General features: G+C 43.9%; 2 protein-coding genes and 3 long non-coding RNA genes across 15 annotated transcripts in view; 3 read left to right on the top strand and 2 right to left on the bottom strand.

The window, feature by feature from the left end:
• The first annotated feature begins 67,058 nt into the window (after nucleotides 1-67,058).
• Nucleotides 67,059-68,313, top strand: LOC128343117 (uncharacterized). Its single transcript, XR_008315340.1, has 2 exons — nucleotides 67,059-67,194; nucleotides 67,902-68,313. It is a non-coding gene; the product is annotated as an uncharacterized LOC128343117 (long non-coding RNA).
• A 20,495-nt stretch (nucleotides 68,314-88,808) lies between these two features.
• Nucleotides 88,809-234,626, top strand: HPCAL1 (hippocalcin like 1). 8 transcript variants are annotated; one of them, XM_053285670.1, is made up of 7 exons: nucleotides 88,809-89,169; nucleotides 89,508-89,745; nucleotides 146,338-146,416; nucleotides 205,947-206,064; nucleotides 224,473-224,875; nucleotides 225,436-225,541; nucleotides 233,491-234,626. In XM_053285670.1, the coding sequence occupies exons 4-7, from the start codon at nucleotides 206,006-206,008 to the stop codon at nucleotides 233,586-233,588; spliced, it is 666 nt and encodes a 221-aa protein (XP_053141645.1). In that variant the 5' UTR covers nucleotides 88,809-89,169; nucleotides 89,508-89,745; nucleotides 146,338-146,416; nucleotides 205,947-206,005; the 3' UTR covers nucleotides 233,589-234,626. The 8 variants fall into 8 exon arrangements, with proteins under 8 accessions (XP_053141645.1, XP_053141646.1, XP_053141649.1 ...); XM_053285671.1 differs by lacking the exon at nucleotides 89,508-89,745; XM_053285669.1 differs by lacking the exon at nucleotides 88,809-89,169 and having other exon boundaries at nucleotides 89,268-89,745.
• On the bottom strand, nucleotides 137,577-139,499 carry LOC128340506 (uncharacterized). 2 transcript variants are annotated; one of them, XR_008313763.1, is made up of 3 exons: nucleotides 139,105-139,499; nucleotides 137,972-138,168; nucleotides 137,577-137,884 (listed from the first exon to the last, which is right to left on the bottom strand). It is a non-coding gene; the product is annotated as an uncharacterized LOC128340506 (long non-coding RNA). The 2 variants fall into 2 exon arrangements; XR_008313764.1 differs by lacking the exon at nucleotides 139,105-139,499 and adding an exon at nucleotides 138,779-138,916.
• A 36,358-nt stretch (nucleotides 234,627-270,984) lies between the features above and the next one.
• Nucleotides 270,985-279,531, top strand: LOC128345568 (uncharacterized). Its single transcript, XR_008316523.1, has 3 exons — nucleotides 270,985-271,081; nucleotides 273,614-273,703; nucleotides 279,439-279,531. It is a non-coding gene; the product is annotated as an uncharacterized LOC128345568 (long non-coding RNA).
• Nucleotides 279,532-284,491: 4,960 nt separating this feature from the next.
• The window catches only part of ODC1 (ornithine decarboxylase 1), a 9,519-nt gene continuing 5,652 nt past the window's right edge, over nucleotides 284,492-288,358 (bottom strand). For all 3 annotated transcript variants that reach the window (XM_053285652.1, XM_053285654.1, XM_053285653.1), the window contains exons 9-12: nucleotides 287,077-287,239; nucleotides 285,994-286,106; nucleotides 285,558-285,772; nucleotides 284,492-285,197 (exon numbers count right to left, since the gene is read on the bottom strand). In XM_053285652.1, the coding sequence (XP_053141627.1) occupies nucleotides 285,056-285,197; nucleotides 285,558-285,772; nucleotides 285,994-286,106; nucleotides 287,077-287,239 (633 nt within the window). In that variant the 3' untranslated portion in view covers nucleotides 284,492-285,055. The remainder of the gene's footprint in view (nucleotides 285,198-285,557; nucleotides 285,773-285,993; nucleotides 286,107-287,076; nucleotides 287,240-288,358) is intronic.

Here is a 288,358-nt window from a genome sequence, read left to right as displayed (position 1 = left end):
GTTAGCAACCCTCCCCCTGGCCAGTGTGGGGTCAGTAAAGAGTGGGAAGAAGCAAAAGAGCCAATGGGGAACTAGGAGGGAATTGTCAGCAGGTCAGCCCATGATTTAGGTCACTAATCAGAAGGCTGGAAGGGTGGGAAATTCAAAGAGCTGTCAAACACAAAATGGAGACTGACTCAGAGATCACCACAAAATGGAGGTCCGAAACAACAAAACGTTTTGTAGCCGAAACAGGGGCGTTTTGTTTTGTATAAAAAACTTTTGGATCTGGAAAATGGGTGTTTTGTTTTGTCTACAAAACACCCGAAACAGGCTGTTTTGGGTACAAAATGTTTTGTATCTGAAATGTTTCACACATCCCTAATAGCAGAGCCATCATTGACAAGGATTAACATAGACTTCTTGCAACAGGAAAGGGAAGCTCAGCCTCTGGCCTCTTTCACAGACATTATCTGATAGAGTTACTTTTTAGCATATTGATAGCTCAGGCCTAGCCCTTGTGTTTCTTTGAGTACCCATTTCCAGGGGCGTAACTAGGTTGGAGTGGGCCCTGAGACAAGATTCTTAAATGGGCCCCCCCCCAGAAAATTTTTCTGTTCTTCCTACAGCGACCCCACCTCTAAAGGCAATATCTTACAGTGCCCACACATGTAGTGTTCCATTCAAATGCAAACCAGGATGGGCCTTGCTTAGCAAAGGGGACAATTCATGACAATTCCCTGTCTTGCTAGATTTCTATGTGCAGCGGGTGTTTGATATGGAGGTGCATTCAGTCTGATCATACCTCACTTGAAATGGTACAGTCCAGAAATAGTTTACTCCCTTTCTGAAGTCTAGACTCCAGTCATCTGAAATAAGTTTTGCAGGTGGTACGTGTGTAGTGAACAAACTACAGGAGGACTTGCTTGGACTTCAGGGTAGGAAATTAATTCAGAGTTCATGAGAGAGAGAGCAAAGCAGTGTGTGGCTTGGAGATGTTAACACCCTGAACCTCGATCAGACGCGATTTGATCCCAGCAGCACCCATTTCAGACTCATGTACGCCTGAATATATATATTCCCGGTTAAATAGCAAAAACAGAAAAATAAGATGACCCCAAACAAAACCCCAGTGTAATTATTACGAACCTGGGTTGTGGTGACGTTTCAAAACCTCACAGTTACTAGACTTAGGCAACGTTATCAGCACAGAACAAAGTCACCCCCTCAATCGTTTACTAATTTCTAAACAGCCAGGGATTTGCGTCCCTCCCCAGAAGATGTCCACATTGGCTTAATCCCAAGTAAGAATCACTAGCCTTGCATCCTTCACTATCAGTCCAAGGATTATATTATCCTATTGATAAAGGTTGCTTGGCGTTGAGAGCCAGTGAGATGCTCAGAGGTGGCGGCCGGTGCCCCCGAGGAATCATCACCTGCAGGCGGAGACGGTCACAATACATTACCCCCTCCTCCTAAATGGTCCCCCTGCCCCCTCAAACCTGTGGGTGGATGCTCGAGACGGCCCTTCCCCCACTTCAGCGGTTCTTCTGACAGAGGGCTGGGCCAGCGCCTTGGGGGCTTCGGTGGCCTGGAAGAGGGGAGGGTGCAGGAGTTCCTCGGGGCCTCGCCCTCCCCCGTCTCTCCTGCGGGGGATCAGGGAGCCCTGACATGACCAGGCGCTGATTGGCCGGCAGCCGATAGGATCTAGGCGGCCAGCAAATTAAGGCGGAGGAGTGAAGGGGGCCGATCGCTCTGTGAGCTCTCTCCTGCCTTGGCAGCCACCGATAGCCCGGTTAGTTGGCTCCACCCTACTACCCTCCCAAGAGTGCCGGCAGCCCGCTCAAGGGAAGGAAAAGGATGATCGCGGCATCACCTGCCGTCTCCCTGCCCAGCCTGGTTCCCTGAACCGTGAGACTTGCAAATTTCTGCCCTCCCTCTCTCCCTGGCCAAACCTGGGCGATTCCTTCCCGCTGCTGGAGAGCGAGGCGATCGCTGCGATTCAGCTCTGCGCCGCCTGGAAACGAGGTGATTCAATGACTTCAAAAGGAAGATCGGGTGGGGGAGTGCCTCTGAGGGGCCCCCCCAAGGCGGGGGGCCCCGAGACAATGGCCTCCCCCTGCCTAATTGTAGTTACGCCCCTGCTCATTTCACAATACAATGCTGGATCGCCTCTTCCTTCACAGAGCAGTTAGCAGAGGCAGTCATGAGACCTGGGTGTCAGTTCACCTTGAGTTCAGGCATTTAATTGAATTCTTAATAAAATGGAATCAGACACAGGTTTGAATTCCATATACTTCTGGGTTGGTACCTCAGGGTCTAATGTTGGGGTACAGGTGTCTCCAACAAGCTGTGTTTAGTCTGTGGTAGCAAAACCAACAAGAGTCCTTGACAGCTAACAGTTATTGGACAAGCTTTGGACAGCCATTAACTAAACTGATTGTCCTTTAGGTATTGATGGTGGGATTTACTATGCTGTTTATCTCTTTAGATGCTATTTCAGTGTGGGTCGTGCTGACTTTTATCATGTACACACCTTGGCTCTACATAGGAATGTGACACATCTATTACTATCCCTTATACTTTATGCCCATCTTGTCCCATGGTCCGAAACGTTTACTTCTCTATACTTAGTCAGAAGTAAATCTGAGTTCAGGACAGCTTACTCCCAAATACATGGTATTGAAAGGCTGCACTCCTATTTCACATTGATATCTTTTCCCTCTTTATTTTTAATAAGAAAGATTCCACCCCTCCTCGATGCTTTAATTATTTTTTTCCTTCATATTGCAAAATAAGGAAAGTGGGCTGGTGGGGGGTGGTAATTATGATGATGTACATGGCTGTTGCTTAAATGAAAAAGGGTCAAGTCATTTTTGCATCATGGAGGTGTAGGATGAAATTATTAGTGCTTTCTTTTTTACTCTAAAATTATGGTTAACGAGGGTTAGAAGAGAACTTTCATGCACCAACATATTCTGGAGGAACAGATGGTCTGAATGGTCTTCGCCCTCCTCCCTCCCTTTGTGCAGGGGACACATCACTTCAAGTCAGCAATTCTCAGATGGGGAACAAATAGTGTGTCTGCCACATGAGGAGACAGAACTTCTGTCTCCTCATGTTGCAAACACACTATTTGTTCCCCATATGAGGATTGCTGACTTCAAGTGATGTGCCATTTATTCTGTTGTATTGGTTGGTTAGAATGCTAGACTAGGACTGGGGAGACTCAAGTTCAAATCCCCATTCAGCCATGATACTAGCTGGGTGACTCTGGGCCAGTCACTTCTCTCTCAGCCTAACCTACTTCACAGGGTTGTTGTGAGGAGAAACTTAAATATGTAGTACATCGCTCTGGGCTCCTTGGAGGAAGAAAGGGATATAAAAGGTAAAAATAAATAAAAATAAATAAATACAAAATAAATTTACACCTTGTAACTAGTTGGGATATGTCACCTTAAGTGGTGTAACGGTGAAATGCTTGACTAACAAGCAGAAGGTTGCCGGTTCAAATCCCCGCTGCTACTATTTTGGGCAGCAGCGATATAGGAAGATGCTGAAAGGCATCATCTCATACTGCGTGGGAGAAGGCAATTTTAAACCCCTCCTATATTCTACCAAAGAAAACCACAGGGCTCTGTAGGTGCCAGGAGAAGAAATCAACTTGATGGCACACTTACCTTTTAACTAGTTGGGATAGTTTGCAGAGACATCGGGCCAGGAGAAGGAGAGAAAGGCAGTGATGGGGGAGCCATTTAAAAATCTTATCTCTGGGACCCCTCCAACCTTGCTACGCCCCTGACAATATGAATGCTGGTACAGAATTGACAACTGGAAATTTTAGACGATAAATGAAGGTTTGGATCCTAATTCATACTGCAGCTCTTGGCCATAGTGCAGAAGGTTAGGATCCAAGACTGATTTCGTGATATCAGTTTAGTCTACAGCAGGCTTCCCCTGCTGTATTTATTATTTTGTTCAGCAATATCTGGAGGGCTGCAGGTTGGGGAAGCCTGGTCTACAGGATACAAATCGAATACAAAAATCATGATATTGCAAATGAGAAAGTATCTTGGCACTTGGGATATATCTTGGCACTTGAGTGGCTGGTTTTGTTGTGATCATTGAATCATAACTCATGAGAGCTGGTAGTGTAACAGCTAAAGTCTGAGCTATATTCTGAAAGACACAGAGCTAACACTGCAAATTGAACCACCACTTTGAATCAGGCCAAAACACATCAGACGGCCCTACTCTCAAAACATTGAATTGAATCGGGGCTCCTCCTAAGCAAGGAGGCCTCCCTGCCAATTAATTCAGTGTTCCTTTGCAGTCCCATGTGTATCACATTTCATAATTGACTCCATGGCTTGACTATAGACTTCTCTCTCTTTACTAGGTTAGCTCAAAGCTCATGTTCCTTACATGTTTCCACACCAGCCCTTTCATTCAAGACAATGTCCAACTATTAATAGACACAAAATGCTAGCTTCTTCTTTTTTGTTTCCTCTTCTTCAGTTTTCATACTGCACAATTGTCTACTTTGCACTGTATAGCACCTTTCATCTGAAGATCGTAGAGCACGTATAATAGATATGAATTATTCAGACAGACTGGATCCATCTCAGGCATAACAGGAACTTATAATTACCTCAGTAGTAAAAGGGAAATTTGAAGCAAAGGAGTGCTGAGTGATTTGTACATGCTCTTAGTGAACTGGGGCAAATACATGTAAGTGAGCCCCAAGATTATTTCTATTTATTTATTATTTATTTAGCAAATTTGTATACTGCCCGCTACTGAAGTCTCCAGAGACGTTTACACACAGCAGGCTGAGAGCCTTTACTGTGAACTCGAAGTTGTCCCAAAAAAACTGACGCAAACAGTGGATTTTTTTACCCTGGATATATATCAGGCTACACTCTAATGCACAGTGAAAAACCCAAATTGTGTGTGAACTGCTCCCCGATCATTCGCAGGGACTTCAAGGTAAATATGGCCGATATGTGAACACTCCCCCTCTATTCCGGAAGAGATGAGAATTAACGACAACAACAAATATTTATATACTGCCTTTCAACAAAAGTTTCCAAAGTGGTTTACATAGATAAATAATACACAAATAAGATGGCTCCCTGTCCCCAAAGGGCTCACAATCTAAAAAGAAACATAGATAGACACCAGCAACAGTCACTGGAAGTACTGTGCTGAGGGTGGATAGGGCCAGTTAGTCTCCCCCTGCTAAATAAAGAGACTCACCATGGGCTTAATTAATCCCAATTAACGGGCTTTAAAAGCCCCAGGTGAAAAATTTCCAGGTGGTTTACAGCATAAAAAACCCAAGAATTTAACAGTTAAAACATATAAAAGATCAAATTAAAATACCCATAAAAACACACCAACTAACTAAAAAGCTTGGCTGAAGAGATGTATCTTTAGCTGTTTCCTAAAAGCCAACAGGGATGGAACAGCTCCATTCTCAGCAGGAAGTGCATTCCAAATCCCTGGGACAACTACAGAGAAGGCTTGCCTTTGAGTCACCACCAGAGGAGCTGGCAGCACCCTCAGATGGTTCATTCCCTGAAGATCTTAACAGGCGGTGGGGTTCATAACAAAGAAGGCATTATCTGAACTACCGTGGGCCCAAGCCATTAAGGCTTTATAGGTAATGACCAGCACATTGTATTTTGCCCGAAAAACTATTGTTTTTTCAGGACATCCCAGGACATCCCAGATTCCAATCTGGCAGCAGCGTTCTGCATTCTAAAAAGAAAAGTCATGAGGGGAGGGGGTAATCAGTGAAGATCAGTGGGGAGTGACTAAGAGCTTAACCTTTTTCCCCCACTAGCCATTTTGTCCAATCTAAATTGCTACTGCTTGTTTGTTTGTAATTGAGATTTTTGCCGTATCAATTAGAGCATCAAAAGAAACAGCAGGTACAAAAACAAGACATTTAGATTCTGAGATTAGTTATTTGGATAACATGTAATTACTATATCAGCACTTGCAGTATCATTGCCAGCAGTGTTGAAGGTTATTGTTTAACAATAACCTGATGTTAAACAACTCCGATGTTGTTTAACATCTACATGAAACCGCTTGGACAGATCATTGGGAGATTGGGTGCAGGGTGTTATCAGTACACTGATGACACCCAAATCTATTTCTCCATGTCAACGTCATCAGGAGAAGGCATAACCTCCCTAAATGCCTGCCTGGAGGCAGTGATGGGCTGGATGAGAGGTAACAAACTGAGACTGAATCCAGATAAGACGGAGGTACTTAATGTGCGGGGTCGGAACTCGGGAGATGATTTTGATCTGCCTGTTCTGGATGGGGTCACACTTCCCCAGAAGGAACAGGTATGTAGTCTGGGGGTGCTTCTGGACACAAAACTCTTCCTGGTGTCCCAGGTTGAGGCAGTGGCCAGAGGTGCCTTTTATCAGCTTCAGCTGATACGCCAACTGCATCCATTTCTTGAGATAAATGACCTCAGAACAGTAGTACATCTGCTGCTCACCTCCAGACTTGAAGACTGCAACATGCTCTATATGGGGCTGCCTTTGTACGTAGTCCGGAAACTGCAGTTAGTCCAGATTGCGGTGGCCAGATTGGTCTCTGGGTCATCTCGGAGAGACCATATCACTCCTATCTTAAAACATCTACACTGGCTGCCAGTAAGTTTCTGGGCAGAGTACAAGGTTTTGGTTATAACCTATAAAGCCCTAAACAGCTTGGGCCCTGGGCATTTAAGATAATGTCTTCTTTACTATCAAGCACACTGCCCATGGAGATCATCAGGAGAGGTTCGTATGCAGTTGCCACCGGCTCATCTGGTGGCTACTCGGGGATGGGCCTTCCCCATTGCTGCCCCGAGGCTTTGGAACACACTTCCTGCTGAAATAAGAGCCTCCCCATCTCTTACAGCTTTTAAAAGGGCAGTCAAGACACATTTGTTCACCCAGGCTTTTAATTAGATACTGTTTTAATTGTGTTTTAGTTGTGTTTTAATAGTTGTAACTGTTTAATTATAATTGTTGTGTTTATGGGCTGTTTTTATTGTTTTGTTAACTGCCCAGAGAACTTGCCTTTTGGGTGGTATAAAAATGTATTAAATATAAATTAAATAAATAAATATTGAGAGGCATGGAGAGATCTTGGGTTATATGGTGAGTGCTGCAAAGACTGCTGTTGAAGGCATCAATGGAGATGGAGAAAATAAAATAAAAATAACATCCAAAAAGACAATTAAATAGACTTCTAAATCTGTCAAGTATTTGACTGCTGACTGGTTACAATTAAACTTGCTTTGTTTAAAAGCACCTCTACAGATGTGGACAGACGGTCCAAATTAGGAATATATTGGATTGGTAGAATTAATGCACTAAAAATCGATGTTTTACCAAGAGTACTATATCTATTTGAAAATGTGTTGGATTCAGTATTTAGCAGTGTTTCTATAGAAGTAGTAGCGGTTGTTAATGTTTTTAACAGGGTAACAAGGTGGCTGTCACAACCTTTCAGAAACCCTGCAGTTGTAGTGGTTTCAGTTTTCTGGATTTGATGATAGATGTACTATTATGTAATGTGGCTGAATTATATTTAATACATTTTTTATATTATATTTAATTATAATTATATTTAATACACTGTATTATATTTAATACATTTTTATACCACCCAAAAGGCAAGTTCTCTGGGCAGTTAACAAAACAATAAAAACAGCCCATAAACACTATTATGTAATGTGGCTGAATAGATACTTTTGGATTCTGAGCATATATTAGAACAAAATTGTATTAGGATACCATTGTTTCTCCTCATAGTATTACAAGACCAAGTTCATTAAGTCAGCAGCAGATGATACACTTAATTTTATTATCTCTGCCACAGGGGAGGCTCTTCATTTAGGGCAAAGTGGGCAGTGCCCTCCCAAAATTTCAGTGCCACCATCATTTTTGATAAATCACTAGCTCCCTGTGTGTGGCTGCCCTTTAGCAATAGCAATAGCAATAGCACTTACATTTATATACCGCTCTATAGCCGGAGCTCTCTAAGCGGTTTACAATGATTTAGCATATTGCCCCCAACATTTCTGGGTACTCATTTTACCGACCTCGGAAGGATGGAAGGCTGAGTCAACCTTTACACTTCCCTGCCTGCAGCTTGCCTGCCCAGCAATATTTACATAGAGTTGGCTCCGATAGCAGGTTCCTATTGAAAAGACTGAACAGTGTTCCCCCCTTCATTTAAATATTAATGAGGCAGGAGCCAATGAAAAGGCCTGCCTTTGTTTTCATAAAGTGGACAGAAATTGAAATGACCTTGAAATGACCTGATAGGAGGCATCATGTGGACTGACTACCTTATCAGCCAATCAGAGTGGCGAGAGGGGAGGGCCGTCTATTTTGAGAGAGGCAAGACAAAAAGAGCAGGAATCACCATTTTGTTTAGCACTGCAGTGCTTGTAGGAACAGTTCCTCCTGCATTGTGTGATCTGCAAATTTTTGGTGTTTTTAAAATAAAAAAATTAAGTTAATAAATTAACTTTAGCCCCTTCGGGGGGCTTGCTGAGGCTGCGGGGGGGGGGTGTCCATGCGGGTTCCCTCTCCCCCTGCCAGCCTTCTTCATCACTGCCGCGGCCGGGTAAGTTAATCCTTTTCAGCCCTCTCGGGCTGCTGATGGCCAATGGCGGCCGCTTGCTCTTACGGCATCCTGTGTCTCACAGCATCCTGTGTCTCACAGTAGCCCACCAGATGCCTATGGGAAGCCCACAGGCAAGAAGTGAGGGCATTCCCCTTCTCCTGCTGTTGCTCTCCTGCAATTGGCATATAGAGGTATCTTGCCTCTTAGGCTGGAGGTGGCCTATAGCCCCCAGACTAGTAGCACTGTGAGACCTGTCCTCCATGAATTTATCTAAGGCCCTTTTAAAACCATTCAAATTAGTGGCCATCATCACCACATCCCATGGCAGACAATTCCATAGATTAATTATGTGCTGTGTGAAAAAGTACTTTCTTTTGCGGTCCTAAATTTCCTGACCTTCAGTTTCATGGGATGGCCCCTGGTTCAAGTGTTGTGAGAAAGGAAGAAAAATTTCTCTCTCTCCACTCTCTCTACTCCATGAATAATTTTATACACCTCGAACATGTCTCTCCGTAGTTGCCTCTTTTTCAAACTAAAGAGCCCCAGATGCTGTAGCCTTGCCTCATAAGGAAGGTGCTCTAAGCCCCTGATCATCTTGGTTGCCTTCTTCTGCACCGTTCCCATTTTCTACAATATCCTTTTTAAGATACAAGTCCAGAACTGTACACAGTATTCCAAATTTGGCATACCATAGATTTTTATAAGGGCAAAATAATATTAGCATTCTTATTTTTAATCCCCTTCCTAGTGATCCCTAGTATGAAATTGGCCTTTTTCAGAGCACTGTACATTTTCAATAAACTGTCCATCATGACCCCAAGATCTCTCTCTTAGTCACCAACAGCTCAAATTCAATCAGCGAAATACATGAAGTTGGGTTTTTTTGCCCCAATATGCATCACTTTACACTTGCCAACATTGAGCTGCGTTTGTCATTTTGTCATCCAGTCACTCAGTTTGGAGAAATCCTTTGGAGCTCCTCACAATCTGTTTTGGATTTCACTATCTTAAATAGTTTAGTGTCATCTGCAAATCTGGCCACTTTGTTGCTTACCACAAATTTTAGATCATTTATCCCAGTACAGATCTCTGGAGGACCTCACTTCCTACTTTCCTCCATTGTGAAAACTGTCCATTTATTCTAGCGTATTCTATACTGAGGTGATGGTCTGGAGCCAAGAGAACCAATTAGCAAGAGATGCAAGGAGCAGTCCATAGGAGCTATGTGCCAGAATCCAGGAGTCAATATGAAGCAGCACACAGAGAGAATCAGAGGCTGGTCAAGGGAAGCCAAGGGTCAAAAGCCAGGAGTCTATACAGAGCAGCACACAGGAGCAGACAAGCATGTGGTCAAGGGCAGCCAAGGCTCCTCATGTTATGATGATTATTTCCAGGGAAGAGAGGGTGGCTCTGTAAGATGCTGCTACTGGGGCTGCCCAGAAGACATCTGATTTCCAGTTAGAGGGAGGCCACTGCTTTCTTTCAGGGAAGCCTGCCCACCCCCACCTCCCACTAATGCAGTTGCTACAATATTTTGAATCTAATTGTGTTATTTTAGTGGACACATCTTTATCGGATCATATCCAATGAACAAATTGTCCAATAAGGCTTGCATTGTATTGGTTCCGATTATCAGCCTGATGCAATGCACAGTCCTTATAATTTACTCCCTGTGAATAAGAAAAGGGGAAAACAATGCCATGTGATCAGCTAATAGTACAGCCAGCCAGGGGAGTATAATTTGTCTTCTTGTTTTGAGGGAAGTGCCCTCATCTCTGCTTCAGCAGGGGCTTCTGATGGAATATGTGTTCTGGTAAATAGGTGTCCTATTGTTGAAAATTGGCAGTTGCTGTAAATAAGCATCTTCCCCTATAAGCAGATTCATTTTGTAAACAAGTCTAAAGGGGAGTTATGAAATTGCTCCTAGCGGATAATAAATTGCTCCTAGCGAGCTAGTCTATTACTGCTGGAATCATGAGCACTGACAGGGCCAGCTGCAAGTTCTAGGGGTCCCCTTCATGGGCCCCCTCCTATTTGAGCCCCTCTAAAGTGGGGGGGGCGCTTATTTTGTTGGATGGGATAGGAGAAAGGTGGCGACCTTCTTGGACAAAAGTCACCCCATCTCCATGACCATCACCTCACCAAGCCCACAAAGCTGGACTTGGGGATTGGCAGTGGGCCCTTGGCAGTTGCCCAGCAAGACCATCCATGGATCACTGAGGACACAAGACATTGTCTCATGCCAGGCTCGGAAGCTGAACTTCTGTGTCATTTAGACAAAACAGTGACTTTTAACATTTTTAACATTTTAAAATATTTTAACATAAGTACTTACAAAAACTGTGGGTAACAGATACCACCTTAGAAGAGACAGGATCCTCGCTTATAGGAGGGAATATCTCTTCTAAGGAGGTGCCCTGTTACATCATCATTGAAAAACAGAAGTAGGCTTTTTGCTTAAGAACTCCTGGTTGACATCTAGACTAATTTAAACTGAAGCTGAATCCAAGCAAGATGGAGGTAGCTCATTGTTGGGGGTCATAATCTGCAAGATGAGGTAGAACTTCCTGTTCTGGATGAGGTTACACTCCCCCAGAAAGAACAGGGCTGTAGCTTGGGAGTGCTCTTGGACCTGGGTGTCTCCCTGGTGTGGCGCCTCAGGCTGAGGTTGTGGCCAAGAGCATTTTTTACCAGCTGCGATTGATTCGACAACTCTGCCTGTTCCTTGAGTAGAATGACCTGGAAACAGTGGTACACCAGCTGGTAACCTCCAGTCTGGACTACTGCAGTGTGCCCTATGTAGGCCTGGCTTTGTTTGTAGTTTGGAAACTTCAGTTTGTTCAAGATGCGGCAGCCAGATTGGTCTCTGGGGTATCCTGGAGAGACCACATTATGCTTCTTCTTAAACAATTGCACTGGCTGCCAACAGTGTCCCCTCTAACAGGGATTCCCAGATGATGATGACTACAACTCCCATAATCCCCAAGCAAAAGCCACTGCAGCTGGGGATTCTGGGAGTTGTAGTCAAGAACATCTGGGAATCCCTGTTACAGGGAACATTGGCTGCCAATATGTTTCTGGGCAAAGTACAAAATGCTGGTTATTGCATTTAAAGCCCTGAATGGCTTAGGTCTGGGTTACCTGAGAGAGTGCCTTTCTCTACAAGATTCCCATCACTCATTAAGATCATCAGGAGGGGTCTGTCTTTATGTGCCACCAGTTTATCTGGTGGCAACCTGGGATAGGGCCTTCTCAGTTGCCACCCCTAGGTTGTAGAACATGCCCCCCATGGATATAAGAAGATTATCTTTCTTGGAGGGCTTCAAGAGAGCCTTCAAGACCCATATTTTAAGCCTGGTTTTTAATGATGTATCGTTTTAATTTCAATGAGTTTTAATCTTGTTTAATTTTTTTTAAGTAATTGTTTTATTATGTGTATTTGATTTTAATGTAAACCTGAGCTATTTTAGGAAGGGTGGTATATAAATTGAATAAATAATTCATGCTCATCGAAAAACATCTTCCATCATGCAAGGGGGAAGTAACAAATTTTGGTAGGCCCATCATGCAATTTCTCAGCTTCAGAGCCCCGTGTGGAGGCAGCTGCTTCTGCCTGCTTACCTCCATGGAGTGCACTCTCTGCACCAGACAGGGGTAGGCAGTTGTTAAAGGAATAAGCAAAGGAGCATAGCTCCAATTACACCCTAGATGGCACTTGAGAAGCTGCACACAGAATGCTGGGCCATTTAGTCCTCCCCAGCAATGTCCTCGGAGAGTATTTTGAAGTATTTTACATGGGTTGGGGGTGACTGTATCTAGAAAGGAGAGAGGGGGCTTCTTTTTACACCTTCTCCCATTACAGGGAAAGTAAATCTTCAGTTTTAAACACACTTACACATGCATGTTATAGTCAGCAGTCCCAAAAGAAATACAAATACATATTTATGTTTAGACCTAAAATATATATGTATTTTTATCTGGAGTACCTACACCGAGACTGACAGAAGTGTGAAGCTTTTCACCTCTAGTGCTAGTTCAAATCTATGTCAAAGATGGTTTTCGTTTAAGCTGGAATACATCAGGGATTTCTCTTCCCATCTAACAGCCTTTTATACCTGGTATAAAGTTTGGAATGGTCAGACTAAAGTTGTGACTAAGTCTCGTTGAAAGCAGTGGTGCTTAGGTTAATTTTTATTAACTTGCTCCATTGGTTTCACTAGCGCTAGGATGAAGGCAGAGATACATTCTAAATGCAGTGGAAGTGATTTTCACACACATTAATTGCCAGAAGAGAAATTCCCCAGAGTTGGAACAGTGCAATTGTGTTCAAGACTGCAAGTGACTTCCACCACGCTTCAAACATGTTTTTCATGCCTTTAGCATCAGGGTCATTGTTATTAGGGATGTGTGAAATGATTCGGGTACAAAATGATTTGTACCCAAATCTGGCTGATTCGGGTGATTGGTAGACAAAACAAATCACCCCTGTCCTCAATAGCCCAGATTTGGGTACAAAACAAATTACCCCAGATTCAGACCTGAAAAATTTGGAGTTTTGGACTTCCATTTTGTGGCCAAAGTGGGTTGGGTGGTGGTGCCCAGTGGGTGGAAGCTACCACCCACATTTCGAATAAATTGGGCAAAGGGGTTATCTTTAAAGAATTTTTGAAGATGGTGCATCTTTGGGGGTAGAAGAGTAGGTCAGGTTGTAGAAACTCTCATTTCCTACCAGATAATCTACTCTCAGAAGAACACCTCAGAAACAACAAAACCCAGTGCCCCATGGGCTTGTTGTTTTGGGGGTGGTTGGCACCCTATGTGTACTACACCCCACCCCACTCTGGGCCACCCTGGTGCCCCCCCCATGGAGTTATGGGGCTGCTGAAATTCCCCATTAGTCCCTATGGGGGGAAAGCTTAAAGACACACAAATTTCAGAAATTATTTAAAAATCACCCCTTTCACCAATTTCTTTGAAATATGGGTGGTAGCAGGCTCCCATTGGGGCACTACCATCTGACCCACTCTTCTGCCCCCAAAGCCCCCTTTCTGCCCCAAATCTGTCCCAAAGACTTGCCAACTTCAAAAATATTTTAAAAATCATCCCTTTGCCCAATTCCTTTGAAATCTGGGTGGTAGCTTTCTTGCACCCATTGGGTACTACCACCCACCATAACCCACTCTGGGCCACCCTGGTCCCCCCCCTCAGGAGTTATAATTATGTTTGCTGAAGTCCCCATTATTCCCTATGGAAAAAAGCTTAAAGATGCACCAACTTCAAACATTCTTTAAAAATCACCTGTTTGTCCAATTTCTTTGAAATTTGGGTGGTAGCTTCCACCCATTGGGAATTACCACCAATCCCATTCTTTTGCCCCGGGACTGCTTTTTTGCCCCAAATCAATTCAGATTCAGAAAATTCAGGTACAAATTGAATCTGGGGTGATTCGGGGTGGCCAGATTCAGACACAAAACAAATCAGGGGTGATTCAATTCAGGTACAAATTAAAATGGAAAAATCAATTTGTGCACATCCCTAATTGTTACCATTGGTAATAATTGACTTATGTGACTGTAGTTTTAAGCAGTGAAGTAAACACAGGGGCTATTCACGTTGCCATGTCCGCGCGGTCGGGCAGGCAGGAGGGGGAGTAGGCAGGGTTACACCTACCTTCCCCCAGATAACCACTCTGAACTCCTGTGGCATGCAAACCATGCACCCACATGACCAGTACTGCTGAGAGCAGCACAGATGACCAAACACAGGGGCTATTCACATGACTACATGTGCACGGGGAGGGCGAGATGGGTTCAACCAACCTTCCCCCAGACGACCACTCTGAACCCCTGTGGTGCACAAGCCATACAACCCTACAACCCGTGCATGACTATTTGTGTTGCTCCCAGCAACATGGGTAAAAAGAAGCCAAGACTTGTCCTGGCCTCCAAGAATCCCACTGTGTACCATGTGCCAAGTGCAGTGCACTGGGAGATTTCCTCAGGGGATGGGCACTCTAGGCGCCCATATCTGTGTCCGTGCAAGCTGCAAGCAGGCTTCGTCCAGCATTCGGCTCTGGGTTTAGTGCTGTAGCACCGCCAGGATCCATGCGGTTCTCATCGGCAGCCAAAGCCAGGCTCGGCTGCTTATGCCTGGGCTTGACTGCTGGTGAGGACAAGCTCCCTGAATGAGTGAGCTGTCTCTGAATCTACGGAAACAGCCCTTTTAGTTGGTGGAGAAAGTGAAACATCACTACTGCCTTTAGGACAGGCATAAGGGGAGCTTATTTTTCTAGGCTTTGCAAACTCTTTACCTGTAACTCTCATAGAACCACTTCCTACTGAGTTGCTTTGGTACATGTTGAGGCGGGTCTCACAATCAGTGAGACCCGCTTTTGCCACTATTGCAGGGAGAGTGATCTAAGCCCGCTCTCCCCGCAGACGATAGCAGCGGGAACCCTGGGTGGCCCGATCGGCCACCCTCAAGATTGCCGGCTCCATGACGGAGCCCGTGGGGGTTGGGGAGCTCAGGGGCCATGTGGCCCATGGGGCCCGCGGAAGATCCAGTATGCCCTGTGCAAGCACGCAGGGCATACTGGGGAGACCCCCAGAGCTGGGAGGTGGCTTTTCGCCTCCCCTCCGGGGGTCTACTTGCAAGTAGCCATGGCACGGAGCCGCATGCGGCTACTCACAATCAGGCAGCCCGGGTTTGCGGAGCGCTCACTCCTAGCCCGATTTTGCCTGATCGTGAGAATAGCCCCGTTGTGTCATTATTTCACCTTTGGTGCAAGTGATCAATGGGGCTTAAAAAGCCAAGTTTTCTTTATAAACAGCACTTGGGCTTGAGTGTCTAGTCACTTGACTTTTGGAAGCATACTGAGACAGCAAGTTAAGGAGCTGGCAATCCTTTTGTTGCTGTTGTTCCATGTTTGTATCTGTTTTATCTGATAACCAGTGTTGTTTCTCCTACATTAATATTCCAAGTGCAATTATATTCCCTTTTTAGCATCAAAAAGAAAGAGGAGAATTGTGTGTGGGTATAAGGTGGAGTGGCATTTAATTCCCACCAGTGCTTCCGCTTGAGACAGCAGCACTAGGAATGAAATGAATGGATTCTTTCTCCTCCACCGTTATACCAAAATGGCCAGCTCTTGACCTCCTTGTTCCCGCAGAAGGAAAGGAACTGTGATGACAGTATGGCCGGCTTAAAAACTCAGATCTTCTTAGTTCTTCATGGGAGTGGCAATGCACAACCTATTGTTTTTAAAGCTTTGTTACAGTAATAATTAGTTAATAATGTGGAGCAATGTTGGATAATGTGGGAAGTGTGACTGGGTGGGATGTGGGGGAAAGGGATTGTTCTTCACCCATAGTGAAACAGTCCAAAAGTGAATAGATTCTGGGAAAGGACTGTAAAGCCAAGAGAGGTACTATTTCCAATTAGATCTACATGGTAGAAGTAGTGGTTGTGAAGGATATTGAACTTCTAGAAAATATGCTGCAAGTATTGCTTTTGCAAGCAATAGGTAAACAGAATAATCTAACTGGTAATTAAAAATTTATCCTATTAAAAAGGAGTAATTGACAAAATGTTGGGAGGCTACAGTATGGCCAAAGTGAACTCACATATTCTCACTACTCCTTTCTAGTGATGGCTATAATATATCTAAAGCTTCGTGGATGACATAACAGCAAACTAAATCCTCCCATTGAGACAAAATCAAACATGAAAAATAGTGTCTTTGCAATATAGGCTTCAGCTGCTTGCTGCATACTGGTTGGCTGAAGCCATTGTCTTGAACTACGGTTTTGTTGCTTGTGATATATTAAATACAAATTGCTAATACTCCCCTAAATTCTAACCAAATATCTGCAGTACTGACTAAAATGTGAATAATTTTGTATTTTGTTAAAGAGATTATTAAATTTCTTTTAGTAAGGACACATTCTGTTCCATCCATAACTCTGCATATAGACACATGGATGTGTGTCAAAACACATGGCTGTGAATTTGATTCCTTATTAGCAGTGTGCACAAAATGATTTTTGAGTTTTGATTTGTACCCAAATTGAAACACCCCTGTTTTGTTCCGGGTCCGAATCTGACCACCCACCCCACACCTGCCCCAAAGCCCCCTTTCTGTCCTGAATCTGCGCCAAAGAACATTAACAGCACACATCAACAACAAGCTTTGCAAAGAACCAGGTTTCCAGAGCAAGCATGATATCACAGATGCAGAAGACTGGGGCCAACAACAGTATCAAATGTGCCCTGCCCTCCCTCCCTCCCTCAAGCATTTTTTGTCCACAAGCAAAAGAGAAACAGCATCATTTGTGGCACTCAGCCATAAAAGCAGGTTAAGTAAGGAAGGGTGCAAAAAACAACATTCTGCCAGTGGAACAGCGAGGTTTGGGCCCCCTCCCACCTACACAAGTAGAAGAGTAATGATGACAACAATGGCACACAATTTTGGCACATTTTTTGGCATATCTGCAACAGAGCAGAGCCTGTGGCACCACATAACCTATTGTAGAAGCAAGCCATCTAGTTTGATGATGCTAGAAGTCACAATATGACCCTATCTTCATTGCAAAGAAGTCCACGGACACACACAGAGAGAAACTGTCCTGTGCCCATCCATGAGGTCCCCAAAATACAGGCACAACAACAAACTATCCAAGGCATTTGAATTGCATAATATATATAAATTATAACTAGGAAACAGATACAATAGGGAACAGATAGGGAGTAGTCAGGGAACAGATACAATAAAGAATGATACAATATAACTAGGGATTGAACAGAACAGATATACAATTTAACTAGGGAAGATACCGTAGGCTGCTGGGCAGAGAATATTAATATATCAGTTATGAGGCAGAGGGCTTGAGGAGGACAGGCTTGTGTTTTTTAAAAATGCCCCCCAGAAAATATTTGGAATGGGGAAAAGGACAGAATTGTTTTTTAAAACCACAAGGCTACGCTACCCTTAACCACCGAATAGTACTAGCTAACTGAGATCCCTTCCACACATAACCCCTGTTTAAACTTCTTCTGAACTAACCAACACACAACTTTTTAAATTAAATTGCAACCCCAAACCTCCCCCCAACAGGAAAAAAACCCAAGAATACAGAATTATAGAGGGGTGTGTGAGAGAGGGAGAGGGAATGGGTTATACTCACTCAGTCTAGGGCTTCACCCAGTTGTCGACTTCTGTGGTCTGTTCTCTGAGTCTACGCTTTCTTCTTCAATTTTCTTTTTGACTTCTTATTCTCCTCCTTCAGATTGGGCTGGGTGGGGGGCTGGGGCAAAAGCCTGAAAAATCTGGGGGAAAGGGGGCTGGCTGGCCAGGTGGCCAGTGGCCACAGGGGCTGGGGCAGCTGGTGGCTGCTGGCACAGACAGGCAGTGATTCTCAGTCTCAAGGGGATGGAAAAAAGATTTATTCTCAGGATTCAACAAAAAATAAAAAAAGCAATGCAGAAGAGATGAATTTTAATCCATTCTCAGGCTGGTAGCCAGTGCCATACTAGCCACTAGCCAGCAGGGGCAGGCAGGCTGGGTGGGCAGGCTGGGCTCAGACTGGCAAGGCAAAAGGCGGCAACATAGGGGCAATGGCATGACGGCAAGCAAAGCAAAAGTTCTCTCTCTCTCCTAGAACAAGGCAGAATGGTGCCTGGCAGGCTGCTGCCTCTTTAAATCTGAATGAATGGCAAAATGCATGAATGAATCCTTCTTTGAACTCCCTCCCTCCCTCCCACCCTCGCCCCCTTCTTCAACCTTTCCCCTGGCCAATGTGGGGTGTCAGAAGTGGCAAAAGCCAAAAGAACCAATGGGAACAAGGAGGGAATCATCAGGAGATCAGTCCATGCTTTCGTTCACTGCCCTAAAGGCAGGATATTCAAATAGACGTCAAAGACAAAATGGGGACTGACTCAGAGATCGCCACAAAATGGATGTCTGAAACAACAAGTTTTGTAGCCAAAACAGAGACTATTCATTTTGTAACCGAAACTTTCAGAAGGTGCAAAGGGGTGATTTGTTTTGGCTACAAAATGGCCGAAACAGCCCATTTTGGGTACATTTTGTACCCAGAACTTTTCACACATCTCTATTCCTTATCACTCAGCTTTGATGACTGATGTGTGAAAGTCTCAGCTGAAAAGCATTGCACTTGAATGGATGTGAGATGAAAATGAAAATGTTGTATGTGGTGCCAACTATGATGGCTCATTCATACAGGCATGGCAGTACTGACCTTATCAGTTGATGAGCATGCATACTTTGACTAGCCTGGAGAGCTGAGTAACATGACCAGCAACCTTTTCTTCAATATGCTAATTTTCTATAGACAGGGAGGCTTTTTATAGGAGAGAATATTCCCATGTGTTCCCCCAGATATATTTGGAAGCGGTATAGACTTGGGATGTCAGCTTAAGTGGCACAGTGGGGAAATGCTTGATGCAGCAGAAGGTTGCCAGTTTGTATCCCCACTGGTACTATATTGGACAGCAGCAATATAGGAAGATGCTAGAAGACCATCATCTCATACTGCGCGGGGGGAGGCAATGGTAAACCCCTCCTATATTCTGCTAAAGAAAACCACAGGGCTCTGTGGGCACCTGGAGTTGAAATTGACTTGAAGGCACACTTTACCTTTACCTATAGACTTAGGAGGGCTGTACCATGTGATTCTGCTGATCATGTCGTTTGGCTCCAAGGTTGGAGATCAGAGGACCATGTGCACAACAGAATGTTCTGAAGAATGTTGCACTCACCATCTCCCTCTGTAGAGCCCTGAATGTTTAGAAAACTTCCCCCCAATTTCAAAACATTCTAGAGGCTGAGTACGAAGGCTGCTTGAAGAAAAATTAAATTGCCACTTGGGTATCTTTGAATGATACCCAACTGATGAATTGAACAGATTCCTTAATCTAGTATTTGTTTGTATTTATACAGGTGACCCTCGTTATCCACAGACTCTGTATCTGTGGTTTCGTAGATCTGTGACTGGGCCTTAGAGAGCCAGTTTCATTATTCACGGGTAGAAAAATAGGCAAAATTCACCTGTCTGTGGCTTTGAGTGGCCAGAAATGACTTAGAAATTACTTCCGATGTCATTGCCGGCCAACATTTTTCTGCAGAGTGCCATTTTGTGGCTCTTTAAAAAAAAAAAGGCAAATATTTGACAATTTTGATGGTTTGGTGGGGGCATGGCTGGAGACGTAGGGAAGAAGGTACTGTCCTTTTCTTCTATTATTTCTGCCTCCCCATGCTTTTTTGGCCCTTTAGTTTGGTTAGTAACCTAACCCCCCAATTCCCATTGAGTCAAAGTTTTTTTATTATTATTATTATTATTATTATTATTATTATTATTATTATTATTGATGATGATGATGTAACTGCATACAAAAGACCCCTGCTAACTTGGGAAAGAGGCACCTTTTAACGTGGTGATTCTCTTTATTTAGCAGGAGGAGAGTAACTGGCCCTATCCACCCCCAGCACAGTACCTCCAGTGACTCTTGCTGGTGTCTTGTCTATCTTATGTTTCTTTTTAGATTGTGAGCCCTTTGGGGACAGGAGTCCATCTTATTTGTTTGTTATTTCTCTGTGTAAACTGCCCTGAGCCATTTTTGGAAGGGCAGTATAGAAATCGAATTAATAATTATTATTAATATTATCCACAGTTTCCATAATCATGCCTATAGGCAATAGTGGAACCCACATGAATAATGAGGGCCACCTGTATTTAGTCTGATAATAATAATAATAATAATAATAATAATAATAATAATAATAATAATAATAATTAGGGACTTGAGGCATGTGTACAGGAGAACCTCGCTATTTGCATGGGTGCCATTCCATGCTACAGCTACAGATACGGAAATCACAAATATTGAATCATTGTGGCAATGGGGAATCAGGAGTTAGGTTCCTGGTCACTGGAAAACATTGTGGCATAAAAGGGCAAACAAGACATGTGTGTTTCTTTTGCAATGCAAAACTTGAGTGCGGTGCACTCTGAGTGCAGCTTGTTCCGAACATAAGAAAAAATGGGGAAACTCGAACCATCCCCTTGTTCCTCATGGGTAGCTCCTAGGGACACCAAAGTGTGTTGTGTGGTAAGGTATGAAGGGTGCTACCTACCACCCAACCTGCAAAAGAAATGGGCAAGCGGGTGATATTAAACAAATGTTTTACCTTTTCCCAAAATCCCCATAGGATCCTAAGGGAGGTTGGGGAAAAGGATACACATTTGTTTAAAATCACCTCCTTGCCCATTTCTTTTGTGGGTTGGGTGCTAGGTAGAACCCATCATGCCCTACCACCCAACCCATTTTGGTGTCCCTAGGAGCTATCCATGGGAAACAAGGGGGTGTTTCGAGTTTCCCCATTGTTCCTTGTGGCTGAAACACGTAAAATGTTTCAAGTTTGTTCTGTCAAAACAGCCGGGGTACCTATGGGTATGTTTGGTGGTAGCTTGGCGCCTTCTCAGTAGTTCAAAAGGTGATTTATACTAGCATAGTCATGCTAGTATAGTTGACGAGTAGTGTTTTCAACGTCCTGAACAGTATATTGTTTATAAAGTCAAAAGTATCTACCCAATCCCTCTGAAAATTGTGCAAACATCAACTAGGGGGTACACATCCATTGCAAAATGGCTGCGATACATCAGTTTAAGTTCTTAACTCCTAAAAAGATATTTCAAGTTTTGGGGGTCTTTTTCCATCACAGATAAGGTATATGGTTAAATGTTTGATGTCTTTTTAGCATCCCCCAAAAACTCAGTTCCAAAAGGCACTGGTGCCTTTAGCTGGTTTGAAAAACATCAATCTAGTGATTTTTGAGCAATAACTGTTTGAAATCCCCATAATAAAAGGGACAAGAACTAAGGGAAAGTTAGCTAAGAGCATAACTGAGTCTGTCCACTGAAAATTCTGAAGCCAAATTTGGGAGGGGCAAGTCCTGACAATTTCTAGCAAGTGAGTTCCAGGTTCTGAACATAGGTGCCTGATAAGTGCTCCATGAGCATGCTGGCACTTGTATAGTTTTAAACAACCATTCCTCCCCTCCCTTTCCTTTCATGGGCATTTGTTTTCTCCCTCTGCCCCCTTTCTCTCATCCCCACCAAAGGGAGGAGCAGAGATTACTAGAAATAAATTACAAGAAAGTAAGTTTATTGATTCTACTGGAGCTCACTTCTGAGTAAACACATATAGGAATCAGCAGAGATCCTAGGCAAGAATGTGGGTTCTTTCTTTCTTTCTTTCTTTCTTTCTTTCTTTCTTTCTTTCTTTCTTCCCAGCCCCTCAGCAAAGCATAGAAGGGAGAACCCCATCTATTTCTCTGGGCCTTACTGAGTGAATGTATAGAATTGGGACCAAGGACCCCATGCTAGGAAGTTCCGAAGGTGGAACCTCAAGAAAATCCTAAAAACGATTCCCACCCAGCACCAAGAAACCATGATTCTGACTGCTCTTAAACATGGAGATTCTACATGAGAGCCAAACTACCAGTGAATACGGAAGCTTAACTTGGCTGTACTTAAGAAATGAAGCCTCCATATTCACAGGCAAATTTGCTCTCATGTAGAGCCTCCATGTTCAAGGGCAGTCTGCACCATCATAATAGTTTGTTGGCACTGAGCGGGAATGGTTTCTGGGATTTCCTTGCTGCACCATTTTGGAGCTTTCTGGAAGCATGTAGCTGAGCACTATGAGAGAGGATGCTGGGGTGGAGTACATGCCTTTTCCAGCAGCATTTTGATAACTGAAGCTTCTATGTGCACACCTAGAAAGAAGTAAACTCCATTAAAGTCAGTGGGACTTGCTTCCATATAATGAGAGAACAATTAAGCAATCAATGAGAAATGGTGTTGGGAGAGGGGAGAAATAGTAGGCCTTAACCCTCTGAATTGCACCATTTTACCGTATATGACTCATTCTCTGCTTTATGATCCCCTAGAGGAGGATCATTGGGATCCTCTACTGGAATCAGGGGGTGGTAAATAGCAATTTGTCACATAAAGCACCAGCCATATATAGAACCTAATTACATTGTCAATGTGGTGTTTGTCCACACCTGGCCACCAAAAGCTTCCTCTGATTCATCTTTTAATCAAGCTCATGCCCAGGTGACTTTCATGGGCAATTTTGATCACTTTTGCTTGGAAGAGGTTGGCACCACCAAACAATTATTGAGATTTATGTATATCTACATTGTCTTTGTTCTTGCCACTGATGTATTGTGTAAGATACATATGGAGTGGAAACTCTGTTACATGCCGCTACACCTCAGCACCAGCTCATTGAGAAGGGACAGCTCACTCACTACATGCATGTATGGTTGAAGATGTTCAAGTATCCTGTTTCTGCATGGCCATCCATTAGTTACGTCAGGTTTAATTTCAGCACCGATCACTGAGTCGCTTTCCAGCCAGAAGACGTGATCACTCCATGGATGATGCAGTTTGTGCAATTACTCCTCCTTCATCCTCTTCTTTTCTGATTCAGAAACAACTGCATTCTCTCTTTCCCCTCCTTTTTCTTTCTGACTTCACTCACCACACATGGTTCCCTACTGGGAAAAATTTCTAAAAGACAGAACATACAGGATTACTAGATAGTATATAACAGAGTACATACACAAAAGGGGCTTACATTTGTGGAAATCAAACCGTTGTGCAATACAGATTCCAGGTACATCACAAATGAGCTTTATTTGAACTTCTTTGACAGCACAGAGCTACCTTTCCCTGGAACAAATGCCAGGCTACAGCTACAAATCTTTTAATTAGTAGGAGTAACCCAGCAACTTCATTTCCTGTTGCCTGGTATTGCTCTGTCTTCAGATTGGCCACTGCAGGGTGGGCTGAAACCCCAAGGCAATTGTTTTGAGGTAATGATTGATGGTCTAAAAGTTGAGGTCTCTCTGCAGCTCAAGATGAGAAAACGAACAAAAGTAATTATTTTTCTGTCAAGCAACAAAGGTCTGGAGAAAGGCAAAACAAGTCCACTAAAATGAAAGCTTCACTAGTTTCCACTCTCAACTCTAGTTAAGCTGCCGTCACATTCCATTATTTCCTTTAAAGGTCAGATCCTGACAGATTCGAGTCCCTGAATATGGTGGCAAATGAAAGACTTCCTTTGGCTGTGTGTATAAAGGTTAGATAAGATAACATGTTATAGTTACTTTAAAAAAGTAGAAAGAAAAGTTAATTGCTGTAATGCAAGGGCTGCAATGTAAAGAGTGCACAATATGGTTGCTACAGGTTTACAGTGAAAATGGGTTCCACATGATGAGTGATCCCAGCCCAGCATGTAACACACAGAAGTACTTAATGAATACAGCTTGACCATCAGGGGTTTCCATGACCTTTCTGTTGGGAATTCTTTCTGGTAAGAGAAACCCTTTTTCCTTATGGCAGAGTGCACAGAGGCACAACACAGCGGAATTTAGTTAGGCATGTGTGTATGCTGAGAGTAAAGTAACTTGGAGCCAGTTCATAGTTTCAAATCAATATATGTGGTATTTATTAGAGAACTCCATTCTAGACAGGAAAGTGAGGAGTTAGGATTTCTAATCTAGCTAGCTAGCTGGATGCAGATGGATTCTGCATCTCTGCACACATGGTGCAGGGGAGAGGAGTTTGCATGTTGCAAGGTAGAAGGAACAGGAAGAGAAGGGAGAGAGGAAGAGGAAGTGCAAAGCAGAAAGGAAGTTAGTCCCTAAGCGTAACAATCTACATTCCAAAGGGATAGTGTCAGAGCAGTAGAGAAGGGATGACCAATGTCTTGACCCTCTAGCCCTCTGTTCTCCGCTGTCTTTGAGACAAGAGACAGCGCAAAGTCCTTCACTTCCAACACTTCTAGCGACCACCAAAAATCAATGTAGACTGCCTGAACTTCATAGCTTTTTAAAATTCTATGGACCAAGTAGAAATTACTGACCATTTAGAAGCCAATTTCTTTGATTGCTTTGGTGGAAAATTGACAAATAAATTCCGCAAATAAATGAATGTTCAGCAGCATTGCCATGCTGAATGCAAAATGTGCTTGTATCCTTAGACTTAGAATTGTGAGGCCTAGATTCATACTACTCTCAGATATGGATTCACTCACTGCCCTTTGGAAAAATACTCAGTATTAATCCTGTGCAAAATGTAGTAAAGTAGTAGTAAAGTCACAAGCTTGCAAGATTTAGGGTAATTCTGTAAACAGACTAGGGGACCAATCCAGTGAATACTTATTTGGGAATAAGCTTAATCAAACCCGGTAGAACATACTTCCAAGATGACAACATGAATATTTTCAGGCTGTAGGTTTCAGGTGATGGCAGCTTCTTCTAATAACTTGGGGACATTAAAATAATAGCATTTTCTCAATATTAGACTCAGTATTGTTTCAGGCAGGATATATGCAACACTGAAATGTGGACTGCTAAAATGGTCTAAAAGCATCCTTTTAACCATCCATGCTATTGGTTAAACAGAATGGGGGAGAGACATTGTACGGTACAACCACAGGATTCCTTCCTTGTGGAGGTCTTGATAGAAACAGAGGAGGGCCTGAAAGTTTTTCACATCCAGCTTTTAGTTTGCATCTCCTCCAGAATAGAGGTGTGCATTTACATATCGGTCAAATTTACCCCAAAGTCCTTGCAAGCTATCAGGGAGCACTTCACACACAATTTGGGTTTTTCATCCCGTGTTAGAGCGTAGTCCGATTTTTATCCAGGGTAAAAATAATCCACTTTTTGTGTCATTTGGGGGGACAGCTTCGAACTCATAGTAAAGCCTCACATAAAGCCCAGAGTAAAGCCTGCTGTCTGGGAAAGCTCCTGGTCTAGACAAACAGCTTATCACACATTAAAAATATTCTAGGTTTGTATAACTCCAGACTGCATATGGGGGGCTAAATAACTGAATTCTCCCCCACTCCTGCAAAAACGTTACATATATTACAGTAGTGCTGTTCTAGAGCCTTTCCCCCAGACACCTAGTTTTCTATGTGCAGGGAGGGTTTGTTTGTTTTTAAATTAGAGAGCACTTATGCATGCGATGTGTGCACCTACAGCATGAAGTGGCTAGTTCCAGGAACCATAGATAGATAGATACTTTATTTACAGCCAATGGCCAAAACAATCCAGGAACAATTTCCTCACACGATGAATTGCTTGCCTGGAGCACGCCAAAATCTGTGTGTACTTTTTAAGAGAAGCACTGAAAGGAAGGATAGGCCTCGACATAAACAGACGAATATCTGTAGGGTGGCCATTTTCCTGCCTAATCAAAGGCCTAATCCTGATCATTTATTTGCTCCTAGTTTTTATCATAGAGGATATTGATATGTGCACTTCTTTGCCTTTCAAAGTTAGGTACTTGAGTAATGAGTTTTGTTTTGTTCTGCTTCCAATAAACACACAGAAAACTGAAATATGTTCTGAAGGATCAGAATATATGAAGCAATAAAATCCATTTTGGCATGTGCTTACGAGTGTTCACTTAGTTCCAGCTGCAGCAGTTATCGTAACTCAGTGATCTGTAAATATTAACTAAAAGATGATGGAATTGTGCAGGCGCAGTAATTGTATGTCATCTTGCTTAGGTCAAAATTAATCTCTTCCCCCCACCCCCCATTTGTTTATTTGCAGTTAGTGCTAGAACTCAAGACCAATTATGAAACTGAAATAGCTTTGCTGAAGATCTGCAGCTGACTTATCACAGTGACTGTATTTCATCCCGTTTCTCTTTTCCTAATTGAATAATTGGCTTCATTATCCCTGAATTTTGTTCTTAAAGAACTTTGGCATATTACCTTTACGTAGGGTATGTTCCAGTTTTCAGAGCTGATGACACCCACACAGCTTGGTTTAAGAGATCTATTAGGCTGAAATCCTATGCAAACTGACTTGGGAGCAATTGTCATTGAATATATAAGGTCTTACTTCCAAGTAAACATGTTTCGGATTAATAGGTCATCTAGTTAAACCACTGGTCTATGGTAGGTTGAAAGTCACAAGTAGGGATGTGCATGGAACCACAGCAGGGCAGTTCAAAGGTGGTGGAGGTGCCGCTTTAAGAGTGGGGGAGGGTGCACTTATCCCTCCCACTGCTTTCTCCCCACCAGCGTCCTTCGTTTAGAAAGCTTATCGGGGTGGTAGCATATCTCCCTGCCTCCCTGTTGCCCCCGTTGGCTGGATATGGCCAGAAGTCCCCGACATGCCTGCATGCGCCGGCACACGCATGCACACGTCACCCGCATGCACGCACACGTGCTGGCACATGCAGGAGCACACAGGCACGTCGTCGGGGACTTCCAGCCATATCTGGCCAATGGGGAGGCAGGGAGGTATGCTGCCACCTCGATTAGCTTTCTAAACGAAGGACGCTGGTGGGGGGAAAGCGGTGGGAGGGGTAAGTGCGCTCTCCCCCGCTCTTAAAGCGGCACCCCGACCACCTTCAAACCACCCTGCCACAGTTCCGTGCACATCCCTAGTCACAGGTGAGTGATGCCTCAACTTAAGGTGGGTCATATCAATAGCACAGCCACTATTCTTTTGTTTTTGTTTTTTCCTTTAGGTTAGAAAAAGTAGGGAGAAAGGTTGTTGTTATTTACATTTTATATCCCGCTCTTCCTCCAAGGAGCTCAGAGCGGTGTACTACATACTTGAGTTTCTCCTCACAACAACCCTGTGAAGTAGGTTAGGCTGAGAGAGAAGTGACTGGCCCAGAGTCACCCAACTAGTTTCATGGCTGAAGGGGGATTTGAACTCGGGTCTCCCCGGTCCTAGTCCAGCACTCTAACAGTGTGGTGGTTAGTGTCAGGTTACGCCCCACCTAGCTATAATGCTTGTTGGGTGATCCTGAGCCAGACATGATCTCCTAGCCTAGCCTCTTGCACAGAGTTTTGTGAGGATAATAGGGGAGGGGGAAACCCTCACATTCTACTGTGAGCTCATAGGAATATAGGAAACATCCTCATATTGAGTCAGACCATTGGTCCATCTAGCTCTGTATTGTCTATACTGACCAGTAGCAGCGATCCAAGATTGCAGGCAGGAATCTTTCCCAGTCCTACCTGGAGATGCCAAGGAGTGAACCTGGGACCTTCTGCATGCAAGCAGGAAGATGTTCTTCCACTGAGCTATCACCACATCCTGTAAGGAGAATATCTTACAGAGTTCACATGTACTGCTACTATTACTATGAATATTTATATACTACTCTTCAACTAAAGCTCACGAAGAGGTTTATGTATTTATAATACATAAATAAGATGGCCTCCTGTCCCCAAAGGGCTCACCATCTAAAATGAAACATAAAACAGATACCAGCAACAGCCACTGAAGGGATGCTGTGCTGGGGTTGGACAGGGCCAGTTGCTCTTCCACGGCTAAATATAAGAGAATCACCACTTTCAAAAGAGACTCTTTGCTCAGTTAGCAGGATGTCACCCATCAAAATGGAAACCAAGGCAGACCCTGCTTAGCAAAGGGGGACAATTCATGCACACTACCACAAGACCAGTTCTCCAGCTTGGAGGCTGTGATAGAAATATAACTTCTTATAATAAATAAGTCTGATCAAAAGAGGAGAGAGTTCCTTTAAGTTTAATAATAGAGAAAGATATGTTGGTAGATGTGACTTTTTTACCACTTCATGACAAAGTGTTTGCCAAAACTCCTCTTCAGTGCAACTATTAAAAATATAAGAGCCCTGCCCTCCTTTGTATCTAGTCTCTAAGTGAGAAAGAGAAAAATCTGCATATATATTTTTTTCTGTTTGTCTTGGATCTGTTTTTTTTAAAATTATATTTTAAATTATAATTTTTTAAATAATTTTTCTGTTTGTCTCATTTTTCTGTTTGTCTTGGATCTGAAAAGCTTGAAGACTGGTGACTACATTCATGTATGACAGCTGCTTAAACTGTTTTATTGTGGGTGTATCCTGATGCGTTTTCCTTTAGAAGAGCCTGCTGACTGAAAATGGTGGGGAGATTCTACCATTCTTCTGGGTGTATCCTGTGGACTTTGGCATTTAGACTGAGCCTTTAAGGAGCCCACTCCAAGCTACCTCCCCAGCCTTCAGGTAAACCATGGCATTGGATTCAGAGAGTGGCACTCTTCCCTACTCTCTAACTTTTCAACCAAGCAGCCCTCGAGGAAAAGCAACTCCAGTGATCACAGGAAGCTGCTGTCTATGGAGTCAGACCATTGGTCCATCTACCTCAGTATTGTCTGCTCTGACTGGCAGCGACTCTCCAGGACTTCAAGGAGGAATTCTGCTCAGATGCTGAGGGTTGAACCTGGGGCCTTCTGCATACTAAGCAGATGCTCTACCTCTGAGCTACAGCACCATCCCCAGGGAGCCAGTCCCTGGATCTGCACTACTTTTCAAGGGGATGGAAGGTGAGACTATCTTCTCACTTGCTTCTCAAGTGAGTGGTATTGGATAGAAGGACTGGCTTAATAGTTTGATTCGCGCTTGATATCCTGGCTTGTTCAAACTGTGGTTAGTTAACAGACCATAGTTCCCTGAGTTTATACAGAATGAGGAGCATTTGTTCTTTCAAGTTGTTGTTGTTATTTGCATTTATATCCCACTCTTCCTCCAAGGAGCCCAGAGTGGTGTACTACATACTTGAGTTTCTCTTTCACAACAACCCTGTGAAGTAGGTTAGGCTGAGAGAGAAGTGACTGGCCCAGAGTCACCCAGCAAGTCTCATAGCTGAATGGGGATTTGAACTCGGGTCTCCCTGGTCCTAGTCCAGCACTCTAACCACTACACCACGCTGGCTCCAAAAGATTTCCCCTCTCACAGATAAAAGAGGAGGAGATGAGAGTGGGGGTATGGAATGTGCAAGCCCATGGCTCCCTTAGGTTTCTCCACAAAGTGTTAAGGTTTAGTGTTGGTCAATAAATTGTATCTCAAGAATTATTGAGTCGAAATGGGCCAGAGTTTATGTACATGTCCAGTGCAATTCCAATCATGTTTACTCAGAAGTATGTACACCCCACTCTTTCAGTGGAACTTACTCCCCAGAAAGTGTATTCAGGATTGCAGCCTAATCCCATTGGTTTCAACTGGATTCTGACCATGTTTGTGACACCCTTTATTTTTTATTCCTCCCCCCCCCCCCCCCACCAAATAAGCATCGCTGCAATGCTGACATAATGGGATGCTGCATCAATACTTGTTCTGGCACTACAAGTCTTAGGTTCCATCTGAAAGGCTGCTGCTGTTGGCTGTAACAAAACAAAAATTGCTGTTTCATATCATTCCTCTGGTTAGAAAATAATGCTTCAAAAAACCCCAACCCTTTAGCAATCATAAACATGTAAATCATCATTAGTTTTTAAAAGCTAACGGAATGCAGTAATATGGATGAGTGATATTTAATCTCATGCTTTCAGAACAGAGAGGGTTTCTAGCTGTTCTCCATTAATGCAGATTCTTCCGTATATATGAGCAAAGAGCAGAATAAATTGTATCTCAAATTATTGCTCGTGAAATAATTGATCTCCAACTCAGTTATAGTCGTCACCATCTGACAAGTCAACATTTACCCACAGAGGTACTTGGATGCTTCAATTACCCGGCTTGAAGCAGATGAGGAAAATTTGCTTTTCCCAGGCAAAACCACAAGACATAGAATCTTAGCACAACCAGGAGAACTGCCGGAAATGGTTGTCAGTCAGCGTCAAATGAGAAAAGAGGAAAAACCCCAAATGCTTCTGGGATGAACTTTATTGGTGGCCCAACATGTTTCGGCAAAGACTTTATCAAGTCTTCTTGTTCCAATATCTCTCAGTGGTCAGAAGAGGCAAGGAAAAACATTTACTGTGCCTTGTAGCTAAACTCTAAGGCAAAAAAATAAGGACCCATTCTAATCAGTGCAGCAGTGAGTGAAGGGTATACTTTTTAAAGGCTTTTACATGGCCATTTCTATGCTGCTTCTATGTGTTTTTATGCTTGTATTTTATAGCTTTTAAATTAGATTTTTTTTATATTTTTAGCATAATATTTTAATTGTCATTTTTATTGTATGTTTTTAACTTTTGTAAACCGCCTTGGGGTTGTTTTTAATGAAAGGCAGTATAGAAATTCAAAAATAAATAAATAAATAAATGTCTATTTTGGTTCTGCTGTTACTTGTTTATACAAATAAAATAGAAAATGTTAAAGACACCTCTTCTTAGTTAACAACTAATAGCTCTTGTTTATTTCATTGGAACATAATGAACTTTCTCCACACCATGAATGATTTTATAGACCTCTATCATGTTTCCCCTCAGTTGTCTTTTTCTAAACTAAAAAGCCCCAGGTGCTGTAGTCTTGCCTCATAAGGAAGGTGCTCTAGGCCACCTTGGTCATCTTGGTTGCCTTCTTCTGCTTTTACTGGACTGGATTTGGCCAGGATGTGACTGAGTATGTGAAGTCATCTGAGGTTTGCCAGAATGTGGGGGAAGAGGGACAAAGGGCGGGCACCTGTGCAATCTTTGCCTGGCAAGGGCACCACACTTCAGAGAGTGCCAATAGATATCCTGGGGCCTATCCAACCCAAGACTCCTAGGGGAAAACAGTACATACTAGGCATGCGCAAACAGGTTCAATGTCAACCGGTTCAGTTTGACCATTCAGGGTTGAACTGAACCATCCCCTGTTCAGGGGGTTCGTGGACTTTTTTTTTTACTTACCCCCTTCAGGGGAGTTGTTGGAGGTGGTGGTGGGTGAGTCCACAGAGGTTCCCCCTCCCCTTCATGCCTATACCAGCCTCCCTTCATGCCTATACCGGCTGTTCGGCTGGCTCTTCGGCCTGTTTGGGCCTTCCCACTCTGGTGCAGTGCCATTTGGGGGGCCTCTGCGCCTGAGCAATTGGCCTCTGCATGGCCAAATGGCCAGTATAGGCATGAAAGAAAGCCAGCGGGGGGAAGGGGTGGCCGAACGGTATTGGTGTGAAGGGAGGCCAGTGGGGGAGGGGGAACCTTCGTGAACCCCCCCGCCTCCAAAAACTCCCCCAAAGGGGATAAGAAAAAATTATTATTATTATTATTATTATTATTATTATTATTATTAAGTGTTTGTGAACCCCCCCGGACCAAACCAAACTGAGGGGGGGAGGTTCCAAGGGGGTGCCAAACTGGACCAGCTGGTTCCATGCACACCCCTAGTACATACTGACTGTGCCACTAGGTGACCAAAGGTGATCGCCCTGAGCCAGAAAGATGCAAAGACTGCCAGACAGGCTCTACTGGACGTTTTTTTCAGGATTGGTTGGCCAAGGGAAGTCCTGACTGATGCAGGTGCCAAGTTCATACATGAGGTGATGAAGAAACATTGGAGCACTAATAGAGTGCTCAGCCCTGTGTCTGGCCAGCACCTGACAGGTGGATCAGTGGGAGAGGCCAGAGGGACTTTGGGGGCCATGATCCAGAAGTTCATTAAGGAACATTCCAAGGACTGGGACTTGGGGCTGCCACAACTGTTGGATGCTGTACAGAGCTGTGCTGCACCTGAGCCTAGAATATTCTCCCTTTGAGCTAGTCCATGGGAGAAATGTCAAAGAGACTTTAGGACAGATGCAACATCAGTGGGAGGGGAAGGAAACCCCCCAGGGAGAAAATGTATTGAACACTGAAAGAGACCCTATCCCTCATGCAGCACAAACTGCGGGAGGCCCAAACAGAGCCAAAGGCCTGGCCTGGCCTACACGCCAAGGAGTGTGTATTTGATCCAGGAGAACAGGAGCCGGTCCTCAGGCCAGCCAGGAAAAATAAACCCAATGTGGAGATGTGGGGGAGGGAACGTCAAACTGCTTTAGAGGTGTCAAAAGCAGTCCTCAGTGTTTTTTCCTTCTTTTTGTTCTTTTCTTTTACAAGCCTCTCCGAGTGGGATTTTTAACTCAGGAGAAAGGGGGCTGAAAAGGGGGCCTTACTATGGTGAAAGCACATCCTCAGACATTCAGTGAACTACCAGTTTTCTCACCATGTGTAGCCTTTCACATGGAGGATTTTTGTGTACTTTTCCAATAGCAAGAGAAAGAGAGTTTCCCTGGGATTTCCACCCCAAGCCCAGGGAGGTTCAAGCTCTGTAATAGAGAGGGGTGGTGATTACAGCCATTTTTGAACCTACCAGAAATACAGGAAAGTTTTAGGAATAGCCTTTGCCAGAAAGCTCAGCAGGGATGGTTCAGCATTTCTTTCCATCATGTGGGCTTGCTCTGAGACAAAGGCTTTAATCCACTACAGTTTTGTTTTGCTACATTATATGCATTATAATATTAGCATTCTTATTTTCAATCCCCTTCCTAATGATCCCTAGCATGGAATTTGCCTTTTTCACAGCTGCCGCACACTGAGTCGACACTTTCAACAAACTGTCCACCACGAGCCCACAATCTCTCTCCTTGTCACTTCCCTTACTTCATTGTAAGGAGCAATGGGGGCTCACTTCATTTGGGCAGAGGGGGTTCCATAAATGAATTCCCTGGTTTTGACTCCATCCTGAGCCCACTGCAAATTGGGCCTAGTTTTCCCGAAAGCTTATGCATGAGTTGTAATGATCCCAAATCCCCCATTCAGCCCTTTTTACTGCCTCTCCTTTCTCTTTCCGCTTCTCAAATGACAGCAGACCGCACTATAATTTGTCATGGTTGTTCTTGCTGGTCTGAGACATTGCTGTTCATGCTCATACTAGCATCCTCTGCCTGATGCAGGGGGCAGGAGAGATCATAGCAGTTGTGTGTGTGTGATAATGGAGAGACCCCTCGGCCTTGTCAGGTTCCTGCTGACATCATGAGGAACATGACAGGACCTTGAGACTTAGTGGTCCTGAATTTTAAATGATTAAATTTCAACTGTTCACTTGACACATTAATTAGTTTTAATTAGGCTCATTAAGAAAAGAACGAAGTTGAGTTCACCCACGGCTAAATGTAAATTATCTTACACTTTCTTCAGCAGCTAAAAAGAAATTGAGGTAATACACAAATTAATTTAATCAGTTAAAAGTCAGGAGATTGGTTTCATTTATTTATTAAATTTGTATACTGCCCAATTGGCTAATGCCCTTGGTGCAGTTTACAATCAAGAGTTCTAATTTGTAAGGTGAATTCACCCATCATTATTTGTAAGTTATATTATGCTTCCTTCAATATCTAAAAAAGATATTGAGATTTTGATAATATGCATATTGATTTCAATTCAATCAATTAAAAGTCAGGAGATGGATCAACAAGAACATTATAGCTGCAGCTCCCTCTGTTGTATGGGAGGGCTACCTAACTTAAGACTAATCATGTTAAATCACAAACAAGTCTCATGGAATCCAGTGTGGCATTTACTAAGATTGTTCACACAACCTTAATCCCTGGTGCCTTGCGGGAAGGCAGAATTATCCCTACCTTCCAGTGTCCCCTTTAACATGGATTCCCAGATGTTGTTGACTACAACTTCCAGAATCCCTAATCCAAAGCCATTGTAGCTGGGGATTCTGGGAGTTGTAGTCAACAACATCGGGGGATCCCTGTTAGACAGAACACCGCTACCTTCCCCCATTCAATGTGACAATCCTTTCACTGTGCCACTCAGCCACATACTCAGTCACTGCTGCGGCGAGCAGTGTGGTGTTCTGGAAGCCAGGGAAACACAGCCTGGCCTCCAGAAATCCCACAATGTACCACATGAGGAGCACGGTGCTTTGGGAGATTTCCCTGCAAGCCAGGTGCTCTAGGCACCCAGCTCTGTTGCTGCTCAGGCTGCAGGCAGCTCAAGCAGACCAGAGGTGCACCTAGGTAATTTTGGAGACTGGACCTACAGGCCTTTGGGGGCCCCGCCCCCCTGCAAATTAAGCTTCATCATGCTCGGCTGGGCACCCACACCACCTGGGACAGAGTAAAGAGGATTTGGGGGGCTCCCAGGGGCTGTGGAGTTCCTGGACCCGAAGTCCAGAGGTAAGAGTGCCTCTGAAGCAGACACATAGCCAGGATCCCAGGTAGAAGGGCATGCTCACATCCTTCTACCTGGATAATAGCCTGGGGAAAAGCCGGCAGGGCAGAGCAGCATCAGGATCAGGATCAGTCCCTGCCCTCTACACCATGTTGGGCTGTGTGAACAGCCTCACCGGCTAGTTAAGTGTTCTTAGGATTGTGGCTAACTGGCCTGGTGTTTTATTTAATGGCTTGTCTACTTGAAGCGTTATGTTCACTCAGAATGTACTCTTGGGGCAATTAATTCAGTTATTAATGCTGCTAGTAACAGTAGCCATTGTGCTTTGTTGTTTACACCCTGCTTGATATTATCTAATGATACAGGGGAACTCTCACAATTCTGCTGTTCTGTCCTTGGGTGAAATTTGCCCTTGATATCTGGGAAAGGTATACATCTCTTTCCTTTTCCATTTTACCCCACTGTAAACATACATAGTGTAAGGAAAACACCATGGATGTGGATAACTGAATAGTGAATGACTCCAGGTCAGTTAAAAGGGGTCCTACTTTATTCAATTAAAATTCACAATTACAATAAAGAGCTCCACATATCTAGGACATGAAGATTAGCAGTCCTTTTATCCTTCTTTAGGAATCCTTTTATCCTTCGCCTCTGCAAAATAATAAGTAAATTTGTTCTGACCTAAGCTTTTCAACACCCTACCAACCAACAGGGGGAAAATACAGCATTATGATATCATCCATTATCCTTTACAGGACAAATTCATCTTCCATGTTACTGCAATAACTGCATTCAATAAAGTGTCCTTAATGTTCTCTAACCTCCTGGATTATGAAAAGATGTTTATCCTGTAGCATTGCCCTTGCTACCAGGATACTCTTAATATTTCCCAAAATCCTAGAAGCAGCACATGGCCAGATGGAAATATTCTAAATGGTCCATCTATGGGTCCCTGATGATCTCAGTGATTAAATCTACCTTCGCATTTCATAGCATTTAGCAGGATTTTCAAACTCTACCTCTCAAAAAAAAAGCCATCCAAAAATGAGGGTCAGTCCTCTGGTTGCATCCAACAGGGGAGATAATGGACTGGATAAATCAGATCAATACAAGGGATTTTGAAGAACTGTGGGATTGAATGTCATGATTCTTCATTATTTCCTGTCTATCACTCTTGCAGCTTATGTCAAACCTAGCTTTAAAATGAGCACAATATAGATCTTGTAAGTCAAGCTGATCCTCCGAAATGTCTTTTAATGGCTATTTCCATATTTATAATTCACAGCTATCACACCAAATTCTAAGAGGGTAATACCCTTGAACATCTTCCAAAAATGCTTACATCAAGTGCGCTATAATCTAGGACCATCTTCAAATTCAGCAATAGTGAACTGCGATTATCTGGGTGTTTGTGGATATCCAGATAAACATTTCTTGCATTGACATGGTGTTTTCCAACAATAACACTTTGATATGGGGGAAATACATTCTTATGATTCTCACAACCGCATGAAAGCAGGCTGGGATGCACTAGCCCATATTTGTGTGGTTGTGTGAATAGCTTCCGTGCGTCAAGATACCTGTTGTTGTAAGAGCTTCCCTATCTGTAGCAGGTTTTAAAAGAGTGCTTAGGAAGCATTTATTTCACCAAGCCTTTGATCAGCTGTCAGCTGGTTTTATTGTTGTTCTGCTGTTTTAAATTGCTTTAAGATTTTTATAGCTGTTTTAATTTGGTTTTAATTCTGTTTTTACCAAATTAAAACAGTTATTAAAAAATTAAAACAATTTAAAACAGCAGAACAACAATAAAAACCATCTTACAGCTAATCAAAGGCTTGGTGAAATAAATGTGTCTTGGGTGTTATTTAAAACCTGCTACAGATGGGGAAATTCTTACAACAACAGGTATCTTGATTGATGAATATGGTGACAGTGCCACAGATTAAAAAATATGGAAAGGAATTCAGAATTGAACAACTTCCAAAATAACTGAACAACTTCCAAAATAAATAAATAAGATACCTGTTTGCTAAATCATCAGATTGGTCTAACGAATCTCTGATGCAAAAGATGTGTTTTTATTTTGTACAGCATACTTTTATTGCTAAATTTCCTATTCATAAGAGAGCTGTTTTACATACAAGAGAGTTCTGTTTAGTTGGGGGGGGGGGGCATCTTTTTCATGTGAACATTTATTTAAAAATTATTTTGCTAAACATGAGAATTGTTTCTTTCCCTTAAATGTTAATGTGTACCACAACTGGTAGGCTGATAGCTAAAAGAGATGATTCATAAAGTGGAATTATAATGAAAAGAACTGGGATTTTATCCCCACTTCAGATCCTGATTTATTTGGAAACGTTAGCTAAAATAAGCAAGAATTTCCTGGTCTGATAGATTCTGACTTGTTCTGAGCCAGAATCAGAAACAGAATCATTCCTCCCCTCATGCACAAAAGAGATCAGAGACTGTGCATCATGTGAAACTAGGATTTGGTCCTGACTCTGTGGACCAGGCCTGTCTCTTTCTCATAGAGCCATGGAACTTCATCCTTGACCTTCAGCTGTTCAGAAGAATTCAGTTCTGCTCTGAACTGAATAATACCAGTTTCTCGGAAGCAACAACAGAAGAAGGCTGTGACAACAGAAGAAGGCTGTTACATTCATGTACTAGTTGTGGTTTTCCTGGAGGCATCTGGTGGGTGACTGTAAGAAGCAGAATGCTGGACTAAGTGGATCTTTGGTCTGATCCATCAAGATGGTTCCTATTGCCTAAAAATCAATCCATCTCAGTTAATGTTTAATCAACAGTGGGCTGGTTTGGAGAATACATCACCCACTCAACCCACCAAACTCAATAAGGACATGCATACATTGTGAGTATGTATGTCTTTCTCACCCCACTCCCAACCCTGTCCAGCATGCAAGGACACCTTTAAGAACATAAGAATAACCCTGCTGGCCCAAGGACTATCTAATCCAGCATCTTGTTTCCTACAGTGGCCCACCAGATGCCTCTGGGAAGCCCTCAGGCAAAAAATGAAGGCATGATCTCTTATCTGCTGTTGCTCCCCTGCAACTGGTATTTAGAGGCATCCTGTCTCTGAGCCTGGAGACAGCCTATAGTCTAGTAGCCATTGATAGACCTATCCTCCATTAATTTGTCTAAGCCCCTTTTAAAGCCATCCAAGCTGGTGGCCATCATCACACCACTTTCCTTAACTGCTTCAACATGTGCTAGACATACTAGTTGGAATACTAGCTTAACTAATTTAAGCTGGTAACTTTCAGGCTGGACTACTGCAGTGTGCTGCCCTTGTACATAGTCTGGAAGCTTTAGCTGATCAGCCAGATTGGTCTCTGCGGTAACCTGGAGATACCATATCATGCCTGTTCGTAAACAGTTGCAATAACTGCTGGTATGTTTCCAGGGAAAATATAAAGTGCTGGTTATTATCTTTAAAGCCCTGTGTGGCTTAGGCTTGTGTTACCTGAGAGAGTATCTTTCTCTGCAAGATCTCCACCACTCATTAAGTACATCAGAAGAGGTCTGCCTTTGGGTGCCACCAGTTCATCTGCTGGCAACTTGGGATTGGGCCTTCTCAGTACTCACCCCTAAGTTGTGGAACATGCTTCCCATGGGTAGAAGAGGTTTATCTTTATAAAGACTCACCTTTTCAGCTGCTGCCTTACACATGATTGTTCTCACCACCACCTACTTTAATGTTTGCAAGCACACAACTGAAAACTAGGAGCGTGCCCAGCAACCCTCCTTGGTCTGAGCACTTCTCCTACCCTGCCAACAGTCCTAAGAACAGCCCTGCTGGATCAGGCCCAAGGCCTATCTAGTCCAGCATCCTGTTTCATACAGTGGTCCACCAGAGGCCTCTGAAAAGCCCACAGGCAAGAGGTGAGGGCATGCCCTCTCTCTTGCTGTTGCTCCCCTGTAACTGGTATTCAGAGGCATCTTGCCTCTGAAGCTGGAGATGGCCCAAACTAGTAGCCATTGATAGACCTGTCTTCCACGAGCAGAACAATGCCTGAACAGTGCTAGAGTAGTGATGGTGGACACCAACTTGGCATGGCAGGGGAGGATTTAACTGGAGCAAATGTGCATCCTCCTCTCTGTGCATGGGGCAAGCAGGATCGTGCTTGTTTTCTTGCAGCTACTTGCCTGTTAGATTTAATTTTTCTGGGTTATGAAAGTGTGCACAAGCTTTTTGGAAATGCCATCTGAAGATATTTTTCCTTTTAATCAAACGCACCTCCTCCCCTCCCTAGATCGTAAATTAAATGTAAACGCTTACCAAGTGAAAAGCAAGATGACATTGGTGGAAGAGAATTCCAGATTTGTATCGTTTCCATTGCACTCTCTATAACACACTTGTGCTTCCCTGTAGTAGCTTATTATTTCTTTCCCATGCTTACTCTAACCTTTATCAAGATACAGATAATATTGTGTCCATGAGCAGAATATTTAGAAAGCTAGCCGAAAAGCCATAGCAACTGGAAGCAAGCCAAATAACCTTTACAAAAGAAAATGAAAAGAATGAGCATGCTACAAGCAGTCAGTTGGCGATATCATGAACTAGTCGAGTATACCCAAGAGACAATTTTAAAGGCGAACTGCAAAGAGAAGCAGACGAGGCTATTTATTGCAAGGCATTTTGTTCTACAAATGCTTTCTTCCTAATTGTGCAAATCAGTAAATCTAATGAAGGTGAATCAGAAATTTATGATTTTATATTGTGCTTTTTGAGGAAGTCCCTTTCTATAGCGTTCTCGTGAAACCTATTATCAGCTTACGAAGCAGTGCTTGAGTACAAAGCAGTCAGCCGAGAAGTCCGGCATACACACCATTTAATAAGCCTGCACAACTTGTAACCCACTGAGCCCAGTGTGTCCCAGCAGTTGTATTGTGGCCTTCCAGATGCTTAACAAGCTGCCCATCCCCATTTTTACTGTCCCTAATAAACAAAACCAGGAGATTTATCAAGTTTTGGCTGGTTATCCTATGTGGTGGATGGGCTGTGTTTGGCTTCATCAGGCCCGCCAGAAAACTAAAGTCTCAAAATGATATGGAAAATTGCTGAGGTGATTTTTCCACAAAGAGACTTTTCAAAGCGAGGAAAGCTCATAAGAGATTTTGTTGTCTCTGCTTTGTGAGTAGACACGAGCCAAAACATTCCATCCCCAGTGAGCTGTCAGTGTCTGTCTACTCAAACACTTGGAAATTAACACAACCCAGCTTCCCAGGTAATAATGGGACATAAAGGAATTGGTGGCAAAAAATGAGTTGCATGGTGTGAATGGCAAAAGGAAGCTAGGAAAATCAGCTTAAAAGGAGCTCCACGGACTAGTGCAAGGGTTTTGTAGGACCATCTGTCAAGTCCCCAGAACACTTCACTGTGGCCACACAGTGTTCTGAGGGTGTTTTGCACACCTCAGGCACTTCTGCAACGGGGAAATGAGTCAAATGACTTGACTAGCAAGCCAGAGGTTGCCAGTTTGAATCCCAGCTGGTATGTTTCCCAGACTATGGGAAACACCTATATTGGACAGCAGCAATATAGGAAGATGCAGAAAGGCATCATCTCATACTGCACGGGAGATGGCAATGGTAAATCCCTCCAAGACAACCACAGGGCTCTGTGGTCACCAGGAGTCAGCACCAACTTGACGGCACACTTTACCTTTACATGTGCACTCTAATGCAACTTACATTTGGAAGATACAGAAGCACCTGTGGAACGCAAAGCACCGGCGGAGCACTGTGCGGTATGCAAGCCCTTATCTCCAAAGTGAAACAACGTGCCAGGACCCCTCCAACAGATCAGTGCTGCAAGAGTATTGTTGCTTCAGAATCTTGCTTTGAAGCCTTGAACACCAATAATCCATCAGCAGTTATGTACATGGAATAAACAGAAAGAAAACCACATGGCTCTGTGGTCGCCAGAAGTCGACACCGACTCGAGGACACAACTTTAGGGGATGGCAAAGTGTATGCAGGGAGTGCACTGGGAAAAGTGCTTGCAGATCAAACAGCACCAGGTGCATCTTCAAGGGAATCAAGCCACACCTCACTGGGACTGGCAATTGTGCCACCACCAATGGTACAGGCCACAAGAGTTGTGTGACTCTTCTAGACCGGCTTGGCTGTCTCATAGTCTCAGGCCTATACTGTTGCCAGTGCTGCACTGCCTCTTGCTCTCTGGCTCACAGAAAGGTTATGGGGTGGGTAGTTCCCTGTTCACTGGAGTAGCTCTACCCAAGGGCCTAACTTGATGTTGCCGGAGGTGCCACAGAGCTGCTGCCCACTTGTCCACCTGTCCACTCCCCATCCGTCTTCCCTGTAATGTTTCACTATTTGAAAAGTGTAATATAATGCCATTGGCTGACGTAATGAAGACAATTAGAGTAATTTTCTTCATCACGTTAGCCACTGAGTCTACAATTTTGAAGCCCTTTGCAAGCCTTAGGCAATGAATTGGAGCACGGGAGAAGAAATGCTGAATGCAATGGTATCAGAGACATGGGAAAACATGGTTCAGCAGCATACCCTATAATGTCTTGTTGGACCATATCTGTCAGACCGCATTCACCCCTATGAACCTGCTAGGGCCTTCCGTTCAGCATCTCAGACCCTATTCATGGCCGCATCACTAATAAAAATGCAGTTGGGAATCCAGCCATAGTGCACTGGAGGGGTGGGGTCTAAATATTTTAAATGAATAATGAACAATAACCCTTTAGGAGCCCCTGGTGGCGCAGTGGTAAAACTGCCGCCCTGCAACCAGAAGGTTGCAAGTTCGATCCTGACCAAGGGGCTCAAGGTTGACTCAGCCTTCCATCTTTCCGAGGTCGGTAAAATGAGTACCCAGAATGTTGGGGGGCAATATGCTAAATCATTGTAAACCGCTTAGAGAGCTTCCAGCTATAGAGCGGTATATAAATGTAAGTGCTATTGCTTTATTTATTTATTTATTTATTTATTCATTCATTCATTCATTCATTCATTCATTCATTCATTCATTTTTCACATTTATATCCCACTCTTCCTCCAAGGTGCCCAGAGCAGTGTACATGGTTATGTTTATCCTCACAACAACCCTGTGAGGTACGTTAGGCTGAGAGATGTGTGACTGGCCCAGAGTTACCCAGTGAGTTTCATGGCACTTGTCAAAGAAGCTGGCCACCCATGCTACAGGGCGACTCAAAAAGTCAATGTTTCCCTATGCATGTACACTGTCGTCACATCTCCTCTCATCCTGCACACATTCAAAGCACGAGCATTTTCAGACATCAGCACATACTGACAAACTTGTGCGATCCAGTCAGTCAAGCAAAGGTCTTGTGTCAGCCTGACAGGAGCTGCTGGCTTGTTCACAGGCAGAGCAATTGAGGAAGAGAAAGCAATTGTTTCTTCAGGAGGTCTCTTCTCTGGCTCCCCAATCAAAGCCTTTTCTTCTCTTTCCGGTCTCCTGTAAGGTAGAACTTGAGATGTGAAAAGGTTCATAGTGTGTATCCCAAGCAGGGGATGGCAACTGCTCTGCTTCCTAACTGCTGGGGGCCCTCTGGGAAATAACAGGCCCTGATTTTGATGGAGCTGCACTTTTGCATCTGAAGAAAGCCAAAAGGCACCAAAATACCTTTAATGGCATTATAGGAACATTGATTTGAGGTGACATTCCAAGAGTGATGTAAATAACGTGCTGGTATGATTGAATCTTCTATTTCTTAAGCTTTTTCCCTGCCTTGTCATCATCTTCAAAAAACAGGCAAGTGGATGGAAAAGAGGCTGGTGATTTCCTGCTTGGCACTTCTCTGTTCGGGAAGACAAAGGAGAGGCAAGACAGGAGGCTGAGAAATGATGGTTTAGGCTTCTTGTAAGAACTAGTGCAGTATCTGGGCCAATTACAATTGATGAATGGTCTGTAAGAACCTGTTCAGTAATTGCAGAGGGAGAAGGAAGTGGAAGAATAGCAAATGCAGTAGGCACCAAAATGATGTAGAGTCACTGGGTTTAAAAAAAATCTTCCATCAAGATCTAGCAGTTCGTCAAAACATTTTCTGCATCCCTCTTGAGCCTACTAATTATGGATGTGCTTGAATGACAAAAGCAGAGGCTGGTCATTATTTCCCGCCCTCTTGCTCTTTCTTAAAGTTCCTGGCATTTTCTCTCTCTCCCTTAAATGCTCTCTCTCTCTCTCTCTCTCTCTCTCTCTCTCTCTCTCTCTCTCTCTCAACAACAACAACCATAAGTCCTTTGTGACCAGCTGAAGTACTGATGAATGGAATGCATTTGCATTTACCCTGAAGGACTGCACATACAGAAGGGTTTGCCAAGAAGCATTTTTTTTTGTTTAGTTTTTGATTGACTTGTGCTCTGTTAATTGCTCAGCTCATTTAAAATGCCAGTAAAAGAACTCAGAATTCTGAGGTGGCTTTCTATTTACCCAAAGAGATTGGAGATTTAAAAGAAATCACGTGTGTCCTTTAAAATAAAATCTGTGCAAAGAGCAAGATACAGAAGGGCTTCTCAAAGCAAGGATATATAAAATAGTCCTGCCCGCCATGCATAGAGCAATGGCTCAACAACTGGAGGTCCTCTGCTCCTCTCCTTGGGCCATTCAGTGGCCCATCCCTTCGCAGGATGTGGTGACAACAATATCAGGTGCAGAATCAAATTGTGGGACCTAAGGAGGAATGAGATGACCCATGGAGAAGGCTTTGGGTCACCTAGGGGTTGCTGTAGACTTGGTCTACTATAGCTGTGCCCCTGAAGAGCAGCAACATCAAAAAATAAAAAATAAAGAGGAGGAAGTTGTGGTCTCAACAGCAGAATATATGCATGTTTACTTGGAAGAAATTTAGTGGGACTTAATTCCAGGAAAGGTGTACATAAGATTGCAGCCAAGACATTTTGTATGATCAGGCAGAAGGAAAGGGGAACAATTTAGCAAACTTTCAGAAGATGATTTATTAAAAGAACAAGGAGACACCAGAAGCCACATTCAAACATGGTCTCTTCCACTTCAAGCTCCATAGGAGTCTTGGCAGAAGATGGTGGATGGAGTGTTCAACTCACCATGTTCTTCAATGTTCCACTGCTAGGTATGGACACCTATGATTCGGTTGGAGATCCAGTTCCAAATGGTATTGACCTTTTGCACCAGTAACCCCAATGACCACTAGGGGCATTGTGAGTAGAGATAGTCAATTAGGGTCTCCTTCTCTTTCCTGTTTATCTCTGCCTCTGTGACCCCTCCTTGATAGAATGTACTCAGAAACTTCCTGGAAGTGACTTCCTTCTCCTCCTCAGTATGCTTCTAGCTCTCTTTCTGAGCACCATGCTTGCTTCTATAGTTCTCTCTCTGACAAACATTTAGCCAGATGTTAGATATAGGTCTTTTCCTATCACCATGGACTTCTGAATAAAGTAGATTAGTTTAACATTACATGAATCTCTGTGCTTATCATTTACAAGCTGTTGCCCCTGAGACCCTGTTAACTTCTGCTGTAATGGGAGGGAGTTAGCTCCTGAAATACTCTGCTATATAAGTAATCACCACCAACAGATTCTCCAAGCAGTTCCTTGCACAAGTCCACAGCAGTCTGCACAAAAAGACCCTCTGCCTGGAAAAACCCAGTGCTGAAGTATATTTCCATGGCCATGTAACAAGAGATGGAAAGACCCCCGGTTCTAGTGTTGTGAGAGGAGAAAAAACTATCTCTATAAACTCTCCCCTTAGTTGCTTTTTTCCTAAGCTAAAAAGACCCAGGTGATGTAGCCTTGCCTCATAAGGAGGGTGCTCTAGGTCCCTAAACATTTTGGTTGCTTTCTTCTGCACCTTTCCCAGTTCTATAATGTCCTTTTTGAGATATGGTGACCAGAGCTGTACATGGTACTCCAAATGTGGCCACAACTTAGATTTGTTTAAGGACATTGTAATATTAGCAGTTTAATTTTCAATCCCTTTCCTAATTATTCTGAACATGGAATTTGGCTTTTTCACAGCTGCCACACTTTCAAAAAGCTGTCCACCACAAGCCCAAGATCCCTTTCCTGGTCAGTCTCCAACTGCTCAGACCCGCCCCTCTATCAGCATATATGTTGCGGGCGGGGTGTGTCCTGTAGTTCCGGGGTGGCTATTGCTGTAGTGGTGGGGAATAGAAGAACTGGCACTGACAGAGCAGCTGGCCATTACAGGGTAAGGGAAATCAGTCATTTAGTAACTGTTTCCACTTCCAACTGCCTTGTCAACTTTCAGGCCTTGGGGAGTGGCTCCAGCTACCCACAGAGCCTGGCCTTGATCCTCTGCAATGCCAGGTCAGTTCAGAATAAGACTGAAATAATCCATGACTTGATCATGGATGAGGGAGCTGACCTGGCATGTATAATTGAGACCTGATACTTTGAGGCTGGCTTGTCTGTAGAAGTGTGCACGGTTTGGTCCAGGCACAATAATTGATAAACTAAGGAGCTGTGAGGGCTGAAGTGGCTGGGTAGACAACTGGAACCCAAGTGGAAGAGAACTCGGCTCGAATTTGACAGGATACAACACAGGACTCATTTGAAGGCTTATGCAGCAGCAGTGCGTGCAGCAAAAAAGGGATTTTGGTCAGCGTGCATTGCGTCTGCAGGTTTGCATTTGGCAGAGCTATCCCAAGTCATGAGGAGTTTAATTTCTGCTCCTTCTGCTTCAAAACAGTTCCTGGAAGTGTTTGGTTGTGATGCTTTTAATAGGGTCTTTGAGGACAAAATCTCCTGTATTTGGGCCAACTTGGACTCCACTATTTCTGCAGGGTCTATGAAGGAGGTGTCCAGTGATCCCTTTTGCAGTGTTAGGTTGGATCAGTTTCAATCTGTGACTCCTGAGGATGTGGACAAGCTGCTTGGGGCAGTGCGGCCTACCACCTGTTCTCTGGATCCTTGCCCAACTTGGCTGCTTCTAACTAGCAGGGAGATTGTTGAAGGTGGCCTGGTTAATATCATAAATGCATCACTGAGGGAGGGTAGGATGCCTCCATGTTTGAAGGAGGCAATGGTTAGACCTCTTCTTAAGAAGCCTTCCCTGAATCCCTTAGCGATTGATAGTTATAGGCCAATCTCCAATTTCCCTTGGTTAGGCAAGGTGATCGAGAAAATGGTGGCCAACCAGCTCTAGGCGGTTTTGGAGGAAACTGATTATCTAGACTGATTATCTAATAAATAAATAGATAGATGGATAAATAAAAGACCCATTTCAAACTGGCTTTAGAGCTGGCTATGGGGTTGAGACGGCCTTGGTTGGCATTATGGATGACCTATACCAGGGAATTGACGGAGGGTGTGTGACTGTTGGTTCTTTTGGATCTCTCAGTGGCGTTCGCTACCATTGACCATGGTATCCTTCTGTATTGCCTGGGGGAGTTGGGGTTAGGGGGCACTGCTTTGCAGTGGTTCCGCTCCTGTCTCTTGGGTAGATTCCAGATGGTGGAGCTTGGTGACAGTTGCTCCTCAAAACAGGAGCTGTTATATGGAGTCCCTCAGGGTTCCATTCTGTCACCAATGGTTTTTAATATCTACATGAAGCCACTGGGTGAGGTCATCAGGAGATTTGGTTCTGGGTGCTATCAGTATGCTGATGACACCCAAATCTACTTCTCCTTTTCATCTACATCATCAGGAAATGGTGTTCATTCCCTAAATGCCTGTCTATAGACAGTAATGCACTGGATGAGGGATAACAAATTGAAACTGAATCCTAGCAGGATGGAGGTGATCATTGTAGGGGCTCAGAATTTGAGGGATGAGTTAGATCTCCCTGTGCTGGATGGGGTTACACTTCCCTGGAAGGAGCAGGTACGGAGCTTGGGAGTACTCCTGGACTCAGGTCTTCAGGTGGAGGCCATGGCCAGGAGTGCTTTCTATCAGCTTCAGCTGAATCGACCATTGCATCGATTCCTTGAAGAGGATGACCTCAGAACAGTGGTGCACCAGCTGGTAACCTCCAGGTTTGACTACTGCAATGCGCTCTTCGTGGGGCTGCCTTTGTATGTAGTTCATAAACTTCAGTTAGTTCAAAATGCGGCAGCCAGACCGGTCTCTGGAGCAACCCGGAGAGACCATATTATGCCTGTTTTGAAACAGTTGCACTGGCTGCCGATACGTTTCCGGGCAAAATACAAAGTGCTGGTTATTACCTTTAAAGCCCTGAACAGCTTAGGTCCAGGTTACCTCAGAGCGTACCTTTTTCTGCATGATCTCCACCACACATTAAGATCATCTGAAGAGGTCCATCTCCAGTTGCCACCGGTGTGTCTGGTGGCAACTCAGAAGCGGGCCATCTCTGTAGCCACTCCTGGATTTCTGCACTTCCGGCAGAAATCCGCAATTTGAATTCTTTATTGGCCTTCAGGAGGAGAACCCTCAAAACCTATCTGTTTGGCCTGGCCTTCCAGGGTTTTAAAATTGTTATAAATGGTTTTAATGTTGCAAACTGTTTTTTCAGGGTTTTAAAACTATTCTAAACCTAGCCCCTCCAGGGGTGTTCTCCGAGGTGGCAGGGAGGGAGTGTCTGCGGAGGTCCCCCCCCCACCGCCCGCCATCCTCCCTTCAGTCAAAAACTGGCCTGTTCGGCCGTTCTTCAGCCTGTTCAGGCCTTTCCACTCGACATGCTGGACATTTGGGAGGCCACTGAGCCCGCACAATGTGCGCATGCGCAGTGGCCACTTCCAGCCACTTGCGGTCTGCGATGTACCTCCTTGCCGCCCCAGCTGGGCTGTTTTTGAGAACAGTGCCAGTGGGGGAAACAAAATAGGGGAGGGGGTAAGAGCACCCTCCCCAGTCCTTAAACTTACCCCACCTTGAACTGGCAGTCACCAGTTCTGTGCATATCCCTACTCACTACAACTGTACCAAATTTGGTTCAAATCTGTTAGATGGTCCACAAATTAGACCACTTGCACTTCAAATTTTCACACATCCATCATCATGAATTGGGGTGGATGACGTCATCACAAACTATGTCATTGGGGCATCCCTATGTGTCCCTACAGCTGTAGTAAATTTGGTGCAAATCGGTTAGGCGGTTCACAGCTTAGTCCACTTCAGCCTCAAACATTTACGCATCCGGCATCTTGAATCAGAGTAGATTACATGATCACAAACTATGCCACTGAGGTGTCCCTACAACTGCACCCTGTTTGGTTGATGTTAGTCAAGGCATTGCAAAGTTGATCTCACACACACACACACACACACACACACACAAAAGCAGGTGATCTCATAAGCTTACTTTCCTTAAGGAAATGGGCAGGTATATTCATGTTTCTTGGTAGGAAAGCTTGATGCTCCAGCCATTAGATTGTAACTTGAGACCTTCTCCCGTTCTGTATAAGGATAAGGATTCCAGAAGCTCCAGAGTAATCACAAGCTAGTCCATTCCAGAATTGCCATGCCCCCTGAAATTCTGGGTTTCACCCAGATTTTAAGCATCTCACCCAGATTTTTTAGCCCACTCAGATTCGCTCAGATTTCTGATTTCATTTTAACAAACAAACAAACAAACAAACAAACAAACAAACAAACAAACAAACAAACCCAGCTAAGCTCTAAGGGCTAGCCCTTACAGAAGTGGCATAATGGAGCAAAACATGCAGTCACTATTCTGCTCAAAAATTATTTTCAAGTTACTTTACATAACATGCAAATTAGGCACCCGGACTTGGAAAGCCAGAATAGCGCAACCCTAATTCCAGTCTTTTACTGGACTAGCCGGCTGGAGGGCAATCTGGAGGAAAGAACCAAGTAATTCTTTTTTTGTGCTTGTGTTTGTGTTCAAATCTATGCTAGGAATTGGCTTTGTATTTTCTAATGCAGAATGTTTGTGATATCAGGAGTAATGATGCTAGTTTGCAACCTAGAGCCTGTACTCAGTAATGAAGTAGAAAATGAGATACTCACAGCTTCTCTTGTCCTTTCCTCCTCTTCCAATCCTTCCTTTTGCCTTCTACTCTGACATGCAATAGGGTTCTACATTTCCCCTAATACATATGGAGGACAGATAAAACATGCAGCAGAAAACGGAACTACCTCTTTTTCTTGCTTCATCTGGGAATCTAGAGATACACCCAGATTCTCCAGGTTATGGTCTGGCAATGCAAATCATCAATTCTCGCTGCATCCCAAATAGGGCTGGAAATGGACCTCATCCCCTTTTTGATTTTGTCTAATACTAGCCCATAAGGTAAAAAATCTAGCGGCATGGATAAATTTTTCCTGTTATTATCTCAAATGATTAGGTACTATTTTTGCTCATTAAAGCATACATGCAATACAAGCATTTTTTTTCCCTAAAAATGGAAAATCACTTCAGACAGAAAAATGCTTCCCAGAAATTAGGCCATTATCTATAGTCTTGGACTGCATTGCAAATAACAATTATGATCATTATTGATGGCAAAAGCAGCTGTAACAGAGAAAACCCAACATTGTGCCTGCATTTTGCAGGCTGTTTGATGAACTGCCAATATCAAGCTGCAGGGACTGGAGGCCCCCCAGGTAAATGTTTCCAAAGCTGCTTTTAAAAATGTGGGGATTTTTCCTCCCTTAATCAGAGTCCCACAGGACTCTATATTTGGAGTCCTTCCATTTTGCTCATTGTAAATAGCTTAGGTAGAGATGACTACAAAATGGAGAAAAAATGTCTTGCTCAAAATCAATATATGAAGAAGGAGGAAGTGAACAAAAAGGACAATTTAAACCAGAATAAATGTGAATAGTGATAGTGTTAATGTAATGAGGATTTAGAATCAAAATGGGATGCTTTAAAAAATAAGGCTCATATTCTATTACTAGAGCAAAGAGATCCAAATGTGTATTTGGGTTTGGCAGCAGCTCTTGAAAAGACAAGGCTCAGACCAGGGGAGGCAGCAAACTTTTGTTTTATTTCCTAAAGAAGGCAAGCAACCAAGCAAGCAAATAAATAAATCATCAAGGAAACAAGGGGGACAGAACAAGGTAAGTTTGTTAGGGTTAGTCTTTTCTAGGGTTTGATTTCTGGCTAGCTAGGGCAGCCAGATTTTGACAAGGCAGTTTCAGTTTCATTTGTGCCTAGAGAGACAGTGGGTGGGGATTAGCTGCAGGTGAGTCACACAGCTTGTGGCAGAGGCCACATTCCTGAGGCAACTCAGGCTGGAAGGAGCTCTTGAGAAGAAAAGGCTCATGGCACATGTGGTTCAATGTAAGCAAGTGTAAAGTGCTGCATATTGGGGCAAAAAACAAAACAAAAAACCGCACCCCAAAACTACCCCAACTTCATGTATACACTGATGGGATCTGAGCTGTCGGTGACTGACCAGGAGAGGGATCTTGGGGTCATGGTGGACAGCTCGTTGAAAGTGTTGACTCAGTGCACGGCAGCTGTGAAAAAGGCCAATTCCATGCTAGGGATCATTAGGAAGGGGATTGAAAATAAGAATTATTTTATTTATTTATTTAATATACTGCCTGACTCCAGAGGCTCCAAGCAGTTCACAGAAACAAAAACAAACAAGAATAGATATTAAAACAAGAATTAAAAATCTAACACATTCAAAAAATTACAGCAATTAAAAAATCCAAACAGCAATTATTTTTTTTAAAAACATTCAAAAATTACAGCAATTAAAATATCTAAAAAATAAAAATATTAAAGCTCAGAAATTGCTAAAAGCCTGGCAAAAAACATGTGTCTTAAGGGCTCTTTTGAAGGCTGGTAAAGATGTTAAACCATGAATGTCTATAGGGAGCACATTCCACAGCCTAGGAGTGACTACAGAGAAGGTCTGCTCCTGAATCACCATCAGACAAGCTGGCAGGATATGGAGACGGACTCCCAGGTAACTTGGTCCTAAGCCATTTAGGGCTTTAAAAGTAATTACCAGCACTTTGAATTTTGCCCGGAAACCTATTGGCAGCCAATGCAACTGCTTTAAAACAGGCATAATATGGTCTCTCTGAGACACCCCGGAGACCAATCTAGCCACTGCATTTTGAACCAACTGAAGTTTTTTTACCACATACAAAGGCAGTCCCACATAGAGTGCATTGCAGTAGTCAAGCCCAGAGGTTATCAGAGAGTGCACCACAGTTCTGAGAACATTATCCTCAAGGAACAGATGTTGTTGCCATATCAACTGAGTTGATCGAAAATGCTCCTGGCCATAGCCTCAACCTGAGAAACCAGAGTGAGGCCTGGGTCCAGAAGCACTCCCAAGCTATATACCTGTTCCTTCGGTGGGAGTACAGCCCCATCCAGATCAGGAAGATCTATCATGTCCCTTGAAATATGACCCCTCACCATGAGTACCTCATGTGTTGTTTGAATTAAGCTTCAATTTATTATCCCTCATCCAGTCCATTACTGCCTATAGGAAGGCATTTAGGGGGACTATGCCATTTCCTGATGATAAAGTCATGGAGAAATAGATTTGTGTGTCATCAGCATATTGATAACATCCCACTCCAAATCTCCTGATGATCTCACCCAGCAGTTTCATGTAGATGTTAAAAAGCATCAGAGACAGGATGGAGTCCTGAGAGACACCATGCAATAGCTCTTGTTTCAGAGAGCAGCTACTCGTATCTTCGAGTGACACCATCTGAAATCTACTAGAGAGATAGGAAAAGAAACACTGCAAAGTTGTGCCAACTATTCCAAAATCCCCCAAGCGATTCAGAAGGATACCATGGTTGAGAGTATCAAAAGCTGCAGAAAGGTCCAAAAGAACCAACAGAGTCATACTCACTCTTTCCATTCCTTGGTAGATATCATCCATCAGGCCAACCAAGGCTGTCTCCACCCCATAGTCTGCCCTAAAGCCAGTTTGGATCTATCTATCTATCTATCTATCTATCTAATTACATTTATAAACTGCCCCATCCAGAGGCTCTACAACTAGTTTAAAAAACATAAAAACAAACATCATTTAAAACACACTACTTAAAACAATATAAAAACAATTTTAACACAATTTAAAACCAATTAAAATACTTTAAAACAATTTAAAAACTTTGGAAGGCCAGGCCAAACAAGTAAATCTTTAGGGCTCTCTTAAAGGCCAACAGCAAGCCTAAACTGCGGATATCTGCCAGGAGTGCCTTCCATAGGCCAGGAGCAGCTACAGAGAAGGCCTGGTTCCGAGTCACCACCAGACGTACTGGCATCAATGTGCAATGGGGATCACACAGAAGAAGGTTGATCCAAAACTGCCTGGAGTTGGTAAACTACCACTGTTTTTACAGTTTTCAATTTTAATAGTTAATTGATTTTAGTTTTGTTTTAATGTAAACTGTCCCGAGCCATTTAGGAAAGGCGCTATAAAAATCAATCAATCAATCAATCAATCAAATAAATAAATAAATAAATAAGAAAAGGGCAACCAAGATGATCAGGGGCCTGGAGCACCTTCCTAATGAGGCAAGGCTACAGCATCTGGGGCTCTTTAGTCTGGAAAAGAGGTGTCTATGGGGAGACATAATTGAGGTATATAAAATTATGCATGTAGTAGAGAGAGTGGACAGAGAAATGTTTTTCTCCCTCTCTCACAACACTAGAACCAGGGGCTATCCCATGAAACTGAAGGTTGGGAAATTTAGGACGAACGAAAGGAAGTGCTTTTTCACACAGTGCATAATTAATCTATGGAATTCTCTGCCACGGGATGTGGTGTTGGCCACTAGCTTGGATGGATTTAAATGGGGCTTAGACAAATACATGGGGGACAGGTCTATCAATGGCCACTAGTCTGGTGGCTACAGGCCACCTCTAGCCTCAGAGGCAAGATGCCTCTAAATGTCAGTCAGCTGTTGTTGTGCACATTGGCACCAACTATGTTAGGAAATGCCATTGGGAGGTCCTGAAAGCCAAATTTAGGCTGCTAGGTAGCATATTGAAGTCCAAGACCCGCAGGGTTAGAGTTAGGGCCGGGAAGTGAAGTGCTACCTGTTTCATGCCCAGGGCCAGTGAGACAGGCGGAGCTGAGGGGTCTCAATGTGTGAATGAGACGGTGGTGCCAGGAGGAGGGGTTTAGATTTGTTAAGCACTGGGATACATTTTGGGGCAAGCAAAGCCTGTATAACGAGACAGGCTCCACTTGAACCAAGATGGAACCAGACTGCTGGCACTTAAAATAAAAAGGTCTCAGAACAGCTTTTAAAATGACACCTGGGAGATTGCCAATAATAACTGGGTGGTATCTGGTTCAGCAACCAAAACCCACTGGAGTGTTAGAATGCAAGCGGCATTTCAGATAAACCAGAAGGGGACAGAGTAGAACCAGGAGTGGAACAGACAGAAGCATATGACAGCTGGTCAAAAAGGTCAAATGACGGCAAGGGAGATAGCACACGCCAATGCCAGGTAAGAGACTTGGTGTATAGGTGTTTATATACCAATGCTAGAAACCTCCAAGCCAAGATGGGTGAGCTGGAGTGCTTGGCTGTTAATGAAAACATAGGTATAGTGGGCATAATGGAAACCTGGTACAATGGTGAGAAGCAGTGAGACACTGTTATCTCTGGATACAAACAGTTATTCCTGGATCAGGTGTTGAGGTGCTCTTCAAGTTGTTTTGGAATTACACCTAGGGTGCCAGTTACTACTGGGGTGGTGATGATGATGATGATTTAGGTGCTCTACAAATAACATAATTGCATTATAAAAATAGAAAATGTATATACAGGGGTGGCCCATAAGGCCATTTGGTCCAGGCTCTGAAATAACCTCACTGCTCCACTGCACCCACATATCTGCCTGGCTGCCTGCCTCTCTCCCTCCCCAACACCAGTAAAGAGCTGGCACGAACGGGGCCAGAGCCAGGGGTCCCACCCGCTGACCCTCACTGGTGCTGGTAAAGCCCACAAGGGCTAATGACATCACAACCCAGTGTGTGTCACTGGGCAGTGATGTCATTAGCCCTTGTCCACTTTGCCAGCGGGTAGATCGCAAGTCATCTCTTTACTGGCATCAGAGAAGGAGGCAGGCAGGCAGGCTGGTGGAGATAGATAGATAGATAGATAGATAGATAGATAGATATCGCTTACATTTACATATATATATATATATATATATATATATATATATATATATATATAAATATATATATTCACTCATGAAACATCATGGGCCTGTTCAGACCTTGCTATACCACTGTTCTGACAAAATCTATTTCTGTATTTACTGAGATATCAGGTTTTCTATATATCTTCATTCTTTTCATTGTAAGAATTCGGCTATAGCTAGACATGTATTAGGAGAAAAATAGAAAACAGAGCCGCACCACATTGTGGGGAAACAATGGATACCCAGTTAACATTTCATTAAAAATGCCTTGTAGCCAGCTCATCACAAACTAGATCCCCAAAACTAAGAGGTCTTTTCTCCTGGTTCATCATGCACTGAAGTAGCCATGAGGATAGCCCTTAAATTTAGTCCGCTAATGTTGTTTACCTTTTTAAAGCGTGCGTTCTGATGATTATGTATTGTAAAGTACATCAACTGAGTTGAATGAAGGCTTAGATGTCTACCTTATTATAATTTACCCACAAACAACTTGGTGCTTTATTTAGATACAAGAGCGATTTTAAAAACAAGGAATGCAGGTTTGAGGATATTGCTGTAATTACTGTATCAGACAAGATTGCTAATTTTAGCTTGCCTTATAAAGGAGACTTTAATTGAAAGGTGAACTATAATAATATATATTATATAAGGCGTATCTAGATTCAAAATTTCCTACAGTGACATGGAGATTGTACTGGTTATAGGTTCTACATCCACATAACAAATGATTTAAGTAGCTTCTCCTTTTCTCCTTAAAACTGATTCTGTTTTTCCTGCTCAGGATGGCATACAATGAGCAAGCTTTCAATTGCATTGTAATTCCTTTTGGTCATTAAAAATGAACAGTTTAATAGAGCAGGCTCCCGTTTAATAAGCGAGTGAGAGATTCAACTAATCGATACATTAACATAGCTCAGTTTGGGGGATGCCCATTTTTAAAAATATGACTAAAAAGATTTGTGCTACTTTCTGCATAACTTCAATTTAGCCTGTGACTAACTGTTACTAGGCTGGGATGCAGAGAGACAGTGCCATGCAGAAGGTCACTGGGATCCAGGTTTAAATCCCTGCTCATCCATTAAGCTCTCTGTCAGTCCAGTCTATCTCATAAGATTGCTGTGAGGATAAAATTGGATAACTCCTTTTTGTTGGTCTTCGCTCCCTGGAGGAAAGGCAGGATCTGTGCATCTACTTGGCAGCTTACCCAGTTGAAAAGCATTAGATTTGAAGGGACATGTGGTGATATGAAATTATATCTGTGATATTAAACGTCTCATTCACACATGAAAGTCAGCAACTGTTTTTGCATTTACCAAGTAATGGACATGCATCTGTGAGCTTGCCATTTATTTGACACTTTAGTACAGGGGTGAACATAAGTTGTGGTCCACTAGTGGACCATTAGCCAGTTTTAATGGGCTGTCCAGTACTAGTATTGTTGCCTAGAAAGTTGGACTATGGAGAACCTGGTCTGATCCCTGTTGGGTCCCTAAGCAAGACTGCATGTGCAGGATCAGCTTACACAAAGCTGTTATAGAGAACGTCTTCTTTGCTATGAACCGCACCACCCATTGAGATCATCTGGAGAGGTTCATCTGCAGTTGCCACCAGCTCGTCTGGTGGCTACTCGGGGACAGGCCTTCTCCATTGCTGCCCTGAGGCTTTGGAACACATTTCCTGCTGAAATAAGAGCCTCCCCATCTCTTACAACTTTTAAAAGGGCAGTCAAGACGCATTTGTTCACCCAGGCTTTTAATTAGATATTGTTTTAATTGTGTTTGTTTAATAGTTTTAACTTCTTAAATTTTAATTGTTGAAATTTGTTAATCTTTTTATTGTTTGGGGTTTTTTGTCCTGTAAACAGCCCAGAGAACTTGTGTTTGGGGCGGTATAGAAATATGCCAAATAAATAAATAAATAAATACCTCAAGTGAAAAGAAATCATGAATGTACACTGTTGCTTTGTAGACTAAATTTAAAACACATTGATGAATTATGGAGTTTCTAATTTCTTAAAAAGTAGACTGCGTAAGACTGAAGTCTCTAACTCAGTAGTACACTGAGAACGCCATTTGTTGAACTGGGGTGTTAAAATGGAAGTCTGTCTTTACTGAAGTTCCTTTTAGTGACTTCAGAAGAGCAATGATTTTGTCTTTAGATATATAAAAGAAGGATTGGCCTTTGGCAATGCTTAGATACTACTATAAAGTGTGTCATACTGCTTTATTCCTGTTTCTTGCTTGAGGTTTCTTTTAAAAAAATTATATCATCACACCATGATATACTGACCAGAATGGACTAAAGAGGTTCTTTCCTGCCTCCCTGGATGGAGTAAGGCGTGTTAATGGCTCTCAAGATTGCACAGCAAGTCCTTCCTTTCATCTTGTTAGGTGTGAATATTGAAGACAATACATCAAAACTCATACTGACCTTTTGCTTTTATAAAAAAAAGGCATCTTTCCAGTGGCTGGAGGAGATTTCTCACAGTTGGGGCACATTGGCACATTGCTTTCTTGTCAGAGAGGTTCTGCAACTGCGCAACTAAGAATCCACCCTACTGACTTCTCTCTCTCTCTTTTCTAATAACTCTAAGTATAAAGGAAATTAATAACTATTCAAGTAGATAATGGTCTTTTCCCTCCCAAGAGCTGTGAAATTAGCTTTCCCACTTCTCCTCTGATAAACTAAGCTGGGTGGTTTTCTCAGAAAAAGATTCAATTAAAATGCAAATACCTGATTGTGTGGGGGGCAGGGGGGGTGGGGCTCACACTTCTCCTGGTTCTTTGTGATTATCATTTGTAAAACACAAAAAATTAAATGACTGGGGGAAGAAGATTGCAAAGCAGGCAACTGTATTCACTGAGCTCATGTGAAACTAAGTATTTGGAATTTTTTAAAAAATAATCCAGGGCATTTACTACACGGGGTGGGAGATAATCGGAGGGGCTTTTTCAAAGTGAGCTGATGGGGCCATTCACATGACCTTCTGGGTGGGTGCATGGGGGTAAGGCTTCCCAAACCTTGCCCCCCCCCCGCCCCCCACCCCCGATGATCCTTGGAAGCCTGGTGGGAGCATGCTCCGTGCTCCCACAAGATCAGTCCTGCTCTGTGCAGTGTAGAGCAAGGTGGGGGGTTCTGAGGCCGGGACTCATTGTCCTAGCCTCCGAGAATCCCACAATGCACCACATGAGTGCATGGTACATTGTGGGGATTCCCCCAGCGACGGACAGGGGCCCGTCAGTGGTTCAGTGCGGCTGAAAGCAGCCAGCGCTGACACACAGGCAAGTAAATGGGGTTAAGGGAGAGCTCGCTTCCTTATCCTCATTTAAGAGCCCGGCTTCTTAGCCAGGCTTGCCGCCAAGGCTCTTCTGGGAGCCAGTAGGCTTCCAGTGGTTCCTACAGGCAGCCAAGCCCGGGCTTAGCTGGGCCTAGTCCAGTCTTGGCTGCTGGTGAGAACAGCCTCGATGCATTTTTGCCCATGATGACTGAATGAGTGGATGTGTATGTCACCTGTCCAGTTCTCTTGTGTGCCTTTCAAGAACTGTGAAATCCATTGCATGTCTGCCTGTCTGTAATATGGTATCATCATTCATGTTTGTTTACATAGATACACTTTGCTGTGGGGGAAAGTATTCCTTTGCATAGTGTATCTTTAGAAGATGGGCTGTAGCTCAGTACTAGAGCACAAGCTTTGCATGTAGAAAGTGGTAAGTTCAGTCCCTTAGATCTTCAGGTAGGAAAGACCCCCTGTCTGGAACCCTGGAGAGTGCTCTCCCTCAGTGCAAAGCAGACAGTACCAAATGCAGACGGACCAATCCATCTGATCAAGTCTACAGCAGCTTCACGTGTTCAAATTTTCCTTGTATTGCTTCTGCAGTCCTCTGAAGCAGGGGTGGGCAGACCATATCTGCAGGATCTACGCTGTGGTTTTGGTTTTTTTTTACTAGAACCCTGAAGTCCACCAGTCAGGGCAGCAGACGTGGACTTAAACTTAACTAGGAGGATGCCTAATGGCGCAGTGGGGAAATGACTTGACTAGCAAGCATGAGGTTGCCAGTTCGAATCCCCACTGGTATGTTCCCCAGACTATGGGAAACTCCTATATCGGGCAGCAGCAGTATAGGAAGATGCTGAAAGGCATCATCTCATACTGCACAGGAGGAGGCAGTGGTAAACCCCTCCTGTATTCTATCAAAGAAAACCACAGGACTCTGTGGTTGCCGGGAGTCGACACTGACTTGATAGCACACTTTACCTTTAGGAGGATGTCTCTGAGCACATGCTCAGTCCAGGAATTAGCTTTCAGGACCAAACTTGATGTCACAGTCCTTTCACTCCAAAAGCCATTCCTGATCTTCCCACAACCTAATTCCAGCCTAGTTGGGGGTGGGTGGGTTGCTTTTTTGTTGTTGCTGTTGTTAATCAGGTCACTGACTCTTGTTGATTCCCTGCAAATCACCCAGCAATCTGCCTGTAGGCCCCACTCTATTTTACCTACCTCTCTTCTAGAGCAAAATTGACATTTAAACTAGCAATTAGTTAAAAGCCAGTACAGTATATTGGATACAGATGTGTTGGACTTGGACCAGAGAGATTTGAATTCAACTCCTCACTTGTTGGTGAAAGCTTGCTACTCTAACCTATCTCACAGGAAGTTGTGAGACTAAAATAGCAGTAACTCTATGGATACTGCCCTGAGCCCCTTCCTTTATTAAATATATTAAGAAATATATTTAAAAACCACAATCAATAATCCTCATGAGTACAACTTCTCTTCTTGGGCTCATTTATGAATAGATTTGAACCTACTCCCTGTGCCCCAGAACTACAGCTGCAATTCTATGCACACTTACCTGGGAGTAAGCCTCAATGAACTCAATGGGACTTACTTCTTGAAACGTGCAATTGCCTAGCACGGGCTGTGTATTTAAAGTGGTATCGTGCACTGTGAAAAGTGGGGGGAGGGGGATACTTTATCTCAATTCTAACCAGGCAGAATGATAGCCTTCCCTTTCATTTTCATAAATATGATGATTTTCTCAAAGCAATCCAATATATATATAGTCAGTAAACTGCCTTATATCATTTGCAATCATTTATTGTTTGGGAATGTGTGCAAAAGATTTTCCTGCTTCCATTTTCCTTCATTCATTGTCTTCTGTTGTTAACCCTGTATTCCCATTAGTTAAATTCTAAACCAGAGTTATAAGTTGTTTGCCCTTTAGCTTTTGATTGGCTGAAAGTTGAGTATACTTTCTATTCCATCATAAAATAAATTGCTTTTCAGCAAATCTCCATACAATTTCTGCTTGTTTTTCTGCAGAAATCACAAATTCTGGGTAAAAGCACTGTAGGCAGCATTCATGACCTATTGCAAATTCAAAGAACTATGCCTTCCTACTTAGGTATCTTGCAAACCTCAGTTGCAACAAGCTCATACATTCATAATGTCCAAATTATAGATATGGTGATAGCTGCAGTACTGACTCCCCATTCTCTTCATTTAAAAGCATTATGGAAATTTTCCTGGTATCATAGTGGAGTTTAGTTGCTTCAGTAACAAAACTGGATGCTGTTTTTTACTAGTACATTATATGGTATTATTATTATTTTACACAGTCAGACAGGTGTTATTGACTGGTTTGTTTTAACCAGACATCGAGTCCTTCCCAAGGACGTGGGATGCCAGAATTTTATTGTCAATGTTGTTGCTGTTGTTATAGGTATCGTCGCAGAATATAGGCTGTTCCCAGTAAAGTTGCTTTTTGTAATTGGCTGATGGTGATTTCTGTGGCCCCTATGGTGCTGAGGTGCTCTTCAAGGTCTTTTGGAACTGCACCTAGGGCGCCAATTACCACTGGGATTATTTTGGTCTTTTTCTGCCACAGCCTTTCAATTTCAATTTGTAGATCTTTGTATTTGGTAATTTTTTCTATTTCTTTTTCTTCTATTCTGCTATCCCCTGGTATTGCTATGTTGATTATTTTCACTTGTTTTTCTTTCTTCTCGACTACAGTTATATCTGGTGTATTGTGTGGCAGCTGTTTGTCTGTTTGTAGTCGGAAGTCCCATAATATTTTTACATCTTCATTTTCGACCACTTTTTCAATGTTATGGTCCCACCAATTTTTGGCTACAGGTAGCTTGTATTTTTTGCAGATGTTCCAGTGTATCATCCCTGCTACTTTGTCATGCCTTTGTTTGTAGTCAGTCTGTGCGATCTTTTTACAACAGCTGATTAGGTGGTCCACAGTTTCATCTGCCTCTTTACAAAGGCGGCACTTGTTGTTGAACTGGATGCTGTTTTTTACTAGTACATTATACGGTATTATTATTATTATTATTAATTCACACAGTCAGACAGATGTTATTGACTGGTTTGTTTTATCCAAACATTTAGTCCTTCCCAAGGAACTGGGATGCCTGAATATTATTGTCAATATTGTTGTTATAAATATCCTGGCAAAATGTAAGCTGTTCCCAGAAAGTTGCTTTTTGTAATTGACTGATGGTAATTTCCATGACCCCTATGGTATTGAGGTGCTCTTCAAGGTGTTTTGGAATTGCACCTAGGCTACCAATTACTACTGGAATTATTTTGGTCTTCTTCTGTCACAACCTTTCAATTCTATTTTGTTATTTTTTCTATTTCTTTTTCTTCTATTCTGCTGTCACATGGTATTGCTGTCAATTATTTTGACTTGTTTTTCCTTCTTCTTGACTACAGTTATATCTGATGTATTGTGTAGCAGTTGTTTATCTGTTTGTAGTCTGAAGTCCCATAATATTTTTACATTTTCATTTTCTACAACTTTTTCAATTTTGTGGTCCCACCAATCTTTGGCTACATGTAGCTTGTATTTTTTGCAGATATTCCAATGTATCATTGCTTCTACCTTGTCATGCCTTTGTTTGTAGTCAGTCTGTACTATCTTTTTGTTATAGCTAATTAAGTGGTCCACTGTTTCATCTGCTTCTTTACAAAGGCGGCACTTGCTGTTTGTTGTTGATTTTTTGACTTTTGCTCTTATTGCATTTATTCTTAGTGCCTCTTCTTGCACAGCCAATATTAAACCCTCTGTTTCTTTCTTCAAGTTGCCATTCTTAAGCCACTGCCAGGTCTTAATGATGTTTGATTTTCCAGTTTTATTGCACAAATATTGACCATGCAGTGGCTTATTTTTCCATTTTTTGGCTTGGTTCTTTACTTGTAGGCCTGCTTTGTTTGATTGATGTTTAATAATTTCTTCTTGTTAACCATTTTAAGTGCATCTTCTTCAAGGCCTCTTTTCTCCTCTTCTGCTGTTTGATAGACCTGCAGCATTCCTGTTCCACCTGAGCTGCGAGGAAGGTATAACCTATCTACATCACTGCAGAGATGCAGTGCATGATTGATGGTCATTATTTTCCTGGTCTTACAATCTAACGTCTCTACCTCTGCCTGAGTCCAGTCTATTATTCCTGCAGTGTATCTAATGATGGGTATAGCCCAGGTGTTTATAGCTTGTATGGTGTTCCCACCATTGAGTTTGGACTTTAAAATTTTTCTAAACTCACCTGAAGTATTCAGTTTCAATTTCTCTTTCCGTATGTTTGATGTTATCAGCCTGAAGAATTCCCAAGTATTTGTAGTGTTCTTTCTCTTCCAAATTCTTGATGTCGTTTCCATTGAGCAGTTCTATTCCTTCCGTTTTTGTTATTTTTCCTCTGTTCATTATTAATACAGCACACTTATCTAGTCCAAACTCCATTGCTATATCGCTACTAAATTGAATTGATAATAATAATAATAATTATTATTATTATAATAAATAAATAATGCGAATAGTATTTAGCAGTGATTCAATTTTGAAATGGGACCTTCCATACAACTTCAAATCATCCATATAGAGCAGATGGTTTACTTTACTTGATGTTTTAGATTATTAATATCCAAGGCTTGTTTTGTTTAGTATTTGTGAAAGTGGAGCCATGGCGATTACAAACAGTGGGGATAATGAGTCCCCTTGGAAAATACCTCTTCTAATGCTAACCTGCCCAAGTGTCTCACCATTGATTGTTAACTGCGCACTCCACATGTTCATTGCTTTTTTAAAATAAGTATTTGAATGTTTTTGCTGACACCAGTTGTCTCTAAACATTTTAGTATCCATATATGAGGCAATGAGTCAAAGGCCTTCCTGTAATCAATCCATGCAACACTTAAATTTGTTTTTCTTCTTTTACAATGTTCTAAAATCATTTTGTCAATCAGCAGCTGATCATTTGTGCTTCTAGTGTTTAGGCAATTTCCTTTCTGTTCAACTGGAAGCTGCTTATTAGTTAATAAGTGTTACATTTACTATTTTCAGGGCTTCTATAATTTTCCTTAAATCTAGATGGTATATTTGGATCAGGTACTGTTTGCTGTTTTCATTCTTCAACTTCTTGTCTTTCATATCTTTCAATTTATTGGCATCTGATCTGAGCCTGGCAGTTTTATTTTCTAATCTAATCTTCCATTTAGATAGTGTACTACTTTCTTTTTTAACAGGTCCCCTGATCTTATGTCCGAGCTCTTGTGTTGTTATTGTTGCTGCACTATACATTAGTTGGTTTGTTTCTTGCAAATTGTTAGTTCTTATTTCTGCAAGTGCAGCATTTACATTTTTAATATCTTATCAAGTTGTTTTTTGGCAACTGTTTTTAGAGCTGGAAGCCGAACCCTGATGTTTATTTGGTTCATATGCTCAATTATCTTTTGCTTTAATTCTTGTTGCTTTTCTGTTAAATGGCATTCAGGTCTTTGAGTTAAAGGGAAAGGAGACGTCGCCTGGTTTTGAACCCAAAGTAGTTCAGCGACAGTGCAGTAGCAGGAGAGGGGGCATCCCTTCATCTCCAGATTGTGGGCTTCCCAGAGCATCTGGTGGGCCACTGTGGGGAACAGGATGCTGGACTATAGGCATTGGGCCTGATCTAGTAAAGCTCTTCTCATGTTCTTAAGTCCTTGTGGGCCACAGACTGCAACCCTGCAGTAAGTTAAACAGGCTAGATGATCTCGATATGCTTGGGTCTCTATTCTATAGCATACAGAGCATAATGGTTAAATCCCACAATAGGACTTCTATTTAAAGTCTAACTGAGAATCTTCTTTTCCTGGGATTATGCTAAATCATTGTAAACCGCTTAGAGAGCTCCGGCTATAGAGCGGTATATAAATGTAAGTGCTATTGCTATTGCTAAGTGCTATTATGCTGTATTGTAATAGTGATCCTTGTCTATCTATACAATCAAAGATTTCAGCCACATAGTCTTTCTGGCTATCTTTGGCCATCTACAGTACACTATCCAACATCCCGATTAATGAACCACTGGCGGAAGAACATTACACTTGTGTGAACCTGTTGCACTAGCTACCTGCTCTAAGTCTGGAGCTTGCATACCAGACTAGTGTTGCATTACCACAGGTGAACCCTAAATTCCAAAATGTAGGGGAGGCTGCTTTGTACCATAACATATACAGATGAGAAGTTGGGAAAGCCATAACAGAGTCTGAACCTCAAACACCAAACCACATGTTTGACCCCAGATTTACCTCCATAACATCCATTACAAAACACAAATTAGAGAAGCAGAAAGACAATGCCTTGCCCAAGGCCACAAACGAAGTACATGGGAGATGTGAAATCTTAGTCTTAAATATCACCCTGTAATCATCTCTTTCCCAGATTTTTCCCCCAAGGAAACCCCCTAAAACAGGTATACAGTCTGGGAGTTCTTCTGGATCCAAACCTCTCCCTGATATCTCAGGTTGAGGCAGTGGCTCAACCTGAGGTGCTTTCACTTCACTTCAGCTGATATGACAGCTGCTTCTGTTTCTTGACATAAATGACCTCAGAACAGTAGAACATATGCTGGTAATCTCCAGATTTGACTACTGCAATGCGCTCTATGTGGGGCTGCCTTTGTACGTAGTCTAGAAACTGCAGTTGGTACAGAATGCAGCAACCAGGTTGGTTATAACCTATAAAGCCCTAAACAGCTTAGGCCCATAGTACTTAAGAGAACTTCTTCTTCACTATGAGCCCAATCACCCATTGAGATCATCCAGACTGGTTTGTCTGCAGTTGCCACCAGCTCGTTTGGTGGCTACAAAGGGACGGGCCATCTCTGTTGCTGCCCTGAGTCTCTGGAATGCGCTCCCTGCTGAAATGAGAGCCTCCCCATTTCTGATGACTTTTTAAAAGTCTCTAAAGACACATTTATTCACCCAAGCTTTTTAACTAGACTTGTGGTTTTAAATTGGTTTAAGGTTTTAATTTGTTTTATGTTACTGTAAACCACCCAGAGATGGGATTTTTGGGTAGTGTACAAATATAATAAATGAATGAATAAAATGTATTCTTTCCACATTCATTTCTGTCCCAGATTCCCCCCATGCACACACTCCAAAATGTATCCTTCCAAATTCATTTTCCTCCCAGATTCCCCCAAATTCATTTCTCCCAAGATTCCCTCTTCCAAAATTGTATTCCCTGCAATTAAGTCTCCCTCTGCTTCCCTCACAACACACACAAAGAAAAATGCATGTGTTTCTCACTCATCATGCTGCCCTGACTCCTATTCAGTTTTGACCCAGCAACCTGAACCAGCCTGATTTCATCACCATTCACCGCCATATGATCCCTGTCCAACAGTGAAGCCACTCAGCAGCACTCAAATACCACCTGTAAGGGCAAGCAGAGAGAGTGACCTCTCTGAACTCCTTTTTGAATTCCCTATAAATTCCTCACACCATTACTGCCAGGCACAGAACCTCAAACATTCTGATGTTATGTATTTTGTTTCTTGGCATGCTTATTGAATTACTGCATGTCACAATTGAATTTTTTTGCTGTTAAGATAGTGGTTGGCTGGATTTGGCCCTCTTCCTACCTTCAAGATTTGGTGGTGGTTCAGCATACTGTGCACCTTATTACAGAGGCATAAAAGCAATAATTATCCTTTCTATCAAGGCAACATTTTAGGTGTAGACGTCTAACCAATATAGAAATTGAGAAGCATTTAATGCTGACATTGAAGCTGTCTTATGAGATAATAGGCCTTCTCTTTTCAATGACATGCATATAAAAAGGTATATTCTTGGAGCTCTTCATAAATGTATCTCTCCCAATTATATAATATTTATGCACCTAGTTTCTGAGTATATCGGAATAAGTTACAGGTTCTTTTTAAAAAGACGATGTCTTTTTAGCAAATATTCTTTACAGGGCTTTTTAGGAGGGAGGGAAACTCACTGCCTCCTAATTGCTTCTATTTTTTATTTTTGGAGCAATCTAATATTCCCAAGTGAAGCAGCAATATCAGACCTTATTGTCATTCTTATATGAAAAAGAAAATACAATTTTAAGAAATTTAATATTGGACAATAAAAGGGGCAGGCAGTGAAACCCATCTGAAGCATTGATGACAGTCATCAATATGAGAGAAAATCAAGTTAGCACAAAGAATTGCTACATGGAGAATAACCGGAGCAAACACTTGCAAGACTCTTTGAAATAATTGAAATGAAGACAAGTGCAGCTCAGGAAAAAAAATTGCAGAAATGTAAACAAGCACCACCATGGTGAGCACACATAGTGAGCATGATCTTTGGCATTACACAGTCATTTGGAGTGGAGCCACTGTTGTATGCAGTATGGAGGCCAGGCAGACCTCCAATGTGCTGTTTCTTAGCCATTGCATCCATCTAGATAGCAGGCTTTTTTGTTGGCTTGTGCAGTTGTGTTGGTCCAGCAGACATGTCAGACCAACACGACCTCTGTTGGGCCTTGTTAGAGGCAGTTCTGCAATGACAGCAGGAAGCCTCTGACAGTGACCTGTTGGAAAGCTCCCTGCTGTCATTTTGCAACTGTGTCAGAGATCCAAGGTTGCTGTCAGACTCCCTGCCCTCCCACATGCCCTGCCCCGCCTCCCCCCCCACCCCCACTCCTTTATCTGTGACTGATGGTGTGGAGGAGGAGACAGGCTTTGTGAAATCATCTTCACTGTGGAGGAAGCATTACAGCAACTGCCTCACCTTTCTCCAAGTGCGCTGCAATTTAAATGGCACTTTCCTCCTCTCAAAGTGTCTGCAGCCTCAGAGAAAACTACAAATCCCAGGGAGAGATCATGGGAAGAATCTCTCCACAAGTTCCGTGGTTGTTCAGCCAAATACTGTAAACTATGGGGAGGGGGGGGGATTCAGAGTGCATCAGCTTGTGGCAAGGCTTCTGGACACACTCTCAGGCACTCTGTACATGTGTCATTCCCAGATTCTGTAAATAATCATTCCCAGATTCTGTAAATAAATACAAGTACAGCTGAACTTGGCTTTAGACTGCTGCTTTTATGTGGATTTGTAGTAGGGTTTGTATTTTTACATGATATTGTTTGTATTTGTATTTATTGTACTCCTCCTTGAGTTTATTTTAATGGAAAGGCAACGTACAAACAAACAAGATTGCTCCTAAATTTTTCCACGCTGGTAGACTGAGAAGTGTTCTGGCATGGAGGGTTTATCTGTATTTATTTCTCATATTTATACACCGCCTAATATCTGTAATATAAAGCTGCTGGGGTGGGCCTGACTGACTGACAGACAAACATGAAGAAACTCCCAGGAAAGATAGAAACATTCTGGTTTTGCAGGAAAGTTCCACACCTTGCCCCAGTTTCCCAAAGGAAAAAAGGGAAACCCTGGAAAAATTTATTAGGTTTCTAGAAAATGCATGAAAACTCTCCCATTGGAAAAGCACGGTTTAGGGTTAGCATGAAGGTTAACATGTGAGCATTAGTGTTGGGGTTAGCCTTGGGGGTAGGCTTAGCATAGGATGAGGATTGGGGTTAGGATTGGAACAAAATTTCTTGGGTACTTTTATATACAGTAAGTCTAAACTTTGTGGTACAGGTTGCATGCTTGCAAACTGCAAGCTGTTTTACGTGTGTGTGTGTGTGTGTGTGTATGTGTACATTTGTGTGTGTGTGTGTGCGCGCGCACTGTATTTACCTGAATCCAAGACTAGATCCCCCTCCCGCATTTCTTTCATGTTAGAAATCAGGGGGTCATCTTAAATACAGAGTCCCTTTCTTTTTGGGTGAATAAGGGTATATAACTTGTATTTAACCTCTGTTTTCAAGAGGGTTGTCTTAAATTCAGAGTCACTTTGTATTCAGGTAAATATGCATGCAAGAGAACCTCATTATTCGCGGAACCACTATTTTTGGTTCCACGAATCCGTGGGGTGTATCATTGACACCCATTTTCAGTATCCGCGGATATGAAAGGGTTAAAACCCATATATCCGTGGTTCCTAGAGGGCCGGAAGTGACCATGGAGGTCACTTCCGCCCACCATTTTATCTTCAGGAGCCATTTTGTGGCTCCTTTCTTTTAAAAAGGTTGATCCACCCCCTACAATTTTCCACAGTTTTGGGGGGCATTTCAGGGCATTCCTAGGCACAAGTGGGGATTCGTGGGCACATACATACCGCATGGAGCGCACACCACAGTAAGTTATTTCACGTTGTTTTGCCATCTGTTTGCCTTTTTTCACGTTTCCCCTCCACTTTCTAACCTAACCTTTTCTCATAGCCATAATGCCTCATTACTCATGGTTCTGTTACCCAAGGTTTTAGGCAAGGAAAGGAATCATCACGAGTAGTGAGGTTCTCCTGTATATCTCCAAGCAGTTTACATAAGTTTACACTAGCATAATCTCTGCACCACTGGAATGAATGCCTGCACAAGGATGGAATCTTAGAAGAGTTTGGGTGGTGTTTCGGGAAGAATTGGGGCTTAGTCTAGGCCCAATACTTGCTTAGGGGAGGGCTGGATTATAATATTCTGAGACACTTGACCTAGCTTAGAGCTAGGTCCAAAGGTCTTAGAGCTAGGTCTCTACCATTACAAAATGTATTATTTTCACAGCAAAGACATTTAACATATAAACATTAAAGTGTAACATTTGCATATATTATTATTTATTTATTTATATACAAAGGCAAAGTTGTAAAAATAGAATAATAATCCAACTAAAGCATGTGTGATATGTAAAGTGGAAGTATTTGGGCCTTTTTTGCTATACTATACTAATATAATGTATTATATATATGATATGTGAGTTATAAGTCCATATAACATTTTTATATCACATACTAACTATAATAAAATATTTATCCTAACATTTCTCTTCACGTTCATTTCTCTGTTTCCCAGAAGACTACTAATTAATCTCAAGTAAACACCTCAGACAACATGCTATATGTGTAAAAGAAAGAGTGGATTTTCCAGAAGAAAGACTGAAACGCTCTAGAGAAGCACTGAGAAAAACACAGTCTATACTCAAGTCCTTAATGGTTTGGGCCCTGGATTTCTGAAGGACTGCCTGCTTCCAAGAGTTTCTGCCCACTTGACAAGATCATCAGAGGGGGCTCTGCTCCGTGTGCTGACAATGAGAAAGGCTCAGTTGTCAATCACATAGAACAGGGCCTTCTCAAACATTGTTCCCAGGCTTTGGATGCTTTCCCAGCTGACATCCACTCCTCAGTCTCCTTGACAGTTTTTAGGGGGAAAGTAAAGATGTGGCTCTTCACCCAGGCTTTTGAATAAAAGTATTGTTTTTACTGCTGCTGCTTTGTGTTTTGTGTATTATTTTTAACTAGCTTAACCCACACACAGCATCTGCATGCTAGTACTTGATTGCTCCCCTCACCCCCTGCCACAGCCCCCCTCACCTCAGAGATATCTCCACTCTCACCTGAGCTGCACTCCTCCTCCTCCTCCTCCATTCCTTTGCTTCCATCCCCCACACCCCTCTTGGTCACTCCTCTATTCCTTTACTCCATCCCCCTTACCCCTTTGGTCATGGCTGCAGTGTTGCTGGCGTCTGTTGGACAAGCTGCAGCCCCCTATCCCCAGAGACCTCCTTGCCCTCATCCGAGCCCCACTCCTGCTCCTCCCCATAGGAGCAGCAGTGGTTGATCGGGCCCTTCATTGCTTCCACCACCGCCCTGACCATTTGTTCCCTCTATGGATGGTGCGGTCCAATGCCGGGGGGGGTGTCGCTTTAAGGGCAGGGGGTTGTACTTACCCCTCCCGCCGCTTTCCCCCCTCCAGCGCTCCATTTTTAAGTAAAATCTTCGGGGCGGCAGTGGTCCCCCCGCCGCCCCTGCCCCCTTCCCTGCCTTTAAGGGAATGCAGCGCCAGCCTAAGTAGCTCCTGAAGGGGCCGCGCAGACCACATCCTGACCACATGACATCAGACGCGGAGGCATGGCTAGTCCCACATCTGATGTCAGACACGGGGGGCGGGGTGAGTGGGCCCGCTGCCGCGGCCGCACATGGCCCACCAGTAGTCACGCTCTGCCACTGTTTCCAGATCTACAAGGCCTAGAAACGTGCTTCTTTTTTCCACTAAGAGCTGAACATCTGTTCAACTAATGGTCCAAATAAGCACTGGTTGGTGAGCCAAGAATCTGGGCAAACCCAGTCAGCTGTAACACTCCAAAACACACATCGCACAAGCACATTGCAGGGTTGTACAACTTCATCTCTCCTGCAGATGTTGGACTACAGCTCCCATGATCCCTGGACTATTGACTATAAGTTTGCACGAAAATGCACTGTCTGAAAATACCCCAGGAAAGTGTCATTGAATGGGAAACTGAAGATGTGGGTTTGATTCCTAACCCTGTGGTTTTGTGACATGTATAGAGGAATGATTCAGATGGTCACCCTTTACACACGAATGAATAACATGCCAAGAACACATCAGCATGTCCTTGAATGCTGTTGGGCCGGGCATGTTCATGACAAGCTCCAGCCTCATCACATGTAAAAGAGGCAGCAGGCTAAGCTTCATCTGAACTGGCTCAATGAGAGAGCCATTTCCCACTTTGCTAACTGCCACACAGGACTTCTCCTTTAGGTGGAAAGTGAAGACTGCCCTTTTAATCCTTTGCTCTTTTTAAACATTTAGCTGTATTTGTTTTGTTTTTATTGAATTGTTTTTATCTTGTTGTTAACTGCCCTGAGGTCTTAGGATGAAGGGCAGTAAATAAATAAATAAATAAATCAATACTGTGCTTTTCTCAGTGCTTGGAGGACCCTTTAAGAGAGGCGGAGCCCTCTCTTAAAAGCTCTGTGAGGAAAGTGCTGGGAAGGGCTACGCTCCCCAGCACACTTTGCACACCTTCCAGGATGCTGCAGCAGCTCAAGAGGATTCCATTCCCCTTAAAGGAATCCCACCAGCACTGGGCAAATCTAACCAGCATTGTACAGTGGGAATCGTTGCTTCCCATGGGGCTGAGGGGGCTGTACAGAGTATTCAGCTTTAGGTGAAGCGTCATACAGGCCCAATAAACAATTAATCAAGGGAGCACATTTAGGGTTGATAGGGGCCACCACTGGCGCCCAGGCCTTACAATGAAGAACATTGTGCTAGGGAGAATCACTTATCCTATGTTTCTGCTAGAAACATAGACAGCCTCATAGACAGCCTCATTCAGACAGCCTCTACTCCAAAACCAACACTGATGTTGCATACTCACAATCCAACCATAAAGTCAGCAGCACAACAACCACATTAGAAACAGAAATTAATGTAGCAGCCCTGACAGCCACTCCCACAGCACATTTGGTGATTCTACTGTAATCCATTTGCTGACTACTAAAGATACAGCTGGAATAGTTACAACCTTTACCCAATGGGTAAAAAAGTTGTTTGAAGAGGTGCTGTAAGGGAAAGCATTAATCAGCCCCTCCCCCTGCTTTTTCTTCACCCAGACTCTCAGCTCCTCTTGGCTTCTTTTCATTTAAAAAAAGAAAACAATCTTGACAGAGACTGTTACATATATCTGCCATGTTCTGTAATTTCTAGTTTGGCACTCAGGTAGTCCTTATAATCTCCAGCAGTACCTCTGTTCCATTATGTTTTATCTGTACTCTAATCTATCTTCCCTGGATCTGAGTGTTCTTCTGACTTGTGCTATAATTATCCTAAAATTATACTTTTTCCTAACTCCATCCTCTGGTAGTTTTTTTTATAGATCTCGGAATAAATTATTCAAGCCATAGAGGCTCTCCGCAGCTTTCCCCCCCTACTAGCTGTTACAGACCTTAATGCTTTTAACTAATGTGAATGGATGTGCACGCACACTTGGATTTTCCAGACAACGAAAAGGAAATGATCTACCTTTAACATCCCACATTTCGTCCAGCATTTTGTGGTGCAGTATTACTCATTTTTCCCAAAGAAGGTGAGCCATTAGGTTTTATTTCTCCAGGAACAACTGATGACAATATTTATTATCCTTCATATTTTTAAAATGACTATATCATTCTTTCAGTGGGATCAATGGCCCCACCCTTCTTACAGTGTTCTGAAGGTAGATTTACTATATAAAAGCAAATTAAGGACTTATTGAATAACAACAACAACAACCACCACCATAATAACAATCATAATGGTGATGATAAAAGGCAATTACTATTAAACCAGTTTAAGTTTGTAGTGTAGATGTGTGCAGTGAAAGAGCAAAGGTTGAAATACCAGATCTGTTATTGGAAAACTGTCAGAGAGTTATGCATTTCCTGTTTTATATCCTCTGTCATGTGAATGAGCCTCTTGGTTTCTTATTGTATTGCTAGAGTTCCTGAATTAAAGATCTATTTTTCATTGGAGGGTCCTTTATAGATACATGCTGCTGTGTTGAAGAGAGTAGGTGCCTACCCCATAGCAATTTGGAATTGATCAGATGAAAGTATTTTCAGCACTGAGGCTATTGATTTGATTCAGGTATTTTCTCCAGAAAGCAAGTCAATTTCCCTTTGGCCTCATTCATCATCAGCTGAGCCTTTTACTAGTAGAATGCTATACAGTTTGGCAATATTTTCTTACCAACATTACTGCAGAAGCTGGATAAAAGTTGATGTTCTTTCTAATATACTCTTTAGCTCTCAGAAAGACCATGCAAGACAAGGAGTTTTTTAAAACTGCAATGCCAAACCAAAGCAAATTTGAAATGGATATATTGAAAGAGGGCAAATACTGGATTATGCGGGGGGGACTGTACAGTGTGAGAGATCATATGGAAAATTTCGTATTTGATGGTTCAGGATTCAGATATATTTATAGATCAAGGGAAACCACAAAGTACAATCATGTTCTTAAACGTAGGCTGAAATAAATTTGATGCAATCATTCATTACCTTGCAAACTTAAAATGAGTCATGAGCTGGATCTCGATCTTAAGCAGAAATACACTGTCAGTTTTGTTAAACAGAAAAGGTATTCTTAAAACTAGATGTTTCTTTGAGCATTTGTATGGTCCATGAAGTATAAGATTGCCAAATATAACATCAGTGAGAGTAAGGTAATTATGTGAAACAACCATTCTCACAGAAAAAGCCTATTAAATTACTCTGGTTTTCTCTATTTAATCTATTCTGTTTGCAGCACCAAGGAAGACCAGCCATGTGGGTGGGGTGTTTTTCAGTGGATTTCTACTTTAATATACATAGGTACAGTTGGGATAGTCAACTGGCAGCCTCCCAGGTCCAGCTCTCCAGACACTTTTATCCAGCTCCCATGGTGACTCAACCAAATTGTTGTCAAGTTGTAGTAAAATATTTGCCTGCAGTTTTACTTGTAAGGAAAAGAAAAATGTTTCCAAGTCATAAAAAATCGAGAGAGTCCACACTTAATGTTACATTTGGGGCTTTGCATGCATATGTATAATATAAATACTGTACACATTTGCAGTCCAACTTCCACTACTGTGAAGTCTTTACTGCTAGATGGGGACAACTTAATTATGGGGATTTCACTCATGAGATAATCACTTTGTATGCAAAATACATTTCCTGCTTCCTGTCACTGCGGACATTAAAGTGGTCCCCAAGAGAACATAAGCTAGTTATTCTAACATGATTTGCGGCTTTGTCCATGCATTTCTCAGAGACAGGTGTTTGGAGAAGGGTTAAGTAGGTGACTGGAATTTTCTGGGGAGTGGCATGCAAGACAAGGAGTTTTTGTGCTCTTCTGAGGATGGGGTAAGTTCTAGAATTAGGCTGAAGCTAGATCCCTGAAATGAGAAGAAATGTGGGTGAGAATACTGTGCATTTACCCTTGTGGGCTGCCATATTTCTCTTCATGCTAATAAATGGATGTATCCTTTGCAAGACAACAGTACAAATGGCTTCTTTATACTGGAGTTGTTATAAACAATGCAATATCAGAATTGGCCTGCACCAATGTGAAAACAAGCCAAATGCCAATTGCCTTACTTTGGACTGCTCCTTTGTTTTGTTTTGATAATAAATAGGAAATTGATTTTATCATCAAATGAGCAATTTCAGGCTCAACAGAGCTCTCTTCTGCAGCTAGAAGATGATTTGTGTCTGGATGCTGTATGGTCATTCCATGAGGACAATGCTGCCTTCAGGTAATAAAGACACAGATATATGAAGCTTAGAGGAATCTGATCAGTCTAAGTATTAGAGGTAAGAATTGTTGTTAATGGAGCAGAGAAAGAAGACACTGAAGAGCCCAGTAGTCAAAATGCCACTTCCCATATAGGCTTGCTTGACATAGGATATGGGTATCTCAGTTCTTAATGGAGATATCTTCTCAACACTGTTGTATAGGGGTCAACAACAACTGGATGTCCCAGTTCTCTAATGAATATCTTCTGACCTGCCCTGAACAGTCCTGTGCTATAAGGGGTGTATGAACAGAGGGGAGGCTGTGGCAATGGAATTTTCTGGCAATTCCTTTGAAGGGATGTGTGGCACACAGAGGCATAACTAGGGAAAACGACGCCTAGGGCAAGCACTGAAATTGCACCCCCCCGCCCCACCCCAACATCTAACATCTGGTTCTGGACTTGTATTTCTTCCAACTTTGCCATGAAACACAGTTGCAGCAGGAGGAACTAATCATTATTTATTTAGACAAAAAAAACCTTTTATTTTCTTTAATGAGAAAGAGGCGAGGGGATGGCTGGGGAGCAGCAAGATAGTATGCTACCTACCCTATGCTACCTTGCAACAAGCTTGCCGCCGCCGATGCTACCTGCACCCCGGTTGTGGCCTGGACGGAGTCGTGTGCCCTAGGATGGCTGGGAGTGAGTGAGCACCAACTGGCCGTAGCCCCCCTAGCCTATTCAGCCACTGGACCGCGGCGCTGCTGCGGCGGAGATAGCCAGAGATCAGAGCGACGCCAAGGCCTGCTGTCTGGCCCGGCGTCGCTTCCCAACTGTGAGGCGCTCCTGCGCAGTTCAGGTGGCGCCCAGGGCACGTGCCCTGCCTGCCCTACCGTGATTACGCCTCTGGTGGCACAGTCTGTTCTGCCACCATCTGGCCTCTTCTTAATGTGCCCTTCATGATAGAACTGGTTACTGACCTAGGTTCTAGTGATTTATGGAAGGCCTATAATGCCAGTTTTACTGACATGCTTAGTGTGCTGACGAGCTAGTGTTCAGATAACAAGTTTGAATGGCATGGCAAACTGAAATAATATCAGGGGTGTGTGCCTGTGTTTTATAAAGCACTCCCCCCCCCTTTTTTTTTTCATTTGAAAGATAAGACTATTTTCATTTATGGCTGATTTTTTTTTTTGTTGATTCCTTGCTTAACCCAAGCAAAATTACATTCTGTGATGATAAGTTTGCATAAGAAAGATAACAACTCCCTGCATTATACTTTCAGACTTTGACATCGTAGCCAAAGATAACTAAAGTTCATTATATGGATACAAAATAAGTGTCACCCAGCACTTAATATGAAAAATAATGCCGCCAAGGATTTGAGAGAGATCCATCTGGTGATTTTTAAAAATTCTTCTTCTTTTATTCCTTGCTGTCAGCCAACACAAACAGGGAAGAATTCATGCTCTGGTGCCCAAAAGGAGCTTAGTTTTGAATCAACAGATAGTGTAGATGAGAGATATGAAGGACTTATCAGCTAGGTTGTGTGATTATTATTTGATATCAAATATGATACCTGGTTTTGCGCATGTCATAATAGGATCTATCAGCAGGTTTGCATATAAACCACAAGCAGTTAAAGGAGCTGCTGTTAAATTTGCTGAGGCTTTTATTATTTGCATGATATACTGTAAGGCAAGTCACCCATGAATGGAGCTGCTATCTGTTGTCTGCCTGATCTGTTCCTCCTGTGTGGGTAGCAGTTTTATCCAAGGGCAGTGCAACATTTTTGTCCAGAATTCTTTATGTCTTTTTGTTAATTTTGGGTCTCACAGATGGCTAGGATTAAGTAATCTTAAACTGCTGGAATTAAGTCATCCTTAAACAGCCAGTACTTTGTTTAATGTAAAAACAATTTTTGTTGCTAAGGGAGCAAAAGTTTTAAACATTACTTCTTGTCAAAGCAATGTCTGCATATTGACTGTAAATCATATTCTTTTTCAAGCCAGAAAGGCAGACAAAGAGCACTATTTTCCCCCTTGTATTCTGCTGAGTTGTTGGTATTAAGGAATGAGAATACAGCACTGGAGTCGTAGTCTCTTTTACTAGATCAACCTCTGTGGGTGAAAGTGAACTGCAGAGTGCTAGAAAGCTTATCCTGCATGAAGAAGAGCTTAATGAGGTTCAAAAGTTTGTACACTCTCTTCAGAAGGCACCTGGTGGTCTATTCTGATTAAATTCAGTGGAAATTCTGGGTTCTCACACAAATAATACCTAAGCTGCCAGGAATGTAGCATCTCCAGCCGTGTGAAGATAACTCACTAGGTTTAAGTCCAAACTATGGTACCTAACTAATTTTAACTTGTATCATAAGTTAGTTTTGTATAGTTTTTGTCATTTGTTTGGCAAAGGGGAGGGCTGATTTTCCCCTATTCCTCTCTCCCTTCCCTCTGCATACCTGCACTCCCCCCCCCCCAAATCAGTTCTTGAGGATCCTCCAATACTCAGGAACAGATTTTCGGAGGGACAGGGGGCTGCAGTGGAAAGGGACAATAAATTAAAAATGTTCACTCCCACCCACCCAATCAGAACTTCTTCTGCAAATGGCAGGATACAACCAATTCATTTTTGTAAGTGTCAAAAAAGCTTCCCCTTTGCTTTTCAGTATCATTGTGAACATGTTCACATTGTTTTCGAGTTTTTCTTATCAGTGCCATTTTTCCCCTCTTCTTTTTTGCCCTTTGTCATTGGCCTCACTTGCCCACACTGCCATTTAATTCTATTGGCTGCAGTAACTCACATGATTTTATTGATTATGTCACAATATTGTGTCTGACATGATAATGTCAAGGACGTTCATAAATAAAATCAATGTAGTGACTACTGCCAATCGGATTAAATAGCAGCAAATTAGGGCAACAACAATGAAAAGAAAGCAAAGAAAAAATGACACTGAGAAGGAGCAGTATCCTGGGGAACAAAAGGGCAACAATGACAAAGAAATAATGTTAATGTTCAGTGCTGTGACCTTTTTGGTTTGGGTCATCTGTTTGAAAGCACTGGGTGTCAAAATGGTGTAGTTTCCTCTCTGTAAGCCTTACGAAGTCCTCAGTTCCATTATCTAATCCCTTCTCACATATCTGGCCCTTCCCCTTCTCTATCAATCAGTTACATGTTAATGAAACCACCCATAGAAGTCTAAAGGTAAGTTCCATGTAAAACTTGGCTCTGTGTGTGAACATATTATATTAAGGGATTACCACATACGCTAATGTAATTTATTGGCTCAAATGCCAATAAATTACATGTGTTAAAGGGATGCATTATTTAGGCAACAGAGTAATGACACAGTGTACCATACTCCCAGTGGCACCATTACTTTGGAGCTAGATGGCTGGCAGTACCAAAATGGTGGGCTCAACTCCCAGATTAGTATCTTCACTGGAACCTACATGGAGTCTTTGAGACTGAAGCAAGCACTACACACTGCAAGTATCCAATCAGGAACCAATACCATCCACATAGAACGATACAGTTGGAAGGGACTTTGAAAGTCATCTAGTCCACCCCCCAGCTAAGTGCAGAATATTCACAACTAAAGCATCCATGGCTATCCTTCCTTTTTTAATCTGCAGCATGGTGGTGTGGGGTTTTTTGTAAGCCTGAAACAACAAGCCTCTAGTCTAAAGTAGGTCAGTATTATCCCCATATTGCACAGGGAACATTGGGGCAGAGAGAGAACATGCTGATCTTTCAGCTGGACATGGGGCTGGGGAAGAATGCATTCGGGCAGAAATTCAACTGGTGCAACTTCCCCAATTGCTTGCTAGAGATGCCCCTGATGAATTTCTGTCTGATTCTCTACTGCAAGGCACTATAAAAGTCTTTACAGCTTATGTGGAATGGAAGTTAAGATGGGCAGCTTAACTTGCACTTACCATGCTTATTAGAGCACAAGTTAAATCATCTTAACTCTTATCTTAACCTGAAGGTTTTTGGATTACTGAATAATATCCAGGGCAGCTAACAAGTTGTAACAAGTTGTTGTCATTTGACATTCTCTGCCCAGGCTAGCAAAGCAAAGGAATAAGAAAATGCTGGTGAACTGTAGTGGAAAATGGGCAAGCTTCAAGCAAGAGCATCTGTTAGCAACAAAAACCAACCCTTTTGGTAATTTACAGTGAGTACCCATCTAGCCTATTATTTCAGGGAAATATTGTCTTGTGGAACACAAACCAGTGCTTTTTGGACACATTTTCTTGAGATTTCCCAAAACACCACTATTAAAAATGAATGTTTCTGACTTCATTACTGTAAAATGAATTGATTGCCTCACAGTGATGAAGATTGGTAGGCATTCAGAATCCCTTAGATGAGTGTTATTCTGTGAGGAATTTGCATGGCCAAACTAAGGAGAAGTTATAACTGCATGATTTGATCAGTCTCTATTAGAACAGATGTGATAACATTTGTTTAACATATAATGTTTAACATATAAAGATAACATATGATATATGATAACAAATGATAACATATAATGTTTAAAAGAGCCATTTGATGTGGTGCTAACCCAGGTTTGCTAACTGTCCATGCATCAGGAAACTACAATCAATCCCAACTTTCTAACAAATATATAATAGACACACTTGCAAAAGCACGCTTGTCACATTCACACTTTATATTTTGCCTTGCCCCTATAGCATATGGCTTGGTTACTTTGATTCAACAAACTGATTTTTTCCCCTTAAATGTTTTTTCTTTTAAATAATAATAATAATAATAATAATAATAATAATAATCCCCCAGTGAGGCACTACCTTGGCATGGTTGTGGGGCTTGTGTGCTCTGAGGAAGGTGAGAGCTATGCCAGAGCTCCAACCATACTGGACAGGTCTCACCAGAGGAGCCACACAAAGAGTGCCTCTCCCATCAACAATATGGTGAGACGTAACTTTAATAAATCTATACCGAATCGGTCGTCGCCTGGGTCAACAAGGACCGCACCAGGTCCTGGAGTCCCTGGACATCTGGTGGCAAGTGGGCTGTGGTTGCTGAACTGTTTCAAAATCAAAACCAGGCAACCTCCCCTTTGCCTTCACCTCAAAAACCCGAATACCATTTAACAGAAAAGCAACAAGAACTAAAGCAAAAAATAACTGAGCACATGAACCAAACAACCACCAGGGTTCGACCAGGGTTGTTTTGTAGCCAAATTTTCCGAATCCGAATCTATTTGGATTTTTAAAAAGGGTCCCAGGGCAAAAAGAGTGGGTGGTGGTGGTCGCATCCAATGGGTGGAAGCTAATAGCCAAACTTCAAAGGAATTAGGCAAAGGGCTGATTTTTTGTGAATTTTTTAAGTTTACACATCTTTAAGAATTTTCCCATAGGGAATAATGGAGATTCCAGCAAATGTATCGCTTCAAATCAAGGGGAAAGGGATGACCCAGAGTGGAGTGTGGTGGGTGGTAGTGCCCAATGGGGGTAAGGAAACTTCCAGAATTACTTCAAAGAAATTGGGCAAAGGGCTGATCTTTTGTGATTTGATGAAGTTTACGTGTCTAAGATTTCTCCCATAGGGAATAATGGAGGTTTAGGTTTCAGCAGCCCCATAATTCCACTTGGGGGGCACTGGGGTTGCCCAGAGTGAGGGGTGTGTAGTGCACATAGGGTGCCAACCACCCCCACATACCCACAAGCCCGTGGGGTACAGGGTTTTGTTGTTTCTGAGGTGTTCATTGTAGATTCTTTGGTAGCATATGAGATTTTCAGTGAAAAACAAGAATCCACTCTCATATGCTACCAGAGAATCTACACTCAGAACACCACAGAAACAACAGAACCCAGCACCCCATGGGTTAGCAATCCTTCCCCTGGCCAATGTGGGGTCAGTAAAGAGTGGGAAGAAGCAAAAGAGCCAATGCGGAACAAGGAGGGAATTGTCAGCAGGTCAGCCCATGATTTAGGTCACCGATCAGAAGGCTGGAAGGGTGGGAAATTCAAAGAGATGTCAAACACAAAATGGAGGCTGACTCAGAGATCACCACAAAATGGAGGTCCGAAACAACAAAACGTTTTGTAGCTGAAACAGGGACGTTTTGTTTTGTCTACAAAACACCCAAAAACCTGTTTTGGGTACAAAACGTTTTGTATCCGAAACGTTTCGCACATCCCTAACAGAAATCACCATCAGCCAATTACAAAAAGCAGCTTTACTGGGAACAGCCTATATTCTGCAATGATATCTATAACAACAGCAACAACAATGACAATAAAATTCAGCCATCCCAGGTCCTTGGGAAGGACTTGATGTCTGGATAAAACAAACCTGTCAATAACACCTGTCTGACTGTGTAAATAAATAATAATAATACTAATACTAATAATAATAATAATAATCAGAATTGGCATCTAAAACTATGGGCTTACTTTACCTGCCCTCTGCTTTTGGCAAACTGTTGTGTGGAAGGAAGAGGTCAGTTTGAAGCACAGGAGGTGAAAGGGTGTGTATGCTGGGTTGATGCAGAGTTGCCGGTTATTGCCAGGCCTTGAGCTGACCAATAAAAAAGAAGGCAGGCATAGCTATGTAGAGTGTGTGATTTGCATCTCTGGATCCGGCCACAGTTCATTAAGTCCAGCATTCTATTTCCAACAGCAGTGGAACCACCAGACAGGTGTCTCTGGGCACTTGCATGACCCTAACCTTTGCTGTGCTGCACTCTGTTTCAGGGGCGAAACTATAAGCGGGCAAGGGGAGGCAGTTGTCTAGGGGCCCCCGCCTCTGGGCCCCCCCCCCGAGACATGTCACATGTCTCCCCCACCCAGCACCTGCCACAGCTTCTTCCTGAATTGTTTTATTTTATTTTAAAAAAACATTATCTCCTTGTTCGGGTCGCCGTATTTCCTTGTCTCAGTTCTCCCTCCCTCCACCCTTTTGCCTCGTGGGCTCCTCCTCCTTCCCCATCCATTGGCTGGCGGCACCCCACATGATCCAGAATGACGCATGACTGGTGGGTCGGCTGCTGCCTTGAACACGCACTGCCAGCAAGGAAGAGGTCACATTGCAGCCTGAGCTTTTCTAACTTATAAGTTAAAGAAGACATGGAGCAGCAGGAGGACTTGCAGGACTCTGAGCCCTCAGGTTAGCTGAGTGGTTGCCGCCCACTTCTCCACCCCCGCCCGCCCACATGTATGCAGGCTCAGCCTGCAAAAGGGGAGAGCCCGTAGCCTGTGGACACTAAGCAAAAGCGTAAATCTGCTAAAGCCTCTTGTTATGAGGGAGATTCTTTTCCCCCCACCCCGCCCACCACCAAATCAGCGCAGCCTCTGAAAGTTTCCTCTCAGGTCCTGCAGCCATCCAGGCTTCTGCTTCCGTGCTCCCCCCGCCCCGCCCCATTCCAGCCTTGAATGTGGCCGTTCCTCTCTCGCAGCTTTATGGAGTTGTCAGATTTCGGGGCTGGATGTATGTGTGTGCTTGAAAGACTACGGGACTCGAGGTTGGGGAAGATGCTTGGGTGACGTTGCCTTCTCCAGTAAGTGTGATCAGGTTAGGCTTTTTGAAAACAGGGGTCTTAGTGGGCTTGAAAGGGGTGTTGGAACCCTTTGAAAGTCAGGCAGGGAAGAATAGCGGATGCATTCTGGCAAAGCTTCCTCCAGCACTGCTGTTTTGGCATAGATCTCTTTTTTAAAAAATGCATTCTCTACAAAAAAAAAAGGTGGTATTTACTAGGCTGTTTATCTACTTAGATGCTATTTTAGTGTGGGTTGTGCTGACTTTTATCATGTACACACCTTGGCTCTACATAGGAATGTGACACATCTACTACTATCCATTATACTTTATGCCTATCTGGTCCCATGGTCCGAAACGTTTACTTCTCTATACTTATTCAGAAGTAAATCTGAGTTCAGGACAACTTACTCCCAAATACATAGTATCTAAAGACTGCACTCCTATTTCACATTGATATCTTTTCCCTCTTTGTTTTTAATTAGAAAGATCCCACCCCTCCCTGATGCTTTGATTATTTTTTTCCTTCATATTGTAAAGTAAGAAAAGTAGGCTGGAGTGGTGGTAATTATGATGATGAACATGGCTGTTGCTTAAATGAAAAAGGGTTGAGTTGTTTTGGCATCATGGAGGTGTAGGATGAAATTATTAGTGCTTTCTTTTTTACTTTAAATATGGTTAACAAGGGTTAGAAGAGAACTTTCATGCACCAACATATTCTGGAGGAACAGATGGTCTGAATGGTCTTCGCCCTCTTCCCTCTCTTTGTGCAGGGGACACATCACTTCAAGTTAGCAATCTTCAGATGGGGAACAAATAGTGTGTCTGCAACATGAGAAGACAGAACTTCTGTCTCCTCATCTTGCAAACACACTATTTGTTCCCCATCTGAGGATTGCTGACTTCAAGTGATGTGCCATTTATTCTATTGTATTAGTTGGTTAGAGTGCTGGACTAGGACCAGGGAGACTCGAGTTCAAATCCCCATTCAGCCATGATACTAGCTGGGTGACTCTGGGCCAGTCACTTCTCTCTCAGCCTAACCTACTTCACAGGGTTGTTGTGAGGAGAAACTTACATATGTAGTACACCACTCTGGGCTCCTTGGAGGAAGAGCGGGAAATAAAACGTAAAATAAATAAAAATAAATACAAAATAAATTTACACCATGTAACTAGTTGGGATATGTCACCTTAAGTCGCACAGCAGGGAAATGCTTGACTAACAAGCAGAAGGTTGCCGGTTTGAATCCCCACGGCTACTATTTGGGGCAGCAGCGATATAGGAAGATGCTGAAAGGCATCATCTTCTACTGCGCGGGAGGAGGCCATGGTAAACCCCTTCTGTATTCTACCAAAGAAAACCACAGGGCTCTGTGGGTGCCAGGAGTCGAAACTGACTTGATGGCACACTTCACCTTTTAACTAGTTGGGATAGTTAGCAGAGACACTGGGCCAGGAGGAGAGGAAGGCAGTGATGGGGGGGCCCATTTTAAAATCTCATCTCTGGGCCCCCTACAACCTTGCTACGCCCCTGCTCTGTTTAATTAATGACCCTAATATTGTGTGTGTGTGTGTGTGTGTGTGTGTGTGTGTGTGTGTGTGTGTGTGTGTGTTTAAAAAACCAAATGTATATGATCCATGAGAGACAATAACTGGCTTCAAGATCCTTATTCTTTCTGTGAACCGGAGTAATAAGGGAAGCCATGGAGGTAGAGAGCCTTCAGTGACAGCCTTCCTGAGCATAAAATTAGTTTTTTCTCGTATCAGACTGAAACTGACTTGAAAATTCAGACCCATTTGGGGCTCTTGGCTCCACACTGGATGCAGTTCAGACTAACTTTTGAGGCTGATTCAATCATTCAATTGTACAACTTATATTTAGACCAATAATAATAATAATTGTCCATTCCATGGACATCATGTCCAGGAAAGGAACTGCAGGATCAAAACAGTTAGATTACGAAGTCGGGCGTGGGGTAGATAAGAAAAAGTTAAGACATGCTTCTTGGGTCACTGATTTCAGTAAGCACTAGCAACCGATTCAAGCGCTTTTTGCTTAAAGGCACGAGCCTTTGGTGGCTAAATCCTACCTCCTTTGTTCATACAAGAACAAACTTCTATTGATATTACTGGCACTGGAAAACACCAGGGCAAGCAGCCATTCATAGAGAGGTCTCCTGCTGACTAATTTATCAGATCATGTCCTGGATTGCCAGCAGGCTCAGCTCCCTCTCCTGCTTCCGACTATAGCAAGGGTTTATGAGACAAATGTAGGAATTTTAAAAAGCGTATTCTGGGAGAGAAAATCAGTGGTTCCCTCTGTTTTCATAGCATCTACTTAAATTTCTATTTTGAACAGGATAAGACCACTACATTGCAGTTACCACTGGAAAAGTCACTGCAGGGAAAAGGAATGCAGTGTCAGGTGAATCTTCCCAATTGTATGACTCAGCAAACACTACATGAATCATTAACTAGAGGTCTTAACATTAATAGCAATAGCAATAGCACTTACATTTATATACCGCTCTATAGCTGGAAGCTCTCTAAGCGATTTACAATGATTTAGCATATTGCCCCCCAACATTCTGGGTACTCATTTTACCGACCTCGGAAGGATGGAAGGCTGAGTCAACCTTGAGCCCCTTGGTCAGGATCGAACTTGTAACCTTCTGGTTACAGGGCGGCAGTTTTACCACTGCGCCACCAGGGGCTCACCAGGGCTAATAAATAGCCATATTTATTATTAATAGATATTAATAATGGATCTATCTGGAATGGGCAATACGGATGTAATGTACATCCTATTCAGTTTTATTTGGAAGTGCCATTGTTCTTAACAAAACTTTTAAGTATGGTCCAGTTCACACCTCGCTTTTTGTATGTAAAGTGTGCTGTCGACTCCTGGCGCCCACAGAGCCCTGTGGTTGTCTTTGATAGAATACAGGAGGGGGTTGCCATTGCCTCCTCCCTCGCAGTTTGAGATGATGCCTTTCAGCATCTTCCTATATCGTGGCTGCCCGATATAGGTGTGTCCCATAGTCTGGGAAACATACCAATGGGGATTCGAACCGGCAACCTCTGGCTTGCTAGTCAAGTCATTTCCCCACTGCGCCATTAGGTGGTAGATAGAGACAAATCCATCCATAGTCATCAACTGTGAATGGCAAATGTGCATTTAATGGTATAAACCTATTACATTTACCTGATAGTAAACCCCATAGGGATGTAGTTCTAAATGGAAGAATTGGACTGCGCATGCCCAAAATTATAGGATAGTGGGATGCTGAATCATTCCCATTTTCTTCCATGTATATTGGGGGCAGAATTGGCCATTTAAATGTCCATGCACCATTCACAATTGATGGACTGTGCAACTGTGTTGCAACCAGGTATCTGCAACTGAGAACAAAAAGTAAAACGTGAATGAGTAGTGAAGTATGCTTTGGAGATGAAATATGAAGCTGCTTTTTATGCTGAGAGAGGTCATTCAACAATCAGCTTTGGTTAGCATCCAGAGCAGTGTGGGCAGAGCACAACAATATGAGCGCAAGCTCACTCCCTTTTCCTCACTCCACTTGAGGAATCCCCAGCAACACTGAGGGATGCAGTGCAGATCTCTAATATTTATGGCAATTAAAGGGGCCTTGACAGGGAAGGGAGAGAAGTTAAAATAGCATCCTGATGAGCACAATTAGTTTAGTGGCTCCTTATGAGGGTGGAGCTCTTGCTCCGCCCTTTTAGGACCGCAGTGAATGGCCGCCTTCACACCTAATGCCAAACCGGAGGCGAAGGGGGCAGAGGTTCCATTTTGTGGTCATCCAAATGTGTGGAGCTGTGGTTTTGTCACAAAAGTGACCTGAAGTTTTTGAGCTGAAAACATAACCTGGACCTTTGGTTTGTAGTGAGTTTCACCGCTGTAGTGAGTTTGGAAGTGTTCCCGCTAAGGTGTACGTGTGTGCGCATGCATGCTCATAGTTGTTTAATGTCCGCTTAGTTAATTTTTGATCCCGCTCAGGCTGAATCAGGAAGGCCCTACTCTCTACTGTGTCTCGTGTCCCCAACCCCACCCCAGCAATCTACAGAAAAAAGGGATGGAATGACAAGATGGGCACTTTGTGGAGAGGTCTCCACACATCAAATGATGAAGTATTTACATAAGCACGTGGAGTCCCATTGGCACCATAAACCAGGCAACCCGGTTGTTGCCAGGGGAGTGATATCCGGTGTATGGGTTGAAAGGCAGCCCCTGGAATTCTTGAGTGGCTCTGCTCTCTCTCTCTCTCTCTCTCTCTCTCTCTCTCTCTCTCTCTCTCTCTCTCTCTTTTAATTTAATAAACATTAGTAGGGGGAAGGGGCCCACAGCCCCTTCCCCTTGGGTGCAAGCATGCAGTCTCTGGAGTTATTCAGGAGAAGAACCATGTTGAGTTACACCAGGATGGTGTTTCAGGAGGTTAATTGTTAATAATGTGTGACAAAGCCCCTTCTCCCAAGGACTGCTCTCTCATAAGAGTGGCAGGCCAGACACATATGCAGACTGGAGGGCTGTCACTGCCCAACCGCATTGACAGATCCACACAAGCCCTGAGGAAGGGTACATACCAACACCTTTCCAGATTGCAACAACTGGCAGACAGCAGGAGTGAAAACACTCACACTGGCAGCCTGGTCATCCCTTGGCACACATGCATGTTGATCCTTGCCCAGTATGGCCATCTGGCTTTCCAGGGATTGCTGAAAATAGGGGCTCCCCTCACCTGGGATTCCCCGCAGTGGCCGATTTGCATATATTGCAATGCCAGTCCCAGCCCAGTAATTTTGAACGTGTACTAGGAGACAGACTGAGCCCACAGGGAAATGGCAGGACACATGGAGCAGGCCCCAGACTCCTTGGGAGTCTGTAGGGGTTGACTGTGGAGGGGAAGGTGAGGAGCATGAGTTCTATCTTAAACAGGTATACCAGGGGCCTCACATTAGCAGGCCCCCCTGTAGTTGGATGACTTAACTCATGAGGGCACAATCTGATGGAGACCCAAAGCTCATGGAGCCTCTGGTCTTCCCCAGTGGATTGGCCCCCTCATGAGAGGGCTAATCCCCAGCCAGCATGGGGGCAGAAGTGTGTTGGGGTGACCCTTCTCCTACCGGGTCTGCCATCACAAAGAGCATCCTTTGTCACAATGGACCAGACCCCAGGATCCTTTGCATGCCCTCATATACATATTCCCTCCTCGGAAGTCATCATGATCCCTTCCTGGAGTAACAGAAACACAGTGCCCCTCTCCATCCCCCATTGCCAGTAATTGTGCTTGTGCAAGACTGTTTGGCTGCAGGGCTCTTGCGAGGGTGGCAGTGCCAGGGGTGTGAGGGAAAGGGTTTAAATGCTATTTAAATTGGTTTAAATGCCCTTTCCCTGCTGAGGGTGGGCAGTCCATGTTGAAAAGGTATGATAGCACTGGGCACACACCCTTCAAGATCATGGCCAATGGCTGCTGCCCTGCTGATGCCATTTCACGCCAAGTCCAAAGCATTTCACACTATAGTCACTGTCAGCCAGTGAGTGTAAATTGTTAGATGCCATGAGGGGACATGGTGGGGTAGAAATTCATAAAATAAAATAGCTATTTTTCTGTATCTTTTGGCCTGGTTATTTATATGTCTAAGAAACATTTTTCAAAGGTCCGTATTTTATTAACCCAGAGAATGCATAACAACCAAACTAATGTCCACAGCCTCCACTTGGCCTCTTTTCTCATGGTTTAGAAACCACTAAATATTTATATTTTCAAAATTGGCCTCAGCATAATTCTTTTGATAAACTCTTAGCTACAACTGTTTGTACTGAATAATCATAATAGTAATAATGATTATTCTTGGTTCATTTTGATTGTACTTATCAGTTTTATGGCTCATTTAGATTGCTCCTCTAATATTTAGAAAATGAGAAACGGTGCCAATATTTCAGTTTAATATCTTAAAAGCGATTATTCTTTAGTCCTATAAAAGACCCACAGACGTGTGTGTGTGTAAAGAACAAAATTCCTTTTGTTCTTTGGAATTCTAGAATGTGTCAGGAGGATGTCAGGGCATCCAGTAATGTAGATTAAGAGTGCCAAGGCAGACATGCTCTTGGTGCATGGATGCCCCTTCTTGAAGCATGTGGACCAGTTTGGTGAGGAAAGCATAATCTGAATGAGGCCCTTCCATTTTCATTTCTTTTTAGAATGTGAGCCCTTTGGGGCAATGGTGGCTTGATGCCACCTCCTGCTAGAAGCAAGAAGCCACTCCTGGGAGGGATCAGGCACCGCCACTACCTTACCCTTGCTGGCTGCATGCATACCCACCTCCCATGCCTGGGTGCTGCCTTGTGCTTCCTCTTGCAGGGCACATCGCTGCTTGTAGGCAAACCCAGTGGGAAGAAGCACAGGGGAAAGTCCAGGCAGCCGCTCTGCACGTCCTCTCACTGGGCATGTTGCCCCTGTTTGCAGCTGGACCCACCACCCAATGAGAGGAAGCCTGGAGTGGCTGCCTGTCCTCTCTGTCACCCAGGCAGCTGCTCCATGCTTATTCCAACTGGGCGCACCTGCAAAGTGGAGGTGGGAGCAACATGCCCAGCAAGAATTAGCAGGTGGGGCTGGAGCAAGGTCAGCAAGAGGTGAAGCAGTGTCAGTGCTGCTGGGAGGGTTGTGCACAAAACTGGTTTGCCTGGTTTGGTTTGAGTCTCAACTTTACTTGAGTGGACTGGGCATGTTTGGTTTTGTGCACCCAAACTAGAACCCCCACTCGGCTCGAGTTTGGTTCAGGGTTCTAAATGTTAAAAACACTTTTATTAAAACATTCTTACCAGCGGGTCCAGTGGCCTCCAGGGGGTGCTGCCATGGTCGTGTGTGTGTGTGTGTCTGTCTGTCTGTCTGTCTCTCCAGAGCTTCCCCCTCCCCCTGCTGGCCCCCTGGTCTTCTGTGGGATGGTTTGGCCCATTTCAGGCCGATTCAGCCCTCTCTGTGGTCGCGGTGGCCCTTTTTAAGGCTGCTGTGCATGCGTCCTGGTGTGGTGTGGCCTGGGTCATGACCTGGGCCTTGCAAATGGCCAGGGTGCATGCACAGTGGCCTCCAAAATGGCTGCTGTGACCATGGAGAGTTCATAGACTGGCCCATAGAAGACCGGGGGGGGTCGGCAGGGGAGGGGGAATCTCCAGAGACACCCACCCCCTGTGGCTGCAGCAGTTCCCCCTGGAGGCCACCATACCCGCCAGTAAGATTTTTTAAAAAAAAACAGAACCCCGAACTGGCCCCTAGCTAGCCTGGAGGGGTAGGTGGGTTTGGCTTGAGGCCGAGCTGAACCAGGCCTGGTCCAGTTCAATGGTGAATCAGCTCGACCTTGAGCCGGTTTGCACATCCCTTGCTGCTGGTTCCTGCCAGGCCAACCACTGGAACTGGATGCAGCCAAGGCACATAGGAATATGGGAAGCTGCCCTATACCGAATCAGACCATTGGTCCAGCTAGCTCTATGGTCCTAATCGACTCACTGGTCCATCTGTATTGTCTAGACTGGCAGCGGCTTCTTCAAGGTTGCAGGCAGGAGTCTCTCTCAGCCCTACCTCGGAGATGCCAGGGAGGGAACTTGGAACCTTCTACGTGCAAGCAGGCTGAGGCAGATGCTCTTCCCAGAGCAGCCCCATCCCCCAAGGGGGATATCTTACAGTGCTCACATGTAGATTCCCATTCAAATGAAAACCAGGGCAGACCCTGCTTAGCAAAGGGGACAATTCATGGATGGGTAGGGGCTCATTCTGCCATCTGCAAAAAGGCCCCCAAAGGTGCCACTTGATGTGATTGCCTCAGTTTGCTTCATAGGGGAACTACCCCTATTCTGGGGGCAGGGCACCATATTATCCCTACAATTCTTTTTTTTCTATGTAAACTGCGTTGAAAACTTTTTTTTGCTGAAAAGCAGTATATTAACAACGACGTTGATTTTTAAAAAATGCTGTGGAGAGTGTTTAGTTGTGATGGTCGTAGTAATAGAAAGGAATGGGCACATGCCTTTCCTAAAGGCGCATGAATAGTTGGGGCAAGATGAAGACATCTGGCAGTCTTCGCTAGCGTAGGTGGGAAGACAACTCCCAAGAATTACAGCCGCTGGCTCACAGGCACCCGTCGCACCCCGCTCCAAACACACTGAAAGGCGGTCAGGCAGGGGAGCTCTTCAAGGGTGTGAAGTTCTCTCTCCCCCGACTCCTGCCCGCTCTACCCAGGGCTTTTTACAGGCAACATATTACGAGCTCGTCTTCCCCAGCCAAGCAACGAAAGCGGATTACTTTGTTTTCACAGGACTTCCTCGCAACTTCCTGCCAGCACCAGGCTCTGTGTACGAGACGAAAGCGAACGAGTGTGTGTGTGTGTGTGTGTGTGTGTAGGGCGATACCAAGTGCGGCGCTGCGACAGGGAGGCAACCACCTCCTGAGAGCCAAAGCCGGTGGTTTGTGGGAGACACGTTTCCCATTCTCGCAGGAAGCCGCTGTCCGCTCCTCCGGGGACATTGAACGGACAGGTGAGAAAGGGCTGGGTGGAACGGCTGCGCGGGAGCGGGGCCCCTCCTTTCCAGGCGCCCCCCCTTATGTGGCGGGCTTGGGCCGCCCTCTAATCCAATATGCATTCGCAGCGACCTGTGCGCGGCTTCTGTTCTGCCAGGGGCTTCAACCAGCGCGGAAGTTAAGCCGCTGCAAGTGTGTCCTGAGGGCTCTGGCGTGGCGGCGGTTATTGGCGCTATGGGGCGCTGAGCGCAGCGTCCGAGGCAGTTCCGCGCTGGCCGGCCGGCTGGAAACTTCTCTCTTTCTTTCTCCCCCTCTTTCTCCTTTTCCTTCCTCTGCTTGTGTGACTCTGCTGCAGCTCGTTTCCTCTCGGGCTCTTCCCCGCCCTTCCCGCTCTCCCTCGCTTGGCTCCCTGGCCGACGCTGAAGCGGAGCAGCTGCCACTGCGAGGGAGCAGCGGCGGAAGCAGAAGCAGGCGCAGCCAAGGCGGAGTTCTTGCTGCCTCCAGCCAGGAACCTTTTCCTTTCCTCTCGAGTCCCAGACCGCGTCCTGCGAGAGCACCAGCTTCAGGCAGCGAGAAAGCGAGCCCGGAGTCGGGTAAGGCGGCGACTGCGAGGGCGTTTGGGGTGGGCACCGGGGACTTGTTCTGCCAGCCCCGCTCTCTCTGGGTTGGCTTGATTGTTTTCTGTCTGCCTGTCTCCCCTCATGTGATCCAGCCTAGTCCTCTGCAGGAGACTTACTTAGTGGACTCATGTCCTCTTGGAAGACAGTGCCAGGAGATGGGTTTTGTAACGACTTCATGATGCTCAAGCTCAGCTGAACTGATTTGTTGCTTCTCCTCCTGCTGTTCTCCTTCCTCCATAAAAGAGCTCGGGCCCCGAACTCTTCTACGGTGGATTGGTTGACCCCAGTGTAGCGAGAGGTGTGTTGGGTTCTTGTTCTCTGGCCGGCGCTCACCTGAATTAATGTCAACGAGTTGGACAGGGAAGAGCTCACTTTTCAGGCTGCCTTCGAGGATTCCTGCCGGCAGTATGGCTCTGGTTTCCATTCATTTTGCAACAATGTTGTAGTTTGCTGCAACTTCGCGATTCGTGCTTGTTTAAGCAAACTGTAAGTGCCATGTATGCTCGGATTCTGACTTGCCATGTAGCAACAGACGCCTATTCAAACTATTTTGTTCTATAGAGTAGAATAGATGAAGCCCCCTTTTCTTTGGCTATAGAAAATAGAAAGGGTAACTCTGACATTTTTAAATTTATGGCTGTGTATATCTTTTTCTTCTTTTTTTAAAAAAAGTTCGTTTCAGTGATTATGCAAATTGTCCAATGCAGCAAAAGAATATTAGAATGAAAGTTATTCAGAGCCCACGAGACTTGTGTTAAGGGTAGTTAATATTTGACTGCTGGTCAAATGTACAAATGCATAAATAGTAGACTGCTAGCAATGTAAAAAGGTAGGTTTTTCCTAACTGTTCTTCACATCCTATCCAAAACTGCTGCTTTCATTCTTTATTTCTCGATGGCATTTAGTTGTGTTTCTTAAGACAAACAAAATTGACTACTCAGATGTGTGTATAAATAAAAGAAACAAAGATCTTTGTGGTATTTTAAAGAGGGACAAATTTATTTCAGTATAAGCTTTCATGGACTAGAGTCTACTTCATCAGATGCTTTGAGGTGTTATATCCTCATTTGGCTGAGAGAGCTACATATGCAGGAAGGGAGAGAAGAAAATTAGGTGAAAGGAATCAAAGACCATTTTTATGTACAGCTTGAGAGGAGGAAGTAAATAAGTTATGGTTAAGGTGTTTTTTTTTTTTTACATTAAAATTGTATTTGATTCTCCCTCCTCCCCTCCAAAGACTATGTGTCACCAAAAAGCACTTCTTGCATCTGAAGTGAGCTCTGGTCCACAAAAGCTAATGCTGAAGTAAATGTTAGTCTTTAAGGTGTAACAAGAGTTTCTGGTTTTTTTCCTGCAACAGACTAACATGGCCACCCTTCTGGAAGTTATTAACAAAAAGAAAACGTTATTTAAATGTTCGGATCTGTGAAACATATCCTAATAACTCACTGTTGGGAAATGTTTTTTGTCAAAATTGGCTCAATAGCTTATTGAGACAGCATACTTGAGCTTCTAGAAGCATTTCTGACATTTGGTGATTCTCAAGAAGTGACATGTAAAGTAATCCACTTGCCTTTTCAAATGACTTTCTCTACGAACAGAATAAGGACAAAAACTTTACCTGTCAGCATCTGAAATGAAACACTACTCCTGTATGTTGCATTAGCTTGAGACTTTGTATCTCTTTTTCAAGATTTTGCTACACAGTTCATACTTCTAGCCTAAAGACAATTACTTGTAAGAAAGTAGCCTTGGTTTCTGTGGAGCTGACTTCCAAGTAAGCATGCTTAGGATCACAGCTATGCAGACTGGTCCTAAGTGTGTTTACTCAGAAATAACTCCTGCTGAGTCAATAGGACTTACTTCTAAATAAATGTGCATAGGATAGGATTGAAGCCCATTCGACTAGGTCATGAAATCTTCTTAATTTTTAAAAAGCTACCAACAGGTATGCCAAACAGTATAAATGTGCCTTCCACTGAAGGGGTCTGGTAAACACAGAAAAGAGACATTTATTCTGATCCTACATTAACTCACTTTACAAGACAAGAAGCCAGCTTGAGGACTCCAAACTTCCCGTGTATTTAAAATTCGTCTGTAATTGAGAGCACAGGGAATCTACAGTAAACCATTATAGTGATAAAGGGCTTGCCTTGCATGAGTTCTTGCCAATGTTCCTCCAGTGCTTCCTGCTGTCACTAGAAAGAAAAGCTGTGACAACTGCTAATCTGCTATGACTTTGAAGTGCCCTGCCTTTTGCTCTTTGAGAATTGTTCTCCCCCACCCACCCCTGCCCCATGTAGACTTGTAGGACTATCACTTGCCAGTTGCCACTTTTTAAAATTTCTTTCACATATTTCACACTGCCCAGGTAAATGCTGAAAAAAGCATCAAATGTCTGGGTTACATTAAGCTCTAGTTGCGAGAGCAGCAGGTTCAGTTCATGCAAGGGGTGATTATCCCCCATTTTGCTCAACACCCTTCCTGTGGCAGCTCCTCGCTCTGGAGCACATACCCCCAACCCTAAGGAGCACATTTTGTTTGGTTCACAGCGGGGGTGGGGGTGCAGAGAGAAGGGAAGAACGGTGAAAACTACCCCTTCCCATTTGTGTCAGGGGAACTTCTTCCACTTGCACTCTGTGCACTTAGGCTATAACCCACTGAACAACAAACCTCTTTTTAAATGAAACTTTCCTTGAACCTCCTTCACACTTTACCTGCTCTTCCATTCTCACTGTTATCACTCTTCTCATCATTCCCTGATTTCTGTCCAGTCCCCATCTTGTCAGACCTGTGTAAATTAGAAGTCTCTCTGGGAAGGGACTCTGCAATGTCTGTGTTCCATTCAGTGCCTAGCATTAGTGCTAAACAAATGTTCAGTATCAATAGCGTGAAGGAAAAATGGAAAGTCCGCTGGTTGGCCTGACTGCATTCTTAGTTTTAGTGTGGTGATGTGGCAGTTGCTTTGCTCTTGGTTAACATTTTATGTACTCCTATGTGAGCAAATTTAAGGGTGATCGGATCCATTTTAACTAGGAGATCAGTTTTCTATTCATTTGGGAGTACTCTAGAGGAGTGAAATTTGGCTGTAACAAAGAAATTACCATGCATCTTTTTATTTTTAATTTTTTGTCTGAGTGAGGTAAAATACTAGTAGAAATGTTTGTGGGCTACAGACTCATTAATGTGGTTCTGGCAAGTTTTCCCTTTATTTTACAGTGCATAGCATTTTTATAAGTGGGCTTAATGAAACAGAAGATCTTGAACATTACTCATGGACTTCTCATTTATATGTTGAAATAAAGGAAATCATTTTATCTGAAGGCAATTAAAATGAAACTTGGGTTGACTAAAGGAAAAAAATAGCACATTATTTGTTCATCTGTCAGGAGAGCCATTTGCTAGAAAGTAGAGATAGGCAACCTTTGCTTTCTAGCTGTTACTGAACTACAACTCCCATTATCCCCAGCCACAATAAAATGCAACTGGTAATGATGGGAGTTGTGGTAAAGTAACAGCTGGAAAGCCAAGCAGAGTTTGTGTTTGTTCTCTCTCTCATCATCTGTGTGTGGATTGGAATGAGTTTTGTTCTGGTCAGCAGTATCAAGGCAATGTGTGTGCGTGTTCATTCAGAATAGGGCCTTCTTGATTCAAATTGAGTGGGATATAAAATCATCTGAGCAGACATAAAAAAAAGTGTGAGTGCACACACGCACACCTTAGAGGGAACACTGGAGCCAAGGTTGCCTATCCCTGTACTTAAAGAAAAAGATTCTGTTTAGTCTTGAGAAGTTATGGCAGCTCTTCTGTGTGCATTGTAGGCATGATTAGTGGCAGTGGCATGCAATTGGTTTTGCAGTTAATGAAACTGAAATATCCATTCTTATGCATATTTTCCCCCAGATAGAAAGCTTTTCAGTTTCTGCTAATCAATACCATACTTCATCTCAGGGTTTTATCCTTTCCATATAATCGACACAGAAAACACACACCCAAGCATATGCAGCATTGAGAAGGTAGGAAGGAAGCTTAACTCACTGTGGAGCTAAATGATTCCTTGCCAGCAGAAATTATCTCTTGCTCAGGTTGACCGTATTAGTAAGGTAATGTTGGCTACCTCTCTGCTGTCTGAGCTATAAATTCTTTGACTACAAAAATGGCAGCTGCATGCAGAAGCCATAAATTACACTTGAACAAGCATTATACATTTTAAAACCAATGGGTCTGGATACCTTAAGATGCTATCATTCTGAAACTTAACAAATATGTAAGAATATTTGTTATCTTAACTTTGTTAGTTTATTGCTTATGAAAAGTTTGTGCTAGCCTATTGATTTCCATATTTGCTTGCTTGCTGCTTGTAGTAGTTTAATGACATCTTCCATTTGTCATGCTCTAGTCTACAGAACAAAACATGAAGGAACATTTGGGGGGGGGGAATTAATGGGGTAAGATGTTTTCCTCTTCCTGCTGTGAAGCAGAAAGAAAATAAACTCTAAAAATCCATTTCTGGGAAATGATTGAGTCCATCTGATGTACTGTGTATACTTACGTGTAGGTCATGGTACCTATAAGTTCAGACAGTGTATAATTTTGCTAGAATGCTTTTTGTTCATGATCTCTGAATTCATTAATGCTGCAAGGTTCACATTTGGAAGCTAAGTGGCTTTTTAATATGAGAAGTACAGTAATTCCCCTAGGGTGCACTGATTAGGCCATGTAACTTCTTCTAAAATGTTATATATAACTCATAATAGTGAGGCCTGTGACTTTTACAGGCAACAGAACTGTCCAGTCCCCACAGTCAGATCTGTGGCTCCTAGTGAACACTTTCTTGCCTGGCACAAAAATTGACAGGTTTAAGTCTAAACCATTTATCCTCGAAAGGAAATACTTCAGTGAACTGCAAATTACAGGCATCCCCTGTTAACCAAGGGTGGTCTCTAAAGGCTTTTAAACAGATGTGTTTTTGAAGGAGGGCAACAAGTAATTGGCTAGTCTTTTTGTGGACAGTGCAAAATACCCATCTTTAGTGCATGTGTTTTAAAAAGGCCAATAATGCATTTATTTCAAGCTTCCTCTTGTGGAATTTGCATTCTGTTTTGAAAAGAGACGCATTTCTCTTTTGCAGTTATATGAAAGACGTACAAGAACATTGGATTGGTTAATCTGATAGAATGAATGAAGCAAAGAAAGAATATATGCACAGGATAAGAAATTACTGAAGTTCCTATTAAGTTACTATTAGCCATCTAAATGTCTGTTGACAGTCAATATAAGTTTGATACTTAGTTTTTGCTGTCTGCATTTGAAGCTTCCTTGTAAAGTAATCAAACAGGAAATATTTTTTCCCTTGATACAACAGTAAACAGCTGTCAAGGTAACAAAAATTATTCTGAATGCCCAACAAGCTTGACAAGCATAGAACTACTTTATTGACTGTTCAGCACACAATAATGTGAGTAAGCTAACCAGATTCCATACTTGCCTGACTTGGGAAAGTTGCTACCACTCAGGCTGCACTCCTAAGTACCATTACTAGGGAGTAAGCTACATGGAGCACAATGAAACTTATTTCTGAGTAAACATGCATATGGTTGTGCTACTGATTCCTTTATTTTCAATAAAGCCTTTAATTAAAGGATTTAAATTAAATACATCTGCTAAGAGATCCTTTTGGATCTCCTGGTGGCTTTTGATACCATCCACCATGATATCCTTCTGGAGCGTCTGAGGGGGTTGGGAGTGGGAGGCAGTGCTTTGCAATGGTTCCACTCCCATCTCTAGGGCAGATTCCAGATTGCTTGGAAACTATTGGTCTTCAAAACAAGGGCTCTGGTATGGAGTCCCACAAGGCTCCATACGGTCTCCAATGCTTTTTAACATCTACATGAAACCTCTGTGAGAGATCATCAGGAGATTTGGTGCAGGGTGTTATTAGTATGCTGATGACACCCAAATTTATTTCTCCATGTCAACATCATCTGGAGAAGGCATAACCTGCCTAAATGCCTGCCTGGAGGCAGTGATGGGCTGGATGAGAGGTAACAAACTGAGACTGAATCCAGATAAGATGGAGGTACTTATTGTGCGGGGTCGGAACTCAGCTTCAATCTGCCTGTTCTGGATGGGATTACACTTCTCCAGAAGGAACTAATACACAGTGTAGGAGTGCTTTTGGATCCAAGCCTCTGCCTCTCTCTGGTGTCTCAGGTTGAAGCAGTGGGCCAGGGGTGCTTTCCATCAGCTTCAGCTGATATGCCAGCTTCCTCCATTTCTTGAGATAAATGACCTCAGAACAGTAGTACATATGCTGGTAACCTCCAGACCAGTGTTCCCTCTAAGGCGTGCACACGCTCATAAGGTGTTGTTTTTTTTTTTAATGTCTACACAGTAAATTTTAGATCCCACTCAGGTTGAATAAGGAAGGCCCCATTCTGAATGCATGTGTGCACACACTGCCTTGATACTGCTGCCCAGAACAAAACTCATTCTGCACAGAGATGAAAAATAAATAAATAGAGAGAACACTGCTCCAGACTTAATTAATGTAATGTGCTCTATGTGGGATTGCCTCTGTATGTAGTCCAGAAACTGAAATTGATGCAAAATGTGGCAGTCAGATCATGACCCAGATCTCTGGGTCATTGCAGAGAGACCACATTACACCTATAGTAAAAGAACTGCACTGGCTTCCAACATGTTTCTGGGCAAAATATAATGTGCTGGTTATAATCTATAAAGCCCTAAACAGCTTAGGCCCAGGGTGTTTAAGAGAATGCCTACTTCAGTATGAGCCCCACCACCTATTGAGATCATCTGGGGAGATCAGTCTGCAATTGCCACCAGCTCATCTGGAGGCTTTACACACAGGGCTTCTACTCCGAATCTACTTCAGAGGAGAGTGTGTGCATTCACACACCAGCCACAAACATACCCCAAAGTCCCTTCAAGATCCTTGGACTCACTTCACACACAAATCAGGCTTTTTGATGCAAATTTTAGCTTATCTTGAGGTATTTTCATGAGCCCCTGGTGGCGCAGTGGTAAAACTGCCACCCTGTAACCAGAAGGTTACAAGTTCGATCCTGACCAGGGGCTCAAGGTTGACTCAGCCTTCCATCCTTCCGAGGTCGGTAAAGTGAGTACCCAGAATGTTGGGGGCAATATGCTAAATCATTGTAAACCGCTTAGAGAGCTTTGGCTATAGAGCGGTATATAAATGTAAGTAGCTATAGAGCGGTATATAAATGTAAGTAGCTATAGAGCGGTATATAAATGTAAGCCTTTTGCTCACGCGCATGCACGTCGGGGAGATGTGAAGCTCGCGCGCGACGTGTGCGTGCGCAAAAGGCTCCGTCAAGCCTTTTGCACTGAAGAGGGAGAAGGGGCGGGAGGGAGGTATCCTGCCGCCCCAATTACTACATACAATACGCGTGCTGGAGGGGGGAAAGTGGCGGGAGGGGTAAGTAAACCCTCCCCCACCCCTAAAGGAACCCCCGACAAAGTGCCAGACTGCAGCGCTGCGGTTCTGTGCATACCCCTAATACAAAACAGTCAGCAAAAGATCAGACTTGCCAACAGCCAGCCAGCCTACCTGTTCTCTAACCAAAATAGTGATTGGATTCTTCTGAGTAGCTAAAAGAAAAAGACTTCCCTACCCTCTGGGCACTCTGATTGGCTGCCTGAGGAGTCAATCAACGTAGTCTCTCTCTGATTGGTTTATACGATAGTCCTAGGACCGCCCACTTTAGAAAAATAAAAGTGAGCGTGCTTATTGATTCCTGCCTTATTAATATTAATATTTTAAAAGATCGGGGGTTTTCATTTGTAAGATGCTACGGTCACCCACTTCACAACTCTTCAAGCAGCTGCAGGCAAGAGCAGCAGGGAACAACAGGGGGAGGCAATAGGCACACAAAATGGAGGCAGAGACAACATGGCTAATTGAGAAAGTTAAGGTGAGCACTGCCCACTTTACCCATAGATAAGATCCACCCCATGCCCAGGACTGGGGCTGCCATGTCCCCCGGAATTTAGGGTAGCCCCCAGATTTTGGCTCCTCCACCTGGCTGCTAAATTCCACCCGGATTTACACGGATTTCAAATACGTTGCTCGGATTTTACTCTGCATCTGATCACATAGGAGGGGAAAGTATACAAATCTGTCAAATAAATAAATAAAATGCAAATTAGTTGCTGCATAAGTTGCTTAATATGCAGATTAGGCCACCTGGATTTGGGAAGCTTGAATATGGCAACCCTACCTAGGACCCAATAAAGAAATATTTATTAAATTAGATTTATTTAGGAAAACCAGGATACAAATTGAGACATTATTATTTATTTACACAGTCAGACAGGTGTTATTGACTGGTTTGTTTTATCCAGACATCGAGTCCTTCCCAAGGACCTGGGATGGCTGAGTTTTATTGTCAATGTTTTTGCTGTTGTTATAGATATCGTCACAGAATATATGCTGTTCCCAGTAAAGTTGCTTTTTGTAATTGGCTGATGGTGATTTCTGTGGCCCCTATAGTGTTGAGGTGCTCTTCAAGGTGTTTTGGAATTGCTCCTAGGGTGCCAATTACCACTGGGATTATTTTGGTCTTTTTCTGCCACAGCCTTTCAGTTTCAGTTTGTAGATCTTTGTATTTTGTGATTTTCTCTATTTCTTTTTCTTTTATTCTGCCGTCCCCTGGTATTGCTATGTCGATTATTTTAACTTGTTTTTCTTTCTTCTCGACTACAGTTATATCTGGTATATTGTGTGGCAGATGTTTGTCTGCTTGTAGTCGGAAGTCCCATAATATTTTTACATCTTCATTTTCTTCAACTTTTTCAATTTTATGGTCCCACCAATGTTTGGCTTCAGGTAGCTTGTGTTTTTTGCAGATGTTCCAATGTATCATCCCTGCTACCTTGTCATGCCTTTGTTTGTAGTAGTAGTAGTAGTTGTTGTTGTTATTATTATTACATTTATATCCCGCTCTTCCTCCAAAGAGCCCAGAGCAGTGTACTACATACTTGAGACATAATACTGGATATTTACAATCTCAGACTGTAAAAAAGACATGGCAATCAGATATACAACTGAACAGCAGAAGTTACTTCAGCACATAATTTACAACAAAGACTTCTGAGATCCAGAGTTTTTGGACATATATTTGGTTGTTGGCTGTGTGTGGGGGAAATGATGATAGTTTAAAGCAGGTCCTGTGCATGTTGCTTGTTTGAAACAGTATAAGGAAATTAAGGGTTGTCTATAATCCGTGTGTCAGCTGCAGTGGTGCAGCGGGGAAGCAGCTTGCCTAGAGTGCAAGAGGCTGTTTGTTCAAATCCCTGCTGATGTACTTCCCAGACTGTGCCTAAGGTAAAGTGTGCTGTCAAGTCAATTTCAACTCCTGGCTCCCACAGAGCCCTGTCGTTTTCTTTTGGTAGAGTACAGGAGGGGTATACTATTGCCTCCTCCCGCGCAGTCTGAGATTATGCCTCCCTAGTAAATACATTTTTAGTGACCTATATTGGGCAGCAGCGATATAGGGAGGTGCTGAAAGGCATAATCTCATTCTGCGTGGGAGGAGACACTGGTAAATCACTCCTGTATTCTACCAAGAAAATCACATGGAATGTGATCGCTAGCAGTTGACACCGACCCACGGCACAGTCTTTAATCAGTGTGATCTCACACCCAGTCACAATACTTATACTTGTAAGAGGCTATGTCTTATGCAGATAAGAGAGGCTGACGGTGATATGGGCACGAAGGCATATTTTTCATTTTGAACGGAAAATTTTTAACTAGTGTGAAAACATGCTGCAGTTGTTTTCTGACTGACATAACACTCAAAATAAAGGCAATGTAGTCGTGTGCTGAGTGCAACTTCTTAATTTGCCCAAGTGTAACATACCTATACTGTATATTTTAAGGGAACAAAAGAAGATAGTGTCAGCAAGCGGAAAGACTGGAAAGTGCTATAAACAAGGTCACACAGCTTTCTACCTAATACCAGAGAGCTCACTGTACATCTAGATTGGTTTGCAGTTTCACAGTTTTTCTGACCAAGTGTAAGATGAGCAAGTAAAAAAGTAAATTGGATCTGCCTACATTATGACCATTGTCTTGCTATATAATGCAGATATATTTCCAGTTTTATATATAATATGCTTTTATATAATATGCTTTTGGGACTGGCTGGCAGCAGTATAACATTAAGTACTTTCACAATGCATAGTTGAAATTCTGTACGTGGTACAAGATCCAGTCTTACTTACAAGTTCAATAATGGGACGTTTTTGTGTCTAATAGTCAAAATGTCCTAAAGTCTTCCGTAATAATAGCATATGACAGTGAGCAAGCCAAACCTCATGTGAGACAGAGACTGAATGCTGGGGTGCAATAGTTTCCCTTTCCTGTGCTTGAGCCAGCCTCTTATTAAGGGAGGGACCTCTGCAGTGACAGCCAAAAACATAACTAGACTTCCAGAATGCAAGCTGTATTTTCTATCAGATGTGTGTCAATTGCAAGGATGCATTCCAGTACCCCATTTATATTTCATCAAAAAATATTTCTAGTCTGCACAACACAATTTTCATTCTCTCATTATTTTCAATAGAGAAGATTTTGAGTAATCAGCCAAGTGATCTCTATGCTCCCCCTACTTTATTTATAATGTGTCCTTGGAAAAGAATGGTTTACTGTGATGTTTGGTTCTGCTGTTAGAAATTTGGGTGTTTGTTTTTTTTAAAGTGAATATTTGCCGAAAACTTATAAGGCAACTTTGAAAACCAGGAGTGAAAGGGCCAGCTTGCTCAGCTCTTTACTTTGATTCTACAACATATATTGGAAGTGTGATTTGGTTTGTGCCTTGCGCTCCTGTGATCATTTTATTGGGCCAAATTTGATGAGATTTTATCTTCAAACAAAACTGATGCCCCATGCTTGCACACACAGATTTAACAGGCACAGATTTCTGCCTTCCTTGAATTGTGATTTGGTTTGTTTCCGAGATAGTGTTGTGGTGAGATATGGACAGTGGCAGCGCTCTCTCTCTCTCTGTGATATTTCTTGCCAATTGCTGTAATGAGCTCCATATCTGGCCCTGAGACTAACTTGTGCTTCATTCACTGCTCTGATCTGCTCTGCAGTCGGCATCGCAAAGTATACTCAGTCAAAATGTGGCTGAAGTTGCTCTCGTTGAGCGTATGGCTATGCTTGCTGATAAGGGTGCTGCTGTGGCAGCTGTTGCAATGCTAGGGACATAAGGAATCATAATTGTATGTGAGAGAGCAACTTGTGCCAGAGATGTTACTGCAGCGCAGGCACGATGGCTGACAGTGGATTCTGAGTCAGAGATTCTTTTTTGGCCATTTTTGGACTGTGTTTGAAATGTGTGTTGGGAGGGACAGATTCTGTTTTACTGTGTGCTCCTGCCATGTTTTTCAAGGCAGGTTGCACAATGCATTGCAAACTGCAATGCAAACTTTGTATGCAGTTCACTTTGTGAGTGCAGCTTGTTCTGGCTGTAGGGGACAATTGAGAAACTTGAAATGCCCCATTGTTCCCCATGGGTAGCTCCTAAGGACACCAAAGTGGGTTGTATGGTAGGGCATGATGGGTGCTACCTACCACACAAATCATCATAAAAGAAATGAGCAAGTGGGAGATTTTAAACAAAATGTTAACCTTTTCCCCCAAACCCCCATAGGATCCTGGCTAAAACACTCAAAACGTTTTGAGTTCATTTCTTCAAAACAGTTAGTGTGACTGCTGTTTCAATGAAATGTTTTGGCCATTTTGCATTTTGTTTCAAGCTTGAAGCAAAACGCTAAATCTGTTCCGTGCACATCCCTATGGCATGAGCCTACATGTGAATAATATGACGGAAACATTGGTGTGTGTGTGTGTGTGTTAATTAATCACGCTATAAGCAAAGTGGTGATTGCACATCTCTTTCCTACACAGCTGGCCCCACCCACATGGTTTCCTTATTTATTTTTTCACACATTCAGCATAGATTTGCATCATAATTACAGAAGCAGCCCACACCCTGTTGACCCTGTATGAAGGGACCTAAGAGGTGTAAAATATTTCTTTTTAGGCAATATTGCATGGAGTATATAGCAGTTTAAATGACCCTCTGAAAAATAGTTAATAGATTTGGGCTGTGTGTCAAGAGAGAAGGGGTAAAACTGCACTTGTATTTTATGTTTATATTTTTCATATAGAGTCCAGAGTCTGTACAGTATTACAGTTCTCCTGATTCTGCATAGTGTGTGAAATTCTTCCTTCCCTGATGGGATATATGACTGCAGGAACTTCCTGAATTTCTGATTGACTGCTTCAGTCCTGAATGTGAGTTGTGGAAAGCAATTCCTGTGGAAAAGGAGGTAGCATGTTGGGCAAGATGTTGAACAGTGTTCTTCCATGTGGGCCGTGCCACCCACGCTGACCTTGGAGTTATTCCGGGCTGCTGGATTGGACAAGGCGGCAGTTTCCGAGTGTGTGTGTGTGTGTGTTCGTCAAATCTGCATGTCTAAGTCTTGCTAAACTCCCTGTACTAATAAAGCAATAGTCTATACCCTTTGCTTCTACTAAACAGTCCTTTGTGGTGAACAATCTGGGCATATTTAACTACTCATGAAGACTACTAGAGCTCTGTCTAAATACAAGTACCTTTTTTAAAAAAGCAAAATTGATGGGAGTGACTGGGCTAATGCATTTTGTCACTGCCTTCAATTTTTGGCGTGTATATTATGTAAACTCAATTTAGAACTGTTAGTAGGGAATAGAGTAGAGAGGAGAATGTCCTCTTGAACCAGAAATTAGGTATGTGTGTGGGTGTAAAGCAGCCTGCCTTTCCATAGTTTTTAGTTGATTTCAGGACTCAATATGATGCCTTTGCCTTATAGTTGCATGCTTCTTCTCTCCCCTTCCATTTTGCAAAAATGTATATGAAATAGAATTCTTGTTCGTATGGTTGAGGTCCCATCTGCATGTGGGAAAGAATAGCAGCAGTTTGCATATTTGCTCTAATATCTGCAATCAGATTGCTTAGCTGGTCATCATTTACTCCCCATTCTTTAAGGAGCTTTCCAGTAATTAGTGATGTTTACTAGAATTAACTTCTGTGAATCTTTGGTAGCCTTGTATTTTATGTTGGTGCACATAGCAGGGATTCCCACTTCTGTTTTTGCATGATTGCCTTTCAGCTTCAAGGCCCAGCTTGTATGTGTGTGAGAGGATTCCACCCTGCTGTGCACTGTATTCACCCAGGCAGAATCTACTCTGGCTGGCTGCCATATATTATTGTGGTTGCCCATCCCATCCATAAAATTACAGCCAGATTTGTCCAGTCTGTTCCAAACCTTTACATAAAACCTTAAAGCTTTCCATGCTTTCTTGGAGTGTGTATAAAATACATTCTAGAATACAGAATGAATTGAAAGTTGAGTATACACATTGGAAAAATTGTAGTATGCTGAGCATATTAATTAAAGCCACTTTTCCCATGGAGGTTTCCTTGGCATGAATTTGTGAGCATAGAATAGAAGGGGAAGTGAAAGCTGGAGGGAAGGGGAGCTCCTAAATGTGTACGAAGCAAAATGGACCTATATTCTCATTTTGATGTGTCTTGTCTGATTTCTTGCAAGTGTAGTTTGTAGAGCCATGTTTGTTTTAAAAAGAGGACAGAACCTCCCCCACCATGCAGAAACTGGGCTTTTGGATCTGATACCACCTTTTTTCTGACTTCCCTTCCCTCCCACCATAATGGTAAAATACTGGACAGAGTACAGTAGTTACATGTCAAGACAATGTGAATGTGAGAAGCACCAAAATAAATAGATTGAATCTTTGTGTCTGCAACTTTATTTCCCCCCCTACTGATGGTGACTCAGACACTCAGTGTTTTGAGTACTCTGCCCCTGCCTCCCAAATATATAAGCATATAATATCTTTTTTCTCTAAACCTAATTTCTTGCTTGCTGAAACTGTGTATTCTGAAGAAAATTATCCGCTGGCTGTTTTATCTTCCAAATGTTATGTTCTAAGTGTAACAAGGGTGTTCTGTTTGTTGGATTTATATCCTGCTCTATCCCCAGGGGCAGATTAACCTTTTTGCCACCCATAGGCGGAAAGATTTTTGCCGCCCCTTTACCTTTTAAAAACAAAACAAAACACCACTGTGCAGTGGCGGCAGTAGGAAGTGGGGTGAGGGGAAACTTCCCAGTTTGCCTGGGGTGCGGTGGTGGCTGCAGCGAGGGTGTGGGAGCGAGGAGAAAATTCCTTCTTTTGTGCTTTAAAAAAAAACCTGCCACTGTGCGGTGGCAGCAGTAGCTGTGGGGAAGGGGGTGAAGAGGGGAGATTTCCCCTTTGCAGAGAGGTGAGCTTCCCATGCAGACACTTGGGAGGAGGGAGGGGAGCTGGAAGGACCTTGCCCCCCCCCATGTTCCCCACAGATATTGCCGCCGTCATGCAGCAGCATTTTTTTTAAAGCACAAAATGGGAGACCTTTTTCTCCCCCCACCCTCGCTGCAGCTGCCTCCGCTGCTCCCAGAGAGGGGCAGCAAAATTTGAGGAGCAAATTTGCTGCTCCTCAAACTTTGCTGCTGTAGGCAAATGCCTACCCTGCCTCTCTGTTAATCCACCCCGTCCCATAGATTCAGAGTGGTTTATAACATTCCCCCCCCCCGTCCCTAAGGGCCTCACAATCCTAAGAAAGTTGGGGGGATTCTTAGAGGAAATTGGATATTGTAGAAGTCAAGGGAAAGAGTTGTGGTATGCAAGGACGAGGCAGTGGAGTGGAATCAGGAATAGTGATAGTTTAATGAAATAGTATGTGCCAGGAGTTGACACCGACTTGACGGCACAACTTTACTTTACAGACAGAGAAGTGCAGACTCCTTTTCCGTGCTCTTGTTGCTGGCTGTTTGTTAGCCCCACCTCTATTCCAGGACAGGAATACAAGTAACTAAAGCCCCATTCAAAAGCTGGCCTGGATCATGAAATTGATTAACCAAAAACACCACATCCCTCCTTTTCTCCAAATAAAAGACCAGTCCCACCAAAATACTAACAAAATTTGGAACACAAAACTATACACATAAAACAAGAACACAGATCAAAAGTTAGCCCACAGATTAATGATCAGCTACTGCTATGTTGTATAGTCCTGCAAATAGCGTGCTCAGTGATTGATCCTTTGTGGGTAATGTGAATTAGGGGTGTGCACGGTCCGGTGCACCCCCGGTCTGGCACGGGGGGGACTGTTGCTTTAAGCGGGGGGGTGGTAGTACTTACCCCTCCCCCCGCCGCTCTTCCCCCTCCGGCGCTGGTCAGTTGAAAAATCTTCTTGGGGCGGCAGAGGTCCTCTCTGCCGCCCCTGCCCCCGTCGTTGTTTGGAAAGCCTAGAACAGATACGAGCGCTAGCGGCGCGCATGCTCGTCTCTGACGCTGCTGCACACGCTGTAACGTATGCGGTGCACACGCGGCAGCGTCAGAGACAAGTGCGCACGCCGCACAGGGCGCATGCGTGCCGCTAGCGCTCGTCTCTGTTCTAGGCTTTCCAAACGACGACGGGGGCAGGGGCGGCAGAGAGGACCTCTGCCGCCCCAAGAAGATTTTTCAACTGACCAGCGTCGGAGGGGGAAGAGCAGCGGGGGTGGGGGTAAGTACTACCACCACCCCGCTTAAAGCAACAGTCCGCCGGACCTCCGGACCGGTCCGGCGGTCTTTTGAATTGTGCTGGACCAAACCGTGCACACTCCTAATGTGAATGGCACTATTCAGGATCACATGGGGCTGCAGGCACTAGTGGATCAGGATTGCTGAATGGGATGACATTATCATTGGATATGGAGTCGTCGTCATCTGAGCATGAAGCCTGATGTGTGCTCGGCATTGGTTTGAAGTGAGATACATTTCTTGTGACTGTGGTTACACCATCATGGTACCTTTTATCTGCATTATTTGATGTGGTGCAGGATAAAAGGGCAGTGACAATTCATTCCAAGGCTGAAGGTTTTTCATTAAAACCATGTCACCCACTTTCAATGGTAGTATAGTGGCTCGCCTGCGTCGATCAGTGTACTGTTTCATTGTAATCTTTGCGTGTGCATTATGTTGCCGTAGAACAGTGTCTTGAGATGGAGTGTCAAGCTGAGGCATCAAGCTGAGGCAGTTCTGTCCGAACTTGTCTGCCAGACATAAGGGCAGTTGGTGCCACACCGACAAAGCAGTGGGGAGTGGACCTGTAGCTGTGAAGGAAATGAAATAATTCTTGTTTCAGTTTGGCACCTTCTGATGTGGCAGTCTGGAGAACTTTCTTGAGTGTCCTCATGAACCTCTCAACTTCCCCATTAGCCTGCGGCCAGTACAGTGTGATTTTTTTCAATGTATGGAACCTATATAGCCTGCGAACTGAGCAAGCTGGGAGCTCTGAAAAGGTGGTCCATCATCACTTTTGAGAACAGCTGGTATGCCATATGAAGACAAAATCTTAACCAATTTGGGGATTACAGTATTTGCCAAAGTGCTGGTAAGCATTTCAACCTCTGGAAAATGGCGATAGTTATTGATGACTGCCTGTCATTGGGGAGATCACGAAAATCAACACGGACCTCCACCTATAGTGAGGAAGGAAGAGGAGAAACTCGCAGTGGAGCCAAGTGACTCCAAGGAACTGTAGTCTGGCACAGAAAGCAAGATTACACATATTGTTCAGCAAGAGCATCAATTCCAGGAAACCATACTTCTTCTTTTAACAGTGCTTTGGTTTTCACCACACTATGGTGACCTTCATGAGCCAAATCGATGGCATGGTTCCATAGAGCCCATGGAATAACCAGTCGAGTGCCACAAAGGAGGAGATCACTGTCTCTGACAGTAGGCACATTGGCAAAGAATTGAATGGTAGCTTGTGCCTCTGAAGTCAAATGTGCTGAATCATTCAAAAGTGATTTTCATTGACCCCTGCAAACGGTCTTAATGACAATCTGGACTGGAGACAAGAGTCATCATGTGTCGCAGTCTCTAACTCCTGCAATGAGAGAGCTTTGGGAACTGTGTAGGAGAGAATAAAGTTGACATGTGTCTCTGCCTTGGTTGTAGTGTTATGATCAAAGCTGTGCTGGTGATAGGATGTCTGGAAAAGTAATCAGCTGGATTATCTTTACCTAAGCAATAGATTACCCTGTCGTCATATCCCTGCAATTTAATCATCCAGCGTTCAATATGCACTGGAGGTTGAAAGGATGGATAGTTGAACATAGGTTCCAGAGGCTTGTGATCAGTTATGACTGTTAATGAACAGTCATAAATATGTAAGTGAAAATGAGAACACTCACAGGCAATTGCAAGTGCCTCCCACTCTGTTTGATAATACTGTTGTTCTGTGAGTGAAAGAGCTCTGCTAGCATATGCTATGATAGAATTATGGCTCTGTTGATATGCTTGTGTGAGGACAGCACCCATACCAACAAGGCTAGCATCCACCAAAAGTTTAGTCTGTTTGTTGGGGTCAAAGTATGACATGACAACATCACTTGCAAGGGCGTTCTTGAGCTCCGTGAAAGCTGTTTGATGTTCAGCCAACCATTCCCTATGGGTCTTTTTTGTAAGATCCCTGAGAGGCTGGGAAATTGTGGCAAGCCATGGGATTTGCAAGGCCCAAAAGGCTACGAACTTAGGTGGGAATAGTGGATACTGTAGCAATTGTACATTGCCATAACATTTTGGGCCACCAGAGATACCATCTTTGGAAAAGATACAGCAAAAAAGCTCTAAAGAGGTTTTTTTAAATTCGCATTTGCCCGGGTTAAGAGTCAAGGTTCTCCTCCTATTGTAAGATTGCAGTAAGATGAGAGTCCTGCTCCTCTTCTGTGGTGCCAAACACCAAATAACATTACTGACATTGAACACACTGAGGAGTCCAGCTAGCATTTCACAAATTGTATTCTGAAATATTTCTGCAGCTGAAGAAATGCCAAAACTAAGGCATTTGTAGCGGTGAAGGCCCCTATGAGTTGAAAATGTTGTGATATATCTGGTATCAGGATGAAGTTCAAGTTGATGGTAACTAGCAGTAAGATCAAGCTAGGAGAAAAATTTGGTTCCATTAAAATCAACAGCGATGTCATCCACAGTGGGATTAATGTGTCTCTCCCCCTTGATGGCTTGATTGGGGAGGCACATGTCCACACACATCCTGGTTTTGCCTGTCTGTTTAAGTTTTGGGGCAACAACTATGGAGGAGACCCATGGGGTAGGGCCATCCACATGCTTGATGATATCAAGTTCCTCCAAGTGTATCAACTCTTCTTCAACCAGTTTCCTAATATGGAAAGGAATACATCTGTGCGGCAGGGCAACTGGTTGAACTGTTTCATCAATGTGAAGTTTTACTTGCTTCCTCTTCAACTTTCTGATGTCTTGAAACGTGCTCATACTGGTGGAGGTTTAAAGGAAGTGGATATGGGAATATAGTCTGGAGCATTGTGATGAGTCCCAAGGCATTGACCATGTCATAGGTGATCAAGGAGAGGAGAACTGGTCTTGTGGTAGTAAGCATGACTTGTCCCCATAGCTAAGCAGGGTCTGCCCTGGTTGCATTTGAATGGGAGACTTGATGTGTGAGCACTGCAAGATCTTCCCCTCAGGGGATGGAGCCGCTCTGGGAAGAGCATCTAGGTTCCAAGTTCCCTCCCTGGCTTCTCCAAGATAGGGCTGAGTAGGGGTGTGCACGGATCGGTTCGGAGGCCATTCTATTGGCCTCCGAACCGGTCTGGAGAAGGGGTGGTTTTGGTTCGGGAGGGTTAGGGTGGGGGGTTCCATTAAGGGTGGGGGGGGCTTTACTTACTCCTCCCGCCCTTTACTGCTTTGGCGCCGTAAATATTGCAAGAAATCTGGGCTGCAGGATCCCTCGCCGCCCGCTTCTATTACTAATTATGGCTCTGCTCCTCCTCATTTTAAAAACCGGGGGGCGGCAGGGTGCTTCCCTGCCGCCCCCTCGAAGCCCCCTGCTGCCGCTGAAGCCCACTTAAATCTCGCCCGGACCGGAGGAGAAACCGCGCTCGGGTGGGCGGCAGCGAGACGTCCGTCCGCCCGCCCGCTCCTTGCCTTGCCGAGTGCGAAGTGCAGGGAGCCTTCTGCACACGTGCGAAGAAGGCTTCCTAGTTCCTTCTTCGCGCGTGCGCAGAAGGCTCCCTGCACTTCGCACTCGGCAAGGCAGGGAGCGGGCGGGCGGGCGGACGTCTCGCTGCTGCCCGCGCGAGCGCGGTTTCTCCTCCGGTCCGGGCGAGATTTAAGTGGGCTTCAGCGGCAGCAGGGGGCTTCGAGGGGGCGGCAGGGAAGCACCCTGCCACCCCCCAATTTTTAAAATGAGGAGGAGCAGAGCCATAATTAGTAATAGAAGCGGGCGGCGAGGGATCCTGCCGCCCGGATTTCTTGCAATATTTACGGCGCCAAAGCAGCAAAGGGTGGGAGGGGTGAGTAAAGCCCCCCCGCCCTTAATGAAACCCCCCACCCCAGCTCCGAACCGCAGCTCCGCGGTCCGGTGCACACCACTAGGGCTGAGAGAGATCCCTGCCTGCAGCCTTGGAGAAGCCACTGCCAGTCTGTGAAGACAATACTGAGCTAGATAGACCAATGCTCTGACTCAGTATATGGCAGTTTCCTATGTTCCTAAGGTATCACCACTAGGTGCAACATGCATGGGACATATTACAGATGTGTCCTGGAAGGTAAAATGTGCCTGGAACACAAGTGTCGAAGCTTGGCTGAGGAACATCCTTGTATTATTTGTATCCTTATCTTATTGTCTGTGTTTGTGAATGCACAGGACTGTGCAAGGTGATAAAGACGGGTATGATATGCATCGGTACTTTCTCCTTCCTTTTTGACATGCTTCCTTTTTGACATGCTTGCATGCTTACATTTGCTGCTCAAAGTGCATGGCTTAAAATACTTGGTGAGTGCTAGCTTTCCCTTTGCCTTTCCATAATCATCACCATTTCCAGTATCGGATAATGTTTTGAAAATCCGGTGGATGTCTTTGCCTGCATAATGTAACAGCATTTCCTGCTTGGTGGTGAGGTCACTTTCCTTTAGCACAAGAAATAGATTTTCCAGTCTTTCAAGCCAGTGGTCCCATCTAGGTCCGAGTGTAGAGTGGGCGTCATGAATACAAATTCAGGAAAAGCAGGGAACATATTGATAACAAAGACAGAGGTTCCTAAAACTGGAAGAGGAAGCAGTCACTGTTCGGAAAGTATGCTGTGCCCCTGAATAAATGAAGCACCTCAAATGACTGCCACTCCACTCCCCCAGTCAGAGAGAGCTCTGTAGATAAGATGGCCACTGCACTCAAAAGGAGGCTACTACAAAAAGTTTGTGTTACACAGTCTTTTATCTTTGTGAAGGCCTTTTGTAGGCCTTTGTAGGCCTTTTCCTCTCTCTTTTGCTTTCTGTTATTGAGAAGGGAATCTTATTTGTTGTTTGGTTTATGGGGGGTTCTTAGCCTCTCTTGTTGCCAGTGCAGAATCTCATCACCAGTGTAGAATCTTAACCTTTTTCGTTGCCAATGTAGAATCCCAGGGAAAGAGTTGTGGTGTGGAAGGACAAGGCAGTGGAGTGGAATTAGCAATATTAATAGTTTAATGAAATAAATATTATGTACAGAAAGGCAAGTCCAGACTGCTTTCAATGCTCTTGCTGCTGGCTGTTTGTTAGCCCCACCTGTAATCCAGGACTGCACTAAAAGTAAATAAAGCCCCCATTTGAAAGCTGCCCTGGATCAAGGAATGGATTAACCAAAACACCACAGATATCTGTGGTTAGGTTCTTCAGAGGCCTCAAAAGAGTAAACTTGAGTAGGTATTTTGGATAGCAGGGTCATTGCTCCTATAGCCCCTGTTTTAGACTTTGCCCTCACTGTCCTTTGCCCTTGCTATCCATTAACTATCAAGGGAGAACTTGTTTTGAACCAGACATCAGTACATCTCGAATTTTAGATTAGCGCCACTGCTATTGTCTCAACTCCATTTTCTTTGGCCTCATGTAAGCTGCAGCCTTGATCTCCTGGCTCTATTGAGAGAATTGAAAACCTGCCGTATTTTTTTTAGTGTAAAGGCTGCAGAGGAGTTTTCCCGACAGAACTTTTATCTACTATCTCTATCACGCCCATGACCAGTTGGAAGTCCCTTGACTATAAGAACTTGGATCAGCTCTCTTTGCTTGTTCTTCATGTCCTTTTGTTTGAAGGAAACTCCTTCAGTCCAAAATGAAGGGCAAGGTGCAAATCTCCCCCCCTCCCCACTTTGCGCTCTATTCTTGCCTGTTTATTAAAATATGTATCCCCTGCCTTTTCTATCCAAAGGATATCCAATATGGCCAGTAATAACAAAATCCTCAATAAAAACTATTCCAGAGATTTACAGTAACAATAATTTAGACAATTTTTGTCTAAAGATAGAAACAAGAACACACAAAAAAACCCTTTTGTTTTAACATTTTCAGGGAGACCCTTGTTAAGTTAGCATGCAAGAAATGCATACCTAGAAGCTCCAGCCATTCATAGCTTCTGTGTTCATGTGCTCCATAATTGCACCAAATTGTCTCCTGCTCAAAGATTGCTGGAAAAGATATGATTGACATGCTCTGGAAACTCTGGGATCCACATTTCCTTGTCTTGTGCTGAGCAGCCCCAGGCAGTGTTCCCTCTAATTTTTATCAGTGAGCTGAAAGGGTTTTGTTCTGGGGTCGCAGTGTCCAAGGCGCATATAACTAACTCACTCTCTCCCACTCACGCTCAATGCCCCCAGGCCCCCACACCTCAACATTCTGCCGGCAGCCCATTACCCCCTCTTTCTGTCTGGGCCACCACCGCCTCCCTCCCTCCCTTTACTTCCATGTGAAAGGAAAGCCGGAAATGGGCTGTAGACAACAGCCCATGCAGTCACTTGAGGGGAGGGGAGGTGGAAGGAGCTCGCCACTGCCCCCCATCCCACTGCACAGCTCAGAAGGCTTTTAGAAGTAAAAGGGTGAGCAAAGCCCACTGTGCCTGCCCAGGGGAGAGGAGGCAGCAGCAAGAGGGGGAAACAGGTCGATGCTTCCTGGCCAGGAAGATGGGAAAACGGGGTGCTGGGCAGTTGAGTTGCGGTGGTGGGCGCAACAGAGACTGTGTGCCTGCCAGAAACTCCTGTGCAGGGGCCTAGGAGTTTGTGCGCATGCATGCACCTTAGAGGGAACAGTGGTCCCAGGATTTAGTTTTAGACTTATTTTCAAAATGTCACTTACTCTAAGCTCTCCCCATTGTTTGTAGGAATGTTCCTTTATTTCGGAAGTAGCAATCTCAGAGGGCTAACTAATTTTTATTCTGTACTATTCTGCTTCTTCAATCCATTAGGAATCTTGGAGTGAATTAAATTATACTAGTGGGCCCGGGCACAGAGCATCTGTGCCTCTAGTTGGGCTCTGCCCGAGCCCACCGCTGCCGCCTGCGGCTCCGGCCGGGCCCGCCGCCTCCTAGCCCGGCTTCCCCCTCCGCCTCTTCCAGCCGGGCTCGCCGCCTCCTCCGACTTCCCCCGGGCTCCGCCTCCTCCCAGCTGGGCCCGCCGCCTTCTCCAGCTTCCCCTGGGCTCCGCCTCTTCCCGGCCGGGCCTGCCGCCTCCTCCGGCCGGGGCCGCCGCCGCCCATGGCTCCGGCCGGGGCCGCCACCGCCTCGCCCGGCTTCCCCCGCCGCCTCCTCGCCTCGCCCGGCCAGGCCCGGCGCCTCAGCCTGTCCCCATCGCTGCCAGGCCGGGCCCATCAGCGGCCATGGCTGCCGCTGCCGTTCTCCTGGGTGTGCCGCCAGGACCAATCAGGCGCCCCCTCAGCCCAGCCAATCAGCTGGGCTGCTGGGACGCATTTTTCCTGGGCACACCCAGGAGAATTATATATATAGATACTTTCGGACAGGCAATGGAAAGTAGTATGTACAATGTTCTTATTGGTGACATTGAAGACATAGTTACTGAAATGTCTGGACTGGTCTCCCTTGTAACTTTTAAAATGAAAGAAGCAATTTAAAGTGAGTCTCATCCTGAACCTTGAGTTTCATCCTGTTTGGAATCTTTGAGAAGGAACTGTCCGAATGTCATGGAACATTTACAGCAGTTGAACACAATGACTTGTGCAAACATGTCAGCATGAGAAAAGAAGGAATAATATTTGACCCAGTTCATGGCTGTTTTGGAAAATTTGTTGGAGTTGGCAGAATCCTGTTGCCTCATCCTAAGCCTATTTTCTTGGAGGTAAACTCCATGTAAAATGGGATTTACTTCTAAGTAAGCCTTTGATCACAACAGACAGTACAGAGAAGAGCATGGGTGGGAAGGCATAAATATGCAAACATTTTGCAAAAAGGCAGAGCTAGAATCATTGCTAATGGGAACAAAGCTTAGATCTGTATTAGAATCTGATTTTAATGAAGGCAGACACTACCAGTAGTAAATCAAGCCGAATGTCATGTTTTTGGCTGCTATATAACAGGGAAATTGTGGCAACAGAAGATAATTGAAAGTATTAATGCCTTATCCCAGGACTAATCATTTCCCCCCCAGTTTGGGGCAAACCTAGCTCCCCCCGCCTGGTCAGAAACCACCCTGGTAAATCCAGCTCTAAACCTCCTTATTCATCTGCCCCTACTAACTTGTCAAAGAGGCCCCTTTTAACGTGGTGATTCTCTTTATTTAGCAGGGGGAGAGTAACTGTCTCTATCCACCCCCAGCACAGTATCTCCAGTGACTGTTGCTGGTGTCTATCTTATGTTTCTTTTTTGATTGTGAGCCCTTTGGGGACAGGGATCCACCTTATTCATTTATTATTTCTCTGGGTAAACTGCCCTGAGCCATTTTTGGAAGGGCGGTATAGAAATTGAATTATCTATTATATTAATTCTCGTAAATGTGCCTCTGTGGGGATGCGTCCCGGCAACCCAGCGGGTTGGCTGGGCAGTGAACGCGCCGGATTGGCTGGGCAAGGGAAGTAGAGAAAGGAAAAGAAGGAAAGTGGGCAAGCGGAGAGGAGAACTGAATGGACTGGGGAAGCTGTGGGGAGAGGGAGGGCCATGCAGGAAGGAGCCTGCTGAACGCTTGGCTGCCCAAGGAGGTGGTGGCAACGGCCAGCTGGGAAAACACAAGCAGCCTAGAAAGCTGCGGGGTGGGGTGGAAGCACGAATAAGAGAGAGAAAATGAGAGAGAAAGAGGGGAAAATGGAGGAGGGAGCAAGCTGGGGCAGAAGGCTTGGGGGGGAGCGGACTGCGGAGGCAAGCGGTGGGCCGCGGAGCCGGTCCTTGGCCCAGCGGTGGGCCTGCCAGGGGACTGCCCTGCCCTGCCCTGCCCTGCCCTGCCCCTGGAGGCCAGGTGGCAGTGGGCCTGGCAGCTTGCCTGTGGAGGCCAGGCGCCCGTGGGAGGGCAGGGCGGGAAGGAACCGGGCAGCGAAACTTACCTGTTCACCGCCTGGGAGGAGGAACAGCGGCGGCGGGGCCCTTTGCGGCCACCCGCCACCCGGTAAGGCCTGTGGCAGCAGTGGTAAAGAACTCAGTGTGGGGAGGGGGAGGGCAAGAGAGAGTGGGGGAGGAGGGAGGGTAGGAGAGAGTGGGGTAGGAGCGAGGCGCGCGGGGGGGAGACAGAGCGAGCGAGCGAGGTGCGCGGGGGGGAGACAGAGCGAGCGAGCGAGGTGCGCGGGGGGGAGACAGAGCGAGCGAGCGAGGCGCGCGGGGGGGAGACAGAGCGAGCGAGCGAGGCGCGCGGGGGGGAGACAGAGCGAGCGAGGCGCGCGGGGGGGAGACAGAGCGAGCGAGCGAGGCGCGCGGGGGGGAGACAGAGCGAGAGAGCGAGCGAGGCGCGCTGGGGAGGACCAGCAAAATAAATTATCCCAAATAACCCCCAAAAAGAAGTGAACTACTGCACAGATGCTCTGTGGAGGCCAGGCGCCTCCAGGTTCAGCTAGTTATTATTATTTCTTGTTTACACAGTCAGCCAGGTGTTATTGAGTGGTTTGTTTTATCCAGACATCGAGTCCTTCCCAAGGACCTGGGATGGCTGAATTTTATTGTCAATGTTGTTGCTGCTGTTATAGATATCGTCGCACAATATAGGCTGTTCCCAGTAAAGCTGCTTTTTGTAATTGGCTGATGGTGATTTCTGTGGCCCCTATGGTGTTGAGGTGCTCTTCAAGGTCTTTTGGAACTGCACCCAGGGCGCCAATAACCACTGGGATTACTTTGGTCTTTTTGTGCCACAGCCTTTCAATTTCAATTTGTAGATCTTTGTATTTTGTGAATTTTTCTATTTCTTTTTCCTCTATTCTGCTATCCCCTGGTATTGCTATGTCGATTATTTTGACTTGTTTTTCTTTCTTCTCGACAACAGTTATATCTGGTGTATTGTGTGGCAGATGTTTGTCTGTGTGTAGTCGGAAGTCCCATAATATTTTTACATCTTCATTTTCTTCAACTTTTTCAATGTTATGGTCCCACCAATGTTTGGCTACAGGTAGCTTGTATTTTTTGCAGATGTTCCAGTGTATCATCCCTGCTACCTTCTCAATAGCACTTGCTATTTGTTGTTGAGTTTTCTTTCTGTATCATCCCTGCTACTTTGTCATGCCTTTGTTTGTAGTCAGTCTGTGCGATCTTTTTACAACAGCTGATTAGGTGGTCCACGGTTTCATCTGCTTCTTTACAAAGGCGGCACTTGCTGTTTGTGGTGGATTTTTCGACTTTTGCTCTTATTGCATTTGTTCTTAGTGCCTGTTCTTGTGCAGCCAGTATTAAACCCTCTGTTTCTTTCTTCAAGTTGCCATTCTTAAGCCATTGCCAGGTCTTGGTGATGTCTGATTTTCCACTTATATTGTGCAAATATTGACCATGCAGTGGCTTATTTTTCCATTATTCTGCTTGGTTCTTGACTTGTTCTTTCTTGTAGGCCTGCTTTGTTTCATTGGTATTGAATAGTTTCGCATTATTGACCATTTGAAGTGCATCTTCTTCACTGTCTTTGACATATTCTTCAAGGCCTCTTTTCTCCTCCTCTACTATTTGATGGACTTGCAGCATTCCTCTTCCACCTGAGCTGCTGCGAGGGAGGTATAGCCTATCGACATCACTGCGGGGGTGCAGAGCATGATTGATGGTCATGATTTTCCTGGTCTTACGGTCTAGCGTCTCTAGCTCTGTCTGGGTCCAGTCTATGATTCCTGCAGTGTATCTGATAACAGGTATAGCCCAGGTGTTTATGGCTTGTATGGTGTTGCCCCCATTGAGTTTGGACTTGAGGATTTTTCTAACTCTCCTGATGTATTCACTTCCTATTTTTCTTTTAACTTCAGTGTGTGCGATGTTTTCAGCCTGGAGAATGCCCAAGTATTTGTAATGTTCTTTCTCTTCCAGGTTCTTGATCTTGCTTCCATTGGGCAGTTCTGTTCCTTCTGTTTTTGTTATTTTCCCTCTGTTCATTATTAATGCAGCACACTTGTCTAGTCCAAACTCCACTGCTATATCGCTACTGAATATACGGACAGTGTTTAGCAGTGATTCGATTTCTGACTGGGACTTTCCATACAACTTCAGATCGTCCATGTACAGCAGATGGTTGATTTTATTTGATGTTTTAGATGTTTGGTATCCGAGGCCTGTTTTGTTTAGTATTTGTGAAAGTGGGGTCATGGCAATTACAAACAACAGAGGGGATAGTGAGTCACCTTGGAAAATGCCTCTTCTAATGCTAACCTGTCCAAGTGTCTCGCCATTGATTGTTAGCTGGGTACTCCACATGCTCATTGCTTTTTAAATAAATATCTGAATGTTTTTGCTGACACCAGTTGTTTCTAAACATTTTAGTATCCAAGTGTGAGGCAATGAATCAAAGGCTTTCTTGTAGTCAATCCATGCAACACTTAGATTGGTTTTTCTTCTCTTGCAATTTTGTAAAATCATTTTGTCAATCAGCAGCTGGTCTTTTGTGCCTCTGGTGTTTGGGCAATTTCCTTTCTGTTCAACTGGAAGCTGTTTGTTAGTTAATAAGTGTTGTTATCACTTCATCTGCTATTATTCCAGTTAATAATTTGGTTGGCAGACAGGTTATTGGTCTATAATTACTTGGAACTGCACCTTTTGCTGGGTCTTTCATGATGAGATGAGTTTTCCCAGTTGTTAGCCATTGTTCAATATCACCGCCTTGCAAAATGTGATTGAACTGTTTTGATAGTTGTTTATGAAGGCTTGTTAGGTGTTTAAGCCAAAAGCCATGCAGTCCATCGTCGCCTGGTGCAGTCCAATTTTTAATTTTCTTTGCTCTTTCACTTATTAATTCTGGTGTTGTTATTATTAGATCTTGCATTTGTTGATTAGATTTTTTGACCTCTTTCATCCAGCCTGCTTTTTTATTATAATCTATTGGATTGTCTCATAATTTCCACCAGAATTGCACTGTTTCTTCTTTATTTGGTGTTTCTATGTTTCTTGCAGTTTCTCCTTCTATACTTTAGTAGAAACGTCTCTGATTCGACTGGAATTGGAGATTCTGCCTGTGTTGTGTAATTCTGGCTTCATATCTGCTAATCTTCTTCTTTGACACTGCTGTTATTTGCTGCTTTATTATTTCCAGGACTTCTCTAATTTTCCTTGAATCGAGGTGGTATTTTTGGATCAGATACTGTTTGGTGTTTTCATTCTTCAGCTTCTTGTCTTTCATATCTTTCAATTTACTAGCATCTGATCTAAGCCTGGAGATTTTATTTTCTAATCTAATCTTCCATTTAGGTGATGTACTGCTTTCTTTTTTGACAGGTCCACTGATCTTATATCCGAGCTCTTGTGTTATTGTTGCTGCACTGTACATTATTTGGTTTGTTTCTTGCAAATTATTGGTTGTTGTTTCTGCAAGTGCAACATTTACATCTTTTAATGCCTGAGCAAGTTATTTTTTGGCAACTGTTTTTAGAGCTGGGAGTCGAACCCTGGTGGTTGTTTGGTTCATGTGCTCAGTTATTTTTTGCTTTAGTTCTTGTTGCTTTTCTGTTAAACGGCATTCGGGTTTTTGAGGTGAAGGCAAAGGGGAGGTTGCCTGGTTTTGATTTTGAAACAGTTCAGCAACAGTGGCATCCTCTATTTCCAACACCTCCTCCACCTGCACCTGAGCAACTTCTTCAATTGGTGGTAATTGTTCTTCCATATCTTGAGCCTGTGTTGCTCTTTGCAGTTCTTCCAGCTCAACTCCTGTGAATACTTTATTTCTTATTATGTATCTTCTCTGGTCTGCTAGCCTTTGTTCTGTTATTTCTGTATCTGGATGCTTCTCTTTCCAAATTTGGTACATTCTTTCTAAATAACCTCTTCTAGTTGGACTAGACTTGTAATAGCAGATCATTATTTCCTTGTTGGCATTTTTTGTATATTTTTTTCGGTTAAGCGACGTTTCTTCCAGTAACCTTGCAGTCTCCAGCCCTGGTTGCTCAACTGAAGATCCTGAGTCCTGTTGCCCACTTGCCACCAGATGTCCAGGAACTATAGCACCTGGCGCGGTCCTTGTTGACCCGGGCGACAACCGATCCAGTATAGATTTATTAAAGTTACGTCTCACCATATTGTTGATGGGAGAGGCACTCTTTGTGTGGCTCCTCTGGTGAGACCTGTCCAGTATGGTTGGACCTCTGGCATAGCTCTCACCTTCCTCAGAGCACACAAGCCCCACAACCGGGGCAAGGTAGTGCCTCACTGGGGGCAAGGTAGTGCCTCACTGGGGGATGATGATGATGATTCTCCAGAATATTCCATCATCACAGAGCTCTGTAGAAAGGGCATGTATGCTGCAGAGCATGTGCTCATTTTTAAATTTTTCATTGTCGCTACAAGGATTGTCTCCCCCTGTTCTTGCACCAGCTACTTCAATTTGTATATTACCTCCATCTAGGGGAAAAATATAATCCTGGGGAGAGGAAATGGCATGTTACACTGCAGTGTAGATATGTCATAAGTGGGAGAGGCTTTCTCACTCCTACTGTGCTGATTGGGCCAACCATTTAGTACATTTGGCTTGAATTCCCCCCCCCCCCACATGCTTCAGTTGTTATGATGGTGTGCTTGAGCTTCCCTACGTGCATTTTCATCTCCCCCTCCCTTACATTGTTTCCAAGTTTTTTACCTTCACCTTCCATTCTCCTCCAGTCTACTTTTCTGTAGTGTTGTGCACCACCACCATCCGGTTTGGAAATGCTTTAACTAATTATACCCCGCCCCCGCCCCCCCACCAGTTTTTAAAAAGTGATCATTTGAGCACATCCTGAAGTTCCCTCAAGCCTCCCCTCCTCCTTACCTGTCCCCCAAATGGGCCTTTTCTGTTGCTGCTCCTGAACTTTGGAATGTGCTCCTTTTTAAAATAAGAGCCTCTCCTTCTCTGTCAACTTTTAAAAAGGCACTGAAGATACATTTATTCACCCAGGCTTTTAATTTGATTTATGGTTTTAAATTGTTAGTGTTGGTTTTAAATGATTTTAATGTTAATGATTTTAATTGTTTAATTGATTGATTTTTAATTGTTTTTATTTTGATGTAAACTGCCCTGAGCTATTTTTGGAATGGTGTTATATAAATCAAATCAAGTCAAATAAATATGCAAACCTTTAGAAAATACAAAGCTTTCCTTTGATGAAGTGTTCTATATGGCGCTGGTTTTACACTGGTTCTCTGTCTTGTATGTGCTACCTTGCTGATCTTCCATCAACACACGGTGCTGCTTACACAGGCCCCCTTGTTATGCCTCTGTTGAAGTCTAACTTCAACAGAGGCATGACTGTTGATTATGACGAAGAAGATGACTTCTTATGATTATGAGAAGAAGATGACTTCTTCTAATGGCAAGTTATTAATCTAGTGGTGCTTCCCAAGGGTAACCTCAGATTTTCACTGCAAACCCAGGCCAGCTTAACATGCCCTCCAGAGTTTCACAGACACCAGTGTATTTGCAATTCCTCTATTCAATCTATGGCCTGGACACATCCCACCCTCTGTTACGCATTGTTGAACATTTTTTTCTGGTGTGCTTTATATTAGTTTATTATACAATAGCTTGCCCTGTGCTGCTTTCTGAAGGAGGCTGTGTTACCAGGCCACCTTTTATAATTTCCCTTTTTGTTAAAAAAAAAAAAAAACAAAAACCACAGAGAGAAAAACAGGGCATGCAAAAGACAAACAGAAATTATGAAGAGGAAGCTCGGGAGTGGCCTTCTCTGTAGTTGTTCCTGGACTGTGGAATGATCTCCCTATAGACATTTGTGGTTTAACATCTTTACCAGCCTCCAAAAGAGCCCTCAAGGCACATTTTTTTAGGCTGTTTTTTTGGAAATTTTTGAATTGTCTAAAATTCCTGTTTTAAGAATTTATTTTATTTTGTCTTTATTGTGTTTATTTTTCTGAACCGCTTAGTGCCTTTGGAGTCAGGTGGTATCAGTTAAATAAATAAATAAGGAGGGTTAGGTGAGTAGTGGCAGGACTGTAGGATGGGAGGGTTGAGTTTGGGTTAAAGAGGCCACAGGAATCCCCTGCCCTTTGCCTTCATTTCAACTTGCCCCATTATTGCTCCACAACCCCAAATAAATCCTGCTTCTTTACTTGGGGAGCTTAATTTACCTAGCTTCTTTGTGTGCACTATAGTGCTATAGGTAGTGTTGTGTGGCACACAGAGCTTAAATAGACCACCTCCACACTTGCTTAAAGGCACTTCCTCTCCTCCCAGCCACCACCTGCCACTAGATGTCTGGGAGGGTGCAAGGCAGAGCCAGGAGCAGATTGCCAGGCAGAGGGAGGGGTGATATTGCTGGTCATTGTGGGTGACGGCAAGAGGGGCCTACACCCTGAGTCATCTGCACTGTTGTAGTGCCGCACCTGCTCACCCATATGGAAGATCCCTGCTAACTGGGCAAAGAGGCACCTTTTTAACGTAGTGATTCTCTTTATTCAGCAGGGGGAGAGTAACTGGCCCTATCCATCCCCAGCACAGTACCTCCAGTGACTGTTGCTGGTGTCTATCTTATGTTTCTTTTTGGATTGTGAGCCCTTTGGGGACAGGGAGCCATCTTACTCTCTCTCTCTCTCTCTCTCTGTAAACCAGTTGTTCCTGGACCTTCTCAGCCATGGATGGAGGGCAGTGGTGTTGGTGGCTCCCCAGAACAAAACAGCAGGCCCAGTACCATCACCACCACCACCAAAATGGTCCCAGACCAAGAGCAGCATGGTGTGGGACCACTTTGAGCTCTACCATGGTGACCCACACTATGCCGTCTGAATCCACTGTAGGACAGAGCTCAGCAGGGATAAGGATCCTAAGTGTCTTGGGATGCTGAGGATCTTGAAGCGCCTGTGACGGTGTCACCTGGGTGCCCCTGCTCCAGCTGGCAGCAGTAGGCCTGGTGTGTCCTCAGTTAGCAGCAAGACTCCTGCTCTCAAGCAGGGGAAGTTGCCAGTGTGCTGGGGGTAGTCAGTGGGCAAGTGGTCTGCTTGCCCAGAGCCTCATCTCATCACCAGGGTCATTGGGGAGATGATCACTTTGGACGACCAGCCATTCCAGGTGGTGGAGAATGCTGGCTTCCGCTGGCGGCTTGGACTACTTGCCCCCGACTACAGCATCTCCTAATGTACCACCTTTACCAGGTGGGTGATGACCTCCCTTTACTGGTTGTGCAGGGAGGCAGTGTTGGGGTTGCTGCGCATAGCAGTGCTTGATACCTGCGTGCACTTCACTGTGGGTCTAGTGGAGTTGTTCCAATGGGAGGCATGCTGCTTTCCCATCCCTCATGGTGCACTGGTGGGTGCAGGAGAGCGAAGGGACGTGCTGGCGGAGGTGTGGCCAGCCCCTCCCATGCAGTGGAGCACAGGTGGGCTCCGCTGCACGTGGAGGTGCTGGTCACTGACCACATGGCAGATAAGCTGTCAGTCACCATGGATCGCCAGGTGGGGGGATGGCTGCCTGGGCAACCAAACCTTCACCCATGGTTCATAGCCACTAACAATGCCACCGACTAGGGCAGCTGATCAGGGTCAGTTTGTGTCCATTTGCCGTACGGTGCATACTCTGACCTGCCTGTGCAGGATGCGATTGGCCCTTCTGGAGCTGCAGCCGGGCAAGACATTCCCACTGCAGGCTCTGGGCACCATCCTGCTGCTGCCATGGCTGCTTTTGTGGAGAGGTGCCGCAAGATAGCAGCTGTCTTCCACCAGAGCCTAAATGGTAGGTGGGTGCTCAAGAAGAGTCAGTTTGAACTGGGCGTACCTGAACACCTGATCCTTCAGGATGTTCCAACCGGGTGGAGGTGTGGATTGGAAGTGTGCAGCCCATCCAACCAGGTCTGAGTGCTCCTTTCTGTGGTTGTCTTGGTACTCAAACCATTCTTTGCTGCCCCAAACAGCTTGTGTGCCGAGAAAAGCAACACTGAGCCAGGCTTTGCCCACCGTTCTCCTCCTCAAAAGGATGATGACTGAGCTTCAGACCTCACTGACCACTGAGGAAGCAATTGCCTTGGCAGATCGGCTGAGGACTGGAGTGTTGAATTGGCTCCCCTTGGGTGCATCAGCCGTGCATTTTTCGTCCTGCCTATGTGACCCAAGGATCAAGGGCAAAGCAGACACACTTCACCAGCTGACCAGGCGGCGGGATCTCCTGTTTGCAGAGGTTAGACAAGCAGAGGAGATGAGGCTGGAGTGCATCCAGGAGGAAGGTGCTGGAGTGCACAGTTCACCCTACTGGCAGTGAGCAGTCCATCCCTAGCAGCAGCATCACCACTGCTTCCCAGTCCAGCAGCATGGTTTCCCTGGCAGGGTCAAGTGAACCGGTGGTTCTGCCTCTGTGTTCTACCCGGTGGTTCATAGTTGCATTTGAATGGGAGACTACATGCGAACACTGTAAGATATTCCCCTCAGGGGATGGGGTGGTTCTGGGAAGAGCATCTGCTGGCTTGCATGCAGAAGGTTTCAAGTTCCCTCCCTGGCATCTCCAAGATAGGGCTGAGAAAGATTCCTGCCTGCAACCTTGGAGAAGCTGCTGCCAGTCTGACAATACTGAGCTAGATGGACCAATGGTCTGATTTGGTATATGGCAGCTTCCTATGTTCCTAGGGTGTTCTCTATGACCGAGGGGCTTTATGATACCCCATTGCGCACACATGGATGCTAACGTGGTGGAGCGGCTAGTCTCCCTGAAGGCCAAACTCCTCCTGCTGGATTATTCCAAGCTAGCCATGGAGGGTGAGTGACTCATGATCACCTCCACCCACTGCAACATCACTGAAAGTTCACCCCACCCTGACCATCTGCAAACCCAGATGTGTTACAGTCTGCCCATTAGTGTTGCTGACACACGCAGATATGCACGCACACCACCGCCATGGATAAGATTTTGGATTGGTGCCCTGACCCATGTGTCAGGCTGTCAGCCGGGGCCCAGCACCAATCTGAGGGCATGGTGTTATCCAGATGCAGGCAAGCAGGGACGTATGCTGGATACTAAGAGAAGAAAGAAGAATTATTTTTGTGGCAAGTATCTAGATGCTTTTTTTTTGTCTTCGGACCACTAGTCCATATAACTATGACTGCTTTGTCCTCCTGTTTCTATGTGACAGGCAGGATTGAAGGAAGGAAAGTTTGATTTTGTGGCTTTCTCAGCCAGCACTAAGTGAGTAAGTGTAGTATGCTTGCTGTGCTATTTCTTGCTGCTGTAACTATCTGGTTTTGCTGAATCTCAGATTGACAAAGGCAGAACTTGGGGGCCGGCTGGCCTCCCTTGAGTGTGGTTTGGTCTGTGAGATGCTGTTGTGGTGAGAAATGGACAGTGGCAGCTCTGTGTAATATTTCTTGATGACTGCTGTGATCAGCTTCATATCTGGCTTTGAGACTAACTTGTGCTTCACTCACGGCTCTGGTTTGCTCTGCAATCAGCATTGCAAGGTGTAAAGGTAAAGATAAAGTGTGCTGTTGAGTCAGTGTCGACTCCTGGAGACCACAGAGCTCTGTGGTTGTCTTTGGTAGAATACAGGAGCGGTTTACCATTGCCTCCTCCCACGCAAGGTGTACTACTCAATTAAAATGTGGCTGAAGACATTCTAGTTGAGCTCATGGCTAACCTTGCTGGCTGCTAAGGGTTCTGCTGTTTTAATGCTAAAATAAGGAGTCATAGTTGTGTATGAGAGCAACTTGTGCCAATGATGTTAGTGCAGTGCAGGCACTATGGCTGGCAGTGGATTCTGGGTTATTGAATCTTTTTTGGCCATTTCTGGATTGCGTTTGGCAAAATGTGGTGTTCTGTGTTTTTCATGGCAGGGTTGCAAAATATGTGCATTCTGCTTGTTTCGGCCATAGGGAACAATGTGGAACTCAAATCGCCCCTTTGTTCCCCGTGGGTAGATCATAGGAATCCAGTATCCCAGAAACTGGATATGTTACATCACAAGATAAGAATAAAGTTCTTTATGGACAGGATTTATTTCCTGTCTTTAAAAAATTTTTCAACACAATTCTTGAGTCACAGTGAAGATACTGTTGATGTTCATGAGACAAAATATGAACTTATACACTGGGTTGTTGTCATTTTGCATATATTATGGATTATATAATTCTTTTTTGATTGGATATTTATTGTATCTCATGTTTTATCTGTATTTTTTCTTTGTATGATCAATTACTGTTACTATTTCCATATGATTCTATGAATTATATTAACCTTGACTGCACAGTCATCTCTCGCCAACCTGTGGGGGTTTCATTCCTGGAAACACTTGTGGTTGGTGAATTCATGGTTGACAAGCAGTAGGAATGCATTGAAAATGGGGTTCGAGGAATCACGGTCTCAAAAGGACAGCAAAATACAATTAAAAATAGAAAAGATCACCCCCTGACTCCTGGAAATGACCTCCTGACCCCCCAAATTCCCAAACCATTCCCCAAATTGCCCCCAAATCTTGCCAAACCGCAGATACTCAGGCTGCGGTTGGCAAGACCAGTCACAATTTCCCAGTCATGGATACTCAAATCCGCGATTGGGAAACCCACAGTTGGCGAGAGACTGTATTATATTTTGTCAAGCGTTTTTTGCATTTATTGTATTCTTGATCTGTTGGGTTGTGATTTGAATTCTTAGTTTCAGATCCTTCTATGTTTTTTTTTGTGGTGCTAGATCCTAGGGACATCAGAGTGGTTTGGGTGGTATGGCATGATGCGTGCTACCTACCCCACAACTCACAAAAGAAATGGGCAAGCGGGTGATTTTTAAAATTTGTTTTAACCTCCCCCCCACCCCCCCAAAAAACCCCATGGGATCCTATGGGGAAAGGTTAAATTTTTTGTTTAAAATCGCCCCCTTGCTTCTTTCTTTTTGGGGGTTGAGTGGTAGGTAGAATCATCTTGCCCTACCACCCAACACACGTTAGTGTCCCTAGGACCTATCAATGGGGAGCAATGGGGTGATTCAAGTTCTCCATTTTCCCCTATGGTCAGATCACTCCAATTTTCCAAGTTGTTTCGATGAAGTGGCTAGCCGTTTCAACAAATCAATTTGACTATTTGCAATTTGATTCAGTCTCGAACTGCATTGCAAAGATGTATTTGTGCACATCTCTTATGTATACTAGAATCAAGATTTATCTACCCCACTGAAGGCAAAGATTTAATGTCTGGCAACCTGAGGGGGTGAAACTGAGCTGACAAACTCTAGTTCAAGTGCGTGCACACACTGGGCTGAGTTTATTTATGATCCGCTTTTGAATGAAAGACAGACAAGTGTAGGCAAAGTTATGCCCTGTTTTGTTGATAAAAATGTGTAAAATGTTTTTTTTTTTTTAAAGTGGGATGCAATAGCTGACTAACACTGCACTAGTAGAACAAATTCAGATTCACACTTGCCAGAAGGTGGAAATGCTCACAGTTTCACAATCTCTTGATTTCTTAGTCTGCTTGTTCAAGCTTATAGGAACATATGAAACTGCCTTATACCGAGGCAGACCATTGGTCCATCTTAGCTCAGAATTGTCTACACTGACTGGCAGTGGCTCTCCAAAGTTTCAGGCAGGAGTCTTTCCCAACTCCCTGGTAATGCCAAGGATGCAGATGCTCTTCAACTGAGCTAAGACACATCCCCTAAGGGATCTTGCAGTGCTTGCATACAATCATCTATCCAAACCCAAACCAAGATGGACCTTGCTCAGCACAAGATCAAGACCAGCTCTCCTCCTTGCTTGTCCTTTTAGATGCCAGATAAATATCTTTATGTTCACTCAGGCCTTTTAAAGTTTGTTTTTAATTTTTGATTAAAAAAACCCCTGATTTTAAAAGAATTTTTAAATTGTGTTGTATTTTGTATTTCCCCCCCTTTGGGTCTGTTATGATTTTGGTCTGTGTGTTCTTATTTCATGTTTTGAGCTGCCCAGACAACAATTTGTTATGGGACTGCTAACAAATAAAGTTGTTGTTGTTGTTGTTGTTGTGCAACAAGGATAACAAATAGCTTTGCGTCAGTCTCTGCAACATATGTGGACTGAGGAAGAGATTTCACAGCAGGAGGCGTGCTAAACAGGTTGTGCAAGCATCCGGAATGCAAGCTCCTGATTTAGTCGAAGTAGCTTAACACAACATGTTTGCACTAGTGCAGTATTAGTCCAGATGTTAGGCAGTGTTACTGCAAATCTATGGCAATAATATTATGGAGTACGTTAAGGTCAGTCTCTAAGTACATATATGCTGTTCTGTGGCAGGCCTGCTATATAGTTGATTTCCTTAAGCCTGTTTCTGTTCAGCATTTCTCATTCAAACATTTTTCTTGTATTTTTTAATTCCTACTTTCCAGATGTTCATGGCTATAAAATTGCAAGGCTTTATGGCTTTCCTACTCATGTTGAGAGAAATTCATTTATATATTTCAATCTAATTTAGCAAATATTTTTAATTGAGATTATACTTGGAAAATTTTACAGCAACAGATTAATTTCCTCCTTTCCTTCATTTCCCTCCTGCTTCCCTCCCTCTCTACAGAGTTATTACATTTAGTGGGTAGAAGAGCCAACCGCAACAGTTAGCTTCCCCTGCAGTTGGAAAGTGCAGTTGGTGGAAAATGATAAACTTCCTGAGCAATTAATGTGCCTAGATATAATTGTGTTAACCTTGTTGGAAACAGCTTAGCATTAAAAGAAGGAAATGAACTAAAGTAATGGGTATGACTCTGTCCTATGTTATCTGTGTACTCATTCTCCACCCTCCCACCCCCTTTTTAAATTATTCTTTAAATTATACCAAGTGGGGTAAAAATAATAATTCTCATATATGCCCTTCAAAGGTTACAAAACGTGTCTAAATGAGATCCAATACAATGCTACAACATTTCCCCTGATTTGTTTTGTACCTAAAAAAGCTTTTCAACATTTAGATATGGATTATGTACTTCTAAAGCAAATTCTCTTCGGAGGTTTCAGCTTGAACCTGTTCTATACAAAGAGGTGGGTATGTCTACAAAGCTGTGTTGTGAAACACAGCATTTGAAAAGGCATGTAAAGTTCTTGTCAAGTTCTGTTCTTTCCTAAGTATTTACTGGGGATGGGCTGGTAGGAAGTGGGTTTCTGTTGGAGTGATGGCATAGGTCACCCCCTCTAAGACTTTGCTAAACATGTGAAGTTGACTTACCCCAGTTCATCTGGCCCAGTCCTGACAGTGGCGCTCAGTCTTTGGATACTGCTCCTTCGGAAGTCAGGGGTTGATCTCATGCATACGGAACATGTGCTATATCACTCAGCTATGGCCGCTATGAGACTTGAGAAAAGGCAGGAGAAGCTCAAGTATCTGGTTGCCCAAACAAACACAGGTTTAGCATCCTAGGAAATAAAATCCTCTTTTTTGACCTTGTTTCAACCATTTTTTCCTCTGATGCAATACAACTGAAACAAAATTACAGATTCTGCATAAACATGTAAACATCATTACCCATGTAAAGGTACCTAAACCTGTGCAGTCGATTCCAGCAGCTGAATGTGATGGTACTGCAGAACTCTGGATTTCCTGATTAGTTTGTCTTGCTGTGGAGACTGAGCAACACTGAGTTTTACTACTTAATGGATAGGATCAGGTGCATGATAATCTGCAAGCTAGCTTGCCTTTCTAAAAAGGAAGAAAACTATAGCAGAACTGTTACTGTTTTAGCATGGCTATAATGTTTGTGTTGAATGTTAGATTATCATTCAAAGTCATGCATCTTGTATTGAACAAACAATTTCTGTTTAAACTTACCCTAAATACATATAGCTGTCCCAAAAGATTTTCTCTTGCTTTTATTAAAAATTTATGGCAGTGGTTCCTTAAGACAATATAATCATATGTATTGCCGTTTTGAATCCCTGCTGGTACTATATTGGGCAGCAGTGATATAGGAAGATACTGAAAGGCATCATCTCATACTGCGTGGGAGGAGGCAATGGTAAACCCCTCCTGTATTCTACTAAAGAAAACTACAGGGCTCTGTGGGCGCCAGGAGTCGACATCGACTTGACGGCACACTTTACCTTTACTTTTAGGGGAAAGGATCTATGGTAGAGGTCTAGAAACTTGTGAGTAGTGTGGAGAGACAAATATAATTTTCTCAGAATAGAAGAACTCAGTCATCCAATGAAACTGGTAAGGCAGCAGGGAAGCATGCTGTCCTACAGAGCATAATTAGCCTATTGAATTTCTGCAGGATGTTCTGATGGCTATTATTGCAAATTACCTTTTTAAAAGGATGATATGCACATGAAAAGCTATTCTCTAGGATCAAAGCTCATGTACCTCTGACTACCATATTTTGAAAGCAGACAGCCTGGGATGGATATTGCCATCATTCTCTGCTCTGTGCACTTCCCCATGCTGTGTCCCTTGCTCTACAACAAAAAGGGCTTAAAATGTGTTCTAAAAATGAAAACAGATCTCTAAGACTTCTGATTCTATGGAGATGAATAGTTCTGCATATATGTGGAATATCTTGCAAATACATACACATACCCTGTTTCCCCAATTAAGACCTACCCCGAAAGTAAGACCTAGCAGTAATTTCTGATGTACCGCTAATTGCCCTAGTGCATTTTTGGGGGCTAAAATTAATATAAGACACTGTCTTATTTTCGGGGAAACACGGTGTATTTGGAGAAATAGGTAAGGTAGACATCTGTGCATTCACAACTCAATGCAGAGTTTGCAAACCTCCTCCTCCACCCTTACTGATAGTGTAAATATAAAGCTGCAAAGCACTTTCTCACTCCAATTCTTATGCCCCACTACATTGCCTCCCACATTGCTTAAAGAGAGGATATGTAAGTCAGGATTTAGTAAAGGCCATTGTGAACCTGGAGCTCTGCCCTCCCAGTGTGTGGCTATTCCCACAAGCAATTTATTCTTGAGGGGCAAAGGGTAGGGTGGGAAGATATTTTCATGGTACATGGTGTGATGGTGATGGGGTGGTTGGTATAGGTCAGGGCTGTGCAACTTCAGCTCTCCAGCTGTTTTTGGACTACAGCTCCCATAATCCTCTGCCACAGTGGCCAGTATAGCCAGAGATTATGGGAGCTGTAGGCCAGCATCTGCAGGAGGTCTGAAGTTGTGTAGCCCTGGTGTAGGTAATGTAGAAACCAGTGGCTAACTTGATGTGCAGCATATGTTCCCTCTAACAGGGATTCCCAGATGTTGACTACAACTCCCATAGTCCCCAAGCAAAAGCCATTGCAGCTGGGGATTCTGGGGATTGTAGTCTGGGAACAATGTCTGGGAATCCCTGTTAGAGGGAACACTCATGGAGACCATCTGGTCTCATAATTTTTGAGACTATCATCCTCTTTCCATGGAAAGGTGGTACATGTTCTTAGTGTAGCCTTCTTTAGCACCCAGGTAAATAATAGCGTGCCCCACCCTGCCATTGATGTATCCTTGTGGTTTTGTTGCATAAGATCCCAACAAAAACAAAACTTTCCATTATGTCAGGTATCACCTTTTTCTTGTTTGATCATTGCCAAGTGTTTATATCAGCTCTGTTCTGTATGCTTCCTCCTCCTCCAGGCAAGGTAGATCTGCAGGAGCATGGAATAGGCTCTCTCAGGAGTGGTGTCCTGGATGTGGTGGAATGCCCTCACCAAAGAGATTAGGCACAAACTTGCATTGTCTAGTTGTTATAGACAAGTTAAAACAAACACAAACAGCATTCTTGTATCAATATCCAGCATTTCCCCCTCAGGTGCATTAATTTTATGTATATGTTCTTGATGATGATTTTATGTGTGTGTTTGGATAGGAAAAACAGGACAGAAATTTAATTTATAAATGTACAAATATTTGCATAGCAAAACATGACCTGGATTCAAGAGATGGGGTATTGCTGCATTCTCTTGCCTGATCTTCCTGTTCCCATGATAAATTGAGAAAAAAATTGTAATATACTTGTGCAGATGAGATGCAAAAGTGATAACATTCTAAGTATCGTCAAAACATACTTCCCAGAATAACATACTAGATACATTTCAATTGTCTGTACTTGGGTTAAAGAGTTCCATCTATATAGTATTTAGTTCCAAGGCAATAAAGTTATTAAAGGGGCACACTTTCTATAAATTTTTGAGCTAACTGATAAGTGCACAATTGTAACTTATTGTTAATGTGTCTTCAGTTAAATTAACATCAAGTTACAATTCAGTTACAGAAACAGCTTTATGGAATTTTATTAAAAATAATGATATTTTGTTGGAACTACTCTATTCCTGTTTATGTTGTGCCTGAAAAATGGATTGCTAGTGTTCCAAATTATCGCTTTTTTAAAATAATACCTCATTGAACTTTCAGGGCTAAGATATTCCTTCTCTAGAACAAGTATTCTGTTTGAACTTTTCTCATCGTATTCCTCTGTGTAGCTGAATGTAAATGAGAAGTGTAATAAGAATGTGCCCTTTGGGTGTTTGTAATTTGTTTCAGGGAAGAACTTAATCGTATCATTCATACAGTTAGCGCTTAATAATGTGTAGTTATTGCACCTAGCAAATAATGTGAATTGTTGTGAATGGGTTGTGGGGACAAGTCAGGGGAATTGGGAAGTAACAGAAGGAGCAGGTAATAAAAAGCAGACACAGGTTAAAGCAGTCTGCATCATTACCCCTGTCATTGTGATGAGAAGCAAGTATCAAGATGGATTTTAAAACAGTTTTAAACTGTTGGATAGGTTGATGCTTTGAAACAATTTCTCTAGTTATCTGAGATTACCACCAACAGAATGGAGGAGTAGGTTGGGAAGCAAGAAATGAAATTTCTGGAGCATGAAATACATTTTGCGTTTCTGATTCATTATCTTGGAATCTAGGAAGAGGATCTGAGGAAAATCAAAGGCTTGGTAGAGAAAAGCATTTTAAAAGCAGGGTAGGGTTCCACACTTTTTCCACACTCCCCAGCCCACAGTTGCTACAGTGAGTGGGCCAATGCGCTTTGGTGAGAGAGATAAGTGAACTTCCTCCCAACTTTGGAGCTGCAGAGGTAGGTGGGAATTCCCTGCTGTTATGCAGTAATCCCCACTCTTCAGATCCAGTGTTGGGAGAAAGATTGGAGTGGCTTGGCCACTGCATTGCCCAAAGGGCCACAGGGGTACCTCACCAGCATAGAGACAGCCCAGAAAGTTCACAACGTCCTCTCTATCTTTGAAGCTAGAAGGGGTGCCAGGGATTTTGGTTTAAGTGCCCCACGAGCACAGGGCCCTGAGAATCCCTGGCAAACTTTCCGATTCCAAAGCCAGAAAAGGGGCTGGGGGGGTTGGCCACCATGCTACTGAGGTGGCTATAATTCCTCACCAGGGCAGGCCTGGGCCAGAACACCCTTGGCATCCTTTTCAGCTGGGAAGCTTGAAAGGGTGGGGTGGGGGGCTTCTGCTGCTCGGCAATGGTGCCATGACTGAACTATGGGAAGGGTCAGCACCAGTGGTCCCTCTTAATTTTCCCCCCCATCTCTATGCAGAATAAGTTTTGTTCTGGGCGGCAGAATCAAGGCACTGTGTGCGCACCTGCATTCAGAGTGGGGCCTTCCTAGTTCAACCTGAGTGGGATCTAAAATTAACTGAGCAGACATCAGAGAATTTGTGAGCGCGCACACGTGGGCATGCCTTCGAGGGAACACTGGTCAGCACCTCCCTTTCTCATGGGAGAGAAGCTTCTTTGGCTCCTGCTTGGCTGAGCTGGGGCCAACTAGGCAACCTGTGCACCTCCCTTGCCCATAAAAAAGGGTTTTCTTGGTCCCTGCTTGGCAGAGGCACCTGAAGAATTGGGGGTGGGGGGTGACCACAGTTTTTGGCTTGGCAACCAAGAGCAGCCAAAAATCGTGGACTCATGTTGTTAAGAATGCCGACAACTTAAATATTTGAGTACTGGGGAAACGAAATATGACACAAAAATAACTCCAGTTAGGAATGATGTTAGATACTGGAACAAACAATTGATGGCTCTTGAGGTTTGATTTAAACACCAAGCATGTGAGAAATGTAGCCCTGTGGAGTTCCATGCACTTGACACCTCTTTTTACATTAAGACACCTCATATCTGGATATAGTTTTGGCATACCAGTGGTCCACTGCCCAAATGGGCATCACCTTGCTATGCTTACATTGCAGGGTCCAGTATAAACAAGGCAGTGTGTGGACTGATGCATTTGCTGGCTTGGTGCTGTGTTTAATGAGCTAGTTAGGAACATAGGAAGCTGCCGTATACTGAGTCAGACCATTGGTCCATTTAGCTCAGTATTATCTTCACAGACTGGAAGCAGCTTCTCCAAGGTTGCAGGCAGGAATCTCTCTCAGCCCTGTCTTGGAGAAGCCAGGAAGGGAACTTGAAACCTTCTGCTCTTCCCAAAGTGGTGGCTCCATCCCCTGAGGGGAATATCTTAGTGCTCACACTTCTAGTCTCCCATTCATATGCAACCAGGGCAGACCCTGCTTAGCTAAGGGGACAAGTCATGCTTGCTACCACAAGACCAGCTCTCCTCTCTTGCAGCTGAATATTGCTGTGCAAAATGATAGTTTGCAAATTAGGCAATGCAGGGGAGAGTATGGAGCCTGATGTTGTAAACAAATTCGTGTTGTCAGCTAATGAATCTCTGTGAGTTACGGGATTTAGATTATTTACTGGTAGATTGTCTTGAAACATTTTTTCCCCCATTTGTGTCCCTGTCACCTCACAGTCACTCTCTCTTTTTCTAAAAAGGGCCTTCATTTAAACCAGCATGTTCCGAAGACAGGACCCAAACTTGAACTGAAAGCATGGCTAGTTTCCTGCCTGGAAGTCACCAAACCCCAGTTCTGGTCCTGTTTTACTCCTATGCACAAGGCTGTGAAGGATCTTGTGCAATCCTTCGCTTTTCTCGTTATTTGTGGCTAGCTTTTAAAGATCTTTTCCTTTCTTTTCCTTCCTCCTGCTCTCAGCATTGTGCCAGGGTGGGAAGGAAGTAGTGGTTTATTCTAAAAAACCCCACACCAAATTCCTCTTTTTACTTTGAATTCGGTCCTATTGGCTTTCCCCTCTCTTTCGCTTTCATTTTCTACCATTAATCAGAGCCCATCCTTTACCATAGGGTTGTGTATCCATCATGCCTCAGGAACAGACAGGAAGTTATCAGAGCAGAACGTTTGGTTAGGAGTAGGTGGAGCCCCAAAGCCCTTGTTCCTTTCTTGTCTTGCTTCAGAGAACAGCACGCAGAGAGAGCTCTTCAAATTGAATGCCCATTTCAGGCTTGTTTACTTTATTTTTAAATCAAATTTCAAACACCCTTTTCATTCCTAGTTTGACCTTTTGGCTATTCTATTTGTTCTTTCCTTAATTTTATTTGGGTGTCCTTTTTTGGTTTTCATGGTTCCTATGCAAATGGCAGACGCCCTTATAGGTTCATTGTCAGAGCCCCCCCCCATTTTTTGGAAGCCCCACTAACACCTCAAATTCAAGCCCTACCGAAAGAACGCAGAGCCACCCAGCTTTCCCAGTTATGAGGATACATTTCCTTTTGAACCCTGCCGCTACTGCAGCTGCCGCTGAGCCCACAATTCAGCCTGACAAAAGGGCAAGGAGGAGAGACCATACACTTGGTCCAGTACCCGGCGCTACCTCCAGCTAAACCAAAGAAGGGTTCCAGGGTTTCATAGCTTTGCAGGCTTTGTACCTCAATTTTCCTGCCTCTAATCCGCTGTCCTTTGTTTTTTCCGCTATTCAGTGTATCTTACCTGCCCCCCCCCGCCCCGTTATACGCATTACTGTCCCAGAACTAGGGTTTGGCACCTTCCAGGCAGGAACCTAGCCATGCCTTCTGTTCAAGTTTGGGTCCTGTCTTTGGAGCATGCTCAGTACACAATCTATACGTCTGGAGGATGAGCTCCTCATCTGTGAAAAATAATCTTTCACAACTAAGTCCAACATTTATTTCCAAACATCAGCTGGCTAAAGGTGTCTGTTAGGCTATCCTGAGGTACAATGGGTTTTCCCCATTCTTTTCTTTGTGAGTTCTCTTTATTAACATACCTGTCACGTTTAGTAAATGATATATGACTTATTGTACTTGCAGTTTTGTGAGTTAAATGGTGCATATATGGGGTTTTTTTAAACTGAGAAAATATAGTCTTAATTGATATGGATAAAAAATGGCAGCATCAAACCATTACAGCTAGGTGTTGACAAATCCATTCACCCAAGGCCCATGTCCCTAATTTTCTGGCAACAAGGACATCTGGTAGCACACATCCTCTTTCACCAAGCTCTTATGTGCACTGCAAGAAATGGTAAGAGGAACTTGTGTCTGTCTGCCATGTCTTACCTTCTCCTTCATAGATGCACATAAGTGAGAGAAATTCTTGCCTCTCCAGCAAGATTTCTGCCTGTGCCAGAAGACTTGGAAGAAAAAATGTGGGGTGGCTAGTAAAATATTCCTTTTTTGTGGATTCCCCAAACTGTAGCAGTGCATGGAAGGAGAGACAAAATAAACATCTTCACTAAATACTGCAGGACAAATCAGTAACTAGAGGTGGGACAAGCTCCACGAACTGGAAAATAAAAGCGTGTTTGTACGTTCAAAAAACAATTTTATTTCGATTGAGAGCTGTTTGGGGACATGGAACCATCTTATTTATTCTTTATTTTTTCCTGTGTAAACCACTTTGAGTACTTGGGTTGAAGAGTGGTGTATGCATGTCCATAGTAGTCATACTTTAGCACACATTTAGGAAATGAGCTACCTGGCGGCCATTAACCACATGGTAAACTGGTCATTTATCCATCAGAATGAACTCCCCTTCTCCAGTTTCAAGACCCACTGCTAACCAAGTGTTTATTGGACCATCTTTCTCCCACTCTACCTGCACCTCTGCTGTATTCCCCCAAACCATCCAGTTTTCTTTATAAACTAATTTGAAGGTTGTTGGTTTTTTAAAATGGTATATACATAAATATCTTTAACAACAATTACCCCACAATGTTTACTCAGCTGTTTCTGCCCTGCCTGTTTAATATAAATTATAAATTCTCTGGGCAGGGTCGGTATCACTCATGTGTTCTGACTCTCACTATTGGTGCTACTGTGAAAATACTGAGGTCCATAGGCTTATTCACTGTGGTGAAGTTTGCAAGTTTATGCTTTTATATATTCGCTTTGCTGTCAGTCTGGTTTGCTGCTTAGTTGATTTGCGTCATGCACTATTTTAGTGGTGATCTTATGTCTTAAGAATTTTTTGTTTGTGTTGTTATTATTATTGCTGGGGCTGGTAACAGTACTTTTAAAATAGACCCAACATAAAATATAGAATGGCAAGTAAAAATATAAACCCCTGGAGACTAAAATATCCTCCTTCCCACTTAATCCCAGTTACTGGGATTCCGTTTTGAGAGAATAGGACAAACGTACTGTTTCTTAAAATGCGTGTGTTTGGTCACTTTCAAGGTGAAAAAAAGTCCCCTAGCTGTAAGTTTAAGGAAATAGGTATTAAGGGGGGACTCCTGGCAGATCTTGGCAGATCTAAAATACTCTTAGGCATATTGGTTGTGAGCTATTTGGGTAGGTCAAAATGAGCACTCTGGCCAGGAATTCTGGTGTGTCTGTTTTTCTCCACTTTCCACACATTTCTAAATTGGCTTACAGAATAAAAATACAAAACATGCAATAAAAGAGTAAAATTGATGTCCTATAGCAGTGGCCATCACTATTTTTCAAGTGGGGGCCCCTGATAAAAAAAACTTTCAGTGTGAGAGCCATTTCCCTCTGCACAGTGTTGTACTTTCCCCAGCACTTGTGGGGTGTGTGTGTGTTGGGGGGGGGGAAGGGATGTTAAGATACACTGAGCCCTGACAAGCCCCTGCACCAGCTTGTAAGGTGCACATGGAGTGCTGGGAAATGTAGACCATCCCAGAGCTTTCCCCAAAGAGCTCTTATAGGGAAAGCACTGGGAAAGATGGCACTTACAGCACTCTCTGTTCATCTTCCAAGATGGCTCTGGGTCTCAAGAGTGCTCCATTTTCCTTAAAGGAGCCCCACCAGCATTGGGCAAAACACAGCAGTGCACATTGAGAAAGTTCGCTTCCACACAGCGCATGAGGGGACTGTGCAGAGGACGCAGCTTTGGCTGAAATGCCATACAGACATAATCAGCAGTTAGTCAGGGAGCTGCACTTAGGGCTGAAGGGAAGCTGCCCCTGGCTCCCAGGCCTTGTAATGAAGAGCATTGCCCTATACAGTTGATGCCCCCATGTATTAAAATCTCAAACCTTCCTGGATTATGGGTTGCGAGATATGAATTGTAGTTACCCCATCTCAGTTTTTCTTCTGTGTCTTCAGCATAATGGAAGGCAATATAGTGCAAGATAAATAAAACAACTGAGTTTTATATTTCAATTATATTGCATTGCCAAATAAAGCAGCAATTGTACTTCTATCCAGTATCTTTTATTTTACACTCTAGTCTTATTGGCTCTTTTGATATCTATATTTATTGTACTATTTGCTTTTGCTCAATTATGTTGCTTTTATAGTCTTTTTAAAGAGATCATTCTGTTTCATTACCTTTCAAGACATTAGATGTTTACTCCTCAATATAGAATTTTCCTTTTTCCCTTCTTTTTTTTAAAGGCATGTGAAACATTTTTCAGTCTTAAGCTCCCAAATAGGTCAATCTGGTAAATCTAATATTTAGAAGTTCCAGACCTTTCCATCACTTCACTACAGATCTAGTGCTTCAGAAAAACCCTGGACAAATGTGGGGAGACACTTCTCTCCCCCACCCCCAGGTCTCTCTTGAAATGGAGAGAATTAGGGGAAACCTATGTTTCAGAATATTGAAGGTATTCAGGAGTATAACCTGGAAATCTACTAAACCATGGTGGTAAGACCTATGTACAACAAAGGTTTATTTGTACTTGCCTCAGATTTCTCTGTTCTAGCAAGTGAAAAAAACTAGTACATCTTAATTTGTTCCTTGACTGAAAATGCATGCAAATATGTTAGAACTGAGAAACCTTTCATTCTGTACAAAACTTCTGGGGAGCTCAGTGTGAAAGTTCAGACCTGGAAGTTATGGGTGTTTCAGACACTGATTCTGGTGAGTGAGGTGTGTGTGAGAGAGAGCCTGTGTGATGAGTCATGCTAGTATTTTCAAGGATAAATTAACTTGAAGCAGATTATAAATCAAATTGATATGGAATATGAATATGCATTCAGATATCTAATTTTGCTTGCAGTTGCTATGGCATCCATTGCTGAATGATCTAAACACCAAAGTAGATAAATAATTATGGCTTTATTAAGATGAACTAGCACATCACAAAGTAGTGAGCAATCTTACAACTTCCCCAGAACTCTTCTTTAGGCTGAATGTTAAGCAAAACAACAAGGAAGTAGGATGGAAAGACATACCTTTGGGCATGATGGAAAGGTTCCAAAGGGCAGATTCATAATATTCTTGTTGTGGAGTGCAGCAGGATTTATTCACACTTTAATTAAAGTAGCTTCTGCTAGGTGTGAGATGGATTTCAGGTGAGGACACAGAAACAAAAATGGCAATGCTTTGACATTATTAAATTTCCTTCCTGCAAGGGGAGAGGGAGAGGCAAAGTCAGTGGGGTGGGGCAGGGCAGTACCAGCCCACCACTCTGCTCTGCTGCAACCACACTCACCTTGGCTGGTGAGGACTCCCACCCTCTCTTGGCACATCACAGGAGGAGAGGCTTTTTCTGAGGAGCTGTCTTCAAGGTGACTGGCGGCAGGAGCTGTCTTGGAGTCCTCCTTGCAAGGGAGGGGGGTGGGGGAGGGGGGAAGAGGTGGGTGGCTGGAGGATCTGGCTTGGATCCCCACTCCCTGTCCTGTGTTTTTGCTGTGGAAGAGAAGGGACACAACGACTTTAGAGACATATAGTATTACTAGTGTTTTCAAGCCCGGTAAAATAACGGGCGCTAGTAGGGGAGAGTTTCGCCACCGCCGCCAAGAGTGTCCCACTCCCTCTTGCCCTCCCCCTCCCCCCGCCCCACTCCCTCTTGCCCTTGCCCCTCCCCCCTCCCCCCTGCCCCACTCCCTCTTGCCCTTGCCCCCCCTCCCCCCTGCCCCACTCCCTCTTGCGCTTCCCCCACCCCCATGCCCCACTCCCTCTTGCCCCTCCCCCACCCCTATGCCCCACTCCCTCTTGCCCCTCCCCCTGCCCTTCCCCCCCCCTGCATTTTTAAATTTTTGTCTTACCGGCCCTCTGCTCGTCCTCCCGGGCAGCAAACAGTTTACAGTTTACATTTTTGGAAGCGGCGAGCCTGCCGTGGCCGCTGCCGCCGCTTGTCCGTTATTGCAGCTGGCTGCCGGACAGCCACCGCTCCCCCCCATTACCACTCTCAGCCCCTGGTATCGGGGCCCACTGTGGGCTGCCCGTCCGCTGCCGGGCCGGCCCCGCAACCACCAACTGTCGCCCCTCTGCGGCCGCCGCCATGGGCCCCACTCACCGCCCCGTTGTCCCGTTGAGGCGGCAGCCACTGCCATCAGTCCCTGGCGGCCCGCCACAGCCGGCATCGGCTCCAGTCGCCGCCGCCTCCTGCTGCTGCTTCCCCTCGCCGCTTACCAGGACCCAACATGGCCGCCTGTGTACCTGCGGCCGTATCTTTCTCGGACGTTCTGGGCATGCGCTCCACGCATGCCCAGAACGGCCGAGAAAGACACAGGCAGGGACACGGGATCAGACTCAAGCTCTTTATTATAGAGGATAAGAAAAAGCCAAGCACAAAAAGGCCAAAAAAGGCAAAACATAATTTGAAATGTTTTCCATACTCACGTCACAGGAAAAGGTCCAGATCCAGGTCGGCTGGATCAGCATCAGACCCCTCCCCGCCGGCCGCCTGTCTGGATGTGGTGGCTGTGGCAGCAGCAGCAACATAGACCTTGTCTGCCGTGGAAGTCTGCAGTGTTTCAGGTGAAGGGGTGAACTCTCGGCAGCATTTGCCGGAGAGCACCAGTTCCGCCCTTATCCTCACGATAGCATCGAGGAGAGCAAGCTGCATCCGGTTTCGTGCTTTTGTCTTGATGCAGGATACAAGTGAGAATATCCTCTCGACCACTGCATTACTCACAGGCGTGACCAGGCAAGTGAGGGCAAAGCTGGCAAGCTCTTTAAAAGCTGGATGTTCAAGTACACCGAGCCAGAACTGCTCGGTGTCCGTGGGCAGACCATCTCGCAGAAATTGTTCTTCTTTAGCCCAATCAACAAAAGGCAATTTTCAGTATTGCTCCTCCATCGTGTTGATGTTGTCCCCTGCCCGCTGCTGCACAGAGGGCAGCTCCGCAAACATGGGCCTTGTGGCTTGATTCAAAACCACTGAGGGGCTGAGTTTTGCTAGGCCCATGAATATGTCTGTGGCTGGAGAAAGCGCCTTTGTGAGTTGTTCCAGCGCTTCCTCCAGCATGGAAAGACATCTTTCCTTAATGTCTCGCTGTGCCTGAGGACTATTTTTCCTTTGCTGCAGGTATGTGTTGGTTGATGCCAAAATCCACTTGGCCAATAGGTGTGTTGTTGTTGTTTGCCTCGGGCATCATGAAGTCTGCTCTCAAGACTCTTCTGGTGAAGGAAGAGTTGGCTGTGCAGGTTGTGTGGGTCAGCTTTCGTTGGTTGGAAAAGGCAGTTTAGTCTTTCAAACTCCTGGACAACAGGCGTGGCAAATTCAAAGTGAAGTCGATTCCTGTCGTCTTGAAGCATTTCCTTCATCTGCCTTGCTCTGTATTTCACATCAAATGTTGGTTGTGCATCTTCACGGGCTGTGAAATATGCACACAGCTCGTGCCAATTCACCAAGATATTGTATATCACCTTCCCGCGCACAAGCCACCAAGTCTGTGATGTTTTTTCAAAGGGAAGGGGGGGCAGTCCGTGTTGGCGCAAAATCGGTCGGGACGTTCATAACAGTGAAGAGCTGCTTGTACGCCTCCCGTCTCAAGTCACTCTTGGAGAACCAGCTGGGTATCTCCACCAGCATGTGACCAACGTTCACGGGGAGCTTCAATGCCGCATTCTGGATGGACAGTGCCAGCGAGTGTCAGATGCATCTAAGCTGCAAACAGTTGGGAGATGCTGCCTTCAGTCTTGACCAGAGGGAGTTCCTGCAACCGACCATGTTCGAGCCACCATCAGAGGCAAAGCCAATGCAATTAGCCAAATTCTGGCCACATCTTTTGATCTCCTCAGATATCAAATTAAATATATTCTCTCCTGTGGCATCAGCAATGGGGATCAAGCCAGCAAACGCAGTCTGAATCGTCGTCTTCATGTTGCTAAAGAATCAAATCAGAACACATAGGTATTTTTGGACCGCAATGTCTGTTGACTCGTCGATCAGAAGGGCATATTTCTTGCCCTTCAGATCTGCAATCAGTTCATTTTTCAGTGCGGGGGAGATCACATTTCGAACCAAACATGAGCATTTTGTCCTATGCAGCTTGACGTGTTCCAGTGTGCTGCCCTTCCCCAGTGCTGCCATGAGGTCGGTGAGGTGGTCTGCCACACGTATAGCGCAGTGGCAAGTCATGCTGACAGCTAGCTGGATCTCTGCCGATTTGACTTTGTCATCTAGGCAGGGAGGAGTCTTGAACATGGTGAGTTTCGCCTGTCCCTGAACTGGCATGCGCTTCTTATGTTTCTCGGACTTCTCGTGGTTCTGGAGGTTGCTAAAGCAAGGCAAGATATTGCAGTGGCATAATTTGCAATATGCTTCCTCCGTCCCATCGGAAGCCGTATTCTCCCAAGCTGTGTTGTATTTACGGTTGCTGTCGTAAGTTGCCTTCCACTTCGACGACATGGCTGGTCACAGGAGGAGTTGCACAAAGAGCTTCTGCCTGCTGTTCCTGGGGGCTGTGCTAACTTGCTGTCATCCTCTGTCTTCAGTGCACTGCAGCTGCAATCTTTCCTTTTAATCCAAAGCAAGAGAAGAGAAAATCTCAAACATAAGACACAAACATAAACATACATAACATAAATAAACAAACAAACAAACAAACATCTCAAACATAAGCACAAGAGAAGAGGAAAATCTCAAACATAAACAGGTGAGAGCTAAAACATAAGGCCTCAGGAACCTCAATCAGAAATCCGGAGGCCCCAGGGCCTGAAACCAAATTTCTTTCCCAAAACAGAACTCGTCATAACTTCCATTAAACATTTATCATTCAGTTGACAGAGTGCACCTATTGTCTTCTTTTGCCCCCAGACTAGAACATGGAGAAGTGTACCCAACAAGCTGATGCCATTTTAAGTCTTTCTTCATCAAATCTACTGGCCCATGAATTTAGGAATCAGGGTCCAAAGAGCCACTCAGGCACGTGCAAGCAGTATCTTAGCCTGTGGGTGAACTCTCCTTTTTTCCTCCCAACCACAGCTCCTTTCAGCATGGCAGAGTGCTCACAGGAGTTCCCTCCCACCCATAACTCAAGAGGCTGAAAGGAAACTCTCCAGTTCTGCAACACATGCAGAGTTTCACATGTGTGGTACCTTGGGTACATACATATATTGTGCAAGCACTAAATGGATGGGGCTGGAATATTGTCATATCCCTTGCCCAAAATGATGACTGCAGTGGCACAGGAGAGTCAGGACACTCATCACCATGGTTCAATCATTTGTGATCAATCTAAAAACCACAATTTTCAGAACACCATCTGAATCCGAACCAGACCAGGGGAGGACTTTGGTAAAATGCTGGCCCACAACAATCCATGCAGCACATGACTTCATATCATTTATAATATGCAACCTCAGAAATCAGATCTTTCTCCCCACCATAGCTCCATTTTATATAAAAAAGGAACCTCCAGTGCACGCGATATATTCGCAACGCAATTGCTATATAGTCACGATTCCGCTCAAAGGAAATGATATGCAAGATTTAAAAGGTCTGTACTGAATTCAGATATGCTTCTAACCATTTGTTAACATTTATTACTTAGTTTCTTTTTGTTTGTTATGGTACATTATTCAATACAATCAATAAGCACAAGAGAAGAGAAAAGCTCAAGCATAAACAGCTGAGAGCTACAACATAATGCCTCAGGAACCACAATCAGAAATCCAGAGGCCCCAGGGTCTGAAACCAAATTTCTTTCCCAAAACAGAACTCCTCTGTTTTAGCACCCAATTTAAATCATAGCATTAATAGCATTAATCACAGCATTCATTCATTCATTAGCATTATTAATCATAGCATTAATAAATTAATAGCACCCAATTTAAATCATGTTTTAAAAAAACCCATTTCCTGTGATGCATGCTGTAGTTCCACCTCAAAATTAATACAGCAGCTGAGCAGACATTTAAACCGGCCGCGGGGGGTGTGTGTGGGGGGGGAGATCTGCGACTGAGTGAATGCAGGGGCACAGCTGAGCGGCCGGAAAAGCAAAGTCTCTTATTTTTGCCTTATACTTTTTTATTCATTTTTGACAACACAAAAGGACAAACACAAATGATACAAACACACATAATAAAGCAAAGTCTCTTGGGGAGTTGCACGAATGCACTTGTTTACTTGCCACGGCAACGTGGCTGACCCATCCCCCACCCCCCTCACCCTGACCCGGCGGCCGGCCCCGGCACACGGACGCTCGTGGTGCTTGTTGCCGTGCCCGTGGCGCGACTGGCTGGCCGGCCCGTCGGCACACGGATGCACCACGTGGTGCTTGTTTGCTGCTGCCGCGGCAGCAGCCACCCATGGCGCAACAGTGACTGACCAACCCACCCCACCCAGTCCTCCACCCCCACCCCCTCACCCTGACCCTGCGGCCGGCCCGGGCATGGTTGTGGCCGGCCGGCCGGCAGGCACATGGATGCACGTGCTCGTTGCTTGCCACGGTGGCGCCCCCCCCCCCGCACAACTTACCCACCACCACCCGGTCCCTGACCCGGTAGCGGCGGTTGGGCTGGGCCCGGCAGGCTAGCCTGGCACTGTCTGGCTGGCAGCTGAGCTGACACCCACCCGGGCCCGGCCCTGCTGCACGCACACCTGGTCCCCAGGCCAAGGAGGGAGTAGGGACCGCCGGCACTGCGGCCGGCTCGACGTGAACCAAACGAAGGATGCCCGGCCCGCTGAAGTTCGCCACAACCACACAGAGCAGCCCACACACAGCTCAGCTAGCACACTACAGCAGCACACACACACTCACACCACCGACCTCCTGCAGTCCTCCTGCACTGCACGGGAACGCTGCTGCGTAGCTGAAACTTGAAAGTGAAGTCCTCCTCTCAGTCTCTAATGGCTATGGGGTAGTACGTGCTGGCTGCTCTGAGAGTCTGAGCTCTCACCGAGAGTCCTCTCCATCCGAAAGAGAGGAGAGGAGAGCTCAGAGGCGTCTCAGAGAGAGTCAGTACAGTCGTAGTCGAGTCGAGCTGAGCAGTCGACCATGACCGTCCGCACGCGCTCGGTGATGTGGTGGTGGGTCGTCGGGTGTCTGGCGGGCCGGGTCCGTCCCTCCGTAGTCTCTCTCTCTCTAGCTGCTGTAGTGCTTGAGCTGAGCAAGCAAGGCAAGCACGCGCGGAGCGGGGAGGCTGGCTGGCGGGGGGGGGCGGGGAAAGAAGGGGAGGAGTAGGAGTGGAGGACAAGGAGAACGAGTGCAGCAGTATGCACGTGGCAGGCAGCACGTGCAAGGGGGGGCGGAGGAGCCTGGGGGAAATCTGTAAGGCCCACGCGGCGGTGGGCTGGGCTGTGTGTCATGTGACTGATGTCTTCTATGAATTGATGATAATTGATTATGATGATGATGCGGTGGTGACGACGATGGTGGTGGACGACGACTGGACGTGATGACGTCAGTGATGACGCACACACGCAGCCACTCATGCACGCTTCCTCTCTGGCTTTTGGGCTTTTTTCATCGGCTGCTGAAAAAAAGCCAAAAATAAGCCAAGAAGCCAAACTGTTTTTGCTGAGCCAAGTGCCTTGAAAAAAGCCAGTTTGGCTTTTAAAAAGCCCGTCTGGCAACCCTAACCAGTGGTTCCAAGTTTACATTCAAGGGGGAGGGGTACATACTAGCTCCCTCACAACCCTAGACAAGTCAGCTGGACATGAATTTGCTGAAGTTCATGATATTCATGAGAAGCAAGCCAAAATATTCCTTGGGCATGCAGCTTGAGTGTGTCTTTGGAATCCTTGCCATTATAAGGAGGCTTATACATATACTAAGCCTTAGAACAATTATTTTGTGCTAAGCCTCATATAATGAATTCTGTGGCTGAAATGATATGCAGTATTACAGAACTGCAAGGCTGTGCCTTGGAACTGTTATAGACTTGGAAGGCAGCCCTTGCACAAGTGCCTGTTCTTAACATCATTGGCTGCCTTCCAAGTCTGCAGCAGCCCCAGGGCATAGCGTTACAGCTGTGTGTCATGTCATCCCATTGTCTTAAAGCAGTAAAATATTGGTGTGTGCAGTATTGTTGTCTTCCCACTGCCCTTTCTGTTTTTGTTTTAACAAAACAAAAACCAGGATTATTTTTCTGTCACAATAGGTTCACCAGCAAAAATGCCAAAAGCATTTAAAAAGAAAAATATCTATGCATTTAGAAGATTAGAATGTAAATTACCATTTTTATCCCAAGTCTGTTTAGTTGGAAGCAGTTCTCATGTATTTCAATGATCCTTCCTTTTAAAAAAGAAAGGGTACTTAGGAGCATTACCTATCAGTTGCTGGAAATGTTATGAATCCTCTGGGCTTCGAAAAACTAAATCGCATGAGGCATTTCATTTTGCCACTTACTGAACACTTTGTACTACTACATTATTCTTTAAAAAAAAAAATGGAACATATGAGAAGGAGAAAGGATGAACTTTGTCCTCCTGGATGACTTTGCTGCTGTTTCATTGCAATTCCAAAGTTCATCCTTTAATAGCATGGGATTACACAGCATTATCATCTTCTTCAGATTGACTCAGGTAGCACTATTTTTATTTAATCTGCATTAAGGTATCATTGTGCATCTTTGGTCTTGCAGTGTAGCGGTAATGCGATTTGCTATTTTTATAAAAAATTAACATGGCTGAATAAATCCTGTCACTACCAAGAACTGAAAAGATTAGTCATGAACTCCAGTGCTTTTCTTTTATTGGTGAGATGCTGCACTCTAAAGAGAGTTAGACACTGATAGCTGGTGTCAGGGCAGTCTAATCTCTCAATTTTTGGTACCCTTCTAGGAAAGACTGAACATTTCAGCAGAAGGAAAGTTACATATACTCAAATGTTGATACCATGTTCTGGACAACATTTGGGAAATACAAGACCTAATATATTAAGATTTGAAACTGTTGAGACTTGTGGCAAGTTTCAGAATTGCTGCTTAAACAGTCTGAATCTGAATTCTTTGATAAATTCCAGTTGTTGTAGACAATTCGCACAAATACTCCACCCCATCACCATGATATCTATTATAAAATATATATACTTTAGACATGTGGAGCGACTTGGGCATGCCCTGAAGCATTTTTGTCGTCTTTGAACAGCTGACCCTCCCCATCCCATATAACAAATTGCTTTTGAAATCCCCTCCCCCCATTTAAAAAGAGTTTTTGTGTGTGTAGTTTGGGGTGATGTTCTTTGAAAGATACAATCCTGAAGTGAGGAATTACTTGGGTGTATGGAATTTGTAGGGGGTTTGGATCTTGGCCAAATCAAGCATTATCATTATTAGCTGGCATCCACATTAATAAAGCACACGTTCAGCGTGCTACATTCCAGACTAAAACAGTGTAGGAACTCCTGTGTGTGTGTGTGTGCAATTTTCAGCGATCACCCCTTCCTCCTAAAGTGTTCTATGCCACCCAAAACTATGTCCCTGAGGGTCATGCAGCCCCCAGGGACATATGTTAGGGTGTCATAGATCGCTTTAGGGGAGATCTGTGAAAATCTCACACTCGCACCCCTGCATAAGTGTCTGCACTGCTTTACTGTGGAATCAGCATGTGGAGCGTGAGCTACCTTTGCTAGATGCATAATTTGGATGTCAGCCATTATTTATTATTTATATGTCACTTTTCAGCAACAACAAAAGTTCTCAAAGTGGTGCTGAGAATGCAGGACATCCTATCAGACTGAGCAGGAAGACAGTTAATTCTCAGGTATGTTGATGATTTAGTGTCTGATTCTAAACACAGAATTGTATCCATTGCTTTTTAATTGTGCTTTCTTTCATGAAAGTGTTTGAGATAAGAGTCGCTGATGTTCTTTGATCAGCAAAGTATTTAATACCCTGGATTTGAGAAAATAAAGGCTTTCCCCCCCATTGAGACTAGTTTATTGGACAAGTGAACTTTAGGAAACTTTTCATGTGTCAGGACAATGAAGTCCTGACCTGTCCTGAGAGCTCAACTGTAGATTTGCATACATGTGGTCTGATGGAGAACTTGGTAACAGAGAAATCCTTAGAAAATCACAGGATATTCTACTCCACTGACTCCACTCCCACCCCTGCATATAAAGTCTCCATTGCTGCTGTTTGAGGGAGCTTGACATTAATTGAGATGCGGTATGTTCTGCTGCCTTATCTAGCCAAGCCTCTATAATGCATATCATATTGATGATGGTGATGCTGGATGGTTCCAGTTTTTTGGCCATTGACCTGCTATCAAATAACAGCACCCTAAGAAGCAATGGGCAGTTGGTCCAACTTTTCTGTCACTAGAGATTGTCACTTATTGTCTTTCCAACATGTGACTATCTAGATCCTAGAGTTCTAGGTGAACAGCAGGTAAATCAGCCATTCAGTTTGCACATGAAATGTTATATTGATAGAAAAGCTGAAACGAAGGGATATGTGGTGGTGGTAAAGTCAGCTGATCCCTGAGTAAAACATTGCAGCTGGGATATGGTATTGATTTCAGAGCCAAATGACAGCTGTGTTGCATGGCTTTTGGGAAATGAGAAACTGTAATATTGAGAAATAAATGGCATTTTAAACTAATGGCAGCTTTCTAAAATGTTTGCACTGAAATTGCTTTCTGGAGGGTACCACTTTTACTAGTACACAAGGGCTGTTGTCACTTTAGATGCTGGTAAAACTGCTTCAGTCCATGAGAGTCTTTCGGCACTCAGTTCTGCTTCTTAAGGCAATGTTTTCCAGAAGTACATTATTTTCAAGCTAAATTATTTATCTTAATTCCCTTTACATGAGTGACCTCCTTAGTGCTGAACCCAGAAGTGTATGTGTGTTGGGAGGACTGCATTTCATGAGCATTTGTACCACTGTGAAAACACACAACTCCATTTGATTCCCCCCCTCCCTTCAGAAGGATGCAAACTATTTGCAAGGGGTCAAGAGGAAACACATTCCCATTTCAGAGACAATATAAATAGCAACCATAAGGTTGATGCTAATCAGGATTGGGTCCACAGTGTGTCATGGGCTGTAACTCTTTCCCCTGTTGTGATCCTGTGTCAATGGAAGTTTCGTCTCTGGGGGAAATAGCTCTGGGAGGCGTGATCTGGACTTAATCAGAGCAAAGAGTTAAAGCCCCCTCTCCTCACATCGCTGTCCCCCTCTGGATTGGGCCCTCCACAACTTTTATTTATGTTAACACCCACACCCAGCTGAACTACACTTTCAATCTAATATGTAGTTTGGCTCTAAGTGGAGCTGCAACTTTGTAGCTTAAATGATACTTGCACATTCCTTCCCAGTTATCTTGAGTGGTGATCTACCTAATTGTCTGCCTTCTGCACCTGCCAATTCATGGATTGCTTTGTTCTCCAGTATGTTATAGTATGGACAGTGGTTCTAATGATATTTAAATTACACTTAACTACTTCTTTATTGCTGTTATGCTGCTGTTTTCCAGTTAGTGTTCAATGTGTTCTTATAACAGCATGAATATATAAGCATGGTGCAAACTCCTCTGATGGTCAAGAACAGAAAATAAGTTTGTCCAGTTCAAAGATGTGAAAGCAGAGACATCGTAGTCCTTGTCAAAGGAAACTCTAGTGTAACTTGAACATTGGATTGCTTTTTGACAATGCCTTTGCAAGCATTCAGGTTTCATTATGCTTTAGCAACCTTTGAGATTTGAACTGCACATTTGGAAAAAAAAAACAATAGAAGGGCTCTGAATGTTGCCTTGCTTGCAAAATTGCTCCCAACTCTTTTGGAGGGAGGTCTCTCATATGGTCTGAATAGTGCTGGCTCGCTGGTTGGTCTTTTTCTTCTTCTTTTAAAACATCTTGTAAGCCCTACAATGGTATGTTGCTGGAGTTCAGGCTCCATTTTTGTAGGTAGAAGACCAGGGTCTACATGAAGTGAGGGGAAATTGTTCAGAAGTACTCAGGGAAAGGCCTCTGCCTTGGAGAGCTGCTCTCAGTCAGAGTAGGCAGTGATGGGCTGGGCTGGTTGGACCTGTGTGTGTCTGATGACTAAATAAGGCAGTTTTATACACATCACAAGATCCCATATGCACAACCAAATGACATCACTAGCATTTTCCAACTCTGATCATCTATCTGCCTTGGGGAGAACTGATCCTGGCACACAGTAATAACACTAACATCAGTGATAATTGGATAGTGGTTATAGACACATGGCCTACAGGACTTAGTAAGGAAAACAGTACAATGTTCCTGATAATTACTTGTGAACATGGCTCTCTTTCCTTCCCTTTCCACCAGTAGTATGTGAGCACCTTTTTGGTCACGGAATTGCACTGTGTACATAGCCACTACACTACTGGAGCAAAGACACATTCCTGTGGTGTTAGTTAACGTTAGTCATCAGGTTGAGGCAGACCTGCTCAACATTACCCCACCCCCAGCAGTGTTCCCTCTAAGCACATGCCTGCACTCAAAAGTTTTTTGATGTCGGCTTAGTTAATTATAGATCCTGCTCAGATTGAATCAGGAAGGCCCCACTCTGAATGCATGTATGCACACACTGCCTTGATACTCGCTTCCAGAACAAAATTCATTCCGCACACAGATGGAAAAAATTAGAGAGATCACTGCCCCCCAGCTGTTTTTGGACTACAACTCCCATAATCCCCAGCCATGGTGGGCAATAGCCAGGGATTTTAGGAGCTGTAGGCCAGCATCTGCAAGAGCACCACAGTTGAGCAGCCCTGGGTTAAGGAGTTAACATCAGTCATCAGGTTATGTGAAGGTTCATCCTATTTAGATTGGCCCAGTTCAGGACAAATCGAACTTCTTGTTGAATCACAAATTGAATGCCAGGGGTGTCAGACTCGGATCTGGTGGTGGGCCAGATTGGATTCCAATGCACCTCTGGGGACCACACATAGTCTTGTGCCACCTTCTGTCGCCTCATGTCCACCTCACACACCACCTTCTGTCTTCCTCCTTTCCGTCTCTCATATTTCCTTTCTCCCCCCACCCTGCACCACTTTCCCTGCCATTTCTATTAACTGAATTCACTGTTTCTCACACCAAAATACATTGACAGAAATTGTTTGTTTGTTTGTTTGTTTGTTTGTTTGTTTGTTTGTTTGTTTAAAGAAGAGATTCTGAACATATCTGCCAATACCAGATATTGCATGGACCATCTTGCCATTCTCCCCTCTTCCTCTCTCCCTTGCAGAAGTGTTGCTAGGTACTTAAAAGATCCAGGGCTTACAGCCCCCCCACATTTTGACAATTAAACCCTTTCATGCTCTCTTCAAAGTATCCAACAATCTCCTGCCCACTAAAAATTTCACTGCTAAAAATGAATCTCCTTTTCCTCCTGCAACAGATTTCTCCTGCAATCAGCACAAGCACAGTTGAGAATCAGTGTGGTGTAGTGTTTAGAGTGTTAAGACGAGGATTGGGGGATTTGTGTTTCCCATTCAGTCATGAAACTCACTGTGGAACTTTAGGTGAAACACTCAGTCCTCCAGACCTGCCTCACAGGATTGTTGTTAGGATAAAAGTGGGGAAGGAAGAACATGTACAAAACTGCGGAGGGAAAACAGGATGTCTGTCATTATTTTTATATATATATATATATATATACACACACACACACACACATATACACTAGCTTAACCCATGCAGAGCATCTGCACACTAGTACTTGATTGCTCCTCTCACCCCCTGCCACAGCCCCCCTCACCTCAAAGATCTCTCCACCTTCACCTGAGCCACACTCTTGCTCCTCCCTCCTCCATCCAGTTGCTTCCATATCTCTCTTGGTCACTCCTCCATCCCTTTACTCCATTCCCCTCACCCGTCTTGGTCACGGCTGCAGTGTGGCTGGCGCCTATTGGCCAAGCTGAAGCCCCCTATCCCCAGAGACCTCCCCATCCTCACCCAAGCCCCGCTCCTGCTCCTTCCCACAGGAGGAGGAATAGCAGCAGCAGTTGACTGGGCCCTTCCTCGCTGTCGCCACTGCCATGGCCACTCATTCCCCTCAGGCTTGAGGCCTGTCCCTTGCCTTCCTGCTTCCCTATGCCAATGGCCTCGATAGCCCCAAAACAGCAGCAGTGGTTGACTGGGCCCTTCCTTGCTGCCAATAGGTGCTGCCATGGCTGCTCGTTCCCCCAAGCTATTGACAGGCTCAGGCCCATCCCTCACCCTTCCTTCTTTCTCTCTTCCCATCCCTTCTGTTTCTCTCTCCTCCACTCGCTCTTCTTCTGTCTTTCTTCCCCCTCTTCAATTTTTCTTTCTCTCTCTCCCCCTTCCTGAATTAACAGATCTTGTTTCCTCATCTAATTCATACAGTGGCAGCTTCCTTCTCCTGAAGGGGCTCGTTGCTCCCTCACGACCCCTCTCTTCGCAGACCCCTGCCCATTATCCTTTGATAGATAGATAGATTCCTCTCCTCTACAGTCAAGAACATCTTCTGACCAGTAGCAGTTGCATTCCATTTGACCTTAACCTTCACAGGCACCTCCTCCCTCTCTGCATATGGTATCTCCACTGCCCAATCAACATGGTGCTTCTGCTTGCGAACTCTCGTGAGAGCTGCTACTCACGAGATTAGCCACGGGTACACCTTAGAGAATTATAAAAATACTCTCTCTCTCACCTGGTGCAGAGCATCTGCGCCCCTAGTTCTCCCTGTCTCTCCCCACCCACTGCCGCTTCTCCTTCTCACCCAGCGGCTGGCCAGCCTGGTCTCTAGTTTGCCGCCGCTACCGCCTTCTTCTCCACCCCCTGCCATTTCCCCACCAGCCTCCACCGCTGTTCCCCCTCCTCACTTTGCCCGCCAGCCACCGTTGTCACCGTTTGCTTCCCAGCTGCCCACCCTCTTCTCCCCACCCACTGGCCAGCCTGCCTTCTCCCCCACCCACTGGCCACACCGCCACTCACTGGTGTTTTGTGTCCCCGCTGCCAACCAGCCGGCTGCTGCCACTGCCATTTTTTCCCCTCCCAGCTGTCCCGTCGCTATCCCAAACTCTCACGAGAGCTGCCATGCGTGGGATTCATGACAGGTACATCTAGGATCCTCATGCGTGGGATTCATGACAGCTACATCGAGGAGAAATATATATGATGATGATGATAGATGTTGACTTTTAACCACATGCACTCAAGTCCTAAGCAAGTAAACTCAGAAGCAAATTCAGGTGCTTTTTTTTTTACACCTATCAGAGCAGCACGCAGCCTCATTTGATCTGTTAAAAGACAGCATGATGTCATATATGGACTTACCCCAATTTCTTAGGATGTAAAGACAACCAAGCATTTCATTGGCAAGGGAGTTTTAAAAATGAGTTTCTCATGATCTGATTTGCAAAGCCTTATTTTGAAGCAATAGTATAAAAATAGACTTTTGGTGGAGGGGATGCTTAATATTAATTTTAGCCATTTGTGAAGCAGTTTTCAAAAGGTTGGGGTATTTTAGTCCATTAAAAGACAACATGTAAGTTATTTATATATGAGCTACTGTTACAAGCACAAAGCAAAATAAAATAGTAATGATTATAAAGGGAAACATATTGAGAGAGAATCATTTTCTCATATTTTGCTGTTTAAGCCATTTTGAGAATTTTGTTGCTAAAAAAAGCAGCATATAAATATTCTAATGTGGTGGGGGGAGAGAAAACGCACACACAGAGACCAGACGAAAACCCACAGAGAGACCAGAGCTATGAGTAGTTTAGTATCTTTTGAAATGAAAGACAGGAAGAAAAACAAAAACAAATCAATTTTGTCAGAGCATTTTTTCTTCCCTCTTATTCGAGTTAAAGCTTTTAATACTTTTGTACTAATTTCCTCACAAGAAGGCATATTGTTGGCATGGGGAGTTTAAAATTCATTATCTCACACAAATGGAGTGGGACATCTCTCACATGTACAAACACATACACATGTTTCATAGTGGGGGAAGAGAAAAACAGTGGCTTAAGTAAGGGGAACAAATCACACACAGTCAAAAAAATGTAAGGGTTGGCTTTTAAAAAATGTTTTACAGGTGAAACTCAGAAAATTAGAATATCGTGCAAAAGTCCATTAATTTCAGTAATGCAAATTAAAAGGTGAAACTGATATTTGAGACAGACGCATTACATGCAAAGCAAAATAAGTCAAGCCTTAATTTGTTATAATTGTGATGATCATGGCGTACAGCTCATGAAAACCCCAAATCCACAATCCCAGAAAATTAGAATATTACATGGAACCAATAAGACAAGGACTGAAGAATAGAACAATATCGGACCTCTGAAAAGTATACAGTGTACTGTGCTTGATTGGCCAGCAAACTCACCTGACCTGACCCCATAGAGAATCTATGGGGCATTGCCAAGAGAAGGATGAGAGACATGAGACCAAACAATGCAGAAGAGCTGAAGGCCGCTAATGAAGCATCCTGGTCTTCCATAATACCTCATCAGTGCCACAGGCTGATAGCATCCATGCCACGCCGCATTGAGGCAGCAATTGCTGCAAAAGGGGCCCAAACCAAGTACTGAATACATATGCATGCTTATACTTTTCAGAGGTCCGATATTGTTCTATTCTTCAATCCTTGTCTTCTTGGTTCCATGTAACATTCTAATTTTCTGAGATTGTGGATTTGGGGTTTTCATGAGCTGTACGCCATGATCATCACAATTATAACAAATTAAGGCTTGACTTATCTCGCTTTGCATATAATGCGTCTGTCTCATATATCAGTTTCACCTTTTAATTTGCATTACTGAAATTAATGAACTTTTGCACGATATTCTAATTTTCCGAGTTTCACCTGTACTTTCCTTTTCTGAGGGATACCGCAAGCCCAACTGCAATTACAATTACAATCTTTGCTGTTGAAGATTACAAATGGAGAGAGTGCTATACAAAGATAACAGTGCATCAAGCCCAAGGAGACACGAACCAGACCCCGTGTTAAGGGCATGCTTGCTCATTTAACCCCAACTAAAAGCCAGGTTTTAAAGTTAGCCTAGGCGGCACTGCTCCACTGGGATTAGGCCCCAAACTGGTGGTTCTTATTGGAGCTAGGACCCTGGCAGCATTAGTTTTCAGCTGCAATGTCTCATAGTGACCACTGGGTGGGAGGGAGTATGATCATGGATAAAAAGACTGGACTCCTTCCCTTTTTGTGGAGCATTAGTCCCCAATTTGTTTCTCCAGTGATGGCTGTTTGTTTTGGTCTCTCTCTTCAGCCATGAGCTACAGCTGAAATTAAGGTGCAGGCTTTTAAACATTTTTTATAACCTTTTCTTTAAATAAATCCTTGTAGTTCTTCAATACTGAACAACTGTCTCAAGACCTCTTGATCTGCTGCTTTCTCACCAAACTGGCTTGGCTTTGCTATTTGGGGACTGAACTGCCATTCTTCCCCCTACAAAGTGTTATGGGCCCAGGAGCCAGTAAATAAAAGAGAAAACCCAAGAGAGTTAAGTAGAAAGCAAAGCAAAAAGCTTTGAAAATGGAGACAGCAGAAGGATTCCAGCTGATTAAAAAGTTGGAGATGCTTCTCAAGAGTCATGGGCATGGCAGTGTTCTGCACACCCAGCATCTTGCAGGTGCAGGAAAGGAGCAGAAAGAATGGGACGAAAAGATGAAAAGGCATCAAGAATGATTTGCTTGGCAGTGAGTGAGCCAATCTTAGTGCATCTAAGAGACAAAGAAAATGCAAAGGATATGTGGGAAACTCTGAAGGGATTATGTAAAAAGAAGTCTGTGGTTTCCAAAGTACATCTAGTAAACAAACTGAGCAATAAAAGGCTTAGAGAAGGCGAAAGTCTGTCCAAGCACATAAATGAAATGTTAGAAATAGCTAGGTAACTGCAAGCTCAAGAAATAATCATGCCAGATGCAGTTTTGATAGGATTGCTGTTGAATAGTTTGCCATATTACTTTGATAGTGTGTCTAGTGCCTTGGAAGCCAAGGAGGATGCAGACTTAAAATTTGTAATTAACTAGAGGACTTTGATTTGCGCAGAAGGAATGATAAGTAACCAAAGGAAAGTGAAGAAGATGCATTTAGAACCTTGCAAAGAAATATGAAATGCTTTATTTGTGAAAGCCCCAAACACTTGCAGAATAAGTGTCCCAAGAATAGAGTTTGCAGCCAAAAGGCAAGCAAAACAAAGTTGCAAAGAGAGTGAGTCATCTGGGAACACAGATCAGAACATACAAGCAATCAGGGACTAAAGCTAATAAGCAGAGGCTACACCTTGACCCAGGCCACGCAAGGGCGCATTGCGTATGTGCGGCGGCCTCCAAAATGTCCGCTGCGATGGGTAAAGGCCCAGAAAGGGCCAAAACCTGCCCAAATCAGGCGATTTAAGTCATAAAGGAGGCTGGTGTGGGAGGCGGAACCTCCAGGAAACCCTGCCCCCTATGGCCTGATAAAAGCCCCCCAGAGGGCATAAGTACAATGTTTTTTTTAATGGCTTCTAAAATACTTGCTAACCCACCCCGAATGACCGGGGGGGGGGGGTCAGTTCAGTGTCAAACCAAACCGGGGAGGGATTTGGCTCGACATCAAGCCATCCATGAACTGGTTCAAAGTCAAACTGGTTCAGATTCGAACTTGTTTGCACATCGCTACTGGGGGCTTTAGCATCATGGATAAACATGCTGGACTCCTCCCCTCTTTTTCTTCCAGTGTTGGTCTCCAGTTTCCCCCCCAGAGATGGCTGTTTGTTTTGTTCTCTCTCTTTAGCCACGAGCTACAGCTGAAATTTAGCTGCGGGCTTTTTCACATTTGTTTGTAACCTTTTCTTTAAATAAATCCTTGTAGTTCTTCAGTACTAAAGAACTCTCTCAAGATCTCTTGGTTTGCTGCTTTCTCATCAAACTGGTTTTGCTTTGCTATTTGGGGACTGAACTGCCATTCTTCCCCTACAGTTCTCACACACTGCCTAACCCAGGCTACAAGCCTGGGTTAGGCTGCATGTGAGAACAGTCTCAGTATATCATTGCTATGGAATCCCTCACTTGCCAACCAGCAACATCGTTTAACTGTATATTTCATCATCCCCATTTAAGTAATACTGATGTTGCTCATATAAACATTTGATGATATTCCCAATCTATGGATCAAGAAGAAATGGCTTTAAACTACTTAAATTCATAACCTTGGTTTTTCAAGCTTCACCCAGTACATTTCAGTCCTGCAGGGCTCCTGAACTTGCAAGTAATCCAGTCTTCTGAGCCTGCAGCCCTTGTGGGAGTTCTCTTTGAAGTGTTTCAAGTTTTGTGGCCTGAGACCTTGAATGTGTACTTCAAAGCTAGTTTGATTGGCTCATCACATTCACACAGCTTTGATAATTGATAAGTTTTGGGTTGTTTCCTGAAACTGCTGAATAATTAAGGTGGTAGAGTATGGCACGCTATTCCTTTTAAATGTTGCACCTGTATTCACTTCTTTTCTGTGCCCTCCAGTGAGCACTGCCCAGATTAGTTGTCTCTTGGAAAAGTGATAGATAGATAGATAGATTTCATTCATTCATTCATTCATTCATTCATTCATTCAATTTATATACCACTCTTCCAAAAATGGCTCAGGGGGTTTACATCAAAGTAAAAACAATTAAAATCAATTAACAATTAAAAATCAAAACTATAAAAACAGCATAAAACTAATTAACAGTTAAAACATTTAAATAGTTAAAAATCCTGGAGAACCAGAAATTAATATTCTTAGCTACCTAAAAAGAAAAATCCCATTGGATTATGGTCCAACATTTTAGTTCTTCATCTAGAAGAGCTGAATATTGCCATTTGCATACGTTTTTGCAATTCAAAAATTGGGCATTTCCTATGCATTTTAAAGTTTGTCTTTACAGCAACAATATCTGAGTTACTTTGGATGCATGAAAGTTTGTAATGGGTACCACATTCATTTTGTGTGGCACAGGACAGTTCATACAGTACTGCAGGTTTTCAGAATGGCTTCAGTGTGAGTCTAGAGTATTCTGAATTCTGTTCACTGTAGAATAAGGGCCCTTTCAGACAACAAAAACTGTTGTTCTGAGCCATGGCTATTCAGCATCAGTAGTGGCACAGTGGCACACTGCAGTGGATGCAGGGTGTGGCCTTGTTGGAAAAGGTTGACTTGCACAGTATTTGCTCTTTAAAAGAAAGAAAGAAAGAAAAGAACCAGGGAGATGTGTGCTCCACAATGGAATCTTAGAACTAAATTAACAACCAACAACAAAACAACCCTCACAGAATCATGATGCCTTCCTGTGGGGTAGGCTTCATGGAGGTCATCAGCTGGGTTTGTTGTATTTGTGCATAGGAGGTTGTGTATATTGGAGAGTATTCACTCTCTAAAGAAAATATTTACTTTCCTCCACATCCACAGATGGCACAGGTGGGTGAGGGAAGAAGCAGAATGCATCATTAATCAGCGGTCATGTCACAGGCATTAGCTAGGAGACACTGTGGTTCTCATGCAACCACATTCTGTAGAGTGCTCCAAGTAAATCTCATGTGACATTGCCACAACAGAAGGGGATACCTTGGATTCCCCATAATAATAACTGAGCAACTATTAAACACATATTGCATAATAGAACAACTGTATCGAGAGTATTTCAGCAGATGAATGCCTTTTTGTGTTGAACTGAAACCTTAATTTTAGAATCTTGGAGGATGCTTGAGACATCTGGAGGGAAAGAAGACTAGTCAACAATCTCACTTCCTGTAAATATTCTGCTCTTTGAGGGCCTTTTTTCTTGATATCTCTGTTGCTTCCCAAATATTGCCTGGAAAACCCAGTTTCAAAAAGCATTGAGAATCTACAGTGAGAATGGATTGGATATTTTTATTCTAGCCCTTGATTCTAGCCTCAGATGGTAAAAACATTTTTTTTTTAACGGAAGACTGTGTGTCAAGCAGGTTTTGCAGCACGGAAGAAAAACCTCTTCACTGAGAAAGAGCAGTTCTAAACTTCTGTGCTAAGCACATTTAAATAAAGTACACTTCTATTGGAGCAACAATTGTATGTACAAAATCAGGCTCATGTTTAATTTTGAACAGATATTTACACAATCTGTGTAGTAATACATCTAAGCATAGAATCTAGGCACAGAACTCAGGATTTTTATAATCTCAGCTTCATTTGTATTAAACATGCAAGATGTTTTTAAAGCCCTTGCAATTGTGTTGATATGTTGGAAACAATGTGTGTTGCTTGGGGAAAATTTCAGAAGATGTGAACAGAATTTTTGATGGTGGGGACAGGGAAAGAGTCAGTGCCCTGCATAATAACCTCTTGCTCTCTCCATAACAAGCAGAAAGAGGCTGAATTATGCATATAAAATTTACCTCTATTTGCATAATGTCACACAGAGCTTGGCATTTTTGTGGAGAACTGTTGATGTTTTTTTTAAAAAAAACATAGAGAGCTGTGTTAGCAATATGGGTAGTACATATTACTGATTTAGTTATTCCAGAGGCACACAAACACTGTAAGAGCTAGTATGGTCAGGGTATGCAGAGAAAGACAATGGTGTTGAGCAGAGGAGAAAGGTTTTGCCCTGCCCTCAACAGGCAGTCTATGTTCTCTCCACCTTCTGTCACAAACTATGGGTAGTTGTGCATATAAATGAAATTGCTGTCCCTGTTTGATCCCCTGGATCTTAATTGCTCTCAATTGATAGGCTTTTGGAAGCTGCTCTTGGTGGACAGTTAGATTTGAGCATGGAAAAGTTTGGATGCAGTTTTGAAAGCTAGTAAAATATTCTGAAAGGCATTGTGACCAAGCACTGTGACAAGCTGTGTGTGCACAAACCAGTATCATATTGTATAAAACTGTTTTGCAAGATTCAAGTTGCTTTAGAGGCTCTTCCTATATCTAGTTATTTTTAGAAACAATGAGATATGAATTAAATGCCAGAATGAGGGATTGAACTGAGCTCACTCCTCATATCTTGCATAGTCTATGTTAAAAACTAAAACACTAGAATCTTCATAGTCCACTAATCTGTGTGAAAATATACAGAACTAAGGGTTCATACTCAGTTTCTATCAACAGCTAAGGCATAATTCGTGTTAAGGAGTTGGTCTGAAATGGGTGCTTGCATGAGTGCTGTTTGTTAACATGTGGAATTTGGACCTCCAACCCCACAGCAGTAATCAGTGGGCTTATATTAAGTTGAAGAAAAGCAAACACATTTTTCCTCCTTTTACTGTGAGCCTTCTTCCCTGGCAGGCCCAGACAACCCTCTGGCTACTTTTGATTTTGTTCATCCTGCTGGGTTTTTTGTATGGTGGGTTCTTTTTTTGTAAGAGTAGGATAGTCTGTAGCAGCCATGTAGACTCATTCTGGCCCAGGTGACCCTTCCCTCTCATTTGCCTCCATCTGCCTAGAGCAGACATTTGGCAAGTAGGAAATCTAGATCATGACCTAGCAAATATTAACTCTGCAGATGTTCATGCATATAAAATTGAGAACAGAATGTAGACTTGGTAAGGTCTTGAAATTCTGTTATCTTCCAAACACTTTAAGTTTCCCCCCACCTTTGTAATTTGGGCAGTGGTTATCTGAAGTGCTAGGAAGCTTTTGTTGCAGTAGAGATGAAATGTCAGTGCTACTTGAGATGCATTGCTGCTGCTTATGAGTTCCAGACTAGTGCAGCACCAGCACTCATGGGGAGGGGGAATGGGAGGAAGACCTCCCCTTCCCTGGAAGCATTCTGTGCCACCCAAAAATATGTACCTGAGACTGGTAACTGGTCTTCTGACCCTTTCAGTGAGAGAACTGAATGTGGTGATAAAGAGTGCACTGCATTAATTGTGGCATGCCATTATTTTTTTATCTCCCTTTTTTGCCATTTCAGAATGTGCTTTTATATGTGCAATTAACGTGCTTCTCCAAGCATAAACTTGAGAGACTGCAAGAGAGTGTAAAAGAAGTAAATCAACAAGCAATCATTTTTCTTGTTGAAATGATTATGGTTTAAATGATTGGTTTAATAAATAATTCTATTCATTAATTAAGAAAGGGGTGAATGGCTGAGTACAGATGCTTAGACAAGTCCCATGAATGTACAAATTAGATTGGGAGTATTGAATTCTGACCCTGGACACAGACTTCAAACACTGCTTGATGCTGGGCAATCTATGGCACATCAGGAAGAGCTCACTATTGTAGCCGTGTGTGTGTATACACACACACTCTATCTCCCCCTCCCTCCCTCTCCTACTAGGGCACATGGTTTGCCCTCAGTTGCATGCCAAACATAGCCATGTATATTGCTACTTTTGATAGGTTGTTTTTATTTTGCATATATATTAGAAAAGTGGGATTTAAAGATGCATGTGGCAGATTAGCTACCATCTTTGCAGATAAATCTTTGGAGAATTATGAAAGGGAAAACAATTCATATTTTTGGCAGAGAAGTTGATTGAAATAGAAGATGTGTTTACTATATTCAGCTGATGAATTAAAGGAAATCCATCATGAAGAGACAATATAAAGCAAGGACTAAGAGACTCTCTTGCCAAGGATTCAGATGGGGTTGGCACCATTGGCAGTGGCATCCTTCTTCATTGCTGTGTTTAGAGACCATAACAATGGATGAAATCCTAGCTTTTATATTCAAATACATCCCTTTTATTCCCCTCTTATAGTGTAGAGCAGGAGTAGCCAACCTGAGGCCCTCTAGCTGCTGTTGGACTACAACATCCATCATCCCCAGCCACAATTTATTGCAGAGCCTCACGTTGGCCACTTTTGATATTGAGGGAATTTAAATCAGAAGAGACCCACCAACAAATGAGAATCACTCTTGTTCCAAGATGTGAACTTGGCTAAAAAAAATACTTTTAGCATTCTCCATGGTTAGAAGAACAAGTTGTTGTTGTTATTGTTATTTCAATTCTATACCGCCCTTCCAAAAATGGCTCAGGGTGATTTACACAGAGAAATAACAAATAAATAAGATGGATCCCTGTCCCCAAAGGGCTCACAATCTAATAAGAAACATGAGATACACACCAGCCACAGTCACTAGCGGTACTGTGCTGGGGGTGGAGAGGGCCAGTTACTCTCCCCCTGCTAAATAAAAGAATCACCATGTTAAAGGGTGCCTTTTGCCAAGTTAGCAGGGGTTAAGTTGAGAGAGCTGGATCTAGAGAATGTTTTCTTCCCATTAAAAAGGAAGGTGTTTAAAGTCCTTTTTCTATTTGGAATATGCATGCTTTCTGCATGCAGATGGGTTAGGAACATAGGAAGCTGCCATATACCAAGTCAGACCTTTGGTCTATCAAGCTCAGTATTGTCTACACAGATTGGCAGCAGCTTCTCCAACGTTGCAGGCAGGAATATCTCTCAGCCCTATCTTGGAGATGCCCAGGAGGGAACTTGAAACCTGCTCTTCCCAGAGCAGCTCCATCCCCTGAGAGGAATATCTTACAGTGCTCACACTTCTAGTCTAGTCTCCCATTCAAATGCAACCAGGGTGGACCCTGCTTAGCTAAGGGGACAAGACAAGCCCAGCTCTCCTCTCATAAGTGGTTACATAAGTGTCTGAAGCACTTCAGATATCTGAAAACAGGATGGGACATGGCTGTATCTACTGGTGTCCAGGTCATCCTTGTTTTCTTTGATTTTAACTAATATAAAGAACATGGTTATAAAAATAAATCCATTCAAGTGCTCACTGGCAAATTTGGGATGCTAATTTGATCTGTCATGAAAGTTATTCTATTTATGAATGGTATTTGAAATTACTTCCCCAGAAGTCTCATGAAAATAAAGATCAACATCCACATTAAAGTGTTTTTAGAAAATGTATGATGGACACTACAGACCTAGACCGTTGCCATCTTCAAACGTATCCAGGGTGTGTGGCAAGTGCCTTTGGCTAGCACCTTGCTGGCATACAACACCTGTCCCATGTGTAATGCTCCTTTTGAACCAAGAATGCGCCAAAGCAAAAGGCATCTCCACTAGTCTCGGTGAGGGTACAGGCAGGTGGTAGGTGAGCATCCCTCAAGGATCTGTTGCTCAACCACAGGAAATGCCCTTCCTTCCTCTGGCAAGCAGCCATGGAAAGATTGTTACCTCTCCTTTGCTCCCCATCCTCTGTGGAGGAAAAGAAAGGTCAGGATGGCTTGTTTCACTGCTGCTGACACTGTCTCCTGCATTTAGGCTCAACAGAAAAAGATGTAATCTATCTCTTCTTTTCCTCTGAGAACTTGAGACAAAAAGTGTTCCTCCCTCCTTCTTGCTGCTGCTGCTGCCTCCTGCAAAAGCCCAACTTGCAGGAAAAGGAATCAGCTCTTCTCCCTCTCTCCCCATCATTATCTGTAAAGTTACTCTCCCTCCCCATGCAGAAGCCCACCACAAAGGTAAACAACACTCCACTTGCCAAGTCCTTTGCACATACCACAGGACTCAGGGAAAGGCCAAGCTGGTGACAATCACAAATAATGGGTTTGGCTAGTACTAAAACTCAAATGGTTTGGAGGGCCAAATTGCCCGCTCAGCCGGTTCCCAGCAGATACACCATAACTTCTCACAGTAATTTGTTTTGATACAATCAAATGGCCAGTAGTAGGAATTGTACTAAGCATTGAAACATGCAGCTTGTCATTTAAACCCAATGTGCCAAACCTCCATGTCTTGTCAACTCATATCCCTTTATCATCACCATAGTTAAGCCCTGAATTCCAAGACCTCGCCCCAAGTCTGAACCTCACCCCAAATTGAGCATACATGTGGGGAGAGAACCGCCAAGGAAGCCTAACACAGACACTTTGAATTTCAGAAGAGGAAACTTCTCCCAAATGGGGAATATGGTGAAAAGAAAGCTGAAAGGGAAAATCAGGAGAGTCACTTCACTCCAGAATGCATGGAGTATACTCAAAACCACGATATTTATTTATTAATTCATTCATTCATTCATTCATTCATTTGATGCATTTAATATACCGCCCACTCCAAAGACTCCGGGCAGTGTATAATGACATGTAAATAAAGTAACATTAAAAATTACAATCAAGAATTACATTAAAAATTGCAAACTAAAATAGATAATGGCAAAGAAATAAACTACTATGGGGCAAATGCTCAGTGAAAAAGAAAGATCTTCAGTAAGGATTTAAAGACTGGTAAGGAGGGGGCTAGACAAATCTGAAGGGGAAGAGAATTCCAAAGAAGTGGGGCAGCAACCAAAAAAGCCCTTTCACGGGTCCTAGAACTCCGAACCTCTCGAAAATCAGGGACCGACAAAAGAGCTCAATACTAGAAGCTCAGTTAGACTGTATACCCCAAAGGAGGAAAGGTACCACTAAGTCTAGGAGGATGCCAGCATTGCTAACAGGTAAAGGCAAGGAAGCCATAAAAGGGACGAAGACCTCCTTCCGAAATTGGAAGGCCTGTCTAAATGAAGAGAACAAAAAGGAACATAAACTATGGCCAAAAAAAAAGCAAGGTGACAATAAGGGAGGCGAAAAGAGAGTTTGAGGAACATTTCGTGAAAAGCGTCAAGGGGGATAACAAAAATGTCTTTAAATACATCAAATGCAGGAAACCTGCCAGAGAGGCAGTTGGACCATTAGACAATGAGGGAGTGAAAGGGATTATTAAGGAGGATATGGAGATTGCAGAGAAGCTAAATGAGTTCTTTGAGTCCATCTTCACGGCAGAGAATACTGAGCCTATACCTGTTCCTGAACCAGGCTTTTTGGGGATGGAGGCTAAAGAACTGAGTCAGATAGAAGTGACAAGAGATGATGTTCTAAACTGTCTGGAAAAACGAAAAACTAGAAAATCGCCATTGACGGATGGCATCCATCCAAGAGTCTTCAAAGAACTCAAATGTGAAATTGCCAACCTCCTTGATAAAATACATAACTTATTCCTGCAATCAGGCTCTTTACTGGACTGGAAAGTAGCCAATGTAACACTGATTTTAAAAAAGGTATCCAGGGGCGATCCAGGAAATTACAGGCTGGTTAGTTTAACATCCGTTCCAGGCAAATTGATGGAAAGCATCCTCAAGGATAAAATTGTAGAGCACATAGAAGAACAAACCCTGCTGGGAGAGAACCAGCATGGCTTCCGCAAAGATAAATCGTTCCTCACAAACCTTTTGGAGTTCTTTGAGAGTGTCAACAAGTGTGTGGATCAAGGTGATCCAGTTGACATAGTATAGCTGGACTTCCAAAGAGCTTTCGACAAAGTTCCTCATCAAAGACTCCTGAGGAAAATAGCAGTCATGGGATAAGGGGACAAGTACATGTGTAGATTGCTAACTGGTTGAAGGACAGGAAACAGATGGTAGGTATAAAAGGAGAGTTTTCAAAATGGAGGGAAGTAAGAATTGTGGTCCCCCAGGGATCTGTACTGGGGCCGGTGCTTTTTAATTTATTCATAAATGATCTAGAAGTAGGGGTAAACAGCGAGGTGGCCAGATTTGCAGATGATATCAAACTCTTTCAGGTAGTGAAATCCAAAACTGATTGTGAAGAGCTCCAAAAGGATCTCTCCAAACTGGATGAGTGGGTGACAAAGTGGCAAATGTGGTTCAATGTTGGCAAGTGTAAAGTGATGCATATTGGGAGGAAAAACCCCAACTTAAAGTATACGCTGATGGGCACTGAGCTGTCGGTGACTGACCAGGAGAGGGATCTTGGGGTCGTGGTGGACAGCTCATTGAAAGGGGCGACTCAATGTGCGGCAGGTGTGAAAAAGGCCAATTCCACACTAGGGATCATTAGGAAGGGGATTGAAAATAAAATGGCTAATATTATAATGACCTTATACAAAACTATGGTGCGACCACACTTGGAGTACTGCGTACAGTTCTGGTCACCACATCTTAAAAAGGACATTGTTGAACTGGAGAAGGTACAGAAGAGGGCAACCAAGATGATCAGGGGCCTAGAGCACCTTTATTATGAGGCAAGACTGCAACACCTGGGGCTTTTTAGTTTAGAAAAAAGACGACTTTGGGGAGACATGATAGAGGTCTATAAGGTGTGGAGAAAGTGGAGAGAGAGAGATTCTTTTCCATCTCACACAACACTAGAACCAGGGGTCACTCCATGAAATTGATTGCCAGGAGGTCTAGGACCAACAAACGGAAGTACTTTTTCACACAACGCGTGATCCACTTGTGGAACCCTCTGCCACAGGATGTGGTGACAGCCAACAACCTGGATGGCTTTAAGAGGGGCTTGGATAACTTCATGGAGTAGATGTTTATCAATGGCTGCTTGTCCACCTCCAGCCTCAAAGGCAAGATGCCTCTGAATACCAGTTGCAGGAGAGTTACAGCAGGAGAGAGGGCATGCCTGCAATTCCTGCCTGTAAGCTTCCAGTGGCATCTGGTGGGCCACTGTGTGAAACAGGATGCTGGACTTGATAGGCCTTGGGCCTGATCCAGCAGGGCTGTTCTTATGTTCTTAACAACCTTCTGCAGCAACCAGCTCTCCACCACCTGAATCTCCTCATATGCTGCTTCTTGCCCTCCAAAATTTTCCTCCATTCCAAACCAGCTGCCTCTCTCTCACCAGCCTAAACACTTCTGTTAATTCTGGTCAAAGACAACCACCAACTATTCCACAGCCTTTCCTTTTGACTGCATATGCTGTCATAATGCAACTTCCACATTCCCTAATACCTGTGCTAATTTAAATGGGATGAAGATGATGATGCTGTGACATGTAGTGGCAGCCACTGGAAGGTCAGCCCCTTTTATCCTACCTTTTATCCTTTTATCCTACTAAATTTGGCTTAGACAATTGTGTGGGATGTGGTAGGGGGTGTTGATTCTCCAATAATTTTTTAAGGCCCTTTGGACTCAGCCCTACATGGAGTCTTCAGAGGCCTTAATGAATTCAGCCTCTTCTGGAACATCAGTAGTGGCCACAAAGACAAATGAGGCATGAACTAGGAGGGGGCAGATTAATTTTGAGTACTAAGAAGTCCTTGAAGAAAAGGAATTTGACTCACGTTTATGCACTGAAGCTGACTTGTTTACAGGTTAATGATCTAATTGGTGGCCTTGAAAATTTCCCAGAGTATGATTATTATGTTTAGTCATGCAAAACATTTGCTTGAGGAGTTTGGGATTGTTGTGCCAAAGATTTTGTTGGCTAAAAGGGATTGTGCCTCAGTGCAAGGCTCTAGGCAGAATGGTTTCCAACCCCTCAGTGATGTTTGTGTGAAAAGTCTATATTTTGCAATAATTTGCTGCTTTAATCTAATAATAATAATAATAATTCAATTTCTATACCGCCCTTCCAAAAATGGCTCAGGGCGGTTTACAAAGAGAAATAACAAACAAATAAGATGGCTTCCTGTCCCCAAAGGTCTCACATTCTAAAAAGAAACATAAGACACACACCAGCAACAGTCACTGGAAGTACTGTGCTGGGGGTGGATAGGGCCAGTTACTCTCCCCCTGCTAAATAAAGAGGATCACCACGGTAAAAGGTGCCTCTTTGCCCAGTTATGACTGATGGCTGTCAATTACTTCTGCCAAGTACTTCTGGGACAGTTCCCTCATTTAGTCGTTATAGCTACTCCTCATGTCTCATTGCACTTGGAAGCTCACTACTCATAGTCTTAGACTGAGGATTATCCTACCACTAACAGGTAAGATAAGATCCTTCCACCTGGCTTCTATGTGGCATTGTTGCACTGCTCTTTGAACTCCTGCTGAAGTACAGCACTGCTGTTGAAGGCTGGTTTTAGTGGGCCCTCAGCAAACTGGTCCCTTAGTAACTGCCCACTATAGGGACCACTGACATCAGGGATGGTCCAAATCTCCTTCAATCCTCAGAGCAGTTAGGAATATTGGAAGCTGTCATATACTGAATCAGACCATTAGTCTATTTAGCTCAGTATTGTCTTCACAGACTGGCAGCGGCTTCTCCAAGGCTGCAGGCAGGAATCTCTCTCAGCTCTATCTTGGAGAAGCCAGAGAGGGAACTTGAAACCTTCTCCTCTTCCCAGAGCAGTTCCATCCCCTGAGGGAAATATCTTACAGTGCTCACACTTCTAGTCTCCCATTCATATGCAACCAGGGCAGACCCTGCTTAGCTAAGGGGACAAGTCATGCTTGCTACCACAAGACCAGCTCTCCGCTCCTCTCCTCTTGCATTTCACATGATTCCGGTTTTTGCCTGTACCATGTTCCAGAGTTCTCTCCCCCCCACCACTTCTGTAACAGGTAAAAGCCAAAGTGTCACTGGTAGATCACGTACTTCAACTGTCATAGAAATGGTGATCATAACTTAGACACAATGCACAGTTTATCCAATAAGGGTACATGCCAAAAGGATGCTATTCTGAATGCCAGTGTTCTTGCTGTCTTCCTCCCAGATATTTGGGAGGAACAAGATATTTGTAAACTTCCTGCTTCCACATAATCTGTAACATGCAGATAGCATGTCCACTTCCTGCTTCTCCCAATCTAAATTCTGAAAGCTTTTCCTTTTTATAGTCATCTGTATACTGTATTGCTATCTGTTTACAACAATGATCTTCTTCCTAAAGAGTTCACTGTTAGGACAGTAGCATAGCAGGAGTGACTGAGAGAAGTGATACTTTTTCTATAAATTGTTTTCTGAATGCTCTAGTTCTCTACCTCCTGTAGGGATATTCTGTTGCTAACAGATATGCTAGATCCAAATTCAACCAGTTGTTCTAGTAAGAACTAATCTGCCTATTTCCTTTCACTATCTCTACAACTGGACTAAATTTGGTTCATATCAAGGTCCACAAGTTAGATCTCTTGCACTTCAAATGTTCATGTATTTGCCATCTTGGATTGGGGTGGATGACATCATTACTAATTGCACCATTGTGGCATCTCTGTCTGTCCCTACAACTGTACCCAGTTTGGTTCAGATTGGAATAAGCGTTGTGAAGTTGATGGGGGGTGGGGACATACACACATGGACACACAGAATGTCGGGTGATCTCATAAGTCTACTGGAAAGTTGGCTAAAATGAAGGAAAGCTTTATAGATTGGGGTACTTATTCTATGGTATACGCAGGGAGGTGGAATCCCCTTCCTTGTGAAGGTGAACATTCAGTGAGAATAAAAGTGATTTTTTTTTAACTTGGATGATTTGCTAAAACTGGCATTTTTATTTTATATATTGTTAGATTTATATACCGCCTTTTATTAAAAACAATCCCAAGGCATTGAGTGCCCATGTAATGATGACAAGCACTCCTTGTCCTCAAGACTTTATTGTAGAATGTTTTACATTCTTCTCGACTATGCCTAAAATATATGATGATATATTGCAGGGTTTTCTGACACTGACTTGCTTTATAGCCTTGGGCATGTGATTTCTTTTTCTTTTTCTTTTCTTTTTTTGCTCCTATCTCTGTATGGGAATAATAAAGACTTAATCTTCAACGTGTTTGAAGGGAGCAGCATTTGGCTGTGGAGGCATTGCTTTCATGTTAAGTTCTGCATTTAGGATTTTTTATCTGCACTAGATTCCAGTCTGACTGAAGCTTAACCAACAGTTCTCAGATTGGTATGGTTGCTTTTCTCTGTGGATGCACCCAGGTTTAATTAGGCCTGCAACCCTGAGCATACTTGCAAAGAAACCAATCTTGCTGAACTTAGTGGGACATTGTTCCCAGTGAACATAATTAGGATCCAGCTGGGAAGAGAGTTGTCTTGCTGAGATTCTTGTCAGATTTGAGCACAAGTATATTTGTATATCTGAGTGCTTTTCTATTTCCCCTTCTATTTATTCTCATAGTGTTCTTGCAAAATAAAATGGTAGAGGGATGGGGTGTGGTAGAGGGCAGGGAACTGACTATTCCTGCTTGATGGCATTTTATGGTGCGTAGTGTTCTTTCCTCAGCTCTAGCTAGTGTCCTCTGCTGCAAGATTTGCCTCCTGGGCAATGTCGTTCTCAACTAGCTATAAATCTGCTAAAATTTGCATTAGGAGTTGCATTAGATGTAGTGTGTAGACAGTTAACTTTTATGGTTGTTTCACATGTTTTGAATGTTCTTGGAAATGGTTTTCAGCCCATACTGAAGCTCAGTTAGCTGATGCACACCAATTTAGCATGACATGAACAGTGTTGCAGGCAAGTTGCATCTTCGCACACCCATGTAGCGTAAGTAGTTATATAAGCTAGTCAGTCCAATTAGCTTGCAGCTGGCAAAAGTCAACGACAACTTCAAAAGTCAAAGTATCTTTTATTTCTGTTTCTAAACTACCCAGTGCTTAAAGTCTGGCAAATATCAGAACTCCCAGTAGGTTGTGGCCCAGTATTAAAGCATGTAAAATATTTACTTACTTGGTATTCTGAGGAGTTTTATGAGCAAGCCTTCACATTTTCATTACTAATGTGAGAAGCATGGTTTAGAAAAATGAACCTAATGTGGAAAGCAATAAAAATAAATATAGTAATAAAAACAAATGAATTGCACTTTGTGGCTTCTTCAAAGAAAGTCAGGAAGCAGCAGTAGTAGTTTGCTCAATTCTGTTGTCCCACTTATTTTAAAAAAGTAAAATCATCATTGTGGATTTCATTCCTTAGTCTAAATAGTCTTTAGCTTTTGTGGGGCTAAAGAAAAAGTATTTTATATTGTGAAATACAGGTGAAACTCAGAAAATTAGAATATCGTTCAAAAGTTCATTAATTTCAGTAATGCAAATTAAAAGGTGAAACTGATATATGAGACAGACGCATTACATGCAAAGCGAGATAAGTCAAGCCTTAATTTGTTATAATTGTGATGATCATGGTGTACAGCTCATGAAAACCCCAAATCCACAATCCCAGAAAATTAGAATATTACATGGAACCAAGAATAGCAATAGCAATAGCACTTACATTTATATACCGCTCTATAGCCAGAGCTCTCTAAGCAGTTTACAATGATTTTAGCATATTGCCCCCAACATTCTGGGTACTCATTTTACCGACCTCGGAAGGATGGAAGGCTGAGTCAACCTTGAGCCCCTGGTCAGGATCGAACTTGTAACCTTCTGGTTACAGGGTGGCAGTTTTGCCACTGCGCCACCAGGGGCTCTTGAAGAAGACAAGGATTGTAGAATAGAACAATATCGGACCTCTGAAAAGTATAAGCATGCATATGTATTCAGTACTTGGTTTGGGCCCCTTTTGCAGCAATTACTGCCTCAGTGCAGCGTGGCATGGATGCTATCAGCCTGTGGCACTGCTGAGGTGTTATGGAAGACCAGGATGCTTCATTAGCGGCCTTCAGCTCTTCTGCATTGTTTGGTCTCATGTCTCTCATCCTTCTCTTGGCAATGCCCCATAGATTCTCTATGGGGTCAGGTCAGGCGAGTTTGCTGGCCAATCAAGCACAGTAATCCCATGGTCATTGAACCAGGTTTTGGTACTTTTGGCAGTGTGGGCAGGTGCCAAGTCCTGCTGGAAAATGAAGTCAGCATCCCCATACAGCTATTGAAGCATCCTGGTCTTCCATAACACCTCAGCAGTGCCACAGGCTGATAGCATCCATGCCACGCCGCATTGAGGCAGTAATTGCTGCAAAAGGGGCCCAAACCAAGTACTGAATACATATGCATGCTTATACTTTTCAGAGGTCCGATATTGTTCTATTTACAATCCTTGTTTTATTGGTTTCATGTAATATTCTAATTTTCTGGGATTGTGGATTTGGGGTTCTCATGAGCTGTACGCCAATATCATCACAATTATAACAAATTAAGGCTTGGCTTATCTCGCTTTGCATGTAATGTGTCTGTCTCATATATCAGTTTCACCTTTTAATTTGCATTACTGAAATTAATAAACTTTTGCACGATATTCTAATTTTTCGAGTTTCACCTGTAGATATCGTCGCAGAATATAGGCTGTTCCCAGTAAAGCTGCTTTTTGTAATTGGCTGATGATGATTTCTGTGACCCCTATGGTGTTGAGGTGCTCTTCAAGGTCTTTTGGAACTGCACCCAGGGCACCAATTACCACTGGGATTATTTTGGTCTTTTTCTGCCACAGCCTTTCAATTTCAATTTGTAGATCTTTGTCTTTTGTGATTTTTTCTATTTCTTTTTCTTCTATTCTGCTATCCCCTGGTATTGCTATGTCGATTATTTTGACTTGTTTTTCTTTCTTCTCAACTACAGTTATATCTGGTGTATTGTGTGGCAGATGTTTGTCTGTTTGTAGTCGGAAGTCCCATAATATTTTTACATCTTCATTTTCTTCAACTTTTTCAGTGTTATGGTCCCACCAATTCTTGGCTACAGGTAGCTTGTATTTTTTGCAGATGTTCCAGTGTCTCATCCCTGCTAATTTGTCATGTCTTTGTTTGTAGTCAGTCTGTGCGATCTTTTTACAACAGCTGATTAGGTGGTCCACGGTTTCATCTGCTTCTTTACAAAGGTGGCGCTTGCTGTTTGTGGTTGATTTTTCTACTTTTGTTCATATTGCATTTGTTCTTAGTGCCTGTTCTTGTGCAGCCAGTATTAAACCCTCTGTTTCTTTCTTCGTTGCTATTCTTAAGCCATTGCCAGGTCTTCGTGATGTCTGATTTTCCACTTATATTGTGCAAATATTGACCATGCAGTGGCTTATTTCTCCATTTTTCTGCTCGGTTCTTGATTTGTTCTTTCTTGTAGGCCTGCTTTCTTTCATTTGTGTTGAATAGTTTCTCATTCTTGACCATTTGAAGTGCATCTTCTTCACTGTCCTTGATATATTCTTCAAGGCCTCTTTTCTCCTCCTCTACTGTTTGATGGACTTGCAGCATTCCTCTTCCACCTGAGCTGCTGCGAGGGAGGTATAGCTTATCTACATCACTGCGGGGGTGCAGAGCATGATTGATGGTCATGATTTTCCTGGTCTTACGATCTAGCATCTCTAGCTCTGTCTGGGTCCAGTCTATTATTCCTGCAGTGTATCTGATAACAAGTATAGCCCAGGTGTTTATGGCTTGTATGGTGTTGCCGCCATTGAGATTGGACTTGAGGATTTTTGTAACTCTCCTGATGTATTCACTTCCAATTTTTCTTTTAACTTCAGTGTGTGCGATGTTATCAGCCTGGAGAATGCCCAAGTATTTGTAAGGTTCTTTCTCTTCCAGGTTCTTGATCTTGCTTCCATTGGGCAGTTCTATTCCTTCTGTTTTTGTTATTTTCTCTCTGTTCATTATTAATGCAGCACACTTGTCTAGTCCAAACTCCATTGCTATATTGCTACTGAATATACGGACAGTGTTTAGCAGTGATTCGATTTCTGACTGGGACTTTCCATACAACTTCAGATCGTCCATGTACAGCAGATGGTTGATTTTATTTGATGTTTTAGATGTTTGGTATCCGAGGCCTGTTTTGTTGAGTATTTGTGAAAGTGGGGTCATGGCGATTACAAACAACAGAGGGAATAGTGAGTCCCCTTGGAAAATGCCTCTTCTAATGCTAACCTGTCCAAGTGTCTCACCATTGATTGTTAACTGTGTACTCCACATGCTCATTGCTTTTTTTATAAATATCTGAATGTTTTTGCTGACACCAGTTGTTTCTAAACATTTTAGTATCCATGTGTGAAGCAATGAATCGAAGGCTTTCTTGTAGTCAATCCATGCAAAACTTAGATTTGTTTTTCTTCTCTTGCAATTTTGTAAAATCATTTTGTCAATCAGCAGCTGGTCTTTTGTGCCTCTGGTGTTTGGGCAATTTCCTTTCTGTTCAACTGGAAGCTGTTTGTTAGTTAATAAGTGTTGCATCACTTCATCTGCTATTATTCCAGTTAATAATTTGAACATGGTTGGCAGGCAGGTTATTAGTCTATAATTACTTGGAAGTGCACCTTTTGCTGGGTCTTTCATGATGAGTTGAGTTTTCCCAGTTGTTAGCCATTGTTCAATATCACCTCCTTGCAAAATGTGATTGAACTGTTTCGATAGTTGTTTATGAAGGCTTGTTAGATGTTTAAGCCAAAAGCCATGCAGTTCATCGTCGCCTGGAGCAGTCCAATTTTTAATTTTCTTTGCTCTTTCACTTATTAATTCTGGTGTTATTATTAGATCTTGCATTTGTTGGTTACATTTTTGACCTCTTTCATCCAGCCTGCTTTTTTATTATAATCTATTGGATTGTACCATAATTTCCCCCAGAATTGCACTGTTTCGTCTTTATTTGGTGTTTCTACGATTCTTGCAGTTTCTCCTTCTATGCTTTGGTAGAAACGTCTCTGATTCGACTGGAATTGGAGATTCTGCCTGTGTTGTGTAATTCTGGCTTCGTATCTGCTAATCTTCTTTGACACTGCTGTTAATTGCTGCTTTATTATTTCCAGGACTTCTCTAATTTTCCTTGAATCTAGGTGGTATTTTTGGATCAGATAATGTTTGGTGTTTTCATTCTTCAGCTTCTTGTCTTTCATATCTTTCAATTTACTAGCATCTGATCTAAGCCTGGAGATTTTATTTTCTAATCTAATCTACCATTTAGGTGATGTACTACTTTCTTTTTTTACAGGTCCATTGATCTTATATCCGAGCTCTTGTGTTGTTATTGTTGCTGCACTGTACTCTAGTTGGTTTGTTTCTTGCAAATGATTGGTTGTTATTTCTGCAAGTGCAGCATTGACATCTTTTAATGCCTGAGTAAGTTGTTCTTTGGCAACTGTTTTTAGAGCTGGCAGTCGAACCCTGGTGGTTGTTTGGTTCATGTGCTCAGTTATTTTTTGCTTTAGTTCTTGTTGCTTTTCTGTTAAATGGCATTCGGGTTTTTGAGGTGAAGGCAAAGGGGAGGTTGCCTGGTTTTGATTTTGAAACAGTTCAGCAACAGTGGTATCCTCTATTTCCAACACCTCCTCCACCTGCGCCTGAGCAACTGCTTCAGTTGGTGGTAATTCTTCTTCCATATCTTGAGCCTGTGTTGCTCTTTGCAGTTCTTCCAACTCAACTCCTGTGAATACTTTATTTCTTCTTATTATTTTTATTTTTACATTTATATCCTGCTCTTCCTCCAAGGAGCCCAGAGCAGTGTACTACATACTTGAGTTTCTCTTTCACAACAACCCTGTGAAGTAGGTTAGGCTGAGAGAAAAGTGACTGGCCCAGAGTCACCCAGCTAGTTTCATGGCTGAATGGGGATTTGAACTCGGGTCTCCCCGGTCCTAGTCCAGCACTCTAACCACAGGAAACTGCCATATACTGAGTCAGAGCATTGGTCTATCTCACTCAGTATGTTCTTCACAGACTTGCAGCAGCTTCTCCAAGGATGCAGGCAGGAATCTTTCTCAGTCCTATCTTTGAGATGCCAGGAAAGGAACTTGGAACCTAGGTGCTCTTTCCAGAGCGGCTCCATCCCCTGAGGTGAATCTCTTACAGTGCAAACACTTCTAGTCTTCCTTTCATATGCAACCCTGCTTAGCTTAAGGGGACAAGTCATGCTTGCTGCCACAAGACTTCTGCACGTGTCAACAGGTAGTTTGGCCCACTCTTCCTGAGCAAACTGCTCCAGCTGTGTCAGGTTTGAAGGGTGCCTTCTCCAGACTGCATGTTTCAGTTCTTTCCATAGATGTTTGATAGGATTCAAATCAGGGCTCATAGAAGGCCACTTCAGAATAGTCCAATGTTTTGTTCTTAGCCATTCTTGGGTGCTTTTAGCTCTGTGTTTTGGGTCATTATCCTGTTGGAGGATCCATGACCTGCCACTGACACAGAGATTTCTGACACTGGGCAGTACGTTTCACTCCAGATTGTTTTGATAGTTGAGATTTCATTGTTCCCTGCACAGACTCACCCCGTGCCAGATGCAGCAAAGCAGCCCCAAAACATAACTGATCCTCCTCCATGTTTCACAGTAGGTATGGTGTTCTTTTCTTTGAAAGCTTCACTTTTTCGTCTGTAGACATAAAGCTGATGTGACTTGCCCAAAAGCTCCAGTTTTGTCTGATCTGTCCAAAGGACATTCTCCCAGAAGCATTGTGACTTGTCAATATGCATTTTAGCAAATTCCAGTCTGGCTTTTTTATGTTTTTCTTTCAACAGTGGAGTCCTTCTGGCTCTTCTTCCATTGAGCCCACTGTCACTCAACAAGTAACGGATGGTGCAGTCAGATACTGATGGACCTTGACCTTGGAGTTCAGCTTGTATCTCTTTGGAAGTTGTCCTTGGCTTTTTGTCTGCAATTCTCACTATCCTTCTGCCCATTCTGAGGTCAGTTTTTCTCCTGCAGCCACATCCAGGGAGGTTGGCTACAGTCCCATGGATCTTGAACTTCTTAATCATATTTGCAACTGTTGTCACAGGAGCATCAGCCTGCTTGGAGATGGTCTTATGGCCTTTGCCTTTAACATGCTTATCTAGCATTTCCTTTCTGATCTCCTCAGACAACTCTCTCCTTTGCTTTCTCTGGTCCATGTTCATTGTGGGACGCACGATGATACCAAACAGCAGAGTGACTACTTTTCTCCATTTAAATAGGCTGAATGGCTGATTGCACAATTGGAGACGTGTGATACTAATGAAAGAAAACAGCTAATTTGAAAAATCACTCTAATCCAATTATTTATGATCTTTTCTAGGGGTACCAACAAATGTGTCCAGGCCACTTTAGAATATCTTTGTAGAATAAGCAATACTTTACCTCTTTTCACACTTGCTTTGCTTTACTCGATGACATATCAAAGGCATGCAGGTTTAGATGGGACAATGGCTTTTCATTTAATCACTTTTCAGGAGGCATACAACACTTTTTCAATGAGCTGTAAGGGCACCAACAAATTTGTCCATGTGTGTAGCTTAGGTGGAATAGCAGGGGATATATCTGTTTCCCTAAATCTCTGAGTTTTGAAGTTGAGCTCATAATTTGAATGGCTGCAGGGAAATCATTACAGGACAGTGCAAGTTTAGAAAGCCTAGAAAATTGACTCTTCTGAACTCTTGCTGACCCATGAAGTAAAGCACTAGTCACAACATCAGCATTATGTGTGCTTCTCCCCAGTGTGATAAGTCGAGAAAGTCATAATCTAGTGGGAAAGGAAATCATGTGGATTTGCTCTTATTTTGCCCAGTTTCTTGTTGAAATTTGCACTTGATTGAAGCAATTATCTAGATACAGAACTCTAAGCTGCATTTTTCACATTGCATTGACTCCCATAGTATAACTAGCTTGTGTAGTTCAGAAGTTGGTGAAACTGGTTCACAGAGATAATTTAAGTGGTTGCAAAAAGTGATGTCACCATTGGTCTTCAAGGCTTTTTGTCCTAGGAAGGTGTCATATATTCTGGTAATGTGCTTGATCTCTGCTGATATTTGATCATCTATAAAAGCAGAAATACATTGCTGTGGTTACTGTAGTCAAGAGTGTGTTTCCTCATGCTGAGTGCAGTTATAAATGGATAAGGAAGTATCAAAACATGCATACAAGTGGAAGAAATGTGTTGGCTACTCTGCTAGGTTTATGTTATGAGTAGAAACAACCCCAGATTGAGTAGGAAAAGTGGTGTGTGTGTGTGTGTGTGTATAATTCATTTCAGGACATCTGAAGAACCAGCAATCCCAAAGAATCAACTTACCGCATTGAGCTGAGTGTCTCTTGTGCCTGCCCCTCATCTTTGCTGTGTATTATCTTAAATTGGTGATAGTCTCATAGAGGTTTGTCTAGTCTGACACTCCCCTTTTTCCTGGCATTGTTTCTAATATTGTAGCCACACTATAAAAGGCATTATCAATCCTGCTGCTAATAATTCCCAATTTGAGTGTGCGTTTTTTACTGCTGAGTTGACATTTTCAGTAAGCTGTCCTGCACAATCCTGAGGTCTGTAAATCATCTGAATGCTTGAAGTACTTCATATACATGATTTAAATCATCTTTACATAATGCACATTGGCTCACATGTTCCACAGTATTAAAAGTGCAGAACAGGAGCTGCATCCTTGCAAGAGGCTTCTTTGGAGCCCAGAGAGGTAATTGCTGCTCTGCAAACCTGTACCGAGAGGGAGTGATTTTCACTGACCTACCCCTAAAAGTGCTATTTTGCTGCTAGGAATATGTTCCTGACTGAGATTCGCGCATTAAAGTACTATAGTAGTGCAAATGTTATAGGGGAATCGTGATTATTTCTTGCATGTTGGTCACTTATTTGATAATTTATGCCTTGATCAAGGCACATTTCTGCCATGATAGTTTTGACCTCTTGGCAAGCTGGCCTTTGGTACACTGTGTATTGTGAGTTGAACACTATCTTGCTGCCATAATCACTAAAAAGTTTCAAGCAAATAGAGGAGTGTGGAAATATGTGGTATGTGCTACAAGACCAACAGTGGGGTGTGGAAATAATTTTTGTGGCAGTTCTTCATAAGGTTTGAGCTACCACAGATAACTTGAAAGTCACCACCATGCAATAAAATGTGTGATACCTTCCTTAGCTGGAGGTAATGGTATGTCCGAAATAAATATATTTTTTATTTCTGTCTGTCTTTCTGGATAGAATGTTGAAGGCATTGTATTGTTAAAAGTAGTTTATCTTCTTTATATATATTTCTCTAAGGCGTACCTGTTGCTAATCCTATGTGTGGCAGCTCTTGTGAGAGTTGGCGAACAGCCACCAATTAGCGATGGGGATGGGTGGCCAGGCCATCTGGCTGGCCACAGAGGGAGAACGAACTGGGGCGTTGAAGGTGGGGAGAATGACATGAAGATGGGGGAGGAGAAACGGAGAACTAGGGGCGCAGATGCTCTGCACCAGGTCAGCTAGTTTAATTTATTTGGTCCTGCCACAAAAATATTGGCTGACTGGGTACTTAAAAATAGCTCATTTAAATCTTAAGGAGCATAATGACCTCCATGTAAATATTGTACTGCAAAGACTCTTAATTGGTTCAAATATGAAAGAGAGTACATAAGCTACAACCTCAATTACATAGGGTTGCTGCAGAATTAGCAAAAGGAATCTTTCTCAAATTGGTTTGTTGTTAAAGTTCAAGCACACACAAACCCCTTCCCACCTGGCTAAGAATATTTCAGTGGATATGGCCAGATTTACTAAATAACATTACGGTCGTTAAGGTAAGACTACAGTGCTAATGCACATCGCTTAATAAACCTAAGGCTATTCCACATCTTATGTTTGTTCCAGTCATAATTCCGTCTTGCAGGTGGTCTCCCTGTTTAATTACTGTGGGAAATTGTAATGTGTGTATACAATGTTCATACAATACCTTGTCACTATTGCAGTTCTCTTAATTGGACTTTTGGAGCTCATGATAGTGAAATAGTTTGTGTCTGTATCCAAGTACAGGGACCTCACATAAATATTATCCTACAACTAGGGAATGTAACATACAGTCTGGTCTCCATTTTCATGCCTAAATGAGAAGTGATTTGGGCTTGAAAATGTGGTGCCCTAACAATTAGTTCTTCTTTAAATAATGAACTTTTTAAAAAAAGACTCAACGGCCTCTAATTCATGTTAGTTGTTTTGAGTATGCAAGCATGAAGTGGCTTGTTGCGTACTGATATACATGAATGTGTACCAGAAAGGGAACCAAAACAGAAGCTGCAGGATTTACAGCTGGCAGAAATATAAAGAAAAGGGGACTCAAGAGTATGGGGAATTGGTGGGCATAAGCCACACAAACATGGACAATTGAGAGAAGGGGATCCAGAAATGTGAGGAGAGAATTAAGGGTGCAGAAAATGAAGGGAAGCCAAAAGGAACAGCAAACTAGAACAAGTTGTTCTAGTAAGAACTAAGTAGCCTACTTTCCTTTCACTGTCTCTACAACAGGACTAAATTTGTTTCAAATTGAGGTTCACAAGTTAGATCTCTTGCACCTCAAATGTTCATGCATCCTCCACCTTGGATCAGTGTAGATGACATTCTTACAAACTATACCATTGAGTTGTCCCTGTGTATCACTCACTACAACTGTATCAAATTTGGTTCAAATGGGTTAGACAGTCCTCAAGTTAGTGCACTTGCACCTCAAAAGTTCACATGTCCACCATCTTGGATCATATAACATAATCACAAACTACACCATTGGTACATCTCTATGTGTCCATACAGCTGTAGCAAATTTGGTTCAAATCAGTTAGACTGTCCACACGTTAGTGCACTTGCACCTCGAAGGTTTATGTGTCCACTAACTTGGATTGAGGTAGATGACATCATCACAAACTATGCTGTTGAGGTGTCCCTATGTGTCCCAACAGCTGTAGCAAATTTGGTTCAAATCACTTAAGCGGTTCACAAGTTAGCCCACTTGTGGCTCCAAAGTTTGTGTCCACCATCTTGAATCAGGGTGGATGACATCATCATAAACTATGTCATTGAGGTGTCCCTGTGTGTCACTCAGTGCAACTGTATCTAATTTGGTTTAAATCAGAAAGTCCACAAATTAGCCTGTTTGTGCCTCAGATGTTCATGTGACTGTCATCTTGAATTGGAGTTGGTGACATCATCACACGCCATTTGGGTATCCGTGTTGTTTCCCTACAGCTGTAGCAAATTTGGTTCAAATCGGTTAAGCGATTCACAAGTTTAGCCCACTTGCGCCTCAAAGGTTTACGTATCCACCATCTTGGATCGGGGTGGATGACATCATCACAAACTACACCATTGAGGTGTCCCTATGTGTCCCTACAACTGTACCCAACTTGGTTCATATTTGTTCAGGCATTGCAGAGTTGATATGGGGGGGACACACGGACACACAGACAGAATGCTGGGTGATCTCATAAGCCTACTGAAAAGTAGGCTAAAAGGGGGGGGTAAGAGTAGATTGCTGGAGGTCCCCTTGTACAGTAGGTCTTGGCTTCATCACATATCATATTTCTAACTAGCCAGTTTGTAGTATATTGCTGGAGAAAGGGGGCAGGGTGCTTGCAGCTGCTTTTCTGTCCTCCCCTCTCCAAATATGCAAACATACCAAATATGCAAAGCAGCATATTTACTTTGCCTGGCCCTCTAGGTATACATCAAATTGGGGTGTGGGGCTTGTGAGTGAGTAGCATGCAGACAAGTGGGTAAGACACACGAGAGGGCCAGCATTCCCAAGTGAAAGTCAATCTGCGCACCCTAAGTTTGTGTTCAAGCCTCTTGCACGATCTACTATGCACTTATATACACTTAAAAATGAGAACCGTTATCATAACGGCTTTCATCATGACAGCTGCAATATGTGTGAAGGAAAGACCTATACATTGCAAGCACCCCTGGATACATTGCAAGCACACCTCTGTAGGACCCTTGGATGGGGCTGCCCTGGGGAAGAAAATTTCTCCCAAAGTGTGGTGCTTCATTTTCCCCAATAGAAGTAATTGGCAGTCATTCACCTCCATAGGAGAAAGTGAAAGAGTTCATCTGGGGACACTGCCAGACCGTATCTTTTTACTCATACATTCATAATGTATGTATGTGTTTGTATAGATTTTGTCTGTTAAGATAAAATAGCTTTCAGCAGTTGTGCCTACTGTAAAGAACCTTGTAAAGAACCCTTTTGTTTTTTTCAGGTGATTTATTGCACACTATTAACAAGGTGCTATAATGAATGCTTAATAATTTCAATGTGCAAAAAGTTTGCCCTTGCCTACAGCAAGCAAAGAAACTAGCCAGTTTGTTCACTATTATCCCCACCGAATATTCACAGCATTTATGCACACTGAGACTTTGAAAGAACACCCAGTGTTGTCCTGGTGGTCCTGAGCTGAGCAGTAGCCTCCTTCTGATACTCCATTATTTAAGATATTGGTTTGCTGTTTGTTCATTTGTCAGTTACCTGATCTCTCTGCTGCACGTGATGACTACAGCAAGATCCTAACCACCAGATACACTGTGAGCATGGCTTCACTTTCAGGCTTATTCTTGCAAGACTGCTCTGGTTGCAGTGAAAGCTCTTTATGAGCTTTTCAAAGCTCACACTTTAGCTGATGCTTAGATATGTACTGTGGTGGTTCTGCTGCCCTTTGACCTTACAGCTCCTTAGTTACATAAGTGACTTAAGCAGTGTATTGCATCAGTCCGAGGAAGTTTGCACTTGATCTCTTCGGGTATGTGTTGTGGTTTTTGAGATTCAACTGTGTCCATTTAAAACAATGTTTTTAATTAAGAGTGAAGTTATGCAATTAAGATAATAATGAAGATAAATTCTAGTAGAGTAGCCATGTCAGTTTTCCTGCATCAAAATCGAGTCTCACGCCAGTTTACAGGCTAGCATTTGAAGTAGAGATTTGCCTACAAAAGCTTAAGCCAGGATAAATTGTTAGCCTTTAAGGTGCCACAAGACTCTTTGACTTCTCAGATGAATAAGAGATTTAGGCTGCAATCATATGCATAGTTATTCAGGACTAATGCTGTTGGACTCTGTTATTTACTTCTGAGTAAATGTGCCTATGGTTGTGTGACAAAATGAAAGTAACAATGCTTCTCTGCTAAAACAAAAAAAAAATCCCAGAAGTCATTCAGTGCCAAACACAGCCATTATTTTTAAATGGAAAGGTTGCTTTTAACATCCCTATTAGAGAAGGTTGGAATGCCTTTTCTCATCTGGTAACCTCTTAGCCTTATCTGAAATTACATATCCAACTGTTTGTTCTGAAAACATTTCTGTTTCAGTGCCTCATACTTAATGGTGAAATCCATGGCTCCATACATCTTTGAGCGCTGGAAAGGTGTGCAAGTATTGTATTTGTTACTAGAGTTTGTCCTGTAAAATATGTCCTGAATTCATACATATTTTACAGGAAGCTGCCTTATACCGAGTCAGACCATTGGTTCATGTACCTCAACACTGTCTACACTGAGTGATAGTGGCTCTCCAAGGATTCAGGCAGGGTCTTTTCCTGCCCTACCTGGAGATATTGGGGATTGAACCTGGAACCTTTTGCATGCAAAATAGATAATCTACCACTGAGCTATGGCTGTGTGACTGAAGAACTTGACATTACAAGAAAACTGCCAGTGGGAGGAGACTTGCAGAGGGAAACTGATTAATGGGAGGGGTGCTTAGTTGTCCTTGCCTATGCCTCCCCTGACATTGATAAATCCTGCTTCCCTCCAATGAGTAGAGAGCTCAGCTCACAGGGGGAAAACTGCCATGGGCATGATTCAGGAGAAAATTAGTTGTAGGGGGAAGGTTAAACACATCTCCATCCTGCCCACTGATACTACCCTACAAGTGTCCCCTGACTCCATATTTTGTTACCTTGGCAAATATGGGTTTAAGAATATGTATTTGTCAAAATACTGTATAATACCACCCTAAAAGTTCAAATATAAAATTACAGTTATCTTCCAAGAGTATTGATACATTGAGGATTTTAAAATGTTTTCTTTGTAAAATTCAGCTTCTTGTTAGTTGTTAGAATTCATTACTCCTTTTGGTCTATCCTCAGCAGATTAATTTCCAATTCAGTTTCTTCCTAGACTCTGCAAACGAATGGAAGGCAAAATCTGAGCCTGAATCCAAATGTACATCTGTTAGTGTCTCCTTCTGTCTCTGCTTTCTGGATACCCCAAGCATCTCTGTTTATTAAAAACGGTCACTTTAAGATCCAGAATGTTTGTCTTGGAGGTTTGTACTGTGCTCCAGGTTGGTGTAACCTGGGACAGTTGCCTAATAAAAGATTCTCAGTATAATCTGACCTGAAGGAGCTGTCAGCAAATCAGCTGGATCTCCCAGTATTAACCATACCACAGATGACTGGAGTTGGAGATAAATACACACCCCTCCTCTGGATACATCTGCGTATGCCTACCTTGCATAATACCACTGCTGTCATCTCCCAAACAAGGTGTGGTATCTATAACATTGAATCCTGTATTTATTCTACAAGACACAGTGAACTGCGGTTACACAATCACTTCTTGTAAGTCATTCTTTTTTCTTTTAAGCTTTTGGAACTTAACTTCTTTGTTTTTAAACTAGCTGCCAGATGGCCATTAAAACTACCCCCCCCCCGGAAAAACCAAACAAAAACCCTTCATGTAATGTTGAGGCTAAAATGGTATTTTGAAGTTTCTCTTTTCTATTATTTATCCTTTTAGGAAGGCAGCAGAATGACTTAACTACTGGTATATAGATGTTAATTAATCTCACTTCACTGTAACTGTATCTTAACCTGCTTTACAACAAAAGTGTATATGAGAACAACTCCTTGTAAAAGAGTTCTGTAGTTCAGGTTGTGCTTAGCATCTATTGGTCTATTAGTAAAGTGTGCCGTCAAGTTGATTTCTACTCCTGGTGCCCACAGAGCCCTGTGGTTTTCTTTTGGTAGAATACAGGAGGGGTTTACCATTGCCGCCTCCTGAAGAGTATGTGATGATGCCTTTCAGCATGCCTTTCCTATATCGCTGCTGCCCAATATAGGTGTTTCCTAGATTGGGAAACATACCGGTGGGGATTCGTACTGGCAACCTTCTGCTTTTTAGTCAAGCATTTCCCCACTATTAGATATTGCAAAATCCTGCTTTAGATGTGCTCCAGTTGAGTTTCTGATGCTTATAAACAGTTCCCTCATGATACAGTTGGGTATGTGGGGAGAGTGTCTATGTTCCAACCCCATTTCTCTGGAAAGAACTCAAGTCTCCCTCCCACACACACCTGATCACACACTGGGCCTTTGAACTGTTGCAGATCAACTATTAAGAAGCATCCTTAAATCTTGGTGTTTTCAGAACAAGGAGTACCTTGGCCACCCTGTGTATGTGTGGGCTATTACTAGGGAAGAGGCCCAGCCTCTGTTACTGTAGATCCCCCCTGCTCGCATGAGGCATTTCTGTGGGGAGGGGCTACATTTCAAAGATGGCGGAGGTACTAGAAGGAAAAACATTTCATTACTTCAGTTTCTTCGAGTATAAAGAGACTCACTATGCCAGTTTGGGGAACCCCTAGATACACTGGATTGCTGTAGGCTAAGTGCTGAATGCTAGAGAATCCTTCATAAGCAGCAGAGTCCTTAATACTTCCTTGATGCACTTTTAGTCACTCATGCTTTTTAATATGGGTGAACAGCTCCTTTCTTTTTTCAGGAAAGAAAAGGTGCCATGTAAACACTGCAGAAGTGAGGGATTTTACTGCCAAAGTTTATGTGAGGGTGTGTGGGGGGGAGGTGAGAATACACTTGAGATTCAAGAAAATTGAATACAGAGCACACGTAGTAAATCTAACACACAGGTATGTGTACTGTCTTACAAGAAGTCCAATTTGGATGATACTTCAACCACATGCAAGCAAGGAGGACGTGCATTCATCCTCTCCCTGTCCCTTGGGTGTGCCTGGGCACTGTTCACTCACCACCAGTTAATATTTAAACTTAAGCTATTATTTGCAGCATGTATAGAGGAGCACTTTGAGCAAACTGCCACCCTATGCAATTAGAGAAAAGTGCCCTGGTGCATCAAGAAGGGTGGGGAAGGATATGCACACTCATGGTGTGCGCACATCCAAGCTACTATTGCAGGATAGGGAAGTGTGTTCATATGGATAGTAGGAGAAAGGGAAATAGGAAAGAAAAAACAGACTCTGCCTGGCCCTGATACTACAAATGACTTCTGCACAAGAAAAGTAGCAGCTATGAGTCTGAATATAATTCCCCCCTGTACACTCTGGCTTCTATTTCTCTGATTTTCCACTCCTCTTGTTTAGTGATACCTGATTAGCAAAATAACTAGTCTGTGACTTTAAATATGTAATAAAAGTGGGGTTTGCCATGGATGGGGTGAATGGTTGGGTGGATGCTGGAAATGAAACTCTTTTCAGTGTAGATCTATCCTCAACCTTTGTTATGGGGATGGTTACTGTTAGTTCCCAGTAGAAAAATGTCTACCATAAGCCATTTGTCTTCGTTTTGTGTTCAATATTACTTTTGTTTATATTCTTTGAGATTGTTTATACTCTGCTTTGAGATTCTCTCTACTATATTGAATTGGGAAACATCACAGGAGGAATATTTGAGTTTGTTTATCCAGCTCAGTAAAGCAATGAGTAATTAGTAAAAGCTTTGTTCTAACATATTTTAGAACATATTGATGCATTGCCAAAAGAGAGATACAAACACTTAGTGCTTTGTTCTGGGAAAGATATGGGCTTTTCACCGTGTTGGTTTTTTTTTGGTGGTGGTGGTGGTTGTTGTTTTGGCATTCACTGTTGAAATGATAAGAGGAGGTAAGATTTTGTTGGATGTGTTGGAAATATATTTAGAATATAGAGAAATCAGGATGAATATTTGAGAATGAAAATGTATTTTGTGCCTCGCTTTATGCCAGGTAACCTAGATTTAGGCAGAACAGCCTCATAGCTCCACTGATGCATGGCCAAAAGAAGTACAAACGCTTAGTGGGCCAGATATGGATACATGGCCCAATTTTGAAGGCCTGCTCCATTAACCTCCTTCCATCTTAAGAGACTGAACAATATCTGTAGGTTAAAAAAGAACTTAAATAGAACAATGTGATAACAATGTGTTTTGGTACAGAAACACCTCCTTGAGGAAGCTTAGCCCTCCAGCTTGAGGAAGACTTCTGTGTAATTTGAAAGCTTGCTTATGATATCTTGATTGCTAGATGTTTTAAAGGAAATGTATAGACTCACTCACTCTATGATTCTAGCCCTGTGTGACCAACAAATTACAAAACCTTGGAAGTTTCTATTATTGTTGCAGGAGAAGTAACTGAAAGTTAATTGAGCAGAGTAACGAAATATAATAGTACAAGCCGACCCCACACAGAGCCCGCCGCCTGAGTTGGGCTGGTTGTGACAATGGGGCTGGTTGTGACAATGTAGACTTGCTGCTAAAATGTGCTGGAGAGATGAATGCAGGTTAGATAATGTGGTTCTGTCGCTTTTATTTGTCATATTTATTTACTTATTATATTTATATACCACCTGATATATGTATCTCTAGGTGGTATACACAATTTAAAAAACAACAAATATAATCAGAATAAAAGCAATTGCATGAGATAAAAGCAAACTGTTTAAAATTAATTTCAGTTAAAAGCCTAAGGAAACAGGTGTGTCTTGAGGGGCTTTTAAAAAGCAATTCAAATAGTTCAAAAAGATTAGTGACGACTCCACAATCCACCATACTTCCAATGACTGTTCTTATGAGCCATATGTCTACTATACTTAGTATACAGTCTCAAAATATTTTTTTGTTTTACTTATATCCTCCTCTTTCTTCAGGAACCTTAGAGCAATATAGGGAGAATTATCTCATGCTGATCCTCACAATAGTCCTGTGAGATAGATATGAGGGAGATAACTATTCCTAGATCACCCAATGGATTTTCACAGCTCAGTAGAGATTTGAACTGGGATTTCTCCAGTCCAACATTTTATTCATAAACCACACTAGTTCTCATGATTTTATTTCTTAATGCTAAATTATCTCATTTTGAAAACATTCCTACCTGCATGAAGAATGCCTGTTTGAAACTACACAATTCATGAAGTTTATTTGTCAAATTTGTCAAATTTATTTATTTGTCAAATTTGCGAATGAGTATCATATCATCCTGCCATACATGACTAAGCAGATTATCTTCCTCCTTTTGACTAACCGTGTGTGCAAGTGGTATGACAATACATTATTTTTCTTTTCACTGGAAAACCTCTGAGAGCTGTGTGCTTGTTCCATCTATGCTGATAATGGGCATGGAGTTCAGCAAAAAGAAATATTATAAACCTTTGGTTATGTTTGAAACATTCCTATTTTCCATCTCATAAAGCTGTGATGTTGTTGTTTTGTTACTGTATCTAACATTGCACGTCTTTCATAAGAACATAAGAACAGCCCTGCTGGATCAGGCCCACAGCGCATCTAGTCCAGCATCCTGTTTCACACAGTGGCCCACCAGATGCCGCTGGAAACCACAGACAGGAGTTGAGGGCGTGCCCTCTCTCCTGCCATTACTCCCCTGCAACTGGCAAAGAAACATGGCAAAGAAAATGAAAGGCATTGCCCTGTTGGGCTGCTGTTCAGTTGGAGCAACTTGCTTTTCACCAGCATTAAAGAAAGAGATTTATTTAAAACTCGGACTCTTTATTCTATTGAAACAGCAAGGGAAGTTTGAACTATTTCCTCCCAGTAGATTTTCTACCCCAATTCCACTGATGTTTTTCTTGGTTTCTGTGCCTCCTCCACCCTTGGCTGGAACTTCTCCAAACCAATTGTCTGTAAAAGCCCTACAGTTTCATTGTGTCAGTGACTTGTCGAAAAATGTATGTTCTTGCTTTTCTAAAACAGAACACTTAAATTCCTGTTAGTTGGGTGAGCTATTTTGAACAAATTTTTAACTTTCCCCCCCTCCTTTCTTCTCCTCTCTTTCCCCAAATTAAGAAATCTATATGCTTCTGGAATTTCTCTGCATTGCTTATGTGCATTGGAGTGTTGCCATTCTTTAAAGGAAATGTTCCACTTCCACTGAATTGCTATTTCTGGCTATTTGTTTTCATTGCATGTTTCTGTAAAAATATCATCTATTAAGTCTTTGAACAGCTTTGTGTAGCAGGAACTAGTAATGTTTTCATGTTGGATTTGTACTTGGTCTTAATAATCATTTTTCTGAGCTAAATGTGGAATGTTTCTGGAGACTATAGTGATAATTACAAGTTAAGTTCTGTTTAATTTTTACTTGAGAATCTCTCATTTGTTCTGTTGAGAAAGCCAAGGAAGCTAGAATGTGTTTGTATTGTCAGACAAAAATTGATGGCTGGCTTGGTTTGTATTTCCTGTGAAAACACTAGCATTTCGAGAAGGTAAGATGGTGATAAAAGTATAAAAAGTTTCAAATGAACAACTTCAGAATTTTTTTAATGCACTGGAGGACTTTCTTGAACTCACAGCAGCCTAGGTTGTAGGTCTTATTAATAACTGGCTATTGAAATTCTTACATACAAACTTAATCTCTCAATATTTGGAGCTAGAACCATTTACTCCTTTCTTGGTTGTACTTTTGCTACACAGATGTAGTGTTTGCTGCTCAAAGAGCTCCAGCTGCCATGTAGCCAAAACACCACTACAAACACTACTTTGGTTGGATGCCATTTATGTCCGGTTTATAAGCAACACACACGGAATTGTTAACAAACTTTCACCAACCATTCAAACTGTTTCCCCAAGAGAATTAAGATGTATTTCCTGAACCTTTAAAGTTAGATTTACACGATTATCTCTCTCTTATATATACAAACACCACTCCAGCCTGACTGAACTCTTTGTCATCACCATGTAACATATCTCCATCTGAAATCTGTAGTCTTGAGAATGGGATCATTATTACCTACCCTGTGATAATCTGAGGCTCAGAGGGTTTATTGGGCTTGTGAAAGGATAACTCACCCTATCCATAAGATGAGGTTCCATAAGGAAACTAAAAGGCCTAAAATATAAACCACTTTATATCAAGCAATATCTATCTGTTTCTTTAAGGCGTACCTGTCACTAATCCCATGTGTGGCGGCTCTTGTGAGAGTTCACGAGCAAGCTTCAGGCAGGGGGAGAGGAAACCGGCGGCAGACAGGCTTGCGGGCGAGGGGGGGGAGAAAATGGCAGGGGGGGGGAGAAAATGGTGGCAGAAGCAGGTGTCTGAGAACAGAGGGAAAACTGAGAAGTAGCGGGGAAGGAGGGGGAGAACTAGAGGCGCAGATGCTCTGCATCCAGCCCAACTAGTTATTATATACAGTTTTACGTCTCCTGAAAGGAACAGGTATGACTGAAGTAGAGGTAACTTATGTTGCTTATAGCCAGCAATGTTACAGGCCCACCCACCTCATCTCCAGAAGTACTTGTGTCATTCATGGCCTGGCATTTCAGTTAAACAATATATAATGTCTTATGCATGTTTTGTCCTTAATACACATGCAAAATGAATATTATTATTATTTCTTGTTTACGCAGTCAGACAGATGTTATTGACTGGTTTGTTTTATCCAGACATCGAGTCCTTCCCAAGGACCTGGGATGGCTGAATTTAATTATCAATATTGTTGTTATTATTATTATTATAGATATTGTCACAAAATATAGGCTGTTCCCAGTAAAGTTGCTTTTTGTAATTGGCTGGTGGTGATTTCTGTGGCCCCTATGGTGTTGAGGTGCTCTTCAAGGTGTTTTGGAATTGCACCTAGGGTGGCAATTACTACTGGGATGATTATTATTAATTTATTCAATTTCTATACCGCCCTTCCAAAAATGGCTCAGGGAGGTTTACACAGAGAAATAATAAATAAATAAGATGGATGAATCTGTGTCCCCAAAGGGCTCACAATCTAAAAGAAACTAAGATAGACACCAGCAACAGTCACTGGAGGTACTGTGCTGGGGTGGAGAGGGCCAGTTAGTCTCCCCTTCTAAATAAAGAGAATCACCATGTTAAAAGGTGCCTCTTTGCCAAGTTACCAGGGGACCATGAGATCAGAGTGGGGATGAAGGTTTTCCATTATGAGTTCTCTGTTTAGTCGCCCTGTGCTTGTTTTGCCATTCTTTCTTTTGGTTGCTGTGCTTTACTTAGACAGAGGTAATAGCTGAATCATACTCTTACTCAAAGCAGGAATATAGAAACCACTGTCAGCTGATAGTGAGCAACTGTCCCTACTTAATCTCAACACAGCACCCCCCAAAGGTTGTTACAGGTGTCTACCTTGTGGTGGTGGTTTTTTTAGACAATGAGTCCTTTGTGGACGGGGCTCATCCGTGTCATCTTATTATTACTCTTGTTCTATGTCAACTGCTTTGAGAACATTTTCATCTAAAAACAGTATATAAATCATCATCCTGGAAACATGCTCATTATCTCCCCTATAGATGCAATGCTCTTTTCCAGTCACTACTCTTTAGCATAAGAAGCCATTGGTGCATTCAGATTCTTAAATGTGCAGATACATATTTCAGTTTGACCCAAAAGGTAGGCACGCATTTGGGGATGGTTCCACATTTCAAGAAGAGAGAACTGTTGCTTCTTCCTAAAGGTGCCAGTTCAGACAATGTCCAAGCCAGTCTGCCCATAAGTACATTCTGCTTCCCCTTCTAACTATAAACACACAATTAGAAGGAGGGGAACATGTGCCAGAAGGGAGAGTGGGATAAGCTCATGTATGTCCTTAATTGTGCAGTAGGCAGGAGGGCTTGGATGTATCATCTGAACCAGCCCTATATTAATGTGAACATATGATCTTTCTCCCTGCCTGCCATACATTCTAATGTGTGGGAAAGATTGGTGACCTTATTGAATGTCAAATTACCCACATTTACCTGATGGTAAATCAGTCATCTGTATTAGCAATTTGTGGCAAGCGACACTAACTGAGGAAAGTATTCTGCCAAGAAACAGCATTCCAGAGATGTGCACAAATCGTATTTTGTTATTTGATTTGATCTTGAATTGAATTGCAAAATACTTGAATTGGTTCATCGAAACAGCAGCCATTGCCAGCTGTTTCAACAAATCATCTCAAATCTATTCAAGTGATTTGGCCATAGGGAATAATGGGGAACTTAAAACATCCCATTGTTCCCCTTGGGTAGGTCCCAGGGACACCAAAGTGGGTTGGGTGGCAGGGCACGATGGGTGCTACCTACCACCCAACCCACAAAATAAATAGGCAAGTGGGCGATTTTTTAAAAATAAACCCTTTCCCAACATCCCCCATAGGATTCTAAGGGAGTCCTGGGGAAAGATTAGAAAAAATTAAAAATAGCTTCTTTGCCCATTTATTTTGTAATTTGGGTGGTATGTAGCACCCATCATACCATACTACCCAACCCAGTTTTGTGTCCCTAGGTCATACCCATGGGGAACAATGAGCTGATTTGAGTTCCTCATTGTTCCCAATGGCCAAAACAAGCAGAATGCACACATTTTGCAACCCTGCCTTGAAAAATGCTGCAGAACAGAAGTCCACACAGTCCCTCCCGACACAGAACACCACATTTTGCTAAAAACAAATCCAAAAAAGGCAAAAAGAAAAAAAGAAAAAAGAATCACTGACCTAGAATTGACTGCCAGCTACAGTGCCCATCTTGCAGTAATCCTTGTGCCAGTATCATTGGCACAAGTTGCTCTCTCATACACAACTATGACTCCTTATTTCAGCATTGCAACCACTGCCACAGCAGCACCCTTAGCAACCAGCAAGCATAGCCATGAGCTCAACTAGAACAATGTCTTCAGCTACATTTTAACTGAGTAGTGCACCTTGCAATGTAGATTGCAGAGCAGTGAGTGAAGCACAACTTAGTCTCAAGGCCATCACAGCAGTCATAAAGAAATATTACACGGAGCTGTCACTATCCATTTCTCACCACAACACCATCTCACAAACTAGTTCTGCCCCCTAGTTCTGCCTTTTCAATCTTAGATCCAGTAAAACCAGATAGTTATAGCAGCAAGCAATATCACAGCAAGCATATTATACTTACTTAGTGCTGAGAAAACCACAAAATCAAACTTTCTTTCCATCCATCTTGCCTGCCTGCCACAGAGATACAGGAGGACAGAACAGTCATGGTCATATGGACCAATTGTCTGACAAGGAAAAAAAAAACCTCTAGACTCTTACCCTGAGAAGAACTATTCCTCCCTCTCTTCTTCTCCATTGTAAGTGTACATCCTTGCTTGCCTGCCTGTGTCTGGATAACACCATGGCCTCAGGTTGGTGCTGGGACCCAGCTGACAGCCTGAAACATGGGTCAGGGCACCAGTCCATCATTTCATCATTGGCCATGGTGTGTGTGGGGGGGTGGGGGTGTGAGAGAGAGGGAGGAAGGGAGAGAGGGAGGAAGGGAGAGAGAGAGAGAGAGCAGCACGAACAGTCAGACTGTGACACATCTGGGGTTGGGGCTGGCAAGCTGGCAGTGTTGTTGCAGTGGGTGGGGGTGACCATGAGTCACTCATGTGCCGCTTGGGATAGCCCAACAGGGGAGGTTGGCCTTCAGGATGACCAGCCGCTCCACCATGTCAGCATCCATGTGTGCGCAATGGGGTATCACCATGCCCCTTGGCCATGGAGAAAACCCTCTCACTCTGGATGCTGTTGGCGGGCACAAGAAGAACTGTACGGCAGCCGCCATCATGTCCAGCTAGACTTGGTGACATGTTGCCCAAAACTGGATCAGCTCCATCTCCTGGTCTGCCACCAGCTCCTCAAGGTATTGTAGAACACTCTTCTCAGCAGTGCTACAGGGCTCAGTGGGCTCCTCCCAAAACCCCTGGCAAGGCGCCAAGGAACTTCTCCATTAACCACCAGATGGAATGTGGAGGCGGAACCGCTGGCTCACTTGGCCCTGCCATCATCCTTGGGTCACATAGGCAGGACAAAACATATGCTGCCGATTTAGCCAAGGCTGTGCTGAGCCATTCCATCACTCCAGCACAGAACCCCAGTTATCTAAGCTATTGTGGGCTGGCTTTAAGCAAGAACAAAAAATCCCACTTTAAAAATAAAAAATCAATCCAAGCAACACCCAGTTAAAGCCACTGTGGCTGGTAGAATTTTTTTTTTTTTTTAACCCTACAAAATGAAAATAAACGCAGTTTACACTAGGCAAGTGCACGAAACGTTTTGTGCAGGCGGGGGTGGTGGTGGTAAGCGGTATCTTTAAGGAGCAGGTACACAGTTACCTGCTTCTCCATTATCCCACCGCCATTCTAGTTGTAGTGCTATGTTAGTCAAACGACCGCATGTGGCTGCTTCCTTGTTCCCAGCAGCCTGCATGCAGTGTCAGCACACACATGGCACCCGTACATACACAAACACCATGCGCATGCTGGTGCCGCACACAGGCTTCTGGAAACAAGGAAGTAGCTGTGCACGTTCGTTTGAGCAGCACAGCACCATGACCAGAATGGCTGAAGGGCAACAGAGGAGCAGGTAAGGGCTTGCATACCTGTACCTTTAAGCTACTGCTTACCCCCAACAAAAACGTTACAGCTGCGGCAAATCAAATCGTTTTGGTGCCTCTCTAATGAGAAGCCGAAACATTTCATGCACATTCCTAGTTGGCACTGCAGATTAAAAGGAGGAAAAAATATAGACACATAGATAAACCCAGCAGGCACTCTCTCTGTGTCTTTCTCTCCACTCACTGGGCCAGGCAGACAGGCCCAGACCACCACCACTATTTTCTGCTCTCAGTGCTGCTGCTGTCACTATCTCTTTCTCTGCTCCTGAAGCACAAATGGCGCTCTGACTCTGCCTCCAAGCAGCCCCATAAATATATTTTGAAAATCCCTCAGTCCTGCTCCCTCCCACCAGCCAATGGGAACACAGTTGTCCATGCCAACACTTTATTTGAGTGCTAAGCAAGATCTCAAGCCAATTGGAAGCCAGTGCCACAAAACCAATCAGCAAAGGGAAAACAGCCCTCCAAAATGACACATCATTCGAATAACTCAAATAGTTTCAAGTGCGAATCAGGGCTGATTCAAAGTCAAATCAGGCCATTTATTTTAGGGGTGATTTAATTCAAGTTTGAATTACTCCAATTCAAACAAATCGATTTGCACATCTCTACAGCATTCAATGGCTTGATTGACTGATTGATTGATTAAGTGCCGTCAAGTCAATGTCGACCACATAGATTCTATGTGGACCACATAGATTCTATGTCGACCTAGCGACCACATAGATTCTTTCCAGGATGATCTGTCTTTAAGGTCTCTCAGTGGTGCATTCATTGTTGTAGTAATCGAGCCCATCCACCTTGCTGCTGGTCGTCCTCTTCTCTTTCCTTCAACTTTCCCCAGCATTATGGGCTTCTCAAGGAAGAGTACGGCTAGAGTAGCTTTTTAAGGAACATCTGTTCTTTCTCTCTCCATAGTTCCCAGCTCTTAATTTCAAACCTGTATTACAAGTTTATGTGTGTGTGGAAATAGTGGCAGTTATTGCAAGGTGTTTTCTAATATCCATTGAAGTTTTGGTGTGCTTCATGAAGTGATCCCTTTGAGTGAAACATTGTAGTCCTGTCTCTGTAGTTCTGGATTTCTGTGCAGTATGTAATGAGGGGTTGGGGTAGTATAGGTTGGTGAGGTAGTGGGGTGTGTGTGTGTGTGTGTGTGTGTGTGTGTGTGTGTGTGTGTGTCTTTTAAGGCACATTGTGAACAAAGAGGACTTGGCAGGCTAACAAGCAGCACAGTCTTCTTCTTTTTAAAACTAGGAAAGACAAAGGACCAGAGAAGGAAATAAAATGCTGCTTCAGAACATGGGGAGACAGGTAGAAAGAATGTCTCCTCTCCATAGCAACAGAACTAGTCAGTAACCAGGGGTGGAGCAACACTGCATAGATCATGGCCAACCATGGTGCTCTTTAAAGTACACATTTCAGGAGAAAGCAAACCTCCCCATATTTTACCACATGGCAAGTTGTTCGTTTGTATTCAGCTAGGCTTCCCAAAAAAACCCACAAGTTATTTTATCAGTCTCATAACTTTTTTTTTTTAATTCTAATACATTCCAAACTGTATTGCTACTGATAATGGAAACTATTGTTGTCTTTTGAACAAAACTCTATCCCCACCGCCCTGCTTTTTTTTAAAAAAAAATGTTGACTGTTAACTTGAATGTGACTGTTCTTCCACTTTGAAGTTAGTTTGAAAATAGTGGATGACATCTAGACCTTTGGCACAGCATAAATGGAAGGAAAGAAGCACTCATGCCAAGGGTCCCTGTGAAAGTGGCATTCTCTTTGGCTGAGTTCACACAAACTGCATAACCACAGAGGTACAGCATAGCCAGAGTTTATAGCTGGCCAAGGTTGTAAATGCAGTATGCCCAAATGTGCGATACTGTGGATACAAGTCAAAAGCTAACTCCATTTTGCCTTGCCTAACTCCAGTTTGGGACCTATGGTTTTCTCTAAGCTTAGCCACCAACTGAAGTTTTGCTGCCAAAGCATTACACCCAACTGCTGACTCAGCTATAACTGTGGTTTTGTGCCTATTTCCAAGGCGGCAGCGCAGACCCACCTGAGGACATGGCTGCTCCATGCTTTCGGCACTTCTCACTGGCAGCCTCTTGGAAAAACCAGCCAAGAGTCGAAATTGACTTGACGGCACACTTTACCTTACTGTCCCTTTGAGCCAGTCCATGGTCATGCACATGGCCAGGCTATGGCACATTCGGTGTCACATGCATGCGAGGTTTCAGAGGGATTAGGGGAGAGGGAAGTAGTGCCCACTAAAGCGGGCCCCCTTGAATTCCCTGGTGGTTAAGTGGGGTGGCTCAACTTGTGAGCTTGCAGTCCATGGCTGGGGAGAGTGCCTTAGCGGGCACAGCCATATCCCCAGTAGACTAGCCCTCTCATGAGAGTGATAGCTCACTGGGCAGCAACTTGCTTGCAGCAGGTTTGTGCTGGGTCTGGCTGGATTGTTCTGCTACAATCTGCCCTCGTGATATCTTCCTTGGTCATGGTGGAACAGACTCCTCCCCGCCCATACACACATACAACTTTGCCCTCCACCCTCTGCATATCCCATTCTAATGAATGTGGGGTTTCCCCTTCTGCACTGAAAGTGGGATTACACTCCCCCCCCCCAAATTCAAGGTTGCATGGTGCTTTTGGTGTGGGTATCTACTGGGGGGGGGCACATCATCATAACTATGCCTGGCAGAAGCAGCGCTGCCATTGCCAAGCATTTATTTATTATTTATTTATTAATCACCATATTAAAAGGTGTCTCTTTGCCAAGTTAGCAGGGGTTAATTTAAAGGGCTTTAAATGCTTTCCCCTGCCGAGTGTGGATGGAGCTCTCTTAAACATATTTCTTTTATTAAAGAGTAGTACAAAGAGTTTCTTTTATTAAAGAGTAGTACAAATCAGTTAAGAGAACTTTGTAAATATTGAGTTGATACAGTATAAAATACTTTTATTTCCCATTTGTTGGGACAAACTCAATGCCTGATGCAAAAATGTAGTGATTGTTACACTGAACAAATATTTAGTCACTCAAAAAAGAGAGAGACTTCCACCTAACAATAATAAAATGAGGGAGAATAAAATTCTGAAAGCCTGATACTGAAAGTGTGAGACAAGGTAACAAATTGCCCTATTTCCCATTCCTACCCCACCATTATCACCCTTATGGACCTGGCCCATACTGAGGTACCTTAAGAATTTCCATTTCACAATGCTGGATTCGCTTTCCTCATAGACCGTTTTGTTGAACATGCACAGTGCCATAAACCAAATTTCCTTACTTCTTCCATTGATAACCCTGTCCGCTTTTCTTCTGAATATGCTTATAAGAAAATAGTGTGGTGTCTTTATAATGTCTATATTTATTTATTCTTTATTCATTCATATAATTTGTTGTTTTTACACATCTTGACCAAGGTTGGCATTTGGTCTGGGACTGGCCAGCTGAGCAGGATTTATAATAGTTGTTCTCAGTTAGTTTCCTTTCTCAAGATTGACTTCCCCATGTGCACTTTTCAGCTCATCCTGCTAGCAGCCTTTAGGCACCCCTGCCACTTTGTTCCTTGTTTCAAGATCTTCCTGTCTCCTTACTCCCTTAGATCACAGGAATTAACAAGACCTGGCTAGCTGATAGGGGGAAGCTTTGTTTGAACACACTGGAAAATTAGAAACAGCTGCTTATACTCCAGTGCTTGTTGCACTGTAAACACCCTTAATCCACCTGCACTTCACCACCCTTGCAGTGGTCCCTCAGTGACCAGTGTTGGGATTCTTAACTCTGCCTCAACTGTCTACCTCCCTGAATGAATTGTTTTTTGTGGCTCACTCTGGTTTCAGTTCTGTTTTTGTCTTGTTTGGTTCTAATCACTTACTATGTGCTTCAAAGCTCAGATCTCAGAAAAGGCTCCTGGAAGTTTTTCACACCTGGCTTTTTGTTTGCATCTCCTCGGGAATGGAGATGTGTGTTCACGTACTGGCCAAATTTACCCCGAAGTCCATGTGAGCTATTGGGGAGCACTTCACACACAATTCAGGTTTTTATCATGCATTGGAGTGTAGCCCGATTTATATCCAGGGTAAAAAAATCCATTCTTTGCATCAGGGTTTGTTGTTGTTTTTTGGCAACTTCGAACTCACAGTAAAGCCTTGCAGAAAACCCACTGTAAAACAGTAAAATCATCTTTATTACAGCCAAAGACCAGCACAGGATATAATACAGATACAGTAAGAGAAAAGATCGTGTGGCAATAAAATCATATTAGGTTAAAATTATTATAATCTGAATAATCGTGAAATAGTTACAACTAAATTACTAAAAATTAATATGCTATAGACCAGGGATTCTCAACGTTGGGTCCCCTCATATTATTGGACCTCAACTCCCATAATCCCCAGCCCCAGTGGCCTTTGGTTGGGGATTATGGGAGTTGAAGTCCAATAACATCTGAGGACCCAACATTGAGAATCCCTGCTATAGACTATAAAGTTATAATTTATAAAATATAACACTAAAAATTGTGGGGAGACTAATAAAATAAAACAGAGATACAGCTATCTATAGGAGTGTAAACATCTAAGAAATATAAAATATTTAATATAAAATATAAAATGTGAAGTAAAAAAATTAACTAAAAGAGGGCACACGTAAAATAGTCAGTAGTAAAATCTGCTACATGGTTTATGGGCTGGCAGTCAGGGTCCAACGGATCTTGCACACTGCCACGCAGAACCTGGCAGCGTTGTACATGAAGGTCCGATTTTCATCCAAAAGCAGCAACTTGGTGTAGTATTGACTAGAGCCACCAGGGTATCTGAGAACTAGGGGGAGTATGAGCTTGTCTCAGCTGTCGTTATAAAAAGGACAAGAGAGGAGTACATGTTCAGTGGTTAGGGTTGATACGAGGTTCGTAAGGTGTCCTTGGGGGCTACATCTCACTCTGAGTGTTGTGTCTGTGTGGAGGGCATGAATCAGATAAAGCAGACATTGAGCGATCGTGTTGGATTCAAGCTTTTCCCATAGCTTAACTCGGGAGATAGAATCAAATGTGACCTTGAGGACTATGAAGGCAGCATAAAGGGAGGTAGAGTTGTTAGAGGAATACTTTTCAATGAGATGTTGGTTCACCAGACACTGGTCAGTTGTAGATCTGCCTTCCCTAAAGCCCGCTTGTTCGTCTGCCAGAATCTCTTCTTGCTCTAACCAGTCCTTGAATTTCCCATATATGTGTCTGGCATACAGTTTGCTGATGGTGTTGAGCAGGCTAATGGGCCGATAATTGACAGGGTCATCTCTTTGCCCCATTTTAAATATTGGGATGATGATCGCCAGCCCCCAGTCCCTGGGAATGCAGCCCCCAGAGTCAATATGGGTAAATAATGAGGCCAGGACTGGGGCCCGGTTACTTTTTATAAGAGCCATAGGAAGGAGGTCTTCCCCTGGGGCCTTTCCTGCTTTAGACTGTGAAACTCAATCTCCGATACAGTGACCAGTTGCCAGCTGGGCAGGTCTCTTATATCCTTTAGAGGGGGACCTGAGTTTGCTGTGACATCTTCATATAGGTTCTAGAAGTGTAATTCCCAACTTGCTGGAGGGATGTGGGAGTCTATCTGGGCCAAGCCAGTGTAGGAAGAGTTTGCCATGATGCACCAGAATGTAGACAAGACCTTAGCTTTGGCTGCCTGGAGGAGTGGTAACCAGGTGGCCCTCGTGGCTTCTCTTTTCTTGATCGTCTGAAGATGTTTATATTGTTTCTTGAGGTGTAAGAAGTGTGAGAGGACCTCCGTGGCATCTGCTGCTGTGCTAGCTCTGTAGGTGTGGTAGGTAGAGGTAAGGGCTTTCCTGGCTTCTATACGGTCCTTAAACCAAGGTTTGGATGGCCGCCCAGGCAGATTGAAAACTTGTCACAGCACAAAGCTTGATAGTGTCTGATTAAATTGCTCATTTGCTACTTTAGCGAAGTCCTTGCCTGACCCACCTTAACCTTGTTGGTTCCTCCAGTGCTACAAAACCCTCTTCTAATTTCTATCAATCCCTGACCATTTGCCCATCCTTCTCTTGTCTAACAAAGATCATAATAATATATTTTGGAAGGGACTTTCATGCTGTGTAAATTATTCAGGATTTTAATCCAGAGTTATTAAATATGTAATTATTAAATATTTGTTGTTGTTATTGTATTTTAAGTATTTTCTTATAATAGATTATTAAATATTTATTATTTGTTAAATTATTTTATATTAAAATTTATTAAATATTAAATTAATTAAATGTTTGGTGCAAGGTTATTTATAAACTATGTAATATAGCTGGCACAGTAAAAACATAATGATACTCTTATGTGGACAAGGTGGGCTCACTTTTCTAACTATAAAAAAGTGAATTTTGTAAGCAACCCTAAAGTGCAGGACAAAATAGAATCTAATTCACTCTCTTAGCTGTGAAAACTCTTAAAACTGACAAGTAAAAAAGGCAGGCAAAATATTTGTCACTGAAGCCTGATAAAAAGACTGCAGACACATAAGAAGTAGATCTGGGGAGTAATGTACCATAGTCACTTTCTCAGGGTGGTTAAACACACTTGGAAGTATTTTTATGAAATATGTTTCTTAGACCAAAGCGGGGATGGGAACAAGTGTATTTGAAATGCCTTCTTGCTCTGTGGTACTGAATAGTGCAGTGCAGACAGAAACCATTTGCTAATGCATGGTATATTTTGAAGTGTTTTGCTGGGAACTCCTAGATATGGTATACACAGTGAGCAGAGTTCTTCCACTGACCCTGTACACAAGACTGCTAAGCCTTAAAGGAGCTTTGATGCTGACAGTTAAAGGACACTTGGCATGGAAAGGATACGAACGCTGTCATGATCTGAATAACCCATATTACATCTTTCTGAAGAGGAGACAGCAGAACCTTGATTCCAATTGATTTTTTATTGTGCATTTTTTCCATTCTGCTCTTATTCTTGCCCTTTTTATAATGTCAAAAGCAGACTGGTAGGATTACATGTTGCTCTTTTTATATTGTCACTTCCTTGATTTTTTTTTTTTCTTGCGATAAAGAATGTTCTATTCTTGAATGGCTATTTACAGTAACATCTTTACATGGAAAGTGTGAAACTAAAGAAGATAAATCCTTGGCCTCTTTGACTCTGTCCTACACAAAAGACCCCAAAGCAAGCTTTTTAAAGAGCACAAGCCACTAGGATTGTCTCCTGCACACATTCCTTGTTGGGAGCAGAACTTCAAGGTTAGCCCACAAGTTTCCAGTGACTTGTGAACAGTTTCAGGGCATATGTACACAACTGTTGTGTATCTATGGGGAGCAGCTGCTTCATTTTTTGGCCTTGTAGTAGCTGCTCATGGCAAATGTTTTGTGCAGCTTCTTTGCTACCAATAGAAATTAAAATGTTGTGACTAACCTCCAGCGGCTCTTTTGATTCACTTTGATTCAATGGCACTTTTGATTCACTATGTAGTGTGCTGCACAACTGGAGGCATAAAAACATGTGTTTGGGTCATGTGTTTGTCCTTTTCAGCATGTGTGATATCCATGAATCTGAGCTTTGTAGATATGTTCCCAAGGACACTTTTATACATGACCCTGTGGCCTGGTTCAGACAAGCCAACAAACTATGATTTGTTGCATCATGAATGTGAGCTTAAAGAGCTCTAAGCCCACATGTTTCTCTCTTTCTCTCTCTCAAAATCAGCTGCAAAGCAGAAATCCTGGTTTCTTACATCACAGTTCCATGTGATCAGGTCCCAGTTTCATATCCTGGTTAGTAAATCTTAACTACATTAGTAAATCTTAACTACTATTAGTAAATCTTAACTACTATTAGTAAATCTTAACTACTATTAGTAAATCTTAACTACAGCTTCCATGTTCAAACAGCATGGAGAGTTGTAGTTTTAATGAGGATAATGAGGATTCCCTCATCTTAGCCCCATACTGGAGATGGTGAGGAGGGATGTGCAAATTGATTTGGGTACAAATTGATTTGTACCCGAATCTAGCTGATTCAGGCAATTTGGAGACAGAACAAATCACCCCTGTGGTCCATTGGCTAGATTCAGGTCCAAATAGAATCACGCCTGATTCTAATCGCTTTGACATTCAGGTTCCTCCTAGATTCCCAGCCCTAGATTCCCAGCTCTCTTTTTAAAGGGTGGGGGGAAGCGAAGCTCTAGCCCTTGTAGGAGAGAAGTTATGGAGCAAAATATGTGGTCACTATTTTTCAAGTGTTTGGATTCTTTGGTGTATATTTTTTTCTCAATGAATCCCTATGAGGATTCATTACACACTGTCATTTCTTGTGTTCATTTTGACTGTTACTGGACAGTGCCAACTGTCAACTGCCATGTGCCAACTACACACACACCCCTCCCACCCGTAAGGCAGTGAGGTACTACTCAGTTTATGTTCTAGGGATTTTAAGTGTTTAGACTTAAACACTTGGAATGGAATCCCTATGAGGATTCCATTACACACCAAAGAATATAAACACCTTAAAATTTCCTAAAATATAAACTGAGTATGCATTGGCTTGCGGGTTTGGGGGTAGTTGGCACATGGGATGCCACTAATTCCCCACCCGCAAAGCAGTGGGGTCAAAAAGAACAGAAGAAAAGGTGTGCAATGAAGATACCAAAGAATCTAAACACCTCAAAAATTCCTAAAAAAAATAAACTGAGTACTCCAGTGTGTGTGAGTGGGGGGAGGGGTGTAGTTTACACATGGCAGTTGACAGTTGGCACTGTCCAATGAAAGTCAAAATGAATAGAAGAAATGAAGGCGTATAATGAATCCTCATAGGGTTTCATTATGAGGAAAAATTATTAGACACCAAAGAATCTAAACACTTCAATATTCCTAAAAAATAAACTGAGTACCCTTGCAGAGGTGTGTGTGTGTGTGTGTGTGTGTAGGGGGTGGGGTGTAGTTGACACTTGAAAACCCACCTCTTCATCCAAGTTTTCTTAGCTTTTTAAAATGTTTAGGTTTTAATCTCTGGTTTATTTTTAAATTGTTAAATTGTTTTAAGTTTTTGTATATGTTTTTAACTTGTTTAATGCTATTGTTAACCACCCAGAGATGAAAGTTTGGGGTGGTGTACAAACTTGATAAATAAATAGACACTTGGCACTGTCCAGTGACATTCAAAATGAACAGAAGAATTGTAGGTATGCAATAAATCCTCATAGGGATTCATTATGAGGGAAAGCTATTATACACCAAATAATCCAAACACTTGAAAGCCACACATTTTGCTTCATAACTCCACTTCTACGAGGGCTAGAGCTTAGCTTTTAAAAAAAATTTAAGCTGGGGATCCATGTTAGGGTTAGGATAAGGCGACTTCGAATCCCCATTATTTCCTATGGTGGAAATATACAAAATCAGTAAAAACTAAATAGAATCAATAAAAATCAACCAAGTACCCCACTGCCTTGAAATTTGGGTGGTAGGTGGCACCCATGGAGACCTACCAACCACCCAAATTTGGTGCTCCTAGGACCTTTATAAGTGTTCCGAATCAATCTGAATCAAATCCAAATTGAATCGGTGTGATTCAGGGGACAGATTTGGACACAAAACAAATTGGGGTGATTCGATTCAGGCACAAATTGAATTGAAAAATCTGCAGATTCAAAAGGTACATTGTTGTTTCTTTGGAGGACCTTAATGGCTTTTAGACAATCTCTGTGTCTCAGCACTGAGACAACCTGATGTTAAATTGTCTCCTTGACCTCCAAGCAGACACTTTCCAGTGTAATAGTTATTGGCCATAGAGTCACCTTCAGAAACATAAAATGCTTCTGCAATAAAATAGGATGTTTCCAAGCTTTTTGAAGAGAGTGAAATGTAATCTAGTTCTTCCTGAGCTTCATGATTCCCCAGCTCCTGCATTGAACAAGTCGAACCTCCAAGGTCCACCACTCCCACCTCAACCAATTGTATGTTTTAATTTTTGTAAACCGCCTTTGGCTTGTTTTTAACGAAAGGCGGTATAGAAATGTAAAAATAAATAAATAACAGAGATGGGTCGGCTAGATTAAGGTGGTAGGGCAAGAGGGATGTTCCTAAAGTCAGCAGTTGCCAGAAGAAACAGCATGTAACAGGATGTAGAAAAGGTATTATTTATATAAGTAAATCCCAATACATTTCAAACCTATTGGCTCTTGAGGGCAATTTTATGTACAATGAAGAACACAATGGAATAGAGTTTAACTGTTCTCCTTCATTAGAATATAGCTTCGTCATAAGTGCAATTATTGAGAGAGTGTGTAGTTTTAATGGTAATGCACATTCTTTGCATGTGAAAGGACCCAAGTTTAATCCCAGGCATCTCCACGTAGGGCTAGGAAAGACCCATGTCAAGCCATCTTAGCTTAACGTCCGTTCCAGGCAAATTGATGGGAAGCATCCTCAAGGATAAAATTGTAAAGCACATAGAAGAACAGACCCTGCTGGGAGAGAACTAGCATTGGCTTCTGCAAAGGTAAATCTTGCATCACAAACCTTTTGGAGTTCTTTGAGAGTGTCAATAAGTGTGTGGATCAAGGTGATCCAGTTGACATAGTATACCTGGACTTCCAAAAAGCTTTCGACAAAGTTCCTCATCAAAGACTGCTGAGGAAACTTGGCAGTCATGGGATAAGGGGACAATTACATGTGTAGATTGCTAACTGGTTGAAGGACAGGAAACAAAGGGTAGGTATAAATGGAGAGTTTTCACAATGGAGGGAAGTAAGAAGTGGGGTCCCCCAGGGACCAATGCTTTTAAATTTATTCATAAATGATCTAGAAGTAGGGGTAAGCAGCGAGGTGGTCAAATTTGCAGATGATACCAAACGCTTTAGTGTAGTGAAATCCAAAACCGATTGTGAGGAGCTCCAAAAGGATCTATCCAAACTGGGTGATTGAGGGACAAAATGGCAAATGCAGTTCAATGATGACAAGTGTAAAGTGAAGTGCATTGGGAGGAAAAACCCCAACTTCAAGTATACGCTGATGGGCACTGAGCTGTAGGTGACTGACCAGGAGAGGGATCTTGGGGTCGTGGTGGACAGCTCATTGAAAGTATCGACTCAATGTGCAGCAGCTGTGAAAAACACCAGTTCCATGCTAGGGATCATTAGGAAGGGGACTGAAAATAAAACTGCTAATATAATAATGTCCTTATGCAAAACTATGGTGCGGCCACCCTTGGATTACTGCTTACAGTTCTGGTCACCACATCTAAAAAAGGATATGGTAGAACTGGAAAAGGTGCAGAAGAGGGCAACCAAGATGATCAGGGGCCTAGAGCACCTTTCTTATGAAGCAAGGCTACACCACCTGGGGCTATTTAGTTTAGAAAAAAGACTACTGTGGGGAGACATGATAGAGGTCTATAAAATCATGCATGTTTTGAAAAAGTGGATAGGGAAATTATTCTCCTTCTCACATAACACTAGACCAGGGGTCATCCCATGAAATGGATTGCCAGGAAATTTAGGACCAACAAAAGGAGGTACTTTTTCACACAATGCATAATCAACTTGTGGAATTCTCTGCCAAAGGATGTGGTGACAGCCAACAACCTGGATGGCTTTAAGAGGGGTTTGGATAACTTCATGGAGGAGAGGTCTATCAACGACTACTAGTTGGAGGGCTATAGACCATCTCCAGCCTCAAAGGCAGGATGCCTCTGAGTACCAGTTGCAGGAGAGTAACAGCAGGAGAGAGGGCAAGCCCTCAACTCCTGCCTGTAGGCTTCCAGTGGCATCTGGTGGGCCACTGTATGAAACAGGATGCTGGACTAAATGGGCCTTGGGCTTGATCCAGCAGGCCTGTTCTTATGTTCTTAAGACAGATCAAGGGTCTGATTCAGTATAAGGCACCTTCATATGTTCAGAATTCCCCTGCTGAAAAATCAATAGGTTTGAAATGCACTGTGATATGTTTTGTGATATGTTTTACTGCATTCCATTATGTATTGTTGTGTCATCTTGGAACAGCTTAACAGAGTCTGTTTTAGAACATTTTAAATTTCTTGAATGAATTTACAGTTTTATGTTTTCAAATATTTTCTCTAAATGCCATAAGTGGGGTAAGCTTAAGGCTTGACAGCAAAGTTAGTTGGTAGTATGTGTATTCAGTTTCCAGTTCAGATCCTGATTTGTTTTGGAACTCTTCCGGCTTATTCTTAATCAGAAGAAGAATTCTTCTGGCTCCTGCATGCAAAAGGGAGTGGGGTGTGCATGCTCCTAATTGTAGAGATGTCATGCAAAGCCAGGATATAATCATGATTTTGTGTTACTACACAACTGGCTCTTTGTTTAAGGTAGGTGTATGTGAAATTTGTATATAATGCAAATACATATGTGTTGCAAGTTAAACACTTGTGTAGTAGTACCTCTTAGTATTGTATTAGGTTTCTTCTTTTTCTGTCTTTCCAAGAATTTCCATGGTAGTCCAAGAATGAACCTCTGGAAAGTGATTTGATGAAAACCTTTTAGAGTAATTGAGTCAGATGTTACTTGTATGCCAGCAGCAAGATTTTTTTTTTGGTCATTATTAATGAGATATTTGGTCGTTTAATTTTGTAGAAGCTCCCTGAAACGCAAGCCATGTCTAAGGACTATCTCATTATTTGCGCCTTAATAAATAAATGTAAATGTCAGTTACTTGATTTCTCTTAAAACACATATCGCACAACAGAAGATTTATATTGTAGCCCAACACATTGTTACTAGAACTGCCCTGAAGTGCTGGCAAGATACCTCAACTATGCTTTTGGCTTAAAGTGGGGAAATTTGCTCGGGTTGGGGAGCAGTTCAACTCCAGTATCAAATTAAGTAAGTTTGGTAATAAGGAGACATAGGTGCAGTTTAAAAGCTTTATTAAAGGTAAAAATGGGAATTACAGAAGGCAAAAATGTTGGTTAGGCAAGGCATTTCAATAATTTAGCTACAGTTCTAAATGAGAGCCTTAGTGGTGGAACCTTGTAGTAATTTGGTTAGAGTTCCAAATCAGAGCCTGCTTAGAGGCTTGCAGTGCAAAGTGCTTGGAGAGTGGGGGGAAGGAAAGCAGAATGTGAAGCGGAGGGGAGCTTAGGAAGAAATGAAAAGTTAGTTATTACCAGCTCTTCCTGGGTGCATTCGGTGCATGATAGCCAGGCATTCAGGTATCTTTCTGGAGCAAAGCATGGGGTAGGAGCAGGGAGAGAGTGAGAGGGCAGTAGTAACCACAGCTCACTTATGGGAATCTATAGAGTCCAAGTGCAACCTGAACCAAATCCTCCAGGATCCAAAGCCATTGTGACCTGGCTGGGGTATTTATATCCAAAAACATGCCCTGAGGCAATGGTTATTTTTGGCAAAGTTTATTTACCAAGCAATTCTTCCTCCCTGTAGGGTGGGTGAATCCATGCAAGACAAAAGTGTCTACAGCAGGCTGGACTCAATCCCTCTTGATGTGTCTCACCAAACAAAGGCAGGAGCGGCTATGCAAAAATGCATGTGAGCTTGTGAGGTGGGCTAGTGTTTGTTTACTTACCTTAAGCCTCTGGTGTCTCCCAAATGCAAAGATATACTCCTATATTTTGCTAACAACTTAGTCCTTCCTGGTCTTTCCCAGTCACTTCATGAAAATGAACAAGTTGAGAAATGTGCCATTTATCTGTATAGCTTTGGTCATACCTCATTAGTGAGGCACGGCCATGTCCTGTTTTGGTCTGTTTGACAGCTCTACCTGAAGGCACATTGCCAGCAGAGCCTGCACTATCAACCTGCTCTGAGCCAAGTCTTTTCAACTAGGCAGGGTGAAAAGTTCATGAGGATCATGATCCCATGATCCAGTGCTGCTGAGACGTATAATACTGTGGTGCTTTGCAGTGCTATCCCAAAACATAGCTTACTGGCAACAACATTGAGAAATCCAGTTTAAGAAAACACCACAATACGTAGCCATTGAATAACTGAATTCAGTATTTTGCAGGAGTTTTAAAAAATTAGGGTGTCTCTCCCTCTCCTCTTTCTCCTACCCCCCCCCCAATTGATAGGAAATTTTGATTATCTGTGCAAAGAACTAACAGGTTGCTTGTGGCCAATTAGTCATACAGGCAGCATTTGAAATGCTCTATTAGGTTAATGTAAGCCTCTCTAGAAGCCTGAGAAAGAATGTAACAGCAGTGTTAAAGATTCCCCAACCAACTAAGGTTGTAATTGTGGTATTACAAGCAATTCTGAATTTTCCCCATACTACCAGAGCTGTGCTTGATTTTTTGACCATGGCTGATTCAGTATCTTTGCTGGGAAACAAACACTTTTAGATTCATCTGACAGCCCTTACTTATCTGATGAATTGAAATAAATAATCCAGCAAAAATAATGTATCTTTTGTATGAACTAATGCTATATGTACCGTGGCATATTAGTGCCACTACTGAAAATGTAGCATTGTGGCTGCCTTCTCAAGGATGTAGTTTCTCCCAGATGAAAAGATGGTAATTGGAGAGATTAGGTGTGCAAAAACACTGTGTACTCACAAGGCATAATTCTTGGGTTTATGTAGTTGGGCTGTTTGGAATAGCCTAGATACACATAATTCAGCTGTTACAAGAGATTTTAATTGAGAAAGCTCATTTGAGAAGCTGGCTAACATACCCTATGCATGCCATATGAGGGAGGTTTCCTTACCCCCAATATGTGTTAGATATGGAAACGTAGGTTTTGAAATGACATTGATGTTCATAATTGGGTCTTTTTTTTCTTTTTGTTGACCTGTTTTGTTTACTGAAGTGAATTCTGTTGCTACATCATACTTTTTATTGGAGTAATTTTTGAATTTGTTAGGTAAGTTTCCTGTGTTATTAAAACTGCTTGATAAGAACAGATATTGAATTCTTCTGTATCAATTATTACCATGTGTTTGCTATACGTATTTGATGTCATTAGCTATTTTGGCCTTTTCTTTGGGAAAGAAAGGTGGCATATAAGCAAGAACTGAAATGAAAAGTAAAGATGTAGATTATACAAAACAAATATGCTCTTAATTTGAACCAAGACTTTGTTCCAAGACATTGCTGTGCCTCATCAAGAGCTCAGTTAAGAGTGTGTGTGTGTGTGTGTGTGTATAAGTTAATGGCATTCAATATAATTAGTATTGTGTGTGTGTTACTAGTACACAAAATGGGTAAGATTCTGAGAGTGGTGCTCCTATGAAAGCTTCTTAGAACTAAATATCTGTATGATTGCATCAGTCAAGGGGCTTATTCCTGTTGGAGCTAGGACCCTGGCAGCATCGGCTCTCAGCTGCAATGTCTCATAGTGACCACTGGGTGGGAGGGGGGTAGGGTCATAGATAAATATGCTGAACTCCTCCCCTCTTTGTTTCTTCCAGTGTTAGTCTCCATTTTGTCTCTCCAGAGATGGCTCTTTGTTTTGGTCTCTCTCTTCAGCCATGAGCTACAGCTGACATTAAGCTGCACGCCTTTTCACATTTGTTTGTAACCTTTTCTTTAAATCAACCCTTCAATACTAAAGAACTGTCTCAAGATCTCTTGCTTTGCTGCTTTCTCACCAAACTGGTTTTGCTTTGCTATTTGGGGACTAAACTGCCATTCTTCCCCTACAAAGGGCTATGGGCCCAGGAGCCAGTAAATAAAAGAGAAAACCCAAGAGAGTTAAATAGAAAGCAAAGCAAAAAGCTTCGAAAATGGAGACAGCAGAAGGATTCCAGATGATTGAAAAGTTGCAAGGTCCTGAATACAAGCTCTGGTCTTTCAAGATGGAGATGTTTCTCAAGAGTCATGGACATGGCAGTTTTCTGCACACCCAATGTCTTGCAAATGCAGGAAAGGAGCAAAAGAATGGGACAGAGCAGATGAAAAGGCATCAGGAATGATTTGCTTGGCGGTGAGTGAGCCAATCTTAGTGCATCTAAGAGACAAAGAAAATGCAAAGGATATGTGGGAAACTCTGAAGGGATTATATAAAAAGTCTGGTTTCCAAAGTGTATCTGGTAAGCAAACGGAGTAATAAAAGGCTTAGAGAAGGAGAAAGTCTGTCCGCATAAATGAAATGTCAGAAATATGTAGGCAACTGCAAGCTCAAGAAATAATCATGCCAGATACAATTTCGTTAGGACTGCTGTTGAATAGTTTGCCATATTACTTTGATAGTGTGACTAGTGCCTTGGAAGTCAAGGAGGATGCAGACTTACAATTTGTAATTAACCATCTAAAGGACTTTGATTTATACAGAAGGGATGATAGGCAACCAAAGGAAAGTGAAGAAGATGCATTTAGAACCTTGCAAAGAAATATGAAATGCTTTATTTGTGGAAGCCCCAAACACTTGCAGAAAAAGTGTCCCAAGAATAAAGAGTTTGCAGCCAAAAGGCAAGCAAAACAAAGTTGCAAAGAGAGTGAGTCATCTGGGAACACAGAGTACAGAACATACAAGCAATCAAGGACTAAAGCTAATAAGCAAAGGCTATACCTCGCAAGAACAGATAGTTTTGGAAGCGAAGTCTGAGAAATGCAGCAGTGGCATCTGCATTGACTCAGATGCTACAAGCAACCTGATTAGAGAAAGGAAGAGATTTATAAACCTAGATACAAGTTGTAAAATCCCTATATATTTAGCAGATGGAAACCTGATGTATGCAGAAGGGAAAGGATCTGCACAGTTGCTCTGCAAACTGGAGAAAGGAGAAACCATTGGAATAACAATTGAAGAAGCTTTGTATACAGGTGAAACTTGGAAAATTAGAATATCGTGCAAAAGTCCATTAATTTCAGTAATGCAAATTAAAAGGTGAAACTGATATATGAGACAGATGCATTACATGCAAAGCGAGATAAGTCAAGCCTTAATTTGTTATAATTGTGATGATCATGGCGTACAGCTCATGAAAACCCCAAATCCACAATCTCAGAAAATTAGAATATTACATGGAACCAAGAAGACAAGGATTGAAGAATAGAACAATATCGGACCTCTGAAAAGTATACAGTGTACTGTGCTTGATTGGCCAGCAAACTCGCCTGACCTGACCCCATAGAGAATCTATGGGGCATTGCCAAGAGAAGGATGAGAGACATGAGACCAAACAATGCAGAATTGCTGAAGGCCGCTAATGAAGCATCCTGGTCTTCCATAATACCTCATCAGTGCCACAGGCTGATAGCATCCATGCCACGCCACATTGAGGCAGTAATTGCTGCAAAAGGGGCCCAAACCAAGTACTGAATACATATGCATGCTTATACTTTTCAGAGGTCCGATATTGTTCACACTTCCTCTGTCACACTTCCTTTGTCCATTCCCAGTTGGAGATCATCCATCAGGCTGACCAAGGCAGTCTCCACCCCATAGCCAGCCCGGAAGCCAGTTTGAACTGGGTCTAGATAAACAGTTTCCTCCAAGACTGTCTGGAGCTAGGAGGCCACCACCCTCTCAATCACCTTGCCCAGCCATGGGAGGTTGGAGACAGGCCTGTCGTTAATCAGCTCTGAGGGATCCAAGGTAGGCTTCTTCAGAAGTGGTCTAATAACTGCCTCCTTAAGACTAGGAGGCATCCTACCTTCCCTCAGAGACGCATTTATGATCTCTACCAGGCCTTCTACAACAACCCCCCTGCCAAATAGTATAAGCCATGTTGGGCAAGGGTCAAGAGGACAGGTGGTGAGCTGCACCATTCCAATCAGCTTGTCCTCATCCTCAGGAGTCACAAACTGGAACTGATTCAACCTAACCACATAAGAGGAGTCGCTGGATATCTCCACATCAGATACTGAAATAATTGTGGATACGAAAACCAAATCGGCCCGAATACGAGAGATTTTTCCCATTAAAAATTTATTAAACACATCACAGCGGATAATCGATGGTTCCAGATTCTGATTCAAGGGAGGAGGGGCACATACTAGCCCTATCACAACCCTGAACAACTCTGCTGGACATGAACTTGCGGATGCAATACAGGTAGAAAAGAATAGCTTCTTTGCCGCACGTATTGCCTGAGCATAGGTCTTCAAATGAGCTCTATGAGCTCAGTATCCATGTTGCAATCTGTCGCATTCAAGCCGAGTCTTTCTCCACCTGCGCTCTAGTCATCTACCTCGCCGCTTCAGCCCCTATAGTTCTTCCGTATACCAAGGTGCCAGTTTTGAAGCGGGTCAGAGAGGACACTTAGGAGTGATCATGTCTACCGCCCCGGTGAGTTTGCTGTTCCAGTTCTCCACCAGGACATCAACAGGATCGCTGGCAGAGCCAACACTGAACTCCTTCAAGGCTTCTTGAAATCCTATGGGATCCAATAACCTTCTCAGGTGGACCATCCTAATAGGTTCCTTGCTCCTGTGAAGGTGGGGTGTGACTGTGAGTCCAACCTTAACCAGATGGAGGTCCGTCCATGACAATGGGGAAATCACAGGAGTCCTCACTCACAGAACACCACTCTGATCAGAGTGAAAGACCAAATCAAGTGTGTGACCTGCAGTGTGCGTCAGTCCCAAGTCCACTTGAGATAGGCCCATAGTCATCATGGCTGCTATGAACTCCTGAGCCACCCCGGACAAATTGGTCCCAAAATGAACATTGAAGTCGCCCAGCACCACAAGCCTAGGGGACTCCCAACACCAAACCCGAGACCAAGTCTGCCAGCTCAGTTAGGGACTCTGTTGAGCAGCGGGGCGATTGGTACACCAACAGAAACCCCAGTCTATCCCTGGTCCCCAAACTTAAGTACACACATTCGATATGGTCTGACACACTAACAGGGTTCCTGGTAAGGGGAATATTATTCTTGTAGACCACAGCCACTCCACCTCCCCGCCCCCGGTCCCTTGCCCGCTCCTCAACAGAGTACCCTGGAAGGAGAAGCCGGGACCACACTGGGCCCCCAGCCTCCCCCAATCAGGTCTCTGTAATACATACCAGGTCGGCACCTTCATCCAGAATCAAATCATGGATGGTTTCTGATTTGTTCTGGACCGACCTGGCAATACAGAGGAGCAAGGTGAGGTTCCATGGGTGGTTGGCACTGTCCCCCAAGGTCAAAGAGCTGGCAGAACATCCGAAAGTGGAAACAGCTAGTACATTTCTATGTTCCCTTCCCCTGTAACGGCCTGCCAACCTGCCAACATTACTTCTTCTGTTCCCCACCACCACCGGAATGGCTGCCCCACAGTCAGTGGACACGTCCCCTGTCTCCTCATCTCCAGCCAAACCCAGACACATTCTAAAAGATCTTCACCCAGGACTAGTTAAAACAGAAGCCCCATTATTAAATGCTTTCCACATACAAATACCTGGGCCTGGCCCTCGCCCTCGCTGTCCCCCAAAGTGGCTATATAGGGCCAGAGAGAGCCCCACTGGTCAGTTGACAGGCAGGAACTGCTGACTCAATCCTGGCCCCGATCCTGCAAAGCAGCCACTGCCAAAGACCACAGTTCTACTGGTCAGGCAGGGGCCGGCAGGTGGACTCGCCTTTTCCTTCAGGCAGATGTTCAATGCAACAGCAGCAGCAGCAACAGACAGCCCACACCAGTCTCTCACCCTGGGGGGTTGTCTAGGAAGCAGGTGGTCTCTCCCAAGGCTGCAGGGCTTCTAACTATTCAGGGCTTCTAACTATACATTGCAAATGGAGAAAGGTTTCAAGAATCGAGCATGTGGAAAGAAATTGTTAACTTACCTGCAACTGAAGCACAAAACTGGAAGGAAGTGGTGAAAGAAGAAATGGAATCTTTGCACAAAAATAGCACATGGACACTTACAGAACTACCTGTGGGAAGAAAAACTGTGGGGTGTGAGTGGTTTTTTAAAATTAAGCAAAATGCAGAAGGAGATGCCCAGCGTTATAAATTGAGTCTGGTGGCAAAGGGATTCTTGCAAATATATGGGGAAGATTATGACGGGACATTTGTCCCAATTGTAAAACACACCTCAGTAAGGACATTCCTAATCACTGCAGCAGCAAAGAAGATGCAAGGAGATCACATAGATGTGAAAACTGCATTCCTTCATGGAGACATCAAAGAAGATATTTATTTGAAGGATTTATGCAACTTGGCAAATAAAAACTTGTATGTGAGCTGCAGGAAAGTATGTATGGACTAAAGCAAGCTGCAAGAGCCTGGAATGTCAAATTAAACCAGTTGCTAGTCAATGAAGGAAAGGCTGACCCATGCCTGTACTTGAGGTTCAGAGACAACAGATGGATCTATATACTTATTTGTGTTGATGATTTGTCCCCCATGCTGTTTAACATCTACATGAAGCCGCTGGGAGAGGTCATCCGGGGATTTGGACTGAGTTGTCAGCAATATGCGGATGACACTCAGCTCTATCTCTCCTTGTCATCTGATCCTAGGGAGGCGGTGGATGTCCTGAATCGGGGGCTGGAGGCCGTGATGGGTTGGATGTGGGCTAACAAACTGAAATTGAATCCGGATAAGACAGAGGTACTGTTGGTCAGTAGGAGAACCAATCGGGATGAGGAGATTTTACTGGTTCTGGATGGGGTTGCACTCCCCTTGAAGGAGCAAGTACACAGCTTGGGGGTACTACTGGACCCGGCTCTGCTTTTGGAAGCTCAGGTGGAGGCGGTGGCCAGGGGTGCCTTTGCACGGCTTCGGCTGGTGTGCCAGCTGCGTCCCTTTCTTGAGAAGGCAGATCTGGCCACAGTTACCCACGCCTTGGTCACATCGCGGCTGGATTACTGTAACGCACTCTATGTGGGGCTGCCCTTGAAGAGTATCCGGAAACTGCAGCTAGTGCAAAACGCGGCAGCGAGGGTGTTATCCGGAGCTGCCCGTTGGGAACACATCACCCCCATTTTGAAAGAGCTGCACTGGCTGCCGGTTCGTTTCCGGGTCCAATTCAAGGTGCTGGTTTTGACCTTTAAAGCCCTTAACGGTTTGGGCCCGGGGTATTTGAGGGACTGCCTGCTCCCAAGGGTTGCTGCCCGCTTGACAAGGACATCTGAGGGGGCCCTGCTCCGGGTGCCGACAATGAGGGAGGCCAGGCTGTTGTGCACTCGGGACAGGACCTTCTCTGTTGCTGCTCCTAGACTCTGGAATGCTCTCCCAGTGACCATTCGTTCCTCAGACTCCATCACGGCTTTTAGAACGCTTTTAAAGACTTGGCTTTTTACCCAGGCTTTTGCATAATCGTTTTTACTGCGGCTTCTTTGTGTTTTTATCTGTTATCTGTTGTCTTGTTTTTATGCTTGTTTTATATGTTTTTAGCTTGATGTTTTTATTGCTTGATGTTTTATTGCTTTTATTGTATGTTTTAATTTTTGTAAACCGCCTTGGGGTTTTCTTTTAATGAAAGGCAGTATAGAAATGTAAAAATAAATAAAATAAATAAATAAAATGATCTGATAATTTGTTATAAAAATAAAGAGGACAGCCTTGAAATAATAAAGCACCTGAATAGTGAGATAAAAGTAAAAGAACTTGGGCATGTTTCACACTATCTTGGGATATACATAGAGAACGAAAAGGATGGAAGCTATTTGCTTAATCAAAAACAGAAAATATATTATTTACTAGGGTATTTGGGACTTACAGAGGCCAAAGAAGCATGTACACCTATGGAAACAGGTTACCTAAATCAGAAGGAGAGTGAACTTCTTCCAGACAACAGTGAGTACAGGACAGCAATTGGAATACATTTATATGTAGCTATGATAACAAGACCGGATATAGCTGCATCTGTGGGAATCTTGAGTAGGAAAGTAAGAACACCCAGCAAAGATGGCTGGACTGTGGTAAAGAGACTAGGCAGGTACCTAAGAGGGACAATCCATTTAAAATTAAAGTTGCCTGCTAGTAGTGGACCCAAAGTAGTAGGTTATATGGATGTAGACCGGGCTGAGGAAGAAACAGACCGGAAGTCAACCAGTGGTTATGTATTCTTTTATGGTGGTGAAGCAGTCAGTTGTTCTCTCATCTACTGAGGCAGAATATGTATCTGCCACTCAAGCATGTCGAGAGGTAGCGTGGCTGCACAAGCTTATGTTGGATTTCAACACAGACGAATCAAAACCCACTGCGATGTTTGAGGATAATCAAAGCTGGAGCCAGATCTCACAAAGGGAGAAAATTTAATTTGGAACAAGACACATTGAAACAAAATATCATTATGTGCAGGATGCACAAGAAAAGGGACTTGTAAAATTTATGTATCATCCAAGTGAACAAATGGTAGCAGATGTGCTAACTAAGCCATTGCTTGGGGATCATTTCAAAATCTTGAGAAAGAAGTTGAGACTTATATACAGCAGCACAAGCCGATGAGGAGGAGTGTTGGAGCTAGGACCCTGGCAGCATCAGCTCTCAGGTGCAATGTCTCATAGTGACCAATGAGAGGGGGTTAGGGTCATGGATAAAAGTGCTGGACTCCTCCCCTCTTTGTTTCTTCCAGTGTTAGTCTCCATTTTGTCTCTCCAAAGATGGCTCTTTGTTTTGGTCTCTCTTTTCAGCTATGAGCTACAGCTGACATTAAGCTGCAGGCTTTCTCACATTTGTTTGTAACCTTTTCTTTAAATCAACCCTTCAGTACAAAAGAACTGACTCAAGACCTCTTGCTTTGCTGCTTTCTCACCAAACTGGTTTTGCTTTGCTATTTGGGGACTGAACTGCCATTCTTCCCCTACAGTTCCACCATATCTTTTGGAAATCAGTTGTGTTGTAGAAGTGCTAATGTCTCTACTGCCTGTGTTTCACGTCCAACTTTGCTTCCCTTGCACCCCTGGTGGCCACAGTCTCAAGGCCTCAACTCTGTAAGGCCTTGGACAACTGCCTTTGTTGAAGCCTTTCTTTGTTGCTTTTATTCATCTTTGTTCCATCCCACACCCAACCAAACTCTCTGGCTAAGCAAAATACAAACCAGTGCAAGCTGCTTCTCATACCAGCCTTGCTAGGATAAACTAGTATAAGCCCCCTTCCCCCTCTGAGCAGCTAGATAACCCTGAGCCAAATCTGATCCCTAGGTTGCAAGCCTAGAAGTAGATGAAGTATGCATTTTTTAAAAAAGTGGTATTGGTGGCAAGAGACCTCGCGGGAAGGCCACTTCTGAAATCAGGGCTTGGTGTACCTACTTCCTCCAACCTCTCAGGGTGGCTTTCCAGGAAAATTGCAAGGGGCTATACTATACAAGGCTGAAGAAGGAGGAGAACAGCTTTCTTGGGAGAGTTAAGAAGGGACTAAATAATGTAAAATGCCAATGGTTTGTCCTTTAAAATTAGCCTGTGATACTGCCATTCATACAGGACTTGCTTTTGTTTCAACAGTGAGGTTGGCTGCCCTTTAAAATCATTCAGAATGGGAAAAGGCTTGGTTTCATTCTCTTCCCTCCCTTCCTCAGCATCATCTCTTGAGTGGCATTTTGAAACAAAGACAGAGAGCAGGTATTTGCCTAGCTGTCAGCGTGTGCAATTAGCTGGAGAATTCCTCTGTATTCTTTACATGGCTTACAGCTATACCAGCTGGGAGCTTAGCGTTTCAGAATTTTGGAAGCAAGCAGGGCTCCATTAGAGCAAACAGTGAATCGAAATAAAGCTTGGAGGCTGGAATGTTTATGGTTTCCAGCAACACAGAAGTAGTTAATGATATAAACACAGGTTTCTGTTTGAATCTGATGTGTTTTATTAATGAGCAGCTGGCAGCCTTTTTTTTTTTTTTAAGCCCTCTATGCAGGAGGGTTTCATATTGTAGAAAGTGCATGGCTGCAGAGAGCACACAGCAGAGTTTGGTTCCTGATAACCCTCTCCAGCTGTGTTGTCATAACTTACTGACTGCCCGAATCCTGCTCCATGTTTAGAGGAAAACATGCAGATTGGGCTGGTGAGGGGCTTGCTCTCATAAACCTCCAGCATTTGCCTTGTGACAGCTTCTTTTGTTACATTTGTCCGATTTATTATGCTGGTTAGTATCTTATTTAACCCTCCATTAGTAAGCAGGGACATGGGGGGTGCAAATAGGGGACACAACAGGCGTGGGTTCCTACATCCCATGGAGACCCCACAGTATCTAAGAAAACCCATGTGGGGTTTTCCAAGAATCCCTTAAAGCTGGTGGGAGGTGAGGGCTGCACATGTCCATATGCTGCCTCTGAAGTTACCTGCAGAGGAGTCCACAAGTGCTAAGCTCTCAGGCAGCCAGGGCTCTGAAGAGAAGCTGGGGACTTGCAGCTTGCTTCCTTCCTTTTCAGCCTGCCGCTTAGAGGGAGGGAATCTGGAATTGGGGGGGGGCGTGCCCCTGGCAATCCAACTCCAACTCCAAGCCCATTTTCCACCTGTATTATCCTTTAAATTGTATGGGGAAATGCCCCCCCGCTCAGAATTTTAAATGACCGTTGGGGAGGAATTGGTCTTCTGCAGGAACATCTGCTCTCAAGTCCAAGCCCAATTCCCCCCACCTTATAGGAGATCCATTAAATCCCTTCTGCTCAAGGAAGTTGCACTTCCTGACTCAGGCAGAGGGGTGGTGCTGTAATAAGAAATGGCTGCTGTCTCTCTGCTCCATCCGGGTCTTTCCCAGATTAAACAGAGGGGATCGAAGTACATGTCTTCCCATCACCCATCATGGAATAACAGAGTTTGATATAGTCTAGGATGTCTCTTTGAAAGAAGCCATCAAAACCAGCCTTGAGGATAAGCGCATAAATTATTACAAACCACAAAACTCAGTGTTAGGAATATATGGCCTAATGGTGAGGAAAGTGCCAATTTTTCAAAAATAATATTAATAATAATCATTATTGGTTAGCCGCCTCATAACAAATTGTTCTCTGGGCAGCTGCTCAGCTGGTAGCCATTGTACTGCAGGTGGCCAGAAAGTTAGCTGTTTACAACCACTGTTCCCTCTAAGGTGGGCGCACCAACTTCGAGGCCCCTGGGGCACAGCAGTTTCTGGTGGGTGAGCAGTCCCTGCTTGCACCCTCTACTGCCACCCAACTGCCCCCAGAACCCCCATCTCCCCGGCCAGGAAGCGTTGGCGAGGTTTCCCCCTCTCCCCAGCCATGTCGCCGCCATGCCACCACTGCCTCCCTCCCTCACCCCCCAGCCAGGCCTCTTGCTCCTCCAGTTCCAGCTGCAGATCTCACGGGATCTGCAACAGAGCAGCCAGAGGAGGGCAGGAGCTGGCGGGGAGGGGGGAGGTGGCGGCAGTGGCTCCCCCCAGTGGCTCCTCCCCAGCAGCCCAGGCAGAGACCAGGTCCTGGGGCGGGAGGACGGGAGGTGGCAGCGACCCCCCCCCGGTGCCTCCCCCCAGCAGGAGGAAAAGGGTAAAAACATGTGTGCATTGTGCTTTGCATGGCACAGTGGACCTTAACTGGTGTGTGAGAGAGAGTTATGTGCACATACTGCCTCGACACTGCCGCCCAGGACAAAACGCTTTCCACTCACTAATTATAAAAATTAGAGGGAACACTGTTTACAACCCAGATTTCACACAGAAATTACTGTAACTGTAGCATTGTTCATATCAAGACAAAACCATACGTGTATCGCTCTTTCCTAACTGTGTCTTTGAAAACTGCCAGAGTTCACTAGATACACAAGTGTATCGATCCAGTAGGCTTTGGGTGGTGTTGTAGTAAAACTATGAAGCTTATGTGGATAGCTGAGTTGCCTAAGGAAGCTTTGGTTGCAGATACTTGCTTTTCTGTACTGAACTGAAGAATGGTGCAATCTTCTTACAAGAAATTTCAGTTCGGAGTCTGCACTTGGAATGTATTACATAATTCCCATTAAAATGTGCAAGTATGGTTATGTTACGTTATGCTTGCTTGTGTTTCCTGTGATTAGAGGATATCTCCCCCCACCCCACCCCACCCCACCCCAGCAATGCCTGGGGTTTTTGCAAAGAGCAGCATAGTGACAGGAGGAGTGGTGTGGACAAATCATGGGCAAATTGCAGAAGCTTCACCTTCTGAATGTTGTTCTTCTTTGCAGACACTATCTGCATGCTCCCAAATACATATGTGCAATTGTAAGAGCTATAAACATACTTTTTAAAAAAGTCAAATCTGTAATAAATAGAACCTGACAACTGGTGCAGAACCCTGACATATACAAAACCTCACATGCAGCACTGTTTAAAGTGTTTTCTTGGGAGGGGGGCATTGTTTAGGGGTACCAAAGTTAATCTCCTATCCTGCTCAGAACGTAGACGAGATGGAGATTCATCAGCTTTTCCTAAAGAATGTGAGCAGTTCCATCAATCTGTCACTAAGCATACTCCACTCATTCCTTTGCTAATGTCATGCATTCTGCATCTGTTCTATAGTATGGTCATATTCAGGTGGTAACTAAAACATTCTCCTCCTCGAGAAAACTTGCTCATTAATCTGCATGCGTTTTAAATAAAGGGTTGCAGTCTGACTGTTGAGATGTACTAAAATTATGTCTGCACATGTTCCGCTAAAATTCAGTTTGTATATTGTATTGTTTGCTTTAATGTTTGTACAGACTTTAAAATAAACAGATAGGGTATAACTTGGTTTGCATAAACTTCAAATAGAGGCAATCATGCCATGGAGAAGAACAGTAGCTGTTAACAGGGTGAATTATGTAACTGCTTTGACAATACCCAATGACCAAGTTCCACCCATAGAGGTAACAACATGGTTTTGCTAACCACAAAAATATCATGCCTTGTTCAGCCCCCCTGCCCTATGATGTTACTGAATAGCAAGGAGTTAAAGATGAGAAGAACAAAGCAAATGATCTTATCTAAGGAAGGAGGGAAGAAAAACTATCTAGACATCATGGCCTTCTCCTTCTCCAGATACATACAGATCATAATTGAAAACTTGGACAAATTTTATTTATTTATTTATTATTTTTATTTTTTACATTTTATATCTCGCTCTTCTTCCAAGGAGCCCAGAGCAGTGCACTACATACTTAAGTTTCTCCTCACAACAACCCTGTGAAGTAGGTTACGCTGAGAGAGAAGTAACTGGCCCAGAGGCACCCAGCTAGTATCATGGCTGAATGGGGATTTGAACTCGGGTCTCCCTGGTCCTACTCCAGCACTCTAACCACTACACCACACTGCCTCTCTTATTCACTTTAGCAAGTGAATAAGAGACTCTTATTCAATACTCTTATTCAAATCACTTATTCACTTTAGCAAGACACTAAATTTTCGCTGCACCCGCCTCAATCTGTTGCTATGGTTCTCTGAGATTGCCCTCCATCCGTCCAAAAGCAGAAACAGTTTCCTCCCAGATACTTTTCGGAGTCATTTTGGTGCACAAAGCACTTGAATAGGTCAAGAGAGACAGTTCCACTTCTGTTGGGTTTTGACGAAGAGCAGTGCAGAGAGGCACGGTTATTTTCTAGAATTGTAAAGAATACCACAGCCTCTTGGAAACAGAGTGGATTTGATCTCTGTAAAAATCATGAGCCAACATCCAGACTGCATTTGCATAACAGAGAAGGTTGCACACATGCAAGGAGTTTGCATAGCTACATGGATGTTCATAGTGGTGCAATCTCATGGGTTCTTGCAACTTGTGCAAACATTGCATGTGCACAACAAGGATAACAGTGCATGTCTACTATGGATGTCTGCCTTTGAGCCTTGTTGCACAACACAACACTAGCCTGGAACTCAGGCTCCCAGCTCAGCAGAACTAGCTACTGCAACATGTGTGCATATTCACAGCATAGTCTGGATGGCGGCAGCAGCGGCCGGTGAAGGCAGCGCCGGGGTAGTGGCTGTGGTGAGAGGTATCTTTTTTAAAGGCATTACCAGCGCTACCTCTGGCACCTAGAAGCTTCGGAGAGTAGCAGCAACCCGCCAGGCATCCCACACACCGCTGCCCCACCTTAGAGCACTTGCCTGATGTTGCTGACCACACAAATGGCCACTGCACATACACAGAGGCCAGGTGAGTACTATAGGCAGGGCAGCCACTGTGCGAGGTGCCACTGCTCCCCATGCCTTCCAAGTGCTGGTGGTATCACTGGTAACGACTTTTAAAGGTACCTCTCACTGGCCACCATTGGATGCCAACCATTGTGATTTTAAATCCCCCAGAGAGGGATTGTTTTAAATCATGGATGTAAATCAGATTTCTCATGGGTACTTCAAGTGTTTCCTAAACAATGATGCTTACTAACCACTAAAGCGTGCAGAACTAAATAGAGCATTTTCAGTTTTTTTGCAGGGGTGGGAGTGGGGGAGATTACTTTCCGGTGTTGCTGCTTTCTCTTTTTGCTTCTGCTGCTTCTCCTATACTGCATAGCTCTCTTGCCCTGTCCCATTTCTACCCTACAAATATGAAGTATCTAATAGTCCAAATATTTTGCTCACTGCAGTATATGTGAGTCTGCATGTCTTTGAGACCATTAAGGGTCCAGAACTGTCTAAAAGCAAAGGCTGGGAATTACAGACTGTTCATTTCCTTTCCCTCTTATGAAAATAGCTTCAATTTGTTTATCATGAGTAAATATTTGTAATTGGAAAACTGAACAAATTTCAGAGCTCAGATAGTTAAAGAGCATAAAAATAGATCTATAGAAGGTGACTGAAGTGAGCAGAACAGATGATCCTTCTGGTGATAACCAGGGCCTGAATCTCTGTTCCTGTGAAGGCTTGACAGTCTTCGGGCCCCGGTATCAACCCATATTATATTTTGTTTATATTATCTATTGTGCCATATTAAAGGTAAAGTGTGCTGTTGAGTCGGTGTCGACTCCTGGCGCCCACAGAGCCCTGTGGTTGTCTTTGGTAGAATACAGGAGGGGTTTACCATTGCCTCCTCCCGCACAGTCTGAGATGATGCCTTTCAGCATCTTCCTATATTGCTGCTGCCCGATATAGGTGTGTCCCATAGTCTGGGAAACATACCAGCGGGGATTCAAACTGGCAACCTCTGGCCTGCTAGTCAAGTCATTTCCCCTCTGTGCCATTAGGTGGCTTATTGTGCCATATTACCCCTGCAAAAACTAGTAGGTGAAGAGGCACCTTTTAAAATGGTGACTGTCTTACACTTAGCAAACAGAGAGCAACTGTCACTATCCAGCCCAACACAGTGTTCCTCCAGGGGCTGTTGCTGGCATCTCCCCTAGTTTCTTTTTGGACTGTGAGCCATTTGTGGACTGAGAATCATCTTCTAATCCTTTAAAAAAAAATGTCAACCACTTTCAGAGCTTTTTTTTTCTTTGTAGAAAAGCAATATATACATTTCTTTAAAATGATATTTATGTTTGACCTCAAAATGACTTTCCACCAGGGTTCTTTATCTACATGGGAAAACAACCTTTAACTCAGTGTGTTTGAAAAGGCTACTGATTCCATTTTAAGATGTTATCGAAGTAGCTTTAGCTTACTTTTATTTGGGTTTATTTTTAATCTATCTTAAAACAAACTTTTAAAATGATTTTTAAGGTAATTAAATATTACTTTAATACTTCAAGCGATTGCATGATTGTCTCCCCACCCCCGGCCTGGGAACCCTGCTTGTCTCCATTTCCTTGTGATAGACCTGTCTGCAGGGACAGGGTAAGAACAAGTGCTGACACTTACATCCGTCTGACCTGGGGGCTGTGAGGCTTGGAGGAGGTCTCCTTAGAGGGGAGGAATTCATTAGAAAGACTCAATGGAGGCTGGCTAACAGTCCCCAGTCCAGAAATCCCACGCTTGCAGTGGAAGACAAGCCTGCAACTATGCATGCAATGTCTGCAGCAAGATGTTCTCATGACCTTCCACCTCAGAAACTGGGTGGAATAATTCTGGGAACTGGGTGATGCAGTTGACTACATGCTGCAGATACCAAATTTTACGTGAAGTGGTGGCAGACACAAGCATGTAGTAGACTGCTACTGCAGGGTTTCTGGCTTCGTAAAAGTGAGTGTACACTGGCCCTAAAAGGAGATCCTTGGCCTGTTGCCATTTCCATGATAAAGTTTTACTGCTGAAAGCCCTTTAGAAAAGTTACCACACTCCTAAACCTGTGGGCTGCTATTTTTAAAACGCTTTCTTAAAGCTACAGTGCAGGAAGAGTGAACCAAGCCCCAGACTTGCGCAATTCTCCCCGCCAGTGCTTGTGCCAAGACTGATGAGCAGGATTGCTGAGTCTGCATACTTGCCTTCACTTGCTTAACCACCCAGACTGTCCTTTCAGTAAACAATGTTATTTGTATTCCCTCTGCATTCTTAATTGCATAGCATTTGTAATGCTAGGTCTGAGTGTTTGTTTTTGTAATGCATGTTAAGACAGTTGAATCATGAGGGTGCTCGCAAAGGCATCTTTCTAGATAATATGCTTGTAACCTGTCCTAGTAGGTGGGAGGGGAAAATCCTCTGGGGTGATCCTCTTAGACTTCGGTTGGCTTTTGTCCCAGGCCTCCCCAGCCTTTTCCATCTCCCCTTCTGTGGCCTCTGTGGTCTTTCCAGCCTGCTTATTCAGCTTGGAATTGATCCTGAAGCCATTTTAAAGCATTTCTGAAATCTTGTGTGGGTGAAGCTGGAATGGAGGAGATACTTGAATAGTATCAAGTTAAACGTTACTAAAAATAGATATTGAGAGAAATGCATGTGAAAACATATCTTCACATAAAAGCACTACATTCACCGTGTCAATCTATACAGAATGATAATGAATCTGGGGTGGCGGAAGTACAGCTAGTAGCGGTGTACCCTTCCAATGTTGGAAATATATGTGGAGGACTGTACATTGTAAATCTTTGTGTATACATTTAAGAGATGCATTTTAAAGTAAAAACACGCTCACTCTAAAAGTGTGAGCGGGGAGCTTTGAAAAGTGAATGCTTGGCAAAGCCTCAAGAGGCTCTTGGAGCATTCAGTTTGAATGCTCGAAAAGTCTCAATGGCCTTTGCTCCCCCTTCCCCAAAGAGAAAAAAGCCTTTACCCTGAGGAAGGGAGGAGTGGCTACTAAACAGGATGTCTCTAGGCTAGGACGATGCAGGAGACCTACTGGAGCTCTCTTTTTCCTCCCAGGGATGTTGGGACTAATTACAAGCACTAACATCCCTAGCAAGAGAAGCTACTCAAGCATCAGTCCTGGGCTGGAGGAGAGGCCTGTTAGGCCTCACTATTACAGCTGTCCTACCTTTTTGTTGCTTACTTTTTGTTGCCCCTTCCAAGATAAGGAGGGAGAGGATGTAACAGGCAGTGGAGTACATGTGAGTGCAAGGAGAATCAAGGTGGAGTTTGCTCTTGGTGGTCTGTGCCTGTCCCGAGTGTGCTTCAAATGGTCAGCCTCTCCCTAATCTACTTAGAATAGACACATCTCGAGATGTTATATTGAGAAGGAGTGTTAGAAGTAATAAAAGAATAACAGTGCTGTGCTGATCTTTGATAGTAATACATTGAATTGAATAACAGTGTGTGGTTTCCACTTTAGACTCTGTGCTTTTATTTTTGGCATGCATGAAAAGTGTTGGGTGGGGAAATGAAGAATTTGGTGTTCAGTAGAGTTGTAATCACTAAAATTCAGCATGCAAAATATTAGAATGGGAAAGCAAAGTTCCTTGCATAGGAGAGTGTTTTATAGTAGCAGTTGTTAATTCCCCACCACCATCCCAAACAGATTCTGAACGATATGTTATGGGGGGAAATCCACAATCAAAATAAAGGGGAGGAAATGATTTGCATATTGATCCAAATTCTGCCCCTTTCCTCCCTTTCTGTCCTGCAAAGGTATTGCCAGCTGTGGTGAGCTTGGACAAAAAGAAGGGAAGAAGAAATGACAAAGCAATGTATGTTTCCTCTCAAGAAATGGTTGATCAGACAGACAAAATAAGCATCAGTCTGTCTTACATCTTGTATGGCTATAGCAAACATATACCATCTCTTCTGGCACTGTGTATGTTTACTATTCTTAAGTTCTGAATGCAGCTTTTAATGCTGGCTTTAAGTCAAACCTGTTGTTGTTTTTTCTGTTGCAGCCCTTCGACACTAAATAAGTACATAATGGGGAAGCAGAACAGTAAATTGAGGCCAGAAGTGCTCCAAGATCTCCGAGAGAATACAGAATTCACAGATCATGAGCTTCAAGAGTGGTACAAAGGCTTCCTAAAAGATTGTCCAACTGGCCATTTGACTGTTGATGAGTTCAAAAAGATATATGCTAATTTCTTCCCTTATGGCGATGCCTCAAAATTTGCAGAGCACGTATTCCGCACTTTTGATACCAATGGCGATGGGACGATTGACTTTCGGGAATTTATAATTGCACTGAGTGTCACTTCTCGAGGCAAGCTTGAGCAGAAGCTGAAATGGGCATTTAGCATGTATGACCTTGATGGCAATGGCTACATCAGCCGTGCTGAAATGCTGGAAATAGTGCAGGTAAGTGAATCACAATGCAAGACATGTACATAAAGAAAATCTAACCCACCTCAATTTGTTAAATTTTTGTTTAACCAACACATGACCCATTCAAAACTGTGCAATAATGGAGGTAGTTCCAGTTAGTTTGCCACATGCCTGAATGTGTCACATGCCTGAATATGCTGTTCTTCACTTTTTACACTGACCTGCTGGACAGAAAATACTTGTGACATATAGACAGAGAGCCATCTTGGCCCTAAACTCAATAGTGCTGCCTAACCCTAACCCTCCTAAGTAAGTGACTGGATGCCACCCTCAACACTGGGTGGCCTCGCCCTCACTGACATAAATAACACTGTGTGTGCATATATGTAATGCATGCCTAATAACTTAAAGCTGCTATATAAACAAATGCATTCCATATATGGAGAATGCATAATATGCAAATTACAGTGCATTTCTTAATTTGTTAAAAGAAATCTAAAATGGCAATTTCAACATGATGGGCTCATTAAAAATTTCACCTACAATCCCTATCAGGATGCCAAACAAATTTCTCTCTTATGTTGTCCTTTCAGGCAATCTACAAAATGGTGTCTTCAGTAATGAAAATGCCAGAGGATGAATCTACTCCAGAGAAACGAACAGACAAAATTTTCAGACAGATGGACACAAACAATGACGGTATGATTTTTTCAGCAAGCCACCCTAACAGGCCTCAGCCTTGTCCTCATTGATGTGCATGTGCTAATAGCCCCTTAACCTTTGGTCTGGAAAGCTACATGATCACCATCTATGGCATATAAAAAATCCTGAAAATCTTGTTTTTCCATTTTTAAAAAAAGCAGAACAACTCGATTCCAATTACTTATGGTGGTGGAGAAATGTGACCCGATGAAGGCAGCATTTGGGAAATATGAAATCTGCATCTGCGTCTTTTTCTTTTCTTTTCCAAGCTCCAGTCCTTTTTGCTCTTGTGTAGTTTGTCTCTCCCTACCAGTCCTCTTCAGATTTTCTTCATCAATACTAGGGCTATGCAGAAATTCAGCTCTTAAAGACTGAAGCCAAATCATGTGTACATTGCCTGGCCTCATACAGAGGCAGCTGCTCCCACCACTTATCTCTACGGATGTGCAAAAAATTTCGGGCACAGAACGATCTGTGCCCGAAAAGAACAATTTTGGGTGATTCGGGGCTGAACTGAATCACCCCCGATGTCCCCCGATATTTTTCGGGTACGAGCCGAATCACCCGAATTTTGGACCTGAAAAATTCGGGTGATTCGGTTCATGGTTGATTTTTGGCGATTTTTTGAAGTTTTAGTGACTTTGGGGCAGTTCGGGGGCATAGCATGGGATCTGGGCAAAAGGAGTGGGGTGGGGTGGTAGTGCCTAATGGGTGCAGGCTACCACCCCAATTTCAGGGGGATTGGGCAACGGGCTGATTTTTGGTAAATTTCTGAAATTTTCATGTCTTTGGGGCAGATTGGGGCAGAAAGTGGGGCCTGGGGCAGAATAGTGGGGTGGGGTGGTAGTGCCTAATGGGTGGAGGCTACCACCCCAATTTAAGGGGGTTTGGACAAAGGGGTGATTTTTTGAGAATTTTTGAAGTTTTAGTGACTTTGGGGCAGTTTGGGGGCAGAAAGTGGATCTGCCCCAAAAGAGTGGGGTGGGGTGGTAGTGCCTAATGGGTGGAGGCTACCACCCCAATTTCAGGGGGATTGGGCAGAGGGCTGATTTTTTGGGAATATTTGAAGTTTGGGTGTCTTTGGGGCAGATTGGGGGCAGAAAGTGGATCTGCCCCAAAGGAGTGGGGTGGGCTGGTAGATAGTGCCTAATGGGTGGAGGCTACCACCCATCCCCAATTTAAGAGTGGTTGGGCAGAGGGGTGAATTTTGGTGAATTTATTTTTATGAGGTTTGTCTTCATAAGGTGAAGTGTGCTAAATTGATTACTTCCTCATATTATTCATAGTAATAGAGAGTGTGAAAAAGTGAAAGTGGGGTCATGAGAGTTGTTTAATTGAAAAAAATCTCATTTGCTATGATAGAATGAGAATTCACACCTCAGAAAAAACTTCTGAGGTGTGAATTCTCATTGTATCATAGCAAATGAGATTTTTTTTCAATTAGACAACTCTCATGACCCCACTTTCACTTTTTCACACTTCTCTTTCCTTCAACTTTTCTCAGCATTATGGACTTCTCAAGGGAGCTGCATTTTCACATAATGTGTCTGAACTATGATAGTTTGAGTCTGGTCATTTATGCCTCGAGTGAAAATTCTGGATTGATTTGTTCTATGATCCATTTGTTTGTTTTCCTGGCTGTCCATGGTATCCTCAAAAGTCTTCTCCAGCACCAAAGTTCAAAAGCATGAATACTTTTTCTATCTTGCTTCTTCAAAGTCCAGCTTTCACATCCATAGAGTGTCATGGGGAAAACCATTGTCTGAAGGATTCTAATATTTGTATATAAACACATTGTAGCATCTAAAAATCCTTTCCAAAGCCTTCATTGCAACCCTACCATGTGCTAGTCTGCAGTGTATTTCTCGAGTGCTGGATCCTTTACTGTTTTCTCTATATTGAATGGGGTGGGCTGGAGGAGAGCAGCCAAAGTTATATTTTGCCTAGGGCACCAACAGCCCATGGGATGGCTCTGGAAATAAACTGGAGGAAATTAGTAAACTTATTTTCATTTGTACCACTTATTCTAGATACTGTGCACTGAGATGATGATGATTGTGATGAACATTTTATTTCCTGTTCTTCCTCCAAGGAGCCCAGAGTGGTGTACTACATACTTGAGTTTCTCTTTCACAACAACCCTGTGAAGTAGGTTAGGCTGAGAGCAAAGTGCCTGGCCCAGAGTCACCCAGCAAGTACTAAGGCTGAATGGGGATTTGAACTCGGGTCTCCCCAGGCCTAGTCCAGCACTCTAACCACTACACCACGCTGGCCAGGACCTTTAGCCCAGACCTTTAGCTGTCTCCTCTCTTGCAGAGTAGAGAGTAATTGTTTTGGTGCAAGTATTGTATGAAACCCATTTTAAACAATACAGCACACTCAAGTCAACATGCTGCTTCACTCAAAATGGACAGCAGTCCCTGCCAGTTCAGAGCCAGGCAACACATTACATGGGAGATCCATGAGTGGATATTTCAACATTTTAATTTTTATCCAAAGGAGCTGTAAGGGACTACGGAATTGTTGAGAGCCACAGCAGGATGTACAGATGTGCTTGAGCCTATCCCCCACTCCCCCATATGCTGTTTTCTCATTCTAACTGCACACTGCCCTGCTAACAGCAGTTTCCAAGGGCAATCTAGATCAGGAAAATGGTGTGTAAAATAAATGTTGAAATATTCAGTCATGGATCTCCTGTGTAATGTGTAGCTTTCAGTCAGGTCTGGTCCAGTGAACCCCTAACAGTCATTTATGGGCAATTGGGCTTGTCAAAAAATCTCACCTCTCATTACACAAGCTTTTGTGAGTTCTGACTTTTAAAAAACCCTTCTGTGGCCTATTAACAGAGCTAATTAAGCTGTCATCAGACCCCTCCCTGCATGGATTATTCTTTTCCCAAAATAGAGGGCATACCCAAGGGCATACCCAAGGACATCCACACTAATTGTGTACAGGATTTTCCATCCTCACCCAGTTTCCACTTTTTTTTAGGCTAGTATCTTTCGCTGAGTATCTAGACCTGAATGGCTATTGTTGAGTATACCAATTTAGAGCATTTACTTTTTTTTTAAGTTGCTGACATCCTAAGCAATGGATGGTTTGTGCTTCTAAGGGGCTGTGGGGGGCAGCTCCCTCTGTCCTCCTGCCTGAATGCCATTGTGCCAGAGGCTCTTGACTCTAGAGCACTCCCCGCACTCCAGGAGGGCTCTGCAAGAACACAAACATGTTGCTGAGAGTCAGCAATGTGCTTCGGCATTTGCAGAGCCCTTCCGAAGTGCAGGGAGTCCTCCAGAGTTGAAATGTTGAATTTAGCATCCATAAATTCACAACTGGATCGAAACCATGATAGACAGCAATATGTGGTTATTTATTTATTTGATTGGATATATATACCGCCCTTCCCAAAGTGGCCTAGGGTGGTTTACACTAAAACCAGAAATATGTAACAATTAAAATCAGTAACCAATTAAAAGCAGATTAAAATCAAAATATTGTTATAAGCCAGGCTAAAAGGATGAGTCTTTAAGGCTGGTTCCCTCCTCTTCACTACCACCTCCATCAGAATAATATTTGTGGGTTTTGTTTGTTTTTCAAAAGAGTGCTTTTGCAGGTGGGATTTTGCTTTTGAATACTTGATCATACTTTCAGATTCTAACCATTCAGTGGATAAGTTAGCTTTGAATCAGGTTCTTATAGATAATTACCGACTTGAGGGAACACCTTATCTTTAAATGGGGCAGGACTGAAATGTTTTGCTAAGCTGGACACTTATTCATATGGAAAGAAGAGTATTGAGATTGAAGGGACCATGGGTGTGGCAGCTCTTGGACCAATCCTGGTCTGTTTCTGGAATATGACTGATCAGCCTGCTGTCAGGGAAATCTACAGAGAGGTGGGAACACAAAATGTAACCAAAAGGGGGTTTCTGTATCACAGTACTCTTGTCCCATATTGTTCTGGGACAAGTTGCCCTTGTTCATGAATATGCGGAATGCAATCTGATAATGCCTTCAGGCAGGTTGTGGCAATCAAAATTCTTGTCCGGGTTCAAGCCTTCAGTGTGACTCATAATATGAACATATGGCTAATAGAGTTGTGAGTAATATAATAATAATAATGCAGTTGTAACAGAACCAGGAATAGCTTGGGTCTTCATTGTATGAAATGCTAGCTTTCTCATGACACAAGAGAATGTGTGTGAATGCTCACCAAATAATTAGTAGTAATAGTAACATTTAGGGAGAGCATAACTTAACAGGTGTGCTTGTATTTAATGAAAATAATCCCAGAAGGGAAGTCTATTGAGTGAGTCCCATTTTGCAGAGGTTTAACATCTCAATCTGATAATGCCATTCACAGTGTATGAATGAGGCTCTTTTTCCTGGCTGTCATGACATGCAAAATAGTTCACCGTCTCCAACATTAATAACCTCCCCTCTGGCAAAATAAATGTGATGGAAGTTATTCTTGTAATTGGAACAACTGTAACTGGGTTAAGAATCGCCTTGGATTGTATTGTATTTAATTTATTTCTTTTAAAAAAATACTGTCTCCTGTAGTATGAAATAGAAAATGGACATCAGTTATCCAAATGGTTGGTGTTTACAAAACATCCTATTAGTGAACCATATTTATTCTTAAATGCAGTCACCTGTATATTGAACAGCTTTCTACAGAGAAGCACACCAGCTAGTGCAATAAAAATAGTCACTGGCTGACATCAAAACTAGCACTGCACTGGTGCGCAGTGCTGAGTTCCATACCAAAGCTGTGCTGTCATGGAGGGAGGGGTGACTTTTTTTTAATCACCACTCCTTCCCTCTGAAGTCTACTGTGCATGACAGAAATATGTCCCTGAAGGTCATATGACCCTCAGGGTCACATTTTTGTATGAGTAATTTAAGCCAGGGCTGTTGCATCCTTTCTAAAAATGGCTAATAATAACTTTCTAAGAATGGCCTTCAAATGGCTATTAAAAAGAGATTTGGAATGCTATGACTTTTCCAACCATGCCATGTCTCTGGACAACACAGATATGTGTTCTGACAAATTTGCCACATTATTTCATTAATTCCAAATTAGGGCAGAACTCTACATTACAAGAAATGTGAGGCAGCTGCAAAGGTTCCTGTGGAGATCATCTGGCCTTGGGTAAAATCATCCTAGAAATAGCAGAATCTGGTTATTTGATAATGCCCCTCCACACATATTTGCAAAGAGATTTGGGTATGAGAAAGCTGCTTGAGCAAAGCATATGTCTATATTAAATAAATGTTTACTACTACTACTACTACTACTACTACTACTACTACTACATACCACTTTCCAGCAAACGTTCTCAAAGTAGTTCACACAGAAATATAAAGAAGATGGTCCCTTGTCTCAAAAGGATTCACAATTGAAAAAGAAGCATAAGGTAGACACCAACAATCACCACTGAAGGGATGCTTTGCAGGGCTGGATAGGGACAATTGCTCTCCCCCTGCAGTAAAAAGTAATTTTATTTATTTATTTAAAATATTTATACCCCACCCCTCCAGGTTCAGGGCGGCTCACAACATGAATAAAATAGATGCAATGTAAAATAAAAAATTAATAAATTTAAACAAGTTAAAAGACCAAGCTAAAAGCACATTTAAAATTGCATTTTTTTTTAAAAAAAGTTTCAAATTAAAAGGTATTCATAAAAAACTGAAAACTGAAAACTATAAAAACTAAAAAACCTACCAGATATAAGCAGCAGATAAAACATTTAAAAGCCCCTTTTAAAAGTTGTTTGTTTTTTAAAAACACTGAAGCTGGGAGCATGGGAAAACTCTTTGGGGAGGGTGTTCCAAAACCAAGGGACCACAACCAAAAAGGCCCTGTCTCTAGTCCCCACCAACTGGATATCTGTTAGTGGCAGGGCCTGAGATGCGGCAGTTTCATATCGGCAAATGGGTCTGACAGATACCCCAGCCCAAGCTGTGTAGAGCTTTAAAGGTCAAGACCAGCACTTTGAATCTAGCCCAGAAGTGGACTGGTAACCACTGAGGCTGCCGCAGGAGGAGGGTGACACTCATGAATTGACTTGCGCACATGAGCATCCTTGCAGCAGCGTTCTGGACCAGCTGAAGCTTCCGAACCATCTTTAAGGGCAGCCCCACATAGAGCATATTGCAGTCCAATCTGGATATCACCAAAGCATGAATGGCTAAGGTCAGGTTCAACTTCTCCAAGTAGGGTCTCAGCTGGTGTACCAGCCATAGCTGGTAAAAGGCACTTCTGCATACCGCTGCCACCTGTGCCTCCAAGGACAGCACCGGGTCCAGAAACACCCCCAAGCTGCGGACTTTGTCTTTCAGAGGGAATGTGGTCCTGTCCAAGACCAGATTTACCTCACCACTCGGATTGTCAGTTTTACCCACCCAGAGCACTTCCATCTTATCTGGATTAAGTATCTGCTTGTTTGCCCCCATACAGTCCAGAACAGCCTCCAAACCCAGAGCATCCACTACCTCCCTGGTGTCTGCTGACTTAAGATAGGTAGATCTGGGTGTCATTAGCATATTGATGGTACCGCAGCCCACAACCAAAGATTACCTCCCCCAGAGGCTTCATGTAGTTTTTAAACAGCATAAGGGACAGAGTAGATCCCTGTGGCACCCCATAAGCTAGAGGCCAAGGGGTGGAGCAAGCATCCCCCCAGCACCACCGTCTGATCCGACCCTCCAGGTAGGAGTGGAAACCCCTTATAACCATCCCCCCAAGTCCCAACCTGGAGAGACGACCCAGAAGGATACCATAGTCAATTGTATCGAAAGCACTGAGCGGTCCAGGAGAATCCAGTAGCGGCTGGTGAGGGCAGTGGCAGGGAGGCAGCAAGAGGCACCTTTAAAAATATATGCTGGCCTTGGACTGAAATAAACAAATACATACATACCTTTAAAAATAAATTAGCAGGTGCTTACCAGCATTACAGCAGCACCTGCAAACTGTTTCAAGCAGTGGTGCTCCACCCAGTATCCCATGAGAGGTGGCGGCATTCCACCCGGCATCCCGCATGGGGCAGTCGCATGGCCCTGGCCTCTGCATGTGTGTAGAGGCCATGTGTGTGGTCAGCATGGTGTTGCTGACCACCCAGACATGGGAATGAACCCTTCAGCTAGAAGTAAGTTATACCTACCAAGCCCAGGGTCCATAGCCTCCAATGTGATATCCAGTTTGTGCAGCTTTTGCACAAACTGAAGTTAAGGGGAGGAAGCTCCTCCCTCTCTCCAGGGCAGTTTGTCTTCTTGCATTGGAAGGAGCCCACACAGCCAGTTCCTCCCGCTTTGTAATCTCCCAGACTGCAAGTGACGGTCGTCTGGGAGCACACTGGGAGAATGGACACAAACTTCAGGTCTGTTGAACTCGCAGTTTCAAGGTATGTCCAAAGGCTGCCTGTTTCATTAGGCCAGTATCTGAAACCGATGTTCAGTATTGTGTTATCTGCTGCCATGATGTACACCTGGGGCTGCTGCAGACTTCAGAGGCAGCCCTGATGCTATTCTGAAATCGCAGATGTGGAGGCAATGATTCTGCAGGTTCCCTCATTCACCGCAGTGGGGAAACTACAGAAATGCTGCTTTCGCATCCATTACTTCAAAAGAGTGTTGGGATTCCCTTTGAAGTCCACAGTATTACAGAGCTGTGACACTGCGCATTGTGGCAGCCATATTTAATTTGGGGGCAAAGTTAATTGCATTGTATTAAACCTATTCAGAAGTGTATGTTTCATCTTAAACTCATTAGCAGCTGAATAGATATCATTTAATCTCTTAGTCATTAGATCATTAGATTTTATTTTTTTAACAGGTTAAGAGTTGGCGCTCTCTCTCTCTCTCTCTCTCTCTCTCTCTCTCTCTCTCTCTCTCTCTCTCTCAGATAATTATTTGACTTTGTATCATTTTCTCTTTCCCTCCAAGGTAAACTATCTCTTGAAGAATTTATTAAAGGTGCCAAGAGTGATCCCTCTATCGTGCGGTTGTTACAATGTGATCCAAGCAGTGCAAGTCAGTTCTAATTAAACTCTGGACAGTTTGCAAAGAAAATTACTGGCTTGTTGTTCAAGCTTTGCTCGCAAATGGATGCCTTCTCAACCATTCCTCAGTGGTTAGTGGATAAGACTCCACTGCCAGATTGTCTGTGTATCCAAGTGAAAGAGCGCCTCACTCCTCTCCCTACCAGCATCGATGCAACTCCTCCTTCCACCATTCCATTTTTTTCTTTCCCCGCATATTGTTAATCTACACATCTAACATAACTGAAGGGTATGTTTACATGCAGGTGACAGTGGGGTGATCCCACATCACCTGATTGATAGGAAGAGATGACTTCTTTTTTAGTAACCCCTAAAAAGAGATACTATGTATATCTTTTGTCCAACACAGCAAGGGCAGGCAATTTAATTTGCTTCCAAGAAAATGGCAATGGAAATGTGGAATAAATTGGGTTTGGTTTTTGTTTTGTTTTGTGTTTTTTTTAAAGAGCATGATACCAGTTTCCTTTCTGTGAGGAAAATTGCTTGCACTTACATAATGGTCTTTTCATTCTGTTAAATATATATATAAACTATATATATATGGTGAAGTAATAATATTTAGGTCATATTTAATATATCAAGTAGAGAATCCATGCTTCATTTCTTCTAGCTGTCTGTGATTATTCAAATCTTTAAAAAAAACAAATTGTGATATTTATGCATAGCAAAACTGCCGTTAAAACGTTGCATGACTAGCTGTTTGTGGATATAACACTGTTTAATTACCAACTGCACCACTTGGTTCATTTTTACTGTTGATTGTTCAAGCGTTCACTGTGTTGGTGAAATCTGAAAAGAAATCCGTCTCCTTCTGTGTTTCTCTTTGAAGTGCCACTGACAGTGGCTGCAGCTTTTATAAAATGGCTTTTGAGTGAGATGAGGTGATCTGGCTCACACTTGCTATGGCCCTCCTACCTTGTTGCTGTCAATCTCTGTTAATAGTCTTGTTCATTCCAGTGTTGTTTAATATCTGCCTATGCCAAGAAATGTTAATTGAAATAAAGACTTAATTTTCTTGTCTGTCTGTGTCATATTTTAATCATGTAATGCTTTGCAGTTTCTCTCTGGAAAGCAGATTGCTCAACCAAATAGTGTGATAAATGGGTGGATATTTTCCCAATCTTCCAAAGATCTTTTAAAGAATAGATCCCTAGTTCATTCATTTTCCTGTCCTAACTTTATTTTCTTATATCCTTTAGCAAATGAAACAAAACAAAATAAAACACCAAAGCAAAACAAGAACCAGCCACAGACAGGAGGCTGGATGTGTGGTGGTAGCTCTCTCCATGCCCAAAGGAGAGGGCTAGAAGCAGGAATCGTGAGACCTAGAACCCATTACAGCCACCAGCAGGCTGTTTTCACCACATTCTTCCTTGAAGGCAAACATATGAACTGTGGCGGAGTGTTTCAGTCCTAATAGGTAGTAGGGTTTAGAAAGGTCACTTCATAATTTTTATAGCAGTTATTATTATTATTATTACATTTATATCCCGCTCTTCCTCCAAGGAGCCCAGAGCGGTGTACTACATACTTGAGTTTCTCTTTCACAACAACCCTGTGAAGTAGGTTAGGCTGAGAGAGAAGTGACTGGCCCAGAGTCACCCAGCTAGTTTCATGGCTGAATGGGGATTTGAACTCAGTTCTATTGAGGCAGTTGGGAAATGGGGCAGCACCAACACATGCAGAGCCAGATTTACCATGGAGAGACGTGAAGCAGTCACATCAGGCAGTGAGTTCTCGTGAGGGCTTCATTTACTTTGCGTAGTGGATGGGACAGCACTAGCAGTGCCGACAAATATTTAAGTATATAAGAACATAATAAAGGCCCTGCTCTGGATCAGACAGCCTAGTTAGTCCTGTTTCCCACAGTGGCCAACCAGGTTCTTCAGAGAGGAAGGCATTCCCCTCACCTGTGTTGCTCTTCTGCAACTGGTATTCAGAAGCATACTGTCTCTGAACTTGGAAGCCGCATGTAGCCATCATAACCAGTAGCCACTGGTAGATTCATCATTGTATCTTAGAGCAATACAGTCTGTAGGCTGATCATGCACTATGTGAAGGATGACTTTTGTCCATCCTAAATCTGCCATTCAGTATCATTGCGGGACCCTTCTTCTAGTGTTGTGAAGTTTTTCTCAAATGACAGTGCTGAAAAAATGTTTGTGAACCCCCTAGGATGGTCTGTATGTTAGCACAAGTCTTATTCAAAACATGATCAGATCCTAAGCTAAACTTGAATAGAGAAAGGTAGTCCTATTGAATAAGTAAGTCAGGCAAAAAGGATATATTTTGAATATTCACCCAACAGAAAGATTCAACAACAACATCCTTGTATGGAAAAGTATGTGAACCCACACTTACTTTTTGCACCCCTCAGCGACATATTTTTTTGAAATCATAGAGTGCTTCAGAGGAAAGGGGAGAGTGGCAAAAATTGCCCCCGACCTGCATAAGCACCCATGCTGCTGTACTCTGGAATGCAGCAAATGCATGTGTGCTTCCTTTGTTGTATGCATGCTTTGTTAGGATGTCCACCCGTATTCTAAATATGGCCACACCATAAATTTGTATAAGGACTTATAATCTTAGCTTTAATTTCTATTCCATTCATAATTCTGCCTTGCATGGAATTTGCCTTTCTCACATCTGCCACACACTGGGTTGACTTTTTTATTGAGCTGCCCCAAGGTATTTTCTGGTTAGTCATCAACCACTGACATCCCATCAGGGTACATGTGGATTTGTTTTTTTGTCCCAGTGTGCATCACTTTGCACTGTTTTTATATTGCTCCCATATATTTAATGACAGCCTCTGTGTGGAGCTGGTGTGCCATGCCATACATTCTGCAGTAGCTTCATGCGGCTGTCATTAAATATATGAAAATGCAGTATTGATGGGCAACTACCAGCTGCAAAATGAATATGGACACCATGTAGATAGTGAACTGAACTAATGCAATGTAGGAGCACATATGATCCTTTAAAAATGTCTTTCAGGAGTGCACTCTAAAATGTATTTAAGGCTGCAATCCCAAATATGCCTGTTTGGAAGCAAGTACTGTTGAAATCACCAGCACCTGCCTCCAAGTAAAGATAGTTTGAGTCACATTATATGGGTTCCATCTGATGAAGCAGGCTCTTGCCTACAGAAGCCCTCTCATATTAAATGTATTGACCTTTATGAAGCTGTTTCTTCTAGATCACATTCTGCCCTTGGGTAGATACCATGAAGTATCTAATGGTGATTCTAGTGCAAGTAAGTGATCACAAAACTATTGTGTTTGTTTTAATCTTCCATGAAAACGTGGTTTTCTGAATGTCTCTTTGAAGTAGGATGGACGTGTGTTCACTTTGCCCTACAAAAATCCAGAAAACATTGTCATAGCTTGTCAAAAACCCAGAAGACATTGTCGTTGCTTGTCATCTTCCCTTTGTAGGAAGACAACAACACATTTTCCTTGTCTTTTAGTAATCCCCATGTGTGTGTCTAGTAACAAGATATAAACATCCCTTTGCTAAAGGAGCAGTGTAAAAAGATATTTGCAAACAAATCTGGAGAAACTGAAGGCAAAACATGAACGAGTGATGTCTTCAGAGGCTCTTCTGTCTGTGTGTGATGAGCACATTAGATGCTTAACAACCCATGGCTCACATACAGCGCAAGGATGCACCAGTGGAGTGAGAGAGCACCCTAACAGAACTTTCTAACTAACTGTACTGGTGTAGCAGGGAAGTGGCCACTTTTGGTGCCCTCCTCTCCCCCTGAAAGCCTCCTGACATATTTTCAGATGGTACAAAGGGCTTCTGGGGGAAGGGGAGGGCATCTAAAATGGCCACTTCCCTGCTACACCAGTACAGTTAGTTAGGAAGTTCTGCTAGGGTGCTCTCTCACTCCACTGGTGCATCCTTGCTCTGCATGTGAGTCTGCAACATTAGGTGACTTTGAATGCCTAGTAACATAGTGAGTTGTAAACAGTGATGTGTCAAACTGAAGAGTCAGTGCTAGTTATATAAAATTTAGGCATTATCCTAACTTTCTCTGTAAAGTTTTTTGAACCTCTTAAAATTTATGAATTTTAGAGGTTCCCTCCAAAGAGCAACCTGTGAAGAAAATAGGGTTATACAGCATTTGAGTAATAGCCAGACACCACTGAGCATAACTAAAAATGAAATATCTACAGGATGGTTTACACAAGTCGGTTCAGAATCTGACAACTGCATCAGGAGGTGACTTATTTGTAAAGGGTGCATAGATCAAACCTCAATGATGGACCCTGAGTAAAAAGCCCAATGTTTTTCAGCTGAGCCAGGTCACATTCAGCTGCGAGTCATTAAGTGTGAGCCAGCCCACCATCCCAGGTCAGCCTGTGATATCCCAGAGAGCACAGAACAGCCGGAACAAAGAAAGTTAATTGGACTAGTGCCTAAACTCTAAACAAAGAGATGGCTCCTCCTCATTAAGCCTCCTTTTTGAGCAGATCATGTTCATGATTTCATAAGGTGTTGCACAATTATTTACAATGGATTTAGCTTTGTCAGTTGAAATAGCATTAGCCAGCAACCACCCCAAGCTACATTCAGTCAAATTGGCTCACAACATCCTACTCTCCTACTTGTAATAATGACAGCATTAATTTGCTTAGGATAATTTTGCCAGCTATAGCAAGGATAACAAATGTGCAAATCCTGACTGACACATCATGCAAGGGTACATCAGCCCAGTAACACTGCATGCACACAAGTTGTGCAATTGTGAAAATGTGTCACTAAGCCAGCCCACTGGAAATAATGGATTTACTCTTGTGTAACATCCTTTGTTCAATTTGTGCAGCTTGTGTACACAAGAGATTAGTGGAGTGAAGTACCCATGTGTGGTATTTCAGCCACTGTCTTTAAAGTACAATCTGATTTTGCTGCAATTGAAATGAGAAAAACAATGGCCCACTTAAACACTCCCAGCTTCCCCTCATGTATGGGACTTCCTTCATGAATATGTATGTGGTATCCCTTCTCTCCATCCCATCAAATCCTTCTCTGGAACTCATCTTTTCTATGTGGCTTATCAGCTTAGTCCCCATGCCAAAATTGTACCAAGCTTTAAGTACATGTAATGGCATTTGCCCAGTTCCTCTATCCCTTTTGTTGTCTCTGCTTCCCTCTGTAGTTTTGTAACAATTTCAGATTGAAAATTCCCTGGAAGCTTATTTATGTATTATATATTTTTCTGTGTAAACTGCCTTGAGAACTTTGGTTGAAGAGCCATATATAAATATTCGTAGTAGTAGTTGGGAGGAAGAAGGTCCCTCTGTTCTGGACAGAAGTCATGCTCTGTAAAGCATCAAGTACATTGAAGGTGTGGTAAAAATAATGAATAAATATAAGAAATCAGCATGCCTAGAGTTTCCTGTTTGGCCATCTCCTGCTGAAATCTGTACACAGCTGTTGACACATCAGCCACACTGAAAGCAATGGGCACATGTCAATATGTCAGGCTGCAGCGAATATTGGAAGAGACAATGAATTTAAATAAATTCTTATTAGGCAAGATCTGCCAGTGTTAATGTTACAAGCCCACAAACTTGTTTTACTAGCTTCCCTGTCAACGTAGACTTCTTTTAGATTAGTATATATGGGGCTGTGATACACTGGCAATGTCCCTTTAAGAGCAATAAAGCACACATTCTCTCCTAACTTACAAAAGTTTCCCAGCTTGGTATCTTAGTGGCAGTTCTTACTTGTGATTGGCTACAAAGAACATAAGAACAGCTCTGCTAGATCAAGCCCAAGGCCTATCTAGTCTAGCATCCTGTTTCACATAGTGGCCCACCAGATGCCTCTGAGAAGCCCACAGCAAGAGGAGAGGGCATGCCTTCTCTCCTGCTGTTGCTCACCTGCAACTGGTATTTAGAGGCGTCTTGCCTCTGAGGCTGGAGGTGGCCCACAGACACCAGACTAGTAGCCAATGATAGACTTGTTCTCCATGAATTTGTCTAAGCCCCTTTTAAAGCCATCCAAACTAGTGGCCATCACCACATCCCATGACAGAGAATTCCATAGATTAATTATGTGCTGTGTGAAAAAGTATTTCCTTTTGTCAGTCCTAAGTTTCCTGGCCTTCAGTTTCATGGGATGACCCCCGGTTCTAATGCTGTGAGAGAAGAAGAAATATTTCTGTCTGTCCACTGTCCTCTACTCCATGTATAATTTTATAAACCTCTATCATATCTCCTCATATTTGCCTCTTTTCCAAACTAAAAAGTCCCAGATGCTGTAGCCTTGCTTCATAAGGAAGGTGTTCCAGGCCCCTGATCATCTTGGTTGTCGTCCTCTGCACCTTTTCCAATTCTTCAATGTCATTCTTAAGATATGGTGAACAGGACTGTATGCAGTACTCCAAATGTAGCTGCACAATTGATTTGTATAAAGGATCTATCTATCTATCTATCACTCTGTATATCACTCAAAACTTCTGACTCTGGAAGGTTTACAACAACATAAAACAGATTAAAAACCTTAAAACAATTTAAAACCACAATCCAGTTATGAATGAATAGCTTTATTACGATCATTGATCAGTTATATATACAAACAGATGATACTGCATTCAGATAAGAATTAAATCATACAGAATACACCAACATAGAAGACTCTCTTGTAACAGCATCTAAAAGGAAGGACTGGAAATTAGCTGTTGATGGATCAACAGCAGCTGCACAAAATATGGCAACCTTGTAGGTGATGGAAGATTTCTTATCTGCAAGGAGTGTGGTGTAAAATTCAGCAGTCCGGCAGGAAAGCCTGATAAAGGTAAAGGTAAAGTGTGCTGTCGAGTCAATGTCGACTCCTGGCGACCACAAAGCCCTGTGGTTTTTCTTTGGAGGAATACAGGAGGGGTTTACCATTGCCATCTCCCACACACTATGAGATGATCCCTTTCAGCATCTTCCTATATCACTGCTGCCCAATACAGGTGTTTCCCATAGTCTGGGAAACATACCAGTGGGTATTCAAACCGGCAATCTCTGGCTAGCTATTAAAATCATTTCCCCACTGAGCCATTAGGTGGAAATAAAATGGAATTAGGGAGAAATAAGACTACACCAGCTATCATTATAAAAAAGGACAAAACAGCAGCACATGGTGGACAGATTCGACTTTAGCTGAGCCATGGACAAAACCAACTGGCCAGAGGGGGTTTTCAAAAACCTTCCAGATAAAACTGCTGATTAGGGATGTGCACAAAACCGGTTTGCCCGGTTTGGTTCAAATTCGAACCAGCTTCAAACCAGGAGGGGGTGGTTCGATTTTGGTTTTGCTCGAACCCCTCCCTGGTTTGGGTCGAATTCAAACCGGTTCAAACTGGTTTGAACCATTTTGAACCTCCAAGAGTTGTTGGGGTGGTATCTGGCAACCATGGGTACCTACCACCCAAACCCCAAAGCAATTGGACACTCGTACAATTTTCTGTGAATTTTTGAAATTTATTTTTTTCTCATAGGGTATAATGAGACTTGAACCAGCCCATTATTCCCTATTGTGGAGCACCCATGAATGCCAACAACCACCCAAACCCCGAAGCAATAGGAGACTCCTACTATTTTTTATGAATATTTGAAATATTTTCAATTATTTTCTCATAGGGTATAATGGGACACAAACCAGCCCATATCCACTATTGTGGAGCACCTAGGGGCACAAAAGTGGGGTGGGTGGTAGGCACCCAGGGTTTCCTATCACCCACAAAACCCCAAGGCAATCGGACACTCCTCTGATTATTGGTGAATTTTTAAAGTATTCTTGAATTCCTCATAGGGAATAATGAAGGTTGCAGCAAATGTATAGCTTCATGTCAGGGGGAAAGGGGTGTTCTAGAGTGGAGTGTGGTGGGTGGTAGTTCCCAAGGGGGGGGCAGGAAGCTATTAGAATTATTTGAAAGGAATTGGGCAAAAGGCTGATTTTTAAGTGGTTTTTGAAGTTTACGCGACTTTAAGGTTTTTCTCCAAAAAGAAGCATGGAGGTGTCAGCAAATCTATAGCTTCACGTCGTGGGAAAAGGGGTGTCCTAGAGTGGAGTGTGGTGGGTGGTAGTGCCCAAGGGGGGCAAGGAAGCTATCAGAATTATTTGAATGGAATTGGGCAAAGGACTGATTTTTAAGTGATTTTTGAAGTTTATGTGTCTTTAAGGTTAGCAATGAGAGTGGATTCATGGTTTGTCACTGAAAATCTTATATGCTACCAAAGAATCTACACTCAGAACACTTCAGAAACAACAAAACCCAGTACCCCATGGGTTAGCAACCCATGGGGGTGGTTGGCACCCTCACTCTGGGCCACCCCAGCACCCCCCAAGTGCAGTTATGGGGCTGCTGAAACCTGAATTCTTCCCTATGGAGAAAAACCTTAAAGCCACTTGTGGGGTGCTGGGATGGCCCAGAGTGAGTGGTGGTGTAGTGCACAGAGGGTGCTAACCACCCGCTTGGGTTGCTAACCCATGGGGTAATGGGTTTTGTTGTTTCCACAATAGGGAGCACCCATTATACCCTATGAGTATATTGAGTCCCATTATAACCTATGAGAAAAAAATAAATTTCAAAAATTCATAAAAAACCGTACGAGTGTCCAATTGCTTTTGGGTTTGGGTGGTAGGTACCCATCATTGCCAGCTACCACCAACTCCAGGTCACTCTCTGCGTTTTGATCCAGAGGGCGATAGCACATTCCTAGTAACACATTTCCTTGTTCAACCCCAGCATAATCCATCCCTAGCACAGCATCCCTCCAGTGACTTACTGTAGATATAAAGTGTGCTATCAAGTCGATTTCGCCTCCTGGCACCCACAGAGCCCCATGGTTTTCTTTGGTAGGAGGGGTTTATCATTGCCACCTCCCATGCAGTATGAGATTATGCCTTTCAGCATCTTCCTATATCGCTGCTGCCTGATATAGTACCAGCAGGGATTCGAACCAGCAACCTTCTGCTTGTTAGTCAAGCATTTCCCCGCTGCACCACTTAAGGTGGCTATTCCAGTAACTTACCAGTAGGCTTATGAGATCACACATCATTCTGTCTGTGTGTCCGTCTGTGTGTCTCCCCCGCCATCAACTTCACAACGCCTGGACTAATATGAACCAAATCGGGTATAGTTGTAGGGAAATAAAGGGACACCTCAATGGCATAGTTTGTGATGATGTCATCCACCCTGATCCAAGATGGCAGACGCATTAACTTTTGAGGCACAAGTGGGCTAACTTGTGAACCACCTAACCGATTTGAACCAAGTTTGCTACAGCTGTAAGGATACATAGGGACACCTCAATGGCGTAGTTTGTGATGTCATCTATCCCAATCCAAGATGGTGGTCACATGAACATTTGAGGTGCAAGTGGGCTAACTTGTGGACTATCGAACTGATTTGAACCAAATTATGTATAATTGTAGTGAGCGACACACAGGGACACCTCAACCGCATAGTTTTTGATGATATCACCCACCCCGATCCAAGATGGCAGATTCATAAACTTTTGAGGAGCAAGTGCACTAACTGGAGGACTGTCTAACCCATTTGAACCAAATTTGAAATAACTGTAGTGAGTGACACACAGGGACACCTCAGTGGTACAGTCTGTAATGATGACATCCACCCTGATTAAAGAATGGTGGACACACAAACATTTGAGGCACAAGAGATCTACCTTGTGGACCTCGATTTGCACCAAATTTAGTCCAGATGAAGAGATAGTGAAAGGAAAGTAGGCTGATTAGTTCTTACTAGTTTGTTTGTTTGTTTTGTTTTAAGATTGTGAGCCCCTTGCAGACAGGGAGCCATTTTATTTATTTATTTACATCTACAGTATGTAAACTGCTTTGGGGACTTTGGTTGAAAAGTGGTATATAAATATGTGTTGTATTCATATAAATATTCATCCTATTGTCACCCAAAATGATTCTGTGGAGGACTCCAGTCCTCCTAGGTTTTCTAGCTTTCAAAGCTGACCCTATGAAGGCTTTGCAAGTGCTTGGGTTGCCAGCAGCCTCCTCTTCTCTTCCTGTGCTTCTTGCAAACTTTGCAAGGAGTGTGAGGAGAGGATGTTTGTGGGGTCAGACAGATCCTAAAGAACTGCTCTGATGGCGAGAGCAGCAGGCATCTTGCCATCCTGTGGGCGCCCCAGTAATCTGCCACCTGAGCCAATGGCCTCACCTTGCCTCATGAAAGGGCTCTCCTGTGACTGAGAATAAAATAATGATTTGGAGTAGCCAGGTCCACCCCACCCCAGGGGCGGAGCTATAATTGGGCGAATGGGTTCAAAGAACCGGGGCCGTGCCCGATCAGGAGCCGCCATTAGCGGCCCTGACACACACCCCACGTCTGACATAAGACGCGGGGGTGGTAGTTTAGCTCCCGAGTGGGGGCCGCTCAGCCCCTTCGGGAGCTAAACCAAGGCTGGTGCTGCGAACGCCCCTGGCTGGTGCTGCTCTTCCCTGCAAAGGAAGGGAAGAGTTGCTCCTGGCTGGCTCTGCGAATGCAGCGCCAGCCTAACTAGCTCCTGAAGGGGCCACGCGGCCCCTTCAGGAGCTAAGACTGGTGCTGCATTTGCAACGCAGCACCTGGTTTCGCCTAACTGCCAAAGGGGCCGTGCGGCCCCTTCAGCAGTTAAGCTGCTTCTCCTGAACGGAGCCTCAAGGCTCTGTTCAGGAGCCAGACCATGCCCGCGTCTGACGTCAGACGCAGGGGATGGGGCTATCGGGGCGCCCGCCGCAGCCGCACACGGGCCGCCGGCAGGCTAGCTACACCCCTGCCCCACCCCCCAAGAATGATATGGTGCCTTGAAAACTGGGAAGCCAATACAACAACAGGTGCAGTTGATCCCACCACTCTGATGGGGAAAGCTAATGCTGCTGTTGGCAAACTAGGAGCGTAGCTTATGGGTCAGAGATTCGAGAGCCTCCATGAATGATTCAGCACATAAGCCTCATGTCCTTTAATCCATTCCTGCCTCCATCTGCAGAATAGAGATTTTAAAATATTCATTACACAACTAACACAGTGCATGATTGATATATCATTTAGATTATTTGCTTATTTTTCTGAGGTGCTCCAACTAGAAGCTTGTTAAGATATATTTCTTATGCTATGGAAAAAATCTGAAGACCTTTGAGACCAGATACAAATAAGATGCAAACCAGAAGTCCTGATTCCTGTATATATAGCTTTGGTAAACTGAGGCGTTTAACTTTGTTCAGAAGCCCTGCTGGATCAGACCAAAGATCCCTCTAGATCAGGGGTGTCAAACTCAATTGGGTGGTGGGCTGGATTTGGTCCCAATGTACCTCCAGAGGGCCACAGATAGCCTTGCACCACCTGTCACTTCACACCCGCCTCGCATCACCTTCTCTCTTCCTCATTCTCCTCCCTCTTTCTCTTATTCTCTTCTTGTCTTCCTCCCTCATCCTGCTATTTAAATTAGCGGAACGCACTACTTTTACACCAGAATATGCTCAGGAAAAAAATTAAATAATGTTTAAGTTTTCTGAGGAAATTCTGAATATCATAGTTCCTGATGACCTACAGAAACCAAACTTTGCATACATAGTCCTGCCAATGAAATTAGCTGTATGCACTACTCTTTCCACCAAAATTTGTATTTAAAAAAGAAATTCTGAACATAACCATCATATTTTAATTGTTAATGTTCTCAACAGATTCTTAACACTCAATAATCAGATCAATAATTCCAAAGCAATATCATGCCCCAAGAAAAGCAGAACCTCTCTTCCCCCCCTTACCCTCCACTCACCCTTCTTTCTTCTTCCTCCTCCTCCCTCCTCTCTCTCTCAATCTCTTCCTTCCCCTATTCAGAGAAAAAGTGCCCCGCATTGTCTTCTGAGTTGTTGTTGTGTGTGTTTTGATCATCCTCTTCCTACTCCTCTCCCTCTTCTGGGCTAGCACTTTCTACACTGAAAAGCCCGAGGAAGGAGGAGGAGGAGAGGGGAGTGGCAGCGGCGAAGAAGAAGGCAGCAACTCACGGCTTCCACTGCAATGCATGGGGGATTGGGGAGAGAGAGAGAGCGATGTACCGGCACTGGTTGAGGCAGAGCGGGGAAGAAGGAAGATAGAAATAAATATATGTGCCACCTCTTCCACAGCAGTTGGGGGGGGGAGAAGCTGTGGCGGCCTCACATGGGTCAGTCAGTTAACCTCCACGGGTCTGATCTGGCCAGCAGTTTGATGCCCCTGCTCTAGACCCAACCTTAGGTCCTCAGATGTTGTTGGACTACAACTCCCATCATCTTCAGCCACAACAAGTGAATGCTGTTGTGGCTGAGAAGCGTGAAAGATGAAGTTCAACAACCTTTGGGGACCCAAGATTTGGAACCTCTTATCTAGATGACCATCCTGTTACCAGTAGTGGCTAACAGACAGCACGGCGTACCACCCATGGAAGAGGAATACGTGTGCCTTCCACCCCAGCCTCAAGCCCTTCATTGCAGTAAGTGCAGCAGAGGCTGCATCATCACTGCTGTGGGACATTGGAACATAGGAAGCTGCCTTACACGGTCAGACCCCTGGTTCATCTAACTCAGTATTGTCTACTACATAGACTGGCAGTGACTTCTTCAAGTTTACAAGCAGGAGTATCTCCCAGCTCTATGTTGGAGCTGCCAGGGAGGGAACGTGGACCCTTCTGCATGCAAGCATGCAGATGCTCTTTCCAGAGCAGCCCCTAAGGGAAAGCTCTTACGGTTCTCACATGTGGTCTCTCATTAAAATGCAAACCAGGGTGGACCTTGCTTAGCAAAGGAGGAAATTCATGTTTGCTATGGCACAGCGGGGAAGTAACTTGCCTAGCGAGAAAGAGGTTGCTGGTTCCAGGGGTGTAGCTAGGGGAGAGGGGGCCCGTGTTTGCCCCTCTCCCCGGCGGCCCCTTGGAGTGAGGGAGATAATGAAGAAAATAGGGAGGGTGGAGCTGGGGGACCCACAAGAGCTGGGGGGCCCAGGTTCTTTGAACCCATTCGCTCAATTATAGCTACATCCCTGGTTGGTTCGAATCCCCACTAGTATGTTTCCCAGACTATGGGGAACACCTTTATTGGGCAGCAGCGATATAGGAAGATGCTGAAAGGCATCATCTCATACTGCGTGGGAGGAGGCAATGGTAAACCCCTCCTGCATTCTACCAAAGACAACCACAACTCCTGTGGGCACCAGGAGTTGACACTGACTCGACGGCACAACTGTGCCACAAGACCAGCTCTCCTTCTCCTGTGCTGCCACCACCATTGGGAACAATGGCAGTTATGGTGCAGCAGCAATTACGCACACCTTCGTGGGCATGCCGCAGCCCCTGCCACTGCCTGCTGTGGAGACAGCTCTTGGCTGGGGCAGAAGATGCACACGCCCCTCCTTCATGTGTGGTGTGTTGTGCTGTATGGTAGTCACTGGCCAATCAGACCAACCCCATCTATCCTAACATAATCCCAGCTGAAGCAAAATGACAAATTCTTTCTCATAAAAACAAGATACATTATTATCTGGTTGGAGTGTGTATATATTTAAATACTCTTCCAGGTACTCTGGCAAACCACTTTAGAAGATATTATTAGCTCCTTACTATGTGGCTGTTTAGCATCATTATACATGTTAAGATAATGAATGCCTTTCACTCCAACGCTGATTGCATTTCACTAGTCAGTGCACCATATAGTGCTGGTTCAGAGTTTTAAGCTTCCTTGGGACCAACATATGCAAGCTGCACACACGCGCGCGCGCACACACACAACCAGCCCCCTGCTGCTTCTGCCTGGCCTCCATCCCAAAACAGTTAACTCCAACTTCCCGTCTGGGCCTCAGCCAGGCCTCTTTAGTAAACCACTAACCTCCTTTCTCAGAAGAAAGCTAGCCTCATCTCTTTCCTGTATCTTTATTTCTTTCCATAAGGGCATAAGGTGTGACAAAAGTGTGAAGAAATATAGCCCATGGTGTACAGTCCTCCTCGAACTATGCTTCTTCTTCATATAAAGAGTTACCATAAACATGGTAAAAGAACATGTCACAGAGAAAGGTTCTTTTTTTGACATGCTAACTTTCTACATGAGTGTTGTTGGTTTCCCCTCCCCATAGGGAAGCATTCAAGTAAGAGATTCCCCACCTGCATTTTTCAAGATGACACTAGCAGGGGTGTAACTATAATAGGGCAAGGGGAGACAGTTGTCTGGGGGTCCACAGCCTTGGGGGGCCCCCTCAGAGGCAAGTCACATGACTGACTCCCCCAGCCGCGCACCCGCCTGGGCTCCCTTCAGTTGTATTCATCCTCCGAAATTGATGTGGGTGTTAACACCTGGAGCTACCAGGACAGCATGTCTTTCTCTAGTACCATTAAATGACTTGCATCATCCACAATTTACAAAACCTTTTAAAAAATAATTTAGGATGATGTTCTATTGTGGCACATAGATAGATAGATAGATAGATAGATAGATAGATAGATAGATAGATAGATAGATAGATAGATAGAAAATTTTACTATGCTTTTTGTTACCACTATTCAGCCTCATTTAAGATTTCTTAGTTCATGAGCTGAGCTTCAGTGGGGGGGGGGCGGGGGGCATTTTAAAATCTTGTACCTGGGCCTACTCCAACCTTGCTACGCCCCTGGACACTACCCTAGGGTCATCAAAGTAGCTACTCTAGCCATCTAGTTCCATCTCTCCTGCTTTCAAAGAGAAGAGAAGAGAAGAGAGAAATCAGGGGTTGCAACATAGCAGCAAAATAGGTCCCTCCCCCCATGTTTAGCTACTGGGGGAGGAAAAGCATCTCAGACAGAGGGGCTGAAGATCAAGCAAAAGAAAGGCATCCATATTTGGGGAGGAGGGATGTGAAGAACTGATGTCAAGTCAGAAAGCAGATAAAAGCAATGAGAGAAAAATTTCAGTGTGCCCCTTCTAAAAGAACCATTTCAGCAACAAGTCAATAAGCCAGCTGCTTTGGACAGGCTGCACAACTGTACAGTGTGCTCTTGTCTAGCTTTATTTTTTAGAATAACCAGTTAAGCAGATGAAGTTTAAGTATTATGCATTAGTTATGATGCAGAACCCTGGAATGTATTCTCCTTTATCCTGCTCAGGGCTAAGCAAAGGTTTTCGTGTGAGGCTGTGGGTATTTCTGGAAGGAACATGTAGCTTTACCTTCTGCATTTTTAATATTTGAAAAGCCCACAGCAAACAGTGTTCACCTTTACCAAGCACGGATGTTATAGTGCATATTAATAGGATGATTGCATCAAGTGTGTTTCTGCATGAATGTAATGTTCTTTCTTTCCCACAGAATCACACATTTACAGATGGATGAAACGGTCCCTAGACAGGCTGTTGGCAAACAGGGGATGAATCATTTGAAATGATTTAGGAACCTATTTTCAGTGCCTTAGTCAGGCCTAGGCTGGAAGCCTAGATTCACAACCCAGTGATCATCTCCCATGCACCAGTTTCATCTGGTTGTTTACTGCATCATTTCCCAATAACTGACTTCAGGATGGGGCCTGACATTTGAACCATCAGCTTCCAGTCACATTTAGGAGAAGCTGACTCTCTTCCCCATGATTGTGGGAAATGACCCTTAATATCGAATTAGGTTTTGCACCTAGAAAGCCTACTGCAGGCTCAGAAACACATGGATTATCAGGGGAGTTAGAACATCTTGTATTGTTTAATAATGTGTGCATTTTTATCCCATCCGTCTTCAATTCTATCACCACAGAAAGCCTGTAAGGTAGGTTAGGCTGAGAGAGAATGAATTAATCAAAGTTACTCAAGAGGTTTCATAGCTGAGTGGGGATTTGAACCCTAAATCCTGGACTGACACTTTAGCCACTCCACTCCACCATGCTGGCACAAAGACAGAGGCGTAACTATAAAAGGGCAAGGGGAGACAGTTGTCTGGGGGCCCAATGACTGGGGAGGGCTCCCCCAGAGGCAAGTCACATGACTGACTCCCCCAGCCGCGCACCCACCCGGGCTTCCTTCAGTTGTATTCATCCTCCGAAATTGATGTGAGTGTTAAGACCTGGAGCTACCAGAACAGCATGTCTTTCTCTAGTACCATTAAATGACTTGCATCGTCTACAATTTACAAAACCTTTAAAAAAATGATTTTGGATGATGTTCTTTTGTGGCTATATATATATATATATATATATATATATATATATATATATATATATGCTTTTTGTTACCACTCTTCAGCCTCATTTAAGATTTCTTTACTTCATGAGCTGACCTTCAGTGAGTGGGGGGCCCATTTTAAAATCTTGTCTCTGGGCCCACTCCAACCTTGCTACACCCCTGCACAAAGCGCTGATGCAAACCACCATGGTCATACTCATGCGGGGCATTTATAATGCACCCTTGCTCCATGCAGAGGCGTAACTAGGGAAAACGGCACCCGGGGCAAGCACTGAAATGGCGCCCCCCCCCCCCCGCACCCCCCCCAAACATACTACATTATACTTAGGTTTTTCCTCACAAGCGCCCGCCGCCGCCGCCAAGCCAGGCCACTGACTGGCCACCAGGCGCCAGCAAAGCAATGGGGGGGGGGCGCGGGCGGCGCGGAAGGGACCGCTCATGGGGGAGGGGGCGCCGACGCGCTCCCTTGACTGCTGCAGCGCTGCTGCACTGAGCAGGAAACATTTGTATTAACAAAAAAATTTTTAAAAATTTTTTTGTCATGGCGGCGCCCCCCACGTGACCAGAAAAGATGGCGCCCGGGGCACATGCCCCCACTGCCCCCCCTATAGTTACGCCTCTGGCTCCATGTCATTCTTAATCTGGCACTCAAGTGGACTTGTAACCCTTAGGGCTGGGAAATGGAATTTCATTGGTCTTCTGTTTCACTCTGGTTTTAATTATTCTATATTGTTTTTCAATGGAATTATTTCCCCCTCATACTGCACCAAGATGAAACAGGCTAGACATTTAGATAAAGACCTTACACATTTGTTGGATCTGTTGTGCTATTACGCCAGCAGCAACTGGTCCCTGAAAAGTTTGTCACCTTTTCTGTTCTCTCTCTTCATATTTTCCTGGGACTAATTTGGCAGCAGCTTTCTTATGACAACTTACTTCCATCTAACTTCAGATGACTTTATACCATTATGAACAGAAATCTGTACCTAGCGGATCACGGATGTGGAAGTAATGCCAAGCTCTCGGGGCCAGCCATTTCTTGAAGCGGGTTCAGCCTGCCAAGCTGCTTTAGGGGGCAGATTGTGGGCCAAGGCTGAGGGGCAGCATGGCAGGCCACCAAACCCCCTCCTTAGGAATGGTCTGCGGAGGAAGGAAGGAAACGGCACCATGTTGCCTCATTCTCTTCCTTCCTTTTCTGCTAGGAAGGAGAAGAGGGAAGGAATGGATACCAGTGGTAGCTTCCCCCCCAGGGCAAATGCCAGCAATGAGGGGCTCATTGCAGTGAAAACAAAATGTTAAATGTTCTTTCTCCATATGCTACAGTCCCAATCTGGATCACCTCCCCACAACAGCGGCTGTTTAAGAAACAGAAACCAAGCACACAAGGCCAATTATGTGCTTAACATAATGTGTCGTTTCACCCTGAGGCCATGCTTTCAAGGGGTTTTCCACTCCTTCATTCCTAGATCACAGCTCATGGTCCCAAATCCTGCTCCAGAAAAGTCCTATGGAGATATTTTAGTGAACAGGAACAAATCACACACGCATGGCTGCTGAAATCCAGGAGGGAACGTTGCTCATAGAAATGGCAACATGATAGTCAGCATCAAGAGAGGCCTAATAGTGAATGTCTGCTAGACCTCTGCTAGGCTAAAGGAGTTTTTCGCTTCACTTATTTATTACACAGCACGTGATGAGAAAGGTCTTTTATTGCTACTGCATAAGATGGTGTTGTATTCTATCTAGTATTCGTGTGTGTGTGTGTGTGTGTGTGTCCGTGTGTGTGTGCGCCAGTGGGGATCCTATAGAGTGTGTGAGGGATGGATTCAGAAAGAAAGGAGAGAGAAAGGAGAAGGACAAAATGGAGTTGTCTCTGGAATACAGTCTTAGTTAAATCCAATCTGCACAAGATTGTTTTGTGTTTACAAGTGAAGCAGTTTAAAAATATTACTGCTCTGTTCTTTTTCTGAAGTTTCTTACAAACTCGAATCACTCTTTCCCCCTTACTAGAGGCAGGGAATTTTCATTGGAACTGTGGCACTGGGGGAAATGTTAAACATCCCTTTCTCGCACTATGGTTCTCCTCCTGATTTGTGACAGTTATTTATAAAAGAAAACAAAGAGAAATATCAACAATGAGCTAATGTAACATGTAGCATAACCACAGCCTTTTGTTGGAGGACACGTATCAGTGCTATCTGGGCAATCAAAATGAGAGTCTAGCCAAAACAAACCATTTTTTGTACCCATGTGACTAGAGACATTTCTTCTTCTTCTTCTTCTTCTTCTCCTCCTCCTCCTCCTCCTCCTTTGAGTATACTTCTTGCTATTGCTATTCTTTGGCTTTGCTGTCTTCATTGGACCATGACTTTCTAAGCCAACCTAGCAAGTTGGCTAACTGTAAAAAAAAAACCCAGCAGCCTTGCAAATGCTTTTTGTAATACTTGTGTGTTTAGGAAGAATCCAGAAATGTAGTGCTCTTTGTCTCAGCAAAAGGAGACAGGCTGAAGTGTATGCATGCAGCACTGCTGCCACCTAGTGGTGGATGAGGTAGACATAACGAGAAGGTTATTTTGTTTTAAACGCAATGGTTCTCCACCTTTTCCTATCCTTATGTGACCTTTGTAGTATAGATCTGCTCTTCACCCTCAGACCGTATACTACCATTTACAGTTCTTGGTATATCTAACTACCTGACTATCCTCTCTAATAAAACGCTTGGTGTCCGTCCGTGGACGGACACCAAGCGTGCGTTCATGCCTCCCTCGGCGGTTCTGGGCATGCGCGGAGCGCATGCCCAGAACACGCCGAGTCAGAAACGGACAAAAGGATCAGGCGGCCATGTTGGCCGGTTCTCCTGCCGCCGCCTCTGCCCGCCCAGAGGAGGAAAGGACTGGGAAATACAGCGAAAGGGAAAAACAGCTGGAAAGACGTTGGGGACGGGAGGGAAAGACGGCGGGGACGGGCAGGGAAAGGCGGCCATGCTAGCCGGTTCTCCTGGCCCCCGCCTCTGCCCGCCCGGAGGAAGAAAGGACAAGAAGGAGGACGGGGAAGCTGGGCGAGGAGGCGGTGAAGCCGCCAACGATGCCTGCCACGCCAGCCAGAACAAATTGCAGCGAAGCAATCGCGCCCGCTCACCCGCCCTTCATGGTGCCCAGAAATCACCTTCCCCGCTTTCCCCCCCCCCAAGATTAAGTGCCAAAAACGCCCTTGGTAATTGCGCCGCCCCCGCCTATCGCCCTCCCGCCCAACCAGCTGCCCAAACCCAAGTTACCCAATGCAGCCCGCGGCAATCGGCCAGAAACAAAAAAAGAAAAAAGGTTTAAAAAAAACCTCCAAGAAGAGGTGAAGAGCTTACAAAAACAGCTCCTCCCTGGGGTTAGCCTCTGCCCAGACTGCCGGTATGGACGCGAAGTACGCCTATTGCGTCATTAGCGTCCATTGCAACAGTCTGGGCAGCAGCATAGCATAGAGAGGAGCTCTTTTTGCGAGCTCCTCACTTCCTCTTTGCAAACAGCTCTGGAAACTAGAACAACAATTAGAAAAAAAATGTTACACTAAGCACTACAACAGAACCCTAACAAGACAAATAGTGACCAATAGTAACACCAAGCACAACACACAACCCAAAGACAACACTACACAATAGATATACACAACTTAGAACAGCAGCCACTGCCGGTGCCCACAATTCCCCCCCCCCAAGAAAAAAAAAGGTCACAACCAGTCCCCTACCCACAGCCAGGGGTGGGGGGGGGACCCGTTATTTGCGCACGCACCCACAGACTGGCAGAACAAAATGAGGGAGAAGGAAGAGCGGGGGGGGGGAAGGGAGGTAAGAAGGAGAGACACAGGGACAAGGGGGGGGGGAATTATGGAGGAGAGACAGACAGGGAGAAAGAAAGCAAAAAACACCAGGGACACAAACAAACACAACAACAACAACAACAACAAAGAGATGAAGAACGCAAAAAGGGGGGGCTAGTGCCCGTTATTATAACGGGCTTAAAAATACTAGTACTATAATAAACTCACTGAAACAAAATTAAGGACCAACTGCATTGGGACATATCCATTTAGGATAGGGGATCCAAACAACCATGACAGCACAGTAATAACTGATATCATACACATGTACATGCGCTGTCATTGCACTGACATAAGCAGATATGTTGGTGCATGTGTTTAGGATTAAAGTGTGAACACCTCTTGGCAAGATGTTACCACCAGACATCACCGCAGTCGCAAGGTTTGTTTGGTGTTTTGAAACAGATTAGCAGACTCACAGAAACTTATCATCACCCATCATTCACAACAGCAGAATATTGCTCTCTCCCTCCTTTGTGGGTTGGATTTGGCAGCAGCCACTTCAAGAGAGACAAACCTCAGCAATAGGTGGCGTTCAGCAGAACCCCTCCCTTTCTTTTGGCAAGTGTTTGACCAAGACAGGGAGAAACATCCTAATTTAACTTGGGGACGGGGGGGGCAATCCCAGGGGAGCACTGCTCTTTTAAAGAAAACTCTGTACTTTCTGAGATGTTGCCTTTCGGTGTGAAAAATGAACTGAAGAAAAACTGAGTTCAGCATTCAGTCTCCCACATTTTGCTTGATTTTCTGCTCTTAAAATGGTTGCTGTGGCCACCCCAGTAATGGGAGTGGGTGCGAGCTTCCCCTTCCCTTTGCCAAGAGGGCAGTAGGAGGATCAGATTAAGAGCCACATATCGTGCTGGGTCCCATCTCCCTTCATGTGACTGCTACAGCCACTTTAAGAGCGGCGAACCACGGTGGCAGGCAGAGCCCTGTGGGAGCCCGCCCCTTGTCTTGGCAAGCACTTTTCTAGGAGAGGGGAAGGGACCCCACTTCTTCCCCAGTGAAAGGCATCCCCCCACCTGCCCCCAGGGAAGCACGGCTTTTCCTGAGGAAATGCCATGCTCTGTGTCTGACATATCACATTGTGCCGTGAAAAATTGACACCACAAAAAATTGACTCAGCCGTGGCGGAACCAGGGAGGCCTGGCAGTTCAGATTGATCTTTTCAGTACTCCAGCATTCAGAACTCCTTTTAAAACCAAGCTAAGCTAAAGTTAAAGCCCATTTTGACAAAAGAGCGGATGGCCAGTGCCTGCCCCAGCTCCCTCTCCCATGTTCCCAGCTGGCTTTGTCTCATCTTTCATTCCTTGGCCCACTAGTACTCCTCCATGAGCACCCCACACCCTCCGCCTCTCCATCCATTCCTCCCCTCCCCCCTGTCCTTGGCATCATCTGCCTCTTTCTCTCAGGCACCAACATCTCCTGTCTCCATTCTTCTCCCTCTTTTATCTTCCTTTCCTACTTTCTGTCCCAGCATCCCATTCCTAGGAACCTGCTTCCTTACACACCACTTCAAGACCACCACCCCCTTGCCTCTGCCTGAACTCAGAGCCCTTTTCATCTGACCTTTATCTCTAGCCTCACTTTTCTTCATGCCCATTGAACTATTTCCCTGGTTTCCAGACACAGTCCCAGGTGAATCACACACAGATATGGCAGGTAGAGCTGAGGAATGGGCCTACTGGTGGCTGCTCTCCCCAAGAGAGTTTCCCTCACTGTAGTTCATAGCCAGAAGGAGCCTTGGTTGGCCTTGCTCCCAAATGAAAGGCCATAGAGGCTCAAACCTAGCTTGTTCGTGTTGGAGGGAGAGTTCTTTAATTGTCCTGGAGCTTTCCCAGACAGCAGGCTTCACCGCGGGTTTTCTGCGTGGCTTCACTCCGAGTTCAAAGCTGCCCTTTTATACCAACACAAAAAGTTGATTATTTTATTTTATTGGTGGTGGTGGGGTCAAATATAAATCAGGCTACACTCTAACAGGCAATGAAAAACCTGGATTGTGTGTGAAGTGCTCTCTGATAGCTAGCAGGGACTTCCGGGAAAATTTGGCCGACATGTGAACACATCATTCCGGAGGAGATGTGAACTAAAAGCCCGGTGTGAAAAACTTCCCTGACTGCAGCAGATTGTGCACAGGTGAGGAAAGTACCGCTAATTAAGAGTACCTGGAGACATGTAAATAAAATTCAAAGTAAAGCGATTTATTTAGGAAATACATACTTGATAGAGAGGGCCTACATCTCTGCTGCTAGCTACATAAGGGACGGTAGAAGAAAGAGAGGAAGGGAGCAGTAACATAGGGAGGGCATAGGCAGCCTGTGTTTGGGCTACCTGCTCCCCAGCCTGGCAGCAGCCCCACCTCTCAGAGAGGCCTCAGCCTCCTTGCCCAAGCAGCCCAGCAATGCTGCCCTGTCCCTGCTGCTCAGCTGGCCACCGTGCCTGCACAGCAACCATTTGAGTGGTTGGCAAGGCAGCCAAATGCTGTGTCAACCATTCAGTTGGCCGTCATGCATGCACATCAGTGGGCTCCCACATCAGTGGCGGGGCGAGAAGGGGCACCACACGGGGGGGGTACCACACAGGGGCAGTGCTGCCCCTGTTGGAGATGGACTTCCAGTGCATCGACCTTTTGCACCAACTGTCCTAATGACCACTAGGGGCCTTGGGAGTAGAGACAGTGAGTCAGGGTCTCCCTATCTGTCCCTACTCTATGACCCCTGAACTGACTCTGCAGCACTTCCTGTGCTGAGTCACAATCCTTCCTTTCCTCCTAGAGAGCAGATGGAAACATCTCTCTCCCTCTCCTTACCTATCCACTATGTAGGCCTTTAGATTAGAGATAGGTCTTTCCAACCTAAGTGTATTTAACCAATAAACATTTAGTTAGGGGTGTGCATTTTGTTTCGGATACAAAACGTTTTGTGCCCCAAACAGGCCATTTCAGCTGGTTTGTAGCTGAAACAAAACACCCAATGCTCAAAACAGAAAATTTTGTAGCCAAACAAAATGTCACTGTTTTGGATACAAAATGTTTTGTTGTTTCGGCTGTTTTGGAAATCGCGAAAAGTCTTTCTCCTTCAGTCTCCATTTTGAGTTTTGACATCTGTTTGAATTTCCGGCCCTTCCAGCCTGCAGATTATTCTTATTCCTTTTAAGGAAATTTGAGGGTAAATTTTACCCTTATTGGCCAGTGGGACAGTGTACACACTGCGTGGGGCAGTATGCGTTTCATTGTTGTTGTTTCACACTTTTATGTGTAGATCAATTGCATTTTGGTGGGGGGATGTGGATGGGGATGGGGATGTGGATGTGGATGGGCATTACTTTTGGAAATCTGCCTGGTTCTTTGCAAAGCTATGCTGTTGTTGTGTGATGTTGATGTTGTTTGGGGTGGAATTGGGGCAGAAAGGGGGCTTTGGGGGCAGAAGAGTGGGTCAGGTGGTAGTGCCCCAATGGGTGCCCACTGCCACTCAGATTCCAAAGGAATTGGGAAAAGGCCTGATTTTTAAAGAATTTCTGAAGTTTACATGTCTTTGTGGCAGAAAGGGGGCCTGAGGGGCAAAACAGTGTGTTGGGTGGCAGTGCCCCAAGGGGTGCCTGCCACAACCCAGATTCCAAAGGAATAGGGCAAAGGGCTGATTTCTTAGGAATTGTTGAAGTTTACACATCTTTAAGGTCCCCCCCCCGGGAATAATGGAGGTTTCAGCAGACCCATAACTCCACTTGGGGGTCACTGGGGTATCCGGGAGTGAGTGGTGGTGTAGTGCACAAAGGGTGTCAACCACCCCCATGGGTTGCTAGCCCATGGGATGCTGGGTTCTGTTGTTTCTGAGTTGTTCTGTTGTTTCTGAGTGTAGATTCTCTGGTAGCATATGAGATTTTCAATGACAAACCATGAATCCACTCTCATATGCTACCAGAGAATCTACACTCAAAACATCTCAGAAACAACAGAACCCAGTACCCCATGGTTTAGCAACCCATGGGGGTGGTTGGCACCCTATGTGCTCTACACTACCACTCGCTCTGGGCCACCCCGGTGTCCCCCAAGTGCAGTTATGGGGCAGCTGAAACCTCCATCATTCCCTATGGGGAAGAACTTTAAAGAACTTTAAAAACTTTAAAAATCAGCCCTCTGCCCAATTCCTTTGGAATAATTCTGGAAGTTTGAAGTTTCTACCCTGAAGCTGTGGTTCTTCTTAGTTCATGATGTTCACCACGTGTGTACAAAATGAATTTTGGATAGTTATAAGTAATGTAGTCATTTTTATTTAAAAAAAAAATTCACAGGAGCAATGGAAAGATAATCATGTGGCAAAATTGCTCTAAGATTTATTTGTTCTAAATCAGTTCACCATTCTTGATGTTGCAATTGCATAAATGTTCAGTTATCAGCCAGCTGCTGTATGATGGCTTTGTGTCAGGTTTGCTATTCACATTTAGAGTGCAAATCAAAATCCCCTGCTAATCTGAAGGGCCCAGTTTTAGATCTGTGGCTTCACAGATTAAAAAAAAAAGCTATTGTTTTTAATGTGTGTGTTGTGGGGGGAGAGTGGGGGAGTAATGGGTAAGAATGGAATTCCTTTAACTTTGTTAATTGGTAGATTTATTGACTTCTTACATTTTTATACCACCCCATCCAGAAGCAATGGGTGGTGTACAACAACAAAACAAAAAACAAAAAATCACAAAAAACAAATTTAAAAACAATTTTGAAACATTTAAAAATAGTTTTAAAACATTTAAAACAATTAAAAAACCTGGAAGGCTAGACCAAACAAATCTATCTATCTATCTATCTATCTATCTATCTATCTATCTATCTATCTATCTATCACATTTGTATACCAACCAAAACTCTAGCCTCTGGGTGGTTTACAACAAAACAATGTAAACAACAAATAAAAAGGTTAAAACATTACAACAATTTAAAACTTAAAACATTAAAACTATTAAAAATACAATTAAAACAGTGTCTAATTAAAAGCCAGGGTGAACAAATGTGTCTCGGCTGCCTTTTAAAAAGTTGTAAGAAATGGGGAGGTGTGTTCCAAAGCCTCAGGGCAGAATGGAGAAGGCCCATCCCCAAGTAGCCACCAGACAAGCCGGTGGCAACTGCAGACAGACCTCTCCAGATGATTTCAATGGGCGCTGTGGTTCATAATGAAGAAGACAGTCTCTTAAAAAATAGGTTTTAAGGGCTCTCTTGAAAGCCAATAAGGATTCTAAACTCGAATATCTGCCAGGAGTGCATTCCACAGCCAGGAGCAGCTGCAGAGAAGGCCCAGTTCCGAGTCTCCACGAGATGTACTGGTGGTAACCTCTCCAGATGACCTTAACGTGCAGTGGGGATCATACAGACAAAGGTGCTTTCTAAGGTAACCCAGACCTAAGCCATTCAGGGCTTTGAAGATAATAACCATCACTTTGTATTTTGCCCAGAAACATATCGGCTGCCACCTTTAAACAGGTGTAATATGGTCTCTCCAGGTTACCCCAGAGACCAATCTGGCTGCCGCGTTTTGGACCAACTAAAGTCTCTGAACTATGAACAAAGGCTCCTCCATGTAGAGTGTATTGCAATAGTCAAGCCTGGAGGTTACCAGCTGATGCACCACTGTTTTGAGGTTGTCCTCTTCAAGGAATGGACACAGCTGTCGAATCAGCCAAAGCTGATGGAAGGGGGTCCTGGCCATAGCCTCTACCTAAGATACCAGGGTGAGACCTGGATCCAAGAGCATTCCCAAGCAGCATACCTGTTCTTTCTGGGGAAGTGTATTCCCACCCAGCACAGGAAGATTTAACTCATCCCTCAAATTCCGATCCCCCACAATGAGCACCTCCATCTTGCTTGGATTCAGCTTCAATTTGTTGTCCCTCATCCAGCCCATTACTGCCTGTAGGCAGACATTTAGGCAATGAATACCATTACATCATGATGATGATGATGATAAATAGATTTGAATGTCATCAGCATACTGATTACACCCTGCACCAAATCTCTTGATGACCTCACCCAGCGGTTTCATGTAGATATTAAAAAGCATTGGTGATAGAATGGAGCCATGAGAGACTCCATATAATAGCTCCTGTTTCGAAGAGCAACAGTTACCAAGCTCCACCATCTGGAATCTACCTGAGAGATAGGAGCAGAACCACCACAAAGCAGTGGCTCCTATCCCCAGTTCCCCCCAGGAGACCGAGAAAGATACCATGGTTGATGGTATCCAACGCTGCCAAGAGATCCAAAAGAACTGGTAGATTTACACTCCCTCTGCCAATTGCCTGATAAAGGTCATCCATCAGGTCGACCAAGGCTGTCTCAACCCCATAGTCAGCTGTAAAGCCAGTTTGAAATGGGTCTAGATGGTATTGAAACAAACAAATGGAGGCTATTCTCATGATGGGGGGAAACCAGGCTCAGGGGCAACCAGTTTTCCCCCATCATGAGAACCACCGGGCTCATGGGCAAGTCTGGTGGTTCAATGGCGGCTAGCCCACCAGAGTAGCCCTCCCCTAAAATGAGGTTAGCGGAACAAGCACTCCGCTAACCCTGTTTTTAAGATTGTGAGATGCCACAGCGACTCGCAAGTAGACCCTCGACTGAGAGGCTGCAGCAAGCCTCCCGGCATTGGAGGTCCCCCCCCAGAATGCCCCACGCACTCATGTGGGGGCATCCTGGAACTTCTAGGGACCAGACGGCCCTCAATCCCCACCACCCCTCAATCCCCACCGACCCTCAATCCCCACCGACCCTCAAGACGGCCCTCAATCCCCACCGACCCTGTGATAGAGCTGGTAATTGTGTGGGTGGCTGATCCAGCCGCCCAGGGCAGGCTCCATGCTCGTCTGCAGGGAGAGCAGGTCAAGCTCGCTCTCCCCACAGAAGCCCTGCAGGCTCTCCACACTGCTTGTGTGGAGCACCTCACGGTATTGAATTAGTGTGATGCTCAGTGGTGGACTGGGTCTAAAAATATTGGTTGCCAGGAGACAAAGGGGGCCCACCCACAACTATAAGGCTATCATTTATAAGGCTATCATTTACTTTTTATAATAAATAAATAAAAATTTCAAAAATACATAAGTAGAAAAAAGGTACAATTAAATTTTTTGTGAAATAAATGTATATTTTTTAGTAATTACAGTGTACATATATTGTACATATTACTGGCAGTATACAGTAGATTGTTATAATTGAATTTTTAATTTTAAAAAAAATTTAAATAAATGGATATTTTAAAATAGTTTGCTTGTACTGAACATTTTACACATTAACAGGTAGTTCAAGAGCATATTTCATGCAGTCCACTATATTAAGAGCAATCGTTTGAGTTCACTAGATGATTGTGCGAACCTGTCAATAATTGCTTCTGCATCCAATTCATCTAACAATTCCTTTTCAATGGATAGCAACTTGTATGATTCCAAGTTCTCCTCAGACAGTGAATTTCTTAGCCTTGTCTTTATGATCTTTAGCTTTGAAAATGTCCTCTCACATTGGACTTGAGTAACTGGTAGTGTGCAGATGACTTTATAAAGTTCATAAAGGTTATCATATGCCTTGTCATGAAGTCTGTTGGATGCCAGAATTTTTAGTACACATGATGGGCAAGTGCTACAAATGTTACACTTGTTGCAACTGGAATCCATATTCTCACCATCATTAAGCAATAGCTTTAATACATCAAAGTTCGAAGCAAAAGAAAACAATTCCAGTATTACTTGATCTTTGCTGATTTGTGGAGACAGCTTAATAATACCTTCCAATGCTTCATCTTCAAGGCCCTTCTCTGCAATAGTTTTAAACGTTGCTGGGTCCAAGCAGGATAAATCTTTATACAACTTTTTGTGTTGTACAAAGCGTGAATCTAGTGACTGGACAATTTTGCGGTCCATTATTAGGTTAAACACATTTACTCGAAAATCAGCTAGAGAATCTGAGGATTTTTTTTTTCTTTTTCCACGTCCAGCCACTGAACAAAGCTCCCCAGAGAACCCTGTCTCAGAGGAGGCACTTCCTGAAGGCCCAGCCAGGGTGTTACGGATTTGGGAGGTGCAGGAGGAATTGAACAGGGGGGATTATACGGAGCCTGTGGGAGTGAATGACGAAGAGGTGGTGGGCTGGAGGGGCAGAAGTCACCCTCATTAAGCCTGATCTGGTGCAAAAGAAGCAGTTCTTGCCAGGCAGGACTTATAAGATCAAGAGATAAGAAGTAGGCCTCAGGCTTCTGCAGAGAAGACAGTCGCAGCACCTACAGAGCCCCAGCCCAGAACAACGATCCCAGAGACATCAATGCAGAGCGTTTACTGCAAGGGGAGCATGCTGCAGAATTCCTTGCTGGGTTTTAACACTCCACAGTAAATGATAGCCTTAGAGTTGTGGGTGGGCCCCCTTTGTCTCCACAGTGTATTAGGGCCACAGTACAGTAAAAAATATTAATTAAATACATACCTTTTACAGAACACATAAAACACAGCAAGCACGAGGTGAAGAGCTGACGAAGCACACGCGGACTGGGGAGGCCGACGCAATGGAAAATATTTGCTGTCTGTGCAATGTGGGCAGGGGCAATCGCTCGCAGGTCGAGGGCGCAGGGGCTGAGCAGCGACTCGCGGAGGATCTGCTCAAGGGCCAGCTGCATGGTGTCGCTCAGCGGCATCAGCGGGGTGGCATCAGCGGTGGCAGCAACTACCACAGGAGGCGGCAGAGGCGGGCGGGGGCCACGGTGGGCATGCTGCCGGAGGCTTGCCAGTGCCCGCTGCCCTCCACCAGGCGCCCCCGGCTGGCTGGGCGTAATATTCTTAAATATAAAGTATCCTTGAAAAATGATTTTATTAAATTTTTTAGATTAAAATAGTAATACGACATAAATTTCAGTTGCGTACAGTAATAATATTGGAACTTCTATTATATTTTCAAACTACTAAAAGGTCATTAACATTTTTAACATATTGTCTAATGTTTAAGGGGGCCCATTTCATCAGGGGCCCACTTGCCATTGGGCAAGATGACACCCTGGCCAGTCCGCCACTGGTGATGCTAATAGCAGTTTTTTAAAAATCTAATAAAATGAACAAATGCATTACTTAAAAAACAAACAAACCCACACTTCACCTAAGAATATTAGTGTGGCATATAAGGCTTTCTATGCCATTTTGCTCTCACAACAACTCTATGATGTAAGTGAGAACAGAGTTTTGTCTGAAGGCACAGAAGACAGTCACCTTGCTGAAGGTATGGATCTGATCAGAATCTGGATGGGAGACCCCATGGGAAACTAACAAAGATACAGCTGCAGGGGCGTAACTGCAAGGGGAGGAGGCTGCCTGGGGGCCCCCACGCCTCGCGGCCCCCCCCCGAGGCAAGTCACATGACTATATAGTGTGAAGTGTGTGTGTGTGTGTGTGTGTGTGTGTGTGTGTGTGTGTGTGTGTGTGTGTGTGTGTATCAGTGAGGGGCCCCTTTTAAAATTTTGTCTCTGGGCCCACTCCAGCCTTGTTACGCCCCTGTACAGCTGAGCAAACTGTGGAACCGTTGGGACCTCCATGGGATTCCACCCCCCCCACCCCACCCCCAAGCTTCCCAAAAGGTCCTTGTGGAGGAGCTCTTGGCAGCATCGTGGGCAGCTACAGAAGGGAAGGGGGAGAGTGCAGAAACATCTGCTTTACCAGAAAGCATATCCTCACGCATCATTTCCTGTTTTGCAATGACATTTTCTTCAGTTCTAGCAGTGACAGTGCAGTGGGGTACATGAAGATGTGATTCTATTTATTTTCCGTCTCTGCTTGGTTTCCGTCTAACAAACCACTTGCATGTCAACCTAGAATAAGACAGTTCTTTCTTTCCGCCTGACAAGCTTTATTGTCAAACAATGCTTTCTCTTGGAAAGGTTTGTATGCCAGACTTTCTATCCAGGTGCTATCTGTTGTCTGAGACACTGAGGTGTGTGTTTCCCCTTGTTGTGAATTGTCAGCCCAGGATGCAAATTCTGCCATCATTTGTACTGACGATGCTCAGGAGAGGAAGGAAGGAACTTTGGTTCTCCAATGCCAGTTTAGCAAGTTTAGCTAAAGTTTAGTTTCTTTGGGAAAGCAGAGAGAGCTGGAGATGTTGACATCTCTGTGATCAGGAAGTATCAGTTTGGGTCAGGATGGACATTGTAGCAGGCTTTCCTCCGCATGGTTTGCTAAAAGGAAAGATATTACTACGTTGACTAATATTTATATACTACTTTTCTAAAGACGTTCCCAAAGCAGTTTACACACACCGCTCGCGCTCTCGCGCTCTCTCTCTCTCTCTCTCTCTCTCTCTCACTCACACACACACACACACACATCCCCCCCTCTCTCTCTCACACACACACACACACACACACACACATAGATCTCTGTCTGTCTGTCTGTCTCTCTCTCTCACGCACAGAGAGAGAGAGAGAGAGAGAGAGAGAGATCCCTGTCTGTCTGTCTGTCTGTCTGTCTCTCTCTCTCACTCACACACACACACACTAGATACCAGCAACACGCTGTCACTGGAGAGATGCTATGCTAGGGATGGATTATGCCATCTCTCTCTCCCCTGCTAAATAAAGAGAATCTCCACTTTAAAAAGGGTGCCTCTTTGCTCTTGGAGCAAGGGACATCCAAGATGGAGGTAATATTTTAGGACAGAGGTAATATTTCAAGAAGTGCAGTAGAAGTGGTCACATTCAATTCATTTTGGACTCTACATTTTAGCCTGGGGCAATCTCCGAAAGCCATTCACCATTTAAATAATATGAAAGAGGCATAATATATTAGGTGGAGGTGTTTATGGAAGTAGCTGCTGATACTGATTCAGGGGCTGGTTGATGTTAAATATGGGAAAGATGCAGGAGGGAGGAAGAGGTCACACACACTCCCAATTCCTGGTCATCTGTGAGGTGAAAAGGACCAGGAAGTGACTGTATGTGAGGGATCCATCATGGTTGCTCAGTGCGGGCAACTAACTGGTGATTTTAGGTTTGAAATAGGGTGGTTGGTGTTTGTTGCCTGTGCCGAGCAACCACGCTGGATCCCTCACACACAATCACTTGCTGATCCTTTTCACCTGGCAGATATTCAGGAATCAGGAGTGCATATGCTTCCTCCTCCCTCTGCCATCAACATTTATTAGCATAACTCTGATCATGGCATGGGATTGTGAGAACCAGCTCATTGAAACTAAATCCACACAAGATGGAGGTGCTTATTGTGGGAGGTTGTAATCCAAGTTATGTGATAGAGCTGTTGTTCTGGATGAGGTTACACTCCCCCAGAATAAACAGGTATGCAATGGGAGCACCTCTGGGTCCAAGTCTCTCTCTGGGGAACCTGATTGAGGCAACGACCAGGAGTGCCTTCTATCAGCTTTGGCTGATACACCAGTTGCATCCATGCCTGAAAGAGAATGACTTTAAAACAGTGGTGCACAGACTGGCTACCTCGACTACTGTAATGTGCTCTGGAAGCTTCAGTTAGTGAAGGGGTTCCCAACTTGTGGTACTCCAGATGTTGCTGAACTACAACTCCCATCATTCTCAGCTACAATTTATTGTGGCTGGGGATGATGGAAGTTGTATTTCAGCAACATCTGAGGTAACAAAGGTTGGGAACCCCTGAATCAGTGCAAACTTGAGGGTTGTGTTGGTTTCCGGGACAACTCAGAAACCATAAGCTCCTTCAAACATGAGTCTGAAGGCTTGTCATACCTCTGAGTGGTGGGGCAAAGGCGGAGGAACTCCCCCCTCCACCACATCACTCATCCCCATGCCCTGACACTCCTGGTTCCAACAGGGCTTGTCTGAAGAGGGGAAAGCCCACCACCAGCTGGGTGCAGGAGGGAGCTGGGGGTGTTACGGTCCAGGCCTGGTTTATACACTAAATATGCTCATTAGCTAGCATATAAAATTAGGCCTGTCTCATAGTGTCACCAAGTGACCAAGTTCTTTTATATAGTGACCATATAGGATCTGGGCGCAAGGAAGAAAGGAGATCAAACCAATCCTAAATCATTCAATGGGCTTTATTGAGTATAAAAGAATAACAACATCAATCAAGCTGAGCAGAAAGTGGAACACTCTATCAATATTACTAGCAGTATTTAAACAAAACATCCTAGCCAGCACCAATATTCAACCAGTGTTCCTAACTAACATATGTGTGTGTATTAAATCTTCCTAGAGCCTACTATAATTCAGATATAGACAGAAAAAGGGGGGGTACGGAAGGCTGAGGGCTGGCATGGTTTGGGGAGATCAGGAATTAGTAGAGGAAAAGGGGGGGGAGGAGAAGGAGGGGAAAAGATGGAGGGATCCAAGGCTTGTAAGGGCAGCATATTACCAGGATCAGAGAGACTTGAGAGCGGTGGATCTCTTCAGCTGAAGGAGCAAGGCCTTTGGTCGGAGACAGGAGCTTTGGATCAAGCATGCAGTTTGCCCAGAGCACGGCTGAGAGTCAGAGCACCATGGCTGGGGAAGTCTTGACTTCTCACTGCGCAGTAGAAGTCACAGACAGCTCCTGTCCATGGACAGAGTTCCTGCTTGTTGCCCCGCGGCTTAGCAGCAAACTCTGGGATTGCTTGTGAGCAGGTCTTGCATGTAGGCACAAGATTGCCCGTAGGCACAAGACTGTGCATCTTCCATGTCCAGAGACTCCTTCTTATAGTGGTTCCATCCTCTGATGTCCATTTGAGTCTTCTGGATCACAAAAAGGCATCTATTCCTGCTATCCTCTGAATAATGCCTTTTAATTACCCAAATTAGCTCAGGATATTTGGTCAGTCCAGAGAGATCTTAATCCCATCTTCTGTTAGCTGCTATCTTGAGGAGGGGACATTGCCCAAAGCAAATCTGCATCTCTGAGTTGCAAATGGGCCCCTTTTCTTGTCCCAGATGTGCTAGCCTGGTCCCAAAAGGTGTTAAAAGTCAGGAGTTAGTGAGAGAATTAGTTCTATTTGTGTGAGACAGCAATTACATTATTTCTTGTGTACCTCTATCTAGTGTGTAATTATAACATTTAAAGTAACATAAAAAAGGGGTACATGTGTGAGACGAGTTAATCAATACACTTGACAGAGGCAGAAGCATCCTGTCAGTGAGGAAAGGGGATTACTGGACAGCAGGTTAATTTCAGCAGTGTGAGACTAGTAATTAAGCCTGACCCATTGTGTCTCTTGTGAGTTTCCACAAACACTGATAAACAATGCTAGATTCCCCTGCCTTTACAAATCATTTACCAAGCATTACCCAGGCAGATCTGGGTGTCCATTCACCCTGAGTCCAGGCATTAATTTTATTTATTTATTTATTTATTTATTTATTTATTTATTTATTTATTTTATTTTTACATTTCTATACTGCCTTTCATTAAAAGAAAACCCCAAGGTGGTTTACAAAAATTAAAACATACAATAAAAAGCAATAAAAACGTCAAGCTAAAAACATATAAAACAAGCATAAAAACAAGACAACAGATAAAAACACACAGAAGCAGCAGTAAAAATGATTATGTAAAAGCCTGGGTAAAAAGCCAAGTCTTTAAAAGCTTTCTAAAAGCCGTGATGGAATCTGAGGAACGAATGGCCACTGGGAGAGCATTCCAGAGTCTAGGAGCAGCAACAGAGAAGGTCCTGTCCCGAGTGCACGACAGCCAGGCCTCCCTCATTGTCGGCACCCGGAGCAGGGCCCCCTCAGATGTCCCCGTCAAGCGGGCAGCAACCCTTGGGAGCAGGTGGTCCCTCAAATACCCCGGGCCCAAACCGTTTAGGGCTTTAAAGGTCAAAACCAGCACCTTGAATTGGACCCGGAAACGAACCGGCAGCCAGTGCAGCTCTTTCAAAATGGGGGTGATGTGTTCCCAACGGGCAGCTCCGGATAAAACCCTCGCTGCCGCGTTTTGCACTAGCTGCAGTTTCCAGATATTCTTCAAGGGCAGCCCCATGTAGAGCATGTTACAGTAATCCAGCCGCGACGTGACTAAGGTGTGGGTAACCCTGGCCAGATCTGCCTTCTCAAGAAAGGGATGCAGCTGGCGCACCAGCCGAAGCCGTGCAAAGGCACCCCTGGCCACCGCCTCTACCTGAGCCTCCAAAAGCAGAGCCGGGTCCAGTAGTACCCCCAAGCTGCGTACTTGCTCCTTCAAGGGGAGTGCAACCCCATCCAGAACCGGTAAAATCTCCTCATCCCGATTGGCTCTCCTACTGAGCAGCAGTACCTCTGTCTTATCCGGATTCAATTTCAGTTTGTTAGCCCACATCCAACCCATCACAGCCTCCAGCCCCCGATTCAGGACATCCACCGCCTCCCTAGGATCAGATGACAAGGAGAGATAGAGCTGAGTGTCATCCGCATATTGCTGACAACTCAGTCCAAATCCCCGGATGACCTCTCCCAGCGGCTTCATGTAGATGTTAAACAGCATGGGGGACAAGACCGATCCCTGCGGGACCCCACAGGCCAACAGCCACGGGGCCGAGCAGTAGTCCCCCAGCACCACCTTCTGGACCCTCCCCCCAAGAAAGGACCGGAACCACTGCAACGCAGTGCCTCCGATTCCCATACTCGAGAGGCGGCCCAGAAGGATACCATGGTCGATGGTATCGAAAGCCGCCGAGAGGTCTAGCAGAACCAATAGGGACGCACTCCCCCTGCCTAGTTCCCGGCGTAGGTCATCCACTAGAGCGACCAAGGCAGTCTCAGTCCCATACCCGGGGCGGAAGCCAGATTGACAAGGGTCCAGATAATTCGTATCATCCAAGACCCTCTGCAGCTGGGACGCCACCACATGCTCCATCACCTTGCCCAAAAAGGGAAGGTTAGACACAGGTCTATAGTTATCCAGGTTGGAGGGATCAAGGGAGGGCTTTTTAAATAGTGGTCTTACCACCGCCTGCTTGAGGCACAATGGCATCCTGCCCTCCCTTAATGAAGCATTAACAATCACCTCCAGCCATCTGCCTGTCCCATCCCTGGCAGCTTTTATTAGCCATGAAGGGCAAGGGTCAAGAGCGCACGAAGTCGCCCGCACACTGCCCAGGATCTTGTCCACATCCTCAGGCTGCACCAACTGAAACGAATCCAACACAACGGGACCAGATGGTACCAGAGGCACGTCTGCCGGAACTGCCAAAACTCTGGAGTCTAGGTCGGCACGGATGTAAGCGACTTTATCTGCAAAGTGACAGGCAAACCGATCACAAAGAGCTGTAGATGGCTCCTCCCCCATTGTCTGGGGGGATGTGTGGAGCAAGGTTTTTACCACATGAAACAACTCTGTTTGTCTGCACTGAGCAGACGCAATGGAGGCGGAGAAAAAGCATTTCTTCGCTGCCCCCACCGCCACGGAGTAGTCCCTAAAATGGGCTCTAGCCCGTGTTTGGTCGGATTCGTGATGACTCTTTCTCCAGCGTCATTCCAGCCGTCGCCTGAGTTGCTTCATCGCCCTAAGCTCCGAGAAAAACCAAGGAGCAGAACGGGCTCCACCAAGCCGGAGAGGGCGTTTAGGAGCAACCGTGTCAACAGCCCGGGCCATCTCCCCATTCCAGAGATCAACCAAGGCCTCGACAGGGTCACCAGCTCTGGACACTGGAAACTCCCCGAGGGCTGTCTGGAATCCAAGCGGATCCATAAGCCTCCGGGGACGGACCATCTTAATTGGCCCACCACCCCTGCAGAGGGCAGATGGAGCAGTCAAACTAAACCCCACCAGATGATGATCTGTCCATGACAAGGGAGTGATCTCAAATTCCCCCACCTCCAGATCATTTATTTCCCAGTCAGCAAAAACCAGATCCAGAGTGTGTCCCTCCACATGGGTAGGGCCTGATACCAATTGAGACAGGCCCATGGTTGCCATGGAGGCCATGAAATCCTGAGCCGCACCCACTAGGGGGGCCTCAGCGTGGACATTGAAATCCCCCAAAACAATAAGCCTGGGGGAACCCAAGGCCACCTCCAAGACCACCCCCGCCAGCTCAGGTAGGGAGACTGAAGTGCAGCGGGTTGGTCGGTACACCAACAGAATCCCCAGCCTATCTCGGAGGCCCACCCTCAAGGACAAACACTCGAAATTCTGAGATTGCCTGACCGGGCACCTGGAAACGGGGAGAGTCTCTCAAAAGATGACTGCAACGCCTCCTCCCCGACCCTCGAGGCAGGGCTGCTGCATGATCTGGAAACCTGGAGGACAAAGCTGAGAGAGACCAACCCCACCCAGTGCATCCAACCAGGTCTCCGTCACACATACCAGGTCAGCACGTTCATCCACAATCAAATCGTGGATGAGAGATGTTTTTGCGTTAACTGACCTGGCATTCAGCAGCAGCACCCTAATCCTCGAAGGAGTGTTCTCAGAGCTCCCTAGGGTCTGAGGGTTGGGAGAAGGGCCGGAAAAAGGAACAGGCCTCAATTGCCTGGACCGTTTCCCCCTGTAACGGCCTGCCCAACTCCCACCGCCATACCTCCCTCTGCCCGCTACCTGTGATATTGCCGCCTGATCAATACATATGTATTGATCAATACATAATTGAACTCTTAATATAAAATGAAATCAGACACAGGCCTGCTCAATACATTTGACAGAGGCAGAAGCATCCTGTCAGTGAGGAAAGGGGATTACTGGACAGCAGGTTAATTTCAGCAGTGTGAGACTGGTAATTAAGCCTGACCCATTGTGTCTCTTGTGAGTTTCCACAAACACTGATAAACAATGCTAGATTCCCCTGCCTTTACAAAGCATTTACCAAGCATTACCCAGGGAGATCTGGGTGTCCATTCACCCTGAGTCCAGGCATTAATTGAACTCTTAATATAAAATGAAATCAGACACAGGCCTGAATTCCATATACTTCTGGGTTGGTACCTCTGAGTCTAATATGTTGTGGTGCCCACAACAGGGGGCACCACCAGCTGGGTGCAATCCACCAGCTGGGTGCAGGAGGGAGCAAGGGGGTACCCTGGGGGAGAGGTAAGTGGGTGCCTTGGCGCACACACCCCAGAGCCTGGTGGCCCAGGGATGGTCGTCCCTCCTTGCTCCATTGTTCCCATGTCCACAGATCTTGATTCTTTTCAGGCCCATGACCCATTGAGAGACCAGCAGCACCCTAGGTTGACCAGAGATGGAGAAAGGAGGGCCCTGGCTCTTAGGCTGTAGTCTGCCAATCCTGTTCCTGGCCACTTGGATGGTGAATGAGAAGGCAGGCCTTTCCCACTTGGTGCCAGTGCCTCAACAAAGGCATTGATGATGTCATAAACCCCTTTGTTCTTGCTTGCCCATTCAACATAGCCAGCCCAACTACCACTTTCAGGCCCATGTTCTATGGGAAGCTAAGGGACATGTAAAAGACCCTGGTCTGGTGAAAAGAGGTGGATGGAGTGGGCCTGTGCAGTCAAAAACAAAACAAAAGAAGTCATTTGGTGAGTAGCACTCGAAGAAGTAGACTTCCTCTTGTGTCAGTGCCTTGACATTGGCATTGGCATTGTTGTACACCTACACATCTCCTCTTGCCAAGTCCTTTGACATAGGGGGGCAATTGTACTTCACAAAGGACATGGAGAGGCAGACCTTCCACTTCTCGGGCTCTCATCCAGATTAAAGGTAAAGTTGTGCTCCTGGCGATCACAGAGCCCTGTGGTTTTCTTTGGTAGAATACAAGAGGGGGTTACCATTGCCTCCTCCTGTGCAGTAGGAGATGATGCCTTTCAGCATGTTCCTATATCGTTGCTGCCCAATATAGGTGTTTCCCATAAACATACCAGCAGGGATTCGAACTGGCAACCTCTGGCTTGGTAGTCAAGCCATTTCCCCACTGCACTATTAGGTGGCTGTCCCATCCAGATTACATGTGATCAAATGGAAGCAGATGAGGGAGTAAAAGATTCCCTTTGTATCAATGTTTTGACAAAGCCATTGTCAGTTGGAGACAGTGTTCCCTCTAAGCCAGGGGTCAGTTGGAGTGGGCCCAGAGAAAAAGTTGGAGTGGGCCCAGAGAAAAGATTTTAAAATGGGGCCCCCCTCACAGAAGCTCAGCTCTAACCTACAGTATGTGCCACAATAGAACATCTTCCTAAATTAATTTTTTTAAAGGTTTTGTAAATTGTGGACAATGCAAGTCATTTAATGGTACTAGAGAAAGACGTGCTCTTTGGGTAGCTCCAGGTCTTAACACTCACATCAATTTTGGATGATGATGATGAATACAACTGAAGTAAGCCCAGGCGGGTGCGTGGCTGGAGGAGTCAGTCATGTGACTGGACTCTGGGGGGGTCCCCCAAGGCAGTGGTCCCCCAGACAACTGTCTCCCCTTGCCCTATTATAGTTACGCCCCTGCTCTAAGCCGTGTGCACATGTGTGTGTGAACAAATTTTATTATGTCCACTCCATTATTTTTAGATCCTGCTTACATTGAATCAGGAAGGTCCCACTCTGAATGCACGTGCACACACACTGCCTTGATACTGCCACCCAGAACAAAACTCATTCTGCACACAGATGAAAAAAAATAGAGAGGCCACTGGTTGGAGATGCCATATCCACACAAATTCTCTTGTTAACCTGTTTTACATAGAAGGATCTTTTTTCAGTTCCATGATCAATTGAAAAGCCAGGGACATGTGGAAAAGCACCCTAGACTGATAAGATCCACTTTTCAGGCAACAAGAAGTGACAATGGAGAGAGAAGATCTTAATGATGGGGGGAGGGGGGAGGGAGAGAGAGAGAGAGAGAGAGAGAGAGAGAGAGAGAGAGAGAGAGAGAGAGAGAGAGAGAGAGAGATCCTTTTAATATGTCAAAAACCATTTGATGGTGAGTATCAATAAGATGAATTATTCTCTTTACTAGCTCACCCTGCACAGAGCATCTGTGTGGTCGTGCACTGAGCCTGTGGCATCCCACCCCCGCAACTCTCTCACTTGCTCTCGCCTCCCCCCGCAACTCTCTCGCTCGCTCTCCCCACACAACTCTCTCGCTGGCTCTCACCCCCCGCAACTCTCTCGCTTGCTCTCCCCCTGCAACTCTCTCGCTCACTCTCACCACCCCGCAACTCTCTTGCTTGCTCTCGCCCCCCACTACTTTCTCGCTCACTCTCCCCCCCCCTCAATTATCTCACGTGCTCTGGCCCCCCGCAACTCTCTCGCTCGCTCTCGCACCCCGCAACTTTATCGCTTGCTCTTGCCCCGCAACTCGCTCGTTCTCAGCCCCGCAACTCGCTTGCTCTTGCCCCCACTACTCTCTTGCTCACTCTCCCCCCCTCAATTCTCTCACGTGCTCTCGCCCCCCACAACTCTCTCGCTCGCTCTCGCACCCTGCAACTTTCTCACTTGCTCTTGCCCCCCCACAACTTTCTCGCTTGCTCTCGCCTCCCCCAACTCTCTCGCTTGCTCTTGCCCCCGCAACTCTCTCACTCGCTCTTGCCCCCCACAACTCTCTCGCTTGGTCTCTCCCCCACAACTCTCTCACTTCCCCCCCCCCGGAACTCTCTCTCCACAGCCCCCCTGTCCTCCATCTTTCTATCTCTGTCTTGCTTCCCCCTGCCGCTGCCAGGGACTGTCATCTGCTGGCCTGACAGTCTACGAGCTCCCTGCTCCCTGCCACTTCATGGCACAGCTTAGCCAACTGTCTGCTGCCCGCAGCGCCTAGAGCCAACTGTCAAGCTCCTGAATCTGCCCCCAGCCTCTGAACTCCCTGCCGCTTCATGGTGCCTCTGAGCCAACTGTCAAACTGCTTTCCAGCCGCCCCGCAAAACTCCCTACTGCTCCAGAAATCTCTCACCCTGTGAGCCAATCACCTCCTCCCGCACTGTCAGCCAATTGCCTCCTTTCTGCCATGTCCCCACGCATGGCCCTTCTTGGAGAATTAATAATATAGATATTATTAGATTGCTGTGTTTTCTTCCCCACATTTCTCCTTGAAGATCAGGGTCTCCCTTAATCCTTTTCTTCCTTTTTAGGTTCAGCTGCAAAACAATGACAGGAACATAGCCAGCACTGCTGACATTAGGAAACAATCACAATGATCATGATGCACCCAAGGCCCATTGGTAAGTAGCTGTCACTCAGACCTCACTGAAGGGGAAAACCTGAATGCAGTTCATGTTCTTGGTAGGGATGTGCATGGAACTGGCTGGTTCAGTTCAGTTCGAGTCTGTCCTCAGTCTTCCCACCTGGGTATGCCAAGATGCATGAGTGCACAGTCCGAAGGAAGACCAAAGGTTTTTGCGAGCCTAAGGTCTTCCCCAGTAGACTTGCCCTCTCATGAAAGTGTTAGTTCCCTGGTGGCAAAAATGATGGCACACTCATGAGCGCAGCCATTCCTTGGACAGGAGTATGGTTTAGTCTCTATGGACTGCTTTGCCAGCGTGAGCCATCACAAGCGCATCCTTGGTCATGGCGGGCCAGACCCCAGGATCCTTTGCCCTCCCTCATATACCTATCCCCTTCTAGGAAGTCATCGTGTTCCCTCCCCTTTCCTGAGTAACAAAAAAATAGTGCCCTTGAGCACACACTCCCGCCTGCTAGAAATTGTGCGTGCTCGAGACTGTTTTGTTGCTGAGCTCTTATGAGGAGGTGGAGCAATTGCTGTCAGATGAAGGGCTTGCATGGCAGTTAAAGAGATTTAAATGCCATTTGCCAAGGGCAGGAGGTGCATCCCAAAAATGCATGATCATGCTCGGAACACCCTTCTGAAGATCATGGCCAATGGCTGCTGCCCTGGAGATGTTCTGATGCCTTGCCCACAGTCTGGTGATGTGAGCACCATGGAGCTTGTTGGGATGTGGCCTCAGTGGACCAGGGAGAGGGAATGGCTCCCCTGCCCTTAAAATGGAGGTTGCCGGGCTGCATTTGGATGAACATCTGTGATGCAATTCACAGTTAGAAAAATGAACGGTGGGTTCGGCAACATCCAGTTTCATGTAACATGCGAATGCGGCCATAGTATTTTCTTTGCATGCAGAAAGTTCCAGGTTCACTCCCTGACATCTCCAGGTAGGGCTGGGAAAGACCAATCTGAAACCTTGGAGAGCCACTGCCAGTCAGTGTAGCCGATAATGAGCTAGATAGACCAATGGTCTGGGTTGGAATAAGGCAGCTTCATACAGTATGTTCTCAAGAGCATTTAAGAGTATGGAAGAGCAATCAAGGATTAGGGATGTGCGAACACGTTCAACATTCAAGACGTTTGATGTTGAACCTGTTTGGTTTGAAGGTCTGGGGTCGAACCAAACCATCCCGTTTGGTCTGACCCCGGACCAAACACCCCCCGACTGTTCGGGGGTTTGCAGACCTTTATTGTTTCTGTTTTTTGTTCTGTTTTTAAGGGGGGGGTTCTTTTACTTTATCCCCCTCGGGGAAGTTCCTGTTTTAGTGGTGGGGGGTCTGCGGAGGTTCCTCCTTCTCCCGCTGGCTCTCCTTATGGCCCCCTCTGGCTTGTTCAGCCAGCTCTTTGGCTGGCTTCCGGCCAGTCGGCTCTTTGGCCACTCTTCCTGCCCGAGCCATGCAGAGGCCAATTGCACAGGCACGCAGCCTTCAAAATGGCCACCGCACTGAGAGAAGAAGGCCGAAAACTGGCCAGAGGGGGCCATAAGGAGAGCCGGCGCGGAGGGGGAACCTCTGCAGACCCCCCCCCCCTACCTCCAGGAACTCCCCCAAGGGGGGTAAGGTTTAAAAAAATTTCTTTTAAAAAACCCCACCAACATTCGTGAACACAGACACACCCCCAGACTGAACTGGCCTGGTCAGGTTAACTCTCTTTCAAATTTCCCAGGTTTGGACTAGCATTGTGGCATATGCAGGTCAGCCACTGTGGGGACTCACGGGTGAGGGGAGCCCTGGTTGCCTGCGACCCCAGGAGAGTGGGGTTGCCATTCTGAGCAAAAATAAAGATGGAGATGTAGGAGCTGGAGAGTGAGTGAGTTGCCATAATAATCTGGCATGGAATGTTCAGGGGGAGGGATTTAAATGATAGTTGGTTAGGAGAAGACAGTTGGAGATGGAGATAGTTGGAGCTGAGAGTTAGGAGTGAGAGTTGGACAGAGCATTGCAGAGAGATTGGTTTGTGCTATCTGAACAGTTTTATGTTGTTACAGATGCCTCTAACACTGGCATTGGGACAGTCCTGATGCAGGAATATAATGGAACCAAGCATCCTGTGATCTGTTTAAGCCAGGTCTGCTCAACCTCGGACCTCCTGCAGATGTTGGCCTACAACTCCCATAATCCCTGGCTATTGGCCACTGTGGCTTGGGATTGTGGGAGCTGTAGTACAAAAACAGCTGGGGGGCCAAAGTTGAGCAGGCCTGATGTCTATGGACTTGAAGATGGTTTGATAACCCCCAAGTCTAGCATTTATTTTACCTCCCCCAAATGACTTCCATAATTTCCCCATGGAACCAAGAAGGAAAAACCGCTCAGAGAGAGTTAAACAGCTGGCGTACTTAGCAACTTCATAGAGTTTATGTGCTCTGCCTTGCAGAGATCTTTATTCTAATCAGTTGTAAACAAACTTATTCTTGTTTTTGTTCTACACCTCAAGTTTTGTTTCATTTGTACTCTGAACATATACACCTATCCTGTGCTCACGAGGCTATGTAACCAAGGTGTTGAGTACTGAGAGCAGTACTCATATAGTGGCAGCGAAAGAAAGTAAATACTGGAGACTAAGTGGTTATAAAACAAGATAAAAAGAAATCACTTCCCTGGACTTGAGAGGGGCCTCAGGGTGGGATCCTGACAAGCCCCCATGTGTTTCTCTAGTCATGTGCACGGACCGGTTCGGAGGCCATTCTAAAGGCCTCCAGACCGGTCCGGGCACGGGGTGGTTTTGGTTCGGGTGGGGGGTTCTATTCAAAACAGGGGGGGCTCTACTCACCCCTTCCAGTAAAATCCCGTATTTCTTGAAGATATCGGGCGGCAGGGTGCCGCCCGCTTCAATCTCCTCTGGCGCGGGCTCCTCGGGAGCTCTCCCGCCGCCCACTTCGCTAAGGTGCTTACTTTAGCGAGCGGGCGGCGGGAGAGCTCCCTGCCGTCCGCTCGCCTTGCCGGCTGGGCTGCAAATGGCTTCTAGGAAGCCTTTCGCGCACGCGCGCGCGAAAGGCTTCCTAGAAGCCATTTGCAGCCCAGCCGGCAAGGGGGAAGGGGACGGCAGGGAGTTCTCCTGCCGTCCTCTGGTAATGGGGGTAGTTCTGGAAAGAAGGGGGCGGCGGGGGGCCTCTGTGGAGCTTCAGGGGGCGGCCGCCAGCCGAGGGGGACTTAACTTGGAGGGGGCGGCAGGGACTGGGAGTGATCCTGCCGCCCCGATGGATACGAGCCGAGGAGCCCGCGCCAGAGGAGATTGAAGCGGGCGGCACCCTGCCGCCCGATATCTTCAAGAAATACGGGATTTTACTGGAAGGGGTGAGTAGAGCCCCCCTGTTTTGAATAGAACCCCCCACCCCAGTGCCGGACCGGTTCCGTGCACACCCCTATGTTTCTCCATGGTCTGACACTCTTGTGAGAGAGGGGGGTCACTGCTTCTGCCCCTCTTCTTTGCTGCCATCATTGCTTGCTCAGGGCACCACCTCTGGCCTTGACAGAGGGTGAACAAACAGGTACCAAGGGCTGGTGGGGGGTGTTAGAGGTTGTTGATTTTTACCCACAATAGGTAAAACAGCAGAGCACTAAGGAATGAGCACACACTCCAGTTACAGAGTAGGTAGCAGAGGATGGTTTGGATATTGCAGCTATTTAAAGAAAACACATGGAGATCCTTGTATGACTAAACATTTTTTTTGGTTAAATATTTTTTGGTTAAATACACTTAGATAGGAAAGACCTATCTCTAATCTAAAGGACTACAGGTGAAACTCGGAAAATTAGAATATCGTGCAAAAGTCCATTAATTTCAGTAATGCAAATTAAAAGGTGAAACTGATATATGAGACAGATGCATTACATGCAAAGCGAGATAAGTCAAGCCTTAATTTGTTATCATTGTGATGATCATGGCGTACAGCTCATGAAAACCCCCAAATCCACAATCTCAGAAAATTAGAATATTACATGGAACCAAGAAGACAAGGATTGAAGAATAGAACAATATCGGACCTCTGAAAAGGATAAGCATGCATATGTATTCAGTACTTGGTTTGGGCCCCTTTTGCAGCAATTACTGCCTCAATGCGGCGTGGCATGGATGCTATCAGCCTGTGGCACTGATGCGGTATTATGGAAGACCAGGATGCTTCATTAGCGGCCTTCAGCAATTCTGCATTGTTTGGTCTCATGTCTCTCATCCTTCTCTTGGCAATGCCCCATAGATTCTCTATGGGGTCAGGTCAGGTGAGTTTGCTGGCCAATCAAGCACAGTATACTGTATACTTTTCAGAGGTCCGATATTGTTCTATTCTACAATCCTTGTCTTCTTGGTTCCATGTAATATTCTAATTTTCTGGGATTGTGGATTTGGGGTTTTCATGAGCTGTACGCCATGATCATCACAATTATAACAAATTAAGGCTTGACTTATCTCGCTTTGCATGTAATGCGTCTGTCTCATATATCAGTTTCACCTTTTAATTTGCATTACTGAAATTAATGGACTTTTGCACGATATTCTAATTTTCCGAGTTTCACCTGTACATAGTGGATAGGTAAGAAGAGAGAGAGATGTTTCCATCTGCTCTCTAGGAGGAAAGGAAGGATTGTGACTCAGCACAGGAAGTGCTACAGAGTCAGTTCAGGGGTCATAGAGTAGGGCCAGATAGGGAGACCCTGACTCACTATCTCTACTCCCAATGCCCCCAGTGGTCATTAGAACAGTTGGTGCAAAACGTCAATGCACTGGAAGTTCATCTCCAACAGGGGGAACCTCAGTTTGGTACCCAACCCTGCTAACCTTCAGAAGTGTTTCTTTGACTTATTCAAGCATTACCTCCAGCCCTTGCAAAGAAACATACCCCAACATTGAAAACATTAAATGTTCCATATGCAGCATGGGAGACTTGTGTGAGCAGTTGGAGGGGATGCTCCTCTGGCCCCCACCAGATACATCCCAGTTTAGGGCCACTAAGCACATTCAACCAAGTGCAACTAGAGCTGTAAGTATCTTACTGTTGCGATTACAGCACAAACATTACTACCGTTGCTTTACAAAACATGCTTCAGTAATTCTACAAATTAGCTGGGCCGGATGCAGAGCTTCTGCGCCCCCGGCCGGCCCACCCACTCACCCACCGCCACTTTTTCCTCCCCACCCTCCTGGCATGCCCAGCTTTCTGGCCGGCCAGCCCTTGCTAATCCTATCCGACAGCTGCTCGCGAACTCTCGCAAGAGCTGTCACACATGGGATTAGCTACAGGTATGCCTAGGAGAAATAGATAGATGTTATGTACCACTAGAAACACTGGATTATGGATGTAATTGAAATGTTAAATTGTGAGACAACTCAAATTGATTATGTTGCATCATATCATTCTTATAGGTTTTCCCCCCTCTAGCATTTACAATATTTGCAAGCTGGCAAGTAGTGTAATTCCCTAATCAACAGGGTGGGTGAAGCATACAAGGAAAGTCAGATTCTGCAGCCACAGGAACTGTGGTCAAGGCAAAAACTATACAAGCAATCTACAAATACTAAGCTAGAAAGAAAGTTACTTTACATTAGACCGCAATCTTCCAGCTGTGATCTTCCAGCCTACTATAGCTGGGAGTCTTAGCCTTCTGAAATTAACGGAACTTCCTTCCAAACATTTTATCATCAACAAGTTTATTAACTAACATGTAATTCCTCTTGTTTTAGCAGATTTATAAAGGACCTTGTGAGTCAGATCCTAAGCCTAAATTTGCAAACAGGCACAGAACACGAAGAGCATACTGGAATGCATGGCAGCTGATCAAGTGGGCCTGCTCCTCGTTTGTAAGTAGTGCTGAAAGCAAACCCCATTACCAGCTTTATATACGTTCCCTTAACTTGCAAGAGAAGGGCCAAAGTAGTCAGTCTGCCTATTGTGTGACTGAGGCCTGTGTGCTCGATTGTCTTAATGTAAATAGCAGAGGTGTGGGTGGGCAGGGAAGGAGAGGAAGGGCACAATCTAGTCAAGGAGCATGACAATGGAGGGCTCTTGTTCATAGGCGGAACTGGGGGGGCAGGCCACTGAGGTGGGGGCGCCACGCCAGTTCCTGCCACCCCCACCCCATTGCCCACCTGCCCAGCCCCAGGGCCCCTCAGCCACTTGCCTCCAGCTCCGGCCTAGGATCGGAGCAGCCTGCAAACTGCAGAGCTCTTCTCTCCCCACCTCTCAGCTGATCGGCAGGTGGGCAGGGCTTCCAGAGAGGCCTCTGAGTAGGCCTCCCTGAAGCCTGAACTGGGCAGGCCCCAAGAAAGGCAGGAAGGAGGCTGGCCGAGCTCCCTGCAGCAGACCAGACCGTCCAGCACAGCTTTTGCAAGGTAGGCTGTGAATTCCTTTTTGTGGTTACCCCCATATATAGGGATCTGCTTGCCATAGGGCTTTGATATGGGGGGGTGGGGCGAGACTGAGAAGTCTCTGAATATTTAATTTAAAACAGACTGGAAAATGTGCTGGCTTTAAAAACAAAAACTATCTAAGGCCTATAAGTGGCTTGTTTCATGCCAGAAAATTACAAAAACTTCTGGAACAAATATTTATTTATTCATTCATTCTTTCACTCATTTATAAATGCACTTATGTTCAAGTTGTTTTGCAGCCCAGAAGGTCTGAGTGAGAACTGTGAAGCATGTGCTGTGCTTTTATTTTATTTTATTTTTCTTGTGTGTGAACTGCTGTCCAATAACTTGCAGGGACTTCAGGGTCAATCTGGCCAACATGTGAATGCAGCACCTCCATTCCAGAGGAGATGTGTGTTAAAGGGCTTTAAAAGCCGCCTGTGAAAAACCTCCTGGAATCAAACTTGACTGAATTTGTTCAGAATTCTGAGAAAACAAACATAGGCTCACCCTACATGGTTGAATGTCTCCTTTGCTAATCTGCAGCGAGGGGGCCATTTTAATAATTAGCGTTGCTAGTGTGTTCTAGGCATTAAAAGTAGCACAAATATATAGTACTCAATGTATATCACTATATACTGTGAAGTGTGCATGTGTGTATTCAGTGAAATGTATTTCCAGGCAGCATACTTATTTTGAAATATCAGACTTAAATCCTTGGGGGCCTGGGATGTCTGGAGGCCCTGGACTTTGAGGGGCTGGGGGCCCATTTTAAAATCTCATCTTGGCCCATTTCAACCTTGCTATGCCCCTGGCGGTCACTACACATGGGTTTCTACACAACACCTGCACAGAAGAAATCTCCATGTAGAAAATGTGTCTCTCGTAAATTGACCCTGAATTTTCCATCCATGACTGGGATATTTGAGAGTTAAATAATAAAAGAACAGCACGCTGCTTGTGACAGGAAGGGGCAAATTACAATGATTTCTTAGTCTGGCAGGGGCTGGTTTTGGCCCTGGCAGAACTTGGCTGTCTGCTCCTGTTGCAAATGCCTCTGTCTAGTGTGGCAAACTAATGTATCCTCCTCCCTCTTGGTGTCAAAGTAAGCACTGGTGTGATGAATGCACATATACCCCATCATGAGCCAACAGTCATCATAAGACAAAGGCTGGCAGGAATCATTCACTGGTTTATAGACCCACCACCACCTTCTTCCCCTATTTTGCTAGTGGCTATTTGGGCAGGTGATCCTCTAGGACAAAGTCATGTTTTTTAAAAAGAATGAGATGAGACAGAGAAAATGACTCTTGGAATCCTCGCATAACTCCTGACTGTTGTTCTAAGTCTTTTACAGAGATGGCTCATGTTTTCAGGTTTTGATCAACAACCATGTCTAGATGGTACAGTGTTCCTTTTAACAAGGATTTCCAGATATTGTTGACTACAAGTCCCATCATTCCTGTTTGGACAGGGGTGCAATTTCAGTGCTTGCCCTAGGTGCTATTTTCCCTAGTTACGCCTCTGCTTTTGCTTCCGCCAGAGTCCCAATCTGGCTCCCCCACATAATAGTTTTCTAACATTAACCTCTGAAGGAGTCATCTTCTCCAGTTACTAGCCATCTACACTGTTCATGGCAGGGGGAGACTAATCAGAAAATGTGGAATTACATTCACACTTCACAAGAGGCTTCAAAATGCTTCTTGCTGTCAGAAGGGGTGTTCTGCATATTAGCATTCCTGGAAATTGAACTTAGAAGCTCCTTTTAAGGTAATTCTTACATTTAGCAGTGGGAAAATAACTGTCCCTCTGCAACCCGCAGCATTTCTTTAATGGAGGTTGGTGTGAGCGCCATACAGGAAGCCATCTTTGTAAGCCACTTTGAGTGCATTTTTGTGGAAAAGCAGTATATATTTATAATATACGAGGTTGTTGTCTATGAAGAACTCTGTTCATAGAACATTGTTAACAAGCAAATCCTACCTTGCTTAAGTAGGATTTGCTTTGTTTTAGACCCAAGCTCAAATCCCCATTCAGCCATAATACTGGCTGGGTGACTCTGGGCCAGTCACTTCTCTCTCAGCCTAGCCTACTTCACAGGGTTGTTGTGAAAGAGAAACTTAAGTATGTAGTACACTGCTCTGGGATCCTTGGAGGAAGAGCGGGATATAATGTAATAATAATAACTAGCTGACCCCGCACAGAGCATCTGTGCACTGAGCCTGTGGCATCCCCCTGCAGCGCTCTTGCTCACTCTGCCCCCCCCCAGCGCTCTCACTTTCCCCCCGCAGCTGTCCCCATTGGGCAGGCCAGGGCCAGGCCATCCCGCCACCACCTCCCACCTCCTCCTTCCAGCTGGTAGGGCTGTCTGCCCACCTCCTTGCCACCACCATTGTTTCTCCCCACCACTGCCTCCTGGCTGGCGGGGCTTCACCTGCCGGCCCTCCACCTCTGCATCCTGACCGCCGCCTTTATTTCTCTCCGCTTCAGTGCTGGAACTCTTGCACACTCTAGAGCATCTGCGTGTTAGTACTTGATTGCTCCCCTCACCTCAGTGATCTCCCCACCTTCACCTGAGCTGCTCTCCTGCTCCTCCTCCATCCCATTGCTTCCCTCCCCCTCACCCTTCTTGGTCGTGGCTGCAGCATTGCTGCCAAGCTGCAGCCCCCTATCCCCAGAGACCTCCCCACCCGCACCCGAGCCCCGCTCCTGCTCCTCCCCCCAGGAGCAGCAGCAGTGGTTGACTGGGCCATTCCTCGCTGCTGCCACCACCATGGCCGCTCGTTCTTCCCAGGCCGCTGACAGGCCCGGGCCCATCCCTTGCCTGCCTGCCTCCCTCTGACAGTGACCTTGGTAGCCCCAAACAGCAGCAGCAGTTGACTGGGCCCTTCCTTGCTGCTAGTGCTGCCATGGCCGCTCATTCCCCTCAGGCTGCTGACAGGCTCAGGCCCGTCCCTTCCCTCTCTCCCCCCTCCCTTCTTTTTCTTTCTCCTCCACTGGCTCTGCCCCACTCTTTCTTCCCTCTCCCTTCATGTTTTTTCTCCCTCTTCCTCCCTCCATAAGTTAATAGATTTTGTTCATCTTGTTTCCTCATTTAATTCACACAAGGGCATCCTTCTTCTCCTGAAGGGGCTCTTTCCTCCCTCACGACCCATCTTTTTGCAGACCCCTGCCTGCTGTCCTTTTATATATAGATAGATTCCTCTCCTCTACAATCAAGAACATCTTCCTACCAGTAACAGTTGCTTTCCAACTGACCTTAACCATCACAGGCCCCTCCTCCTTGTCTGCATAGGGAATCCCCACTGCCCAGTCACCATGGTGCTTCTGTCCTCACAGGCTCCTTCTCCCTATCTGCATATGGAATCACCACTGCCCAATCAGGTGCAAACTCTGTCAGCCAATCCCTTCTCTCTACCACGTCCCCACGCATGGCCCATCTTGGAGAATTAATAATATAGATAATTAGTGTGTGCTTTTTAGCACCAGCAGCATTTAGCTAGGAGCCATCAGTGTTCTATTTTTACTGGGAAACAGGTTAATGTTTTTTCTGTCCAGCGACTCCTATGATATAGAAATGTTTAGAGCTCAAGGAAGCAGTTACTATCATACTCAAAATTACTGTTTCTCTTAGCCCCCTTTAATTGCTGGCAAGGCTACACTGCCAAGTTGATACAGTAAAGCATCACCACAAGATGTTTGACTTGACAACAGCTATGTCCTGCTGCTGAGCTATGGGCATCTGAGGCCCAGTTCCAAGTAGCTTGCATAGTGGGTGCTACAATGTGTCGCACATGAGGCTTCGGCATAAAATCTGTTTAAAATAACCAGAGCACATGATGGGATGCAAGTCAAAGCGGAAATCTTCACCATACACAGTTCTAGCCCTGAAAGAGCAGCTCAGTCTCAAACCTACCATTACCTAAGAGGTTGCTGGTTCAAATCCCCACTGGTATGTTTACAGGAAATACTTATATCAGGCAGCAGCAATATAGGAAGATGCTGAAAGGCATCATTTCATACTGCACGGGAGATGGCAATGGTAAACCCACCCCGTATTCTACCAAAGAAAATCACATGGCTCTATGGTAGCCAGGAATAGACACCAACTCAATGGCACAACTTTACATACTGGCTATTTTATAACACAAATGCTTTTGTTAGCAAGCTTTGCCAAGAATGGTATTCTTAACACAGCATACTGTAATTAATCCATACAAGATATTAAGACGTGTTTGGGTAATTTACAGAACTTCTGTAGGCAAAGCATAGTTCACTGACCTGCATAAGTTTGTGTGAAGCAAAGCTTGTATGGAACAGATTAGATTTAGGTAGAAGGTACTTTAACAGGGTGTCATGGGTGTATACATAATTACAATATACAAGCTTTATTTCCAGAATCCCTTTATTTTTTTTCTGGGTCTTATAATAAGTGGTCAAAAAGCAAAATAAGCATCACCTCATTGAAAGCCAGCATGAGGGGAAGTATGTTTGCAGCCTGTTAGAACACATACATTCTGTAGATGCTGCTGAAGTATATAAATATCGTCAAGCCAGAGCAACAACTCAGGATCTTAAATCTATTCAGCCCAGGATTTAGTTCACATATAGCAAAGAACTGCTACCCAATTATTTCAATAGACTTTATTGTAAAACAGTCAGGTCACAATACTACTTTCTGCCAAATATACAAGCTACAAATGCTTGTTTGACAGACAAAGATCAGTTTTAGTAGCATACTTGAAGTGAATAAAAATCCATATAAAACAATATTCAAATAGTTTCCATAGGAACACAGATAAGTGTGACCTCCCTGTCCCCTAGCTGTCTATTCCATTCCATTAATGCATACCCTAGTCTTTCAAACATTTAAAAATTCTAGCAAGAATTAAGTTAATGGTCCCCAATGCCTTAAAAAAATCCTAAAGTTGCAAGTTAGCTAAAACCGTATCTATACATTAATGCTGGCTGAAGCACAAGTTGCTGGATGGTGTTCAATTCCACTTTCCCAGGCACAAGAGAGTGGCAAAGTGACATCCTGCTCTTCCACTTCTGCTTGAAAACCTTGCTCCCTTATCTGCTCCATCAATTGCCTAATAAGGGGAAAAAAACAGACAAATGAGAAGGAACCCACATGAAGTCACCCTCCAGCTAAGATACCATGACTTCCAAGTACATGCACCAGTTCACAAGTATTAATTAAAAACAATATGCAACATGGCAACATTTACGGTGGGGCAAGAAAAACAATTCTGTGACCTGTACAACTCTGCTGGTCCTTGGCACTGGAAGGCACAGGGAGTTAACATTCTGATCTCAGCCACTGGGGAAAAAAACTATTCTGCAACCTGTGCAGCTTCAAATACCCCAATCTCTGGTTTTTGCACTTGCATCCAATTTAGGAGTTTCTCCCAGCCCTTACAAACCACGCTGGCTTAGGTTAAGACACTAACCATGCTGGCCTTGACATTACATAGTGTATCGTTGGCCTCTGGAATCCGTTGAAAGTAGAGGCAGCTGCCACGGTATAAGCACCCATGTTCTCAAAGAGCATCCAATCCCCAACCTGCAGTTCCGGCATGCCACAGCGCTCAACAATGCGATCTAGGCCATCACAGGTTGGTCCCCATATGCTACAGGAATAGTATCGGTCATCTGGCTTTGGTCTCTGGAAAGAATTTAAAATGCAAGCAGTTAATGCAGAGATTCATACTTAAGCTGGTCTTCTGAATTTGTTCCACTGCCTCATGACCAGAACATTACAAGATGTACACTACACCTACTCTATAGGACCCTCCCTTCTTTTGACACTTGAATATCTGGCAGAGTTAAAGCAACCAACAATACACAAGCAGTAATGGGAATTTTAAGTTAGTCCACATACAGTACCTTTTGCAAAACTGGTTTAACATGTGCATGATCATACAGGATGCAGTTAAAAGATCCATATACTCCATCATTCACATAGTACATAAGGGTTTTCTCATTAGCTTCTTCTTCATCTACAGAAAGAGGAGATGAATGTTTTAATCCTACTGATTTATCATCTATATACATGAAAGCAATGTCTACAGGATTCTTTCCTGCTCCTGCATGGATCATGAAATAGAAGCGATATATGGATGAGGGCAGGTCTGATTCTTAATGGCTGGGCTTCCAGGTGCAGGCAACCCAGCCCCTTTACTTTCATCCATACAAGTGAATGGCTGTGTAGTGACCAGTCTCCTCTCCCTCTAAAGTATTAACCAAAAGTGAACCCTGTCTTGACTGACAGGCTGATGAACTCCAGGGCTCAACCAATCAGCACACCAGGCGGGTGGGACCTCGAGAGCTGTTGGGAGGAAGAAGTGAGTTCTTTGTTAAAAGCAGCTCGGCTGGAGGTGCACAGGAGGATATGTGGCCATGGAAGTTGGCTGCAGGAGAATGACTCTGCAGATCCTTAAAGGACAGGAAGCTTAAATTCTCATCCAGAGTTTGGCGAGTTCAAGACAAGGAGCCAGGGCTTTGGCTTCAGGAAGATTAATTTAGGGAAAGTTTGTTTAGTCAGACTTTCTGTTAAGAGTTTTTTTGGTGTGTGCTTTGTATATCCCTGATACTGTTCTAGTATTGTTCACCCACGACGTAATTAAAATAAGGAACACTAGCCTATACCCACCCTATCTAGGGTGTTGCAAAAGACCCTATAAATATTTACGTGTGCCTAAGACAACCTATTTTTTGTAACCTACTAAGTATTTTGAGTGTATCTAAGAAAGCTAAAAGCCTCAGATGGAAGCACTTTGTAGTAACTGAATGAAACTGCTTTTTTAGTTCCTCTACTGTCAATACTGCATGGTTCCACCTCCATCAACAGGAAGCACAATATGCATGGAAGCCACTGCACGCTCCACCCCACCCCTCCAGGGGTTTGGGCAATATACAATCCTGAATCTGTCTGCCATCAGTTCTGAACATTCTCCTAGTCATACATACCATCAGAACCAGTTTGCTCCTTTATTACAACTTTCTTTGCAATTATGTTAACAGCCAGGGTAAAAGCCGATGCAACATAGTATCTTCCAGGCTCTGCAATAATTCTCACTCCAGAATCGGAAGGAAAATATCTGTCCAATGCAGGGTTGATTACATTTGTTATCTAAAAGTAAGAACAATTAGTGTCGACACAATTCACTTTTAGGCAAAGTTTACAGAAATATTCCATCATGAATAAAAGTGTCTTTACCTAATGTTTCTCCAAGAGCAAGACCTATATTATTTTTGCATCCCCAGTGACTACCAGTTTGTGGGCAGGAAGTCACCACTACAGGATGTTTGATGGGTTAGAAAGCTGAATGCTTGGAAAAGGCATGCCAGCTTTCACTGATGCCATCTTCGTAACTTCCCAAGTCAGTGCTTTTGGAAAGCAGGGAGAAATTCCACTGTTAAGATGGTCAACTTAGAAACTTCAGCCCTCCTGCAGATGGACTACCATCATCCTTGACTACTGGCCACTGTGGCTGGGCATGCCAGGAGTCCAACAACAGCTAGATGGGCCAAAATTCTGCAGTCCTGAATTTATTTAATGCATCCTCTGATTTAGACACACATCAGTTTGACTTCCCAAATAAGTCTTTCCAGATCTAGAAGTTCAGAGCCCAAGTTTTGCCTTTAGTTTGTATCAGTGTCACCTACGTAAATTTTCCCATACTGAATTTTTCAAGTTAACCTAGGTGTGAGAGAGGAATTTACCCAACAATGCCTGCTACAACTAGTGTTATTCTGTTGCACAAAGGACAACTTATCTACTAAAAACAGCTGTATTACTTTTATAGCAACTGTCAATTTGATATTTTGTACAAAAAAGCAAAACAGACAAGAAACCCAGGCTTACAGGTTTGGCTCATAACCAGTTCAAGATTTCCCCCGCAAGTTGAATACACTACATGCTGGTTGCACTGCCACTTCAGCAGTATAGAAGCCAGAGACTATACAATATAGCAAGCAAATTTCTGTCATGACACAGAACGTGTGTCCATTTTGCCATTTATTGCCAACAACCTCTGGCTGTTGGCTGTTTACTGCTAACTGTAAACTACAGCTACAGTACATATCTTATATCCATCTTATTTATTTATTATTTTTCTGTGTAAACCACCCTGAGCCATTTTTGGAAGGGCGGTATAGAAATCAATCAACCAACCAAATAAATACAATATAACTTCTCATTTCAAACATGCCCACATGGCATGTTTCCCCTTATGAGACTGAAGGTGTT

Source organism: Hemicordylus capensis, chromosome 1, assembly GCF_027244095.1.
Source record: "Hemicordylus capensis ecotype Gifberg chromosome 1, rHemCap1.1.pri, whole genome shotgun sequence".
In the NCBI taxonomy this organism is placed as follows: domain Eukaryota; kingdom Metazoa; phylum Chordata; class Lepidosauria; order Squamata; family Cordylidae; genus Hemicordylus; species Hemicordylus capensis.
This window is presented reverse-complemented; position numbering and strand designations above follow the sequence as displayed.

Bases quoted from the DNA above. Each gene is read 5' to 3' on its own strand.
- HPCAL1 (XM_053285671.1), top strand. From the start codon at position 206,006: ATGTGTCTCACCAAACAAAGGCAGGAGCGGCTATGCAAAAATGCATGT. The intron at 206,065-224,472 runs GTGGGCTAGTGT...TTTCTGTTGCAG, and splicing joins AATGCATGTGAGCTTGTGAG to CCCTTCGACACTAAATAAGT. The intron at 225,542-233,490 runs GTATGATTTTTT...TTTCCCTCCAAG, and splicing joins GATGGACACAAACAATGACG to GTAAACTATCTCTTGAAGAA.